The sequence below is a fragment of the Zosterops lateralis genome, assembly GCF_965231275.1.
Source record: "Zosterops lateralis genome assembly, chromosome: 5".
Taxonomy (NCBI): Eukaryota; Metazoa; Chordata; class Aves; order Passeriformes; family Zosteropidae; genus Zosterops; species Zosterops lateralis.
The window spans coordinates 68,207,200-68,495,557 of NC_139766.1; the positions used below are offsets into that span (position 1 = coordinate 68,207,200).

At 41.0% G+C, this 288,358-nt stretch overlaps 7 protein-coding genes and 1 long non-coding RNA gene across 17 annotated transcripts in view; 4 read left to right on the top strand and 4 right to left on the bottom strand.

Moving 5' to 3' along the window:
• Positions 1-3,764: 3,764 nt before the first annotated feature.
• Positions 3,765-41,255, bottom strand: LOC310909603. Of its 2 annotated transcripts, XR_014590115.1 has the most exons (6): positions 41,186-41,255; positions 37,525-37,658; positions 8,222-8,349; positions 5,993-7,730; positions 5,534-5,665; positions 3,765-4,875 (listed from the first exon to the last, which is right to left on the bottom strand). It is a non-coding gene; the product is annotated as an uncharacterized lncRNA (long non-coding RNA). The 2 variants fall into 2 exon arrangements; XR_014590116.1 differs by having other exon boundaries at positions 5,534-7,730.
• A 4,205-nt stretch (positions 41,256-45,460) lies between these two features.
• ADAD1 (adenosine deaminase domain containing 1) lies at positions 45,461-51,714 on the bottom strand. Its single transcript, XM_083862182.1, has 11 exons — positions 51,418-51,714; positions 50,458-50,616; positions 49,891-50,058; positions 49,298-49,360; positions 48,660-48,782; positions 48,423-48,546; positions 48,091-48,261; positions 47,090-47,316; positions 46,359-46,596; positions 45,833-45,965; positions 45,461-45,681 (listed from the first exon to the last, which is right to left on the bottom strand). The coding sequence occupies exons 1-11, from the start codon at positions 51,593-51,595 to the stop codon at positions 45,568-45,570; spliced, it is 1,698 nt and encodes a 565-aa protein (XP_083718308.1). The 5' UTR covers positions 51,596-51,714; the 3' UTR covers positions 45,461-45,567.
• Positions 51,715-52,491: 777 nt separating this feature from the next.
• On the bottom strand, positions 52,492-139,934 carry BLTP1 (bridge-like lipid transfer protein family member 1). 7 transcript variants are annotated; one of them, XM_083861051.1, is made up of 87 exons: positions 139,854-139,934; positions 132,125-132,254; positions 129,240-129,356; positions 127,783-127,861; positions 127,102-127,166; positions 123,769-123,955; positions 122,570-122,651; positions 121,701-121,894; positions 119,281-119,360; positions 118,699-118,849; positions 116,995-117,151; positions 116,149-116,227; positions 115,768-115,859; positions 114,783-114,900; positions 113,855-114,010; positions 113,342-113,439; positions 112,194-112,372; positions 111,925-112,031; positions 109,698-109,906; positions 107,098-107,325; positions 106,401-106,538; positions 105,949-106,125; positions 104,152-104,280; positions 103,858-103,977; positions 101,964-102,241; positions 101,597-101,847; positions 100,883-101,141; positions 99,655-100,498; positions 98,792-98,862; positions 98,146-98,319; positions 97,749-97,869; positions 96,799-96,945; positions 96,320-96,447; positions 96,013-96,215; positions 94,433-94,630; positions 93,824-94,035; positions 93,440-93,591; positions 92,417-92,567; positions 91,443-91,595; positions 89,962-90,202; positions 89,181-89,329; positions 88,530-88,749; positions 87,743-87,901; positions 86,583-86,758; positions 86,316-86,491; positions 84,992-85,698; positions 83,581-83,808; positions 83,117-83,210; positions 82,079-82,129; positions 79,259-79,465; positions 78,320-78,558; positions 77,455-77,699; positions 76,831-76,936; positions 74,736-74,833; positions 74,445-74,630; positions 73,584-73,752; positions 72,889-73,100; positions 72,067-72,265; positions 71,350-71,409; positions 70,266-70,492; positions 69,593-69,793; positions 69,260-69,390; positions 68,270-68,393; positions 67,987-68,096; positions 67,194-67,284; positions 66,587-66,649; positions 64,830-65,074; positions 64,024-64,239; positions 63,705-63,885; positions 62,745-62,841; positions 60,578-60,739; positions 60,335-60,474; positions 59,994-60,195; positions 59,616-59,819; positions 59,327-59,506; positions 58,786-58,923; positions 58,035-58,292; positions 57,491-57,641; positions 57,054-57,211; positions 56,740-56,932; positions 56,322-56,539; positions 55,912-56,163; positions 55,157-55,360; positions 54,724-54,918; positions 54,158-54,292; positions 53,542-53,707; positions 52,492-53,193 (listed from the first exon to the last, which is right to left on the bottom strand). In XM_083861051.1, the coding sequence occupies exons 2-87, from the start codon at positions 132,219-132,221 to the stop codon at positions 52,977-52,979; spliced, it is 15,162 nt and encodes a 5,053-aa protein (XP_083717177.1). In that variant the 5' UTR covers positions 132,222-132,254; positions 139,854-139,934; the 3' UTR covers positions 52,492-52,976. The 7 variants fall into 7 exon arrangements, with proteins under 7 accessions (XP_083717177.1, XP_083717176.1, XP_083717179.1 ...); XM_083861050.1 differs by having other exon boundaries at positions 58,035-58,295; XM_083861053.1 differs by lacking the exon at positions 69,593-69,793 and having other exon boundaries at positions 58,035-58,295.
• Positions 139,935-167,742: 27,808 nt separating this feature from the next.
• Positions 167,743-202,559, top strand: TRPC3 (transient receptor potential cation channel subfamily C member 3). The gene is made up of 12 exons (XM_083861680.1): positions 167,743-168,927; positions 177,246-178,017; positions 186,243-186,428; positions 191,414-191,578; positions 193,666-193,882; positions 194,946-195,179; positions 196,286-196,550; positions 197,059-197,254; positions 198,347-198,556; positions 199,069-199,152; positions 199,665-199,740; positions 201,999-202,559. Exons 1-12 carry the CDS (start codon positions 168,698-168,700, stop codon positions 202,139-202,141), a joined length of 2,778 nt encoding a protein of 925 aa, XP_083717806.1. The 5' UTR covers positions 167,743-168,697; the 3' UTR covers positions 202,142-202,559.
• Positions 202,560-203,010: 451 nt separating this feature from the next.
• On the top strand, positions 203,011-219,349 carry BBS7 (Bardet-Biedl syndrome 7). Of its 2 annotated transcripts, XM_083861290.1 has the most exons (19): positions 203,011-203,091; positions 203,247-203,312; positions 204,590-204,652; positions 205,500-205,675; positions 206,221-206,407; positions 207,099-207,171; positions 208,078-208,194; positions 209,010-209,140; positions 209,719-209,803; positions 211,222-211,324; positions 211,899-212,091; positions 213,057-213,131; positions 214,217-214,282; positions 215,165-215,304; positions 216,279-216,443; positions 216,537-216,646; positions 216,756-216,859; positions 218,272-218,395; positions 218,711-219,349. In XM_083861290.1, exons 1-19 carry the CDS (start codon positions 203,056-203,058, stop codon positions 218,842-218,844), a joined length of 2,148 nt encoding a protein of 715 aa, XP_083717416.1. In that variant the 5' UTR covers positions 203,011-203,055; the 3' UTR covers positions 218,845-219,349. The 2 variants fall into 2 exon arrangements, with proteins under 2 accessions (XP_083717416.1, XP_083717417.1); XM_083861291.1 differs by lacking the exons at positions 205,500-205,675; positions 206,221-206,407.
• A 939-nt stretch (positions 219,350-220,288) lies between these two features.
• CCNA2 (cyclin A2) lies at positions 220,289-227,652 on the top strand (the record flags this gene model as incomplete). The annotated part of the gene is given in 9 exon segments (XM_083862543.1): positions 220,289-220,438; positions 220,441-220,489; positions 220,492-220,767; positions 221,535-221,650; positions 221,986-222,209; positions 222,722-222,926; positions 223,703-223,816; positions 224,078-224,211; positions 224,618-227,652. Coding segments are annotated over 9 exon segments (1,320 nt in total). The 3' UTR covers positions 224,670-227,652.
• Positions 227,653-227,897: 245 nt separating this feature from the next.
• Positions 227,898-232,905, bottom strand: EXOSC9 (exosome component 9). The gene is made up of 12 exons (XM_083861681.1): positions 232,771-232,905; positions 232,511-232,605; positions 231,827-231,946; positions 231,642-231,744; positions 231,083-231,220; positions 230,740-230,822; positions 230,457-230,589; positions 229,901-229,989; positions 229,557-229,703; positions 229,063-229,253; positions 228,682-228,760; positions 227,898-228,149 (listed from the first exon to the last, which is right to left on the bottom strand). Exons 1-12 carry the CDS (start codon positions 232,834-232,836, stop codon positions 228,068-228,070), a joined length of 1,326 nt encoding a protein of 441 aa, XP_083717807.1. The 5' UTR covers positions 232,837-232,905; the 3' UTR covers positions 227,898-228,067.
• A 39,550-nt stretch (positions 232,906-272,455) lies between these two features.
• ANXA5 (annexin A5) overlaps positions 272,456-288,358 on the top strand; it is a 19,773-nt gene continuing 3,870 nt past the window's right edge. Inside the window, exons 1-10 of one of the 2 annotated variants that reach the window (XM_083862310.1) lie at positions 272,456-272,726; positions 272,834-272,876; positions 279,493-279,577; positions 280,624-280,718; positions 281,099-281,212; positions 283,406-283,496; positions 284,423-284,502; positions 284,922-284,978; positions 287,415-287,508; positions 287,882-287,977. In XM_083862310.1, coding sequence (XP_083718436.1) covers positions 272,467-272,726; positions 272,834-272,876; positions 279,493-279,577; positions 280,624-280,718; positions 281,099-281,212; positions 283,406-283,496; positions 284,423-284,502; positions 284,922-284,978; positions 287,415-287,508; positions 287,882-287,977 — 1,015 coding nt within the window. In that variant the 5' untranslated portion in view covers positions 272,456-272,466. The remainder of the gene's footprint in view (positions 272,727-272,833; positions 272,877-279,492; positions 279,578-280,623; positions 280,719-281,098; positions 281,213-283,405; positions 283,497-284,422; positions 284,503-284,921; positions 284,979-287,414; positions 287,509-287,881; positions 287,978-288,358) is intronic. The other variant, XM_083862311.1, reaches the window with a different exon arrangement.

A 288,358-nucleotide genomic window follows, 5' to 3' on the forward strand; every position in this document is an offset into this window, starting at 1 on the left:
TGGCAAGGAAGGACCATGCATGCATTTTGTAAAATCTTTTGTAAAAATGACTGCATGGGTTTTGAATTGAAAGCCCTCAAGGCAATTAATAATTTAGAAATAATAGACAATAGTTTAGAAATAATACAACAATTTGTCTTTTGAGTTACTTCCTATAGTATCCTCTTGATGAAATGAGGGCTGTACGCCTTCACAATTTTCCATTTAGACAGAATTCCACCAGTTTAATCAAAGTGAAACATTAGGTACTGTTATGGTCCTTATACCTTCAGATTTCCTTACTGATAACCCACATACTATCCGTTAACCCATTGCATCATTCACAAGAATAAACAACCTGGGCTCTGCATACAGGAAGCTGAACAAAAAGGAAATAGACAATATTAGTTGTCATGTACATATCTTCACCTCTGTAGAGATCAGAGTGACGTATTTTCACAGATCAAGGTGGTCCTTCAGATGTGCCTGCTAAGTTCCCTACGGATACAGAAAAGCATTTCCTATTTTTAAAGTTTGAGCCTTTTTCATTTAAACCACCATTACCTCGCTCCCACTAAAGGACTGAAGTGATGGTCCATAAGGGTAGCAAAAGTCAGATTTACTTCCCATTCACTGCTATCATCTTTACTGAAATATTAAGAGTTAGGTGCTTGTGTAATGCCAAAGATCAGCACCTCCCGTGTTCAAACATGGACACAATGGAAGGGGCAATGGACAATATACCCATTTACTTGGAGACAAAGATTACAAAATCCAGATTTTTTTACTTAATAAGGTAAGAAAGTCTTCCCTTCATTTCAGTAAATGAAGGTATTTAATACTCTGCTCTGCAGATGTGGAAGCTCTTCCAGAGTCTTGGCTTAGCTCCTCACTTCAGGCACAGAATCACATATCCCCCTCTTTCAAGGTATGTAGATAGGAGAAGGACTCAGTGAACTCCCAATGGAAGATGCAAGCAATTAGTCATGAGCAACAAATTAACAATGAGAAATTGTGGACTTTGTCCCTGCCTGAAAAGAATTAATGCGATTTAGTGTAACCAGAGGATCCATAATCAAGTCAGTTTTATCATTGTAGGTGTCCCAGTTCCAGCAAGGATGGAGTTCCCTTTTTTCACAGCAGTGCCACTGGGGCTGTTGTTTGGATTTGTGACTAAAATACACTTACAAACACACCAGTGCTTTGTCTCTGGCTGAACAATTCTTGCACAGCACTGAGGCTCTCTCCAGAAAGCAATTTGTTGCACTCTTCATTTTGGTCATAAGTATTAAAGACAAATTTTTCAGTCTCTCCAATAAACACTTAGTGGGTTTGAATCATGTTATTTGGTTCCTAAGGCATTTCAGGGGCTGCTTATGAAATGTGTCACTAATTTTTGCTGAAATTATTGCAACAAAATATTGTAACTGATAAGTTTGTTCTGAAATTCTTTTAAAGATTATCTTTCACTGAATCAATACAAGCAGAAGATTATTGCTTGGGGCATTTTGGTGGATGTAGGAGAATTCCTTGAAATGTAGTGGACAGCAGGCTAAATAGGGAGCCAGTGCAGCTCCTGGGAAGGTCAGGAAGAGAAGTGCTGTCCCTGGGGGTGTTTGTAGGCTGAGCACTGCTCCATTCCACATCCAGCCCCAGACCACGCTGGGCAGGACCTGCCTTTCCAAGGCCCTCTGTGTGCATGCACTTATTTGACCTCAAACCCATAGAAATCATTAACTTTTCTCCTGAGAAAGCACAAGAAGATCTCGCGTTCCCAAAAGTGAAGGTCCTCTGTGCAGCAGATATTTTTTCCTCTGCTTTCCATGCTGCCTTCAGGAAATAAGCACTGGTACTTTGAACACCTCCCCCTTTTCTGATAAAACAGTTTTCCTTAGCTCTAAGATACCTGTCACTCAGGATGCTAAATGGAAACATTGTCCTCTGCAAACAAACCCACAACAGAGAGACAATGAAATATTGTCTCTCCACAGCACCGGACAGGAGATATTTTTAAAAGCTGCTTCTGCATTGTTTTTTCACTATAGCTCTGGTGAAAGTCAGCAACATAGAGAGTAGAAGTGGCAAGAAAGTGAAGCAGCTGAACTCACAGGTGTAGGGAGTTTTCACCTTCTGTCTCTCACCAGAATATCTCTATTATTATTTGCTGGGGCTAAGTGTACTTAGAGCTGCTGACACTATTCACAAGTCCACTAGAGAGCAGCTATGCCTCACACTCAGCGAGGTTCTGCTTTAATTCATTTCTCTGACATTTATTGCACTTCACTCAAATGACTAATCAGCCCTGGAAAGCTTTCTCAGTACTAGACTGAGAGACAAATCAGATGCTCTGATTCATACATGGGTATTTGAATGCTCACCCCCTGCTCTGAGCTGCTCTTGTTTGTGCACTGTGTCATTCCTGAAGAAATCTTAGCTCACAGGAGAAGAAAAGTCAATGAACACCCTGGAGGTGGAAGTTCCTTTGAATCTCTTCAGTAAGGAACATACAGATTTCCTGGAAGAAGTCCAGGGCAAGAGGCAGCCAAAGGGACTGTCAATCCAGGCAATGGATAAAATAGGAACAGAAAAATAGCTAAGTAAGGCTCTTCTACCCCATTTTCACTAAGTGCAATAAAGTGCTGTGCAGGTCTAAAGACTAGTAAGACACAGCAGTCCCCAGCAACCCATATTAGGCCATTTTCCACTACCTTATGGAAGATTTTAAGTAACACTGAAGAATGATTTACACTAATGAGAAGATAATGTATTGTATAAAATACAGTTTTATACACAGAAGACAATTTAATGTACAAAATACTGGCTTCTCCTGACCATCCTCTCAGCCTTAATAAAAACATTAAAGTTTTCTTTCTTGAAACATCAAGGAACAGCATAAATAAAAAGATAGTTTGAATTCCACAAGTTTCACTACTTATCTTTTTGTCAGAGAAAAAGCAAACTACTACCTGTCCAAACTGGCAAATCCACATTCCCTAGCCTGGTAAGTTAATTAAATTGCCCTGGCCTTGTTAGAAGCAGACAAAAATTATTAAGGCAGAAGTTCTTTTACCCTTAATCTACATTATCCCTGCCCCTTATGAACTGCTTGCAAGATTTCTGGGTATTTCTACTTTGGCACACTGGCTTACCGACCTTCCTTTTTTATATCAGACCACTTCACCCTCTTGCATCAAGTAGGAAGGACAAGAACCAACTTCAGGCTTTTTATGCCAAAGGTCTGTTTTCACTTGTGTCCCTTTTCTTTGTCCTCCATTTTCTGGACTACTGGTTACTGACTGTATATAACCCTGGCACTGTTTGTCACTTGTGAAAAAACAAAAATTTTTCAGAGCATGTATACTGAATCATAAAGATCTAAGAAAGCACAGAGAATGACTGTAAATGTTAGACCGATCACCTAACAAGGGAAAGCATCTATTTTTTTTAATTTGACAGAAACCATATGAAGTGGCATAAAACACACTGCAAACTATTAAAAAAAAAAGTCTTCCTTTTCATTTCTTTCCTGCTTTGTAGAGCGTACAGCAATGCAAGATAAAAAAAAACCTCACTGCAGGTTAGATATTCTGCTTTAAACAATGAAGAAAGGTTTCTTTCCCAGCTTTTAAAACTATTTCAAATAAAACTTCATAATTAAATATAATTAATGGAAAATTGAAATGATATTTCAAAGTGCCAACACAGAACATTTTAATATTTCTAGTTATTTATTAGCTTTGACATAAATTGGCCAAACTTAATAAAATCAATCAGGATATGATGAACAGAGCTAAGAGGGAAAGTTTGCGCACTGAACTAGGTTTAGCAATAAAGGAGAAAACAACGCAGCTCAGACAATGAGTAAGGAGAGCTTCCATGGCACATGATTATATCAGAGGGTAGAAGTGTTTCATCTCTGCTCAATTTAAAGGCAATTTAAAGTGAACGGTGACATTTCTCTCAGTGTGGCCAAATCAGTCGTGGAGAGGGCAGTGGCCAGGAAAGGAGACAAGAAAAAATCTGCAGGGTCTGTTGCTTCTCTGCCATACTCTTCATTTTTCACGGCACCTTTGAAAACGATGCTCTTTAACCTTTCCCTGCAGATCTGCCACAAACAGTGTTTGAAAGCGCATCAGCCTCCTTTGATCTCCGGGTATTGTTTTGGAAATTATCTCTTTGTCTCCTTTTTCCTCAGGCCGTTTCTGAGATTCTCGTGAGTTTTCCTGTTCTCAGGTTCAACGTTTCCACTTCCCTTCACGTTTTTGCCCTTTGTGCAGCAGTATCAAGTGGAAGTATTTTGCAGCCTTTGGAGTGCCATCAGCATCTCTTCTGACTTTTCAGCTGTGCCCTCAACATAGGGGTTCAAGCCTGCAGAAGGCGAGATTTAAGAGATGCAGCTATCCTGGGAGGCCTTGACAGGGTTTTTCCATGGGTTGAATAACAAACTAGTTATGTAATCCTCATAATAAATCAGAAGAGGAAGATCCAGGAGTGGAAACTGAGGTATTTGGGAAGGAATGATGAATCCCATGATATTGCTTCTGGGTAAAATCTAGATGCTTCAAAAGAAAGCCAATCCAACTAACTAATCCAGATCTGCCTACCGGCAGATCTTGCAGTGATAATGGGAAAAATGTGATTTACAAAAGCTATCATTCTTCTGGGCTAGGATCTTCAGTGCCTCCTTGTTTGCCTTTTGGCTTCCCATGAGTTAGTTCAGAGAAACAGCACTGTCTTGCTCAAGGAATGGGTATCAACTGTAAAGTCTACAAGAAGCTCCTAAGTAACAGGCAAGAAAAATGTCCTTGTCCAGAAGAGTATTTTTAGAGACCACTTTTACTATTTTCTCGTATATTCATCTACAGATGCAATCACCGTATTTACTGTCTCAGGTTTCTGAAAAGAAAACACAAGCAGGACAAGACACCTTAATTTTCCAGTCAAAGGCACAATGTTAAAGTAACACTTTTTTTTTTTCCTTGAAAAGGAGTGACTCTCCTGAATGGACCAATGAGATAGTAACGAGGAATTAAAATCTATGGTCTTCTATTGATGGTTTGATCTGGAAATTACTGAAAATTATTAAGATGAATCTTGCAGTCGTCCCTCTGAAATAGCTAAGTGAGTGTTCACACTTTCAATCTTTATTCACACAGAAGTCTTTGACTAATGTTTTCAGACAGATTTTGGTACTCTCACAAACACACTGAGTAGTTCTTTACACACAAATAGTAATTGCATTTACATTTCAGCAAGAAACTGTGTTTTATTAACTTGAAAGTTGTTTTTCTTCTCATTTGTTTTCTATCCAGAGGTCTTTGCTCATTTTTAATTCATTCCCATAGGCTCACTTCGAGGGAATGGTATAGATGTTTCTGGGAATTTGTCTGGCAGAGGCATAACTGCTGTCGGTGAAAACTCAAAGTTTGGGCAGTCACTACAGTCACTGCTGCCCACAGTGAAGGGAGTAGGATTTGTCAATATTAGAGGTTCAAGTGCCCTGTATTGCTACAGCTCAGCTTTCTGGGGAGTTACAAGGATGGGAGGCACTCACCAGAGCACAAGGGAGGAGAGTGAGGGAAGGAATGAAGGCTCATACAGGTGGGTCTATGGCTCTCCTGGCTCCAGTTAAGTGATGATTCTGTGATCCTGAGGATCACGTCACTGAATGCAGCATGATACTCAACTACAGAAGGAAAAACACACAACTGATCAACTGTTCAATTATGTTTTGCTGTGATTGCTTCTGCTTCAGCTCCCTCTCTGTCCTACTTTTAGATTCTTTTGTCTTGGATTTTATAAATGTTATAATTTTATAAATTTTTGGACTACAAATACACCTTTTCAGACTACAAATACTGCTGGTTACCTCAAATGGTACTGGTACCATTTGTAGTATATAAATAGTTTATTCTAAATTATCTTACTTAGCTGTTTGGAGTTTTTAAAATCAAATTCTCAGGTGGAAGATTTTTATTTTATAATGTCTCTGTCATTTCCCACAGTTACTTACTCTATTTGTCTCCACACTTGAGAAAATGCTTTCCTCTCACATCTGGCTCTCCGTATTTAATTTAAAATTTCCTTCTTAGACCTTAATCATAACGAAGAATATCTCTACTTGTCTCACTTTTTGAGGTCAAAACATGCTCACAGTGCATCTTAAAACATTTCCATTACCGTTTCCACTGAATGCAAGGAAAATATGTTGACTTCATTAAAAAAAAAGAATACAATTGAACCAGAGATAATTTTCATAAATTAGATGTACAGATTTCACAGCTCAGAAACAAGGATGTCGAATGTGTCCAGCCTATACAGCCTCCTACACAGAAACCACAAGGTTTCAACGACAAGTCAGTGAAACCATAGCATTCAGCTTTTTATCCAAGACAAGTTCTACCCAAAGGGTGCTGCTGCCTTGGTGTGCTGACGGCTCATACAAGAGTTTTTCCAAGGTTCGCTTAAGGTGCTGACCTGTGAAGAGAAATGAAACTCATTATGCAAACAAACTGTGCTATTATAGCTTCTCAAAGCTGTATGTGTGTGCACATAACAGATAAATGTGCAGCCACAGGGCACACACATCCCTGCTGAAGATACGTCTACTTACAGATGGAGACAGAGACATCTGGAAGAAAAGGTCATAAAGAAAAACTGCTTTTACAGAGTTACTAGCTTATCTGTTAAGGATAGCACGAGCTAGTCACCTCAGCATTCTTCAACCACCTGTAAACAATTAAGCAGCAGATCTATTTATGAAGTGAAAAGTCATAACTAAGTGCATTTCATTACCAGAGCAATTAGCGTATGAGAAACAGATTAGTATTCCTATTTAAGAGAATTCTAGACTAGAATAGCTACTTCTGCATCAGGGCTTTTATTGATAAAACTGCCTGAAAAGTTAACAACAAATCCTGTCTGAACAATACTATCATACCTTCAAGAGTCTTAAATGTAGACAAGGGTGCAGAGTTAAGATTCACCTAAGCATCCTTCCATAAAATGATTCTGCCGGAATCATGAAATGCTGTCTGCACTGGTACCAAATCGCTGTTCCTGGAACGATGCTGCTGAGTGGGAGCCACTGGCCCCTCAGCCTCACATGCTAAGGAGGCACTTGTTGCACAGAAGATCACAGTTGTATTCATTAGTAAAACCAGCAGAAGGGGTGTTTTGGAGTTCTGGCAACTCGTTTCCATTTGCAAATTTGTCAGGTGTGCCAAGGAGAAAATGGGGTTGAGAGTGAAATGACTGCAATCAAAACAAAGCTGAACAAACAAACAAACTCTCAAGGCCTTTGCAAGAGGGATTTCACTGTAATGACCCAAGGCCCTGTAACAGAGGCTCCTCAGATTGTGCAAATTATGACACAGAGCAGTAGTGACTTGAAGTAGAAACTTCTTTAAATGGCTTTGCTGCTGAAGAAAGCACCTACATTCCTACACCCCGGGAACTGCAGAGGTGACTTCTGCCTCAGCCTTCCCTTCAGCTACGCAGTGTAACACTAAAACCTCTCCTCTGCTGCAGGAGCTGAAGTACAGCACATCTGGTGGCTGATCCAGGAGTCTGCAGCACACACAGTAGTGGTGCTCAGGGCAAGCTGAGAACTTGGTGTGCAAGCAAGGACTTGGAGCCACTCCAACGAGAGGCAGATTGCATCCTCCAGTGCAATGTCACACTCCTCCTCCGTCCTCACTACTTCTTGCTGTGCCAGAGGTGCCCCAGCACCGTGAGATGTGACACTGTCCCTGGGAAGACACAAAAGAAAGGGCAGGAGAACAACGTGACTGAGTCCATAGGATTTGGAATCAACACTATCATTAAAAATAATTCTATTAGAAACAGAAGTATAAACAGTGAACACATACACAGAAATGAAGGAGGCTACAATCTGTTTGTACAAAGTACAAAGTATTTTGGTAGTACCTGAAAACCAGAAAGCAGAACTAGTCAGAAATAACTGCTGTTCAGTCATCTGCTTCTACCAATAATAGCCATAATAAAAAGAAAAAAATTGCATTTTATGTTGAGGTTAACTTTATGTAGAAAGTATTAATATGGCCAAATCAGAGCAGATCTGCTGGAGGAGGGAAAAAGGGACACAGCCCCTCAGTGGCTGTGCCCTGTGTTTAGCCCTGTGTAAGAGAGGAACAACTGCACTGCTGTGGAGATCCCACACCAGCTCAGCAGCCTCACTAAACCCATGGAGTGACTTCCAAAAGAATCTGTAACATCATACCTTTAATTTTGCTATCAAAACTCAAACTGCAGTGTCATGCTGATCACCATGCAAGGCCTGTCAGGATATAGGGAGTCCCAGCTGCCAGTGGAAGAGTTACCTGTGCACCAGACACATCCATCTTGAACCTGTAATGGTTTGGAGGTTATTTGTTTTATGCTACTGATATTGCAACACAGAAGTGACTCTATTCTGACTTCTGTTCATTAACAACAGTAAATTAACAAAGAAAGCATTTTGCTTTGTGCCATTCTGCATCCTCCATTCACTGTCCAACACTTGCATGTATCTCTTCTGATATTTCTTCCTCAACATTTGGGATGAACATGACACACACTGTTGGGTTTCAGCACTAGCACATCCCTGCTTTTCACACTCTAGGCCTGTCTCTTAGTGGAGTCACTGGGAAATGCGTTGGGGATGTTGGAAAACAGACAACACTCCTGTGTGAAAGGCTGCACTCTGTGGGCCATCCTTCTCAAGGAGACCTGCAGACCTGCCATGCACCGAATCCCCGAGCAGCAGAAGTCCTGGCTGCCACACAGAGCAGGAGCAATGAATTGCCCCAATCTCTCCCCACTGGTGGCTTTCAGCTGAACAACTCCTTTCTGCCCACAATTTTTAAAGAGAACTGTGGTAGCCAAACATCCTGTCAGCTGCTGCCTTGTCTTCTGAACGTGGCTTGTCCTCTGGTAGTGGGGAAAGATTACGAGCACTACTGTAAAGAAGAATGAAGCTCTCTATGAAAGCTGAAACACAGCTCAGGCACAGCTCTAAGCTCTTAGAGGGATCAAACTGTTCAAGCCTTAGGCAGGAGTTTTTAGCTCAGATGCAAAAGGAACTGCATGATATGGCTGACTGCAGTGGCAGAAGATGCCACTCAGTCACCCAGTGAGGCTTCTTCCATCCTACATGCAGCGAAAGTTGTGACCCAGGGGGTGGGAGGCTGCTCCCAGCACTAAAGGAGACTTAAAAGGATGTGCCCACAAGAGGAGAGTTTTGAATATCTGGCTCTGTGCAGGGTGGGTCTAAGCTTGTCTCAGGCTCTTGGTGTTGACAGGATGTTTCCTTAGTACAGTTTGTCATTAGTAGTTGGTAGGGATACAAATACACCGAACTATGTGCCTATAAATCATTGCTGGCTTGATCTAGGAACAGGATGTGAAAGAAATTGGCTACAAGTTAGCCCTGAGGGAACATTATGGAGAATGTAAATGGTTTTATATTGTTGCCTGTTAATATTTTAGTGTTCATGTCTCCACATTCAGAGTTATATTTATTCTGATTTTTATGTCAAATACAAGTTAAGAATAGATTTTTTCCTAGGTTAGGTTTGCCCTTTACAAAACAAAGTTAAAAGACCGAAGAATTATACCAAAGCTTAAAACAGGAAAATAAGATTACAAGGGGGTAGAACTGACTTGCTAAGCTGTCAAAACTATTTTGAAGACCAGTTTCTCTAAATCTGTTTTACAGGAATTTTCTTCCTAGTCTCCCATTTTCCAGCATAGCTCTCATCTCTTGTCTCCTACAATCCCCCCTGCAAGTCACATACAGTACATACATGAAATGTCACAAACCTGTTATAAAAATTCTTTGAAAGCAGCCCTGTAAATTAGAGACTTTCTTGGCCGAGCCATAGCAATGACTAAGCCATGGGAAAAGCCTCCATTCAGGTCTCCTGTAAAGGAAAATGTGGGTGGGGGAACCGGGCTTTCGGGGTCGAAGTCATGCAGCTCTCGGGTGGCGCCGTGGCAAAGAGGAAAGAAGAGGGCTCGGCCCGGCGGGGTAGGGCCGGGAGGTTTCTCACATTTCCACTTTCCAGCCATCCCTGTGGGGCCAGGCCGGCGACAGTGTGAGAGAGAGGCTGTCATTATTTGACTCAGCATGTTCCTAAGCCACAAGAGAACAGTGACGTATATAAAAAAACTTGCTGCTCGCTCTTATCAGATAAGAGGGATATCAAGGAGTTTTCTCCACTGCCTAGGCAATAGAGGAAGCCCTTCTTTGTCCTTGCATTTCACTTTCTCTGTCAGCATGGCTTCCTTGATGCAGTTCTTGTGGCCTTACAGCCTCTAACACAAAACAGAAGACTATAGAGCAGCTTTAGAGACCTGATATGCAAACACAAGTTACCACACTGTTAGATGCCCATTGTTTAACTTCCCATTTACTCCACCAGCTTTAAAACTGATCTCAGATATAACTGGTTTCATTTGGAGTAGCTCAGACAGAGCCATCTCACCTCCCATGATTGTGGTGGAGATCTGTCTCTGCCCCTTCAAGCCCAGTGCTTCTGAAAACATATGAGGAGTTACCCTGTGCGTTAACTGAAGTTTTTAAATAGTTCTGAAGTTGTCTGGACCAGCAAAAGCCTTCAGTGATTTCTTTGCATGAAATGCTGCCAGCTACACATGATGTCACAGCTTAATAGAGTCCTGTCACACATCCAAGTGGAAAGTTCCCAACTACCTAGCAATCAAATAAAGATGTATCAATGACTGACAGTGCTACCACAACCACCTACTGTAGCTGGGCTCAAAGAAACTTCGCAAAAGAATCCACAATGGAAACACTGACAATAAGAAGTAAAAGCAAACATCATCACCAGCCTGTTTCTTTACTGTGAACACTTCCAATAGTAAATCAAAAAGTAGACTGAGGATAAATGTACGTTCAACCACATTACCAGTCAACAACCTACAGAAAAGTTATGGTAAAAAGGAGCAGAGCCAAGTCCCCTCTTTGTGTAAAGAATACCACTATTGGAAATAATCTCTCCATGCTCTCAGCAGCCCCAGGGAGGTGTTGGACAACAGATAAAAAAAGAATTTCGCAATGCTTCACAGGAATGGGAGAAAGGATAAAAAGTAGTATTGGTCACCATGTGGTTTCTCAAACCAAAGATGCTCCTTTAATGAACCCTAGCCATAAATTAACAGACATTTCAAATAAAACCTACTGAGATCCTCTGTACTTCAGTGCAGCTGTGCTGCTTATCTAAAATTATTTTAAAATGTGTCTGTAGGGGCGGGGGGAAATCATCACACTGCCTTTTCTTCAAGAAATCAAATTTCAGATTATGTGGTAGAAGAAAGTAATTTTTTTCTTACTTGTATCAGTTCTCATTTTTCCGAATTTCTGTTCTGTTGGGTGTTAGTAACTATCCCTTTCACCAGGAGAGGTTCTGTGTGTGCATGCATGAGACTGAGTGCAGTTATGTGTATTTACACATACACCTATAAAATTTATTCCTTTAGGCTATTCATTTTCTGAATGGGGAAAAATCACTTAAGCACATGAACAGCATAAGTAATCATTTGTACACAGAAAAAAAACATGCTCAAGTACATCAGATAGAGCTCTCACCAGCTTAAACATTCATTTTTAAATGAACAGTGAACAAGTGAGTCAGCCTGACAACTCAGATTCACTCACCAGGCAGATTTATACAGGTGCATTTTATACAATGCCAGCATATTATACAGGTTGCCAGACATCCAACTGCAGTCCAGACTCTGTGTAGATGTTGTAAAGCATCCCAAAGCCATCTGGAATCTTCAGATTTTCAGAGGAAAAGATTTATTTTGACAGACACATGACCATCTTTTTATTCATCACAAGTGAAGGTGCCCAAGTGACTTTAACTGCCCTCTACTAATTCCACATATAGGAACCCCTCAATGGTATTGATAGTAATTAAATAATGATAATACATAAAAGTAATTAAAGCAGTTTCCCCCCTCTTTGTAATGAAATATCAAGATCAGTGATTTTAAAATTAACTGATTCCTAGAGCCGGAAGTCCAGTAAGTCCCTAGTGTCTGCACAGACTTTTGTCTGGACTTCATACATTCTTCTGCATTTCCAAGGAAATTCTCAGCTGCTGAAGCACGTAACTGAATGTGTTTAGGTGCCACAAGCATTGGACCCCTGCCACAGGCAAGTGTCCCTTGGGCCTGACTCACCAAGATTTGGTCCCTACCCTTCCAGTACTGCTCCCCTCTTGGTAATGGGTGTGCTCCAGGGATTCATCTCTCCCAGGACAATCTATGTCCCTGCAACCTTCACTTCCAGTGGACATGTCCTCCACTTGTTAATATATCTGCTACTGGTTCCAACCAAATATAACACAAACTTCAGCTGGTTTAAATGCTAAGATGAGCTTTTACTCACAGCTCTGAGTCCAAGCTGAGAATGAAAAAGCCACAGTTATAGATGTCAGGAGGAAACAGCTAACAAACACTCCTTAAGCCATAAAGTAAATTTAAACTTTGAAAGAAGTCCTGTCATATTTCTCCAGAACAGTACAGAAGAGCTGCAGATATTCTGAAGAGATTTGCTGCTGGTGTGACACAGAAAAAAAAAATGCAGAATCTTTGTTTACCTAGGCCGGTGGTTTCTAAGTACCAACTTTTCAGTACGTTCATCTCTTGACTCAAAGTGAAAATGGGAATTCACCCTTTTCTCTTTTTTTCCTGCCCAATGTGCAGATGGGGCACATTTTCTTTCACTCCATCAATCCCGGCCCCCCCACGCACGAGCTGGCGTACATGCACCTAGCCAGTGGAAAAGAAAAAAGGGTTACTCATTAATCCATTCTACAAAGCTTTCCAAACTGAAATGGGTGGGTTCTCCATCTCCAGCAGGGAGCAATATATAGGTAGGTGCAGAGCTTACCTGAGCACAGCTCAAACTGGAGTGTTACATTTGAACAGCACAACTTTGCTCCTGGCACATTTTAAAATATTACTCATCAGGATGAAGAGGATGGTTATTTTCTGCATGTTTTTCTTCTGCTCCACTATGGTGCTGACTGCAGCTTCACCCAGAACAGTAAAATACAGACAGATTCACCAGAAAATTTTACAGTTAGAAACTATGGTGAAAGATAAGGTAAGTGATGGTATTTGTCATAATATTGAAATTACTTTCAAGCCTTATGTATTTCTTAGTACATATCTTGTGAAGGACACCACTTTCAAATGTTAAAACTTTTCTAACTTAGATTTATTTTATTTCAGGATGCTGAATTGCTGCACACACCAGAAAACCCTGTGGTGAGACTGCTTTAACATTTTTTTCATAATTATAGAATTTTGATTTTGTACTGGTTTATTCCACTGACAAGTGGAAGATGTCTTCTTCTTCTTCACAGCTCTGCCCTAGTACTCTTAATACAAGCTAGACTGAATAAGCAAATACTTTCTAAAAGTTCCTTTTTCTGAATATTTAATGGCAGAAGTGTTTATATTTTGGCATGTTTTGGTACTGTATGTGTATCATAATCCACCAATAGACCCAGAGTTGCACATAGTCAATTTAATTAAGAAATAGTGCTAGGAGTAAGGATTCATACAAGAGCCAGACAAGCAGCAGTGCTTTTGGGAATGCAGGTATTTGGCGTGGAAGTGCCTCCAGCTGCCATGAGCTCCAGCATGGCTGAGCTGCCCCTCTTGCCTCCCCCTGCAGCCAAATGGCAATAGTGGCACTGCAAGGCCACTGAGTGCCTCCTCTCATGTGCAATCACACTGCTCTGAGACTATTTGTGCAGGGGTTATGCAACCAACAGGAAGGCTAAACTGCACCTGCAAATATTCTCTTCAGTTTATAACTAGTTAAAAATACAAGAGCAGCTCCCTGTGAATCGCTTTGAAGTACAGATACTTATTTGTACATTATTTAGTGCTGGTATTTTGCATCTTCCAAAGTTAAGTTATTATATACAGTGAGTCACCAAGTCTGTGCACCCTCAAAAGTGGTAGGAGGCAGGACGTACTGTGAATTTAAATGCTAATCATTGTAAAACTATGTCTTGAAAACTTAGAGGGTAAATGCATTCTACTTTGACAATCCCTCAACATGCAACTGAGGTCTAGAGCATCCACTGGCTATTTAACATTATACTTGTGTTATCAGCTGTCTTAAATTTTTAAGCCCTATTTTGTAGCACAAGCAATTTTGATTGACATACATAAGCGATCACTGTGCATTACTATGCTGCAAAAGCTGCAGGCATTCTTAAAAATTTATCTACATAGATTCTAAACTCCCTTGCAAAGCAGCTACAAGAAGAAAAGAAAAAACTCACCTCATTTCACACAGGTTTTGGTTAGCCTCCTCCTAGGCTTTACAGCTGGGTACATGTTTAACTTGCCAAAAAATATACAGAAGCATGACCAAACCAGATACATTCCTTTGAATTGCTAGAAACAACTGCAGTGCACAAATTCATTGCTGGGCTTTTTTTCACCAAAACTCTTTCTAACTTGTGTTGTCAAAGTGAAAATGAGGAGATTATTAGCTGTCATTTTACTCCAGTGTTTGCTACTGCCTCTGAAACTAAGCAAATACAACTCGTGACTAATTGCTTAATGAGGTTGTTGGGGTTTTTTTTCTTAAAAAAAGTCATGCTCACCTCAGGAAGGAAAATGACAGTTCACTTGCAGCTTAGGGCTTTACTGTCTGATTCTGGGGGGTCCTAAGTGCCTCCTCTGAATACTAGAGAAGATAGAGAATTCACACAGTAAGAAGGTATTAAGTTGATATGGCTTTGGCTTCTAATGAGAAACATGTAAAAAACATTAGTGTGCTAATAGTAATTATCACCAGTAACCAAATCAACAAACTTTTCATCCTACAGAGTGACTAAAATATGTATCAGTGTGCCAAAGCAGTGCTCAGGGTGATTAGGTGCCATCACAGCCTAGTGAAACTCAATTTAATAAAAAGTCACATAACTGCATTTCAAATACCAAAATATTTCAATTTGTTTTTATTATAACTTGCTCATGCCAGATTTGCATTTGGTCTTGAATATTCAATGAAAAAAATCTATCTATTATAACATATAGAATTAGGTGGTTTATCCCTATCTGCTTTGGCTTCCTTGAGGTTCCTTTGTGTGGACTGTTAGCCCCAATTCACTCCCACACAATTTCCTTCTACCCTCAACAGTGAAGTATCGTTTCCTTTGAATAAAGAGAGGGTAGAGGACATCAATTCAAGGGAAAACGGGCTGAGGCTGAAAAAAGCAGAGTTAAGGCTGAGGTGATTCCAGCCTGGAGGGAAAATAAGCTCTCTCTTGCTGGTGAGTGGCACAGCAGCTGAACTGGCACGACGCTGATGGGCCCCGGATCTGTATCTCAGCCCGCTCATCACTAATTCCGGAAGCTCTATGGGCTCATCTGTAAAGCTAGTTTGAGTCAGATGCAGAGAACTGCTGCCAACTGCCTCTGAGACAAATATTTGACATGTTTCTAGCCCCCCTCAGACATTTCCAGTGGTCTGTGCTCCTTCATGGCTCATCCCCGAAGTGCTCAGCCCACGACAACACGCCTGGCCCCACAATCCTTGCGGTGCCCTGATCGCTGGTTGTCTCAGCTCTAAGTGACAGCTCAGCAAAACAGAAAAGGCAGCACAGATGAGAAATGCTGGTTACTCAGCTCAGCACAGATGAGACCAAAAATGTTTTCAGTTTCAGCTGGAAAACTGATCTCTTTAAAAGACGAGTAGTGTTTTTTTCCAGTAAGCAAGGCAGTTTTTACGGTAAGGATGCCTGAAACAAACACAAACATGTGCCTTCTAAGGAAACTAAAATGTTCTAACTGACCAACACAGAATGTTGCTAGTAAAATTTGCTATAAGCAACATCCATGAAGGCTGCCTTGTCTCTGCCCAAGGAGCAAACTGCAGTGACATCTCATAAGGCAGCAGTTGGTACACATAACAAGGATGATGGGTTTGGAGCCTTTCTAAGATGTGTGATCAGCAGATTCCTTCTTCAGGAAACAGAAAGCAACTTACTGGCTTCAGTAAACATTGCTTTTCTTTCTCTGTTTACTGTTAGGTTAGTTTTGGGGACAGTTTCTGTATCATTTCTGATGCTATCATATAAGAACATTTCAATTGTATTTGAAAACATGCAGTTCTATGTCAATTCTAATTATTAACTAGGCATTATTAGAAAGGGCACAAAAATGAAGAAGAAAAAAAGTATATTCCCACACGTGGCACTGAGAGATATTTGTAATATCTTAAAAATAAAATGCTTGTGCTTTAGTAGGTGAAAACCTACTACACATAACTGATATACTCTTCAGGACTGTTTTCTTTCAAATGCTGTCATGATTAATAGCCAAGTGGAATTCATTTCGTTAGGAAATACTTAAATAATTAAGCAAGAACAACCAAAGTAAAGCCTCAATATCACCTGCAAAACTAACTTAAGAAAATAAGGTACAGCTGAATATTCTCAGTTAATATCCTGGATACTTTCTTCTGCATATGGACCACAACCTAACTTGTGCAGGAAGAAGTGCTGCAACATTGGCTTTAAAAGAGTTCCTTCTTCTCCTGCCCTAGGAGAGATGTCTGTACACAGCTGTGACATGCTTCAAGAAGGGCATCCAGAAATTACAACCAGCGAGTAGCCAAGAAAGTTCTCAGTTCACCAAAGCCATTAGAATTGTGAACAAATTCACCTACAGAGACCCTGGAAAGGTAGGATTTCCTCACAGTGCCCATAATTGTGATCATTGCTCCTTATTTTCTGTAGCAGATGCCCCCCGCAATGATGGAATTGTAGAAAGCATATCTGTTAGAATTTGCCTTTCATCACTCTGGAAATTCAGATGTTCAATTTTTACACTTTTGGAGAAGCATTCCCTGTGACCCTAAAAAGGCACATACATGTACTTGGCCACCACACAATGTGCTGGCAGAAGGACATGGATCACTGCAAAAAATGTGAATGAAAGGTGTCATTGCTGAATTCCTTCCCTTTCAAAAGAGCTTGTGTCAAAGTTTTTCCATCTAGAAAAGGCATTGATCACAACCCCATTGATTTTTCAGTAAGAAAGCTTGATGTTTGATTTAGGATTGTGACATGCTGTTTAGGAGTGCCATGATTCTCTGTATCTTCCAGCAGTGTGAGTCTACATGCGATTCTTATGAGAAGAAAACCCCCAAAGAATTTTTGAAGAGCTTTGCAAATCTAATGCAAATGGTAAGCAGAGTTCATTCCTCCTGGGTGCTTTTTGACATTTCGCAAACCATTGCAGATATCCTTATTTTACATCCTTACTAACAATGTGTTGTTTTTACAGCTATTCAAGAACTAACCTAGGACACACCAGAGCTGAAGGCTACTGAAAATCTACTTTTTAAGCAGACACTATGTTATATTTAAGATGTGAAAAATGTAAATACTTTCCAGTGCTATTATTATGTGTTCTCTGTGTGTGGTAAGTGAAAGTTTCTCCCAAAATATTAAGAAGACTTATTTGGATGGGTATTTGTAAGATAAATGCCATTTTGCAAGTGATTCTAGCTCCACCTTACAGGGAAAATTAAATTCAAATATCACAAAAATAGGCACTTGTAAGGGACTTAACTGACCCCTTTCTGCTAAACTAGAAATACATGAGATGGTTACCTCTGTATTTTTGCTTTGATCTTAACTGAATCCCATGCAGAGATTTCTGCAACTTTTTACAGAAAAATTATCAGGGGCTTTGAAACCTCAAAGGAATCTGCTTGGACTGATCCTTATTTACAATACTATCACACATAGAGCTTTATTTATAAGTTCTTAGACTGCATCTTAGTTAACTATGGAAAAACATCCTGCATTTAACTGCCTTCTCAATACTGGAAAAACATTTACAAATCATACTGTATGGCTGTGGTGAACATCTTGAAGCTAAAGGCACATTTGCCATGGGATTCAGTAGGGAGGATTCTGGGGGAAATCCTGTTTTGGAAAATGGAATTTCATCTACGTTGCTCCAGCTTAACAAGACAGATACAGCAGAGGCATGAAAGGCTGGTATAACCAGCCACTGCAAAACATCCAATAAACACAGTAATTGATGATTAGTCAGAATGAAACAGCTCTAATGCATATTGCTTTTTCTCAGAGGTCAGCATTTACTCTCATAGTCATGTACCATTAACACTATTCATTCTGTCTCCTCCTGATTAATTTTAAGTTTTCTATTTGCTTTTTTTTTCTTTAAAAATCTGTCAAGCTTTTTGCTATGTGGAAACTTTCCTGTACAGCTGCTGAATCCTGAACATTTCTGTGGAACTATGGCCAGAGACACCACTGAAAATTTTCTAAATGAAAGTGAGTATCACAGCACTTAAAACTAGTTTTGGCAGCTTAATTATATACCATCATATTCTGTTTGCAAGGATTCTGAACCTCTGGGTTCTTCCATCTGAGCAGTAACTGCTAACCTACCCCAAATAGATATTAGCCCCACATGAGGAAACTGATCTTGCAAAAGAGCATAAAGCTTTCCAGTAAAAATTAACCTTTCATCTAATTTTCTCTCTACTTAGTAGAAATGTGGTAGAGAGAGGAAACTGGAAAACTGCATCTAGTGTTAAGATGGAAAATGACAAGCTTAGTTACCTCCAAAAATAATGAGGTAGTATTAAAAATATTTCCATTCCTAAAATGTCATCAGCCTAAAGGAAAACTAATACAAAAAACTTTGCTGCCTCCACATTTTCACTGTCCTGAAATGTGAACCTCCTCAAAAATGTACATCAGAAAGAGGAAGGAAGATCCTCAGGGCACAACAAACCAAGTGAACTCTCCTTGTTCCTGGTGATGGTCCTTTTGATTTAGAACGTCTTTTCCTTCTCCTTTTCTTTTTCTGTTTCAAAACCCGCTTTTCCTCTGTGAAATGTTCTATCTCACAGCTCAATGTTTCCACATTACTGGGTCAGAATTAACATTCTAAGAAAGAACTACCACTCATATATAAGTAATCAAAGTCCTGAGTTTAAATGATGTTCTTTCTGCACCTTCTATCCCCTCTTCTCTGACTCACCTACCCATGAAGTCCCTCCATCACCAATCGGTGAGCACTATGCAAAGCTGCCGCTGCAACTGCAACAGTTTTTAAAGCCCATAAAATTCCATTCCAGATTTGGATAAAAGCAACTGGGAAAACATTGAAGTATGTCCTGCAGTTGCAGCATACCTGCTGATGTTTCTACATTTGTGTTTTTATGGAGGGGTTTCAATTTAATGTCTTTATCATGAATTAACTAAGATTTTTCTGTGAGTCCCGGAAGGACAACCAATAAACCAGCACTTCTCATGCAGCTCCATGGAATATTTGCATGTGTAGGGTTTTGGAGCAAGAGCTTTATTTTTGTACAAAGAATACAGTATGTATTTCTTGATCTGTAAATGTATTTTCCAGTAACTTGCTAAGTGCATTGAAATCACTGTTCTAAAAGAGCCTGTTAAAACCTTTGTTGAAATGGGATTAGCATGTCCTGACAAACACAACATTGTGTATTACATATTTATTAGCAATCATTACAAAGCATTGAGAAGCAAGTCTTGTACCTGGGATGGACATTTTCCGAATGAAAATGCCCTACAGGAATGGCATAAGCTAACTAGGTACTCCTGCCTACACTGCAGCAATGCCTGGGTTTTGTCCAAGAGGCAGCATGTAATGTAATAAGTAATGCACCTATTTCTGTTTGGTGACTTGCTTCACTGTTTTTAACTATGGATTTTTTCATACCAAACATAGTGCTAAAGCTTATTTTTTTTCTCATTTTAATCACAATATACTTGTTTATTAATGGAGGTTATTTCTTGTACCTGCAGAAAAACTTAACTTAAAATGCTCACTTGTATATTCAAAAAACTACTGAGAAACTGCAACAAATGTAACTTTAGAGGGTTAATCACTCTGAGATCTTCCTGAAAACTGATATTATTGGACAAGCCAGTCCAGCTATGTGTGGAGAGTATTAATCACAAAATTAGCACAGCTGATTTTGGCCAAGACCACACCTCTGGGCAGTCTCAGCACAATCACTGTGGGAAACTCTTGCACTTCAAATATGCTTTGATTTACAAGATGTGTGGCCTTGTGTTCACTCTCTCATTTGTCAGAGTGATCAAAGACTGAGTGTATTATTCAGGGTGTGCTATTTGAAGAAAAGGATGAATGAAGAACAAGAAATCTGTGCAGGACAAACCAGTGTTTAAGTAGACATCACCTTGTTCTGCAACAGCATTGTCAGAAGGAAAAATGAAGATGCCCCAGGAGGAACTTGTGACCTTAGGAAGGACCAGATACCACAAATCTAAATGTGTACACACTCTTACTTCCTTTCATGAGATGAACTCTTTGTACTAAGTGCACTCTGCAGAAACAATGCGTGTTTCATTAACAGAGTACATCATGTAAGCCATAAAAGCTCAATACCTCCCAGGGAGGCTTTTAAATATATTTATGATTTTAATCATAAGTGCCCTTTGTAGGCACTTTGAGATGTGTTTTAGCATGGTATATACCATTTTGTATAGTATTTACTTTTCCTGAGAGGATTCTTTATTTTTGTACCAATTGATTAATTTAATTATTTATTGCATTTCTGTAAAGGGAATGTTTATACTAAGGACTATGTGGTCTGATTAATTTATATGCCTGTGATATTAAACAATTTTAGCTAATACCATTTTCTCTTGTTCTTTTCTTCAAAAAAATGTATTTTTGTAGTTATCTGTGTGAGAACTATTCCCTGTGGGTTTCCCACCCACGTGTATCAGAGACCCGGTTTGGAGTGGGGTAAATTGTTCCTGAGTATTTTTGCATCTCACCAAGTGAGAGGAGTCAGACTTGACTAACAGTTAATAATTGGATGAATCCCAGCGTATGTGATTCCTGCTGTTTTCTTGTGTGCAAAGACAGGAGGGATCCCTCCACCCAGTGGGAAAACCCACAGGGAACAGTTCTCGTTACAAATAGCTAACTACAAAACTTCCCTACAGTGTTCTCTGCTTTGCACTTATGCTGATGATCCATGTTATAACAAGAGCAAAGGTGAAAGAGAATGTCTCCCACTCAAACATCTTTGCCCAAGCTGCTGATCTCCGTTGCTGTGCTGCCACCTTTTGATGGCAGTTTGGAAATTCAGAGCAGTTCCAAACACAAAACAAGCAGGCTGAGTATCACTGTCATGACAGTGAGTTTTGGGATATACACAGACTATAACAACTAAGTTCTCCACTTCCCATTTAGCTTTCCCTTTTCCTCGTTACACGCAGCTGAAGGTTCAATTGTGTTGCCGTTGTAACATCATGAATACCGTGTTTAAAAACATCCCTTATCACACCAGTTAGGCTCTTCAGCAGCTCCTTTCCCTTTGCAAGAGGATGTACAAATGGATGCTGTGTCCACATGTCCCTTCATTAAGTGTCCAACAACCTATCAGTAGTTCTGCTCTTTTTAGACTCTTTGTAAACAATTCTCTTACTTTTAACTATTTCCATTTTTTTGATGATGACCTTATTATTAATTTTCTCTACTGTTTCCTGTCCTCTCTCCATGCCCACCCCTGGTTCTCCATCTTCCTCCCATTCTAATTCCCCACACTTGTTTTCCCATCTCCCAGTTCACTTTCTTCCTCCTGTTACACTTCCTCCAGCTTCCTTTCTGTTATCAGGGAACTTTCAGACACTCAGATGGTGCAAGATCATCACCTGCATGATTCCATTAAAATGGAAAAAGAGTTGAACATAATGCTAGTGGTCCATATAAAGTTTAGTTCCTTATGATCCACAGGAGAACATCCTGACAAAAAAGAAGTCAAATATTTTCACGTCTAAGCCAAAGAAGTGAGGGAAGCACTCAAAAACCAGCTGCAGCAAGAGATATCGTGGGTTTCATACCAAGGTTATCACAAAAGATCAGACAAACACTATGACAGAGCAGCTCTCTCCATCCTCCCTTAAACCCTTAAAAAATGTAGAGATAATGAGTGACAAAAGGGTCAAGGGCAGTGCCAGCTGATATGAGGACAGGATCTGCAGGGTGTGAAACACAGGAAAGTGATGGAGGTCGGCACCCCAAATTCAGGATTTCATCGAACCGAGAAGCAACTCTAAGTTTATCACTGCCCTTTATGAACGGCTGAGAAAAGCACCAGTGTAGAAAGCAGATCATTGCACAAGAGGGCAGCAGGCAGCTGAGAAAGGAAAGATCTTCACTCTCCTCCTCCTGACTCCGCCCAGCTCATAAATTTATCTACAAACCCTCTAATCTGGGGAAACACAGTTCAAAAAGGGGACTCAACTAAAAATGCTCCCATTTCTGTGTTCTCTTTTACAGGCACATTTCAAATGCCACCTACTTAATAATTTCTACTTCTTCCTATATTCTGTTCTTTCCCAAACAATTTACTCCTCATTCATTTTACTTCTCCCTTCTACCTTCCATCTCTCCTTTAGGGAAACCACTTTAGTTATGCCTGATATATGCAACTCTTGCATTAACACCAGACAGGACAAAGCACTGGCAAATCTTGCCACCTTATCTCAGAGGTGCCATTAGGAGAAGCATCACCTGAAAACAAAGAAAAAGAAAAAAAAAAAGAAAAAAAAAAAAGAAAAAAAAGAAAAAAAATTGGAACAGGATCTGTGCCATTCCTGGAAGATTTACACTTCCCTTCAGCATGGAGCACTTGGCCCATTTCTAAATTGCTAACCTAGTATCTGCATTCCTTATGGACTTACTGTCTTTCCCCTTAGGTGTCTCACATCCTGTAAGACAGCTGTGACACTCTACTGCCCCCCTATTTTACTTTCATGCATTCTTTCCATTTCCTGTTTTACACCCTGCAAAGAGCTGGACAAACACCAGGTAACATATGGAATGCAGCAGGTGCAGCTGGAGGTGGTGGGAAAGGTGTAGTACAAATTCCCAAACACCTGAGTTGGCATTGAGAATTTTTTTATGGCACTGAAGAACAAAATACTGGGAACCTATTGCCTAAAGCTCCTTTTCCATATGTTGCACTGGGCAGGGTTGGCTCAAACCATTCCCTCTTCTTCCCCCTACCAGTCCCCAACAGTCGCATTTTTTGGGGGGACGGGGTGAGGAGACAAATTATACTTGCTCTGGGTCAGTCCTCTGACCCAGACTCTCTGCCTTTTAGAACATGCCCTTGTGAAGGATAACTGTTCTGCATCAGAAGATTTCCCTTAAAAAGATGTTGTACCAGGCAAACTCAGAAGCAGAATGGGTTGGGAATTTTTCAGGGCAAGTTTTTCCACTGAAGGATAACAATTTGTTGAAACTGAAACTTTACAGCTTTCACTGCAACAGTCTGACAAGACTTTAAGCAAAAACCATTTCTCAGGTCCAGGATGGAATTTCTGTTAGAAACAAAAGCATGAAAACAAGAGTAGATCAGAGTGCAGATTTTTGGGATAGGAAGTTGCTGTAGTTGGGCTCCAAACCCTGCTCGGCTTGATTTGGCTTCTCTATTGGGACACGCTCCATCCACCAAGATGCCAGAGGTGTGTGCCCACTTCACAGGCTACTGATGGCTATGGATCAGTCTCACTCTCTCTTGAGTGATTTTTCATTAAAACAGCTGAAAGTTTTCAACATCATTTCAAAGTGAATAAAGAGGAATAAAGGTCATAATTGAAAAAGTGAACTTCTGTGAGACAGGGAAATATTTTCTAGCTAGTTCTATATGGGTCTCATATGATTTGTTTCAGTGTTTGAGACAAATTCTCCAGCAAATTTCCCAGTCTGACACATATACCTTTTTTAGGCTTTAAGAACAACTTAGTGGGCAGCAGAGCAATAAAGGTCAGATGCAGAACAGTAGAGGTACACAAATACAGTAAATCCCTCTGTGGAATAAAAGAAACCGTAGGTTGAAGAGTCACTGGGAGAACAAAGATGGATAGTAATCTCATTTAAAACTTCTCCCTCCGTGAAAGTTTCTGTATGAGTACTGATCCATCAATAACCCATTTCACAACCAAAAGCACTCAGGGTGCTTTCCCAGGCCCCACAGATCTCCTTATTTTCCATCAAGACAAAGCACCAACACCGTGAGTTCACTCCAGTGAAACTGCTCTGTACCAACAGTCAGATATCAGCAGTCACATGGCTTTGGATAATTCATGCTCAGTTTTTCAGCTAAAGAACAATGATTCATGTCTTAAAATATATAACAAACATATTTTAAACTCTCTAAGACAGATACATAGCCCCACACATTTGTAAAATACATGTATTTTCTAATTTGTCATCATAAATACGATTAAAATCCAGTCGTTGTTCTGTTTGAATGTTGCTTATATATAAAAAATATTCTGACTTTCTTTTTGCTTATATATAAAAAACTATTGACTGTATATTTTTATAGATATAAAAAATATTCTGACTTTTTTTTTGTTTATATATATAAAACTATTCTGACATTAACAGCTTTCAGCTGTTAATGGTGACCAACTAAAAACTGGCCACATTGATGGTTTCTAGCACATAACCTTAACAGGAGTCTGAGAGTGATTAGATCTCAGACTTTTGATACCCAAATTCATACCAGAAGTGCCCCACCTTTCTATTATTATTTACACAGATTTGATTTGGTTTTGCTGCTTTGCAACATAACAAACATGGAAACAGCTTCCCTGTTATTCTGTATTTCTCCCTTATTTTGCATTGCATGGGTTTCAACTCCTAGCTTATCCTGCAAGATTTAAATGGTGAGAGCAGGTCCTCTTGAGTGAAAGCAGAGGGATGTGAGCTCCAAGAAAACAGAGACCACACCCTGTACCTGACACCCGGCCTCGGGCAGCGGTCAGAGGAGGAGGCACCAGCAGATGGGGCCTCACAACAGCTCCTGTGTCACCTCCTGGGGTTTCCTGAGAACCACACACTGGCTCAGCCCCAGCAGAAACGGCTTCCTCTGCACAGCTCCCTGCACACTGCTCACAGCACTCAGTGTGTCCCTGAAAGCCAGCAGCAGATAATTTCAGTTTTCATCATTATCAATTTCCAAAGTACCAATTCACCTAATTTTAAAAATACTTTTATTAAAAAAACCCCAAAAAACAACAAAAAACACAAAAACAAACAAACAAACAAACCCACCAAAAAACCCCACACCAAAACAAAACGTTAATCACAGGGAAAGCTTACAAACAGCAAAGCTCTTTTACAAGAAATCCTTCAGAGAATATGACTAATGCACCTCTACTTTTTAAATACAATAAAACATTGAGTCAAGGCCAACTCATACTCTTACTCTGATTTGTTTCTTTTATTGTTTTGTCCTTACAACCTTTCAACTATGTTCTGTATGGAAAAAAAAATCAACTTAGTTTCTGAACACAAGTAAAAGTCCTTTCACTTCTACTTAGAATTCAGGATTCTCACAAGTGCTGCAGTGCAAGAGGCCCCACACAATCCTTTTATCTACAGTAGAAAAGGAAATGCTTTTCACTTTCAGGGCACTGCATAGTAGGTCTGGAGTTTTCCCAAATACAGTGATCTTGAACTTACTGTTTGTTGGTTAGGTTTGGTTTTTTCCCACCTCTGCTTCTACTGATTTGCAGAGAATGTCCAGGCACACAGAGATTTAAAATAAACACTTGCATCTTTGTGTGCAAATCCTACACATGGAAAACAGGAAAACTACTACTAATTGTCCAATTAACAAAGACATGCTGGAGTTGGGTATTATTACAGAACACCAAGAATAAGAAACTCTATATACAGCACAAACTTCAGATAATATTAGTATTGGAGTTCTCAAAGAGTAAACACAACTCCTTTTTTAACATTGGCTAAGCTACACTGGTTGATATTCCTCCTATCAGCTGTTTGGCAAACACACAAAAAATTACTATTATTTCTTTTCACCTATGTAATTTCCAGATTAAATATTAAATTAGGTGGCTCAAATAATTTTAAGTTTCCCATAAATAATAATCCTTATGGATAAAATGAGTGAGAAAATGAACATGTGTACATTTGTAGTTATTAATAATGCTTCTGCTAATATTTCTGCTAAATATTAGTGCTTCATGCTTTACATCAGAAATTTCTCTCCCACAGATCTTGGTTGCACTCTCTGTTTTTTCCTTGGGCATTTAAGTGGAACCTTTTGACATTTTTGTTTAGCCCCACATAGGTAAGGGTTCCAGAGGCAGTGATGATACTGCTGGATGGGACACATCAGAAAATACACAACGTGTCAGAAAATATCCCCAAGTTTTTCTGAATGTAGAATCTAAATGTATAGTTTTTCATAGATACTAGAGAAATAACCACTTGTAAAATTTTACATGGATATAGAAACCAGCATTAGGGAAAAATCATTTAGCCACATGGCAATGCAGGAGCTAATTGGAATAAAGAAAATTACTTTTGGAATGGAGAGATGCTCTGGAGATGAGTATGTTTTTTTTCAGAACTACATGTCATCCTTCCTACTATTATTAAGCCGAAGTGCATTATTTTATCACCAATTCCATTGGGGGGAAAAAAATGAGCCAAAATCAGGAGACAGATGTATAAGGTAAGTGTTCCAAAGCTGTACATCAAAATGAAGAAATTCATCAATGCAAATCAGTTCTTGGTTTCTGTGAGATCAGGACTGGCACCAGATTATTCAGAAGGAGGCACCAAGTTCTGCAAAATGCAGCAGTGAAATTTCACTCTCATTTACTCAGGAAGATTAAAGCAGAGTCAGCAACATGCCCAGGCACGGGGGAGGCAGTGTCATAGCCAGAATGACAACATGGGAGCCTCTGAACCACAGTCCTGCTGAAGGTCATCATTTTATGAGGTAATCCTACAAAAACCCATCAGGACTGGGCAGAAAGGAATAAATTAATGTACAGTCATCTAGGAGAACAAGAGAAATTAAGACTCTATAACCCAGCTAAAAAACCAAGAGAGGGAAAAACCTGAATTACCACAAGCATGGATTTACTACAGAGCACAGGGGGAACCCCTATGTTCTACCTATGAATCACATTCGTTAATAATGAAATTATAACCCAAACCACAAGAGGTATTCTGTATCCTAATTTTTTTGTTTGTTAAAAATATAGGCTACAGAATTGCTATTGTTTCTCATGGTATAAGAGAAATCTGTCTCAATCACAGAGGCTTTGCAATTAAAATCGTATTTGAAATTAAATTAAAACTGTAAGATACCAGGAGATCAGCGTTGGAAGATAAGATTTGCAATAATAAGTATTTGAAATTAAGGAAAATTTTAGATAGATGTTTAAGTCAAGGAACATAGAATCACAGAATGTTTTGGGTTGGAAGGCACCTTAAAGATCACCTAGTTTCAACCCCCTTGCCATAAGCAGAGACACCTTCCGCAACACCACGCTGCTCAAAGGATAATAGATGTGGAAAAAACCAAACAAAAATCCAAAATAACCTTCCCTTGTACTACAGCTACCTTCATTACACACCACCCATATGCATATTCACTTCCTTGAGAGTCTCCTGAAATGACAGCCATTGAATAGCGTGAGATAAACCATGGTCTCTTATTTCACAGACAAATGCACTCAATTTTAAGTGCTGAAAGATTCAAGCTGAGAAACTCCAGCTGAAATCTGATCCAAATTTCCACCATGTGCCATTTCTACATTTCCTCTACCCTGTGCTTTATCAACTAGGATTTCTCAACATAACTGGGTTCTTCCATGAATCTGGCAACACAGCCCAAGGTTAGGTTTGAAGAGGGGAAAGGCAGGGAACTCTTCTGAAATTTTTAAGCCTCAATCAGTGTTTTCTAAGGAGTGACATTTTTTTGTTTGGGAGTAAGCGCAAACAAGCAAACAATCTACCACAAACTTTTGTACTGATGCCACAACATGCCTCAGGAAAATCTGTACATCTCTTACTCCTCTGTTTTTCACAGCCAGTTGAGTCTTTATCCACATAAATCCAAATGACAATTGTTCCAACGTGACCTTTGATCACTTCCAGTCACTTCTGATGTTTTTGGCAGAGAGCACAGTAACAATTTTGCTATTACACCTCCAAAAACAGAAGAGAAGAGGTGTAGTAGGACTCAATAGAACCCAGTGGGCCCATTTTCATACCTCCTAAATAAACAGGATTTAAAGAGTCAGAGATTCCTCATCATGCTTAGACGTTGGCATCCTAAGAAGTGCTATCTTCCCAAAAACTCCTACCTTTTATCCATTAGATATTCTTCTTGCCTCTACTTCTTTGTTTTAGGAAACAGTTGGTCAGTTAATTCAGTGGTAAATGTTCTCATTTTTTAAAATTGTTACTATTGTTAAGAGATTTTAATGTCTAATATTATCAGTTGATACAATCTCCCCTTTACAAAGGGTATAATGACTTGCCTCTGCCATCAGGGGAAGTAATTTTAAGCCATAAAATGTTTTACCAACTAAAAATTAAAAAAAAAAATCTCACCAGAAAGAGAAAAAAGATCACCAAAACCACATATAATTCTATTAATAAAGTTTCAATTTTCACATACTTATGCTAACAATGGCTAATTCTTATATTCCATAATGAATTACTCCATTTTGACAGGATCACAAAGAATCATCAGCATTAAATCTCTTTAAAACAGCATGATTCAAAATCTGATGGAAACTTCATACCAAAATGCAAAAAAAAAAAAAGAAATAAAAATCATATTACATCAAAACAATCAGAAAATCCTTTGAATAGGAGATGTTTCACAGCAATAATGTTTCATTTCCTTCTGGAAATATTAAGAGCTTTGCCTGGGGCACTCAAAAGCTGATCAAAGCCTCATATTTTGCATGGAAAGTTAATTACCAGAAAAGGCTTCTGGAAAGCAGGGATTAGGAACCAGTGACAAACATCTGGTACTTTATTTCAATATCTGGCTCAAATCTTTACACCTCAACTTAGAAACAAATGGCTTGTGTCATATTGGTCATTAAAGGCTGAAAAAAGAAGAACGTTTTGCAATAACAAGTAATTATATAATTTTAGCATAAATATAAAAGCAGTTTCCTAGAATCAAAAGAATAACCAAATTGTATGTTCACTTGTCTTTTGGTAGCCTAAATCTGAAAAAAAATACACTGAAAAGTCCTTTTATCATTATTGTGATAATGCATAGTAACACTTCCATGTATTGAGCATCTAAAGGTGTAGGAAATCCTCTATGGAAAACCCTCAAATGTCCAAGACATTTATTTGCATTTGAGGAGACTGAGGGAACACCTCACTGGGGTCTTCAGCACCCTCACAAGGGACAGTGGAGGGGCAGGTGCTGACCCCATCACTCTCATGAGCAGGGACAGGACTCAAGGAAATGGCATGAAGTGAACCAGGGAGGTTTAGCTTGGATATCAGGAGTTTCTCCCCCAGAGGGTGGCTGGGCATTGGCACAGGCTCCCCAGGGAAGTGGTCACAGCACCAAGCCTCACAGAGCTCAAGAAGTGTTTGGACAACACTCTCAGGTACATGGCATGACTCTTGGGAATGCCCTGTGCAGGGCCAGGAGTTAGAATTGATCCTGATACATCCCTTGCAACTGACGATACTCCACGATTCTGTGATATTCATGTGACATTCACCTGCATCAGATTGAAATCCTTCACTTTTCCCTTGACCACAGGTGGAAGGCAGATTTATGTTATCTGTTTTCACATGGGTTTCTGTTGGTCCATCCCATTCTCTTCTCCTACCCTTGTCTCTCCCCTTCCAGAAAGCAACACCTTAGCATTTGGATGCAAATGGCCAGCAGCATAATTAGGTGTTTACAGCAGAATAAACCATCAGTTTCATACTTGGTTCCACAGTTGGTGTTGTCTGTAGTTAAAAAGGGAACTTCTCACCGATCACACATTTATTTGCTGGTCCCACTCTACCCCCTGGAAGTCATCCTCTCTCATGTGCTTTACTTCTGATATGCCAAATCCAAAAGCAGCTTTTCTTAAAAATCAAATAGGCACAAAGTGACACTTTCAGGGACTTCTTGGCTCCTGTTCACTGATATCAAACCCTTTATATCACCAAAAATTTTTAAATGGGATCTGCTAAGCGCGGGGGGACCAAATGCTTACTCTCTCATGCACTTCATTATGGAATATATGACTGAAGTTGCTGTGATGCTCTTGCCACCAACAAATCACTGTCAATCTTTCCTTCAGCGAGACATGGAAAATGAAAAGTACACTAATCTGAAGAATGGTGGGAAGACCAATACCCCAGCAAATTTCTCCATCGCTTTTGCTTCCACTGCCAAATTTGTCATGAACAAAGTCCAGAGATCAAGTGAGAACTCAGCACTAAAATTTCAACCTCGCTTTCCACAGTAGGTTCTACTGACCTTCATATCTGGCTATTGAAGCAGCAAATCACCCAACACACCTTGTAATTGTGTAATTTAAACTTGTACTCTGTGGTTTAATAGATTTCTTCTATTCTGTTAATACTGCAGAAACCAAGGAGGAGTAATAAACGCTAATCAGATCACTGTGGTCCCTTATGAAACCTCTAACTACATGATCCAAGTTTCTATTTCCTGCATTTTTTAATACTAGTGAGCTAAAGTAAATGGCAATAGATATGATGAGGTCACAGACCAAATGGTTTTATGGTATTTGGATACATTAGCCCACTTTTCTCAGAGTATATTCCATTACTTCAGAACAGCAAGTGTGAAAATCAGTCATATTCTTTCTGCTACTGTGCTGTTCAGTCTCGCCTTGCTGCAAACTGCCTCCAGAGCTGCAGAAAAGTAAAAGCATCTTTCCAAATTCCAAGAAACCTTGATGGGCAAGACTTCACATCTTAATCCTGCTGAACACAAGTCTTCTAGGAATTATTACTACCCATAATTGCTCAGTGGTGTGTTCAACATAATGTGACAGCAGCTTCTGTCCTTCTGTATATATATAGTGAACTGACAGGATTTCACTGGTCATGGCTGAGCATTATTATAATGTGACCAAAAATAACAGTGCATGCATTCACTTAGACAGGAAACATGTTCTAGGTATGAAGTATTTCACACCTCTTGCAATTTTGCCACCCAAGAAGTGTCCACTGGTTTGAAATTTAATACCCTGCCTCCTAACTGGCTGAGTACTGCAGAAACTTACCCTCCCCATTCCAACACAACCTTGGAAAAACTCGCTTCTACCAAGATCGATGGATTTTCCCAGAACCTTTCATGACACTCTTTAGGCACCAAAGGGAAGAACCACACCGCTGTGATGTCTGATTTCTCCACTGAGGCTGAGAGCTGGGTGGGAGCTGACACAGGTGCTACACCCCAATCGTCCAGATCAGAGGTGAGGTAGAACACCCATCTCCTCTGCAGCCCACACCAAGTGCATTTCCTTTCTGAGAAAACCAAGCTGCAGGGGGAGGGTGACGCACACACAGGGCTCGCTCGGCTACGGGGTCATGACGTGGCTGGGGCAGACATGCAGTGCCAGGGCCAAGCACTTTCTAAAATCACCACAGGATTTGAATTATGAAATATGCTCTTAACATGCTGCATAGATTTCATTATGTCTCACATGTATTACTGCGTGAGACCTTGGGCAGGGTAGAAATTTAGCTCTGATCCTTGTATTGATGTTCTTGTGCCAAACTGACTGAACGCAATTTTTCTATACGTGAAACACTCGTGTTGACTGGTTTGGAAGACTAGACTTTGAACTAGAGATACGGAACTGCTCTGCCTAATAGCAACAGATGTAAACTCCTTAAAACTGTCATTTTTAGTAGTAAACAAAGCATTACAGACACATAAGAAATTCAGCCTGTCTACTACAGCATTTGCACTAGGACCAAAGAGGACTCTCCTCCATTTATGTCAATAAAATTATTTTCAACATGACTAGAAGGGAAAGAACCAGGAACACTCCTTAGCTCTGAATCCCACTGACACAAAGTTTTCCTAGAAAAAGATATTTTTTTCTCCAGCTTTACGTTCAAATTCACATCATGCCAGGTCACTAGTACAGAAATTTGCCCTTGCAATCACTGATAAATTTGCATTTGTATTCATTATTTCCGTAGGGTATCCCTTAAAACTCTCACTAAAAAATAAAGCAAATAGCAATTTCTAATTGTTTGTGGTGAAGAAGGGGAAGGGGTGCAGTCTCCTCATTTCCAAAGAACAGCAGAGCTTCACAGGGCTCAAGCAAGGGCAACAAACACAATCAAATCTCTGTTGTTTTGTTCAGCAAACAAAAAAAGAGGCAATTCTTGTGGACAAAGTTCCATCTAATTTTGAGTGTCACAGCCCAGGTAAACAGGAAGACTCACTGCCCTCTTCCAGTACCAGGGCCAAAAGATAAAACCATCAAATAAACCCAGGATCAAAACATGCAGAGCCACAGTAGGCTGATGTGTGGAACCTGCCAAACATTTGTGCTGTGGGTCCTAAGAGTGGCTCAAGGAGGTACAGGAATATCACACTGGCCTTGGGCACCACAGTGGGAAAAACAAATCAGTGTGGGCAAGCCCCTGTTGTTCCCCAGTAAATTCCATACAACCAGCCTGAAGCAAGCAGGAAAAGTGAGCGAAGAGAAAATGGTGTCAAGGGAACTTTGAGAGAATGGGAACAAGGTCATGACAATGCCTGTGCAAAATTGGGAGCCAGCCAGCACTGAGGGGGTACCTCAACACCTTTAGTCCCTATCTAGTGACAAATCTAGGCCATCAGCTTAGCATCTGCACTATTACAGCTTTCAGCAAGGCAAGACATTTTTCTTTGTTTGTGGGCTGGTCACATCCTGTATGGTCATAACCTGACACTGGCCTTTTAACCCAGAAGGGCATTTTCAACTTGAAATTTATCATACATTTCTTAATTCCAGACTCTGAGAATAGTTTGGCAACAGCCTGGCTTGTCAGTGTATGCACCAGCCTCTTTTCCACTGCAAAACAATAATATTGAAAATCAGAAATGTTTTGCCTTTGGGTTTTCTCTTCACTTCTCATCCCAAAATGAAAACAAGCATTCTTCTAATTTGAGCTACCCAGAGTAATTGACAGACCTCAGTTTCCTTCCAGCCGTAACAAAGCACTTTTTCTTATTAAGTTGACCAGGATGCTCTGATTTGATTTCCTCTTTCCAGGACACCTCCATTTTGCTTTCCCTCAGAGATTTGTGCCTCATCAGCAGTGCATTTGTCTTGGTCTCTACAGTTCTGCAAATAAAGAGAAGTGTGAACCAAAACTAGCAGAGGTTAACACCCGTATTATTTTGTGGGTACACCAAGAACACTTTTAGCAGGTTTGGTGCATATTGTACTAAGAGGGAGCTGGTAACTAAAGTTTTGGCAACACCTCACTGTGGAGGCAGCCTTAAAGAATCCATCTGGATGTAAAAGGAAAACATGAGTAAACAGGACTAATCATCCTTGTAAATATATGCTGGACCTCCTGATGATAGACTATTCCTAGACAAAAAGAAGCCAACCAAGTTCACCCAGAAATCTTGCAACAATTAAACTACTTCCTCTGTAAAGTCAGCACACTAGCTTAACGTGCATTACACCCAGCCCTAATCCTCATCCTTTATTGATCAACCTTCCCAACTTTGCATTCAGCCATAACTCTCAGTAATGTAATTCATCTTCTCATTCAGATTGGCAATCACACCAAATTTAACCAGAAAACAAAAACACCGACTCCAAAGTTCATAACCTTTGTACAATTACTTCCTGAAAAGCAGACTATAGTGACAGGGAACACCAGGGCTCCCCATAACCTAACTAAATCCACACCTATTCAACAATTACAGACAAGATTTTTAAAAAGATGAAACTCGTGTGTCACACAGCTCCTAAGGACAGATAAAAGTTACTTTCCCCAAGGACAGGCTCATTTATAACCAGAACATTTTTTATTTTTAAAGTATTCCCTCTTAATGTTGGTCCTTTCAATGGAAGATTACATCAGACACTGGCTTTGTGAAGAGATTCCCAATTGTCAACTATTTCCAGGTCCATTTTAATCAAGCCTCCAAAACCAAAATCTTTCTTTAAAAAAATCCCCACTGACATTCTTGCAGGAAAAAATCACTCTAACAATTACTCACTTTGAGGTTGGGTTTTTTTGGCACTTGCTCCTGAAATGGGGTCACTGATCAGGGACAATATTCAACTAGTTTAAATCCATTATTAATTCCTACATTTAAATACTAATACATTAGGGAATCCACTGTGTTTATCTGGAAACTATTCTACTTGCAGCATCTATTAAAGAGATGAGAAAGACCAAGAAAAGACTGAAGAAGAAAAGTGGTAAATGTCTCCTGTTGATGACTTAAAATTAAATGAAAAACATCTATCACTTTATTCACTGTCACTTTATTAAAATCTTCAACATTTTTTCACGTCTCTCTACTGAGCAGAATAAGAATATTAAAGGTTTATTTTCTAGAGGTTATTTCTTAAAATGCTGAGATCAGCAAGCAGAAACCAACCTCTGTTCCCCCAAAGTCTCTGAAACACAGCTAGAAAGTGTAAATCAACAGACCATGACCAAAAATTGGTTATCACTTTCATTACACATATGAACTCTGCTTTGGTTCCTGTGACTCCACTGACACTAACCATGTACTGTAATAGGAGTCTGAAAAAAAAACCTTGCACATGAACTAAAGTACAAAGCAAGACATTCACTTCAGCTGAATACTACTTTGTTTTGGGGATGGAGACAGGAGGCAAACACCTTGATCAACAAGATGCCAAATGCTTCAATGAAACCACAACCTGTCCCCAAAATTCACAAGTCAGCAGGTTTGCAAGGACAGAAAACTAAAAAAGAAGAAACAAAACAAGGAAAGAAAGAAAGATGCAAGGTTTCAGATTAGAAAGACAAGTCTAAACTGAGAAGAGTCAGACCCTATGTAAAAAGTTTTCCAGACTTTGAAGTTGTACAGATTAGAGGTTTAGTCAGTGTATGTCATTTACTTTTAGTCACTTTCTAAAAGAGAAAACCAGCCTTTATTCTTTAAATTAGGCATAAGTACTACCAAATGTATAAACAATCCACTAAAACAATAATCTTCTCCCTTTCCAAATCCCTGACCCACAAACACCATTTCCCTTTAAAATATGTAGTTTAGTGCTAATTAATATTCCTTGAAATTTTAGGCAAGGCATTTAAAGTGTTTCTTAGAAGCTGTTTAGGCAGGGTGCATTTTCTTATATCACTGTTTTAGTGTAACAATATGAAATTTGGAGATAAAATGAGATATAAATCAACCAACCTTTCATAACAGCCCATTAAAACCAAATAAAAAAAAAACACCACATGACATGATCACTGGTACCTGGTCCCAACACTTTTTAAAGGCAGTATTTTTCCAGTTCTGCATTTGTAGCAACTACTTTATCCTCTGTGATTCCAGGGCCAATTCAAAAGAGCAACATCATTTCCTGTTAAAATGCAATCAACTCTGGCAAAGTGAAGCTGGGAGGATGAAATCAATGAATAAAACCCCCAAGTAATTCCTTGCCCAGTAATAAATACAAACACAGACTGAGCATGATAACTTAAATCTGACCAACACACCAAGTTGTGTGCTAACATTTACTGACGGTTTGCTGGTTCTCAGCTCATCAATACATTCCAAGCCATCTCTTCCCTCACCTGGCACATCCAATACAAATGGTCAAAACAAGATCTGTTGTTTTCTCCAGCTGGACCACAAATCCTGCAGCACAGTACTAAGCAGAAATGAATCACTCAAACTCCTGTGCACCATTTATTAAATGCTGCATATTAAGATTCTACTCTCCTGCCTGGTTGTGCAAGCCTCTTTGAAAAGAATGAAGAGCTAAAGAGCTGATTCCAGTTACATCTAGACTAAAACTAGAGTTACAGTTTTGTGCACGATTTTGTACAGACCTGGCTGAAAACTTGCTGAAAAGTTCCGACAGAATGCTCAGGCTTTTTTTCTAGGTTCTCCAAGACTTGAAAAAGAAAACAGTAGGAAGCTGCAGAAAAGTTGACAACCCAGTGCTCAGCAGCTCACCTCATTACAAAATGGTTACTATCAAGAAAAAATACAAGATACAAGTACAAGGTGCCAGAAAAAGTTTGAAACTGCACAAATATTACAGTATTGCAAGCTCCAATAGCTACCAGGACTCGTTTATGACCAGAGACACGAGATATTTGTACTTCTTTTAAAACCAGGAAATTAAGATGTTCTCTAGAGCTGGGATTGTACTGCTAATTAGCACTGAGTTAATGATTAAGGGACTGGCACACACTAATAAAAAGAATGATAGTAATGGCTGTGTTTAATCCAAGCCAAAGCATATTCTAACCAACTTCCAGCAGATCCATATCCCCTCTGATTGCAGGATCAGAACAGGTAACGTGGTTTTCCATAATGCAGTGGTGGGTGAAATAGTTACCCACCCAGTCCTGCACATCCTAAATGCTACAGAACTTCCAACAACAGCAGGGTGCAAACCAGAATTTATTCCACACAGCTTCAGCAGCTGAATTCACTGAGCAGAAGAACTGTGCTTCACACACTGTCAGAACTTGTTGGTTCTGTTGACATAGTATCAGAATGTTGGGCAGCAGGTATTTGGATCAGAACTACACTCAAAATGAAGGAAACCATGACTTTTAAACACTTCACATCCCAAAGCAGTCAGCCAACAGACACATGAAGCAGAAAAGAAAAACAATTTAGCAAAACTATCTATGCCAGAGTTCAATGTCAAATGACAGCCTACTGTCAACTTCAGTGCTCTGATACACACCACAAGATGCAGTGGGCTAGGTATCAGCAAAAAAATCTGTAAACATTTTACAGTGGTGCATTTTCATTCCAAGCAGCAGAAAAGTGAAAGTTGCACACAGTGAAAAAAGAGTAGCATTAAGATAAGGAGCAATAGAAGGAATAGTTTATCATCCCCAAACAAGGGATTCTGCTGGAATTTTTACATAAATGTTTCAAATGTGATGCTATAAAGACTGATCAAGGCACCTAAGCTTACAATGCCTTTGTGAAAGATGACAGGTAAAAAAAAACACCTTCAGACAGGAAGCCAACTTTCTTCCTGTTGTTTTATCAACAATTACTAAGATTAGAAGTCTTCTTTCTTCTTCACTAAAGTAATGATTAAATGACACACCTTTAGGACAACATTTTGTATGACAGGAGTATATTCTGTGACCTATTCTATGGGGGAGTAGGACAGCATAGGGAAAAAATGCTTCATGTAGGAAAGCACAAAGAGAAGCTGCCAGAATCAAATGCGAGCCCTTCTTACAAGTAGTGAATATAGGTAAAATCCCTCTTGATAAAAGTTCCAAAATGTCATCATGGGAAGAAAATCAAAAGTAATGATTCTTGCCAGACAGGTAAGAACATATGAAAAAATGTGTAATATAACTCTTCTTCGGGACGCCCCCATAATTTTCCCCCCCCCCAGAAAGGAGAGTATAAATACACTAAACAGCTTAATGACAACTTACCAGCTCTCACCATCCATCGCAACTCTAATACTGGCATCCAGAGAACACTGACATGATGTGCAAAGTCATCATCTTTGGCTCTATTGCAGCAGCAATTCTCCTGACTGCAGCTTATGGAGTACCTGTTGAGAAGACTAAAATAGAGGCACTTCTTAGAGCTTCACTTTCTGATTTAGACCTCCTGAAAGGCATTGACAATGTAAGTGGTGATTTTCTTCTATCTGAATATTCATTTGTATTTGGTTTTTTCTATGTAATTTTTTTAAATTAACTTTTCCCTATTCTTCTCTACAGAATTCCCTTGACTTTTACACACCGAATGACAAATGGGTGAGTCTGAATTCTTTGTTCAGTTTTAATTAAATTTAAGGAGTGCAATTTCTCTAAGAACCTTTTGCTTTTTATTACTTAAGCATTAAAAGGCTGACATGCAGTACTATCTCATTGCCTCTATGCAGTAACACAAAATTAATACTTTGTATTCTTGCTGCTTAAAACATGCTTGAATTCACAGGGAAAAAAGTGGTTCATGAACAATTTAAAGATGGTATAAGATTTGCAGGAGGCAATACTGTTAACTCTAACACAGGAACAATTTTAAGAATGAAAGAAAGAGTTAGAAACAGATGTTTGTAGAACATCCAGATTTAGAAACAGACTAAAGGAGTATTCACATGGAATCACCCACATTTTATCTCAACTGGAGGCAGAGCCAGTGGTTGGTTCTGATTAAGATGTAAGTTTTCTGTATTCCATCAATGATGAAACTCAGTTATGCTTTACTTAATTCTCTTCACGAATAAGACTTAACCAAGCCCTTCTGGATACATAAGATGTAAATCCTGTTGTATGGCATGAAGTTAATACCTGAGACTTATTCCCACAAGAATATCATCATTGTAGTCACCTCTCTCTGAAACACAAGCACATCAGCGTGCAGAGTGTTCCCAATACAGCTCTACTGCAGACAGGCTGCTGATTCGTACTACCTTTCATTCAGTATGCAAAGAGACCAATAAACAAGAGCGTGAATTATTTAGCACTGGAAGTAGTTAAAAGCTTTACACAAGTTATGTATTAGCTGCTTTGAACCTTTGCTAAGTTTCTAATTCAGAAGAATTCTCACCCAACAACACTTTTGTTTCAGTACAGATTTAAAGTCAGATTCTGCAACCACTTCCTTATCGGTGTCCCTTTTCTCATGTGCTGGCAGCATTAAGACCTGGCTATCTCAGAGCTCCAGGGCTTAAATGCAAATGTTTGGGGCTGATCAGTAACATATTGCCAGCGAGTACCTGAAATAGCTTGCAAAAGTGCTGCATAAAGTTATTTAGCCAGTTCAAAAGCCAGCTCTGATGCAGACATTAGATGGAGCAACCAAAGTCATCAACTGAAGATGTCCCTAGGAGAGGCCACCTGTTTGCTAACCCATGATTTTCAGATGTCAGCCAGGAGTAGGGCTCAGTTCAGGAATTAATATTGCAGCTTTGTATTCCCAAGAGATATTGCAACACTTCAAGTGTCTTGCCACTTTTCAAAAGCTACAGAATTAAGGCCACATATAACATCCTCAATACAAGTTTGAGGGCAACAAATGAATTGTAATGCACTGCAGAAAACATACAGCTCAGTTCCTGAGATGAGAGCAAAAACAGGGAACTGAGATTTTGAAAGCTAGAACAAGGAAAACAATTCACACATACAACAATTTTGCTGACTCTTCTAGGAGTGCAACCACACAACTCTAGCGTGCTTCCTGAAAGAACTGAAAGTCTTGGAACAAGATGTGGATGAGAAGGACAAGCAGCATGTTAAAAATATTATGAAGAATCTCGAGGATTTGCAGGTACTCAATCTTTTAAAAGTGCTACCAAAAAAAAAAAAAAAAAAAGGAAATAAAAAAGTGTTTCACCATCAGTGAAAAAACCATGCCAGAATCAGTGTGCTCGTGCATGAAGATCTGTGTTATCAACTCATGAAAATACAGGGGTTTGTACAAAAATATGCTAAGATTAACTATGTGAAAACATCTATTTGCATGGTTATCTAATACAGTAAAATAAATTTGAGCCCTACCGGTTATACAAGCCAACATTTAACAAAATATGGCATTTTCTTTACTGAATTATGCAAAGCATCTTATGCTGACAACAGCTTGCTTTTAGGAGCACAACAAATACTTAGACAGCAATGGCTTTGAAAACTGTGCTGTAAGTTTCCGACTGGAGGGCCCAGGGGTGAATGTAGTACACCCTGATAATACTCCTAAAATAAAATCCATGGCCTAGAGATCCTTGTAGCATTTTTAGGAGTGCCCTTCAGGCTACAAATAGTAAGGGTTGTTTTTTGTTAAAGGAAAATCTTTACAGAAGCTGATGTATCGTTGTTAAAACCAGCTACCAAGAAAGTTATCACCAATCAATAAAATTTTCTGTATTGCAGGACCCTGGTTTCTCAAATCCAACATGCAAGACGTGTGAAGTCAATGGGAAGAAAAAGTTTCCTGAATTTCACAAAGAAATGACTGGCTTCCTGCGATCTATGCTGAAACAAAATGTATAACCATTTTTATTTTTATTGCTAGATTATTTATTGAGGTATTTAATTCTGAATAACTTATATATTTTGCCATATTTTGGCATACTACTAGCTTGCTGTCCATTTTGGGACCACTGAATGTTCTTAATGTGGGTGGTCTGTTCTAAGATCACACTTCATCCTTTCAGTAAGCCCTAAGGGCTCAGTGTTCTTTTTAAAAGTCATTAATTGTTACTTTGTCAACAACCTGAGACACGTATTTATTGAAAAAGCTATGAAAAGTTACTTGATTATATTTAATAAATGTTCCAGACATATAAAAATCATGTCTAGAGTATTTTTTGTTATGATACTGTCCTTTTTATGGGTGACTATTTTCTTAAAAACACACAAAAAACCTCAACAAAGCATTCAGCAGCATGCAAGTGTGCAAGTACAAGACTCAAAGCAAGACACCCTGCAGATAACCTTTTTTTAAGCAATATAAAATGCCAGTTTATGCTGCCATACAGCACAAGCTAGAGTTCCAAATTGCTTCTCCTCAATGAAGAAACCTTTTTTTTCTGAGCTGTACTATTTAGCTGCACAAGCTTCCTGCAGGACACATTCTTCTCATTGGTGGTGTAAGCAAAATACGTAGTTCCCAAAATTCTTCAGAGATAGAGAAGCATTATGAAAACAGAAACACACCTGAAATAACAACCATGCAGGTAACTGGGGCCCCAGAACAACAAAACTGACGTGAAATTGAGGATTAATGTACAGATCCATGTGAAAACACTGCATTGTCAGAAATCTTTCTGTGGAACCTCAGAAATCTCCTTACTCCCTAGGCAGATGGACTCAGGTGACAAAAAAACAATGTAAGAGCATTTTTTTGCAGCACAAAAGCCCCAAGCCACTACTAACAAGGCAGACCGTAATTGATTAAAGTGAGCCTACTACAACAGCTACCAGCTATCGTTAAGACTTTGATGTGCTTTCCTGGTGGGTGTGGTATGGAGTACTTACACCTTACACTTAAAACCAGACTATTAATGGAAAACCCAGCAGTTTCCTTGCATGCTGCAGAGAGAAAATAAGCGTTAATGACAGCTTTCTGCCAGAACTAGAAAATACTCACAGTACTGCCGTCTCTCTACTCATCTTCTTTTCCACCGGTGAAGGAGTGCTCTGTCCCCACCCACCAGGACTCAGGAAAGTCAATACTGTCAGTTACCTCAGCCACAAACAGATAAGCTCCACCCTCTCTCCTCAAAGCAGATGACAGTAATAACAAAAAACACCTGAATACAGCAGGACACAGAAGATGAAAAAACAGGCAAGAAACTTCTGCATAAGAATTCCCTCTACCTTGTCAATCTTTGTAGAAAAATCCTTCTCTTTACGTAGATTCCTCCTTACTCCAAAAATTCTTAAATGCAGCCTGCAGAAAGAAACAGCATCGCACACAATACGTGGCTTTGTCAACAAACCTCTCCCAGTCTCAGCTCAGGCATTTGTCTGCAGTGCTGCCCCAGCTCTCAGCAACCAGAGAGAGGGTGAAGGAGCAGTTTTCATTAAACACAATTCTCTCAATAAATGAGGGTTCCTTCATTATTTCCTTAAGCACAAGAGTCTTCAACTTTGGCAGTTGCCTAAAACCTACCCTAGAGTCAGTCTGTGCAGCTGGACACCCCACATGGAACAACCAAGACATTTCCTAAGTCCCTAAACAGTAAGCATTAGGTTAGGCAGGAAGAGTCATATAGCTCAGAAAGCAGGAAAGGATGGTAGATACTCAGCCATGCAATCATTAGGAAAAGCAGCAGCTGGGGGTCACTAAAAATTTCACAGGCACGTGCAGTGTGAAATTATATACACTTTTTTAAACATTTGGTCTGCACAAACTGCTTTGGAATTGGGCTATTCTGAGACATGTGCAGGTTTATAGACAGGGGAAGAAGAAGTTTTGCCTGTCCTGGCTCTAGTTTTGGGGATCACCACATCATTTTCACACAGTAGCCATGATCTGCTGTGAATTTTCAAAACATGCCCAGATTGCCCTGCTCCCCATGTAGCACCTCCAGCAAGAAGGTCAAGACACTTTTTCAAGGAAATACTTGTATAAAGACTGCTGACACAAAGAGCTAGCTGAGGTGTGAGGAAACTGCCTGTGCTACTACACATGGTTATGTCTGTCAAATCTACACCTAATTATAGGTAGGCCCATATTCTTAAACAGCATCTGTAGGATCAACTTCTGTATTTGCCCAAGTTTTAAAAGATGTCTTTAAAGGATGTTGTTAGAAGTATCTGAAAATGCCTAACAAGGTGAACTTTACTAGACATACTTGACCCTGTAAGTTGTAAAAAAACCCAGAGAACCCCTTAAAATAGTTATAAAAACTGATTTCCTGAGCTGCCTTCTCCTGCTTGATTGCACAGTTCTAGTATCAAATTAAGATATATGACATGTATCAGGACATGCATTTGACATGACAGGGGTGTGTGCTTATGTGGCATGTGATATTTATGTGACATGCATCTGACATGTGGACACAGCCAAGTCTGAAACGTGGTGTGACATGCTACCATGCATGACAACATTAGACAGCGCATTAGTCCTGCAGAGGCAAAACCAGCTGTGGGATTGTTTTTGCCCCAAAACCCAGGGACATGGGGCAGGTAATCCAGAGAGATGGGGAAACACAATTTGTATTTGAATGGGATTTGATTTCTGGGTGAGAAAAGTCTGTAATGTTGAATTGTCTGATATTGTATGTATTGTGTGTATATCTAGGATGGACAGAACCCACAGTGATGGACTAAATGAACTCAACCCACACCTTGGAAGGAGAGCCACTGACTATGGAAATGAGGAGACCTGTGTTCATATGTAAGAGGGATGAATAATGTTCTGGTTCCAGCCAGGACAGGGTTTAGTTTCTGCAGTATCCAGGAGATACACACAGATATACACAGCCAAGACAGAGAGGTCATTCAAGATCACTTCACATCATTACCAGAGACGGAGGAATGGGATTCACTTCCATAGAGGAGTTCCTTCTGGTTCAGAAAATGGTGGGAGAGCTGTCCACGATTGTCTATTACAGGGGTTTTTTCCCCCCCACTGCTGTTTCCAGTAAATTGTTCTTATCCCAACTGCATGGCCTTTGACTCCAGTTCTCCTCTCCATCCCACTGCAGAAGGGAGGTGAAGCGAGAGACAGAGAAACAAAGAGAGCAGTGGTTTGGAGAGTCAGTGGGGGCATGGAATTTGGAAGTTCCTAAAGGTCACTGTGCGTCACTCCACCTGTGTGAGTCAGGCAGAGCTCCAGCAAAGTGGAAACAATACTCCCACACACCACCTCACATCCATGTGCACATCCACTCTTCCCCCTGGAGCTCAGTTCTTCTCAAGCAGGGAGGGGAGAGACTGAGCTCAGCCACAGGCTGCTGCTGCTCACATCCCTCTGTCTGTGTGCACAGACCTGTTGGGAATACAGCTTCAGCCTCAGCACTGGAACTGTAGCACTCTTGCCTCTCTCAAGCTTGTAGCATTCTACATTTTGGAATTACTGAAGTAGCCAAGGAAAAACCTGGAAGCAACATCTCTACGCTTCCATTTACTGGCTTAGTGCATGCTGCATATGCTGATACTTAATCCAAGAACAATCCAGATAAAAGAACTGGACCTACACTGGACTACATCAAGTTATTGCTCAAGGACACAGTGATCGTGTCCAGCCAAACACATCCTTTTCACTAACAAACCTCTCCCTTCCTAAGGCAGCACCTAAGTTCCATGGAAATTTCAGTTTGCTGTTCAATTAATAGTATGGCTGAAGCACACCAAAAAAGCTCAGTACTTGTACATATTTAAGGCTTTCTGGGTCACTACAGGAAACACCCTGGTGCCAGTATCTCAGCAGAAGACTAAGTCCACACAAAAAATAAACCAGAAGTGCATGGAATTCAAACCCACGTGTGGTATGCTATGTTTATGTCAGATTTGACACATAAATCACTTCCCAGCATCTGTATTGTACATATGCAGGTACAGCTAACGCATTGTCAAAGACATTTATTGAACTTTTAACACTCCTGCAAAAAGGAAACACTGTGCAGTGGCCATTCCCAAGCATCCTCAGGAAACATTACATAACAACGTTACAGAACTAGAACAGGTGCCACAATAAAACAAATACCACTGCACAACTCACCAAAGTTAAGGGACAATAATGGAAAACAAGGAAGCACATTAGCCAAGAAAAGGTCAAGGAGCAAGTAGTAACAAGTCAACAAGTTTCAACAACTCATAGATCAGTGCAAGGTCATCCTCACAGAAGACTCTACATATTAGCTGGAAGAACAGATTAAGGAAAAAAATACCAGGTGGAGGAGCTTCTTTGAGAATCCTCTAACACTAAGAAGGTGTTAGAAACATGACTACAGCACTGCCCTCCCTATTCCTGATGTATGAGAAGACTGTGTAACTCCCCACTCGTGCATGATTTACAGAAATTATGGAACATAATCCAAGTGTACTGTCTAGCTTGAACACACCACTGTTCACAACACCACACCAGCTCCAAATGTGGCACTTAACAAGACCCTCCCAATGCTACCATGTTCTTAACAGGATTTACAAGGAAGTAAATCCCCCTGTGACAAGCACCAGGTTACTGTGTGTGCAGACAATTTCACAAGGACTTGTCAGTGCAGTGATGAAATCATCTGAGTGTGCAAGAGCCCAACTCATCCATAAGCATTAACACTGATGGGGTTTGAGGCAAAACACAAAGGCTGAAAAAGCCCCATGTTTCTGGTGACTTCTCTACTACATTACATTATTTTCTTATTTAAAGCTATGACACCTGCATTATGCTTCAAACCCACCACCAGAACCAGTAATTGTCACAAAACAGTTGACTAACAGCTGGTCATTCCAGGTTTCACATTTGTAAATACAAAAATTACTTTTTAACTCTTCTAGTACAAACAACAAATTATAAGCCACTTGGCAAATTCACACTAAACAAAATTCAGGTTGCTAATTCCTTTTTTTCCCTGAAAGACTCTCACACTGATATGCTTTTTCTAAAAAAAAAAAAAAAAAAAAAATCCAGCTTTTTCTTTTTTTCTTTTTTAAAGTATTGAGGAAAAAGAACAAATCAATATACAGAAATCCTGAAACCATCAGGAAAAAAAACATGCTAACTCCATGGGGTGGAGATTTGTAGGAACAGCAGTGAGGGAGCTGAAATGAGGTGGGTATTGGGGTGGCCAGGCAGAACAGATTTACAAAGCTGTTGGATACTCCTACCTATGAGAAAACATTCATTTTGGGAAAAGAGACTGAACTGTTACAGTTGGTTTAGTAACTGCATTTAAACTGACAAGAAGCAGCTCTGGAACTGTTTTCTTCCTGTAACTACAAACTTAAAGTTGAACATTTTACTACTCAGAACTGTATTTACTGAAACAGATCATTCAAACTGACTTCACATTCAATCCACCTCCATCAATCACTGAACTGTTCAATATGTGGAGACTTCACAATCCACAACCCATAACCGTGTTGCTCCAAGTAGCTCTGCAGCAAGCTTTTGGCTTCTTGGTACAACTGAGATTTAACCTGTAAAAAAGAAAAAAAGTGGAAAAAAATCTCAAGAATTACGGTTACAGAGATCTCGAGAATTACGGTTACAGGTTGTGCTCTTTGCCACCAACATGTAATAAAAGCACAAACACTAAGAAATGATACTTCTCTCAAAGTGCCAGCTCACCTTTGCCTCATGGTATGTTGCAAACTGGAGCAGATCCCTCCGTCCTGCTTCCCTGGCGAGCATCCTGAAGCGGCTGAACATGGCAGCCTTGCACAGGCGGCTGGCCAGGCAGGTGCCGCTGCGGAACGGGGAGCTGTGGGGAAACAGGGATGGGACTCAGCAACAAACTCACCTCAGGGACACTGCCCTCATTGTTACAGGGGCTCTTCTTCCTCCCTCCTAACACTCTGTGAATGCCATCACGCTGGAATTCATCTCAATTAGAATCCATCTCAGTCAGAATCCTGGTTAATTTTACGCATGGTGAAAGTTAAAACATTTTCGCTGCTATTGGCAATGGATTACAGTTATCTCTGCTCAGAGAAGGGTTTTGTTTGGTATCTTGGTATCTGACAAGATCTCTAAGACTTCACCTAATCACAGGACGCTTTCAAGCTAACACAGGAGAGAACTTCTCTCACAGCTTAAAAACTCCAACAAACAGCACAAACCCATTATTTCCAACAAAATGAAGATAAATGCTGACCTTTCAGTGGTTTTCCCACTTAATCCATCCACAACCTCCAGGGATGCATCTGACAATGTCCAGTTCAAACTAAGCGACCACTGGTTCAAATCTGTTTGGATTGGCAGTGCAGCTTTCACCAAGTAAATATGAGATCTGTTGACCAGGTAAGGCACAGGAAGCTTTGAGGTAAGTTCATCATCAAGACGCTGCTTTATGGTTATATCCAGTCCTTTTGTATCCTTACAACTTCCACTTCCTAGTAAACAGGACATGATTAAGTCACATAAAAGTACATCAAATTAAAAAGTTTAAAATGCAAATATTTCTGCATTCTTAATCTATTACAGTAATTTTTTCCACATAAAATTCATGTTTGTAAAGATCAGTTCCAATATTCAATTCACAGAACAAAAACAACTTCCCAATTTCTTCTCCAGAGGTACCTTTACCTTCACCAGATGCTTTCTTTTCTTGAACCACTGTTTTTCACCAACTCTTTATGCTCCCTGCAGAAGACACTACTAAAACAGAACCTCAACCTTTCAGACTAGAAAACATGCTGAGAAGTTTGCCCACATCACATCCAACAGCATTTCTGATGGCCTACTAAATAAATACACTTCGGTCCACTGCATCTCAAGGGACAATTCTGTAATTCTTCAAAAGAATTTGTGGCTCAGTTCAGGCTTTAAAAAATGCAATCGAAATGGAATATGAACACATACACCTGGAATTTGCACTGAACATACCCACAAGAATGTTGCTGATGTACACGGGCTCAATGAAGTGGCTGAGCAAGGCTCCCTGCAGACCAACCACTTCCCACTTGGTCAGTTTGTCACCAGCTGACATGCTGCTCACTCTGACAGTCTTGGGGGGACAGCAAACAGCCAAGTAAATCCTGCCTTCTAGAGCAACATGCAGACTCAATTCTTCACTGGCTTCATAAGCAGATATGGACTGGGGACTGAGATGCCTGTGGCAGGACAAGAGAATGGATTTCAGTGAGGAAGCACTCTGATCAGAGATTACAGTAACTGGAATCTAATGTTGTTTCTCAGAAAAAAAAAATCAGTAGATCTAGGTCTTGTATTATCTTCAACGTATGTAATTCTAAGAAACACCAGACTGAGCTGCTCAAGTGCCTAGAATACTGAAATCAGTATTTAAACAGGAAAGAGCCACTCAATCTAATCTTAGCCACCAGCTGTGCCCACATTAAAAAGACCAGCTGCAAACAAGCTGTCACATTCTGTCTACTCACACTCCAACAGAAGCTACTTGTGAAAAAACAGCTGTAAGGTTCTTAAAATTGCCTTTAAAACTAACTCACACCACAATTCAAAATATTTAAATAAGGTACAACACATAAGGGAGACAAACCAATGGTTGCTCTGAAGCCAAACAGTTTCTCCCCTTAGTTACAAAGGGGAAAAGCAGAGCCTTTGTTTTAATTCAAGGCTTTTTGCACTCCAACGCTGTAGTGCATACAATGGCATTAAGTGATTTCATCTACTTGCTCAGTGGTAAAATTCATGATTTAATAGTATTTTAATAGTATCTTGGGAAGAGAGTGAACAGGTTATTATCTGTAATAAACAAAAGCTCATCCTATAACCTATGTAGAAGTTTCTTCTATCGTCATATTGAGCTGTATCTCACAGTTATCACTACTACTCGGTACATTAGTGTTCCCAAAACTAGACAGATTCACCTTCCACTATATCTTGGGAAATGCAACGGTACTTACACCTCTGATTTTATATGAGCAGTTCCTTTTGGAAGCTGGTTCATGTAGAGAGAGAAGGTTATATTTTGCTTTAAGGTAAGCACCTTCGAGCCTGGTGCTGTGCAAAATATGGATCTTTCCACCTTGGCTGGATTTTTGTTATAGAACAGCAAAAGATGCCTGTACAAATACCTAAAAGAACAACAAATTACGTTTTACGCAATACATAATCTAGATATAAGTTTTATGTTGCTATAGATTACTTATTTGTTTACATAACAAGTTACAGAAGTAAAAGTGAGACAAACTGGCTGCAAGGGAAGGATTTGCAGGATTTGCAGAGACACCCTCACCTGAGCAGGGAGCGCCTGGCAGTGACAATGGCATGGCTGTCGTGCAGGAGCCTCCCGCAGGACTCGTAGCGCCGGCTGTAGTTGCATTCTCCTGTCCCCAGAGCCACCACCTCGTGCTGCCCACCTAAAACCACAGATGGTGGCAGGTTCACCGGGCCTGGCTGCCCACCAAGCTCCTCAGTGCTCTGTGGCAACAGGTTTCTCCCGCCCCAAAACCCACAATCAAACCAGACTTGCCCTTTTCAATGATGAAGGCAGCCAGGGAACTGCCACAGCTCTGGTACTCGGGGTGTTGGGTGGTCAGGCGGTTAAACACTTCCTCAAGCGTCTGTGGAAGTTTTTGGTAGATATGTTCTCCTCCTAAATGGAACAATCCATCAAGATTGAAAATTTGCAGGTAGGGGGAAGGAAACAGACATGAGAAACTTGCCAAATTATAACCCTGAACACACGCTGTAAGCACAACTATTTTCAGGATTCTGAAGATCCTCAGGATTAAAAAAAAAAAGCTCAAAACCACCTAAACATCTGATGTTTTTATCATCCACTATAAAAACAACAGATATAAACCAAGTCTGATCACCTACTGCACATGAGCTCAAAGTAAGGACAGAGAATAAATACTGTTTCTATTTCTATCACCTGGACTGATGATAGAAATTTGAGTAATGTACTGAATTCAAGCCATTTTCTGAAATTGTGTCCTTTCGTAGGACCAACTTACTATTACCAGTTCTTATAGCTCTTAAATATGTTTAAAACAATAATAACAACACAGAAGTCACTAAATACATTAAAAGGTGAATTTTTTTAAAAAAATAAGCTATTTGCTGGGCAATTTGAATCAACAGAGGAAAAACAAGACTATTCCTTACCAGTCCTTGAAACACAAGCAGAATTTGCTAGAGGTCGGAGCTCAGCAGGAACACAGGGAAAATCTAAGAATTTAACAACATTATGAAGTGGGATGGACATTCCTAATTTCTAAACATGAATCTCACACTATTTCCCAGGAAATCAAACTTTATAATTCTCTATGAATTTTCTTTCCTGATTCTTAAGTCCTTGTAAGCTTAGAATGATTCAGACAGCAAAACTCAAATGGTAAAATATTATGGCAACTGAACTCTGTCGAGAGCAGCATCTCAGCGGGGAACCCTTTTAGGCACAAAAATTCAAACCCGCTTGAGGTGTACTTCATATTGCTGTACCTAGTGATTAACAAATCAAGTGCTACAGCAACAAATTAATTCCTTCAGCATTCCTGCCATCAGCTGATGCAACTCTTAATACACAAATGGCAGAAATAAAATCCAGTTTCAGAACCAAACTACAGACTTGTCCCAAGGATTCAAAAAACCTGACAGAGGCTGATACTGCAGCATTTAATAAACCCAAAGATACTTTGCACAGGACACTGCTAAGCCAAGCATTTCAAGTTCTAATCAGGTGTTGCTACAATATTTACCTGAATCTTCAAAAGACTTTGCCCCTGTGTTTTCCAAGTTAAGTAGCTCAGCCAGAGCCAGTTTAGCTGCATTTGATTTAGATTCCTTCTTGTTCTTTCCCAGCCCAGTCTTGTAGCAAACACCATTTATCACAGCACAAAAGGCAAAATAAGGCCTTATGACATCGCCTTTAGAGTAGAAGGAAAAAGCAGATGCAATCAGTGAAATTATTTTAAGGTGCTTCATCCATAGCTCTACACCCATATAATTCCTAAAACAAATACAAGGCAAAACCACAATTTTGGCATCGTCATCCCTCACTTCCCCAAAAATTTTGGTGGCTTTTGCTTTGTGCACTCTTTCACAAAGTTCTGGTAACAGCCATAATTAAACATAATTCACCTGATCTATTTCTGTAGCACTTCATCATGAGAAACAGCTGTGGAGGCAACACAAGAGCAGCCAAAACCCTACATATGTGGGGGTATCAACAGTAAAAAGGTTCAGCTGTATCAGCACCATCAAATCAACTCAGATAATCTCAAGCAGAAGCAAAAGCTACTTAATTTGGTAGCAGAAGTATTTACCTGCCACACTGGTTTCTTTCAATTCAAGCTGCAGATCGTGTATTCTGGCAAACATATGCAAGGCAGATACTGAGTTTATTACTCCCTTTTTGTATCTTTCAATCAAATCCAGATCTTTCTCTGAAGGAAGGGCTGAAAATGTGGTGGAAATGTCTGCTCCTTTAAAAAGAAATGGTCCTTAAACGAAATTATGGAGACAACTGAACACACTCTCTGAAAATCTGCTTACAATAAATGCTTTTCAGATGCTTCTTAAAAAAAAAATCCAAAATTTACTGTAGAGCATTACTACTTTATAGTGAACCCTGTATTAGCAACAACAGCAATTCCAAAACAGTGTGCACATCTCCTTTTAAAAGCATCAAAGCTTTTACTTGTGGTAAATCCAGTAATCTCTGAATATAGACAGGTATTAAAAAAAAATACAACATATATCCCCCCTCCCCTCTCTTGTAAATCAACAATCAAATCAAAGTGTGTTTTTCCCACACAAAGCTGTGCAGCAGTAGGACTTGCTGTTGTAAGTCACTATAGAAGTTTCAGCAAGCACTGGGTGGATAAAATCATCTTTATCAGTCTTAATAGCTGCATTTAGCTCGACTCAACTACTCAAAGTGACGCAATTCAGAACACATCCCAAGACATCTCAAACTGCAGTTAAAACCCTTTGCAATGTTATTTATGAAAATTCATGCAGCAGACATATTCTATATTTTGTCAAACTACAGAACTTTTAATGTTTAACTTTATAATTAGGTAATGCTGCAGATTACACAGGCCACCCTACAACAAATGGCTAACAAGCTTCCAGCACAAAAAGACTTTAGAGGAGGAGGGACAAGTTTAAGGAGATGCTAAAGAAGTCATGTAAGAAAATACAGCAAAGTCAGATAATAAAAAGCAAAAGTTACTTTCAACAGCATTAACAGCCAATCCCGGTGTATAAACTGCATACTATACCTGGATTTTCCATCACCCCTGGTACACTGCACCTCATAGAAGGTGAAGGATTCAGCTGTGCAGCCACAGGCTCGGAGAGACTCTTTGAAACCGGCTGTCTGAGAACCTCGGGGGGCAAAATCTTATCGGGTGCCCCATCGAAGGTGAGCATTGTTGCACCCTCAAAGCAGCTCGCCATTTCCGACCGACCTAAGTAAACTTAACGGTGACAAGTAGTAAAGACACCCTGCAAAAAAAAAACAAAACCCTGCAGTTCTCCTAGTCGAGCTATTTCACAGGAACACCAGACACCACTCGCCGGGGCCTGGGGCAGAGCCTAGCCGCGGTGTCCTGCTCTGCAGGGCGGCCACTTCTCCCTTTTGTTAAACCACCTTCCCTCGCGTGTAGCGCCGCTCTGCCCCTCAAAAGACACCCCAACTCTTAAGGGAGTGAGGCGAACTAAAGCAGCAAAGCTGATCCCTCTCAAGCTACCAGGCCGAGCTGGCTCTGGATTTGAAGGGCTCGGTACCTGCACCTGCTGCCCTCGTCCTGCCGTGGCGGGTTCCCCGGCACTCACACTCGGCGAGGAGGTGAAGCACGGCCGGGGCCACACGAGGGTGGAGGAGCCGGGGAGGTCCAGCCGCCTGACGGCCCCCGAGAGCCGAGCGGCCCCACAGCCCTTCCCGCCAAATCGTGAGGGGCGCGGCCGAGGCGCGAAGCCGCAGCTGCGGCGGAGGGCGGAGCTGAGGGGGAGCAGCTGGCGGAGTGATGCGGCCGCCCGGTTTTACCCCTGTGCTGCCGGCTCGGTTTTCAACAGCGCTTCAACAGGCACCTGCACGCCTTCTCGGCCCTCTGCTCGTCTTTCCCGGGCCGCTCCCACCGGGCAGAGGCGGCACTGGAGCCGTCACGGACCGGGAGCAGCCGCATTCCCCCTCCTTAGCCGGGGCGGCGCTTCCCGCCTGCTTCCCGAGCTCCCGGCCTCTGGCTTTACCTCGCTTAAATCACACTCAGCACAGTTACACTTAAAACACTCTTCTTCTTCTTGTTCCGCTTCCTTGATTAATACAAAAAAAAAGCTTCTGTACAGTAGTTAAATTTTATTACAAGTGTAATAAACTTCATGATTTTTAGCACTAAGGCAATCACAGTTTCATAAGTTTTATATATATATATATATATATAATTTACACCAGTCTACATTGACAAATCAATCACTGGTCACATCAACGAGGGGTTTTGTGTTATGGCAAGTAAAATTTTAAGAAAAATTCACAGTTACTCTGCAAGTATTGTAAAGATGCAGGATCATATTGCACATCATAGAATGGACGCTGAGGAGCAGATTTACAGTGTTCCAGCTATTCCTTCACAGAATATACATTGGTCATCATCATCATCATGCAATAACTTCAAATACAGAATGGTATCAAGTACCACAGTAAACAGTTACTCACAATGTAAGTTTTAAATAGAGTAGCAAAAAAGCTGTTAGGTTTCTCTTTAAACCATATTTAAGTTCTCAAAATATAATAAAACACTTTGATAAAATCAAATGGAGTTAGGGTTGTCACATTGTACTTTTAATATTCTTCTTTGTCTTTTCCTTTCTTTTCCTTTTCATCCTGTAGTGCAGTACCAAGTTTCTTTATAAGTACTGACAGAACTTTGTCCAAAGGATCCATGACACCACGCTGCAGCCACTTAGGGATAGTAGTCCTTGCATGGTGAAAGCCCAGCTTTTGGAGGATGTAGTCAACACCAACAGGATCAATTTTTCTTCCAGTCCAAGATATTAATCTAAAAAAGCAATGAACAGAAGACTCAGTCTCAAATATATCAACATAGCGAACAGGCATTTGTATATACAAAAAAATGCATTTCCCCCAGAGTTACTAGTGATCAACTTAAATCTAACAGGCATTGTTTCAAACCTGACTTAGATAAAACTCAAGATAATCAATGGAATATCCTCTCAAAGGAAGAGAATGTTTAAGGAGGAGGAAAACCTGACTGAAATTAATGAGCTCAAGTTCACTGTATTCCAAATTCAGCAGAGGCTCCAACAATGCCTTTAAATCTGCATAAATTCTAATCCAGAAGTTAATGCACAGCCAAAAAGAGACTGCAGCTAAAGGTGCTTCTTACCTGAGCGTGGGTTCCAAATGCCAAGTATTGCACATAAACTCCCTCCAGTCAACGGTAGTGTAGGTAATGCTCTCCTCTGCCTCTTTGTCAGTGGAGCTGTCCTCAAGGGCACCAACAGAGTTCTTCTGCCCTGGACGAGCAGCCAAAATGCGAGGAGGAAAAATTGCTGCAAAAGGGAGAGAGGAACAACACTGGTCAGTCACAAGCAGCTCACTTGGATTATTTTTGTACACAGTTTAAATAAAACAAAAGCACGAGTCTCAACAAGAAGAGAACTACCTCATGCTTCCAGAATTTCTGCAAAATACCATGTACTGCTTAAGAATGAACATGCCAAATTTGAATGCTGCAACTGAACATACTGAGGTAGAACAGTAAATCCTTCTGAAATCAGAAAAATGCATGTTTTGAAAAGACTCCATGGATGAAAGTATTGCAGTAACAATAATAAAGCTTTATGAAAGTTTTCATCTGCCTGTAGTGTCTTATGAAGAGGAAAGTTAAACACCAGGTGTCAAAATAGGAGCATGATTATGACTTAAGAGTATTTACTGTCAAATAATCTGACAACTGCAGATTGTCAAGATTGACAAGTGTTACTTCATGAACAACTCACCTTTTTCTTTTTCTTTTAGATAAGCAGACACCAAGTCATGCAGAAACATGATCAGTTCAGCATCCATAGTCACACAGATGTGGTCTGTAAATTCAGTTACTACACTGCATTCCACCTTTGGTTTAACATTTGTATCTACAGTCAAATAAAACTAGTATTAATACACCAGTACATACAGTAAATCCAGAAGTTCACAGAATCTGAATGCACATCATTTGAAAATAATATTTCTTTCACTGAATCAGCAACTCCTAAGAGGAAGGACCACAGTTAACATTTTAATAAATACAAGGAAACCAACCCTATGAAAACAGCCAATGTAGCTGAAATGTTCATATTAGTTTCTCTTAGCAAGTTTTTTTCTATAGTGACCAGTCTCTGCCCTAGATCTTCACACTCTCAAAATAATTCCCTCTACATTTGACTACAAAATGTTATCTTTTCTTGCAGATCTGCAGCAATTCTCATATTAAATCCTCTTATCAGCACACTACCGTTGCCTTCAACTCCTAATTTGCAAGAAATAGTTTTTGACCAAGAAAAACCAAATTATGTTTTTACTGTACCTTGTAATGAAGGCTCTTGGGGCTCTTGAACATGGATAGATTTAAAATCCAGCTGCATCCTTGGCAATGCAAAGATGGTTTCAGTTTCATGGTTGTAACTGGAGCCACCCCTGAAGCCACTTAACAAGCTTGAGCTTTTCACTGTTGTGCTGCTCTCTGGGTTGTTGGCATCAACATTCCGAAGCAGGTTCAGCTCTACAGGAACAATGGGAGATGTTAAATCATGACAAAAAGGCAAAAAATTTAAGAAGAGTCACTTGTAAAACTGCTGCTGTATGATTATTGAGAAGATTTTATCTTTTATTCTGCTTCCAAAAGCATGGCTAGAAAAGGTCAATCAAACCTGTTGTTTATACACTCGAGATTTAGCAGCTTTTCAACAGCTCCATCTGCAAGCAGATCAATCCCCAGACTGAATGAGCTTGACTCTAACCTTCATTCCTCGTGGCTGTCACATAATTGAACCACTCCTTCACACTGGCAACTCCGTGGGGGGGATTTTCGTGGCGGCGGCGCGTTATCTTTGTGATGGTGGCCATGGGGCTTTCCAGGGCCCCACAGGGCTTGGTGACCATGGTGTTGTGACCCAAATGAAAGTCCAGGGTTTGAACAATGTACGTGGAGTGTTCGCTGGTACCTGCAGTGAAGTTGTGGGCAACATGGGATGGGAGGGGAAAAAAGGAGTAAAAGCAGCTGAGTGAGGGTACTGTAATTTTTTTCTCATTCTCCTGCAAGTATTTAATATGAGTAATTAGTGTGCTAGTGGAATAAAACCTGGTATAAGACTTGAAAAAAACAGAGAAATTAAATCCTCAGTAGCTATAGACAATAAAACGTCACAATATTAAGGACAAATATAAGCAATAAGATCATCAAAATTCAGCTAAGAAAGGATGACACAAATACACACACACAAAATTAAAAAGCCAGGCAATCCACTTGATAGGCTCATTATCAGGGATATATCCAGTACATTTGAAAAATATACTTTGCAGTATTCCACAGATAAAGCAAACTGTGGTAAAAATGTGGAAGGAACAGATTATTTTTAGGTAAGTGGTATATTTTTGGGAAATATTCTTGATTCAGACAAAGAAAATATTTTTTTCTTCTTCTTCTTATGTAATAATACTTTATTAAAAACTCATTTAAAGAAATTTAGAGAAATGAGTAAACAGTTTAAATTACCATCTTCCAAAACTTTCTGGGCTTCTGTCCAAAATGCAATATTGGGTTCTTCCAGGTGAAATAAGGCCCATGATTTTGAGCGGAAATTAGGTCCATGAAAACAAGCCAGGGTCATATGGTTCCCATGCAGGCTCATGGATCCTCCAAACTGCATCCCATCCTCTGGCAGTGGCATCTGGAACAGGGAGATGTGGCACCCAGATACCACCTTCAGAACTCCTGGCCAGTGGCGGTGATGGGCTGCATCCAACACTGCAGAGCAAACACAAACAACAAATATTTATATTTTTGGTAAAACGTGGAATTATGAGTGATATTTTCTTATCTATTTCACTGACACTCTCTCTTAGGTAATTTTTGCAATTGCAACATCTTAATTGGGAATTATGTTCCTTTTTGGTAGTACTTACATTGCTCATGTGAGCTTCTCTCTAGGTTGTTTGCCACTGTCTTGGGAGGGAGATAAGGAACAGGCCCCCAGGTGGACAGAGCTCGCTTGCTTGTATCAAACTGCTGAGTGAAGAACTCCTGGAGTTTCATTCCTATTTTTATCAGGTCTGGCGTAGTTGACCTTGAAATCATCACTTGGAAGATATCCCATTTCAAGTCCCCATGGACAAATATCTCACTGGATATTAAAAATAGCAAGAAAATTAGCAGTTAATATATTTCCTACCGATAATTGTAAAAAACCCCACCAAAACCAAACAATTTTTGCATTCTAGCAGACACATTATGTGGTTAGCAGAAGACATTTGACATTATCAAACATCATACATTTTAAACACAGAGAATTATTATTATTATTATTATTATTATTATTATTACCTTTTATCAGTCATGCTCGAGTCCAGATTATTATACAGATTAATTTTCCATTCATCCTGCAGTTTCAGATCAGCATTACTGAAAATTCCCATTAGGATACTGGATCCCATATAGTCAACACGTGCTTCAGTAGAACCCATGGTAATTTCAATTTTATGATTGGGCTGTTGGTTTGGGTGTTCAGAAATGTGAGCTGAAATAGAACCAAAGCAATATAGAAATACAGAATTAAAGAGATGAAAATCAGTTTTTCCAGTGATATCACCTTTATTGACTGGAGCATACAGCTAACAGCAGGAGGCTTTCCAACTTACCCACCATCTCCAGGGTGTTAACATCTATGGTACCTCCAACAACTCCCCCTCTGGAGTCCAGCTGGGATCTTCCCAAGCCCACAGACATGCTGATTTCCCGATCTCTGCTACTTCCCACAGACAGACGGCCCTGACTTTTCAAACCACTGGTGGTCCACCTAGAACACAGGTGAAAATAGAAAACTTTTCAGGTTGCCAAAGGAGAAACTGACTATTATCGACTGGAAAGCAGTAAATAAGGTGGTTTAGGCATATGTGGCTTCAGGATTAAGCAACTACAGTATTCATTAGGAGATTCTCAGTTCAGAACTGAAAAGGGTAGGATTTAAAAGCTAAAAGGCAACAGACTGTTAACAGTGAGTGGAGAAAAAAAATTGGTTTTTTGCCCCCAAAACACTGCCTCTATTGAAACATGCTTGATGCTATTGTATACTTACGTAGTGTTGCCCATTACGTTGCTCATATTCATTTGAACATTTAATTGTTTTAGGTTCATAGCAAACACAACCAGTGTTTCCCAAGGAGTCCCTTGCTGGCTTCCAGCTTTATTTGATTTATTAAATGGAGTTGATGTTTTTGAGAGACTATCTAAACAGGAAAAAGAAAAAAAAAGTAGACAAAATTTTAAATTATTCCACATGCTAGAGAAAACTGGCAGAATATATCCATTTTGAATATTACAAAAGGACCGACAAGCACAATATTTATAAGGAGCACACAACCATGAGGTAAGTGAGAACTGGAGGATCTGCAATATGCATTGCTTCAGGTGTCACAGAAATTGACTCACACATAGGGGAATTTTATGGAAAATATGCTAACAGCTTTCATTCATCCATTTTAGGCATTTTTCCCTTCTCTAAGCCATTGACTCTCCAGTGCCGGGCACTGTGGAAAAAAATATTTTCAAAGCCGTAATGACATACTTCCTTCATACAACTGATGGAAATACTTAAAAAAAAAAAGTCATTATCTACTCACCTCTCTGAGGCACTGAGGAGTCAGACACGCTCCTGGATCTTGTGACAGCTGGAGACTTAAGGCTGTGAGATGCTGTCCCAGGTGACATACTGCTGCTGGCACTGTGCTCACTGAAAACATTGGGTGACTGTGCCATGTGAGTGAAGGAAGCAGACTGGCAGGGCTGCTCCCATGTCCTGCAGTATGCTTTCCTTGAGGATTCAGGAGAAAGGTGCTGGCTCATTCCTTCAATTGAATCTGGTGTGCCAGGGCCTGATGCTACTGGAGAAAAAGCAGCACAGGAAATACAGAAAAGCTATTTCATTTGTGTCTGACCATATCCTCACGTATACTAAGAAATATTGAGAGAGTATCCAAATGTATTTCATTTAACATAATTAAAAGTTTTCTACTGTTTTTGTTTATATATCAGAGAACTATAGAATGGTTTGGGAAGGGACCTTAAATATCATCTGGCTCCAACCCTCCCATGGGCAGGAGTGCCATTTGTTAGATTTGGCGCCTGATCAGGGCCCCATCCAACCTGGCCTTGAAATATGCTCTTTAAATTATTCAGTAATCTACATTAGCAATTTTTCACTTCTTCTGTCTAGGATTTCCTATCAAACATCTCTAAGTGACTGCATATGGAGTAAATCATAACACATATCTATTCAATGATATAATATCACTTGGGTAATAAATGCTTATAAAATTCCTACTGTAACCGTTTGCGTAACAAGTTTTTTTGTGATAAGCAGCAGTCTCCTACCTGGCAGATTTATTGTCTGATCACCCAGGAAAAGCCTTCTAGCAATGCTTCTCCTGTACCAAGCCCTGGGAAAGGCCAGGATCTCACTGAGGCGCCGCATGTCGTATTTGAAAGAAGCAGATCCTATGTCACATACAGCTGAAAAAGCACATGCACACAGTTGTAAATTCCCAGTAATAAACCAAGCCAAATTCTCTTTCACTTAGTGGTATTCTCTCTGCTGTCATGAAAAAACAGTTTTCCTGAGTTGTTGCCATTTCTCCAAGGCCAAACATTAGATACAAATGCACTTCATAGAGACATGATGGAACCCAAGAATACAGACTGAGTCCTGCTTATGTTGGATGGGCCTCAGACACCTCATGGGAGGATTTTAATGGCAGATCAATCACACCCATACTGCTGTTTGTCCAGTAAGTCAGGATCCCACGTGCAGAGCAGAAAATAAGTGCATAGATCTTAGCAAAAAAAAGCTGCCAAGAGTAACCAATGGAACAGCAGTTCTCTAATTAGCTGGGATTAAAATGAAAGAAGCATTTACCAGATATGTTGATCAATGTGGTGTCTATCTTGCTGGTAGCTTTGCTTGCAGACTGACTCTCAAAAAAGGAGGAGCCTCCTGAACGCCTGATCCGTGACAGGCTGACTTTCACAAACTCCAGGTTGATGCTCAAGGAGTCCTTACGGCCAGTGACCGAAGTTGGCTCCTCATCCACATTCCCTGGAAACAGGAAGGAAACATTTTCATCTTCTGTAATCCTTTACAAATCTGCAGCTCAGAAACCCAAGCCATGCTTGAATTATGTCCATAAAAGCAAGTTGTTCCGTACCCAAGGCTCCCGATCCAGGGGTTAGCACAGTAACAGCTGATTTTTGTTTTCCAGCTCCGTAGGGATGGAACACGTAGAGGGAGAAGTCGGACATGCAGGCAGTAAAGCTCAGGCCTGAAGAGCTGCTGCTAGAAGTTGTCAGATCTGACTGACTGCTGCTGTGCCTCGTCCTGCCCAAAGGGCTGCCGAGGCCAGGCGATGAACCTGGAGTCATTTTTTTGGGGCAAAAATCAGATTTTGAAAGCATTTTCAAACATGAAATAATACTTAATGTTAACAGCAGTATTAAACAGACCAAATGCACTTCAAAGTATGCCCTCTAGCAGCAATATAGCTTAAATATTCTGTGCATAGAATCAACACTCACACACATATTACCTGGTGCTCCAGATTTACTAGCTGAATTCTTTGAGCCACTCTGTGAAGTACTCCCACCAATGGACACACTTTCTGGTGGGTATGTTGTGCCTAAAGTTTCCAGTTCTCCTCGGTTGGAAGAGAAAACAAGATCCAGGGAAGGCAACTTCAGCATACATTCAACTCTGGACACTGGCAAGCAGCTGAACTTGATTTGAGAGGGCTGACAGGCAGAAAGAAAATAAAGCATTCAGAAGGGACACTTGAGTTTTTATTCTTTAAAAATCGAATTTAGAAGAATGGATTGTTTAAAAGAGTGACTAAAGCCAGTTACTTCCCTGAGTGTTGAATTAAAACCTCACCTGGACTCGTACATAAACTACCACGTCTACAGGGAAGGAGGAATATGCTGATGTTGAGGATGACACCAAGGATGTTGTGGACTCTTCTAAGGGATCTTGTATATCAAACTGTCCCATGTCTTCATCCTGGGAGCTAACAGCTTTTAACAAGTACAAGAACTCATTAGAAAGTGGAATTTGAAGGAAAAGCAGCTCAACACCAAAAAAAAGCAAAGAGTGCCAGAATACAACTATGCAACTGACCTGTGTAATTCCTTTCAATGGGTGTGATGGGAATGGTTTCAAGGGCTTTCTCCAGGAAGTCCAGGAGGCAGGGGCTGATCACCATCTCCTCTGGCAGTGACTGGAGCGCAACCCACGCGTAGAGTTTAGCAGTTTTCACTCCACCACTTCCTTTCCCTTTGGCTGCAACATTGAGAAGATTTGTTTGTCTAAGGTAATACCACTAAGCAGTAACTGATAAATATTAGAAGATACTTCATAACTTATCAAGCTGTGCCTACTAATTTTCTCTATCATCTGAAGAGATCTAGATCAAGTCTGCTAGAAGAAATTAAGTCATTAAGGTTTCACTTTGCAAAAATAACCATTAGTCTGTAAGGCTTAATTGTAGTAATTCCATTGCTCATGTTCTCGACCAAGCACTCTGTTGTCATTGTCAACACCTCACTTTTTAGAAGATAGCACTGAAAGCAAACACAGACAGTGTCCTCCAAATACCCAGTGCAAAGGAGCAGCAGTTGACTGGAAATGAAAGTGGTATTAGGAAAAATAAATGCACAAGTCTGGAAAGAATGTCAGTTTAAATAGAGAAAATATATAAAAAAATTAAAACTGCAAATGCCAAGTCTTACTATATTTATGCAAAGAATGACTCAAGATTCTAAACCATAATTTTTGAAAGCTTGGAACTAGCCAGAGTATAACTAATAAAAAGGTTAGTGTCTTGTAAACTTGTGGAAGAGGAATCTTGAATCCATGCTCATCAAAATATTAATATGCAGAGAAGATATTAGTACCAGCTCACTTACTGTCTCTATGCCATATAGCTATTAGAATGAATATACATCAATGGAGACATAGACTTAAAATTCTCCAAGAAAAATATAAAATTAACCACTAAAACAGAGATTAAAAATCCTTTCATTTAGTTTAAAAATAAAAAAAGCACTGACTTTTCATTTTGTGCAAATTATTCTGCTCCATGTCTCTGACTACATTGTCCTATCTTACTTTTACTGGAAACCAAAGACAATAAAACAAGTTGGTCTCCATTCCAGAGGAATGGTTTCCAGAGGAAAAGTGCTATTATAAATATAAAAAAGCAGTACGAACAACAATAAATGTGTTTCAAAACCATTCAGGACTAATAAATACTTATAGAAATATGATGCATAAAGAAATAAAGGAATTAGAAGCCAATCTCTAGTCTAGACAGACATGTTATCATACAAGTGCAATTTCCACACCAAATGCAGAGCTTACAGCCATTTAACCAGCAAGATTCAGTACCTGAACATGATGTGGTAAGAATTCAAAGGCAAAGATTAGAAGGAAGATAGAGAACAAAAGTGAAGTAGCACTTCTAAACCACTACACAACATCTGATCATCATAAAGAGGATGGGCACCTAAAGAAGTAAGAGCTAATGGTTCAACAGCATGGAGAATTGAGGAAGGTATCCCCATTTCACTGTTCTCTCCCAGCATCTCAGGTGATTTTATAAGGCAAAAACCACAAGCACAACTTCCAATTATTCCTTTTGCTTGGTGATCAAGTTCTGACAAAATTTCAGCTTTGTATTTAAAGCAATATTTAAACACCAAAGGAGAGAAGAGTGAATGTCTCAAAAATTTGAGATGCAATCTACATGCCTCTGGATCTGACATGAGATAACAACAGCCTCCTGCTTGAAAACAGAAACCACTGGAGACAAAACAAAGCTTGTATTAAAACTCATCTTACTTCAAATCGTGGCTATTTAAAGGCCTTCAATGGGTGAGATATTTACAGATATTTGCACTTCGCTTTCCAATATTCTTTTGTTAAATGGAAACTGGGAGAAGGCAGTGACAGTCCAACACTGGGATATGGTGACTATGACAAAAACATTACTGATACTGGTTTGGCAAACAATGTCTAAAAATGCAGCTTTATGAATTGCATTCTTGCTTCTGGGGTCAGGTTTCTGCAGCCAAAGTCAAGCCTGGATAAATGCAGTGCTCCAGGTAAGGCGCAGCCCAATCTAAAGGCATTAGATTACACCAAGGAAAAATATATCCATGAAAGGTTCAGAAAGTTTGTCTGTAAGTACCTGATGGGATGGGTGGGGGTTGGGGAGGAAGTAAGGTGTTAGTCTTGCTGTGGATAGTGCTAGAGAGAGGAGGAGATGTGGCAGTATCTTTCATACCATACAGCTTGGACTCTTTGGAAAGGGTGCGTGGCAAAGAGGATCCTCGAGAAGTGTTTGGTGATTCAGTCTTTAGCGTCTTGGAGTTGTAGTGCAACTGGAAAGCAAAGCAAGATCAAGTTACTTCACATGAAGAACTCAATTTCTGTACAGTCATTTGGTGTCACTCCCTCCAAAATTTATTTCTCCTCATTATTTACAGAAATATCATTGTAAGATACATTACATTCCAATTCACATCCTTTACACAAAAAGACCTGAAAAATTAGTACAAGAAAAAAAAAGAGAGAAATTAATAAAATATTTTTTAAAAATCAACAAAACACAGAGAAACGGGAAATTTATTATTTAGGAACACTGTCTAAACCTTATTTCTCTCTCTGTTACATCACATGCATCCTGTGCCACCTGTGCACACAGCCTCCTTTCTGTCTTAATGTGAACTGTTCAACTACTAAACACAGGCATAGAGAAACTGCCTAAAAAATCAAAGTAAGATATTCCAAGAGTTCACATCTCCTCTGTGTGCAGAGCAGACTATTACTGAAAACACAGAACATAACCAAAGTTGGAAAGAATGTTTAGTTATTTCTGAATTTGACTAAAAGCAGCAGGCAAGACCTGAGGTGTAACTGTTATGCCAGAAGACAGCCTGGAATACTGGACATGGATACACACTGAAAGTCTAGAAAAAGCCAAGCTGTATCAAGTGAGGAGCATTTGATTTATGGCATTGCCTCAATTGAATTGCATGAAGTTTTCCTTCAGCAGTGAGAAATTTTTCCCTGTTCTTACTCCATTAGGATTTCAAATCACAAAATACAAAGACATTTCTGCTGAGACCCTTTCATGCTAGGATACAGAAACAATGATTAAAAAACCAAGGGAAATGTATGGTTTGACTGTGTTGGAGAAAAAACATTGCCACTGCCTCCCTGCTGAATTATCCCTTTATTTTACCTTTACATCCACCCCAGGAATATAAAACACAGTTGTTTCCACATCACTGGATTTTGTCTGTAGAGATGATGGCACTTTCTTGCCAGCAAGTAAGTGAGTAGTAGATGCATAATTAGTTTGAAACTTCTTCTTTTTTGAAGGAGACTCTTGATCCAAACTCCTGGAACTCCGATCATAGCTCCTGAAATAAATATACTCATTAAAGTAATGTCCTGTGTCACACTGGGCCAGAACAATTGCAACTTCTGGTGCTGTTACTAAGCAGTGATAACTACTAAAAACGAAGTGCTGGCAACAAACTAATGCACACATTCCTTACCTTCGCAAACTGATGTCGTCGTGCTCTTGCTGGAGCATCGTGGGATGCAGCACACACTTCCCACAATCAATTTCAACCCTGATATCAAGCTCAAAGTCAATGTTTCTCTCTGTGGTGGTGCCAGTGACACTCCTGTTGGTGGGTGTCGTTGGCCAGCGCTCGGTGAACAGCTGGTGCACAGCAGCAAAGCCCGTGGCTTTCTTGCGAGAGGTGCTCCTGCACAGGCACAGGTGAGGGGCAGGTATCAGCAGGACATTTACCTCAGTAAGGGCTACAAGGCATTCCCAAACTATGTATAATCTTACAAAAACCTTTTTGGAAAAGGTCTTATCTGATAAGCAGCGATACAGTGACCTATCTTGTGTGAACACGTTACGTTTCTTAATACGGGGTAGTACAAAAACCTAAAGTTTTCTTAAATTCTCAACTGAAAAAGGAACAAAAATACATATACACAATAAATTTCATATTTTTAAGTATCTACATTATTATATCCAGTTTCTGGTAATCCAGTAACTACATCCTGTTCTGTGCCTCAAAAACCTCACTTTCCAAGTTCTTTTATTCTGTTCCAAGCCCTGAAATTTGCAACAGTTACCTCCTTTTCCAATCAGGATCCCTCCTCCCCACACAGTCACAACCTCACCTGCCTTCCACACACACACTTGAGTGTAATTCAGTACTTCATCAGGAACAGAATTTGCAGCTTTAAATTCAATACTGCAAGTTTGAGAATACTGAAAGCCCTGAAAGCATATTCAGGTGTCTTCTCAATTTCTGTGCCGTTCCTCAGGGCCGCTACTTACGGTGGTTTCCTGTAAAAGTACGTCCTTTCCCTTTCATGGTCATCCTCCTTGTCTGAGTCCTCGCTGCTGGAGGATAAGCTGTCATCCCGGCGTCCCTCTTCTGGCTGGAAGGGAATGCCGGGTGAGAAGACAACTGGAGTTTTGGGTGTACCAAATACCGAGCATGAGCCTTCACTAGCAGATGAGTAATGGGAGGGACCATCAATAGTTACGGACAAAAGGTCCATTTCTGTCTCCTCTGGAAACTGATTGTGAAAAGACAAAAAGATAGTAAATTTCCACCGATATGATTTCCACCGTGAATGCAGTAGGTAGATCTGGAAATAAAGAAGCAGGAGTGCTATGAGAAACTCTCACTTCTGAGTTCCTCATAACACAGAGACAGCAGGTAAAGGAATTGCAAGGGGGATTATGAAAAAGAAGGGAATGAAAGCTTGGTGCGAAGACCTTTGCCATTGCCTAGTGATTGAGCTCAGCCTGGTAGACAAAGACTCATCATGCTCCTACCAATTTAGACAAAGGAAACACTTGATTTAAATTTAAGAACTATTCTGAAAGAGAAGGACAGAAGGCAGCCCAAGTGCCCATGACTTGCAGGAAGCGTCAGTGAGGGCATGCAGGGCACTACACAGAATATACAGCATCCTCCCCCGGGCATCCTGGCCCAAGCACGGAACCAAATGTCCTAAAGGAGCCTCCTGCTTCTCACAGAAATCGTGCCATGAGCAATTGTCCCACATTACATTCTTAAAATGCCTGGGAAAAGCATCTACAAGTGTTAAACACCAGCACTTCCTATGCAGTGCCACTGCAGAGCTGCATGGTTGTTGTCCGCAAATTCAAATTAGAGCTCTGCTGAACAACTGGCATAATGTCAGGAAAATACATTTTTAAAAAAATATTCAACATTTGAGACCTCTAAGAGATTGACAGTATTTTGCCATGCCAACAAAACCTAAGCTAACTGGGTTTTTACATAACAACAACAATAGGTAGGGTAGCTTTTAAATGTGAACATATTTAAATGTGCAAAGCACACTCTCAGGTGTCATTTCCACCATTCTCTCAGAAATAGGAATTTATTTCCTGAGAGCATGAGGAGAGTTAGAAGGGAAAAAAGTACATTACCATCTCTTCAGTTTTTTTAGTTTTGCCTTTCCTGATTTGTTTTGAGTTTTGGGTTTGCTTGATTGAATTTTTTTTTTTTTTAAAGAAAAATACTCAACCATTTTCCCTAAACATGGTTTTGAAAGCAGTTAAAGAACTCCACTTGTTCTCAGGATATTGAGTTTTGGAACATTCCCTACTTGCTATTATGTGAAAGTGTTTTATTCCACATTAAATATAAGAATTTTAACAGAAATAAGACTGTGAGAAAATCTGGTAATTATTTTGTACCAGTGTTGATTGCCCTTACATTGGAACATAATGTAACAGGTGAAGGCACACACTAAATTCATCCTCTAAAGCACATTTCAAGACTAGACTTGGGTCACTTTACATCAGCCCTTCAGCAAAAAGCCAGTAATTCATTTTACAAGAAGTTTTATGTCTACATGAGGGTGTAGAAGCACTTTGATTTTTGTTCATCAACAAAAAATCACGTTCCTCTGCTTAGTTTATGTATTTAAATATTTTCAAGCTCAATATACATTCTGTTTAGCTGAGTGCAAAAGAGATGAAAAATTGAAAAGCAGCTCCCTATGAGATAAATTAGTTCTCTGGCAAAGAAAATATTTGTTTCTGCTCAGAAATACCTGAAAATACCCTTCCCCTGGACAGCTGGATTGTTGTGCAATCCCCAAAGCTGTTTGATTCAACTTAATAGAAATGAAAAAAATACAGAAATTAAAACAATTACAATAAACTTAACCATGCAAAATGAATATTTTAAAAATGAGAAAATATATTAAAACAAAACAAAACAAAACAACCCACAAGAAAACAACCTCAAATCAGTTCAACAATCCATTTCAAACACTGTGGATACACCTGCAGACCTACAGCAAACTAATACCCATTTCCAAAACTCCAAATATATTCAAAAACCAAGAAAACCTAGGTGATGTTTTGCACAACTCTCACAAAAATTCCAAGAAAATTACTACTGTGTGAGTCTAAAACACAGATCAAGCCATTTCAAAATATTTCTCTCTCCTGAGCCAATTAATTTCTGCACCAAGAAACCAAAATACACCTGTCTTCTAATGAAATAAGTCTGTCTACCAAGAACACATCTGTAATTTGAACCAAACACTAACAGGAGCAGACACAATTCAGGTTTGCCTGGGCATAATTATCTCATGAACTGATGACCAAATGGCACAGGAAATACACTTATATGTCATATAAAGTAATTCTTACAGAATCTTGTATGTTGAACGTTACTCTCGGCCCAGGGGATGCAGCATCCACACGGATATCTGGGAGGTCTTCGCTGTCTCCCAGTCGAGAGCTGCAAGCAAAACAAAACCAAAACAGCTGCTTGAGTTGTACTACAGGATCTTAGGGTCATGCAAACATTTAACTGCACAAATATAAGGTCAGACTTGATCATTTTTTTAGGAAAGAATATATAAAATCATAATTGAAGCACTTGGGTACATGAAAAGGAAGGAGGGGGAGAAGAAAAGAGAAGGAAGACGCACACGACTTGCCCAGTATTCTATCTCTGCTAATTTCTCTACGGAAGCTTTTCAATCCTGAGCCAACATGCAGAAATTACAGAAAAATAAGCTATTTGTAATCACCCACATGGGAAAATTATTCACAAACAAAAAAAGCATCTCCCTTTCTTCTTCACATTACAAGAGCCCTTTTAAAAGGCAGATGATTGTAAATCAGGTGTAGAAAACAATGTTATTACAACCACGCCATTTTTCCTTATATATATTTCTTCAGTATGTTTTGAAAGCAGGATTCTGTAGAAAACGCCACATTGCTGTAGAAGTGAAATCTTCTCAGAGGTTTCAGAAAATTTGAGAAAAAATGCTGTTTATAACACACCTGCCTTGCAAAATGACCTCCTCCTATCCAGTTCCCCCACAAACAGCTGCTGCTGCCTGTGCTAAAACGACTCTTTAGGCCAAAGTCCAACATTTCCCCTGTTCCCTGTGCTGTTGTGGCTACCACAAATCCCAAATTCCCAGAGGCTCACCTTGCTCTGTCCATTCTCTTCAGAGGTGGCCTCCCTGATGCCGAAATGCTCTTAGATCGGCTGTAGCTAGGTTTGTAGCTCAGACCCCACTTGTCTTTCAAGGAGGCAGCCTAAACAAGAAATAATAGTGAAATGCAACAACTGAGAACATAGAGGAAAAAAAACCCTGGCAAGCTAAATGTCACTGTACATGGGGAGTGCCAGCAAAGTAAAAAGGGTTTTTGGGACATTAAATGCTACAATATTTAATTGTATATTCTCAAAGCAGTTTAATCCTGCTCACCCTCATGCTGGATCTACGGAGCTTTTTGCGGACATCCCTGCGGATGTCATTCACAGCCACTGACTCCAGCTGCTGGTAGCGCTGAATTTCTTGGTTTATGGTCCCTTCACTTGCACCTAATTTCCTGGAGATAAAGCATGGTTGAGTTATCTTACAGATATTATTTCCACAGTTTCAAAAATCTGTGTTGTAAGAATGCTTTCCCTGGGAATTACCCCGTTTTTTCTTTTGGCCCAGTACTTATGAACAATGCCAAACATAGCTACAGAAGGATGAAAATAAACATTTAACCTAAAATCCTAATTTCAGATAAGATTTCCCTCTGGATGGTGACAGCAATTTCATTTTAAGTGCAAACAGTAAAACATGTATCCCTTTTCATTATTTAACACATAACTACCAACCTTCTGTATTCCCATCACAGATAGATCTATTTATAGTAAGTCTGTCTTGGGGAAAAGGGAGAAAAAAAGCCCAAGCAAGCTCAGCAAACCACGTTTGCAAACACTATTAATAAAATACAAACAAGGTCAGATGAAATTAGTGAAATTTGAAATTATTTTTTCTTAAGGATTTTCTCAAGTACAGTCTAAGAAAGTTTTCAAGTTTTATCTTGAAAACATCATGTACAAGATGCAACAAAATCAATTTAAATATTCTTCTCCTTCTTCTCCCTAAGCTTATTACAATTTCGAAGTAATATATTTTGTTCAAGTAACCAACATGATAATAAATCAAGATGGAACTATGATTTTGAATCAGTAAGAAAAGGATTATAGATCAGTCATTAAAATGCAGAGTCAGAAAAATACAGACTAATCTGACACTTACAGAACAACCAAAGATGTTTGAGAGAGTACTTGCATATGTAGCCTTTGCTTTTGGAATCCAAAGGGACAATCTTTTATTTTTAAATAAAGGCAACAATTTGCACTTAACCATAACAGTGCCACAAGATGTAGAATAAGAACATAACCAAACCCCACTTACTTTAAGTCATCAATGACTTTTGCTTGCTCATTGAGCTCTCTAATATCAACTAAACGCTTCATAAATTTCCTTCCTCGCTGTTCTCCAGTTTGGATACCGGGAGCTCCCTGCCGCCGGTGATCAACAACCTCCTGTTTAAAATAAACCTTTCATTAATGCTCTCAGCAAAAAACTGGTCCTCAGAACATTTTGAGTAACAGTGAATTTCACACCTTCAAATTTGGACTAGTGCATGCAAAAGAATCAATTCATGTGAACAGGCAGCTGATTGGATTTTTTTCCCAGTGATCCAAAGCCCATCATTCAGTTAGACACGCTGTAACTGCTACATACGTGTCCCCATGAGCAGGATCTGCCTGCTTTCATATGTGCTCTGCTAGGCTGGAGCAAATCCTGCTTCGCTGAGCCCAAAAGATATTCTACAGGAACAGAGTATCGGTGGGTTGGGGGGCTCAAACCCAGCAGGTGATTTACAATCCGCTGCCCAAATGTGAGCTTGCGTGCCTCTCCACCCAAGAAGCCTCCACCTGATTTCTGAACAACAAACAGGAGCATTAGTATGCTGTGATAATGTTTCCACTGTCAGCAGGCAAGAGACATTAAGGAACAGCTGTTAAAACGGTTTTGTAGAAAACTAAAAAGCAAGGTCAGCAGCATATTGAGTAGAAGCAGGTTTTTTTTAAAGTTTTTTCATGTTAGTAACTTACTCTCCTGTGAAGAAAACCTAGAGGAAAGCCACGGCCTTTACAGTTCAGGTACCTGAGGCTAGGTGCTGTGTCCCCTCCATGTTTTCAAATCCAGATCAATATTTCCACATAATACCAGCAGAGGTATGATCTGCAACTTGTTGCCTTTGAAATATGGAGTTAGAAAACACACACACAGACATTTCTGATTTGCAACAAGACTTGCGTGAGCAATGAAGACTCGCATGCTTGACTAAGACTTTCTATTTGACAGAAGACTTTTTCCAACTAGTAGCACTTATTCTGGTGAATTCACTTACTGCATGTATAGTGGGAGACATGGTGTCAACTTCATCCTCATCTGAAAGGTCAGCTATGTTCACAGAGTTGAGGTCAGCAATGTCATCAATATCTTCCTCTCCTGTCAATGTTGTGAGGGTGTTGCCCAAAGCATTCAGTCTTTTCCCAATGTTTGGATCCATGTGGACATCAATCCCACACATCTTCCACAACACATTCAGTGTCCAGGTTCCAGCACTACTACTTTCTATGTTTAAAAAACCCAATCAGTTTAAACAGTTTTTCCTCTTTTAAAAAATCCCCCATAGTGAATTACGTACTCATTAGTCAAGACAGTGTTTGTCAGGTACAAAGAACTGTCTTTCCTGCCCATTCTGCAAAAAACACATTCCACAACTGAAATGCTTGATGAAAATACTTCACAGTATTTCTTTAACAAGTGATATAACACAGGCAGACTTAATGAAAATACATTCCCCTCCAGAGCGAGCAAAGAGCATCTCAAGCTTCAGCTCATTCCAATGCAAGCAAGTACACCTTTCCAAAACAGAATTTCTAACAGCAAGCAACAGAAAATGTCTTTCTGCATGTACAAATGCTGACCTATTTATTCAAGTCTTGAACAATGATGCTGGAAGATGGTATATTACATGTGTTGTGCGCCCAGTGAATATCCTGTCTGCCCAGGATTTTTCTGAGTGCCACTTTCCAGCATCAAAATACAGACCTTGCTCTAAGCACGACTACACAAGATACTGGTTTTCTTCTAGATGGAAATATGACCAATACAGAGACTGACAGCTATTTCTGAATGTTCTGAATGTCCTGACTACTTAAGACTAGGCAGAGAGGGAATTTGGAAAAAGGAGAAGCCTTTTCTGAGAGAGGAGGGAGAGAGCGATGGCAGCTCAGGGTACAAACCCTCAGCACGAGGAAGATTTAACAACCCCTAGGACAGGAAGCAATGGGACAACATTACTGTTACAGCAACTATTGCTGACTCTTCTCCAACCAATTAAATTAAAACACAGTTAAAGGGCTTAAATTTCACATTTTATGAATGCTTTTTATGTAGGACTTGATTTATTGAAACAAGCACATTACCTGCTGCAGCTTGTCCTGTTGTCCTAGAACACACTTCATAGGTACCATCTGGCACAACACCTACATGAAGCATTCAAAGCAGATACACTGATTAAGCAGCCAGTAAAAGTTGCTTTAGACCAGCCTTTCCCAATCCCACACTCAGGCTCCTGCCTGCCATAATTAGAGAATAACAGGAGTTCTAGTTTTATTTCCTAATGAAGGACTTTGCTTATTTAGTAAAGTGAACCTACTTCCTAACATACAAAATTCTAAATACATATTGTGCATAAATATATATATGTATTGAATCAACTTAAAATTCCATAAAAACTTTTAAATTTTCCCCATCCTATATATAAATATTCTATGTTAGACTATTAAGACTTACTGAGATCTTATGAAATTATATAAAAGCAATATATCCAATTCTTCCAACGTCTCTCAGACAGAGCTTAAATTATTACAATGACCTATAAAGCAGCAAAGTTTATTAATAAAGGAAAACAACAACAAAGGAAAACAACAACAAAGGAATATAATCTTTTAGATCTGTATTATTTTGCTTTAAAAAGGCAGAAGTTTTTTTGTTTTGTTTTGTTTTGTTTTGTTTTTTTCTTTTTTTTCTTTTTTTTTTTTTTTTTTGGGAAAGCTCAGCTGTTCAAGTCAATGGAAAGGGCAGAAGTTGATTTATTTCTGAAATACTCTTGGGTCCAGTATGAAATCACTCCCACTTACATGCATTCATGACTAGATCTCCTCTTATTTCTGGTTTCCAGTCATCCCAACTTGTCTCAAAGCCATCAGCAAAGCGGATGCAGAAGTTTTTAAAATGACCTTTGCTAACTAAAGACTCTGAGGAGCAGGCAGTGATGAGTGTGCTTTCAATGGTCAAGACTAAAGCAGAGCCAGTGTCGAGATCTGCAGAGTGGTTAGACTGGAAAATAAAGTCACAGAGAGAATTTAGTTGTCAGTACAGTGTCACACTGATATTATACATTTACTAATGCCATTTATCTTTCCCTATTAGCGGATCCTCTGCTCATATCTCCTTGTATTTTTCCTTCTCCACAGAGGATTTCAAAAGCATCACCTCTGCCCATACAATGCCTTGCACTGCTGTTTCCTAAATGCAACACCTACATTATAAATTTATTAGGGCAGCAGGAGTCAAGCTCATCTGGAAAATAAACAAAAATCTATGTTTGATCAAGGACTATAATCCATTTGGCCCCATGATCACAGAACACCATCCCAGGACCAATTATTTTTCTCCAAGAAGATGACACATGACTTCATTGAACAATGAGGAAAAAGCAGCTTTCATTTTTATGTGATTTTTTTTTTTTGGTGTTTTATTTTGATGTGTACAATCTTAAGTGTACACATTGACTGATTAATTTCTAGCTCTGCATATGAACATCCATAATTATGTTTCCCTGTAAAAAAGCCCATACATTTTATAAAGCTAGACCTCTTCTGAAACATTTATCACCTGGTTCTTGTACCACACACAAATTGGTATTTTAACAGACTTCCAATAATTACACTTTTGCTTACCTGGGGTGTGTTTGTGATGGGCAGGCAAATTCCTAAGTCATTGACAGTCAGCTGAAGGAACAGGGTCCCAAAAGCCTGTGCAGAGGTTTGCTGGATTCCAGGCAGCATATCCACCACTTCTTTTGTGGCCATATGAATATCTTTATGTAAAGCCATTCTCTGTTCATTCCAATTGTCATACGCTGCCTTGTAGTTCAGCCAGAATAGCACAGCTTGATGAGGAAATCAAAAATACTTAATTAGAATCAACATGTTAAGAAAATCAATGCATGTTCACTAAATAATTTTCTTTTTCCTCCATTGCTTTAAGTCAGAGGATAATAATGGACACACACACATTCAGGGTGCAGTTTGTCCACCTTGTCCATGTTTCAATGGACAAGGTGGACAAACCTGATCATTTATCATCAGAGTTAATACATTAAAATAGAGCAAGTCCTGTTGTTTTCAGCTTTATTCATCTGTGAGGATTTTACAACACCAATCTCCTCCAAACCATCTGAAAACTAACCACCTCAACATGTGGAATTTCAATGTTTGATGACAGAATTATCAATCTGTTGCATGAAGATCTCCCAAATTTCTCTGCTACTTAACATGAAATATATTGGGTCTTCCATAAACAAGCCTTCTGAGAAAAAAAGTATCTCTTCCTCAGCATGAACACAGATTTCTAGGAATTGTCTCTATAATACCTCTGTCAAAGGCCACGGGCTGGGCAAAAACAATGGGTCTGTTCAGAGTAATAAGCACAGCTTCCCTGTCTGATGAGCCACTGATTTCTTCTCGGAGAGCATTCCTTAATCCAATTCTTGTCTTGAAATAGGCAACTTGATGGAAGTCTGAGCCAGCTTCTTCATAAACCTTAAAACGTTCCAAAAATGGGAAGAGTTCAGGGATGGGGAGCAAGAGGAAAAAAAAAAAAAACAAAACTACTGCATTTGACAAAATATAATATTAAAACAGCAAGTTGTGTCCTTTCCTCTTCTTCCCCTCTAGCTGAAGTCCCTTTGTGGATCTTCAATATTCTTGCATTAAGGTCTGATCACAGCATTACTGTATTTATTTATCATAAGTTGTTAACTAACATAGCTATTTATATATCCAGATCCACTCTTGTGGCAGTTGATTTACAGGTCCTAAGATTTCTATTTGTGTGTTTCAAGGCATCACAAAACACTTTCATATCCTAGAAGGAGTGATTCCAGGTAACAGCAGGTTTAAGAATGCAAGAGATACAACTGCCAAACCAAGACAGACAAACTAGGTCAAAATGCAGGTCTAGCAAAGTTTGGATCTCCTCTGATCTTATTCTTTCATTCAAATATTCTAAAAATTGTGTCAATGTCAACAAAAGTTTTGAGTTGGACTCAGCAGAAAGGCTATTACCCTTCTAAGGGGCTAAGAAGTTCCAAGATATTAATAATATGGGGAAAAAAAAAGCACCCCAAAACAAAAAAAAACCCCAGCACTGTACAACAACCTCTTGGCTTATTATGTCGGTTTTTAATCACACATTATTAAGAACATTACATGCAAAGATTTTGAGCACTAACCTGATGTTTAACAATCTGTCCCAGTGCCAGATTCAAATCCACCTGGCATTTCCCAAACAGTTTGAGGTAGCTGCTGCTTCCAGGCATTGCTTTGGTTTGCAGTCTGTTGGAGAGCTCAAGTTCTATCAACCCCGTCTCAAACCTCACTGCACGCATCGAGGGAGTTGTAGCTGTCACCTGAATTCCCTAATGGATAAGGAAGTTATAAAGTTATGAGCAGCTGGTTCAGAGACATGATGAGAAAGAAAAAAACAAAACCAAACCACCACTGTTTTGTCATCTTAAGATTACCTTGAACTGCAGGCTCAATGAGTAAAGAAGAATTTTTGGTTTATCTCCATCTGTTGTGCCATCATGTTCGTTCCAAAGAGGTATTGGCTGCTCCCCTCCTGCACACATTAAATATGCATGGTCAGTTTTACCAAAGAAAACATTTTAAAACCAGCACATATAAAAAGGTTTTATATGAATGACCATGAATTAAGCCTCATTTTAAACAGTGAGTAGTTGAAGGTTTATAAAAACAAATGCGTATTGAAGACATCGGTGCAGATTCATCTTCTGACATATAATTTATATCTCTCCACTAAAAATGAAGGAACAGAGGCATGTTCCTGCCTCCTGGGAAACTTTCCACAGGAAGTCTCACAGCCTGTAAGGAATGATACCTACTTTTCAAAAAAGGTGTTATTTGTCCCCTGCACCGATGTATCTCCTATTTATCTGACAATACAAGTTTAACACTTGACCAAATAATATGCAAATTCCATGAAATGAGGAATTGAAATCATATCAGGATTTTTCAATGAAAAGAGGAAAGAGTATTCTGCAATTATTTTATTTTTGGGTTTAATTCCTCATCCTGGCATATTTCATCCCAAGTTATGTATCCTTGAAGAAGTAATATGGCTTTAATTCTCCTTGAGATTTATCTACATCCCAACTTAGGAAGAGCTTGCTGCTGGAAAAGCAGCAATTAAATTCTGGGACAATTTAATTCTCTCCAAATATGCCAACTGATCTAATTACAGTTATTTGATAGTAAGGACAAGCAGTTAAATCATGGATTAAAAAAAATCCTAAACAACAATAAATTTTTATCACTCCATTTTATATCTGGATAATTTTCTTTTAACCAACACTGCCTTCAACTTCCAGATGCAATTATTATGGACTGCTCTATTCATTAAGTAGCTCTCAATCTGTGCAACTTCACCTTCAGTAATTGGTACTTACACAGTTTTTACATAAGGATAATATGCAAACAATATTTTAGTGCAACACAAACAGTAATTAGGAAAAACAGTACAGCACATCACACTAATTGGTATTTTCAAGCCATTAAAAAATTACTTTGCTCCAAGCCAGAGGGAACATGCCAATTTCTGCCCCCATTGTTCTGCACTGAGCACCCAGACCCATGGATTGCTGACCTGACCACATCCCTGCTGTATTACCCCAACATGGAAGGCAACATTCACATTTCAAAAACCATCAATAGAAATTTACAGCTTGGAAAAGCAGAGAACCAGCACTGGTAATAAATTCCTCACAGAAAAATGCAGGGGAGATTGAAATGCAGAGTCTAAGAAATGCTGTAAAAGCTAATACAGGTTTCCTGGTTCAGCACTGTATACTCCTCCACCAAAAAAAAAACAACAAAAAAAACAACCAAAAAACTAATAGAATAACGACAGCTGTCAGAAGATTTATTTATCTCCCTAAGCATTTTCTTACTACCCAATACAAATATATTTTGGCTGGAACAAATATCAGGGTATTTGTTAGCCTTCAGGGAATTTGGCATTTTCCATTTTCCCCACTGCATTTTCTAACTGGCTCAAAGGCACATTATGTGGACCTGCACCACTCTTTTATTGCATTTGTATATCTAAATATATACACACACACAGAGGGACATGAAAGGAGGTAGATGTACATACAGACACTCTTCACTTGGTTACCACTTTTTATTCTTTCTTTATTCATGATGTTTCCAGCTATTGATGAATCTTTCCACTAAAAATTAGCTGCATTTCTGTAACAGCCTTTTAGGATAACTCAAAAAATGTTCAGATCAAAGGAAGTGAATACAGAAAGTCAGCCAGCCGAGGTCACACCATGGAGAGACACAGAGGCTGATGTCTAGAATGCGAAACAATCCTGCTTCCCAATAAAAGTCCTGCTTATGATAGACCTAAAATAATTTCCAGAGCCTCTGTTGTTACTTCAAAGTCCAGTTCTGCTTCCTGCTGCTGCTTGTAGTGCTAGAGGTGAAATGAGGGTGTCTGTGAAATTAAAGAGCCAGTCCTGAGAGCTACATGATACTGCCATCAAACAAGGTCTGTGGATCTCACTTAAAGCAGCTTTTAAGTGTTCTGCTTACCTGAAACCTTCTGTATGACCTCATTTACTTCCTTCATGAACACTTTTTGCACAAACACTAAATGGTTTAAAAGGTCAGTCGTGAGATTATGTTCAAAGGAGCCAACCTGCAGAAGTAGAACATTTGAGAACAAATCTTAGTTTTAAAAATGGTGGATCTTTAGGTTTTTTCTTTTAGCTGCAAACATCAGAATTCTCAATTACAAACATGCCAAACTATTTTTTTGACTAAAGAATTAGTTAGTAGGAATGCCCTGCTTTTCCCCAGCAGGTAGGTTTCTTTTTAGCAGCATCACTTTTCTCTCTGGGAAAATTATGGAAATTGGCACACAAGTAAAGCTTGTGAATAGAACACTGTGTCGAGCAGAAAATTTTATATCACTAATTATGTAATGTCATTATTGCACTTGGAGCTGTCTAATCACAAAAAAACCCCAAAAAACCCCCAACAAAACCCCTCAGCTATAAAATCAGTCTTCCAGTTTTTCAGTATTTGGATTCAACCTGAGAGTTCTGGAGGAGGCAGATTGTTAAAAAAATACGAAGATGTACAGACAGAATTGTAACAGAAGGGAAATAAGTTCTCAAAGATGACTGCAAGACCTTCAAGACCTTCAAGACCTACCTCAGCCACACAGCGCAGGTAGTTCCCCTGCAGGTAGTAGCTTTGCTTGGCAGGGAGTTCATCGATGCTCCAGATCTGGTCAGAGTAAGTGTCGTGCTCTTCCATGACGTATTTCCCTGACATGGTGACAGGAGGCAGGTTGAGACTGGCCGAAGGAGGAATGGTTGACATGTCAGTGGCAGAAACTTTGGAAGTGAAGCGTAGTCTGTGGTTTGGAAGCTCAAAATTAAATCTGGTTTGGGCACCTGTAAGAGGAAGGCAGGAAAAAAAAAGGTATGAACTGGGAAAAGGATCTCTTATTTATCCTTAAATTTAAGAACAGTTTTTGAACAATAAAAGAAAAGTTGAAATGTTTAAAATGTTATTGAAGTTCACAGACCTAAAGAATTATAAATATCCACCCACATGATTCTGGGTTGCCTTAATTTCTAAAGAAAACAAAGACTCCACGGCAATAAAATTCAGAAGGGAGTCATACAAACCACCTCAAGTGTACTGAGGCCTTTCAAGACTATTCTCAAGGAGCATTACAAATTAAAATTTAATTAATCGAGGATCATAAACTGATTTTAACAGTCAGAGGAAAGCTTCCTGGGAGGATGCTATATATGAATGTATGCATGTCTTCATGTGCTCTTCCATTCTGCCTCTTTAAGAGAATTGTCTATAACAACCACAGTGTAACTTCTCTATATGGGCCCATCTGATTGAAGCCCATGTTAAAAAAAAAACAACAAAACAAACCTGATGGCAACAGATTCAAAACTTCAGCTATAACTCAACAGAAGAACTGAATGCTTTGGGATGCTTACAGGAAGGCCAAACTAAAAGCAGTGATGTTTTTAGAGTTCCAGAGAACTGTTACCTGTCATTCCATGACTCCTCATTCTTCCCATCTTGTATTCTGCCTTGAGGGAGGGCAGGAGTGCAGCTCCGATAGCAATCCCATCTATCATGGCACTGAACTTCAGCACGATGGGCTTCTTTTCCAAGCCTTCTGGCAGCTGTGGGAATTCATTTGTCTCAACAGGCGTTTGACTGATGCTCGTGGGAGTCTTCTCAGAGGGCAGAGGAGTCGCCATGTCTTCTTTGGCTGGCTGGGGCCTGTGGACCAAGACAAAGAGTGAGAAACCCATCCTGTTAATCCATCCGCCTGTCCCACTGCCCTGGGTTTTGTAACCGAAAAAAAAAAAAAGCTTTTTCTATTCCATCTGTTGAAACCCGACTGGGGAGGTGTTTTTTCTTTATCTGTTGTCACTCCAGGATGGAGGGGGTGACTGCCTTTCTGATAACAATCAGCTGTTAAAACCGGGAGGGGCACTGTTTCTTATCTCTGTTCACCCTCTCATTACCTCCATGGGGATATCTCCTGTTAATGGGCCATTGAAGCTCACCAGTAACATGACACACTACATTATCCCATTGTGAGATGCTCTACCCAGGGAGGAGGAACCAAACCATTTCCCCCTAGATAAAAAGGAGTCACCAGACATCCAGTGTTCCCACGGGACTCCTGAAGAAAGACCAGACTCATCTCTGGACCCTTTTCTCTACAGGACCATGTCTACTTCCAACAGGACATCTGCCACTCCAGGAGGGATTCCTTTTGGACTGTTTCCTAACAGGGTGTCAAGTTGTATTCTAACCCTATCAGCGGTCTTTTCTATTATCACCTTTATTTTATTTCACTTCTTTTTTTTCTTCCTATTAAATTGAATTTCCGACTTGGAGTCTCTCACTGGTTTTGCTTTCAAACCACAGATGCTGGAGGGGGCAGAACTCTGGTGGATTTGGGAGCACTCACGCGGTGGAGGGCTGCCGGATGAGGTCGGAGATCTGCTTGGAGAGCTGGTGGGAGCTACGCACCATCATGCTGTGCAGCGTGGCTGGGTGCTGCGGGATGTTGATGCTGATGGCCCCCACCTTCACCACAGCCGCGTTGTTGGTTTTCAGCCCCCTCTGGGCGCTGTACAGGGCCTGGGATTTGGCAATGCTGCACTTCACCACGGTTCTGATGGCAAAAGGGAACGGCAGTCATTTTGCATGCCCTTCCACTTGCAGGTGAAACTGGGTTTTTAAGTGTTAGCTGAATTCTGAAGTAATGTTGCTTGTTAACTACACCCACATTCCTTTTTCTTTCACTTAACACACAGATGCACTACATGCCACAAACAACTATGCTACACTTAAGGGAGCTACACATCATGCATGGCAAAAAATACCTGTTCAAAACTGCTATTCTTGCCTAAAGTGAGGTAATTTCAGTGCACACACATCAGGCTGCATAAGGACAAATTTGCACGCACAGAAACAAAAAAAGAGCCTTCCATTTCAACTCCTGTTCAGGAATAATCTTGAATCATCCGTTTGGTAAAAAGTCAAATGTGAGTTTTGCATCCAAATAGATCATTGGAGGAAATACTTAACAGTAAATACACAGCACATGATAGATGAATTTGTGAATTAATACTGATGCTTAATTCAAACATATTATTCCAATATACATAATCTAAACTTTATTTTCATGTTGAGGAGGATATGGTTCACAATGGTTACCCAAGATAAAAATGTAACTGCACTAAGCCGACAGTTTTTGATGTCATAACAGAACTTTGGCATGGGAGAATTCACTAAACCCCTTTTTAAAAATATATTGGAGTAACACATTAATGTTTCTATGGTCAATTCCTGGAGGGTTACCCAATGGAAGTATATTATGCAGCCAACACAGAATTACAGCCTCAAAGAGAAGGACATGTAGTTGTCAAGATGCAATACATCAGCTAAAATGGCTGAAAAACACACTATAAAATTGCAACATTTAATCCAATCCATTTCTCAAATACTATATTTCAAGGAGTATAGCTAAAACACTTTTTGTATCCTATTTAAATTGTTTATAGACAGTTTGGTCACAGTGAAAGATACAATAGTCTATGAACTCCACTCTCTAAGTAATGTTTCTTATTCTTAGGTTAAAATATCAGCAAGCCCCAAGCAACTCAGATGTGGAAATACAAAACAAAAAAACAACAACAACAAAAAAGACATCACCCTTCTGCTTATCATCAAGAAATACACAGCACTGTAAGGCAAGTACTGGCCTATCAACAGCAAATTAACTGAGTGAAGTTCAAGGAACATTCTCAGATTTTCACAGCTATGTAAGAGATGTAAGTGACCTAACGAAGTTCAGAATTAATATTTTAAGGCAGACTGTCAAGTAGAAATGATTTCAAAATATGTGATGAAGGAGGAAACAATTCACAACAATTTTCAGAAAAACATTACACAAATAAACATTGCTTAAGGCCAGAATCGTTTTCATCCACCTCTTTAAAAGAAAAACATAATTATTTCTCTTGATGTTTGCTCATTTCCTACTCTCTTCCTGCTACCATTCTGACTGAACTATTGCGAAGCCAATCAAGAACACATTTCCTTCCCCAACACAAAATTCTACTGGCATTCAAACCATTTTAAATATTTCCTTAATTAAAAATGTATTACACCAGTACAGCTGTTGCAGGAAAAACAAACCTCAGCAAAATTAACTCCACTTTTCTCCATATTTCACGCAAAAAATTAACTTTACCACTTGCCTACAAAAAATCTACTTCCATGACAGAATGAAACACGGAACAACTGTCAGGCTAGCCACTTATTATTAAAGATCTGTAGTTTGCTTACCTACAGTGATATGCCTGTAAAACATCTGGTTGTATCTCATTAAAATCATTCATCATTATTTAAGTTACATACCAGTAATGCTTCCAGAAAGAATTCTATATTCTCAGATCAATACCATAAATGATCACTCTCCAGACAGATTTGTGACAAAAAGTCTTTGCCCCACTATAGAACTGACTACAAAGCCAGTACTCAACAGACTTTTGGGAATGTTCTAGAAAGTGTTGGGGGGAAAAAATGTCAGCATGAGGCCCAAAACGCACAGGAACTACTGCACCGAGTCAGCTGAAAACTCGGGCAGCAGCAGATACCTGAGGAGTAAGTAAAGGGATCCCTCCCTTAATTCCAGTCACAAGGAATTTACTTTCTAAGCCAGAGGCTGCATCATGTTGATGACTCACCAGACCTGTCCTACACTGATTTATCCAATCCTTTTTAACCATTTATACTTTTGTTGACCACATCACATGGCAGTGAATTCAACAACTCAGTGATGCACTGGTTTAATGCTGCTACCAGAAAAGGAACACAAATCCCAATGTTTTCCCTACACCACTTGCAGTTTTACAGTCCATCACCTCTCCTTCCAGAGCTATAAGGACATTTTAAAGTTAACCCTGTATTACTACAACACTGAATAAACAGACACTGTGAGAGAGGAGACCTGCACCCATTCTAACCATTCTAACATTACAGTTGTGAGTGCAGTGCAATAGCAGCCCCTAAAACTATATTGCTAACATTGACAAGGTTTTTTTTAGGCAGATATTTAGCAGACTTCATTAAAAAAAGCTTATCTAGGTAATACCAGATGTTAAACCAAAACATATTCAAGCAACATCTGCCTCCACAATCACACACAGTAGGAATGCAGCCACTAGCTACACAACACAGAGTTAATTGCAAGACTATTAAACATAATAATATGACATACAGAAACTCTTGTTTGGCTGTGCTTGTAGGAGATGTAGGAAAATCCTCCAGTCTACAGATGAAGATTGAAGAGAAAGCAAGAAAAACAAAAACAAAGCAAATAAAGAATAAACAGTCATGCAAAATTAGTCAGTTAATTACTTGTAACCCACAATATGACATTTATTTTCAAAATTACCAAGTGGAAGGTTTTGAGTTTGCTTATGTTTGTTGTTTGCACTTGTTTTTAAGATTTATCATTATTTTCCCCCTTTCTTTCTGTACTCTATCTGTATGTAAAACAGACATGAAGTGCTTCAGCCACCTTCACAAACCCTTCATGACTGTCAGATTGGAACTTTTATTTAGCCCTCTGAAACAAACTTGTTGGAAGCAATTTAACTGAGGAAATTATAAAATTCTGTATGTTTTAAATTCTATGTAGCATCATCCAAACTACCCAGGAATTAAAAGGAGAGAGAAATTCAAGTGACATTGTTTAGCTCCTTTCTACACTAAGACCAGTCTACATACTGAGGGTTACCCAGCTAACACCCCAACTGTGTGAGGATGATCTGTGCTACAAAGAATTGTGGTTCAGCTCATTCTGCAACTCAAACAAAGAGATGCAGCTGGGAACAAATTAAAATAAAGCATGGCCTTTCAGAGTCTGTGAACCTGGCAGAAATAAAAAAGCCAGAATGATGTGGATGCTGAGCAAGTGATTAATGAGGTTCATGCACAAGAAGTGGTTCTCTTCCCCTCCCCTGCCAGGTTGTGTCAATTATATAAGGGCTGGAGAAGGGATATTAGAACAGTAAAAATAACATGAAAGAATGGAGAATAATGCATCATGAGAGTTGAAAAATATATCAATTAAAGAGACACTATAGCTCTTAAACAGGAGTAATTAGCATCAGTAGGTTAACTACTCTCTAAAAATCTCACATGGTTTGAACCTACAAGTTTCAAAAATCAATTAGAAGCATAAGAGAAAGAATACAACTCATACTGCTTCTATGAACTTGAACAATTTTAAATTGTGAGACTTCCTACTTACTGGATATTTGGGGTGATTCCCTCCAGCAGGACAATATTGACACCTCCTATGTGAGCAGTGGCACATGTCTCAGTCATCTTTTGGTGTAGCACGTCTTTAGGAAAAAAAAATATTCAACAGCATTTCAGTCAGTACAATACTTCAGGTATGCTTATTGCTTTTAAAAATATTGCAGCAGGAAAATAACTGAAAAATTACAGCTTTAGCAGTCACATTAAATGATGTCAACTATAAATCGTGATGAGAAGGAAGCTTTTGAAAATGAGTGTATTCTAAGAGAATTTCCTCCATGGCATTTTATGAAAATCTTGCATCCTTTTATAATCCTCCAGCATCCTAGCAATAGTTTTTTAAAAGAACTTGTTGAATATTATTATATTATCCACACACAGATTACACATGCACACGAACATGTAAAGCTGCCAGGGAATTTAATCGCAGAGAACACTTTTAGCTCATCTCACCTTTCATTTTCTCCTTCAGGGTGAAGCTGCCGTGGATTCTCTTCAGCTCAGACTCCATGGTGAGGCCTCCAATGTCAGCCTCCAGGTGGGTTCTGTTCACCATCCCTATCCCAAAGACGATGAGGGTGACATGCTGTGGCTCCGAGGTCACCAGGCTGCGCTTCCGCCCGTTGTCTTGCTCATTCTCAAACACCACCCTGCAGGCAGGCTCAGTGGGGCTTCGAACGCCTACAGAAACACCAGCAGCTATTTAAAGCTTTATTTGCAGTAAATCCCTGGCGTATCCCATTTATATTTGTACTTCAAACCAAGGGTCACATACTTTTCGTGTCAAGAAAATGCTTCAGGAAAATGATCTGTGCCTCGCTCTCTCCACCCCAATACCACTGGAACTGAACCAAATCCAAGACACAATGAAAACAAACCTGAGTGATGTGTTTTCACTATTTTTCATAGATATGCTCTTTATGTACCTTCTATAAATATTTGTAATGATCTGATTTTTTGTTATACCATAAAAATGCCCAGACCGTTTCCAACTGTCCCATGTATTTTTTGATCATCCCACAGGCAAAGGTTCTTGTAATTCTATTTTGGATGAGCATGTTTTCCTTTTCAACTCTCAGGAGGCTAAAAACAATATAAGAAAATTTACATTTTGTGCAGATACTGTAACTGTGGATATGATATTCTGGGCATGAAAGACTGGCATTTGTTTAACAAAAGCTCTAATTTGACACTTCCTTAGGTTTTATTCTTTACTTAAAAGAAATCCAAAGAAAGTATAGCTATAGAGCAACTACACCATCCCCTGCACGTTTACAACAACCTATCTTCAGCAACAAAAAGAACCAAAGTCAGCTCTCAGATTTACTCTGCTGTGCTGAAGTACATTGGAAATAGCAATAAGCACACCAGATCAAGATTTTAGGTGAAACTATGACCCTAAGACCTGTAATTTTTATGGGACTTCACCAAAATTGGTACTTCACCTTTCCTGCTCTCACAACAAGGTTCACAGATTTTTTTTTTTCCTGTCAGTCATTCTCAAGGCAGAAATTGTCTCCCTGTAAATAGCTTATGTAGATGCCAGCATATTTTCACAGAATGATAATAAACAGCATTTCCAGTACCCCCTTGAACACAAAACAGCACTTCAGGAGAACAAACTCAATACACACTAAGCAATTAGTGAGAAAAGTAAAGCTTTTCTTTTGTACATCACCTTGGTGAAGTAATTACAAGCTGCCCTCCATCGTCACCACTTGCCTCACTGATCCAAGTGAGATGTGGTGGGCAACTTGCAAAAACCATCACACAACCAAGCTTTAGAACGCCCCATTTAAACAAAAGCACTCACACTCAATTGGGTGTTCACTGGGAACTCAATTTGCGTTCAGGAACACTTTACCTGTCGGCCCAAAAGTTTCAGAAGACTTTTCCAAGATGCCAGTCGGATCAGAAATGAGTGAATAGAAGTTCAGTAGCTTATACATGTTTTGCCAGCACTCTGCAGAGGGCTCGCTCTGTTCCGACACGGTAATGGAGTCAGAGTCATCCATATGGATCGTCACGTGGTCAACCACATCCCTGGAGCCTTTCCGGGACACTTTGGAAGTCCTTCGCTCTGACCTCCCCAGGGAATTCTTGTTGCGAGATTCCTTCTTGTTGTTGTCGTTGTTCGCCCGCTTGTTCTTGGTGTTGTTCACCCTGGTGCCCCCGTTGAGGCTGCCCCGGGAGCTGCGGCTGAAATCTGAGGAGCGGAAGTCCCGGTGCTTGCGGGTTTTGAAGGTGGGCGTGGGGGAGGCCGAGCCGGCTGTGTACCTGCTCAGTTTGATGTCCGTCTGCGTGGCCTTGATGTCGTCGATCATGGTGCTGAACTGGTGGATGAGCCGCACCAGGGCCATGTCCACGTGCTGGCTGATGGACTGGCAGGAGATGGTGAAGTTGCAGTGGAAGGTGTTGTAATAGCGCTTGCTCAAGTCGTGGAAGGAAAGGGCGTTCGTGGAGTTGTGAGGGGTGCACATGGATTTCTCCATCACCACAGAACTAATGCTGAAAGTCTCTAACATCAAAGCTGGTTTGAATTCCAGAGGGGGAAGATTGACAGCTCCTTGCCTAAGGAAAGGAAATGTACAAGTTACCGCTGTGCTGCTTTTTATGAGAGTGATTCACATACATTTTTTACACAGCTTACATCTAATTTAGTGAACCCAGCCTTTTATTTCCCTTAGGATATCACCTTTTTACCACAGTCCTAAATATAATAAAACTAACTTTTACAGTTTCATACTGTGTGCTACTAACACAGAAATCATCTAGTTCTGTGAAACCCAGCTTGGCATGCAACCATTCCATTATATCCTAAAGCTTTGCCCAAAATTGGTCTGGGGGAAGATTCAGCATTTTCACAAAAAGCCACATCATTATTTACAGGATTCATTATTAAACACCATTTCAGAGCCACTCAAATCCCCCCCCACTATTATTTCTATCAGCTCTCCTCCTTCCCCAGTTTTCAATTTTCAAAAGCAGCTGAGATTCAAACCATTACGATTCCCAAACTATTCCATAGGAAGATTTAAAAAAAATTTACCAGGAAGACAAAGTGAAAGATTAGAAGAATAAAGGGCTGCTCCTTATCCTATGAAAGTGCTTTGGAAATCTGTCACCACATGAAAAGCCTAATTTCTGTTCTTTAGCCAATATATGTATTTTTAAATCTGTCATCATACCTTCGGGCTCGCTTGCTTTTCCTTTCTTTTGCTGTGTCTGAATCAACAATATCTGCTCTGAGGCAGTCCAGAGCTCCTGAGAAAGAGAGGTACTCTCCAAAGTACATCCTGTAGCACAGGGGCATTGCATCCTGCGACTGGATGCCTGTATAACTTAGCAGAGGTTTGAAAACAACCTGCAAAACAAAGCCCACTCGTTTAGTTATGAAGGCCTTGATTATTTAACACACTCTTGCTCATCATTTGATGATGTGCAACCCAAATTACCTGTGCATCTGCCAGCTGGACAGCAGGAAAGCCCTGGTTGCCCTCTTCTACTCCTGCAATGTCATCCTGGCTGGTGCTGTGCTGTGACTGGGTGCCATCCAGGGTGTTCTGGTCGCTGGACAGAACCGTGTTGAAGTCTGAAGCAGAGGGGATAGTAGGAAGATTGGGTGCCACACCTGGAAAATAAATACCCATGGAACACTAACACCACAGCAAATCTTACCACCACTGACTAGATTAATTCAGCAAGATTATTTATATAGATAAACAAGCCACAGTGAGGTCTGTAACCTCACAAAGGTAGCATTCAGGAAAAAAAAACAGCCTGATATTGCTGAACAGGTAGAGATTGTCCAATTCAAATTTGGAAAGAGTCCTTCTGCAGAGGAACACATTCCAGTTTACAATGGAGAAACAATAGCTCAGCACTATGTACAGCATGATGATATTTGTAGGATCAGACTATTGGTTCAATACTAAAACCCAACTAAAACAACTTCTTATTGCCTCAGATTAATATAGCACAGTTGAAGGAGTGTTAACAGAAAAAAGATTCAAGTATAGTGTTAGCGAAAAAGAAAATTAAGACACACATTGAAAAGTCTGAATGATGACAGGCCAACAAGAAAAATAAATGAGCTGCAATAAATTGTTACACATCTGGTTCTTTAATACACTTAAGACTTTCAAAAATATTTTCTTCATTCCCTTACACCAGTTATTACTCTCAAAACACATGTTTATGTTTAGTCAAGTTGAACTGAGAAAGAGCAAGGATTCCAATGCACAAATCACAAAATAAGCATATGTAAAATTAGATCAAAAGTAGCCAACAAAACCAAGGAACTCAGCAACAGAAGATGATTTTATAGCTTAACTTATGGCAGCTACACATGGTTTTGGTAGCTACACTGACAGTTCCAAACTTAACAAAAAGCTAAATTTTTGGAAGGCAGGATGAGGCAAAAGAAAACAACAGTTTTGCTTAAATCCCACCTTTTCATTTTCCAGGTTGCTAGGAAGTCCCACAAGTAATACTTTGAACCAATTAAGTTCTGTTGAACGGAAATCACTCCCTCAATTACTTCCAGTCAGAATGTGGCAAACACAGGCCCGGCCAACCCAGAACCACCTGGAACTCAGCTGCAAATTAGCAATACCTGTTGGAAGGCTGTTGTGCCCAGACTTGGTGGCTGGACTTTCCTGCATGACACTTCCCCTGTTGCCCACAGCATTGGACATCCAGTTATAGAAACTCACAGAGGAGGGCTCAGAGAGCAAAGGGTGCTCAGACAACATGTCTGTGGCCACAGTATTTCCTGTGCAGATAAAAGCAGAAATGTCAGCATTTCTTGCAGCCAAGTCAACAAAAATAAGGAACATGGCATGATTTCACTGACAACACCTATTTACTAGAAAAATAAGCCTAATTCTCAAGGTTTATTCCACTAAATTATGTGTCACAGCACTACAGGTGCTACCGCAGAAGTTAACATGGCACTAATGGATGTTGTGCTACACATGACTTTGCATTTGCTCATCTCTACCATTAATTAGAGGAAAGGAGTCATTAAGAAACCAAAATACCTTTTTTTCTGAACAATATTTCAGTCCCTGACAGCAAAGGAGAGAGGTTTAGAGAAAATACAGTATCGTATACAGTACGCAATTTACATATAAAGAAAAACTGATAACAGAAACTCTGAAAAATAATACAGAGCACAAACACTTCAGTGTTTCAAGCTTCTAAAATATTTGTTGAAAAGACCATTACTAAAAATCTGCAATTTATCATATGCAAACTAAGTTACTGAAATATTAGTTTCAGCCCTCTTATTGAGCTACTTACAAGGTCAAGAAAAAACAAACACAAAATGGTTATTTCCTTATTCATTCAAAAAGACTCGAAAATTATGCTACCTCACACCTGTTTATATAACATCATACCTGTTCTTGTTAAAGAGCTACTTTTAACTGCAGTTGAACTTCTTTGAGGAGTCCCTTCCAAAAGATTGTGCAGGCTAGGAAAACTCCCAGTGAGATAGCTGAGCAGACTTTCTTTCCTTGGACTTTCCCTGACTCCCATTCCGGAGCGGCCAATGTGCACTGGTGAATCCGTAGCTGTATCTCCACTGGTGTAACTCAAGGAATGATATGGATGGATGCCCTGTGAGCAGAAAACAAAGAAATGAATAAAGTACTGTGGAAAGTGCAAAAACAAAGCAACATTTGGTCTGAATATAAGGCTGGAATACAATAATTTTACTACAAGTTACTGGAGAGCTTTGCCACTCTTCAATTTTATATCATGATAGTTAAATCCTTGTTTCTGCTGCCATAAATAAAAGATCAGAGGCTATAAAGGTTAGGACACATCCTTAAATGATGCACATAAAGTTAACTGGCAAGAAAAACAACAGAGAACAGATGTAGAATATAGACCAACTGCTGGAGCAACCCTTTTGTCAGGTCAGGAGCAGACCTTCCATGTGCTACAGTTACTTTTTGCATGCATTTATTCATCTGCAGCTGCAGAACTGCTCCTGAACAGGCCAGCTACAACCCCATTTGCCCTGGTGCCCAGCCCTGTGCACTCACCTTTATTTTCAGCACGGAATCACTGTGAGTGTGAGTCTTGGACAACTTCCTCATGATCTCAGCACCAGTGACAGGCCCGGAGGAGGCACTGGCAGGGGGAGGGCGATTGGCTGTTCCTTCCAGGAGCATTGTGTGCTCACTCACAGTAGCTGCACCCAAGCAAACAGTTTTCCTCATTTAGATATATTTGGAGAACCAAGATTTGCTATAATCAGGCACATTTATCTACAAGCAGTCATGAACTTCCAAATTCTGACTGACACCTACACAGTGCTGTCTGATTTGTAGACAAGTATGAGCACCTCGGACAGGGGTCTGCTGGGTTTTGTTTAATAATTTAAGTATTTCTGCTTAATCAAAACTGATATGTGAGAGAAGGAGGCAAAAAACTTCCATTATACTGTATGATTACATAGAGGTTTCTCATACAAACATCTTTGGGTTTGCTCTCTTAAAGCTGCTAACTGCTGCCTGGCTTTCAATTGAAAGGTTGCAAATAATTAAGTTGGTTTCTTTTGTGCAGGAAAAAAACAAGACAAGAGATGTGAAGGAAGAGAGATCTCCTGTTTTGTTTTTCCCTGAACAAGCACTAATTATTGTAGTACTATAATTACCATTGTTAGCAGCAGCTTCAGAACAAAGGTGATGTAAAAAAAGAAGCTTGAAAATTCTAAAAAAGGAGACTATAATGTGTCAAGCGCTAGAACTAAAGAAGACACAAATGTCTGAGAGGAGCTGCTTGTCTCTAGGAATTTTTATGTAGATGATAGCATGAAAATACCTGCATCAAATTCAAACTCTGCTCCATCAGCACTGGTGTCACTCTGAAGGCCCCCTCCATTGTCCAGCCCAAGGCCATCCTCATGTTCGTGGCAGGCATTTGGCTGCAGTTTCATTGGCTGGGTTGGTCTGTGCAAGCTGACTCCTTTAAAGGCTGGGGTGACCACAATGAACTTCATCCACTGCCTTGCTAAGGCAACCAGACCTTTCTTTAAGGTCACTAAGGCAGGAAGGCCATCACTCTTTAAATAAAAAAATATTAAAAATTCATATCACAGCATTTTGAAGTTAACTGGAGAGGAGAAAAAAGTCAAAGCTCAATTAAATCTCTGTGCTTAAGAGGCTTATGACAAACATACTGGCAACATAATACATCAAGAAAGAAGCCAAGGAGCTGAGAGATAAAAATTACAGCTTCATTGAACACAGTAAATACATTTATCTACATGACCTGAGGATCTAGCCCAAGGGGTCAAAAATAAACAACAGGAAGCAGGTTTGCTCAATATGAAGCTAAAAGCACTTGAGTAATTATCAGGCTCTGAACTAGGGGCTAAGATTCATTGCAACTCTGTACAAACAGAACTGAAACTAAAAATATTGTTTTTTCCATTGTTCATAAGCAGTACTTCAGGAACATAAATTTGAGGCCAAATATAGAGATTTGTTTTGATTACATCACTGAATTGTCCTAAAGAAAACAAAAGCTTGGTATTTTGACCACAAATCAAACTGTGGTATTTGTGCCACAAGCTGTGCTATTGCTGATCACTGGCTCTCAGCTAAATATGCTGGAAACCAAAGTGTTTAAATCCGAGAGCTGTGGAATTGGATTATGAAAATGACACAAAATCAGGAATAAACACTCCTCCCTTATGCCTGATGTGTGTTCAAATAACTATTTCCCACAACAATCTAGACATTTACATTCTAAAGCCATCAAGAAAAGTATTCAATTCTTAAACCTAAAGTCTGTACAATCTCAGTTCCTTCCTCAAACTGTCTGCATTACCCCAGTGTTTCTAGAAGACATGAAAACTCATTCCAGGGAAAGAATTTGGAATAAACTAACAAGTTCATGCACTTGCCTCAATAATTGAGACTTATTCAATTTTAAAAGCACAAAAAATGTAACCTTATAAAAAGGTCATTTGAAATATGATAGAGGGGGAATGAAATCTGATTAAAAAAGCCATACACAGTTTTAAAGGCATTCCTTTTTGGTTTATGATCTCATGTATTTACTAATAAAATAGTTTGATAAACATTATGCATATATACAGGTCATAACAAAAAGAGCAGAATGTCAAAGAAAATGAAATGAGAGAAACATCTTCTTTTCACTTTAAAGATGCATATGAGTTTGGGTTATATTTTCTTGTTTGTTAACCTTCCTCAAACTGTTGCCAAGTTTAAGACATTAGAATTGGCATATTTGAAACTAAAGGACTGAGACATTTCCAGTTTTCCTGGGTAACTCACCATAGTGGCATCCTCAATTATGGAGTAATTCGCTTGATGAAGGTAATGGTGCAATATATTACACAGTAAACAAGAAGGATTTTCTTGCAAGAAACGAGCCACTTTGGTAAGCCTGTTGTACTTGCTTCTCAGAGGGAAGTGCACACTTTTATTCTAGATTTAAATAAAGACATTTTCAACATATGAACATACTTGTAAACAGCATCAATGACAACATTTCATCTCTGAGATAAACTTCTAACCCCATTTCGAACTTCTGCAACAAATATTTGCCTCATGGGTACCCATTTTATTTTAAATACTGCATGTGAAAAAAATCCAAAACATTCTGGATGCATATTTATTTATATGAAGTAATAAAAGAAAAGCCTGGATTCAAATTGCAGACCTTATAAAGTTACTTCTGCACTAGTAGACATTTGCAAAGACAGCTGCAATTTTCAAAGAAAGTTTATTCCTAGTTAAAGGCACTTTTTCTAATTTGGTTTAATGCTAGACAGAGGGTAGGAAGAAGAAACATGAAACGAGGGAGGAATAAGAGACTGCTGCAAAGGATAATTTTGAACAGAGCAGAAAACCAGCATCACACTTAGGTCATCCATCTCACTATGCAAGACAGGATCTCAGCATGGGTATCACATCAAAATCTTCCCACTAGATGGTGTCAATCAAACCCACAGCAAACAAAAATACTTCATAAAATACAGCAGACACTACTGTCATACTTCTTACTCTTATTTTACCTGGAGATGTACTCCTGTAAGAAGTGTGAGACTTCCTCACCTGTAACAGCTCTGAAATTCAAACTGTGTACAAAAAGCACAGCTTTTTGTGAACTCTGGTGACCAATTCCAAAGGCTCACAAGAGATGCTCTACGTTTGCCAGCAAAAACATCCAGAATTCCAAAAACTAAGTATTCCCTATCACACTGTCCTGTTCTGATATGTTCACTGATTTTATAAGGGTCATTTACCTCTAGAGCTTCTGTCATAATGCACCCCATAACAGCACAGATTCGCAGGGTTCCTTCTGTTTCCAGTTTATTTAACGATGACTTCACTTGATCAATGGGAACAAGCCAAGCACCAACTGCAGGTGTTGCAGTGCTCAGGAGGTTCAGCTGCCTGTGGAGACAAATAAAGAGAAAGGGGTGTTCACAAGCAGCAGCAGCAATCAGCAGGATTTTCTGATGCTGTTATGAATGACAGTCAAATATGTGGGACATTGATGCAAAGTAATAAACACAGATTTACTGCTCAGAAAACAAGAACTGGCAAAAAGTACCTGAGGCAATTTTTGTTTTACTCACTCACATACTCATGACTCTTCTCACTTTTGCTACTGCTATTCCTTCATTTTCCCATCAATATTCCCTACTGAAATCATACAGTTTGAAATTCTCATCACTGACTGAATCCCACATTAGGTGTTACATGTCACGAAGGACTTTTGCTAAAGAGCTGAGGCAAGAGTACCAGCAGAGTATTTTCTAACTTATGGCTCTATACTGACAGACTGAAATATTTAGCTTTTTCTACACACACAATGTGAAAAAACTATCTTAGAAAGACACATCTTGAACTTTACAGTACAATGGCAGTCCGATCATGGATGAAAGCAGGTTGAATACCAAAAGTACTGAGCTGTTCTCTTCACCTACTCAAAACAAACACCTTCCCCTGCCTTTCTCCCTTGTACATCTATGTCTCACCAGAAGTTGTTAATGAAGGCTCTTTGTTTCATTTGGGTTTTTTACTCTTCCTTTTTTCTTCTTTCAATCACATCTAACTAAGAATTTTCTAGCAACACTTCCATAGAAATTACAACAGTAAAAAACCCGAAGCAAGTCTTACTGTGATATATATAAACTCAAAATTGGTCATTTCCAAAGAAGCTTCAAAAATCATTGGAATTCCATTTAGAACCTACCAAATACAAAATGCAATTTAACAAAGCAGAACTGCCATTTTCTGTCTTATATCAGGTAAAATTATACCTTGAATATATATGTGCTGGGGAGCGCACATTGGTGGGAGCAGCAAAACTAAACCAAATTTCTTTGATTGTCAGCTTCATGCTGCAGGAGTCAGGGGGAGGAGGCATCAAGGGGATATCTTTTTTCAAATCATCAGATTCAACACCTTCATCCTTCAAAAACAAGAAATCATAAAGTTAGAAGGGAAATTGCCTTCCAAAATTATTACACGGAAAGGCATGAATATACTATACACAGTCATATTTTTTTCCCATAGGCATTTAAGCAAAGAAAAAAACTCATGCTGTCCACTCACCCTCCCAAAGGACCCTGCAGAAAGCTGGAAGTTTAGTGTCTAAGCAAACAGGATGAGTGACCAATCATTTCTACCCACTTTGAACATACCTGCTCATCTGAAACTGAATTTCCATTAATATCTGAAGAGGGACTTATTCTGTCACAAGGGAGATTATCTTCAGACACATCAGTGTTGTAGCCACTACCAGTGGGGGAATCTGAGGAGTTGTTTGATGCAAGCAATCCACCTCTCTCTGTGTCTCTTGATTTACCCATGACTCCAAATGTGTTATACAGCACTGCCCCAGACTGTCTTCCCCCTGTAAAAAATACCCAAACTCTAAAGGTTGGCAGCACATAAATAGCTGTGACTTGTGCCCCATAGAAAAGATCTGTACATAAGCAGAGAAATACATGGGATTTTGGTTAAACAAAATGCATTACCATTTTATTCAACAGCTTATCATTACAGTTCCAAGTTTCTGATGGTCTACCACATGTAGATGAAGACTACTCACATAAAGACTTTTATTAGTGGTACTTACAACTAAAAATGTCTTTATTGTATAACCTATGAAATTTATTTACCACAGACATCTACTATTCAGTATCACCTAGATTCAACAATTTCTAATCAAATAATTGCTAAGCCAGACAACAACAGAATTGTCAGTAATCTCATAAAACAAAATAACAGAAAGACTTTAAAAGCTTTACCTTTTATAGTTAAATTTTCAATTCCACACTCAAACATTATCCAACCCCACTTCTCTTGACTAGGACCAATTCGAGCTACATCTGGAACGGCTTGTTGGTCTGTTTCATCCACAAAAGTGAACTCATCCAACTCTTCCAAAGTAAAAAGAACTTTTGATTTCCCAAAAGGAATGGCTGTTATTGCACAAGTTCCAATATCTGTGAAAATAAACATATTTATTTATTTCTTCCAAAATGGAAAAAACTTTACATCTTCCAAAAGCTCTCTGAAGTTTAGAGTTTTTTGGGGGAGTTATCCTTTTAGTATTCCTTAAATGGGGGCAGGGGGGGAAGAGAAAGTTTAAACTTGAAGCACAAGCAGGAAAAAAGAAGCACAAAAAGAGGGAAAATAGCCTTGCTCCTGGTGCGTTAGTATGGGCAGGATAAGTTTTAAATTTGAAAAAGAAACAAGGACTGAGCAATATTTTAAATAACTTTATACCTAAATGTCAAATACCTCAAGAAAGGAACTACACTGAGTCACTTTATATTCCTTCTACTCTTTACTCTCTGCCACCAAATTGTAACTGCATCCACTTTTGAAGTAAACATGAAATGGTAAGATCTTTAGAAAGGTTCTTCTCAAACCTTTTAAACAGAAGATGATGACTTTTCTTGGTTAGAACTCCAAAACTGGAGCTCTTGAATGTCTGTAGCATACCTGACACAGGGCACTGCTGCTAAGATTCTACCCATAACTAAGGAAAAAGGGAGGCAACCATCTCAGTGTTCTCTGGTTTTGTTTTCCTTCAATTTAATTTGCTCACTCATCTTTGCACATCAGTGGGATTTTCTGTTGTTTATTTATTGTTTATTTTTAAATCATCCTGGCTATACGGAGTACTTCCTCATGTCTAGACTCCTGTTCCTTATGGAACAGAGCACAAAGTGGTACAGATTCCATCAACATTGAAGCAGTTCAACAAAAACTGCCTCTACTTTTGGTCATCTTTTCCTGGTTAGTTTTTCCAGGATCAGGAGTAATAGCAAATTTTAACTCATAGCTTCGTGAAGGCATTTCCTCAACACAAACAACAAGGAAGTCAATTGGGTAGAATTCATTTTCAGCTTTAGAGTCATTCTGGTTAAAAATCTACAGGCCTGTCATGCTGAAATTGCTGGTACAACAGGCACATTATTGAAAGTGTTAGAAAGTAGTAGGAAAGCAAATAAGGGTAATTCATTCCCTGCAAAAGGTGACAAAAAACAGTAGCTGAAAAGAAATCAGTTGGGAGGAAGGGAGCTCAGGCCTCAAATTTCAGCACTGCAGATCAATATTCACAGGGCAACACATCTGCCACACAAACTGCTTACAAGTTAGTCTTGACAGCTTTTAGTTTGCCTAAGTTTAAATCTAGCACTTAGTGGAGTAGTAATTCATCCCAAACTTCTTTTTCGAGTATCTGCAAAAGCTCTGGATGCAAGCAGCTTTTTATCCATGTTGATAAAAAAACCTACAACCAAACCACAAGATCAAGACCAACTGTAACTATTTGCTTCTTTTAAAACTGACATTTCCACACTTTAATATTGCTTAATACCTGTTGTATCAAGACCTCTAAGCTGTCCATGAACACGATGGATGTTCAACTTAGCAGCAATTTCTTTTCCTTTTTCTGCTCCAGAATTGGATCTCAGTGAGCCAGAAGACTGGGGCTGCATTTTGCTGGTTTGGATGTAATGATCAAATGTCACAGAATTCCTCCCAGTTTCTGCATTGTTGGAAGCCTCCTCAACTATACCCCTTTTCAATATCAGGGGGGAAAAAACAATTAGGCAAATATCAAGATAAACAAAACCAGTCAAATGAAACATGTCTGCAGTTTATGACAAATGTACTATTCTCACCTGTTCATACGAACTTGAGTGGCAATTCTATCAAAACACAAAGCTACTAAGGAAACGTGAGTCACAGTTTTGCTAGAAGAAACTCCTGGGGATTCATCCACAGATGCTTGTAGCAAACACAGGTTCACCTGCACATAAAATTCCATCAAAGAGTAAAGTCGTTTAGAAAAGCATGTTACATTATTCACTAGTTTCTGATACAACCTTGTCTTATCCTTCCAGTGGAAAAAAAAATAAAATCTAGAACATAATTTAAAAGCCAGTTACCCCTATGGTGGTTGATATTTAGCTACTGTATGTCTACAATCATAAAATAAAGCAGCTCCAAAATTCAAAACTTTAGTTCTCTAGCACAAATGTACATCTTCACTTCAGCTTTTGGGGAACAAACACAGATGCAAAATAAGGGTGATTTTGTGAGGCACTTTGCTACTGATAAGCTGAAAAAAAAAAAAAAGGAAAAAAAAAAAAGCTGTTACCTTTGGAACTGTGACATTGGCCTGAAGACCTTTTATAGTCACATTATCTTGCTTAAGTGAAAGATTGGTCTGTGCTTGTCCCTGGTTTGTTGTTCCTGTTGTGGTGGTGTCTATTTTTGTTCCCCTGATGTCTTGCTTTGAAGACAACTTGAAGAGGGGAGAAAAATAATTTATTAGCACAAAATCAAGAGTTGCTGAGCTCAGGAGTAACAGGATATTTTACTAGCATTGAAGCAGAAAGAGTCTGACTTTATTTTGGGCAATTTACCACGATTTCCAGAACAGGGGCTGCAGCACTCAGAGGTGCAGTAGGTCTAAAACCATAAGGGTGGCAGGGCCATTCTGCAGTAAGTTTACCAGACTTCAGCTGGAAGTTTGAATTCTACACATGTAAGTTATATAAAACAACTTATTATGAAGCAAATTATTAGTGGCCACTACACTGTGAAATCTAAGAAATCATAAAATATAAATGTGGATATTATCTTGGACAGAAAGAACACCTAATTCTGTAGAACTACTATACAATCCTTTGAAGTTAAATTAATTTTTTAAGGTCTCAGATGAACTGCAAAAAAACCCCACAGGCATTTTCACAGCTCTCTCCAACTACTATAAAATAATAAATAACATCTGACAGATGAATGTAATACTTAAGAATACCAGCTATAGTAATTTCAAAGAACAGAATGTGTGATTTGATCTCATGGAAATTACTCTAGACCATCCAAAACAGAAAAACTTCAATCCTGTAAAAGATTTGTGGACAGTGAATGACAATATGTAAGAGTTGATTATGCAAATGTATGTAAGTATGCATTCCAAATTAACACAGCTAAATGCTGTGTTAATATCTCAAAACACTAAATTCAGTTAAAGCATTTTCTATGTTGGATACAGAAAAGAGCATTCTCTCAAATCCATTTGGATTTCTCTTGTTCCTTCCTCACATTCTCTGAGAAGCTGGTCTTGCTGTTCTGCACAGCATCTCTCAGGACTTTGCAGTGCAGGTCATCCACGATTGCTGCTGGGTGCCGGGAGCTGGCACAGTGCACCATGGCCTCGATGTACCTGCAAGGGGAAAACAGCCACAAGAGACCACTGAAACTCTCAGTTTCACATGGCACACCATCAGCCACATGTAATCAACACTATAGAGTTAAAAAACAAGCACTGACAGACACAAAGGGCACTTCCCATTCTTTCAGCCACCTCATAGGAAATGCAGAATTTACATCTGCTGGGAACCAAGCTCTGCTGTTCCATCAGCCACATTATTCAATCGTTTTACCTGAACAGAACAGCTGTGATTTTAGACAGTTTTTAGTGCAATCAAAATAAAATTACCTATCCAGTGCCTCTGCTACAAGAGGAGTCAGAACTACATCTACAGTTCCTTTTACTTCCACGATTGCTGTTGTCCGTGTCTGGAAGACCGGGTGATCCAACGTCCACTCCTCTGTTATTGTTTCATCATCTGTATTCTCTGCAGACTTCTTATCCAAAGGAGTGTAAGGTGTGCTAAACAAGTCAAACACACACCAACGATCAGGCTTTGTAAACACAAATACAGAAGAATTCTGGTATCATTTTAATTCTTAATAAAATCCACATAATGGCAGGTTTCTTCTACTGTGTATCTTAGAAAGTATAAAAACACAATCCCAGGTAAGGCCCTCCATAGATTTGAGTTCAGCTTCTGGCAATGAAATGGACACTTGCCACTAGCACCTCCAAATTCATCTAAATGAAATCACCATTCGTAATCTTGAAAGTGTACAAGTGAAATAATTTAATGTTTGTACTTTCTGTTTGGCCAAATCCAAATATTTCATAATAGAATGATCTGTCCTGAAATAGATCTGGTACTGAAAACCACTGCTGTAAATCAAACTTTGAAAGGGCTAGCGGAAGCTAAAGTATTTCAGAAGGGTATCAGGAAAATCCTACTCTTGAAAAATAGGCTAATGATATCAGGTTGTGTTCAACTTACTTAGATGTTGATCCCGTAAGCTGCATGCCTCTGTCCAGTAATGAATTAGCTGTGAGACCCTGTTTAACAATCTAAGACAAAAATGCAAAGAAGTTTATTACATTCCTTCCATATATTATAGAAACCCCACCAGGGGATCTTTTAAAATTCCCCTTATAGCTGTTTTTCTTAAAAGAACCTTTAGAAGCAGATTCTCTAATACAGCATCTAGAAATTCCAAGGTTTGCTTTTCAAATTCCTTGAAAAATCAGATTACACTGCTTTTACATAAACACCGATTCATTGCTTTTAAAAAACCCCTTCAAATACTAATCTACATAAGGCTTGCGTCAACACAAACCTTTTCTGCAAAATGATAAATTCAGTTCCAGAGCTCAAATACCTGTTTTCTATCAAGTCGTTTCTATTATTGTTCATGTATTTCATTTCAGCTCCTTCCTTAAGGATGTATGTTCAGGTCACTTCAAAAAAATCATTTCCGAAGTCTGAGTTGCAATTTTATTTTGAAATAAAGCACTGAGAGCCTAAATTATACTTTATCAGTGTTAAATGTACTGCTATTGCAGTTCTGTATAATGTATTTTAAACAAAACTCACGTAAATGTCCTCCAGCTGCACATCATTCAACAGGCAGCATTTTTAAGTGCAACAACAGTAACTCAGAACACACGCCCACCAAATTCTAACTATCTTTTTTTGCCCATGACCTTTCAGCCACTCAGCCCCATGACCTGAAGTCAGAAATTCAAGGTATTCTTTAACTAAAAGCAAAGAAACTTCGAGTTTCTTTTAGCTTATTCACCCAACTAAGCCATTTTTATTTTGAACAGTTACTCCTTTCTCTACTGCTCCATCTTCCATACCTTAAAAGTTGGGACAGAGAGTTGCTCAAAAGATGAGGAACTTTCTTCACTCGTTGGCGTGTCAAGGTCTAAAGGGCGATGCAACGAGGACTTGGATGTTCTTTTGTTAGTTGGATGCTTTACCGACCAGTTGATCACCTGGAACTGTGTCAGGTAATTTTGGTAACATGCCATTACAGGCTGCTGGGAAGTGATTTGCTCACGTTCCACAGTCTTCTCAGAGTCCAGGACGTACATGTTGTCAACATGCTCATCATCTCCTCCCAGAGCTGAAACAAATGAAGCCTGGGAAGGATGAGTCTTAATTGGCAACGTTTTCATATCGTGACTGATTTCTCTATGGATTGTGCTTGTTAAGGGTCCTTCCACGCTGTGATAAATAGACCCCCTACTGTATTCAGTTTTCTGAGCTTGCTTTTTCCTCTTCTTCCTCCCTGGATAGGTTCCTGGACCTTCATCACTGCTTATTGGCTCAAACTCTTCCGCAGCCGAAAAATAAGCCTCGCTATCTGCCACGGACATACTGGAATCCATGGAACGGTACTGGTGGAATGAGTTGGAATCCGCCGACGGCGTGTAGGGGAAAGAGCCAAAGCTCCTCCTCTGCTTCGGGGAGTCCAGGACGTTCTCGTCGCTGCGGGACACGTCGCTGCTGAACTGCACCCCCACAGGGACGGGCTGCTTGTCCCCGTAGAAGGCGGCAGTCAGGCTCTTGGTGCTGCCCAGGCGCGTGGAGCACACAGACGCCTGTCTCTTCAGCGGGGAGCGCATGGGGGACTGGCCCACAGGCCTCTCCTGCACGCCGGGGGACGCGGGCCGGCCCTCGGCGCCATCCACAGCCACACTGGGGAGGGAAACAAACACTTCACTTGTTTTGTTACTAATGCTGCTCTTCCTATGCTGGCAAATGCATTAATGATTCTGTGACTGTCTGTTAGCATAGGCATTATTTTCATAATGCTGGTTACATACTCAACTCTGCCACTTGTCTATATATAGAGGATGTAAATCCAAACATTTAACAGCAAGTGCTGGTGTCTTTACATCCTGGATTTTCTACCTTGCTCAGGTAACCATCCCCTATATAGGGATCCAAATCATCATTCAAACTAGGAAACACATTTCAGGAGCACCATAAACACTCTAAAAATTGCTAAATCAAAAGTTTTCTTACACCTTAAAGCATTCAAGAGTTGAATTACATGCCTACCTGGACAAGAGTACTAACCTTCCATGAGCATCTTCCCTTTTTGCACTGGGCAGGAACTCCTTCTGTCCGAGGTGGTCCTCAGCAGTGGATGAGGGGCTGTCCTTCTCCCCTGCAAGCAAGGGCAGGGCAGCACTGGAGCTGCTTGTTTCCTCCGAGGAGGAGGAGGAGCTGTGGGAACGCAGTGGCACTTGGAGGCTCAGGTGTTGTGCTTTCCTTTCCATTTCTATCCCCACAGATCTGCAGTCCCAATCTTTTCTTTTGACAACATTCGCTTTACCTAGGACCAGGGAAAGGAAAGTAAAACTGAATAACTGATAACACAACTGCAGTGGACTCTTCCCTGCCTCCTGAAATAAAAATAATTATTAAATAAAAGCCTTAGTTTTGAAATACATGCACATACTAGCATGTTGCCCTGACAAAAATTAATAAAATCATGTCAGCAAAACATCAGATTGTCTCAGATGGCTGCTTTCTATATAAGTAGAACAAGTCAAAAATCTCCCTTTTACTCAGAAAGGAGGTGCATGTTAATAAAATATTATATATATAATATATAATAACCCAAATCCACCATATGAAAGCTCTGTCCGCTCTTAAAAGGGGTCGGACCACAAGAGCACAAGCAGTTGTACTTATTGAACAGATTCATAAACATTACAAACAGCAACATGTTAAGAAATTATACTTTTGGGCAAAATAGAGTAAAAATACAGTACAGTGCATTCTCACCATCTAAGATTTTAGGAATCTCCTTAGTAATTATCCATTCCCCTGGCTGCAGTAAAGACTGCCCATAAAACATATCAGATTCTGCACTGGTGCTTGAGAAAGCAGAGCTGCTTGAAGGTGTCAGTTCCTCAAGTTTGAAAAAATCCAGTCCCGTTAAGGTGCCACCGAAGAAGCGACAACCGCCAAGACAGCCACACTTGTTCTTGCTTCTCTTATTTCTCAAATTATCATCGGGCCACAAAAACCATAACCTACAAAAGGCAGAAGAGCAGTAAACAAACCAAAAGCATGACCATGCTGAAGCTCAGTGAAAGCAAGTATAACAAATATCCCTCTCAAATGCACCTCCCTCGACCACGTGGCTCACCTCTTGGTTCGGTTATCGTGCGTCTCCAAGAAATGCCTCTGCACCTCGTGTTTGGAGGGGTGATCTGCAGCTAAAGCAATGTCAGCAGTGATGAGGCCCAGGTTGACAGAGCCAGCTTCCAGCCAGTAGGCCCTCCTCAGTATTGGCTGGAGACCAGTCCTGCAGTTGTTCACTTGCTCGACGTATTGCCTGAGCTGCAGGTCCTGGATGGCAGCGCTGACGCCCTCCCCGACAGACTGGTTGTGGAGGTTGCAGTTTGCAATGCGTATGGCACCCATCTGGAAACAGGATTTAAACAGGAAAAATACTGACTATTTGTCAGTGAAACAAAGGAAGGGTGGCCTTAAACCAGTTAACACATCCCATACTACAGCCCAAAAATATCTCAGGAAAATTCTCTCTGGGGAAGCAGTTTTATTTGCAGGTCAGCACACACATTAAAGAAGGCAAGTTTAGAAATTAATCTCAGCTACTCTTTACATAACAACAAAAAAATATTTACTTAGAAGCCTCCTTTTGTCAACAGATGAAAACAACTGTCAATATATATTGTCATGAAACTTTTAAAAACTTAAATCATTAACTTCTTCACTGTCATCTAAAACTCAAAAATCTGAGACTTTCAAACTTGTTTAGTCTTCAAACTTCATCTAATCTCTAAGACATCAGACCAAGTTTCCTGCACAGCTTGAGTCTTCTCCAAAATGTCACCATGAAGCACCTGAAACTTCAGATGGAGCTTTCCAACTCTAAACCAAGAAAAGCTGAAAGATAACCCAGCCACGGAAGAGCTACCCACAGGGTTAATATTAAATTATTTTTTCTCATCTCTGTCACAGATTATAAAGATCCACTGGAAATCTTTTTTTTTTTTTTTTTTTTTTTTTTTTTAATTTGGATGAAACACATTCAGGATATAATTTCCTAGAGTGGTTCATGTTATTAAGCTGCCTTTGAAAATACTGCCATTCATATTTATGCCTGCAGACACTGTTAATATTTATGACAGAGCTTCTTAATATTGGATTCAAAAGAATTTGGAAGCTCAAACATATTTTTTTTACTGCCACAGGGCAGTAAGCCATTCAAATGATGAGATACCACGTCATTAAAAAAATGTTTAAAATAATTACCCGTGCCCTTTAGTTAGATTCTTGCTTGTCATGTGAAACTGTGCCCAAAACTTTTAATTTTAAGTCTACCCTTTAAAACTGCATTTATTAACTAACACCACAATTACTACTCAGTGATGTCAGAATGGCAGTTTTCTTCTCATCTGTTGTTACCAACTCAACTGTGTCTCAACTTATATTTTACTACACTGACTAAATTATTCCTTTTTTTCCTGTGCAGTAGGACAGTGGGAGAGAATATCAGCTCTTCTCTGCATAGCATTTTTGAACAGAGGATTCAGTCAGGCAGTGGCACAAACACCTCTCCCTTCTCTACCAAACATACATTTAAATTCACACAAGAGGATCATGAGTTAACCGGCACTGACTTGTACATGATCCATACCAATCATTTCCATTTGCTGAATTATTAATTCACAGCACAAGTTCTTATCAACTCTCAGGTACAAACACAGAGATTTATCTTGCCCAGGGTGCTCTAAATTATTTTACACCAACTCTGCAGCTTTCACTTTTATTCTGGGAGACATATACTCATCCTTACCATTTGCCAACATAATTAATGGAATTATTAAGTAGAAGCCAAATTGACCTACTCCTGGTCCTGTCCATGAAGACTTTTTATCACTTAAAAGTTTTAGAAATTCTGCTTAATCCATTGCATGCAAGCAAGCCATCAATTCAGGCAGATATTAGATCAAGAAATACAAACACCTGAATTGACAAAGAATTTAAATTGCTGTTAAGAGAAATATTTTTACCTTGATATTGGTGGCACAGCCATGTTCTACCACATACAGATCTGCTCCATCCATGGCTAAGCGTGTCATTGTGTACTTTAAGTCATCTGAAGTCGGGCATGGCCCAGGCACAGAGTTCATCTGAAGGAAAAGGGAAAAGAAAGAATAAAGGAAAAATAATATGCTAAGATCTATTAGGAGCTTAATTTGTGCCAATCCTTTTATTTATGTTCTGGTAACATTCAGGGTGGATTTCTGAAGTGTTCCAGAGAACCTGTGCATGTCCAGCAAGCAGCGGAGATGATGAAAAGGTACCTTTGGGTCACAAAAGCGGCGATCGATGCCGTGCTGGCACAGGACAATGGATTTGGGCCTCTCCAGCTCAAACTCCTGGCACACCACATGGAACACAAAGGTCTGCCCCCACTCCAGAAGACAGGCAAGCTGTAAGCAAACAACAGCACATTGTCCATCACCAGCCACACAAGATGGATTTGTGGTGTTCCATGGAGAATGGAGAACAACTGCAAGGGCTGGGATGTGAACAGGAGGCCTCGGCACATTCCCTTGGCTGCAGCACCTTCCTGCTACTCAAGGCTGATTTTTATTCTTGTGTGCACCACAACATGCAAGACTGTACTTTTTCATGGAAAAGCACAGTGACATTAAAAAAATTCCTAAACTATTTCTTAATAAAAGGCAGCAGTTTTTGCTCTCATAGTCAGCTGAGAACTTTATTGTAAAGACTGAGCTCCCCCAACCTTAAAGAATAGCTCAAGGTACTTCATTACTATTCATAATTTAAATATCAGATTTGCTTCTATAAAAGCAACAAACTTACATTTAGAAAGCACAGGAGGAAACTGGCTCAACAAAACACTGCTGATTCTTGCTAGACCTAGTAATTAGCCTGTTGTTGATTTAAATCTTTTATATAGTTATCCTGCTCATAAAGGAAATGATTCATGACTGTCTGTCTCTGCTATGAGAGGGAAATGGGTTTTCTTTGGTTTGCCAAAGGAAAGAGCACTTAAAATCAGCAGTAATTTGAACAGAATTAAATCTAGCTTTGACTGCCCTGCACAAAATCTCTCCTCCTTCTTTCAGTGCAGTCCCTTCACAAATTCTTGCAATACATCACACTATGGAAAGAAAAAAGCCAATGAACCTGGAACAGCTAATTCAAGTGCTGACAACTGAAAAAAAAAATCCTGTGTGACGCATACAATTGAGAATGGCTTTATAAGGGAAGAAAATCCTTCGGTTGCATTAAGCCTTAAGAAATGTTCTTTCACCTTAGAGTAATTCGAATCAGCTAAGTTTTATTTTGAACCACAGAGCAGTGGAGCAAATCCTACAGATCATCTAAATCAGTGGCAGCACTTTGGGAAGTACTACCACAAATATCTGTATATGCACAAAAAAAAAAAAAAAATCTATTCTTTAGATTTACTAAACTTGCTTGTGTGCCTTATTTTATTTGCTGCACAGGTCTCCCAATGAAATACGTGCTTCATCCTAGAAAATGCCAATTTTTAGAGGAACAAGAAGATGTAAAAGTGTCTTAAAGAATTAAAAATAATTAAAGCAAATACTAACTACTAAACAGAATATATGTACTTTTCTCGTGCCTCAAATACTCTGGCAAAGCAACCCTTCTCTAAAGGTCTGGCAGACCACAGCAGAAATAAATCAAAATTATCTGCCTGTTGTATACTTGGAACCAATCACCTAGGTAGAGAGACAAATGTAACATAAATGACAAAAATAAAAGGGGTTAGTGCTAAGACTAACCTAACAAAGTACAATACTGGAAAGCAAACTATGTTCCAGAGGGATCAAGGAGCAGAATTTATGCAATGAGCAGCTACTCCTGAGGCCTATCCTTACTACACTCCCACAAATCATCTCATTTGCCTCCTACTTTAAAACATGACTATGACAATGGCTCATTTGGCATCTCCTGTCCCTTTACAGAAATGATCAGATTTTAAAGCTATAAAGTAAAGATTACTTAAGGCACAGATCATGCGCTTTCCAGAAATCCACACCACACCAGCTTTAGAAGGAAGAAGAATCCTTCAGTACTTCAGATTGGTTTCTAGACAGTACCTGTGGTGCTGTCACTTTGGCTGTGAGGCTTCCAGCCTGCACATCTATCAGCCAGGCGTATTCCAAGGTGTCACTTCCCAGGGGCAGCCCTTCTGCAGAAAACATGGCGTGGGCACGGAGCTGCAGGCCCAACAGGCTGATGTGACCCTCCCGGAGCACCTCATCCACTGCAGGGCGCTGACAAGGACAAGGAGGAAGTGGGAGGCAATTCTTGGAAAAGATGCAACACTGGCCTAATTTAATCCTACTTATTTTACTGACAAAATGACCAAAAAAAAAAAAAAATCTGGACAAAAGTAAAGATTTTTACAACACATGCGTTGGATTTTTCTTATGATTCACAAGCCTTAATAAAACCTTCCCACAACAGGAAAATTCCTACCAAAAAAATAATTCAATTTTACAACCAACACAACTTCCACCATACAGCCACACAAACACTGACTGACTACCTGATAATTGTCATTCAGAAACAGATTCACTGGAGACAGTACAAGCTGAAGCATCGTTTCTCTAAATCCTTTCCTCATCTCAAAACACAGTCTCTCCAAGAAAGCTGTAGGGCACTCTGGGCCATCTGGACTGCAATGCTAAAATAAAAAATAAACACATCTGTTTCAGAACCTGAAAGTACATACATAACGTGGTTGAAACTTTACTATTAGTTGCAAACTTGTGAGCAGGAAGTATGCCGGTTTTCCTCTAAGTGGATACGCAAAAAGAAGACTGTGCAACTTCAAAAACCTTTTGACAACTGCATAAATGGCAATTCAAAAAGATTTGGGTGAACCCAACATAGGGGTTCTTTCAGAACTCAAAAGCACAGAGCAGAATGCACCATCATAACACTAATTTGCTAATAAGCAGTGAAATTGTAATGGTCAATCAAAAATATCACACAAGTCAGGTTGTGGGAATAACAAACACATTGAAAAATCATCCAGCTCTGCCTCCCAGGTAAGCAAAATAAATTCTGTCTCAAAGTTGTTTAGATACCTACAGTTTCAGCAGATAGTATCTACACATTTTGGTAAGCACCACAGCAACTGAATATTCCAGGCAGTTAAATGTGGATCTACATAATGAAACAACAACAACAATAACTAAAAATACATGAAGCAAATTCTTTTATGGTTATAAAGTACTTACCACTGGCAATCTCCCATGCACTTTGTACAAATTAACAAGCACAGTGATATCCCACGGACGTAAAGTAAGAGGGTGAACAGGCTTGACTGAAATTTCATTCTCTTTTTTGTCATTTTCCACTCCTACAGCTGTCCAGCCAGAGCTTGAGGATGTTGACAGGGACAAAACAGGGCTTGAAATAACCTCTTCAAAATCAGTGTACATGTCATCTTCCCCAAAATAATTTTCCTAGGAAAAAGAATTGTTATGAAAAAAAGAATTGTTATTGAAAAACGTGGAGGCAATGAACTGAAATACAAATCAAATCTTCTGGTTTTAATCCTCCCTAAAATAAGTGGTACGGCTATAACCTATAGCTGAAGGAACATAGATACCTTTATTTTATGAAAACTCGATAGCTTAAATGCGCAAACTTAGGCATTGTGTTTTGCAGGAAGTGAAGGCAGCTCAGTAATTCTCACTGTATTGGTACTTGAGACGCATGCAACACAAGTAACTGTTCTGAAATATTGTAACTGACACTTTAAAACAGATCTTGTGCTTTTAAAGGCACATAACAGAGTAAGAACTCAAAAATCCTACAGGAAGTCACCCTCATCCAACTTTCTGAACCTTTTTTTCAGCAAGCTTAAAAGTCTTACACATGCTTCTAAAATATGAAGTCATAAACATTTTTTGCTCGGGCCTAAAAGTCACCTCATGTCTAAGCAAATCCTCTTCAATTATCTAAGGCCAAAGTAACACTGCCAAATTCTACTGGGAAACAGAAAATCCATCAGGTTTCTGGCAATTTATTACATCTTCTCCCTTAAAAGAAAAGCTAAATTCTCAAGAAGAATTTTCTTCCAGGGATTTTTAATAAGGCAGACCCAGCAGAGGGTAGTAGGAGCTCCAGTAACTCACTCTTGACAACTCCTGCTGAGAATGCCAGGACCTTTAAATCATTCATTTCCAGACAGTAAACCCTTACCAGGGTGTGCTACACCAAAAAACTACCTCCCAAGATAAAAAGGGTTAACAGAGTTGCATGGACAATGTGTGTCCAGGGATCTCTACGCCATGTATTAAAAAAACAGCAATGAAAACAAACTGAAAACAACCACAAATCAGGAAAACAAACACAAAAAACCCTCCTAGAAATCTTTCAAGAGATAGTCCCAGCACAGCTGGACAGAAAGTTCTAATCAGAGTCACAAAAATGCTAAAAAGAGCAGTAAATGCACATTTTCATAAACAAACTATTAATCTAAAATCTCTCCTGAGAATTAGAATAGAAAAGCTAAATTTCATCTGAGAAATCTGCACCTAAAAATGAAATCATTATAGAATCAGGGATCTAATGTAGCACTGTTTGCATTTACCTCCAGAGACAAAAAGCACTGAAAAGGTGCTGCTTTGCTTGAAAAGCCAGAACTCCCTCATGAACTTATGGGCTTCAAAAAGACGGTTCAATCAACAATTCAAACATGTGTTCATTTGCTCTGTACCAGGAGAAATCAAGTCTTCAAGATGCAGTACTGGCCTAATTCTAATGCTATTTATTTTATTGACAACATGAAAAAATAATGAGCCCATTTGCAAGTCCTATGCTCTACAAAACAGTATTTTCTGCTATTCCTTGCTTACACGCTATACCTTATAGGAATTCATGAAAATGACTGTTTCAGTGAGTCCTGATATTGATCACATGTCTCAGAAAACTCCTCAACCTCTGCTCCAAAATGCCAGCCTCCAGAAGCATTACCTTAGTCTAGATCTGCACAGGTTGAAACAGATGTTCAGAGAAAAACAAGCAAACAGAAAACCCACCAAAGAAACCCCAAAACCACACACACGCACAAAAACACAAGCACAAATATCAACCAAAACCTAAGCACTTTGCTGCTCGTCAAACAGAACTCACACAACATTCAACTGCCTTGGCTTTTGTCACCACAAGGGAGGGTGAGTGAGATGTAAAGGGATTGAATACCCTAAAAAATCAGTCATGGAAGCAAAGAGCAAAAAAAACCCAAACACACATTCTAAAGCATAATAGATTAATGTCAAGAAAAAGATGCATAATCCTTCTCCAATATTTACTGAAGAAGCTTTTTAAATTAAGCTTGTTCTCATGTCCTTCCCCAGTCCCCATGATCTTAACTCCAGAAATGTCATGGAATCTAATTAAGAAAAACAACACACTGCAGAACTTAGAATGCACCAAAAGCATGGGTTCTGGTGTAACTTTGCATAAAAACTGGAGTTTAGGTAAGCCCTAGTCCCAATCATGGAATAGTTTTTATTTTACTAGTGGAAAACTGAAAGTAGTAGTTTACTGCATCTGTCCAGAACATGCAGTATTTCTTGAGGGAAAAATTATGCCGATATGGGTGTGTGTGTGTGTATATATGTAAGAAGTCTTCTCACAAGCCCGTGACAAAATTCATCCCAGCTACACCAGATCACCAAAGCCATTCTGAACTAGAACTAGTGCCTACCAAAAATTTTCATCCAAATTCACATTCTTCAGAATTCAAATTTCCCATTTCAAAACTAATTACTTCCCTTTCCTACAAGTGGCCACCCATACATTTTACAAACCGTGCCTCTCTGCCTACCTTTATGGAGAGAAAGGCTTTGAGCAAAGGTCCATACAGGGTTATCTGGGAATCTGGGGAGAGCTCCAGCTCCACGTGGAGCTTGTCTGGGGGCAGCTCCGAGGGGTCCAGGGGAAGGCGTGTGGAAGCTGTGGGAGATGAAATCACACTGTCCGTGGCTTTCTGCGACGGCCTCAGCACAGACAACATTGTTTCTTCCATTTCTGACACTTGGGAGCAAAGTAAGAGTAGAAAACACATTCTGATTACAACTTAGGCTGCTGTTGGACAAAGTTCAGCAAACAGGAACTTTTATTAAATATACAACTTTTGGCACCTAACTTGTATAACTACGTTAGCGTGTCCATGCTACAGAACTGGTTTTTCATCTCTAGTAACCATGGGAAGACAAGAAAATATTGAATATTTTAGTCAATGTTAATTATGCAAGAGAAAAATCAATCCTTCAAGTTCTTAAAAAAGAAGTATTCAGGGTATTTATCTTGCTTTTGAAGTTAAACAGAGACATGCTTTCATTCCAGGGGAGCAGATTTCCCACAACCACACAGCTACAGCAGGATAAACAAGAAAGAATAAACATGCAAAGCGCAAAGTTGTACTAGAAACCTATTCTGAACTCATAGCTCTGTAGGCCAAAATTTTGTCTCCAACAACTCAATTACTCTAGTCACAAAACAGTTTGGAAACTCAAATCTTATTTCATATCCCTTCTATTTAGTTGGAGTTAGGAACAAGAGAGCCCAAAAACTGTCTTTCTTAAGTGAGGAAAGCCAATGAGAATGTAGCGAGTAACTGGAAGTGTTTTGGGGATGTGAATTGATTTCTGAGGAGTAGAGAACTCTGTGGGAAAAACCATCAAAAACTGATGCTCCAGCTGGAGGTGCCAGTTTAGCAGGAAAAACTGGCACGTACAGAACTAGAGATGCCTGCAGCCAGAAACCTTTGAGGCTTGAACTCCCCATTATCATCTATGGTTCTTGCTCAGTGCTTGCACCATCTTATGAGTTATATATCAGCCAAATGCTGCAGTGAGACAACCACTTTTTAGGGAAACTACATCTTTTGTATTTCTCAGAGTTTTATGGACTGACTCAAAATAAAACACAGACGTTGCAGCAAATGGATTCCATCAGCACCACAGAGTAGGAGTGAGGTGGGCTGCAGAATTAATCACTGGAGGAAGCTGCAGGTAAATTACTTGTGTATGTACAAACTCGTGAATGCAGGTTTCAATTGCTAGGATTACGAGGAAGTGTTCTCAGAAAGTGAGGAATGCACATTCGACAGTCTCACAAGAGCACCTAATGAGCATCTGCAAAATCAATCTCACCTTTTCTGCTTCATCCTCCCAAATTAGAGCTCTTTTAGATGGGAATTGTTGGAACTCACACCCTAAAAATGCCATCCAGGTGCCTTCTAACACCTGCTGATTGTGGCCTTTCAAATTAGCCCTCATTATTCTTCTATCATCTCTCCTCCATCAGTTCTGCTTCTAGAATCTCAACCTGAAGGAGTTTTATGTAACCTCATAACTTCCTGCATACCTCCCTCTGCATTTAAATCAACTCACTTTGATCTCTGTGTTTATAACTTTTTTTTTGCAAGCATATACTTATAAGATATTTGTTTTCTAGAAATATTTAGACAGTTAAGTTAAAATAAATTCTTAGATATTAGAATTTGACTGACCAGTCCAACACTCATTTCTGATGGTTCACTTTAACAGTGAACAATGAAATCTCAGTTTGCTATCCATAAAAGGAAGACAATTTTATTACATCTCATATAAAATGTATTCAAACATTTAAACCATAAGATGAGATCACAACATCCAAAACAAAACAAACTTAGAAAAGCTAAGGAACATTATATGGCCAAAAATATTGTGCTTCCTATTTAATATACTGATGGTTATTATACCAAGTGATATTTTATCTTGTGCAACAACCCATTTAAGAAATCCACTTTGTTAAGGACAAGGAGAAGTCAACTGCAGACAGTATCCTCTTTTTTACAGAAGGAACTGGGACACATCCTGAAATGTAGCAGCATGGAATGTTGTCATGTTTTAAATCAATCCCAGTCCATTCTAATGATCAACACATTCCCTTGAGACATAAAACAGCAATTCAGTTCCATGTTCATCTCTGCAGATGGAAGCAGTGTAATCCAAATTCCCAGTAGCTTCCCAAATGAACCATGCTAACAAGAAGATAGTGACACTTACAGGATTGCTTTAACTGCTCATCTGCCTTCTGAGGATAAATTGGGTGCCAGGAGTAGTCAATTGTAAACACAACACTTGGGACCGTCCAGCATTCAACCCATCCAGCCCTTTCAAAAGGAAACAGCACCTTTTATTTCAAGCACAATACTTCCTTGAAACATCTTTAAAGCAACATCAAAGTTCATGAATCATAAACGAAATAAATAAATAAATAAGAGGAGTTAACAAAAAGATGTAAGTATATATCTAAATATCTCAGTAAAACTCACTCTTCTTGAGTAATGTTCCTCCATTTGGGCTTGCCTGTTTTCTGACCACTCTGACATTCCGCAGAAATACAAGACTCAGCATTTATTTTATTGGGCTGGCAATCTTTTACCAGCATAAAAAGGGAATATTTACTAGGATGGCAGTCGGGCAGATACAAATGAAGATCAACATCTTCTCCCTAAAAATCAAACATCAGCAACAGGAAATTTAATTTACATGTGCTTTATGCAGAATGCTCATGCTATTTTCATGTTGGTATATGCCACCATTTTCATTTTACAGGCAAAATGAGACAAAAAATCTGTTTCCCACCAAGTTTTAGTACAATCCCAAGAGCTCTACAGTTCTCAGTGCTTACAAGTCCAATAACTTGCAAAAACCAAAGCAATCTTTAAAACACTGGACAGCTTTTAGTGATCCCTGCTCTTCTGCTGTTCAAATGATACTGTTGAAATTAAATAACTAAACGAAGCTTACTCCACAACTCAACTAAATCACACTTTAAAAAAAAGAAACCTATAAAAGATTGATTTCTTTGCTATCAAATTATACCAAATTAGCAACATCACCATCAACTAGGTTTTTATTTTTAGCAGCAGTAGATAGCTTCTATTTTAAGGAAGATAAAAAGTACAGTAATTCAAAGAATTATCTGCATTTGTTAAAATACTTTGTGATCACTATTTATGCTACAGAATCTCTTAAAAATCTGGAAGATGACTTTCCAAAATGGTTTGGGGGTAGCCAGTACAGTATTTGATTTGATCTTTGAACATACATTAGAATTTCACTTTTCATAAATAAAGGGGAACAGAATTCCAAGTGATAAAACACATACACTCAATTAAAGTATATATAATAAATATACATACTAAATGTGTATCTATATATATGTGTGAAGCATATGCATATTTGTATTTTTCAGAAATATTTTAATGAATATGTGTATATATGAATAAAAACAGCCTATGATTAAATGCTTCACACAAGCAAATTGAAACCATTTACCTCTGTGTTACTTCAAGAAAAGCTCTATGAACTGGAAGGGAAAAAGACTATTTTTCATTCAGGAAAGAGTTAATTCAAAATTTCCTGATTCAAGAAGGTAAGGGAAGCTGTCTCACATTTACAAGACAAAAGATCTTACCCTTAAGGAGAATCTAGTATTGCATGTGGTTGGAACAAAGTCAGTGAAAGGCAGAGAAAAAACAATGTTCAGGGTTTCTCCACAGGCTGCTAGATAAACTGGGAGGGAAGAGGAAAAACAAACAAACAAATTTGTCAAAATTACTCCCTATTTTGTTCTTAGACAAAGTATCAAACATACAGGTAGAAATAATTAAAATATATTAAAGAACTCATGACACAAAATATTACCATTTAACTACACTGTGTACACAGTAATAAATTGCTGTAATCAATTACTGTGAAAGTATTTACTACCTGCAGCTTGTTATTTCTAGAAAGACACTGTACTTAGTACAAGGAAATTGCAGGCAAACAATAAAAATAACTCTAATATCTTGGTGCTTTTCTTTACCCACCAGGGTTTGGTTTATAATTCTAGTACTTTCTCTCTATATACATTTATATATACTGTATTTTGTTGATGATTTTTGTTGCGTATGCTACTTCTTCCAAATAAAAAAAATGATCTCACCATTCTCCTGTTGTTTGGTGGAACAGTCAATCCAGTTGTGTTGATTTGCTGCCCAGATCATTTCAAACTGATGGAACATGACTTTGAAGTTCCACATATACGGAACAAACGAAAAAATATCAGGCGCGTTGTCACTGGACCAGTCTTGGATCAAATCTAGACCCACACCAAGTAACAAAAGGTGAGTTAGCAGCTATCAGGAGAGTTATTCCTTAGGATTTTCATGTTGAAGAAGTTAATGTTTGCCCTGACCACAGCAGCAGGTTACACTGAGCACCGTGGCACTAACCAGACAATCGCTCTGGCCTCACTCAGGGGATAACTTTATTAGCATGGCACCATGCCTGCACTAATTAAACCTTCTTCCCAGCAGGGCTAATTAGCCCAGGCAGCGCTGCAGTGATGGGGCTGTATTCTTTCCATTTCTGCAGCTGGAGCTTCCAGCAACAGTTGGGTGATGCTGGACCACCTTGCATTGCCTTCTTCCTCACAGCCAGAATCCTGAGGAGCAAATTATTTTTCCTCATCATCTGTCAGCCATGGGGACACAGTCCAAAGCCCAAGTAGTTGAAAATGAGCCAAGCAAAGAGAGATATCAAGAGAAATCAGCATCATGGGTGACAAATATTAAGCAAATCAGTAGCTGCGATAAGAGTTCTAGTACGAAATAAATTTAGGATCACTTAACTGCAAATCAAGTTTATTTAGGGATTAGAAAATTAAATTCTTTGTATTTCTACTCAAATGTAAGAATATCATGTAGCTGGACATTCTATAGGCATCAGGAACTTTGTCCTCAGAAAAAAATTGTTGCCTTAAACACATGAAATCAGAGAATGTGACCTTGCACAATTCAGCAAAGTTCAAAAAGAAACCCCAAAGAAATAATATTTAATTTGACATGTAACTTATCTAGCAAAGAGGTTACCTGTAAAGAAGCTCTTCTGAGCAAAGATGAAATGATAGGTTGCTTTATAAACCTCCAGCTCGCACTGCCATGTCTGTGGCATGTTCCATATCCGGGGATAGCTGGCATTAATATGGAACTGCAGACAAGAAATTCAAGCATCAGGATTACCTGAAAAGATGACAATGCCCAACCCTGTCTCTCAGCAGTTTTCACATATGTACCCTGCTGAATAATTAAAACTGTTTTCCTGCTGGGATGAACAGAAGGTTCTTCCAGTTCCTTAATAATTTAATCTCTGTCTCTCCTTCTATATTAGAAGGTCAAGTGTTAGTGTACTCATTTATTTGGAAAGGTACACTAGGAGTTTCAGATACATCTGCTGCTGCAGATGTACAAAGCAATTCAAAAGCCAAGTTTTCATCAAAAGCATCATTGTTCACAACACACCAAAAGAAAATCCCCCAGAACAGAGTATTTTTCAACCACTGATATATTGCTTAAATTCAAACATTAAAAATTTCACTCAAATAAGATCATTTAAAAAACCAATAAGAAGGGTAATCTACACAATTATAATACTGCAGAATTGGAATATTAGGCAAACAAAAGAATAATGCAGTATTAAATCTGTCTCAAGTAGTTCATGCACACTTGAGTGCTCTTAAGTACTTGTGTACACACATCCTTTAGCAGAGCTAGTGAGTCGAACATTTTTTAAGGCAAAGCCTCTATGAACACGTGGCTACATAATAAATGAGGGCAACATTTGTAAATACATAATTTATACACCAAGTTAGTGCTTTCTAAGTCACTAAAGGTTACAGACATGCACAATTATGTTCGTGTATATATAAATTCCTTGTATGTTAAGGTCTTGCAAAACACATTAAAAAGGCATTTTCCTACATTAAGAAACTAAAAACTGCTCCACAGAAAAATAAATATGTTCTTTATTAAAAATCCTCTAGAGCCTGAAGCTTTGTGCTCATTAATGCACACTTACAGCCAGCATTTCTGCTTCCAGTAGGGTCCTGTACTGCATGCTGCTGGTGGCATCCACGTGGAGGAGCTGCCCTTTAATTGTAGGTGAATAGCCTGGCAAACAAAAGTTACCAAATGATCATTCAGACACAAGAATTACACTAATATTTAAACAATTTTTACCAGTGATTTCAGCAGTCCACTACCAAGAAGTATCCTGGTGGACATTTGCCTTAATACATTACAGTGAACTGTACAAGGAAGTATTTTTGTTCCTTTCTTTAGGAATATACCTCTCAAAATTACAAAGGAGAAACACTAAAAGACATTCACACACATGGGAACTAAGGTAACTGTTCAGGAAAAATAGCAAGGAAACAAATCAGTCTTAGCCTTAACTCACCATTTTCACCCACTGTCATGGGAATATTTATTTCCAAATAGGATCCTGCACCAACGTTTACATGTACAGCGTTCGTTTCCTGCATTGCAAGAAAGCAAAACAGTCCAAATGTGACTTCTAGGTTTATTTATGCCTCTGGCTGACATTACCCACACCTGGACTAAAGCACCTGATGATTAAAATCTTTCTTGCCTTCAGAAAAATCACTTATAAACTATCATTATGCATTGATACAAAATAACACCGTTTTTAGTCTTAGCAAATACTGACCTAAGTCCAGTTAGAGAAACAGCATAAAATACCCTTATCCAAGGCCTGGGAGGGCAGACTAATATACATTTCTAACACTACAATTCTAACCCTTTCAGTCCCCCCCAAAAGAACAAAACACGTGTACAATGAAGTGATGCTGTATCCCATTTAGAAGAGTAGCAACAAAGAGAAGAAAAATCCAAATTCCTACACATATAAGTTTTGTTCCCCTCAGTGTCATCTCTTCATTCAGTATCAGAAGAAATTGTTTTCTCATCATGGTGAGCTTCATCAGAATTTAAGATTGCACATGACATGCCCAGATCATGAAGCCCCAAGACTGTAGGAGCTGGCATGGCTTAAGATGTACCATTAAAGCTTAAAAGAAACTTAAAATAATGCCTCTCAGAATATATTTCCCTTTGAAAGGTTTGCTCACAATTATAAAAAACTAAGACAAAAATCACCCAGCTTTTAAAAACCCCCCATAGCTCTGTAATAAACACCTGAGACAAGTGAAACTGTCCACAACCAAAAAGCACAGTGCAACCACAGTGGATATAGTTAATTTCTTGATAAGGTTTCATTATTTACCCTGTTCTTGGTAAAAAGCAAATCAATGGTGGCATCTGCAATGATATTCATCCGCAGTTCAAAAGCAAGGATCTGTCTTGGTTTCCCAGGCTGAGCAATTTCTGAGACTTTCATAACTTGGTAGTCTGGTGGGAAGAAAAACTTCCACAAGCAATCCCTAGTGGAGAAGAAAAAGAAAAGAGAGCTGTTTTTTGTTCACATAAGAACAAAATATATGTGTATTTGTCTATCTACTTGGTTCACTTAACTATCTTTCTCTTAGCTGAGTCTTTAGACAACCAGTGGATGTGATAAGGAAGAATGCTGGTTGAAAATCTTCATGATGGGAGTCTTCCAACTCATTGGAATCTCCAGAAGTGTCCATGGCAAGAAGTTAGCTTTCAAACAAAAGCCATAAACCTTAATTCAGAAGGCAAACAAACCATGTTTTTTCTTCTTAACCTTGGTTTATAAAATCTGCTACAAAAGCATAGTAGGAAGTCATCTCTTTATTCTTCACTTAGTGCATAAATCAAGCCCAGAAATAAAGAAAATACAGAACTTTAGAACCTCAGAATGGAAACCACATTTCTACAGATTTATAGATGGATGTGCCATGGAATATGTGACAGGAAAGGCAGAGAGTGATGAGAGACAGACGGCAGAGCTTCCATGGGTCTCAGTTCAGAGTGGAATTCCTTCCTGCACCCAGCACCTGGCTGTTGTAGCAGCTTGAAAGTTTCCAAACTTCCATGATCTATCCACAGCAAGATGCAAAAGTGTTCCTGGTATGTATCTAGGAACTCTATGCGCACTGCACTAAACTGCTTTCTCCTGAGCCAGTTAAGATTATAAAAAGCATTCCATTACAGGGCAAGCTTTCTTTGGAGTATTAGAAGTATCATTAATGATTCACTGACCTCATATTTCTAGTAAAGAGTTCTAGGAAGCAACATTTTCTCTTAAATGCACTATCATATCTAACGACTACTCTTTGGGCTGCCATCCTCACACTCCTGAGAGACAGTAAATCGTAACAGTTCCACAGGAGAATTAGTGAAGGCCAAGTACCAGCCTGTAATTAATGGGGAAAAGAAGCAAAGCACTAATTATGTCACTTCTGCTTAAAAGTCCTTTACTCTCTAAACAACCCTATTGTCCTCACCAGAAACGCTCATGTGCAAAACATTCAGGGTCAAGTGAAGAACAATAGAACTCTAGCCTAATAGCTTGTATTAAAATAACTAGATAATATATACTTTGGAGATAATATCAAGCAGCTAATTATGCTAAGCAGGGATAAATTATTCCCCCCTCACTATTTTCATAGCCAGATTTCTGCTTCCCTAAAATTTCCTCATTGACATGCAATTTATTCCCATATTAGCTAACAGGAGTTTGATAAATCTAAAGATCACCAATTAACAAGTTAAACCTTTGGGTACGTGACACTTGATAAACAGTAAAACTACTTTGCTTACAAAAAGGGAACATAATCTATTAATTTAATAATGAGAATAATCCTAACTTTGGAAGGCCAACAAGATAAACACCAGTGAATTTACTAATCTTAAACCATTTTAAGCAGGATTCTTCTTTCAGACTCAGTCTACTCTCAAACACACAACTTAGAAACCTGAGCAATTACACAAAGCACACACAAACTTGAGAAAGTTTTTCAGTAATAGTGGATATTAATATAAAAGCTGTAAATCATGGTCATACCTCTGCCTATCAGCCCAAGGCCCATAGTTGAAGTCTGTCCCTTTTCCACACACAATGTCCAAACCCCAGCATGGTGGCAGGTCCTGTAATTTGCTGTCTTCATTGCTGGCTTCTCCATCATTACTTTCCTCTGTCTCCTCTGGTACAAGGCCTGTATTACATAAAATAATAAATACATTATTAAAGGAAGCTGCTTCAAATCAGCATGAGAAATGTTTGCTTAAGCACAAGACAAAATGTCCTGATGTCAATTTTATTTAAAAGCACTACAGTATGTAAATACCAAGACAATTCAATGCAGACTTCCAGTGGAAGGCCAAGAAATATGACCAAAAATGATCCAAAATTGCCACCTATTCTGCATCTGTACACACCACTACCAAATGTGTTGTCTTTGTTCAAGATTCAGGTAATACTTTGAGGGCAGTCAGAGCAAAAGCATATCTGTGATACTTCTATTGGCTCCAAAACATTGCATTAACTCTCTTAGCATAAAGATTTTTCTATGGTGCTACCATTTTTTTAAATGGTGCTATCATTTAAAAAAAGAAACTATCTATCTTTGTATTTAACAGACTGTACCTGGTTCATCCATATAGTAATAGATATCAACATCATTGGACTGCATTACAACAAAACCTTCACCCATCAGCCTTGGTGGTCTGCAAGGAAAGAGTGTAAAGATAAAGAGTAAAAATCCACAGATCTTGAGATAAAGACTGACCTTTATGAATTCCAGTAATTTTAAATGCAACATATTAAGGATTATGGGTTTGTGTAACGACTTGAGAAAAAACCCCAAACCCTTGATCCTAATCTTGCCATTATTATAACTATTACATTAAATAACTTAAAAGTTTAGTTAACTCAAGCATGAAGATACCAGGTTCTTTGCCACAAAGGTATTTCTTCAGATATTCTAAACCACAAGTAACTACTGAAGCTTTACTTTCAGTGTTTCTTTCAGTCAAGAGTCCCTTTCTCCTTGTCCTATATTGTTCTTTTACCTGCTAATTGTTTTCTTACTAAAATAGCCTTCTACACCAAAGGGACAAGACTCTCAGTAATTAGAACATTAGTTATTTTAAAACAGGAAAAAAAAGCTGTTCTGTCTCAATAAGACTTCCCTCAATATAAAAGGATCTACGTGATGAAACTAAGAGATGAAACACTTCTCCTAACACTATTACACTGGTATATTACAATCTCTTTCCCACATTAATTTACATATTAATAATTCTGGCTTTACTGCCAAAGACATTATTGCAGCTTCTCAGCCACCTCCATAAACTGTCATTTCTTGACCAAAAACAACAATTCCTATGACAGTTGAAGAGTGTGACCTGTTGGAGCACATTGCCCACTTTACCACAGCTCATTTTCAAAGGCAGGAAACCTTGGAAAACATGGAAGACAGCAGATGTAGATATCATGCACTGCCAGAAACTCTTCAAAAGCAACAGAGCAAGAATGTTGAAACTAAGTTTACTTTGAGAGTAGCGACAGCAGAGAAAGATCAAATACTTTAATACAAACTAGATAATGGTCATAAATTAAAATGAGATTATCATTACCATTTTCAAGTATTTCCTAATATCTATCCTGAACTACCACCTTGACTGAGCCTGCTGCCGCCAAACTTCTTCTGCTTTGACCTGCTTTTCCTAGCATCATTTTTTTTTTCTTTTCTTAAATTTCAGAGGACTCATTTGCAAAGAGTGATAGAAGCATCGAGATGGGTGTTTGTAATACAAAATGTCAGTTTTCAAGGTGAAATTTTGATGGTTGTATTGAATACTCACTGTTACAAATTTCATCAAGTCACTCGGCTGTTTTTTATATACTCACTACCTGCAGGAATTTCTGGAAGTTAAAACACCCAGCTCAAATTTTAAGCCAAAGCACTATAAGAGGGCAGGCTCTAAAGAGTCAAACATTCTCCATTTCCAGTGAATTGGGCAATTTTTTGAATTTACCCAGTAAATTAGAGCACATTTTGTGCACAGATGCCATCCTTCAGCCATCAGAAGCTACTGAGATGGTAAGAACATAAAAAGCAAATACTTAGAGGAAGCAGGAGGAAAAGCTAATAGATTGAGTATCTTAATCCTATTTTGTTTTAATCTTGTTTGCTTTCAATATTAGTTGCAGAAATTTCCTTTGTCGTCATGCTGGAAGAGTAAGACTCTGTACACAGCCACAGAATGTTCTGTGACAAACATAAAGGCATGTCACAAACAGCAGTGTTTGGCTGATGAAAAGCCAATTAAGGTACAGATGATGTACAGTTTATTTTATTGCTTCATGCAAGCACTACGGCTTGTGTTTGACTACCTTCAGTTTGTTCTAGCTGCCTAATTTCGCTTATGCAGAATACACAGAGGTGAAAGGATCAGCAATCTGTCTTCAAAAGATAACATGGTTTCCCCTCTACCAAGTCTGACACAGCTTTTGCCCAGTTTGGGGTATTTTTTAGTATTTCCTAAACCATGAATCAGCTTTACAGAAGTCAACACCTTAAACTTTGTGTTTCAGATAGAAATTTAGTGCTGGCAAACCCTGGGGACAGCTCTAGTACCTGAGAGAAGGAAAATAAACCTTGGACACGGGATGCCACATCCTTGGAAACATTCAAGGCCAGGCTGGATGGGGCTCAGAGCAATCTCATCTGGCTGAAGATGTCCCTGCTCATTGTAGAGGGGTTGAACTAAATGGCCTTCAAGAACCCTTTCCAACCCAGACATTTCTATTATTCTGTGCTTAATAATAGAGAACACACACACAAAAATGCAAACCTAGAATAACAGAGAAAACCAGTGTTTTTCTCCATAAATGAGATTTGTTCAAAGATCCAAAATTAAAAACCTTTAGAGTGGTAAAAATGGCAACAGTCTAAACACACTGAGTAAAATAAAGGTGTTGAAGCACAACAAACATTCTCTTCTTAGCATTCTTAAAATACATAATAAATTAATATGGATACAAAACCACCCCAAACTTACTCATCATTTTGAAGACCAACATATCTTGGACTTGGAACCAGCATGACTCTAACATTTTCCAGTTTTCCCTTCACGATGTGCATGAACTGATCAAGGTGGCTTGAAGGTGGTTTTGTGGTGTATGTCAAAAAAGCATCATCAAAGTTAACGCAAAGTGTTTGTGGCTGATAATGATTCCCAAATGCCAAGCGACCCTAAAATCAAAAAGCAAACCCAATAACTCATTGGTAATCACTGATCTCTTATATTTACATACCTATTTACACTGTTCTCTTGCATTTAAGTATTTATTTACCTACAAAAATGCAGCTGAACTAGCCATGTGCAAATAAAGAACGTGGACCAAAGTCCTAACCTGTGCATATCTAAAAATACCACCTTACATGTTAAATTCTCAATTTTTTCTTCCATTACCTCAATAACCGTTTTTCTTTTTTGCTGTTGATTATTTGGGTTTTCTGAGGGGTGGTGTGGTTTTGGGACATAACACCAACTTTTAAAGAAGGTGTCCAAATATCCATATTAAACCGTGCAGAGGGAAAAAAAAAAGGAAAACAACCCCAAACACCTGCCAAAAATGCAACACCATATTGTAGAACACCCACAATGTAATTGCTTAGTGATACTCTGGAAATCACTACTAAGTCTAAGGCAGGAGCATTTCCCAAAAGTTAGAACATAACTGTGTTTCCACCAGCACCAGAAGGATTTGTGACTGTGTCAGGAGAATGCTCATGGTGTAACTTTAACTTTTAAAGCATGAAGGCAAACAAAAGCTTTAAATAGAATGTGTAGGAAAAACGAATGGCAAATGTCATTTTTAAGCAAATACTGATAAATATTTTCCCCGTAAGGGTCTTTTCACTCACCGTGCTCACATTGACTTTAATGACTGGAATAAGTGATCTCCATGAAGAAGACGGGTCTTGAGATTCAGTTTTTACTTTAACACTAAATAAAAATTAAAAAAAAAAAAAATTTAAAAAAAAATTTAAAAAAAAGGGGGGGGAGGGTTATTATTTTGCCTTTTCTGCAGAAGAACCAACCAATTTTTTCTTCCAGAGGTCTTCAGGGCTCAGATCTTGGGGAACACTCCTTCCCAAGAGGGTTGCCCCCTGCAAAGGACCTGCCAGCAGACAACTTGCCAGGCTTCCCAAGCCTGGGAGAACAACAGGAAGCACATGGAGCTACACCTTGGTGCTGACACAGGTAGGAAACAAGCATGCCTTGTTTTACTCAGAGCAATAGTTAAATAAATCTTCCTCAGGGGATCTTGGCCTGCTCTAAATACTACTGATGAGGCATGGGATTTTTCATTTCCCAAGACACATCCTCCTCAAAGGCAGAAATCCTTGCTGTGCCTGTCAATAAAAACACAACGAGACTGGCTGGGAGGCAGAGCCCTTACTCAAACTCAGGACTGCCACAGCATCCTGCAGCTGCCCTCTCTGTAATTTAGTAACTGGCCAGCAGCAGTGGCAGGACTCAAGTCTCATTAGATATCCTCTGCTCCCAACAGTAAATCAGTCTGGTGTGGTCCTGCCCAAAGAGACGCTGATTATTTAACATCTGACTGCACTGCACATAAGCCATGTAAAACTCCTTACACTTCCACAACATGTTTTCTGGGATACCCCAAAAAGAGGAATCAACAGAAGACAGTTTGTGTAGCTGTATACAAGACCATACAGACCCTCACATTTTGCCTGTTCAAGGTCTTGAGCAGCTGTTACTTTACTGAGCAAAACCATTATTATTCTGCCAGCATAATCCTCATCAACACATGCTTTCTCTCCACACTGTATTTCAAATAGATTTTTCAGCCTGTCTCTGATCATTAAACAAGAGTGCTTGGTTTGTTTGGCTGTGTTTTTTAATTATCACTGGTAGGAAGTCTGAGGAAAGGGAAAAGATTCAGCCTGTCAGGCTTGTCAGTGCAATTTCTCTCAGCTGTGCTTCCCTCGTTTGGCGTTTGGCCTGCAGAGCATGTTAACAAAACATTCTCCAATTAGTTCAGCACTTTGCAGAACAAAGCATCGACAAAATAGCAAAATGAATAATTATTTACCTTTCAAGATTGGCGTGTGTTCTCTGCCTCCCATTCACTTGTGCTTTCTCATCATCTGTCTTTGCTGGAATTATTGTGGGATCCAAGCCAAACAGTTCCTGAAGTTGTCCATAAAGCTCAGAGCGGTTGTACACGTGAAATTCAAAGTCATTCACCATAATATACAGTCGAGTTTCTGCCTTTGGATCTAAGGAAAAGAGGTTCCAATTCTATTTCAACATTGCCTTGGAATATTTACAGTTTCTCAAATATGCACACTTTGCAAAACCAATCCACACAGTACTGAACAGCTGCTGAAGTAAATATTAAAAAGCTCTAAAAAACTCCATAAAATAATTACAGCATTCTAAGCAAATCAGTAAAACTTGATGAATAAGACAGCTGCATACAAAATATTAAATCTGAAAGGCATTTCACCCCTAGGTCACAGTCCAAAAAAAAAAAAAAAAAAAAAAAATCCAGACAGAAACTGCACAAAATGCTAAATGAAGATTTTCAGTCTCATGTATGAAAACAAACAAATATCCCCCTCAATACATAGAACAGAAGCCTCGGTGAAAATTTCTGCTTTTTAGCACAGGTATCATGGAGATCAATTGAATCTCAAAACCCAAATGGTTTTCTAGCCAAGCTCCCTGGTACACCATGCCTGAAGTGGGAAAAAGCGTTCTTTTATAGACAAACAGAAAACATTAATATGCAGAACTAACAGGATCATACTCATTTTTGCACAATCAGTCAACAGTCTCACAAATTTAAAATTTCAACTGATATCAGCTTGGTTCTCTTATCCTTAAAACCTATTTTAACATCTGCTGATCATATAGAGAGCTGATTGTGACATACTTTGACATACTTTTGCAGCAGAAAGTGTGACCTAATTATGCAGTTAATGTGAGGGAAAAGCTCGCACCACTTCCCCCTAATTACCCAGTTGAAAGAGTGCCCATTACACATTGACTCAAGAGATCTGAGCTGCTCTAAAAACCCCATCTGGTCTTTCTAAGTCAAACAGACTTCCGGCAGCTGAAGAATCAATGGTTATTACAACAGTCCCCAGTTTGTAACTCAGGGGGTACAAACTGAAGGAGCCTTTCCCAAAGGCACAAGAAATTAAAACTCAGAGCAGACATTTGTGGTCAGGGTCAAAAGAAGAAATGCAGATACTCAAGATCCAAGGTTTAGAGACATCTGCTTGATTAAATGCACCCAATTTGATAAAATACTCACCTGTTCCTCAAAATCACACATCTCTGCAACACTGTCCCAACAACAACCCACTCTTTTTCCCCAACATACCTTAAGTACCAGAAAGTTCCATATAATTATCAAAATACACACATATAGAAAGTAAGTTTCCAGAACATATTGACATCACAGTTTTCTTGAACAAGAGACAGAGAAAAGCTAATGAGCCAGCTTCAGTTCCTTCCTGTTTTCATAAAAGCACCATCAAATCCATTTGTTGCCAACCTTAACTTGCATCAGTAAGAGTCAGGCAAAGAATGACATGGAAAAAGACTGGGACACACAATTACTCACCCAGGAGACCTCAGTAGCATCCAGTACACAAATAAATGTAATTTTTCAATTCCTGGATGCAAGCATTATTAGACTTCATTTACTAAATGCAATAATATGGACCAATTCATTTCTTTAAAGGGGATTTAAAGAGACAAGTATCTCTTTTTCCTAACAACAAAAACAAGGTTTGACCTCTGCACATCAATTTGGTTGGCTAAAACACTTCTGGAAAAGAAAAAATAAAGGAACAAGAGACAAGCAAATCTGAATGTTATGATACTAAATGATTCAAAGAAGCATTTATGTAGGTTATGTACAAGTAACCACCAGATTGTTTCACAATGTAAAAACTGATAATGGGGCTGTGGCACCTAAGCCAGGTCATTGGGGTGTGCTCTATCCACAACATGATCCTCCAGCTTTAGTTCCCAAACCACTTCCCATTTCTCAAGCATATACAAAACCTCAAGCACAATTTAACACTTAAAGAGCATTTCAGTCATGTTACTTTGTTGTCAGACTTGGACACCTCTAACTTCTGTGGTTACTCAGTTTATTTGTCCAGTAATCACGTGGCCTTCAATGCCAGCAGAAAACCTTAAAGCCTTGCAGTGTTGCCAAGCAAAAATGCCACCACAGAGGAGAGGTATTAAATTAAAATAATTTTTTCATTCTCTGAGCCAGTAGAGAAATGTGTTTTAACTAGCAGATGAAGAAAATCCTATGAAAATCTGTTGGACAGTAACCTTTGGTTGGCAAAAATCTAATTAACTCCAAGACTAAGTTCCACTTTCTGAACTATTTTTTATGGTGTAAAGAATTTGAATTGTTCCCTACCACCTCACAGGGTGAGCAGTGCCTCAGTAAATAGAAATGAGCAGCTCTGCCAAACTGCTATCACTGCTCAGAGTGGTGTCTCCCATCCACCTTACTGATTTTGCATGCAGTACTGCTGCCACTGCTGAGTTGGTAATGACACAGCAACAGCTGCACGAGCTTGCTGACAAGTCTAAGAGGCTTCACACCAGCAGAAGCCACTCCTAAAGACAAGGACAGGAAAAAAAAAGCCCTCCAGAGTTCAATGACCCTCTCAATTAGTGTACTCAGCTGTAGACAGCTGACATTTCTGGACCTCCTTGAATGAGCAATGGAGCTGTGATGGCTCCAAAAGTCAAGAGAGGCAGGACTTGAGTCCCATTCAACAAGATTCTAATCCTATAAATTATTAAGTACATAGCCCTAGGCTACTCATGCTTTCTCACTGTGTTTTCTGCAGATACAATTCATCTCTTGCATCTGTGTTAATCACCCATCTTCAGCCAGAGATAAGGAAGAAAAATAAATGAATTTTTCACACTTCTCCACTTCTGTAACCACAGATGTCATCAAGGCACAAGCTTGTCAAATACTAAGAATATCCCTCATCGTAACACTAGCTAAAATACTGAAAGCACAACACTCACTGAAACTCAGAACCTTGTACCACTTGCTGAACATAAGACATCTCTATTCATCATAGTTATCAACTTCAATACAGAGACAATTATGCTTGGACTCCAGATAATGAAGGCTACTATTAAGATTAATGGTTTGTGTCAAGAAGAGTTCAAGTCCCCAATAATGAATCCTGTATTTATTTCTTCATTTCATTTGCTCTGCAACCAGTGAGAAAATCCATACCTCCTGAGGATCCAGAGTACTTCAGGTACGTATTAACAAAGCAATTGCATGCCTGTGATTGTGCAAAGGAAGTGTGTTTCTATAGGATACCTGTAAATTTAAATTTTGAAGCCTTTTCAGGAAACCTACCGTGCTGCTTCTGCTTGGGGTTGTACATTTTCCACCAGCGAAAAATGATAAATCCATCTTGAATTCTAGATCAAATAAATTGGAATAAAACAGAAGTTGAGGGAGTGATAAATCTAACATCCTACATGCAGTTTGTGTAGAAAACTGCAGCTGAGGCAGTGTACAAGCAACATGAAAGCACAAAGCACTACAGCACACGGTGTATTACACGATTCCTGCTTTAGCTGCAACTCATATAAAATCCCACACCCATTGCCTCCTCAAGGCTTTCCAAATCTGACAGCAAGAATCCAAACTACAAACTATTTGCTAGAGTGCAGTTCAGGAAACAAATTATTCTGAATCCCAGTAAATAAAGGCCAACTACTTGGCCAACACGAATCTTGCAGACTTAAGAGCAGGAGGATGAAGGAACATAAATGAAAAAACAGTTCTTCACACTGTTTATTTGGCAAATATTAAGGACAAGTACAATCTTATCCAGCACTCATTTCCAAATGATAAGGGTAAAGCAGCAAATGAGCTCACAAGTATGTTGGAGTGTTAAATACCAGGACCAAAAGGGACAGTCTAACACTTACAAATACACTGCTCATTTGGAAGACTGCATTTTGATTTGTGCTATTTAGACCTGTATTTAAAATACTTCTTTAGAAGGGGGACTCTCCTGGAAATCTGTACCTGATGGACATGTCCTCTGTGATGAAATAGATTTCACGCACCATGACTTTTCCAGACAGCACAGAGAACGAAAAAGAACCTAATTATTAAAAAAAAAAAAAAAAAGGCATTTATTAGCCTAAAGCTGTTGATTTTGTGAACAAAGAGAATACAGCATTAAATTATCTGAAATGAGTTAACTGGTAATCTTGAGTTTTCCCTCAGAAGGGAAGCCAAAGATTGAGAACACAGAAGACAAAGTACTCAACTAAGGGACGCTGGGTTAGGCACCACCCAACAATACAACCAAGCCCCTGAGACACATGAGTCACTCAGAAACACCCAGGTGCTTTGCAAAGCTCAAAAGAGTTAGAAAAGCTGTTTTGAACATTTAGAGTCTCAAGCCATTGTGTGCAAGACCATAATCAGAGAAATAAAGATTCCTGATGGATTGTTTTTAAAAATTTTAAATGGCTGTAAGGATTTTGGTCCAATTATTAGGACAAGTTATGTTTACAGCAAAAAGGATTAATACCCGTGAAAAGACCAGCAGGTAATGCAATAGCCTAGATTTTTCCTAAGGCTGTTCACCTCACTCACAGAAAGTTAAGTACATCATAATTTTTTTTTAAGAAATCAACATTGAACAACTGAAACCAAGCTGTAAATCATGGGATTTAATTAACATTATGTTCTACTTACTGATGAGATTTATAAAGAATACCACATATTTGGCCAGTCATATCAGCTGTCCTTTCTTAATGGCAGTTTCACAGAGAAATTTTAATAAAAACCTATAGATCAAGTGTAGCAGCCAGTAAATATTTAATTTATTTTGCTCTTCAAAAAAGCTGGATTTGAACGTGGTTTGGAATACAGTTCTTAGATTCTTGAGGCAATAAGCAAATAAATTGCAAGGGTGTCTCTGGCAGGCCAAGCATGAGTGGGATTTTTTAATTTTAAGTTTTCACTACACTTATGATGTATAGTTGCAGAAAAAGTCCAGAATTGAAGTCACTGCTATTCTGTGAAGCAGAGGAAGGCAGAGGAGCAAGTGAGAGAAAATTAAAAGTGTGATCAGTGAGGCTGTGGGCTACAGCTCTCTGTGACTCAGCATCAGATATTTTTGTAAGTGGGTGAGTGCCCAAGTGATTTGCACTGACCTGTTTTATTGAAAAAAGTTTAAAATATTTTAATAAAAAGTTAATGGATTTTGATGCAAAATGTTCTAGCCAGTATCAATCCTACATATCACAGCCCCAGTATGCATCAACCTGTGATTAGCTGTTCTGACAGCTTATTTAGAAAGCAAGGACAGTGCTGGAACAGGGACTCAAGGCTTGAGTCTGCTTTGAAACCACTAAATGTTTTCAAATCACTCTAACAAAGGAACACTGGGTTCACTTCAAATTTTTAGCAAACTGGGGTAGGTTAAAAAGCAGCAGACAAAGACTGGCATTACATTAATCATAACTTACCAATATGGATGTAGCCATGTTTATATAATCTGTTAAGAACCAACGTTAAAATGAGTCCAATGTTCCGGGAATTATAGTAAGTTAGGTAGATAATCCATCCACAGGACAATATTGTTGCTGTTGAAAGATTACAATGAATTAAAGCATTTTTTAAAGTACACTGACCCAGATAAAAACCTTACCTATTAGGACGAGGAGGCATAGCAGTGTTCTTCCTGCTTTCCAAAAAAATTGAAATTGACAGGACACTTAAATGGGTGTTTTCAGAGAGATGTTGTGAGAAGGGTGTGAAGAGATTGGGGAGAAAAGGAGGAAGTGGGAAGTCCAGAAAAATACAGATTCTTCACTGCTCTGCAGTTCCCCAATATAAAAAATGCCTGTCCTCCCAGAGGACCTGCAGAAGGCATCACATTATTTCATTACATCACCTACCATCTAAGAAGTTAGATTTTATAGATTGAATTGTAACATCCATTGTCCCACATGGACATTTATTTCAGGGATTGAAATAAATGAGGTTTAAAAAACCCCAACACCACGGAAGTCATGCTATATCCCTTCCCTACTCTTCTCCAAACTGTGAACTGTAACTTAAATTTCTGGTCCTTCATATATTATCACAGAAAACATTGTCATATATGAAAACATTTCCTATGATGTTGTATCCAGAGAGAAATGCACCAGCCCTTGGGTTAACAGAAATACCTCAACAGTTCAAGCATGGAATTTGATATGGAAAAAAGGAAATAGCAATCCAATGAGAACCATGCTTTTTTAAAAAAAAAAAATCAGGTCTGCTAATCCCCAATGTAATTTTTTACTTTAGTTGATTAAGAGCTAGTAACCTATTTCTAATTAAAAAGGTTTCTCTAAGCTTCCAGAAGGACAAACCAAAAAGGAATGGTACTGCCAAGGAATGGACTAGTTCTAATTCACCTTATTGATAATTACCATTCTGTTTCACCCAAAGCAGAGTAGGGAAAAAACCTGTACTTTGTAACAGAAGTTTTTCATTTATGCTAAAAATGGAAACATTTTATGGAAAATCTAAAATGCAGAAAGGCATAGGAGCAAGACACCTTCACTTTGAAGAGAGTTTGGATGATTAATTTTAAAAAAATTACAAAAAATTTACAAGACCAATCTGTTATTCCATTGTTCCTTTATTTTTTCCAGTGGGATACTCCACTGCTTCACAACAATACTTCGCTGAAAGAGAAGGTGAAAATGACTGCCATGACTTTTATTGTTTCCTTACTGGAAAATGGATCCAGTGTGAACAAAATTGAAGCAGCTCGAGCAATAAACTGCTTGACACATTAAACAAACTAAATCTGTGTGGTTGATCACACAGGAAAGAGCAGGGAGGGTGGAAGCTGGTTTCCTCCCAGGAAAGAAATTCAGGCTGGCATTGAGAGCAGGCAAACTCCAAGGACAGTGTTCACCTCCCCCACTTTCAGGTCAGCAAGCTCCTTACTGTTGCTCCTCTGTGGGGAGGGAGAAAGGTGGGATGACTCACACTCTGAGGGTACATAAAGCTCAACTCGAGGGTAAAGTTCAACTAGACACTGCTAGATGGCTGAGGTCAAGAAGGTGCCCTCTTAAGGTGAAAGATACTGAGAAAAACTGGGAAACCAGGACAGTTTCCAGTCCTGATCCACCGCCTCCAGCACTAGACTCACCTCTGCCACGAACTCTTGCCCTTTCCTTCACCAAATCCCATAAACTTCATTAATTTCTTTATTATATTCTTGATTTTTAAAGCCTCTTCACTGAAACCAAGCTTTGGAAATTTCCAAAGTTCTACTGCATGTGATTTTTAGAAATTATTCCAGCAGTGAGCAACAGCTCTTTGAGGAACATGTTCATTTCTGGAATTCATCACCTTTTACTGAGACCAGTAGTTAGCTATTTCAGCATTCAGGAGAGGAAATTACTGATATCTTTTTATGTTCCCTCATAACAGAATGCCATAGGTCAGCAGATAAAAGCAAAGGAAGAAAGGTTGGTTGAAACTAGGTGAGTTAATAAACATCACTCTAATGTGTTTCTATCCAAACCTCCTAACAGGAAGCAAGTCAAAGCTTTTGAAGACAAAATTTTCAGATCTATCGAAACCTTCAGATTCAAATTTGCATCTGTTTCACATTTTACCATGAGCTACTACCAGCGACTTCCCATTTTCTCATCTTGACTACACTGAGAACTCTCTATTGAGTACAAACTTCCCATTTCAACACATTAAAAACAAACAAATAACAAACATAAGCACCCTCAAATAATTCACCTATGTCCTTTCTATTCAATTTGGACGACTGAAAAATAATTCCAGTATGTCAATAGCCAACAGACTGCTTTAGCCTGTCAGAAGTGAAAGTGAAAAAATGAAGTTGTTTCTGTGCTGCCCCTCACTCCAAGTCCAAGAGTCAAGGCTGGAAAGCAGGCATTATCTACCTTTGGAAAAGCCTGAGTTCATTGTACATTTTCAGTATTCTTACATGGACCTGAGTACAACTTCAAATTTCTTTTGCTGTCCTTAATCCACTCGTTTATAGATTAAGAAAATAAAAACAGCTACACCAATATAAGCAATAGCACTCCTGCTATTACCAAAATAAAAAATACCTGAATCAGGCATGTTTGCAAATTCAGCTCATTACTGATTAAATGACAGCTTGGCTTAAAGGCTCATTGTGGCATACAATTTAGTCTGGAAGCTGTGTCATTAAACACAATAGTCCTTAGATCACTTTGCAAACTACACCAGATTAAATGGCAGGTAGGCACATATTGGCATAAGGAAGTAATTGCAGCTGACTGTCATGCTAATCCTTTGTTATGGTATCATAAAAGAAATTTAACCAAAACAGAAGAGTTAACCTTACCTACTAACAGCCAAACCACATTGGAGTCATGTTCTGTCAGGAAGTCTTCCAGCTGAGTGATACTTGGGACAAAACTATCATTTTTCCTTTGATCCATTGCTACACTGTTTTTGCACCAGCACCTATAGAACTGAAGGAAAAAGAAAACCATCTCAAAACCAAAATGAGTAACAAGACAGTACAGTTTGGAAAAAATGGACTATGTATCACCTTAAATCATCTCCAGCAGTCTTTTTCACATAAATACAAATGTACTTGTTTTATTCTCTCAATAACAACTTCAAGATTTCTCAGCTACCTCTTCCTTCTACTGCAGACCTCCAGAAACACTTCCCCTCATCTCTGCTGGGAACAGTTCCCAGGCACGAGACTGCCCCAAACAAACTACAGATCAACAAAATACCAAAATATGCTCTCCAAATTTAGTACCTTGAGTGCCCTGTACAGCATACAAAAGCAAATAAATGTCTAAAACTGTTGTGCCACGGCAGTCAGTCAAAAGGCAACTGAACATACAAGGAAAAATGAGGCTGTATCAAGCTTACTAACATGCAAAAATGTAACATGAGACAAAACTCCTGCCCTAGCAGAAGGAAAGGCCAAAGGAGACACTTCCAGGAGTTATGGAAAATTCCCAAAACCTCCTGATTCACTGTGTCCATTAATTCTGCTTAATGATGGATTTGCATCATTTTGTAAAAATTGACTACCTGGTTGACCTGTTGTAGAAACCAGAAAACCAGTCCTTTTGCTCTAATACACTTCTTCAAATCACCCGTAAATCACCTTGCAACTGGGTTATATTAATTAAATGTCATTAGCAGGGTGTTGCTCAACTCAGCACCATCTGTAATTACACAGCAGTATTTTTGTTGCATTGGTTTCATTTGAAGTCTTTTCCCTTGGACGTTATCTGTCAAATCTTACAAAAAAAAGAAGCAATAATTCTGCTTTTTTTTTTTTTTTTTTTTTCTAACACCTTCCAGCTCCTGGCAGCCTGTCTTCCTGACAGTATTCAGCCCTCAAAAAATATGAGTAGACCTTATTCCCCTTTGTTATGAAGTCTCTGCTGGTTTCTCAATCAAGGATTCTAGAACATAAAACTAATATTGATGAGTCCTTAGTTTTTCGGCAGCATAACAGCTTTGGAGTAGTCAGTATTTGCAAATGTTAGCAATAAATGTAGCAACTCATCTTTTTTTTTTTTTTTTTTTTTTTCCTTTAATACTCACACTACTCTCATTATTTTAACTGGAGGAAGTTGGAAAAAAACTGCCTTTAATGCACTTATTTCTCTTGTTGTACCCTCAACCAACAGCCTGTGTTTAGAACTATGATAGGAGCACAGTCTCAGGAATAAGTGCTAATATTTGTTCATTACCCCATCTGCAAGCAGGAGCAGAATGGGGAGGAAAGAACACGAAAGCAGCAAACAGCAAAAACAAAGAAAAAACAAAGAAACACAATGAACCAACACCAGTTTCCAGCAGGGATGATAAAAAAAGCTACCAACTTACTCCCCCTACAAGGGGGAGGGATAAAAGGAATAAACATCACGCATACACACAGACTAAGAAAAGAGCAGTTGTTTCAGAAGGGACTTTAAGAACAGCAAATTAAATCACATAATGGCACTGTGATTTGCTTTAAGACATCCACAGTACCTTAATAAAAAAGCCACATGTCAGTTTGTATGATGAAGCAGATGATGCCTCTGCAGGCAGCCTCCAGGAGCCTTTTAACCCCTGACTCACAGGGTAAAGAGAGAAAGGCAGACCAACACTTCCCCTTGTTCTCTCCCTTTTCACCAAGGGACAACAGGGTCACTCTTGTGACTACCACCACCACCACAGAAATGTTGTCAAGAGATGAGGACTGTCCATCCATTGTCTCAACCACCAATATTTATCTTGTCAAGGAAGCAAACCGTGGCTTTTTCCTAAGAAATTATCAGCCAAAATTACGCGATACTGAGCCATGATTAAAAATTATTAAATAGGACTGTGGCAAGACAACTTGGAGACTGAAAGTATTCAATCTTGATACTTAGCTGCTTAAATACAGTGCTCCTTTTTTTTTTTTTTTTTTTTTTTTTTTTTTTTTGTCATCACTATCTAGAACCATAAACTGGACATATTTTCAATTTTTTTCTGGGATACATTTGCTACCTGCATGCAAATGAATTCAGGAATCCCCCATCACTCATCATGTGTCAATTTAATATATTTGAGCTTCAAAGACGACCTCTAACACCCTGGCCCACTGACTTTTTTTCTTCCTCTTTTGTTAGGGTAGTCTTTGCCCTTGATCAAGTTCCTTGAGAGAGGATGATGGCAACAAAAGTGTAACCACCCCAAACCAGACAGCAGCAACACTTGCACTGGATGTGAGCCCTCAACACACTTCTCAGAGGAATCAGGTGCTTAATCCACTCAGATTAGGAATTACTGTAATACAAAGAAGATGGATGCAAGCAGAGACTTTAGGAGTACACGCTGCTCATAATGTCCTGCTTCATTTATAAGGCCCAGAGGATGAAGGGGCAGGATTTGAACCATCAGGTTTGCTAAGTGGACGAGCTGCAGTCCTTTCAGAGCAGATATTTGCTACTTTCAGTAACCAGCACTTCCTTCTGTCCACAGTCCTCCACCTTCCACCCCTCTACACTGTAAGCACTGGTTTAAATCCTGAACTTCACAGCCTTTCCTCTGGCATGGCCTGTGTACTATAACCACAGGTTTGGATCCTGCAGGCCTCTCACTGCTCACACTCTGCTACATTTATTCCTGTGTGCAAACTTAACTTTGCCATCAGAGCAAACTGCTGCACTCTCCAGGAACAGTGATCCATAGGCTGCTGAGCCTGGAATGTTCTTTCATTCTGCCCACTGTATTCTCTGAAGTCAACTCTGCAAGGAACTACTCTTCGAATGAAGAGACCCAAAGGTGTGAAATGGACTCTTGCCAAGCATGCAAATACACAAAAGAAAATGTAACAAAGAGGAACAGAAACCCAGAACTTCACATTTGTATCTCTGCATTTATTTATAAACTTTTCTCAAGGTCTCTGCTGTTCTGTGATGAAGAGCTCAGTCAGCATGCTGAAATATAGTCCAAAACCATGATAAGTGTTTGGATTAATTTGCCTTCCCCCTGCCTTATTTTTTAAACATATTTTTACTCTTCATTATGTCACTTGTGGCTCTCATTTACCACATACCACGTTAATAAATACAAAATGTATTAGCGTTCCCCTGGGAAGAAGACAGGAGAACATGAATGTTCTGTGGCACTGAGAGGACAGAACACTGATACTCATATTTTATCTTCACAGCAGTCCTTCAGGGCGTCGTGTAGTCATCTTTCTCCAAATGAGCACCTGAAGCAAGGAGAGATAAAGGCCAAATCCCTTATTTATGATGCCCAAACTGAAATACTAGGGGCCCATTTTTCAAGTTGTGCATGTTTGGAGCACTCAGCAGGCTCAAGGCAGACACTAGGCTGCCTTAAAGATATGAGGGTTCTTGACTTTACTGCCAAGTTGCACCACATGGTCAGCCAGGCTGTCCTAATAGCAAAAACACACACTTAACAGACTTTAAAAAGTGAATTTTAATTACTTGTGTCACACATAATCCATTCTTCACAGTACTATAAAGAAACAAGAGAAGTTATAATCCTAGGGGATGCACTTCATTTTCAGCCTGCTTCCACTGTTACAAACCCAATCCAATTTTCACCACAAATATTCCATCCCTAAAAAGCCAAACACCCAAAAGCAGCTTTCTCCCAATCTTTACAAACTCATTTCAATCACATTAGATAGGTAAACTTGTTTTAACCTCAGCCTGGCAAATTAACTCAACACTGAGAACAAACCTCTGCTTGAGCTGAGCCATTAAAAATTGACAGGAGGCATGCATATATGCAAGAGCAGAGAAATCAGAAACTCGGTGACCAGAGTGCAGCCACTTGGCAGGGACAGCTGCATCTACCTGTAAAAGGTCTGTTCTGCACCTACACGCTAGCACAAAGGCAACAAATGTTTTACTCGGTACCTGGGAGCATTAGGGTGATGTGGGTCTTGTGCTGGGCAAAGAAGAGGAGAAAGAAAATGAAATGTCTCTTTACCATATTCTTTGTAAAGCTGTTTTCCTGGTACGCCCTTGTAGGAACAGCTGAATAAAAGGGGTGTCCAAGGGTGGGGGAAAAACAGGCATTTCATTTGAGAAGAAATACTTTTATATGGTCATGAAGTAGGTAGGGAAATAATGGACACGGCCAATTCTCTTATTACTGCTGGAATTCACGAGGGGAATAAACCAGGAATTTAAATTTGCCACACATATCCCTCGGATCGTCACAGAAATCAAGGGCTTATTGAATACATGTTAATTGATGTTATTAGAGGTTAACTACCATTCCAAGGATACTCCCAACTTCTACAGCAATTATTAATCAGTGGAGTTACAATTACACCCAAAGTGTCACACTAATTGACATGAGGCAAATCCCCCTGGTCTCAATAAATGCATGTAGATAATATGTCTGGATGTCTCATCTCAAAAAAGAAGCCATACCTAAGGCAGTTTCCTAAAAAAAAAAAAAAAAAAAAAGGCATTTTTGCATTTGCATTGCATTCCATCACTGCCTTTCAAAGGGTCTCCAACACTTGTGCTACGAAATCAGAGGCTTAGATAAGTAAATGATATTATAAAGGAGGCCCACAAACGTAGACACAGTTCTCCTCTCAGGACATTCTCACACTGTCAGCACCCAGAGGCACATTAAACACATCTCACAAAACAAAAAGCTGCCAACCTTGGCGCCTGTCCCAAAACCCTCCAGCTAGGTCAAACACTTCAAACCCATCACAGCACAGCTTAGGAAACTCAGCTACTCTTCAGTCAACAAGCAAAGGAAAGAGGAAGGAAGAGAAGGAAGGTTGTTCTCAAAAAATAATAAAAAAAAAAAAATAAAAAAAAAATATAATAATAAAAAAAAAAAAAAAAGAAAAACCAAGGGAAGTGACAGCATCAGAGAGCAATTCTGCCACAAGACAAATCTCATCCCCTTCACACCTGGTACCCAATTAAAATTAGCAGCTCTGAGCCTTTTTTAAGAAAACAGCAAAGATTCAGGTCTATTTTCCTCCCTGTCTGCCACTGCTCGAAGTCCCACTAGCGGTAAACTGTAAACAAAATAAACTAGAGCTTTAATTATGCTAATGAAACCCTGCTACAGCCCCGAGCAGAAGCAGCTGCGCTGAAAGCAGAGCCCAGCAGAGCCATACCTGGTTGAGCCAGTGTGTGGACAGCCTTAGTCAAACAAAATTTGCACTAGTAGCTCAGCAAATAACAGGTCTGCTTCCAAATTAATTAAATCAGAATTAAAGCATACTCAAAGGAATGGTGAGATACAAGACAGAAATCATTCTCACAATAGCCTACCCAATGAGGTGGAGTTGCACATCCCTAGTGGTGTCTTTTATTTATCTATTTTTAATAGTATATGACACGAGTTTCCCTACAGAAGAGATCAAAGACAAACTCCTGCTATGGCAACCAGCACACAGCACTTCCACTGCTGGCCTAGGAATCCCTGATTGAATTGGGATGATTTTTCATTTAACTTTCAAAAAGTAAACATACACTGCTTAACCTTGTCTGCCAGACTTCTTCAGGGGAGCTGGTTCTTTTCCTACTTACATTGCCAGGCTTTAATGATGCAGAGAAAAAAAAGGACAAAACAGAAAAAAAAAAAATACAAACCCCAAACCCCACAAACAACAGAACTTAAAGCCTCACAATAGTAGAAATAAATAAGAATTTCCCTCATGCACACTCCTCAACTTAGAGAGAAAAATAAAAATGTTGCCTTTGCGGCGTTTGTTGTTGGTCTTAACAACAAGGCAATAACTTTTTTTCCCCTCCCCTTTTTTAATTTCAGTACAGCACCGCACCTTTGAAATACTTTATGAAACTAAGTCATCTGCTCCATACCTACAAATTTTTCCAGAAGTATACTTCCTTTAAATTTCTCCTCTGACACATGACCTAAATTTGGGGAAAGGGGAAGTCTTTGCCATAAATCAAACTAAGAGTCAGTCTTGTAGCTACATATACCATCATCTTTAAGGGAACTGCCTGTAGGTTTGTCTCAGCCTGAAGTCACCACAAAGATTCTGGTGCAGCAGCAAGTGCTGGAATAACTTATGTGAGGAGATAAGAAGTTTCCAGGAGAAGGCATTACACGTCACCGTAAACACAGGACAACTCTGGATGCTGCTAACCCAAAGCATCAACCTCTTGCCTATTTCACACGGGATAAAATGGTGCAAAAGTGCAACCACCAAACAGCAGCTGATGCACATTTCACATGCCAAAGTTCCCTAACAGCGTTCCCAAAAGGGTGAGTGACTTCAGCATGCCACACACAAGTGTAAGAGCTCTCCCTAAATGTGTCCATCCCTTCACACGATGAGCCCAGACAATCCACCACAAGCAAAACTTGCGCATGAACATTGTCAGAATGTGCAAATTCAGACCATGATCCTAAACAAACATCCCTGAACATCCATTCAGAGCCAACTGCCTAACTGGACGCTCAATACTGTTTTCATCAATGGCTGTTTGAATAACCCATTGACACACTTTTACAAACAAGAGGAATACTCCCTCCTCCACTCCAGTTTTTCTTCTCAGTTGCCAAAATTTCTGGCCCCATTGTTTAGCTGATCACTATACATCAAAAATAGGGGGGTGGGATGGAAAACTCCTGCACGGCAGCAGTAAAAAGAACAAGCCAGAAAAGCAGAATTACTGGATTATGTGACACAACAGAAGAACTCACACGGCAACAACTGTGGTATTTTCAATATTAAACCTGATAAAGCTAAACGTGGCAGCTTTATCTTTAAAATAAAGATAACTACACGTTGTAGCAAACTACCAGCTTGGGAAGTTTTCACAGAGTTGAGTGAAGGCTGATGTGGAGATGTGCCTCAGGACGGGAAACCAGCCCAAACAGAGACTGGGATATTTGCTGCATGGCCACCTTCAAAACACACCTCCACCCTAACAATGTTACATCACGTACTATATCTGTTATGTACATGTTATATTGGTACCTACACCGGGTTTTTTATTGGGAACGCGAAGTGCAAGCACGTTATCATAACATCATTAGAACTACAGCTTAAGACACAGCAAAAAGCAGGCGCAGGTCGCGTTAAATCACTGTGTGTTTGTGTTAAACACTCCCAGGACCGGAGGCACTGGCAGAGATCGCCTCTCACCGCCCAGGGACCAGCACAGGGAAACTTCCCTCGCAGGCCGAACACCCCCGGAGGCGCCCGAGCTCCCGCCCCCCGGCCTGGCATCCTTCCCGCACGGCGTTACCCCATTCCCAAGGGAAAACACCGAGCCCCCGACACCGGGGGGGCTTCTCCCGGCGCCCGGCCGGGATCACGGGAAGCGCGGCGGGACCGGCACCCGGCGATCAGCACACGGCGCTCCGGGGCGGAAGGACAGGCACCGGGCCCCCTCCCCGCCCCGGCCCGGCCGGGCCCGGCAGAGCCCCGCGCCGAACCGCGGCGCCTCCCGGCGCGGGGGCGGCTGCGTGCTCCCGGCAGGCCCAGGGCGAGCGGCGGGGCCGAGCCCTGCGCGCCGGGCCCATCCTGGCGGGAAGCGGAGCGCAGTCCGGTCCCGGCTCCCCTCGCACACACTTACGCCATCACCCTCCGCGGCTTTTCCCCCGCGGACCCGGAACCGGCGGCGGCGGCGGCCGGGGCCCTCCCGCACCTCACGGTGAAGGCGCGGCCCCGCCCACGGCGACGCCGCGGCCAACCGAGAGGCACCGCCGGCCCGCGCGGCCAATCGCGGGGCCGTCCACCCCCTCGGAGGGCGGGCCAGAGGCGCCGCTCCGCCAATGGCGAGGGGCGGCGCCTGCCCCGTGTGTGTCTGTCTGTGTCTGTGTCTGTGTCTGTGTCTGTGTATGTGTATGTGTATGTGTATGTGTCTGTGTATGTGTCTGTGTATGTGTCTGTGTATGTGTATGTGTATGTGTATGTGTGTGTGCGGAGAGCCGCGCCCGCCCCTCCCCGACTCGCGCAGGCGCGGGCACAACTGGAGCCGCCATATGTGCGCCCCGTGCAGCGCCGCGGGCGGGGCCGGGGCTGGGGCCGGTACCTGGCGGGGCCGGCGGGGACACGGCCCCGAAATTGGAGTCTCCCCAATGGATCCCGCCCCCGGCGCCGCTGGCTGGCCGTTAGGACCGGAGGAGGGGCGCTGCCCGCCCGCCCGCCGGCGCCTGGCGGAGCGAGCGAGGGAGCGCCTGCGCGCCCGCGGCACCTGCCGCCCGCCCTTGTCCTCGCAGCGCTTGACGGCGAGGCACCGGAGGGGTTTGTTGGCCGAGCCGGCCGGTAACGGGCTGTTTCTTTTCCAGCCCATTGTTTGTGCCTTCCCGAAAGCTGCCCCCCCCCGCCCCCCCCCCCCCCCGAAACCTGATAAAAAGTGAATTTTCGGGCATTTTTGAACACGTGCGGCCGTGACTAGACTGCCACGTGTAGCCAGATGTAACTGCACACATTTCTTTAGAACCGCCCAGGCATGATAAAACACATAGGTTTCTTTAAAATCACCGAGGCGTGCATCCTCCAGCCTTCAGTAGCACAGCAGAGGAAACCAAAACAGTGACTCTGTGTGTATACATGTGTCTTCTTCATCAGGTCCTTGCACACTGTCAACACTGGTGCTGAGCTCCACGTTCCCTCAATGCCCCCGAGGTTTCCAGAAGCTGCCCCATCTTTGGGCACCTCGATCAGAAGTCTTGGTACCTGCAAAATAAATCCTGTGGGTGAGAAACACAGATTCCCTAGCCATGGCGCTGCTCCCACTGGCCTGACAGCGAGACCTGTCTATGGGCTGTCCGGATTTGCTTGGGCCGAAGTGAAACTGAGCCCAGCTGAGCAGAGGGCTCGTGGCTCCTCTCTGTGAGCCACACGTTCCTGCCTCCTTGCCTCGTGTCTGCTCAAGCATTCCGCGTGGTTTTCCCTGCAGAGCCAACTTTCAGCTGGATCAGCAAACAGCGAGCTCAAGGGTATGGATGCCCCTGGGGGCCAGGCAAGAGCTCTTGACCTGGCACAGAAAGGCACTGGCAGGATTATCCCTTGAGCAGTGCCTCAAACCACAGGTGAACCCCAGCTGCCCCCAGCGCCCTGCTGGACAGAGCTGTGCTCAGAGCAGCTCCAGGCATCCTCCACCCAGCAGATGAGCCACCATCAAAGCCAGCCTTAACTAAGGAGGTTTATCCTCTCTGGTTTATATTACATTCCCATCATACTGAGCATAGTAAGAAAAATATTGCTTAAATATTCCTGGTTTTCATATTGAAGCCCCCCCTTCCACCTCCTTCCCCACTGTTGCTAGAGCTGTGCACTCCAGCATGCTTCCCTGACCTGCTGCGATGAAGGGATGGAGCCTTGGGAGGCTCTTCCAAATGTTTAATCCACATGGTGCCTGAAGGCTTTAATGAGGTCCACGCAGATAAGTCACATGAAGAAATTTTAACTCCAAGCTATCATTAGAACATGGGGAAGGTGAGCCTGTGCCTGCTGTAAGAAACCGAGGTGAAAGATTTAATGCTCATACAGCCCTGGCTGGAAAACTGAAATATGGAATTAACACGAGGAAAAATATTTACCCCTCTGTACCTTTGAACTTATTTGTTTTCTAAAGCGCACTGATATTTGCATTCTCTGTAAAAGAAATGTGCACTTCCTTCTCATAAAAATATTTTTGTGTTTGACTAGACTTATTTTTAAACTCTTATCAATACAGGGCAGAATACATCCCAGAACAACCAAAATAAGGCAAAGGGAGAAATTATTTTTATTCTTAGAGTAATACCACAGCTTTAAGTTACCAGGTTTGAAGTGGAAAAGCCAGGATAGCTGAAACTCTGGGTCTTATTCCAATTCCATTGGTGGGCAGAAAATGGAGAAGCTTTAAGTCTTCTTGTGCAACAGATAAAATCAAGCCCGTAAGGTATTCCACTCAATATTTTTAAGCCAAGGTCAGCTTAAGTCCAAAATGTTCATCTAAAAAATGAGCCCCTGAGAGTATTTTTAACACCCCTGCTGTTTAATAGCTTCACTTTGCCTTAGGACAAGCAGCACCACTGTAGTTTGCTATGTCTTTGTTCCTTTCTTTGTTAGTGCAGCAAGATTAAGAGCTATTTCCTAAACCGGTAACAAAGAGTAATTTTAGCAGTAAGTGCCAACAATTCATATATTTTTTAGATTAAATTTGTTCCGTTTTCAGATCCCTCTATTTTTACACCTGAGAATTTTTCAGCATCATTTTACTCAGTTCAAGGAAATTGGTTCTTCTTGTCTTGCACATGGACAATGCAGAGAGTCACTGCAGCCCAGCCTGGGGCCGTGGAAAATGGGTGCTAGGATTTTCTATTTTTAGGTGGGCTCTTGGTGTTTTGTGCAAGTTTCTGACCCCTGAGTGCAGCTCCCTGGAAGCAGGGGTGTTGCCTGGGTGTGACAGGGACTGGAGCTGGTGGCTGCTATAGGTTAGTGCTGACGTGAGCTTTGTGGATTCTCACAGCACCCCTGCCTGATTGCCTGCTGCTTTTTTGAAGATTGCATTTTTGGGATGTTTACCTCTGATGCTGATTTCCATCACCAGTTTCATTCCTTCCACTGCCTCCCATGACCTTTTGGGGGCGTGTATACAAATTAGCTCCTGATATTTTCCCCCTGCTTTCTTTTCATTCCCTCTCTTCTTAAAGGAGTTTTTCCTTAATTTTCTTTCCAATATAGACTGATGCCCAATCACTTTTCTCAGCCCTTCCTTCTGTATGCTGATTCCAGACAGTAAAATATATTTGCCATTTGGAATTTATCTGCAGAAATTACTTTTAAAAGGGTAAACTAATAATCAAAGCTTCAAGATAGCTTAGCCACACAAATCTAGAAGCTCATGTCATAAGAAAAATGAATTGATAATTATCTTTGTCTTCTGTAACCCAGTTGATGACTCAGATTTGAAGCACCAGGAAAGCCTCTCCTGACACATTGAGCCACTCCCGAGGCATTTTGAGATCAACAGATAAAATATAATGCACTGCAACATAATTCCATACCTTTAAAGCAGAGTAACAAAATGACTGTAATATCTAGATTCACGTCTTGCAGAGTGGGGCTAAATCAGGGGATTCTTCCACTCCTGTCTGCTCTGTAACATACCAGAGGCTCATTTCCTTTTTGGGGGAAAACTGGCAGCTTCTGATGGTGTTGTGTGTATGCACACAGCAGGAATGGCCCAGTCTTGAATGTTGTCTCTAGGGTGTAACTTTCAATCTTGCCCAAATTTTTCTCCTGGTCTAGAAAACAGAGACTATTTCATCCTTAATTCTTCCCAGCATATGATGTTGCATCTCTAGTTATCAGCATGGCAGCTGAAAAGAGATTTTATAAATGTTGTCTCATCATCTAACTTTCAAGATAAGGAAAATTACATCCTCTATGCTTTAACTTGTTTTACCTTGGGTGGCATTCCCATTTACCTCAGTATATTTCTTTTCATGCCTGAAATTCCAAGACTTTCTTCGTAAGCAAACAGGAGTAGTGGAGTAAAAGCACTGTCTTTAAATTATTTATGCCTCTTCTGCTTTGCAGTGGAAGATGCTCCTCTGAACATTGTTTTAAATGCTCCCAAGTCATTTAGCCCATTGCTCTAACTTTGGGTGATGCCATCCAAGGGCAAAGACAAGCCGATGTCGAGGCTGCCAGAATTTATTCAGACAGAACCAGAAGCTGCTGGGTACTTGGCACTGTTTAACAAAAGCAAAAACATGACTCTGAATATTCATAGTCTTTTCTGGGACTTAAACCATTTACCTTGATAGGGCAGCCCTGGCATTTTCCAGGGGAATGGAGCAGTCACTGCCCAACTGACACAAGACACTCACAGGTATGACCCCTCTAAAAATCCTGCAACAGCCCAGTCAGCAGAACCAGGTATTCACCATGCTGGAATCAGCTGGAAGCTGATTCACTGCCATCAGTTACTTGAGGAGACATTTAATCGGGAGGCTGTAAAGAGCTCTTCCATAACCTTATCAGATGGAAAAGCCCTTGTCAGGCAGGGAGCTCTCTAAGAATACCAGGGAATTGTTTTCCTGCTTTTTGGTATCAAAGGAGGCTGCAGAGTACAGACATGGGCATCTCACACCTTCGATGGACCAAGAGCAGCACGGTAATCAACTTGGAATTCTAAATATTTCCCTCTTGCTCCCAGCTCTGAGACAACAATTGCAAATAAATAGCAAAGAAAATAGCACATTAATACCACTCTCTGTGTTATGAAACTGAATTCTGCCTTCAGCCATGCTTTAGTGAGGGGTTTGAAGTTGCTGGAGCTGTGAGGATATCAATGGTTGATTTATGCTTCCTCTAAATAACATCAGTATTTACTATAAGAGTTCATTCTAGATTACATTAAAAACAAACACTGATCTCAGAGATAAAAAAATATAAATGTTCCTTATGCAAAATATTCACAATGCTGTGAAAACTCACTTCAACAAGCCAGAAGCTGCTGGGTCAAAACACCCACATCCTTTAACTTTAGGGCAAAATCTTAAATTCCTTGGTTCTTTTCATCTGAGGATAAAATCACAGACACTTATTTCAGACAACAAACAAATATTAATAATTTGTTTTAAGTACATAATTTGCCAGAGCTGGAAGTCGCTTGTTATCATTACAGAATTAATTTATTCCATACTTGGCTTTTGAGCACTCAGTGTCTTTTTAACTTCCGAAGCATATTTGTTCAAGGAGTTTCAGTGAACACTGCCTGTCTTTCAAAGAAGTTCCCCATTTCGTGGTGCACCCAAAAGGTTCCTTAACTGAGGAAATCATCCTTGGTCTATGAGTAATTTACTGGTGTCTGGATCTGTGCACCGAGATCTTATGTGAATATAAGAAAAATGTAGAAAGACCAAGGTATTCTTCATTCAATCCCTAAACAAAATGCAAAGGAAAATATAACTTACCTTACCTAAAGGTTATGCTGTCATATTACTGCAAACTAAGCAATATAATTTTCACTTTGATCAGCAATCAGAGTAGAATATGAGAATACTAACAAAACATGTTCATTTTTATTAGTTTCTTCAAATTATCACTTTCATAAACACTTTCCTTCTGGTGTAATTAAGGAGTGTGATTGTAAACCAACACGGATAATAAAATCTGCATTTTAGATACAAGTGTTGTTTAGCCAGATTCTCAGGATTGTTGTTGTACCTCTCATTCAGACCTATTGGACACAGATTAACCTGTGAGGAAACAGGCATCAAAACACACAAAAATTAACAGTGATTTCAGCGAGCCCAAGGTATATCTTGTAGAAACCAAAGACTTGCTAAAATTCATCCATTGAAACTGTTTTCAGATGACAGGCAAAAACAAGGGAACAGGCAGGGATTCCACAAGATCCCATTGCTGTACCTTGGCAATCCCTAAAACAAACTTGAGTGTCCTGGTGTTGCACCTGCACACGTTTTTTCACAAAATCCTTAATTTATTATTTTAAAATCCCACATTTCTACCCCACATCACTTGCTGGATGTGCACATGTGAAGCTTAATTGTGCTACTGCTTCCTTTTTTCAGTATGGGTTTTTTTGGTACTATAGACTAGAACTTCCCCACTCTTAAGAAAATGGTTGCTGTTGTGTTCTCCTACGATCTGTTCACTGAACCCACTAAAAACCTGTGCCTGGCTTCACGGCAGTATTTGGAAAGCCCCTAAAGATCCTTGACATGCCCCCAGCTCCCTGACATGGCTCCAGTGCCCTGCATGCACCACAGGTGACAGCAATATCCAGCACCATGGAGCTCTTTCTCCTCATCTTGTTTCTGGCCAGTTGCATTCTTGATTTATACTGGATTTTATTGTGTGTCTCCAGCCCTATAAATAGTTATCTGCAGGGTAACTAGAAGCAGCTGTGGCCATTCCTCCAGTGTTCATATCTGACATTTCACACGCTGCGTTTTATGCTGTTCTGCTGGTAATAAATGGCATCAGATGGTAGGTTAGCTTTAGACTTTAAAATTTCTCTTATTTTTAGTTATTCCGGCTCTCAAAAGAAGTGCATTATACCGAAACACACTATTATTAGACTTTTTGTGCTAGATGTATAGGCACATAGTGTAAGCCTTTTGTTTAGGCAATCTAAAACCCATTTTAAACATATAATGAGAAGTATTTACCAAGTAAAGTTTCTTTTTTAAACTGGAGACCCCATTCCTGGCACTACTAATTATCTGGAAGAATGAACTACCACACAGCAAGTGGGTGTTACACTCTGTTGCCAGAGAAAGAAGTGCAAGCACATTCTTTTTGGTGGTTCATTACTATTTTTAACTTTAATTTCCTTTGAATTATTTCCTTTCCTGGATTCATAAATCTGCAGTAGCCTGTTATATAAATCCCAGCTATCCCATGTTTACAAATAACTCTGGCTTATACTCCATGTTCTTTGCACTTTGGAAATTCCCACAGACTTGAAGTTTGGGTGTACAAAGACAGACACAGGGGTATCACCCCATGTTTAATACCAGCTCTATACAACAAGCCTTTTTTAATAGCCAATATCCACCTACATTTCTTTTAAACCTCCTCCAGTGTTTTTGTTGGAGAAGTTTTGTTGTTTTTTTTCACTTGGTGTCTCAATGACTGCTGTGTGGCAGGACCATACTGAGACCTTGTGGGAGTTTATTCATTTCATTACTTGCTCATTTTTTTGGTTTAGAAGTGAAAGGGATGGAGGAATCCAACAGTGAATTCTTCATGCACAAATATAACATGGATTTTAAGGGGTGATATAATTGTGCCACTGGGGGAATAATGATGCTTAAGTGCAGATTTTAGGAAAATGATTTAGCGGTGAAAGAAAAGATGTAAAGGTAATAATTGTGGCACAAAAACCAGACAAAAGGCTGGCAAAATTGTGCTTGTGGAGAGCCATTAAACACAGGGAACAGTGATGGTTTATTATTGTAAATTACTGTGTAATGCAACTTACCTGTGTTCAGTGCTTGAAATGCTTGTGCCCTAAGTGACCAAGGGCTTTGGAAGTTGCCTAGGAGATCCTCTGGCACATTATACACCTCGAATGTCATCTTTTCCCAATCTTTCGTGGATAGCTGCTTGGCAGGATTACTTTGAGGCCACAGAGGTGACCACACTCAACTAGAGCAGTGCCTGCTCCTGTGAGCGGGTAAAGTGACTTCTTTGCAGGTATGTTTCGGGTGTCCTGTGTTTTCCAGGGTAAATGGGAAAAACACAGCATTGACAAAGCTGTAAGGACAGTGTCTTAATTCACTGCGGATACCTCCACTTCCAAAGGCTACAGTGTCAAATTGCAAAGATCCTGCATCTTACCTTCCAGGCTCACACCACTTCAGCGTGAGCAAGGTGACTTTAAAACTGTCACTAAAATAACAAGCAGCAGTAGAAATAGAGGAGGAAAGGCTTCAAGACATAGTGCATCCAGAAAATGAATTAATGAGGTGTCAGCTGGCCCACGGGGAGCTCCCAAGCCCTCAGCTGGAAGAGTGGGACCATGCCAGGAGAGAGCAGAGCAGCACATGTGAGGTTTGCTCTTATTCTCAGTGAAATTCCTGGAAGTAATGACCATGACATCCACGGAGGCAGGGTGCATGCCATTAATATTCCCCAGAGAGCCAGAGGGAGCGTTGCTGACACTTTCAGAGTCTAATCACTGCAGAGCCCACTTGGGTACTGCACAAAGCAGTACAAATAAATATATTGTTATTGGTAATAAAATATGATGATGAAAACTGGTGGTAACACTTAGCATTGCTAATACACAGCTCACAGGCTTGGAGACATATGATTTTGGGGATTTTAACTAATAAATACTTCAGTAATTATATTTACAAGTAGTAAGTAACTTATAAACAAGAAGTTTATCACATTTGCATTCAGTAAACTAAGCAGCTTCCCTGATTATATTCTGACGATTCTGCCGTTTGCCACCCTGCAAGAGTGAGGTGGTTTTTGCCTTCAAATAAAGTCAGCTCTTCATTTTTTCCATCTTGTAGGCAGCTGGCAAATGACAGCTCAACATTTTCTGCTTGCACAGTGTGTCCTCTCCACCTACCTGAGCCATCCTTGAAAACAGCCAGCACTGGCAAGTGCCCTTGAACTATGGGTTGAAGTTACTGAAACTGTTGTTGAAAAGAGAACACTGGTCACCATTTCTGTGCTGCCTCGAAAGCTGTTATCTGAAATCCTGGATGCTTCCTATGGCAGTGGCCAGAATGGTGAGATAGGGAACCACTATCTTCTGGCAGAAGGAGCTGCACAGTTTCCCTTTCAGCCTGCAGTTATCTCACTTCCCTGGCTCAACACATGCACAGGAAAGGGTTTGTTGATAGACTTTGAAATGTGTTTATGGAGTTTGCACTTTTATTTTTATTCAATTTACATTTGTAAGAGGCAGGGAAGGAAACCAAAAATCAAACTTACTATGGAAAGTGTTTTCAGTATTAACTGTGCAACATAAGAAACTCTATGCCTACCAGATTTTACAAGTGAGACTTGAAAATCATCAGAAACAGAGATGCTGCTAAACTGACAGTATTCCTTTGACTTTGACCATATTAGTCATTGCTTTTGCAGACTTAGCAAAAAGGAAAACTGCTGGCTTTAGCACCAGCACTCCCACAAAAAAAGCAAGCCTGATCTCTTTTGGCTGAGTACAATATAGATGCCAGCTTAGTGTTTTAATCTGAGGACAAGCATCTTTGTCAGTCCAGAATCAGCTCTTCCTGGCAGGGAGCAGCCCTGGATCAAATGGCGTCCTGTAGATGTATTTCTCTTTGTCACTGTCACTGTCTCTTTATCACCACAGACACATCCTCTGAAAGCAAAGGGCCCAAGAGAGATGCAGCTGACTGCTGAGCAGGGAGCATCATTCAAACACCAAAATGGCTTTTGACCAGCCAAATTCCTGGAGCTGTTGCTTAATCAGTTCCTTTAATACTTTGTATTGATCACAGATCTAATCTGAAGCCCACTAAAACTAGTGAGGACAGGCTGTGTCACAGGGCTCTGACGATGATGGCAAAAGTGATGGATTTAGTGTAACTATCTGCAAACACAAAATCCTCCTGAATACTGAATAATTTTTTTACTATTTGCCTTCAATTTTCTAGATGTTTCCCTCTTTGACACTTGCTGCTGCATCTCCCACCTGCCCTTCCCCAGCTCCAGAGCCCGGGGTGTATCTTATGTAGAAGGATGGTGGTGGAGGTTGGTGCTGACAAATTGGAAAGAGGCAGGGAGAGCAGGGAGAAGGAGAAATTACACACCAGCAGAGCAGGGAGCTTCTGACAGAGTGAGTTGGCAGCTCCTGCTCCCCTCTCCAAGGTGGATACAAATGCAGAAGCAAGAGGAGAGTAGAGGAGGGTTATGATGAAGGCAGGGAGCTCAGAAAGGGCTTAGAAACTGTACCTGGACGCTTTCCAGCTGTGTTGTTGATCTGTCTTCTGAACAAACAACCCCAGACTGGGACCTTGACACGGCCTTTTGGTGGTATTAACAGTTTTTCAGCTCCCAGGACACACAGGCCTCAGTAGGGCTCTGACTGGGAGTTAGAGGTGATGCCTGCTCTGCCTAGCAGGGGCGTGTGCTGAAAACTTGCAGCTCTGATCTACCAGCTGAGAGTATCACCAGGAGTGCTGGGCTGAAAATACCCCAGTTGCCCTCCCAGACAGGCTGTGTCTGGTACACAACTGAGATGAGGTGTGAGCACACACAGCACAGCCCTTGATCTCATAGTTGAGACCTAATCACCTTGAGAAAATGAGCATCGAGCTTCTTTCCTACCTCCCCAGTCACCTCTGATGGTCGCCTCTGCCTCAGCCCAGCTCCAGCAACCACAAAGACGGAAAATCACTTTAAAACAGAGCTCTTGTGATTTACAGCAATAATGAGTTCTTTTTATGTTTCTGTCTGGAAAAGGTTCATTCTTTCATCCTGGAAAAGACAGTGAGATGAGAGTTTAAATTGAGCATGATCTTACTTTTAGTGAGGGAAGGGGATAATAAAAGCTGATAACAGCTGTAGGTAACAGCAGAATTCAGTATACTCAGAGGGGCTGCTGTTTGGCGTTAGGGGTTATGGTGGGTATTTGTTTGAGGGTGTGTACTCTGTTTACATTTTAGACTCAGGCAACGGAATCCACTCTAGTGTGTCCTGTTTTGTTTTTCTTGCCTGAACTGCAGTGCAGTGTATTTGAAATTCAAAAAGTGGAAACTCCAGCACGTACTTCAAAAGATTATCATGTATTGTTTTACATTCTGTGCTGGACCTACAAGAAAGTATCAGCAATTCTCTGAGCTGTGGGAGTCCTTCCTCAGCTTCCCTGGCCCAGCTCCAGCAACAAAGTGCCTAGTAGAACCTTCTGTTCAGCTAAGAACTTCCTAAAGTTCCTGATTGAACTTTATCCATGCCTTACTGTTAGCCAGGTCCTGTAAAAGACAAAGACATGCAGTATTGAATTAAACATGTTTCTTTTTCTTTTGCATGTGCAATGCTAAGGGACAATTGCTCAGGCAATTTCATTTACTGTTTCAGTAAGAGCTTTCATAATAAACTGGTGGACCTACATTGCCTCAAACATCAGCTTTATGCTTTTCAAGCTTTTAAGATACTGCTTCTGTAGAGCCTCTGGCTTTACTGAGACTGATAAGGAGCCTCTAAAGCAACTGGTATTGATTCCAGCCTGCCAAAGGTAGCACTGGCAGCAGCATTAGGTGTGCTTCAGATGATCTATGCAGAAAGTCTCTCCTATTTGTCAGCAGCAGCTGCTTGAGGGCAGTTCCGTCCCCACAGTTCAGCCAGGGAACAGATGACATGAGCTCTCCTCAGGCATTCCAGTGGTAAATCAGCCATGTTACTTCAGGAGCCACAGCAGCAGCACAGATGAGATGGGCTGACTTCTGCAGAGGTGTTGATGAGGAGCACTCCAGTGATCCATTCCCCCAGATGAACTGCAGGGGTGAGTTCTGGCACAGTAGTAACAAGCAGCTCTGTGTGTCTAAAGCTGCCACCACCTTCCCAGCAATGATTGTCAGCCTTAGTATAGGAAATGCTAAAATTCCTGTTGGGACTTAAACCCAGGTATCACCTTCTCAGGAGTACATGATGTCATCAAAGTGCACCAGAGCCTTTTCTACATGCATGTGCCTAATAGTGAGTCCTTTAAAGGGCAAAAGGGTTCTGCAAATTCACTGAGTAGTAGAGGACTCGTTGCCACTAGCATCACTGACAGGACTTACTTTAGACTCAGATGCAAAATCATAATTAAACTGAAGAACGACCCTGCAGTCCTCTGTGCATAACAGAACTGGCCCAAGTTCATTTTTAGCATAGTGACTGAAAACTTGTGATAAACTCCCAATATATTTGGCAGTATCAGTAAGTAAGCAGGTCTGCTGGCACTTTTGTGCTCCCAAAGCAGCCTGTGACCCTTAGATAGGACTATCTGTAAATGAGCTTTCCCACCACAGTACCTACACACCACACTCCAGGCTAGCAGAGTTGGCTTTCCCTTCCAGTTTCCCAGTTTGTAAATTCTTCTCACAGCTCCTGACTCTCACAGAATTGTACACACCACCAGGTAGTTTTTCTTCCACCTGTAGCTGTACTTTATCCTTCTAACCTGGTCTGACTGCATCTTGTAGGTTCTTCTTGTTCTCTTTGCAGCCTATGAAAGAGAAAAGCAAATGCAGAGTCCCTCATTCACTGTAGCCCAGAACTCCTGAATGTGCTTCTGAGTCTTTCATTAAACTGATCTGTTTGCAAGTTCAGGAGAAATAAAAGCTACGCTGACAAAAGAAGAAAAACAGGGCTTTTTCACCTTTTTAAACTTCTCATAATTACCAGTGTCAATCTATAATCAGAAAGAAGCAGGGCAAATTGTCTTTTGTTCTTATTGAACCACATACAAAGACTGAATTTTATTATGATACAAAAGGAAAGAATTTGTCATCATTAACTGTAATGTTTCCGGGAAGGAGGTTAGATAGGAGACTTAGCATCATTAAAGGTTTTTATCTAAAGATTTCCTGCCTCAAGTAATTGTTCTGAAGAAGTAAACACACAGAGAGATTATGTCATTAATTCTCTTTAATGAAGTTCTGTGGTAAGTGTTGGTTTGTAGGCTCATTTGAAGAGTTTCTGAAAAAATCTCTGGGGTTTTGTTTATTTACTTATTTTGCAGATGCTTTGCAAAACTGCAACTAAATAATACATTTTGTGTTCACTGTATTGCTACTAGCTTAGTTCTTTGAAATCAAAGGGGGTGGCTGGTTATGGGGGTCCTTTCCATAATTACTGGAGCCTCAGGAAACTAACATGGATACAGTAAATTTGGCTAAAAATATGATTTTTTAATTATCTTTTATAATATTAATTTCTAAACATAAGCCCTGGTCAGACTGCTGCACATATCTGAACAGTGCTATAATACTGTGCTGTTTATACAAAAGACCTGTGACACATCACCTTCAAAATACCTGTGAAGGATCAAACATTATCAGTATTCCATGTTTAATTATTCTGAACATTCCTCCTGTTCACTGGGCAGTTCCTAGCTTTGCAGTGTCTGCATTTCTTTTTCTGAGAGTTAATCCACATTGTACACATAACCCTGATTTGGGCAATTTATACTTTCTGGGTTCCCATTACTTGAAATTCTGAAGCAGATTAACAGTTCCTCAACATTTGAAATATGTATATTTTCAATTTTTATGGGAGACTACAAAGAAATCTTAGTAGGTACTCTTCCTATCAGCAAATCTGCAGCACTTTTAACTTTCTCATTTTATCTGCTAGTACAACATTCTAGTTTTAAAAGCAACTTCAAAGAATTTTCCCAGAGAGATTTCTACTCAGGTCCCTCAGTAAGATATTTCTGTGAGGGAATCTCATGAGAACTTGCCTGTTCTTGCATGGCAGGCATGATCTATTAAAAATTAATTTAAATAATTTTCCAAAATGGAGCTGCATTCTAGCAGCAGTTGGTGGTGTAAGTAATACTCCATTGTGTCACCAATGAACTGCCTGATTATACAAATCATTTTTCCTTTAGTGTAGGACCTGACCCTCTAACAAAGTTTTGATTCTTCTTAATTTGTGGGGCAGCATAAAGCTTGTCTTTACTGAATTCATTATGATACTTCTCCCCTGTAACTCTTTTGGAAGCATGAAAAGTGAGGGGAAATAATCTGCCATTTGCTTTCTCATTTCTCTTCAGTGGAATTGCTGGTAGGAAATCTGTAATGCCAGTGATTTTTCAAGTGCTCCCATCTTTTTCAAGATTTCCATGGAACATGGGGGTTTTTTCCCATCACAAACATATGCAGAAAACTGGGTAAAATCTGGTGAAGGAAATAAAATTGTGATGAAAAGAATTCCATCACTTTGGAAAATACCTGTTTGCCAGATTCACATGAAAATAACACCTTTTCTAAACATGATGACAAATCCCAAAGAATGCATTCTCATTCCATACACCAGAGTAAAGAATATTATTTCCCCCCCAAACTCACACCTGCCTTAAGGGAATGAATAAAAACAAAGAATTGTTTTATTAACACCTTCTGCTCCCACGTACCTCTGCAGGACCTGCACCATTAGTAGGGACATCATGGAAGAGGCTTGAGTGAAGGAAGTCAGAGGAACTGACTGCCTGACTTTGAGCTACATTATTCCTCCCTTACAGAGGCTCTAAGACTCTCTGCTCCAATTTCAATTTTCCAATTTTCCTGCTTCTTTGTTCCCAAAGGCACATTAAAGAAGAGGAAGCATTTGTTCTGCATCTGTTTCTTTTTGAATAATGAACGATCATTTCTGTTATCTGATTAGAGCTTGCTACATTCCAAATTAATTAAAAATTAAAGAAAAAAAAAAGGAGGAAAATAATTATTTTAGCATTCTACAGTGTTGAATACCTTGGACAACACAGCTGCTTGGGTGTGTGATTTGGGACTACCACTCTTGGCTCTTGCTGCTGTGGGCATGTGAAGGATGCCTCAGCCATGGTGGTTTTGAGTAAGCAAATTCTCAGGATAAAGCCTGAGAATTTTTATCCTCCTCAGGATGGAGTTCAGGCAGTTTTTTTGGGAATCTGAGCCAAGGTACTGCAGGTCCCAGTTCTCTGAGGTAAGGCTCCTTTGGAACAGTACAATATGCTCTTTGAGGTGTTTTGTTAATAGCATCTAAGCACACAGGTAGGACGTAGCTCTCCTCCCACAAAGCAAAATTACAAGAATAATTAATAAAAGGTCTCCAATTCAGGGGATTATTCTGCCTGTGACTTAAGCCTGAAGATGATCATTATCACCAGCCAGCAAAGGGTCTACAAATAACCCACGGAGCTGAGTTTAAAGCATTAGTTTAGCCTCTCAGGGGGAATTCAGAGCATTGTCTAAGTGTGGTTTGAGGCAAATATTATCGTAAAGCAACTTATTGTTTTACTTCACAGCAGCAAGGAAATCAGCATTTCTTATTATTAGGACAACTGACATTATTCCAGCCCATCACCAAGACTTGTGGCAGAACAGGGAGAAAGAATAAGGCAAAGCTGCAATTCCCCAGCCAGCACCTTTTCTCAGAGAAGGGGAGGAGGAGAAGATACCCTAATTCTGAAAATGCTGGCTGATGGTTGTGGAAATAGGCCCAGTCCACCCCTTCATGGGCAGGTAAGAGCAGGAGCAGCAGGCAGGCTCCTCTTCCACACCAAGTTCTGCAGAAATGCTGTTTTCTCATAAAAATTTCTTTCAGGTGTCTCTATAAAGGCTATGCACACATTCTGTCTCCCTCACCCTTTGCATCTCCCTCAGCTGGCTGGGCAGGAGATGAGGGCTTGAAGGCTTTATCAGATGGTGAAGTTATCCTGTTAATTTAGTTTGTACATTCAACTCCATGCCTGGTGATGTGGTCCTGGCTTTAGTGCAAAAATGTTGCACGCCTGCCAGTGAAAACAGGCAGTATTTTTCTTGCTAAAACAGTGATATTACCTCCAGAAATGTTGATAAATCCATATACAAAAGCAAAGCAGTCCAATACCATGCTGCTAGAACTATTATCCCTTAAAAATAATGCTTGTGTAGGCTAGATCTTCTATTTTTATCACTTCAACATTATTCACTTATTATTAATGGCTACAAAAACTGTTTTATTATTCTTAAGAACATGTACAACTGCTCTGTTTTATCTGTCTAAAGATACTGAAGCAGCCTGATATTTCCCTTACTTATGAGTTGCAGCCAAGGGGTAACTGAGGAGAAAAAAAGGAGTCTTATAAATGGATATCCCATCTCTAGAAGTGTGTTGAGGCCAGGTTGGACAGGGCTTGGAGCAACCTGGTCTAGTGGAAGCTGTTCTTGCCCATGGCAGGGGGTTGGAATGAGGTAATTTTGAGGTCCCTTCCAAACCAAACTATCCCACGATTCTCTGCAAAATTCCTTTTTTTTACATGTCAAAGCCACTCTACCTGGAAAATAGAAATATAAATAGTCCATCCAGTGTGAAAATGATTCTTTATATACCAGCCTATGGAAACAAGTGAATAAAGCACTCCCAGTGTGAGGTCCTTGTAGGGGAATTGTCCTTGAAGGCTATGATTTCAAAATATTGCAGTATTAAGGTGCCATGGCTGCACTCAGAATAGGTCAAATTAGGTTAAAATGGTTTCAGTCAAAAACTCCATTTTTGATCTACAAATTGCATAATGAAATTAAAAATTAAAATAATAAGGGGAAGAGTAGGGAGATAAGTTTAGCAAGAGCCAACCATTGTCAGGGCCCTGAGTGCACCAAGACAACAAATTACAGAGTCCTCATTTTGTAAATTAAATCTACTTTTTCATGGCAAGAGAAAAATAATTAAAAAACAAAACAAAACAAAACAAAACAAAACAACTTTTAAACTAGATTTTAGCAATAAGGAGATAATTTCTAGAACTTGTGGAATCTGCATTCTGGGCATGCCTAAGAACAGGCTATACAAATATCTGTGTGAGTTACTACACTTGATCCCAGAGAACAGAATTTATGGCTGGGATTATACATGGTCCTACATATCTGTGGTTTCACAGACCTCTATTGTAGCAAAGCAGATTTTCATTTAAATGTGGTATTCCCTAATCAACCTCTGCCATATTATATTATTACCTTAAGGGTTTTGTAGGTAAGAAAGTTTGATGCAGAATTTATAAGTTGTTCTATGCACTAGTAATGGATGTATATAAACACACATTTTCCACAACTGAGTAAGAAACTCTCATCACATTTGGCCAGCCTGTTGGCCTTGCTGTCTCAAAAGGCAGGAGAGGAAATGCACTTAAAAAGCAGCCAGACTAAGTGGAGTGACCTGTACATAATCAGTATTTCATAATCTGAAAGACCAGTTGTATTTACTGTTACTGCAATCACAACACAAAAATGTATTCCCAGAAGCATTCTCTGGAATAGAGCACAGTGACTGCTAATACATCAGCAAGATGGCCAATCCAAATTCAGAGCCAAGAGGCTGGGCAATGTCCCAAATATATTTGCCTGAGCTGTGACTTGGTGAATGAGAAGTGAACATTTTGGGTGCTTGAGAACAGCTCTTGCACAGAATGTTTTATTTGTCTTATTCCCAGCCTGGCCTGATTTTAGATGTATGTCAAAGTCCTTTTTTAACCCTGAAAGTTAATGAAAGTTATCTAATTTCTCATGCACAGATAAAGAGGTATGCATCTTTTATATCAGCTACTATTTTTTGCTTTTTGCCAATGCTTTACTTAAAAGCTCATAAAACTAATGGGTTTGTTCTAATAAAAAGGAAAGCCCTTGAGATCTCATATTCCCTGGCTGCACAGAGCTGAACAGATGATGGCAAGCTTCTCATAAATCCCTTCAAGCTGAAATATGTAGTAAAACTTAGGTTTTACTGTGTTTTGGAGGCCAGAAGGCATTTCCAGGCATCTGCAGCATCAAGGGTCATACCTGTTTACCTCCATGCTCCAAAAAGACATGTTCAGAAATCAGCAGGAATCATCAACCCTGGAAATGTGAGAAGAAACCTCTTCATGTAACTGTCTTGGCTTATTGCCCACTATGTTCTTTGCTACCTCCACTTTCAGGGTTCTCAGAGATGACTTCAGTTTGTGCCCAAGCTGTCATCAGTGTGAAAAACTACTACCTGGCTCATCATTTTCCATCTCTCACAAAATCCAGCCTGTCCTCTGACAGGGAAGTTGTTATTTGTGACAGCTTGTGCCTTTTCGGTGTCTCCTCAGGCTGCTGTAAAAGGAAGAAATTATCATCATCTCTTTACAGCTGCCAGCTATGACTGCTTTTGAAAGCACTTTCAAACCTTTTCTAAGGTGCAGGCAGATCATCTGGCCCTAAGCCTGTTTTGAACTTAACAATTTGAGTAGTGGCTCACCATAGCAATTATTTATGTTCTTTAAACTCTTTGAAAAAAAAAAAAAAAATCAAGCACTCTGTAAGCATTAAACATCTGTTCATATGGCAACACGAGGGTTCCCAGGCGAGTGCTTGCACAAGTCTGAAAGGTCTGAAATGAAAACACTTTTAAGAAGCACGAAATTCAGGTGTACTCAGGTCTCCTTACTGCACTTTGCCCACTTGTCATGTTCATATCACTCTGACAAGTGAAGATCCCTGGATGAGTTGGGATTACCAGGAAGGAGGAAGCTGAACACTGCAAACTTTGACTGGAAATCCAAGGTGGCTTTTGTACTTGGGACCCTTTCACCTTCTCCCTGTGTTTTCCCTGCCTCCTTCCCCAGGGAAATGTCCAAGTCTGACAGGAATCAGAAGAAATCTTGCAGCAACCTTTTTGGCATTTAAAGCCCCACTTCCAGCAGTGGATTCTGGTAAAGCTGTTGTCTCGAAGTTCTTACCATGCCTCTAATGTGCCTGACATAATACAGTAAAATTCAAGATAAAGCTGGTAAAGCAATCTCTTTCTGACCATAATGTACCACCTGATCTCAGGGACCAAATGTAGGTGGCTAAACTGGAAAGCCAGTTAGATTCCCTTGTTACATTCCCTAATGCAGGCATTTAGAGTGACTCTTTGGAAGAGCTGCTGCTTTTCTCCACTAATACATAAGGGAGGTAGGAAGGCTCTTAATTCGTTACTTAATTTCAGAGTTATACAGTGTGATAGTCTTCTCTGCTCCTGCTATGGCTCACTGCAGGATGTCCACCTGAGCTCTGAGGCAATTTAATAATTATGATGTGAATTGGAGGGAGATGGATTTTAAAGGCTCTTTGCCTTTAATACTGCAATAGTTTTCTAGTTTGAAAAAATGACATGCACAAATCCACTGCGTTGCTGCATGTTAGTCCCTAGAAAACAACAACAGTGGTGTATTTACTTGGACAAAGATGAATGGTTCTAGGGTGGCTTTCTAACAAAGGACAAGACAGAAGCAGGTAAAACACCTAATTACTTTCAAGACAAGTCCCTTTGGATTTCAGGAGAGCGCTGTGTAGCACTAATGGGCAGCCAGGCACCAGATGCCCTGCCTTTTTCTAAGGGTGTGGACCTGCCACAAAGAGGACAGAGTGGAAGATGATGTCATTCTAAGATACTTACCCATTCCAGCTCTGCCTTTGCCTGTAAAATGGTTTAAATGTTTTTGTTGTTTGTTTGTTGGTGTTTTTTTTTTAATTTCTTAATTCTGGCTTAATTCTGATAAGAGATTTTATGGCTGTGGGCTAGGTAGGTTTGTTGCATTACAGTGGCTGAGAGGTTGTAAAGACAGCCATCACTGAATTGTATCTCTGGTTTCCCAAGACTATTCCCTTCATTTTACCTAGAAGTACTTCTGTCACAAGCCCACCACGCTTCTCAGCCACACAAATTTTAACACTTTACATGATTATAATACAGTAATATAATTAATAATATTAAATCATGTGTTTCACAAATAAATCTGTAAATCAGAGGGATGCACCAATAAAATCAAGCTACATAAAATTAATGAGTTTTGACAGAAATCATGCAGCTTGTAATTTTTTTTAAATATACAGAAGGCTCAAAAGAATATATACATTTACTTTAATCCCAAATTGGTGTCTGGAACAATGCCCTCTGACAGTCAGTTTTAATAGAAACATAGGAGCTGCCATGCTCCATTAAACCCATGATCCATTAAGTCCAATATTGTCCCCTCTGCTTGGCAAATGCAAGATGCTTCAAAGGAAGGCAAATTGTCCATCATCCACTTGGCCAACTTTTCAATTTGAATAGTCCATTGTGCAAAAGCCACTCCATCCTTCATGTCAAGTCCTTGTCCCATGTGGTTGCAAATGTTAAAGTAATCAAATGGCATGAATGACCCAATGTACTGGTTTAATATTTTAATAACATTTAAGGCTGTGTTTATGCTCTGGTTGGGCCTGTTTCTCTTGAACTGTCGATTGTTTTTGTGCACAATGCTGCTCACATTCATTCTCATTACCTCTCTCATTTCTATTTCGATTCAGCAGTTGAATAAATCAATAGAATTCACAAATCTGCACAATTCTGCGCCAGCATACAAACAGGATGCACTGATCAGAGCCTTGCAGGAGGGCTCCACTGAATTTCCTTCATTTGATTCATATTCTGTTGCTGCTGAACTGGGTCCAGATGCCTCAGTAAGAACTACTGGTAATTATTGCTGCATTGTGTGGGGATTGCAGCAGAGGGAAAAGAGGAAAGATGGGCAAAGTAAAGGAATATAAGCAGGGAACTTGCATGGGGACAAGCAAGCTTTATGTGCCCCTTGGAACACAAAATTTCCTGCTTAGTTTTCTTCATAGGATGTACAGTCAAGTTTAACATCTCAGTATGTGACAGGGATCTTTCAGCTCCTGCAAGTCAATGGCATCCTTGTGCCTTGTCTCTGGATTTTATTTGTGGTTTCCACAAAACTGGATGCTAATTATTTAATTGGCTCAGCATATCTAATCTAATAGGGCTGCAGGGAGACACTGCTGAGGACAGTGTCTAGCAGTCCTTTCAGGATCTAATGAGCTGTGTTAATTGTGGGAATGTCACAGACAGAAAAGAGCAAAAATGCACTCATGCTTCCTCCCCTCTCAATATCTACCTCCTTTCTGTGGTGATGTCAACTCTGAAGATGGCTGAAAAAAGCTCTTGCCTCCTCCTCAAAATATTTCAATAATTTTCTACTTATCTCACTGGTTTGGGGACAAGTCAGTGTTTCATTCTTGGCCTTTTTTAGAACTTTGCTTATGTTCACAATAATTTTCACACTCTCCTTTTTGTAATGCAAATGTTAGAAAAGTGTGAGGCTCTTGAAGATTTCTTTTTTAAATCTAATACTGCAGGTTAGGGGTTTTTTTTGTTGATGTTGATTACATGTGTAAAAGGGATTTTACTAATTTGAGAACCCAATTTTGGCCACAATGCAAATTCTTAAAATGCTTCTGTATGTCTTTCAACATACTGGTTTTACACACAGAATATATACTTAATCTATATTTACTCATCTGATTTTAACAAGCCCTTGAATAACCTTTGGATCTCTTCAAATGAATTCTATGCCTACATCAAAATCCACAATGTGCAGACACCCAGTTTTCCAAAATCTCTGACCTGCCTGGCACATATTTCTGTCAACAGCTGTTCCATCTGATAAGGAAACCGTTTGTATCACTTTTCCCTTCTGGACTAATTTTGATGCTTAGGATTTCAATCTTTCAGGGCTTACTCTACCTCTGATTATTTAGATGAGTTTCCTTTGAGCTCTCTATTGGTAAGAAATATCTGTTAGCTGAACCTGGAAGGTGAGGGGGTGGGATTCCTAGATAAAGCCCTCATTGTTGCACACAGTTTCCACACAGCAGCTCTGGTAATGTAATGAAAAATACTGAGGGACATAGAAATACCTCTATTATGGGTATATAAATGCTTTCTGCATGAAAGACACTTCCTTGTGTCTGTCTGTCATGTTATCACAAAATACCTCACCTTCTACTGAAGCTCTTCTGCTGAATAAGCACCTCAGGTCTCATCGTCTGAGTTTTAATGGGAGCTGCAGTTGCAGTTTACTGCTAAAAACCAGGACATGGATGTTTTAAAAATTAATGCAACATGTGAGGGTCTCTTGAGTTTCACCTTTTCTCCTTAATTTGTCTGAGGTATCAGCCCAGGTGGACTTGGCTCTGCTCTGAAAACCCTGGGAAAATTTCTCCCAGCTTTTCGTGGGTTATGGTTTCTACTGAAAGCCAAATATGAATCTCAAACTTCACTGAAAGTGATTGCAATGAGATTGATGAAATCGATCTGAACTCACAAAAAAAGAAAAAAAAAAAGGACAAGATCCTTAAAGGTTTTTTTAATTTCTTTATTTTGGAAAGTGAAGTGGGAAATGTGATGTCCATATCTCTGTGTCAGCACCTGGTCACACGTGCTGGGGGTACCAAAGGGACCAGTGAATGGAGTGCTGAGGTTCTTTTTCCTTATTTTTACTTCTACAAACCTCTTCCTTCCCATAACACATATTAATTCAATGTGACATTACCTGTTATTGACAACAGAAGAGTTATTCTAATTTTCACAGCAAAAGATTTTGTATCTTCAATATATTCTAAATTGTCTGCAGGGAATAATTTATAATAATGTCATATCTCCCTTTTTCCGCACTTTCTCATCTTCTCTGTCAGTTGCTTCCAACATTGTTACCACCAAGTGTAACAGGAGTAGTCTTTTTCCAAATATCCTGTTTGCTTGGGGTTTTCCTCTTTTTGTAATTGAGCACCTCTCTGTTGCTAGAAATATTGGCATTTCCTCACTCCTTTTTATGAAAAGTGGCTTTTCTTACATACAAGGCAGGAAAACCGTGACAAAAGTAAATAATAGGATTTTTGTTTAAATTTCATAACACAGAATATGGGATCCCCAGCCTTACAGAACCTGAACTTACCATGAATTAAACATGTTCTATGCCATGGAAAAGCAGGGTGTTGGCACCTGTGGCTGCTTTAATCAGGCTTCAGGCTTCACCATGCCTCTGATATCAATTCTGATTAATTCCTAATGAATGTCTCTGCATCTTAGCTCAGAGGTGAGATGTGGCCTCTTTATAAAAAGTTTATTACAGGAGGCTTAAGACTTACACACCAGTTGCCAATATCATCTCGTGCTCCCCTGGGAATGATGATACTCAGAGTGGTCAGCCCTTCACTCAGCACTGAACAGCATTTCAAGGGTAGGAAGTATTTGGTAGAGCTGAAACATGATTTTTGCTGTACCAGATAATGAGGGGTTTTTTTTCCTCTTGGCCCTAAATGACTCTGGAGCTGCACAGGAGGATGTGTTCCCACTCACAGCACAGCTTCAGTGGTTAGCAGGATCTTCCTTTGATCTCTTTCTCCTTGTAGCTGTCCATCCCTCTGATGCAGGATGGAAAGAAGGGGTTTGGGATGACCCCCTGAGTTGCAGTCACTCAAACAGAGAGCACCCCTGGTGGAGTGTTATCACCTATCCCAGAGCAGAGTGTGGAAGGAGAGATTACATTTTTAATGCCACTGTGCACTGTGGTATTTACTCCTCTCCCAACCAGAGTTTAATGCTCTGAGCTATGGCAAGTAGTTCGGACCAGATGGTATTTATCCAATGATGAGATTTAAGGAAAGTAGGCTCTGAACTATGACAGAATCAGGCAATCTTTCAGTCAAAAGTGCCAGACACCCTGGATGAGGGAGCTTAGAATGGTGCAAGCCTGGATGAAGGATTTTTTCCTCCTCAGGGAGCCACGCTTGTCACTCAGATTTGTCTTTCATACCAGTGAGTTCTTGCTAAAAGTTCTTTCTGCTAAGGAATCACAAGTAAGAATGTGTCTACAGATTAAAATATATCACAGCACCAAACAACATGGAAAAAGCCACTTGTATCTGGGTTTAAAAATCACTGTGAACTGTTTTAATTCACCACTGGACCTTTTGGCCTCTTGCTATTATTTTTATTATGTCTTGCTTCTCCTGTTCTGATCCCCATAGTGACTCAAATCCCCCAATTAGAGAAAGATCAAACTGTGTCCAAAAATACTCAGAATTAATTACTTGCGCAGGATGGAAATAATTGATAACTTGCTAAAAGCTACTCTGCACTCCACACATCCATTGCAACCCTTACCCTCATTAGTTGAAACACTGGAAATATCCATGCAATAACTCTTGCTATCAACCAGCAAGGGGACGGGAGGGCACATTACACTTACCCACCCATATTTAAATCCCTGTCAAAAAAGAAAAATGATCTGTTAAAGATGTTGGCTTGTGACAATAAATTTACTTATCACATGGTTCCCAGCACTCAGCTGTAGGCTGAAGTTCATGTTTATATTTTCAAGGAGTATTGGCTGACACAGGGACAGGAAAACCCATCTCAGGAAAAAAATCCAGCCTTTCTATATAAATGATAAGCAAATCTTAGGAAAGTAAGCTTTATAGAGGTTATAAGCTACATACAGTCTCCTAGGGCAATGCAGAGATAAGGGAATGGATTCTGCAGTCCCTTTCCAAGTGGCATTTTTGCTAACTTATAATTTCTACTAGTAGGCCTGAAAAGAGAGGAATGAAACTTAATTGGCACAGGCTCAGGAGCCTGGGGATTTGTTCAAAAGTGGATTGGATTTGTCTAAAGACATACCTGGCTTGCCTTGGGAAAAAAGGAACAGGTACAAATATGTAAATGTACATATAGTTGCCACTTAATGCCAAAAAAAAAAGGAAGAGAATTTGTCCATTTTCTCTTTGAAAATGTAGCCAGTGTCTATCTAATGGTACCACTGGTACTTCAGTAGCCTCCTATTATTATAAAGTAGACCACATAATACCACTGCAATGCACAGCTGTGAGGGCCTGGTTTGCAGTAGGTGATTTGACAGCATTTTATACCCACTCACTTCATATGGGCCTGAATGGCTGCACAGGGTGCCTGAAATTACAGGCTCGAGTCTCAGGAATGTGACTTTTCATCTCATGTAAAAAGCCTCAAACCATAATATTAGTTCTGAGGTTGAGATCTGCTTACAGATCAGTGACATCACATTGCTCCTTCTTTTTCCTTCATGCTGATTTAACCTGTTTAGACTTTCATAGAAGTCCTTGATGTAGGAGCTAAATGTCCTTGAAAACATTGGGCTCTTGGCAAGTAGGCAAATTCCCAGTATGAGGCAAAGAAGGCCAATTTTGCTTTCATTACACTGTTGCTATTCCCACCAACTTCCCAATTTTTGTAGAAGTAGTACACACACATTAGAGAAGGGTTCAATGTACTGCACGACCTGGATTCTATTTCTAGCATTACCATGAGTGTCTTTTTGCTTCTCTTCTTCACCCATCACTTCAAGCAAATAAAAACCAGTTTTGTCTCTTGAGGGAAGGCACTCTTCCTTTATTTATTTATTTATTTATTTTTAAATAAAGCAGGAAAATAATAATTTGGAATCAAACCTACAAAGTTGTTCCACAAGGGAAATTGTTACTAGAAGTTTCTTGCATGTTGCTGGTTCTTGGTTTCAACAAGGAGGTCTTAGTGTCTACAACACAATTTTCAACAAACAGGTTAGATTTATTTTCAAATTAACAGTGTTAATGTATCTGTCAGAGAAGTTCTGGTGAGGGGTAACCCCAGGGCATAATTCTCAAAATGATCTTTTCCCCCACTGCTTTTCCCAATCTTACTCATTTAGGTGCTTCATACACCTGCAAGGTCTTATTGCTCTGGTAGTTTAGTCTAAGAAGCTAAATATGTTTCCTGATATTTTGTTATAATAAATGCTAGCTGTGCAATCTGTTTTCACATTTCAGATTGTCATTCACTCGGCTTAAAGAAGCTGAAAAAGAGAAAGAGAGAAAAAAAAAGGGAAAGAGAAATAGAGAACCATGTTTCTGGCAATATTTCAAGGAAATGTATTGCTGTGGGTTCTTAGGAGACACTTTGTTTCACTTTAAAAAAGCTATGTCTCCATCATTCCCTTCCAGCTGAAGAACACTGCCATGGGAAAACGTTGAAATGTGAATTGTATATATCTCATAATTTTGAGGAGGACACCAAAATTCTGTCAGAGAGTAACTGATCCATATAAACAAAGCCCTGTCCCACTCCAGTTCCACCCTGTCTGGATCAAGTCAGTCTGGCAAAAACAATGAGGGACTGTATTTTGACTGCAATTTCAAATCAGACATGAAATAGTTACAGCATTAAATCCATGCTCTAAAAGAAAATGATGAATAATCTAGCACCTTTACAAATAAAATACCAGACCTGTTATATTTCCCTGTTAGCTGTAACTCTTGGGGGCTTTTCTGCTCCTGCTCTGTCCTCAGGGTAGTGTTGCTTTCATTATTTCACTCCTGTCTAAGCAACTTCCAGGAAGCATTTTTCTAGATTAGAATGACATCACTTCCAAACCCTGCAAATTCAAGTCAGCATTCACAAAATATACTGGATTGGCAGCCTTTGACTGTATAGTCTTTACCCAGCTGAATCTAGAGCCAGCACGAGCTTGCCTGCCTTGATCTGCTTGGTATTTCAAATTTATTCATATTTTCTCCCTCACTTTTTTCAACTTGGCTATGTTGACATCTATTTGATACTGTGATAACATGAAATATTTTTTAAAATAAGTATTTAGAACACTGGCATTAATGAAATTATAAATGTTTTCAAAAACATGAGCCATGAACAGAAATCAGTTTTCTGGGACATTTAGCCCTGACCAGGATTTTGTAGGTACAATTTCAGCACTTTTAGATTTCTCACTTATTCTGCTGTTTCAAAAGTGCAGGTTTATGCATTTTATTTGTCTGAATCTGGCACTTCAGAGCCTCAACCACACCACCAAGGCACAACAATGATTATGAAATTCTTACTGTAAGGTAAGGCAGTGATGGCTGAAGTTTAATCATATGAGGATTTTCACATCCCTTTTCCAATGGTAGCAGCCTGACACTCCAAACTGTGGTAAATTTTCTATAAACCATTTAACTGTGACCAAGATAATTACCCTACACATTCCAGTTAAAAATATGCATTATTTCTAATCCTATAACCATACAAAGTACATCTGAGATTTGCAATGGATTCTTATTTTTGCTATGGTGGCTGGTTTTAGGTTGGATCTCATGGAAAGAAACAAAAAGGAATACTACATTTAACCTAAACACATATTAGGAACCATGTATTTCAGCTTGGGCTCTGTAACAGTATGGGGAGAAAGAAAAAAGGATTTGGTAAATTATTTGTACTTCAGTACTAAGATTACTTGGGGAGTTATCACCTTACCCCTCAAAATGGAAAGATGTGTCATGAAGGCTTCTGCAAGCATGAATTCCAAGTCATCCTTCCAAGGATGAATTCCAAGGTATTGTCAGTCATCTGGATAACAAAATAGTGGACATGGCCTTTCAGTATAGGAAGAGCAAACCAATCTCTACCTACACAATACTCAAATTATAGGAAAACACAGCATACAGAACACAATTCAAATTAGTGATGGGAGGTGCGATGGAGAAAGACTTCCTTAAAACTAAGAACTAATATTAAAACAATTTTCTACCCCAAACAAACCTTGATATGTGAAAGTCTTGCTCTGAGTATGCATTTGTGAGGCAAGAGCATTTCTCATTGACTTTCAGCTGCACTCTTACGTTTTGTTCTCAAGGGAAATACTCAAGGCAATTGAAAGTCCATTCTTGTAGCCCCCTCTAATAACAGAGGACTTTTTTTTAATAAAAGGAACACAATATTCTGAGTCGAAGGACCCCTCCAAGAATACAAGGCTTGATGCAGACAGATTGTGCTCTAAAATGTATAACACTGATACAGATGACTAATTAGGTTAGACACCTAGACTGCCTTAAATTAATAACCACAAGCACCTCAGTTACAGTAGCTACACAATATATTAGTTTCTTGGAGAGCAAAATTTGCTCTATTGTGCAACATAATGCAGCTGAAGCTCAAAGGGCTTTTGCATGTGATAAAAGACATGAAAAAACCACTTCCCTAAATAGTTCAAGATGCAAATTAATTAAACTGACAAAAACAAAGCCCAATTCTTCCTTCAAAGCTGCAACTGAGTAAATTATCTCTGTGAAACCCTTGGTTGGCTTTTCCTGTGCTTCACGAGGACAAAGTTTGTGCACAGGGAAAACAAAAAAAGGCAAAACCAGGGATGGCACTTAACACAGTGTGAACTAATAAGTGTTTTTACACTAAACCTACTTGATGATGCTCAGAAATGAGAATTTCATCTTAGTGGCGATACGTGGATTGAAAGTCCACTTTCTCTGAAGCAGTTGGAAAGCTTACGTAAATTTCAATTTCAGCAGCACCTGAATGGAGATTTGGAATGCCGCTTCAAGTAAATTTATACCAGAGTTTTAGAGGGGTTGCCCTCCTGCCACAAAATAATTTTCCCTGGGAAATAACGCACCAAAAACAAACAAACAAACAAACAAAAAAAACCCACCAAAAAACAACTCACGATAATGGAGGAGGTGATACATCTGCGTACGGCAGGGATTTTTTAACTGGGGTCTATAGAGCATAATTAGTTCTGATTACATGCCACGGGCGTCTCAGCATCCTCCCACTGTTTTTCAGCCTGGCACCACACGGAACTGAAGTAGCAAAGCCTCAGGCAGAGACATCTGGAACACTTCGGGAAACCCTCGGCTCGCTCGGTAAGTCAGTCAAAAGCGCCTCTTTTTTTTTTTTTTTTTTTTTTTTTTTTTTTTTTTTTTTTTAACCTGAAAATTTCAACCTCAACTATTTCCAGCGTGGGGCTGGGTATTTCTCTAAGCACCTGTCGAGCTCTGTGTTGGTTTGTCGGCTGCTTTCTGGGCCGTTTTGGCGAGGATTCCCTTGCTGCTGGCAGACCCCAGCCTCACGCTGTTACCGCGGCCAAGGAACCCGGGCTCCCGTCAGGACTCGGCTTTGAGGACTTCCCTCGCTCCCGGCTCGGCGGGCGGCTGAGGGACATTTGTAGCTGAGGGACAACGTAGGGACATTTTCCCCCTCAGGCCCCCGCCTCTCCCGGGCCGTGCGGGGCGGGGGTGGGACGGGAGCGTCCCCTCCTCTCTGTGGCCCCGCTGCCTCCGTGACGATGCCGTCCTAGCGAGGGATAATGACAGGCGGAGGAGGAGGAGGAGGAGAAGGAGGAGGGCAGAGCCGCCGCCGGCAGCCCTGTCTCTTGCTGGCCTCTCCTCGGCACTTCCCGGCTCCCGCTGCCGGGCTGCGCATCGCCCCGCCTTCCCGCGGTTTTGTGGTGAGGGGGTTTGTCCTCTCCAGGTGTTCTGTCCCCCCCGCCGGGAAGGGCTCGTGTCTCCCTTCTCCTCCTCCTGCCTCCTTCCCGGCTGTATACGCTGCCGGGAACGGGAGTGGGAGCAGCCGCCGCCTGAGGGGACCCCGACCATGTCGAGCAAGAGCAGGAAGAGCAAGGAGCAGGGGAGAGTGACCTTCCCCCCGCAGCAGCAGCAGGAGGAGGAGGAGGAGGGGGCAGAGGAAGAGGAGCAGCAGCGCCGGCGCCGCGGCTGGAGAGGCGTCAATGGGGGGCTGGAGCCCCCTCCGCCGCAGCCGCGAGCCGTCAAAACCCTCCGGGAGCCCTACGGGTACTACCCGCCCCCACCTTTGGCCAGCACCATGTAAGTGGGGCCCGGGCCGGGGAGGGGGATGTTCGGTGGGGGCCGCCCGGCAACTTCCCCGGAGCGGGGATGCGGCTCCTGGCGAGTTTTGGGCCGGTCCCGGCCGCCCCTCGGCCCCGCGGCTTCGCTGCTCCGGCGGGGACAGGTGTGAGAAGGTTCCATCCCTTCCTTTCCCTCTCGCTCCCCCTGTTTTTTTTTTTTTTTTTGTTTTTTTTTTTTTTTTTTTTTTCCTGCTGGGTGCAAGCGTAGCTGCCGAGAAATTGCCCAATTATTGGCTCCACTGAGATATAGGGAACTCATTCCTAATGCGTCCGCTTTATCCTTATCTGTTGTTTTGTTTTGTTTTGTTTTAAATCTGTGCTGAAATAAAAGCAAATTCCGCACAGAAATCTAGGACACCTGTGCAGAAAAGGCTTAGTTTCTGGAGATGCACCTTATCGTGTTTGGATGTGCCCTTCCGAAATTTACCGTTTATTTTCAAAGGTGCAATCACAAGCATCTCTCTGTCTAGATATAAAGAGATGCTGCCCGTGCAACTAGGCAAGATAAATGCATTCAATTTCACTAGCAGGGATGTTAACTTTCTTTTCCCTGACTTGCAAACTGTAGGTTGTCTGTGAATTATTTGCTAATTTTTATAACAGGCTGCAGTTTGGATAGACTTAACCTCAGAGGGTTCCTTGACTATTTTATATTTTCGGGAGGACATTTAGTTCTTAATTAAATATTTCAATTACCAGATAGCAAACACTGAGTTTTAAGATAAGATATTCAGCACTTGTAGAAGCCTTAACTAAAATCACCCCAGAGACAACTGTAAAATACAGAAATAATTAGGGTAGTGCTTAGAATGGGATAACCACAAATAAAAGTGGTGTTTACCGTGCCTGTGCAGAAATTCCTCACAAATACCCTGTGCCCAGCAATTTGCACTTGGCATGAATTGGCCTTTCACATGTCTTCAGCTGTCAGAAAGTTAGTTGTGCTTGAGTTACTTGTCTAGACTCCCATGCAGATGATGGAATGGGAGAGGAAATAGCACTGGGAAAGGCAACATAGTCATTCATCTTCTTTTTTGGAGGTGCCTGTCTTTATCTGCCATAAAGAGACTCGGACACGTTATTTTTAGATGGTTGAAGCTGGTTCAGATGAATTGTAAGCTATGAATCCTCAACTTCTGGGTCCCAAGTGTCCTTCTAGAAAGGCTGATATATTCCTGTGTTTAAGAAATGGGTACTACACCACGGAGGGATCAACCTGGAGTTCAGTTTACACAGCTATAGGTGTTTGAGCCTGGAGTGAGCTCTGTCGCATGGAATTGCTCCCTGCTAGATAATTCTTGATATCCTGGGAATCTATGAGCCCAAGGGACTGACATGGATTAATGCAGTAGGAGTGTATTGAACTGCTGGGGCACAGAGGCAAAAGACACACAACTATTTTTTCCCCTGTTAAGTGCCTGTGGTCATCCTTGGCATAGCAGTGGGATTTTTCTCCTGGAGTAACACTCTGTGCTAATGCCTAAAATCACTGTGCATGTTAATGAGATAAAGATGAGCATCAGCTTGCTCCTGATGTGCTTGGATTGATGCATGTCAGGCTTTAGCAGGCACAGGGTGAGAATCCTTGGCTGTGAGGATTTGTAGGCTAAATATTCAGCACAAGGTGTAAGGGGAAAGAGGCAGGAGGACGTGAAGTAGTTTGCTCAGGAAGGCAGACCTCGTTGGGTTTTGAAATCTCTGAAAGCAGTAGCCTGTGCAAGGTGCCTGTCAGTGTACAGCTGGCTCCCTCCTGTGCCAAATATTGCTGGGGTAAAAAAAAAAGTAATTAACCTTGGATTCCCACTAAGATTGCAGGCTGGATGTAATACTTGTTTCACAGAGTACTATATGCCCCAGTGGGAAAAAGATGGTCAAAACCTGTAAATTAAATGTAGTAGGCATTAGATACATGACTTCTTGAGTCTTTCTGAAAATCACAGCATAGTTTCCTTGCTGGAAAGACAGAACACAAAGAAAAAACTAAGTTTCAAAGGAGCTTTAAAACTCTTTGTTGGTAACAGCCCTGTTAACTTGGTTCTTTCGTGGTGAGATATTTGCCTTGTTCTGTGTGTGCATGGATGCCCTCCTGCCATCAATATTTAGACCTTTTTTTCCCCCCAGGAATTCAGATGGTTGGTATTTTCCTTTGATGAGTTAGTGGAGGGTAATGGTCAGAAAATGCTCTGCATAGTTTTATGAGGCAGGAGTTTGTTCCATCCCCTAAGTGCATGTACACCTCCTCCTGATATCTCGCTGTAATTTTTTTCCCATTTTTTTGGACTAAATCTTTCCAGCATGGAGCCAGAACTTCTGTGAGATGACATGAGGGCATTTTGGATGATGGATTATGTCGTTTCAGACCAGTGGGAGAGTATAGACCTCAGTCTGATCTTGCAGCTGGCCTGATTTATGTTCTGCTGTTCAGCTGAATTAGCCTCCCTCTTCTGGAAAGCCCAGGCAGTAGCTCCACAGAAGGGAAAAGGAAGCTCTCATTTAATGCAATTAGGATTTGGTGCAGGGACTCCCAAATTTTTTTGGAACAGGAGCCAACATGCATGAAGGAGACACTAGTTTTAGTGGTGAAGAAACAAATTTACCAGTGGCCCGCTCTGACACATGGCTGTAGCAGAGCTTGGAGAGATGGGAAAGCCTTTCCTTTTGGAGAGGCAGTGAGGATGAAGGATTGCCCTTCTGGCACTGCCTGTGGCCCTGCTCAGAGCCAGGAGCCACTTCCCCACATGGAAGAGCTGGTTTATTCTGTGACAGTAACAAATGAAACACTTGAGATCGCTTAGTTAGAGAGATTTCAGGAGTCATTAGCTACAACGCTGCTCTTATATATGTGCATATCTGAAGACTTTTGTAAGGCAATTACCAGTCTTTAATTTTAAAACTGGGACCTCAGAGGTGACATTTGGCAGGACAAGAGGCACAATCTGCATCTCCTGCTCAGCTGACTCCAGTGTTGTTGCTTTTAAACACTGTTGGCATTATGTAGTTATCAGATCTCCTATCACTGGGCTGCCTTTCCTTTTCAGGGCTAGAACGGAAGCAGGATCACTAATGTGCTGTAGTTTAGCAGGGGGGTAAACTGCTTGTAAATTGTTGATGCCATCTTTTATTGCATGTGATAGTTCAGGGAGAGTAACAGCCTCTCCTCCAGCACAAATTGCTCTACGGATCTGGGAAGGCCTAGGATGAAATCTCTGTTTCTCCTGCTACTCTCCTTTCCTTTAAAATTGCTTATGCAATGTTAAAAAGTAGACAGAAACAAGACTGTAAATCTTTTGGATTGCTGTAGATAATGAGCAGGATAAGGAAAAAGGAAGTTTCAGGTCAGCTCTTCATCCCACATTTCTTTTCTGCTGCAGTTCTGGATTGAACATGAAATGGGATAGGTGGAGTAACAGACTAGAAATCTGTAATTGAAACAGCCCATGGTAGAAGCAGAGGGATTGTTGTGCTTTTTCCAGCCCTTTATAGTTGTTGTGCTTGCTCAAATATCTTGCCTTGTACATTCCTTGTAGGAATGACTCTGGCTAGGCAAGAATATGATGCAGTGTAAGGCCATAGTAAATGTGATGTGTGCAGAAAACAGGAGACAAGTGGGCATTGATTGTTCAGTGGAAATTTTTTTTAAATAATTTTTTATTTCCTATGTGAAGGTCATACATTTAAAATGAAAATATTTGAGGCAGGCATAAGCTTGTTATAATGTAGGATTAGTTTTTCTGTCTTATTTACCAGGTCTGTGATGAACTAATTAATTGTTGAGGGTGCACATAGCATGGCTCTATCTGACAGCTTGTGGTACTTATCGTTAGGTAAAGGTCTTGAAAGGTGGAAGTTCTGCTGCAAAGCAGAGCTGATGAATGAGTGATTCTGAAGGTTGGTGTACAGTTCCTGGAGTTCTTCCTTCCTTCCTGTGAAGATTTTCAGTTCCTCAAAACAGCTGCTTAACTGCTGCAGGCTCAAGGTCAAGTGAAATGTGTCCAGATGTGGTGGGGCAGGTGTGCTTCACCTAACATGACTAATCTCCAATTCATCCCTCTTTATCTCTACTGACTAATTAATACAGAATAACTGGACTCTTTTTTTTTTTTTTTTTTTTTTTTTTTTTTTGCCATGCATTCTACAGATATTTTTGTATTTATGTGTGTGTGTTCTTTCAACTATTTGGAACAATTGGGAAGAGGAGCATCATGATTCCCATCTCTCCTTCCCTCTTTTTTGACTATAGATTGTCAGCACCTTGCAGTGACAAGGCTGAGTATCTGAACTTTAAAGGCTTTGGAAATAGAACACAAGTAATTAAAGCACACTTAGTTCTATTTTAATCATATTTGAAAGCCAGACCAATGATGGTGAGAGATGCAACTTGAGATTTTGCTGGTTTGATTATTTCAGATGGCAAATAATACATATAAAATATGCTGGAAATGGTTAAACACTTAAAACTAGAATTCTAACTATTTTATTCATACTTTGGTATAGCTAAAAATATTAGATGTAAGAAAAGGAAAGCAGAAAATGGAATAGGAAACCTGGTACCCAATTGTTGCATGCATTACCCTGACCAGAGCCATGCCAGCTTCTTTGAAAATGCTGAGGGAAAAGTGGAAGAAAAGAGGGGAGAAGTGTGGGTGAACACAACAGCCTCATGGCCCTGTGGTCCTGCACAAGACTTTTTGCTTTTCATTTTTGGGGGGACGTCTTGACAATATTTTAGTCATTAAAATACCAAGCATCGTGAACCTTTATTTTGAGAAGGTATTGCAGTCACTTCAGATACATCATTTCTGTCACAAAGTTCACAGTTAAGGATATCATCTTTATTAGGAAGCCACTCTTGAAAGGACACTTTTGAAAGGGTATGTGTTTCTCTGCAGAAGTCAGATGAATCACCTCAGTGATCACTCAGATAGTGGGGTTTGAGAGGAAGGTAGATGAAATGGAAATAAATGTCATCTTTCAAAAATGTGCTGAGAAATTATATAGAATATATAAGGACAAATGTATTGTGTATTTCATAAAAGATAAATGAGATTCGAAGTGGCAGTTTAGAGTCTTCTTAAAGCAAGAAGTCAGCATGAGTCAATTTGTTTTGTCTGTGTTACATTTTTAATAGCTGTAATTTTTTTCTTCATAATGTTACAGTAAACACTACATTTCTGCACCTGTGTGATTTTGGACGTGCAGAAAGAGTGGAAGTGTAACAGCATAAAAGACAACAAGATCTTGTTTAAAAAGAAACAATGGGAAGCAGTGTATCTGGTTTTACTTCTGAGTTTGTTGTGGAATAAGATAGCAGAGCACTGTGACAGTTCACAATGGGCACTCTGGGCTCAAGTCTTTCTTTCTGAGTACTCCTAAATGGGAAATATGCCTGAGGTTTAAGACATTAAAACAATTCTATGTTCAACAGAGTTACAAACCCTCTCTGTTATGCAGCTTTTTAAATAGATTTAAAGAAAGTGGTACAGAAATGAAAAAAAAAATTTTAAAAATAAAGAATGGATCGTGTAATGTTTGCCAGAGCAATTTTGCCACATCTTTCAAAAAGTAAACAATAAGTTAGCATTGCTGATACTGCAGTACCACTCAGGCTGTTTCAGGTAGTCCAGAAATGCCAGCCACAGATAAAAAGGTAAAAAGATCAAATGCTTCACCCCAGGAGAGACCTGCCCTCGCCAATGAGTTTAACAGTCTCTTTGCTTGATGTGCGGCTGAGCTGCCCATTTGTGCTCACTGAAATAAGTGTTCAGGGCTTGTAGCTGTGATAAAGTGATTTAAGATTTTACATTTAGATGTAGATAGCTGGAAGGGCAGGCCTATCCTTGCAGCCTGAATGGAATTAGCTATGCCCAGTGAGAACTCCCAGGGCCTGCAGTGCCACATCCAGCAATGGCAGCAGGCACGTTTTGTGCAGTCTCAACAGAGAAAAGCTTTTGTCTTTGGAAGATCACACTCACAATAAACAGCCCCCACCAGCACTTAGGAGGCTGTTTCTCTGGCTGTGGATTTGAACCTGCATCAATTTGGATGTTTACCTTTCAAAGCTTCCCATGCAGGTGCTACTGTGTCCATTTTAATGCAGAGTCCCTGGGTGCCCAAAGGTGCCTGTGGCATTTTTCCCTTGGTTCTGCCCTTTTTGCAGACTGACAGGGTTTGCTTAAAGAGGGCTGTTTAATATTTTGGGTTGCCCTTGGCATTCATTGCATGGACTCACATCTCTTCTAATGCACTGAGGGTAGAAGGATTAATTTCCTTTTCAGTTTTTCTGTCTGGCCTTTTACTCCTGTGTCTGAGTTTTTCAGCAAAGTGAAAAAAATTAAGTTTCACAATGCTCCTGTAAAATAGGAGCCAACTGTTCTTTTTCTAAAGGTGAGGAACAGAGGGACATAGGACCTAAAAAACAAATCTGGAACTTAAAAGATTTCTTTATCTCCATGTAGAGTGTGTATATATAGATATATATATATAGTGTGTTATATGTATTCAAAGCACACCCTCCATGAAGTCATACTGTTTATCAGCAGCACTTGGTGTCTCCATGCCCATCAAATCATCTCAAGTGATCTCTATTCCTCGAGCTACTGGATTAACTGATACCAGCTGGAATTGCCTTCCTCACTGTTGAGCTGGACTAGAAAAGGCAGGGGAGATTGCTGACTGGTTTCATGCTTATGTGCAGATGGTGGTGAAGGAAGGTTAGGGTATCCTGAGTATATTTTCAGGCCTTTGGCCTCTCCTCTGCAGGCACAAAGGCTTCTGTTCTTCCCCCAGCTTTACTCTGATCCCATTCCTTCTGTTGTTTCAGACAGTTGTCTCCTGCTGCCATTTTCTCCAGCTAGGCAGTGTTTGCTCCTCAACCTCTCATCCTAGGTCCCTTTTCTTTGCAATTTCCATCCAGTTTCACTGTTCTGCACCTCGCCAACCCCTCTCTTGTTCCAATCTGCCTGTTCTCTCAGCCAGTACCTTCATTGGTTCATAATTCCAGTTTCTGTGTTTGCCAAATTAGCTTGCTCACCCATTCTTTTCACCTGTTACCCTTCTCTTTCCTCCCTCTTTCTTCTTCTGCAACTGGTTTCTGTGGAGAGTTCATGGATTCCCCTGGTTCACATTTTCCTTTAAAACATCTTAGTTTCCTACACCCAGATTTCCTCTTTCTAGTGCAGCAGTTGTCCCAGTTTTCATTCATTAACTCTTTGACTTTCCCATTTTTTTTTATTATGGTACAAGAATGCATACACAGACTCTCTCAGCTCCTAAAATGGGTGATGTAGATACAGGCCCAACACAATCCCCACAGCATTGGAGGAGTCCCCTGGAGTAAGAGCTGATCTCAGTCTGTACTGGGTGACTCCTGGTGTCTGGAACCTGGGAGCAGTTTAGTTTGCAGAAATCTGCTGAATATGTATGGACTATTGTTTTCCAAAAATTCATAATTTGACCAAAGTGAGTAGGAGCTTCCCCGTTTAATGTTCCTAGTAGTGACATGCAAAGCCGTGATCAGGCTTCATCATGTGCTGCTTGGCAAGACATCCTGAAGAAAATGTGTTTTCAGCTCACTTTTATGTGATCTACTGTTGCTATAGGACACGAAATGAATGACATGCACACAGTCAGGTCGTCAGGGCAAAAAGAGGGAAGTTTATTTTCCTTCCTTGATTTATAGAGATTTTGGACAATGACCATGGATTGGAGGATGAAGTTGACACCTCTCCAACCACACTGGTCAAACCAGAAGTCCATCAATTGTCCCTCCTCAAGACAGGAATGATAAACAAGAAGAACAGTTTACCATAAAATCACTTTATTTACATTAAAATCTGTGAGAAACTCCACTACAAATATGCAAACATCAGAAGGCTGAAAGAGATCAGGGCAACAATCTACAACATGGTAAGCATTAAGTGTTGCCCTACTTATACCATCAGCTTGAATGCCTGTGATGGATAATATTAATTACTACCGAAAGCAGTATAGTAGATGTGTTTTCATTTCATATGTGTGGTGAGTGAGCTGGTAAGTGAGCTCCTCTGAAGAGGAGCGATGTCTTAAAAGAAATGAAAAATGTTACTAAATCTTGACCATGCTAAGAGAACAGCAGTGGCCTGAGGCATTGAGCCTGTGAGTACCTTTGGATTGCAGACAAGCAAGAACGATCCCAGTCCAGGATACTGCTTGTCAATAAACGGGCGAAGGACGAGGGACAAAGTTACAAATTACCACCACAGTGAAAATTTATTACCTTTTTCCTCATTTTCCCCTTAGGTACATGGAAGAGAGCCCATCCCTAAGGCGTATGACCGTGATGAGGGAGAAGGGAAGGCGACAGGCCATCAGGGGCCCGGCCTTCATGTTCAACAACAGGGGCACGAGCCTGACGGCCGAGGAGGAGCGATTCCTGGACGCCGCTGAGTACGGGAACATCCCTGTGGTGCGCAAAATGCTGGAGGAGTCCAAGACGCTGAACGTCAACTGCGTTGACTACATGGGCCAGAACGCCCTGCAGCTTGCAGTGGGGAACGAACATTTGGAAGTGACGGAACTTCTGTTGAAAAAAGAGAACTTGGCACGGATTGGAGATGCCCTGCTGCTCGCAATCAGCAAGGGTTACATTAGGATAGTGGAAGCAATTTTGAATCATCCTGGGTTTTCGGTAAACAAGCGACTGACTCTGAGCCCTTGCGAGCAGGAGCTCCAGGATGATGATTTTTATTCCTATGACGAAGACGGTACCCGCTTTTCTCCAGACATCACTCCCATCATTTTAGCTGCCCACTGCCAAAAATACGAAGTCGTGCACATGCTGTTGATGAAAGGAGCGAGGATAGAAAGGCCTCACGATTATTTCTGCAAATGTAATGACTGTACAGAGAAGCAAAAACACGATTCTTTCAGTCACTCTAGGTCAAGAATAAATGCGTATAAAGGACTGGCCAGTCCGGCTTATCTGTCCCTCTCCAGTGAAGATCCAGTGCTCACTGCTCTAGAACTCAGCAATGAACTTGCCAAGTTGGCCAACATTGAAAAAGAATTCAAGGTAATGGTGTTTTTGTGTTTCTCTGTCTTTGTTATTGTTTTAAAATTGCTGCTACTTCATGTTGTCCTTAGATGCTAAAATGATTCCCTGTGCTTTTACTTTTTGAATTACAAACACTGTCATCTTGTCTCTTTTATTCTCGATACATAAGGCTTTAAAAAGAATTTTTAATTAAATGAAATTGCTTTTGCACCTGCTGTGTTTGAAGAAAATTGGTAAAATTGGAAACTGGAAAAAGTGAGCGTTCTGATAACCTTGCAGCAGATGGAAAACAATTCTGATTGCTGCAGAACACAAGGATTGTTCCTAGTTACAAATGCTGAGTAATATGAGCGCAGAAAGCAGAAACATTTTGCTTTTCTCGAGGGTACTGCAGCACTGACCTTATTCTGTCTTAATTTGTGCTGATTTTGGCTGATGTCTCCAAATGGTTAAGAATACCCAAAGTGGATTTTTTTGGATGCACCTTTTAGGAATATCCCGTGTTCAAAACCAGCTGGTAGAATGCTTACAGGCGTTTGTCCTCTTACCTGGTTTTCAGCTGTATCTGGTTTTGTATGTCAGTGCCCTGACTCCTTTATATATTTCAGCTTCTCCCTCAGACAATTAATGGCCTAGTCAACTGTTGCCCAGTGCTTTTTTTTTAGTGATTTTTCAGTTCAGTTGGATACCTGGAAAAGGACCATAACAGCCACCTTTCCTCATGTCCCCCGTTCTTCCCCTGCAGCCAAACCCCACAAAAAAAATCAAACCCCAGTAGACTGCTTGTAATGAGAAGAGCTTGGCTTGGGGAATGACAGATTGCTCTTAGGGAGTAAAGATATTCACACCATTGCCTCTGGATGTAACAGCAAATTTACTGGGGTTCTGCAAGGCCAGTGTTGGGTACCACTTGCTAATTTAATATCTTCAAAAATGATCTGAGAGAGACAAAAGATGCATTAACCTCTTCAAACAGCACCAAGCACTGCTTACCCTGTGGAGTACTCAGTGGAATATACAAACAACCTGGAGAAAGACAGGCAGAAATTAATAAAGTGAAATTTAACAGGGGAGGAAGAAAACTCCTGAGAAAGAATAGGCCCATATTCAGCTGAGTGAGTTAAAATGGAATTTAAAAATAAATTTTCAGTGGTGAGAAGGATCAATGTATTATAACACACACTGATGAAGTGTAAAATTCATCTTAAACCCTTCCTCCCCTTTCTTTGCTGAAGGAACTCACTTATGCCATGCTGTGCATTGTGTAACCTGGCAAATTCGTTGAAAACTTCCTCAATGTATTTATTCGGGGAAAAATGTCAGATTTTTCTTTTTCCTCAGATGAAAAGGTACCCTGCCACCAAAAGCTAAATTAGGGCAAGCTGCACTGTGTTTTTGTTAGGCAAGGATGTAGATGATTAGAACTGCATGGAAAAATTACAGTGGAGATAGAAATTCATGGGAGACTCCCATCTCACAGGTAATAATACCAGGCATACAAATTTCATTAGTAAAAGAAAAAGTAGATTGAAATTTTGGGAGAGAAAAGGTGAAGTTTTTTGATTAAGCTTCTCATTTCAAACCAGAACTTAAAAAAAAATATTTCAATTTTTTGGGATATTTTGGGATGCCTAAAAACCCCAAGAAATTCACGTTTTCACAGATTTCAGTATTTTTGGATAGCACTTACATGGCTACTAACCTTGCCAGGTGTATCAGATGATTCAGTCTTGGCACCTTCAGTAAAAATTGTTCCTGACTTCTTGCTGGCATGGAAATTCCAGCTTCTCATCAACGTCAAAACGTTCCAGTGAAATAATGACTCTCCCCATTGATATCATATCTCCTTTTTTTCCCTTCTGTTTCTAGCAAGCCTGATAGGAGAGCTGAGTGTTTTCTTGGAGTCTCTCCCACCTGTGACTGCCTTTTCAGTGCTTTCTTCCCTATAGATGTGTCATCTGAATGTGTTTGGGTGATAACTTGTGTGCTTTGTCACATCCCAGGGGAGAAGGCTTCTAATCCAGCATTTGCATTCCTGCAGACTTCTGCTGCACTCTCCTCTAGGATCCTCACTGGACTATTTCACTCAAATTCAATCTGTATCACAGCACTGAGCAGAATTGTTTCAGGGTGGAGAAAAATGGATGAAATAATTCATGTCTCTCACAACAAAAAAAATGGACAAATGTGTTTAAATCATGATTTATTCTCAGTATCTATGGAATATTAAGGCCCACAATGTTTCCTGTGCATGCTCCACTTCCAGGATGCAGAGCACGCCTACAGGAAATACTGTTCTGGGTGGTTTTCCCACAGAGAAAGAGCTTAAGTTGAACCTGTTCAAAAACACCTGAGGGGCAAGTTTCCTGGTAAATGCTTGTTAAATTGAACCTAACACCCATTGCATATGCAAAGTCCAGTCTGTCTCTCTTGCTTACCATTTACACTAAGATATCGTTATGCACAAACCAGGGTTGGCACAAGTGAATTAGAAATGTGGGAAGGTGATTCAGGCCATTGATTCATGACAGTTCCTCAAGAAAACCTGATTAATTACACTGATTTTTAGGGTTTTGTTTTATTTTCCTTTTAGAGGTAAGGAGAAAGGATTCAAAGAAACCACAGAGCCCTGATTTTTCTTGGAAGATGCAAGACACATAGTCAAAAAAAAAAAAAAAAGTACTGGAAATTAATAAAAATAGATGAGGAAACTGGACCCCTAAAGACTATTTCATTCTACTCCTTTCATCTCCAAGCTTCCTTACTTCCATTTGTGAAAGCCTTGTTTCAACCTGCGGTTTGTCATTTTGCTCTTCTTCATCTATTATATTTATTTCTTCTTGACACTTTTACTCCTTTTTGATCTTTGCATCCACTTGTCTTCTTCCCATGTATTCTTCTATTCAATTCTCTCATGGCTAGGGCAGGGAATGCAGTATTTCTCTGACTTCACTTGGTACTCTCTCCTAATTTCAGGGATTGCCTGCAGGATTTCAGATGACATCAGGAAATTTCAGTTTGATTTCAGTCAAGAATGCTACCAAATCGTAAAAACTGGGACTGTATCTTGTCTTAATGCAATAAGTAAGACAATTTCTAGTATTTTAATTGTTCAACAAAACGGGGGAGATGTTGGGAAAGACCGGACAGGAAGGACTTATAAATATGATTGCATGATAAAAAATACTGCAGATACAAAACCTGTAAGTGAAATAGAAATGGAAGCCAGTTTTGAGATGTAAGCCTGGCAGGCAGGAAGACGGTGATTAAGCTCACAAAAGGACAAGAATGTTGCCTTTCCACCTTGGCAAAAGACATCCAGGAACAAATGCATAAGAAAGAAGTCTGTAGAGAGTAAAATGACATAGTAATGCAGTCGTTCTTATAGGCTGCATGCAAAGTTTGTAGGTTTTGTATCTCATGATGGTTGGTCAATGTGAATTAGAATATTCAACAGAGAAAAGGATATATTGTATTGTCACAAGAGGATCGCTCTCTTGTCTTGTCCTCTCTTGCCCTCTTCTCCTCTCTCTTGTCCTCTTGTCTTGTCCACTCTTGTCCCCTCTTCCCCGCTCTTGCCTTGTCCTCTCCTCCCCGCTCTTGTCCATTCATCTCCTCTCCTCTCTCTCACCTCGCTTACTCCTGTTTTCTCCCCACGTTTTTCCCCTGCTCCTGCCCCGTTTTTACCCCTTAGCTCTCTTCTATCTCTCTCTTCCCCATTCTCTCTTTAGGGCTTTGCTCCAGTCCAGGCTGGTGGCTGGAAGCAGGCCCTCTTTACCCACGACCCTTGTAATAATAAAGCCACGTGTTTCTAGAGCATCTCAGGTGTGCAGAGTTCCTTGTCCCTGCCATCCACGGAGAAAAATCCCTACAACTATGGGCACTGCGGCTTGGCTAAAGGTTTGGGTTACTAAAGTTAATTGATATTCACACTCCTCCCTGAGGATTTTAAGGCTGTTACTCCCCAGGGAAGCGAGGAATTCTGGCAGTCGGAACTTTCCTTTGGAGTCACCAGAGGAAAAGAGAGGACAAGGTGGCTAAAACGCCCCATGGTTATCTCTTTATATCAGCTTTCAACTAAATACTGTCCTGTGTAAGCAAGCTCAATTCTCCCAGCTGAAATTGCTCTGGCAAGGATCAAAAAGGTCGTAGTCCTGCTTTCTATAGGATAAATCCCTGTTCCCAGTTTTGCTAAAAGCTCCCACTGAACCAACGGAAGATGTGGACGTGCATCTAAAAGCAGGATCTGTCAGTGTTCCAAGTAAATTTACATAGTGTTATCTCAGCTGAACTAACAAAGAGTGTTCAAGCTTGATCTAGGTTTAGGCCCAGCTTTTGAAAGGACAGGGCCCAGATCCATAACCATTAGTGCAATTATGTGCTTGATTTGCATATACAGTTACATATGCAAACTCACCATGTATAGGTGGTTTCAAAGCGGCCGTTCACCAGATAATAACATAAATTTATGTTATTCAATATGACGACTATGAATTAGTTGTGCAGTACTTGTGAAGTTTGGTGCTTGCAGGAATGTGGCTCCTGTAGCAGAACACAGATCCCTACTGTGTTTGACTGCATGTGATTGCTCAGTATAGATTTGTGTGAAATCAGCTGAAGGTTTTCTGTGTGTGCACCTCGTTCTTTGCACACAGACTGACGTGTTCTTCCTCAAGGCTCCAGATGAATTCACAGGGAAGTGCTTGATGTTATGAGTGAGAACAGAACACACAAATTTGGGCAGGCTGAGATCCAGCTTTTGATGTGTGTCAGAGTCCTCTGAAACTGTTTGTGAGAAGCAGCTTTGCAATTCCAGTCATCATCGGTTGTCCCATATGTGCTGGAGTCAGCTGTGGAACCTGGGGAATGCAGGGTGTAGGCTGATATTTTTTGATGTTACAAAAATGTTTGGGCAACTGTTAGTGTTGATTTGGTGGTTTCCTTTGTATGTTCTCAGGAGGGAGCAGAGGTGATTTGGATGACTAGGACCATAGATGAAAATTTCTGATATCCACACAACACCCTAGAGGTAGAAGGTTGTTTGAGAATCAGGCACTGTTTGTTTAATTCTGTAAAGCAATCAGATAGACTGGGATAAATTTGATTTGCTAATACTTAGGTAAATAAAGACCTGGTGAAGGAAATCTGACAAGTTTTCCTGCTGTAAGATTCAGAGTGGGATATTAAGAATGCACATACTGGTTTTCAGTTCTCATGACAGCATTTGTGAGTAATGTAGGTTGTATTTAATCCTTAAATTTGACAGAATAAAACCTCATCCATTATACTGTTAATCTTATCTGGCAATAAGCATAATTTGTATAAGCAAGTGGTGTATTTACCAATAAAGAAATATGTCATTCATGTTTCTACTGTTATTCTACTGCTATTAGAAGAAATCTGGGTAACTCTTGTGACAGGCAAACATGCAAAGTGTGGAAATAACTCTTGTTATTTCCTAACTATTAGAAATCCACTATTTCTTCTTCTATTTCTTCACAATTAGCAAAAGAATGAGAAAACACTTTGTAACTGAAGCCTCTCCCTGCAACTGGACAGCCCATGTTCATTCATTCAAGGACAAAATTTGGTTTGTGTTATGTCATAAAGCACTTGAATAGTACAAAACCATCTAAACTAAAATTCATTAAATCTTAATAAAATACCACTTTAGACTGTAGGTTAGATACAAATACAAATAATAGTAAAACAAGTACTCCTTTTTTTCCTTGGGAAAGTTAAAAGTGCCTGCAAATTCAGGTGAAAAAGAATGTATTTTCTCTTTTAGTTATGTTGTATTATTACTGAAGTCACTGCATGAAGAGTATCCTCCCATGCACTTTGAATAGCAGATTTACAGCTACTTTAAAGTATTAGAGAAAAGTTGATTATCAGTCTTATTCTTGTTGAAATAATGTTAAGCTCTGTGTGATGATTTTCATGGGTTTTGTTCAGCCATTTCCTTTAGTAAATACTTCCTTTAGCTGTAGTGAAATTTGAAAGCAACTCCTGCTTTAAATTAAATGCTTAAGGAAGAGTGTTCGAGTTCTCACCAATATTTAGGAATTCTTTTGTGGATACGATATAAACAACATAGGACTTGAATAAACTGAAGGCATGGTATTGTTTTTAGCTTTATTAGATTTTCTTCAGTCACTCCTTTTTCTTCAGTGAAAAAAATGCCCATCTTCTTTTTACATTGTGTCACCTCCTGGTGCTTTGCTTAATATTCTCCAGAACCTGAATTCTATAAATTTATACTTGGAGTTTTGGCTGCTGTGATGAAGCTCTTTTTTTGCCTAGGCTGTCATGAAAGACTGTTCTTCTATTTTTATTTTTTTTTTTCTTTGACTGCTGCTATTTTCTAGCCACCATCCTGGAGTTTTCTTTTGCAAGGTTTTTATCTTTGTAATGTCTGAGATCTCATCACATTTCACTGCCTTGATTAACTTTTTTATGAGACTTTGCCTTTTTCAAAGTCCTAAATCTTGGTCATGCATAAGCTTCCTTATCCCTTCACTGAATTTAATCACACATTCCAGCATTATTTTTATAATTAGCTCTTCTATCCTGTTCTCCCTGTTAGCAAAAACAAATCTAAAATAGCCTTATATCCTGTTGTTTCACTGACAACTGAATTAATTTGTCCTCTATGACCAAAGGGAATTAACAGGATCCTGTTTAAGGTCTATGATTAGGACTGGTTGTTTCCAAGTCTGTATCAGGGATGTTAGTCTTGTGTAATAACACAGTTTCTCTAGAAGTATTTATTTGTCTCCAGTAATGTTTCATTTTGATTCATATCTGAATCTGACCTATGGGATTGATGGCTGATCCTTGCACTTACCCAGTGCAGCCTCTTTCCCCATCAGTTCCTAAAATAATTTGAAACTACTGAGAGCACATTACTTTCTCTGTCCCAATTATATAGATGCTAAGTTGGAAATTTAACATAACTACCAGTGCAAGGAGGTAAAATTACTTAGGAAAGGAGGAAAAAGTGAGGGTTTCAGCAAAAATAAAAGAGATTAAGTGAGAAAATTACGAGGGCAGAAGCAGTAAGGAAACATTTTTGAGAAGATGGGCACCTCTAAGGGAGAATCTGCACCTTCAAGAAGTGATTTTGAAAAGGCAGGGTCTGGAAATGAACAGTAAAAACACAAAAAATGTGGAGGGCTCAAATTAGTATTTTGGTGGCCTGATGGAGGAAAAAAAAAAAAACTCTGAAGAAAATCTATGGAGTAATTGAAAAAGGTGGTTGTGCTATTACTAGTTGGGCACTGAAGGTAAAATTGGCAGATCCAGTCAAGTTTCCTCCTCCAGCTGTAGCCTCACGTGAGGAAATCAGGGGCCACATCTCAGATATGGACATGGACACAAAAATGAAGACCAAGGCTTCTTCTGAAGCAGAGATCAAGATAAGAGTTTGTAGGTAATGTCACAGAGGTGGTAGGAGACATTTACAAGTATAAACAAAAGTACAGTCAGAATATCAGATGTGTATCCTTTACCAAGTTAGCTAAAAAATCTGAAATGCAGCCACAAATGTTTTGTCAGAGGAGGAAGGAGATTAGAGAGAGGCAAATGTTTGAAGTTGACTTATAATATAGTCCTTGGAAACACTGAACAGGTGTGTAAGATGAATTCTCCTGTTCTTTCCAGAGCACTCTTACAGGAAATTTGGAGTATTTTGCTTGCAAGGTTGGTGTCCAATCTGTCATGTTATTTTATGCAGTTACTTTGTAACTCACTGTACCAATTGTTGGGTGTGAGACATTCCAAGGAAGGTGGGAAGCAGAGAGTAGAAAAGAAAAAAGGGGGAAATGTACCTGGTGTACATCAGAGTAATGAGCACTCAGCCACTTTAGCAGTGTAGAAAGAGCTAAAAGATATTTGTAGCCTCAGAGGCAATTATTTCATTAGTTGTCAGCAAAGTTTTTGTGAGAGTGAGGTTACTTTTCTGATAGTCCTGGCCTTGCTTTGTCTGTGAAATTCTTAAATTTTCAGCTGCCTCTTTTTGCCCATAGAGGTTATTTTCATTATGTCATGTTCTCATGCTGTATTAAAGAGATGCTGTCATGATTCTGCTGCACAAAAATCCTGTAACATCTGATACACTCCAGACTTGACACAGCAAAAATCAAACACTTCATTCTTAGCAACTTTTGCAGGTCCTTTTTTCCTCACCGTTGGCTCTTCAGAGTGTTTGTCACGGGCCGTTTTCTGTCCCCTTCCTGTTCCAGAATGACTACCGCAAGCTGTCCATGCAGTGCAAGGACTTCGTGGTTGGTGTCCTGGATCTGTGCCGGGACTCGGAGGAGGTGGAGGCCATCCTGAACGGGGACCTGAACGCGGAGCCGCTGGAAGCGCAGAGGCACCGGGCGTCCCTAAGCCGCGTCAAGCTGGCCATTAAGTACGAGGTCAAAAAGGTAACTCAACTCACCCCTCACAGCTCTCAGACACCATGGCAGGAGGGCAGTGCCGCCTCCTCCTCCTTCTGCAGGTGTTGTGAAGCCATGGGCAGATGCACCACTGAGATGTGGTGTGAGTAATCAAGGCTCTCAGAAGGCAGGAAGGGCCTGTAGTGAAGGGTTTCAATCTACTTGCCACCGCTGAGAAGTGGCAGGACACTGTGGTGACATCAATGAGATGTGTTAGCAAGGCTTTGCACAGTTGGTCAGATCCTTCTCCTCATTAACCCAAAGGATATCTCAGTAGAGCCAGAATTTCACTCAGTGACACTCAGGCTGTGTCTTCCCATCAGTCAATGTCATAATACCTAATCCAAAGAGAAGGTGAAAATGTTGGTTTCAACCCATAAATAGCTCACCTGCAACTCTGTGTCATAGTGAGAAGTTCCACATGATTTACTGTGTTTGTTCCTTGAAAAAATATTTTAAAACTCAGCCCTGGAAATGCATGGAATATGTCTGTGGCTGCTTGATCAATTCATTTTAGTTCTTCACCTTTGCACCTATGTCTATGGGTGTTTTGGCAAGTGTTTTCAGTAGGTGCCTCTCTCAAAGTAGTTTGCATTTTGTGAATGAATGTTGTGTGTTAAAAATGAAGCTGTGCATTGCATATTTGACATAAATACATATCATTTTATTGTAGTTTTTATTGTTCTGCTACGTTGTTCTCCTCAAGATCCCACATTAGGCTAGCACAGAAAATGGTTAATACTGTGTCCTGTTGTGAGAGGAGCCAGGAAATACAGCAGTACCTGTGCATTATTTACAGCTACCTATTTACGTGATTAGCATCACTTTCATTCCTCACAGCCATTATAGTTTCATCATCTCCACAAGAAGCCTTGTGTCTCTCAGAATAAATAACCCTGTGCTCTGTGGCCACCTCTTGAGCCTATCTGCCATATAAAACGAATTGTTTCTGGCAGGACCCCTCCAGAGCAACTGGGGATTGCTGGTGTTTATGACAGCTCCAAAAGATTGAGAACAAAAATTGTAAACAGAGATCCCAGGCAGCAAATCATCATTTGTATAGAATTGGTCTACAGCAGATAAATCCATATTAATTGTCAAAAATCAAGGTAAATATATACAAGCGTTAAATTAATTTAAAAGACTGGAACAGGGAAAAAAAGAATCAAAGTGCATAAGCATGCTGTAATGTCTAAATATATACATTCTTTAAGCTGTTGCAGTTTAATGTGTACAAAAACTTTGTTGAGGCTTGTGTCTCAGCTTCCACGCTGAAGGCTGTGGTTTTCTTTTATGAGTTTGTTGTCACTGATGAAATTCACTGCTGAGCAAAGGGCCACACAGATCTGTTAAGAATAACAGAAATCTAAATAGTGACAAAAAAAAAATTCCTCATAGCAAACTCGTTCCCTTCTCTTGCAAGAGAGAAACTCAGAGTGCTGGCTGCAGTTCACAACAAATACAGTTCAGAAGCTACAAGAGGAATGATCCTGGTAGGAGGAAATAGATGGTGCAGAGTTGTTACCATATTCATACATGTGCAGTTCCCTGGAAGTGGCCATTACACAGGGCATGGCAAGGATGGCAGTGTCTCTGCTGTCGTGGTTCTTTGATGCTGGGATTTGCGACATCAGAGCTGTGACATCAGATTCTAGTGATATGCTGACTGGAACAGGTTCAGATGTGGAAACTCCACATGGGATTATTTCAACCTTCTCACCATAGGAAGCAGACAAGGAGGTGGCTGATTTTCCTTAGCTTTCCATATTTCTAGCTTCCAGGTCAGTTCCCTGTTGGTAGTATTGCAGCGAAACAGAGCAGCAGGTCCATGAAATAGTTAATAAGCCTATGCCCTCTTCAGAGGGAGGAGAGGCAGGAAAAAACATATATATGACAAGTAGCCAATGTGGTCAGAGCTTCACTGCTAGGGAAAGGGAGTTTTTAATTCTATTAGTAATGAAACTCTTGCACTTAATGCCCAAGGTACTGCACTGAAGTGGAGCCCATCTTTTAAATGTGATGCGATTTTGAAGCTAAGGTTCAGACTGAAACTGCAGCTCCAAAAGAGAAGGACTAAGGGAATTAAGGGAGAAAAAAAACTCCAAAAAAACCAAACAAAAAAAGAAAACAAATGAGTCTTGCTCTTTATGCTGAATTACTGCTGTATGAGTGCTTTTAGTTTTGTGTCTCAACTCTGTTTTTAGATTGCAAACAAAATTCCAGAGAAGAGCTGACACTGGCCCAACTAATCTACAGTTCTTGCCAAGACAAAAATCAGGATGGAATTTCCAAATGAAATCAATAAGACCTGGAATAAAACCATAGGAGTTAATTTTCAAACCCAGAAGTGTTCAATTGGTAGATAAGAAAGAAGATGCAAAATTTTCTTTGTATTTTGAGTGTTAGTGTATCAGAGTGTGCCAGGATTTGTTCTTGCTCCATCTAAACCCAGCCATTATGATGGTAGAAATAAATAACATAATCACTCTGAGTCATACAGTAAAATATTTACATACTGATGACTTGGTTCACAGTCATGAAACTGAAAGCATCAGAAGTGTTACTGTCAATTATGCTTGGAAAAGCAGCTACATTAAATTTTTTATTTATTGACCAGATACTGTTCCTCATGCATCAGTTTTGTTCACTGGGGTTCTGCTTGGAGCTGAAGGTATTAGATACATGTGATAATAAGTTCAGCATATGTAATGAAAATTGAGAAACTGCATGGAAAAGAGAATGAGAGGAGAAATGCAGGAAGAACAAAGTTGTAGGATGATGTGAGCAGTAGTAAAATGTGATGTGAACCTACTGTCCTTAGAGGAGATGAAGCTGTAGGCAAATACAGGTAATATAGACACGCATGCAATAGGGGTGGGCATGGTTTAAAGTTGCTGAAAATAAAACCAACATAATCATCAGTTGAAGTATTTCTGTACAGACTGAGAGAGGAGGGATGAATTTCAGAGCTTTTATGGATGAGAAGTGACACAAGTCGCTCGGAGGGCTTGGAAGTGGTGCACATTGTGCAGTTGCCAGCAGTTGAATAAGTTGCTGAGATCCTCTCAAGAGCCTTTAGACTCACTGCCAGAGAAGAACTTGCCCATAACCCTTGGCGTCTTATTCACTAAATCTTTCCTTTTTTCTTTTCTTTTTCTTTTTTTTTTCTTTTTTTTTTTTTTAATTATAGCAGCTATCCTCTTAGTTCCAGATCAAAAAGTTGATAGATCAGGAGAATAAACCAGCACAGAGCTCTGGATGAGGTACCACAGGGCCCATGGGCTGATTCCCAGCCCTGGATAAACTTCCTTAAAGCTCCTTTACTGTTTCTTCCCATTCCCTGTGGTAACAGAAGGAATGATGTGGGTGTTTCTTCCCTCTTCTTCCCTACAGTTTTAAGCCTGATTTTAAAAATGTCTTTGTAATTTGAAATAATTATTTACTTTCCTGCCTTTGTCCACAGTTAATCTGCTGTGAGATTTGTCCCTTTGATGTCCTGAGTTAACAATGAAATTTATCTTAGCAAAAGAAGAGGCTGGGGGCATATGTCAAAATCCACAAACACAAAAACCCAATCTCCTCTCCTGAAATGGGCCAGGCTGGCAGTTTTTATGGTGCATAAGCTTCAAAGGTGACAGCCTAATTAAAAAAAAAAAAGTTGTTTGAATCGACATTAATTTCTTAAAGGACTTTTTTACAATCTCTTTATTTATTTCTCTTGGCCACTCCACTTTATGTACAAACTGCATTAATATGTGAAGTAACTGATTAATGCATCACACACCAAAATGCTTAGGGACTTGATTTTATAGCAAAGTAGATAAAAGTATGAAGATCGCCTCCCTTTTTAAAGGGAGCAGTTTTCAGATTGCTCTTCTTGAGAGGTTTCAGGTTCCCTGTTTTCATTGCCAGTGATTTAATTTGATTTTCTTTAAAAACTCTGTCCTGTTGTACTCCTCTATGCACTTTTTAATGAGATTTGGAATATTGATAGAGTTTTGCAAGCAAGACCTGGCAAACAACAGTGTATGTAGTACATAATGATCTCGGCAGAGTACAAGGGATAATAAAATGGCTATCCAAGGTTTACAGTATTTTAATTCTTTTTTTCCGGAGTATAACCAACTGATATCAAATATCACTCTTAACCCAACACAAATTCTCAGTTACTGGATTTACTTTCAAAGCCTTTTTTGTGAAACACTAGCCTTCTTTATCCTGATTTACTAGTTATTGATATGTATATCACCAGATTTCTTCAAACTGCTGTGAAAACCAGGCTGCTCACCCTTGTGCTTAACTTTTGTCCCACATGCTCTTGTGATGTGGTGATGCCTTGGGAAGGCTAACCTGGAGGAGAGACTAGACAGAGCCAAAAGAATAAAGTAGGTATTTATTAAAAGGCCTTTAGGGTACACCTTGGGCAGGACAAGAGCCTGGCCAGGGCTACACCAAAGGTGGACCCAAAATAGTCACAAAATGGATGACCAGTCACGAGGTTTCACTCTTTTGTAAGTTTTGGTGCTTTTGCACGTTTGAGTTGGTTAATTCTCCAGTTACAGCTTCAGATTAGGAAGTCCCATCCTTCTTGTTTTCCCTCTTCAGTCCACTGTTGTTTGTGCTTTTGGGCCTGAAAACTTGTAACCCTTGTCCTTAGTCTGCATGTGGAAAAGGATTTATTTTGTCTACCTACTCTGTAAAGAGAGCTGACTAACACTTAATATCAAGCTCCGAACTACACACCTAGGCAGTACAGAATCTGAAAAACATGCAAGCTAAAACTTCAGGCAGCAGTGGCAATTTGTTCTTATCTATTAATGTTTGCTTTAAAGGAAATGAGAAAAAAGCCATGGTTCTTAAATATCTGGTGTTAATTTAGACCTGAAGGTGATCGCAATTGTGCATGTAGCAGTTACATAAACTCTTCTTATTAATGACAGCATGTCTTAGTTTTTCTTTCTTTTTCTTTGCAGTTTGTGGCCCATCCAAACTGTCAGCAACAGCTACTGACAATCTGGTATGAAAATCTCTCAGGATTACGGGAGCAGACCATAGCTATCAAGTGTCTGGTGGTGCTGGTTGTGGCATTGGGCCTTCCCTTTCTAGCCATTGGTTATTGGATTGCACCTTGTAGCAGGGTACTGAATTTTATAAATTATGTGTCTTGTGCTGTTCTCAGAGCTGCTTTTCCTTTTCTGGCAGTCGATGTGCAATTTCTGCTGCTTCCAAATTTTAACTAATTAATGATATTTTTAGCCATCTCTAACCTTGAGCCAAAAGATGCTAAGGGGTTTCTCGTTATTTTCACTGTAAAGAGGGGACCACAACGATGAAGTATGAATATAAATTAGCATTAAGCCGAAGGAAAGAAAAATAAGGAACTCTCTTCTCTGAGAGCTCCTTTTCTTTTTTAATTTTCCCTAGGTTGTGCTCACCTCACAGTCTCTGCTGTGTAATTTATTTGTATTAATAACATGGATTTTTTGAAAGTCACCACTCAGATTCTTTATTAAGTCTCCTCTGGTGGCATCCTGAGGTCTCATGCTGTTCCCATATAAACCATTAGCAGAACATCTGTTGACTTTACTGATGCAGAACTTAATCTTAAGTAAAATATTTGTTATCCCAGCCCTAGGAGGTCTGTTTGCCAACTGAACCATAGAGCAGAAATTAAATTAAATGCATCATTCTGACTATGTAGTGGAGTATATTTGTAAAAGAGCATAGCTGTAAACTCTGACCTTTTAAAAATATGTTAAACTTTAAGTGTGCTCCCACCTTTCCTGCTGATCTCACAAGGAAAGAAACAGCAGTTTCTTTGAAATCCTGATGGTCTGTAGCACATGAATTGTTTGCAAATCAGGTGTGTTGATAGATCTTTGGTAAATCAGATGAAAGATTTCTCTGTTGCATTAACATTTTAAAAAATTCTAAGTACATTTACTCCTGTGCTGAATGTGGTCTTTCAATTTTATTTCCTTAGCAAGTGTAAAGCAAAGAAATGTGAGTTTCTTTTATATTTCATTCTTTTAGTTCATTTCAAAGAGGATAAGGTTTTTCTCATCTACATATTTGAAGAGAACCTGATCATTTCTCTGGGTTAAATATTTATTTACTTTAACGATAAACCGTTATGAAAATTGCGTAATTGTTACTCCCATTATCCTCTGAAATGTCACTTTCCATTAATATCTTTAGTAAACATATTCCTCACAGCTCCATAGAATAGGAACATATTAATACATTTTTAGCTGCTGTCTAATATGGAAAAGTGACATTTGTCCTTGAGCTCTAATTCCCAGTAGCAGAAACATCTGATGTTTTTTGTTGGTACTCGTGTCAAATAAAAGCGCTATACATTCCGGTCGGTTGTTGGATCTTGCAATTACAAAATGCTTTCTAAAGGTCAGGAGCAGGAAGGGAAGCTGAAATTGTTTGCCCAGGTAGTAAATGTAGTTTAATGTGTGCTGGTTTGCTTAGTTCACAGTAACTGACCCAAATTTCAAGGAAAACAATTCCTTGAAATAAGAAAGCTCATGTGGTCTTCTGGAATAAGCTGTTCCCCTCTTCTGCTGCAGACAGGCTGCCCCTATTGCTGCTTTTTGTTCTTTTACCAGGCCCAGATGTGAATTAAACCTGCTGAATTTATTTTAAAAATCACTAATATTTTTGATCTTATTTTTCTTAGTCCGTTCTGTGGAACAGTTGTGAGTTTTAATAGACACAGGTACTTACTTGGCACTTAGAGCTCTGAACATGTGTTCTTTGGCTTGCAATACAGTAACCAGAGATATGAAAACAACTAATTTTCCCTAGAGCTGTAGTTATAGAAAAGTTAATAGAACACTCTTGTTGTTAGGGAAAATGTTTTGCTGGAGTTGGTAATTTTAATAATTTATCTTTCCTCGGGCTTGCTTTACAAACTCTTCCTGGTCACTGCCATTGTACATTTGCAATTCCTTGGAGTGTTTCCCCTCAAACATTGCCATCTAGAGTTTATGGAACTACATGAGCACTCACTAGCAAGACAACACACTCTGTGCTGCTCCCTGTGGGACCCTTTTGTCTGCAATGGCAAAGCATCACAGTTGAGTGCTCCTGGAAGAATACCCTTTAAGAATGAGGTTTCTGGCTCTCCTGAGCTCTGAGTGCCCGTTTATGCTTCTGGAATGCCTGAAGTTTCTTTGAGAAAAACTGAGTGACTGCTTTCATTCTGCCTTTGCAGCTTGGAAGAATTCTTCGAAGCCCATTTATGAAATTTGTGGCACATGCAGCCTCCTTCATTATTTTCCTAGGCCTGCTGGTGTTCAATGCCTCAGACAGATTTGAGGGCATAACGACGCTGCCGAATGTCACTGTTACTGATTACCCCAAGCAGATCTTTAGGGTGAAGACCACCCAGTTCACCTGGACAGAGATGCTGATCATGGTGTGGGTTCTCGGTAGGTACATTGCCCCTTCATCTTCCTGTTCTCCTACAAATAGAAATTCTGAAAGGGAGGAGACAAGCCAAACTTTTGATCCAGCTGCTGTGTGCAACAACTAATAAATCCTTAGGGAAGGTAACAGGGCATCAGGACAGATTTTGGATCATTTGTATCTCATGGTTTAAGCACTGCTTTATCCTAAACTGTGTCAGGGTTGGGAGATGAATGTCAGTTGCATGCTGGGAGTTCCAGTTTATGCCCTTTATAAAAGGCAAGGATTGGGATTTTTCCAATCCAGTGTGTGGCTGCTCTGAGTGTGGTTGGGATGGCAGCAGCAGCCCCTTTAAATTACACGGCCAGGGAAACAAGAAAATGTTTGTGGGGTCGAGATTTTATTATTTGTTGGGTTTTTATTTTCCCTAAGAAGCATCTTTGAATCAAGCAAAAAGTCTTGATTCACAGCAACTGCATCTCATGGTTATGATGAGGCTCTGATCAGGATTAAATCCACATAAATTAATTTCTGAGAAGTTTAAGTAAGAAAACTGAATTACGCCTAGCCATATTCCACTTTGTATGCTGAAAAGCATCTTAATTCTGTAAAGTGGAAAAAATGTAACATAATTGCATCCTTTATATTTGATCATCTGGGTTGTTGGGTAGTTGTGTTCTTGTGGAAAAATTAAACTCTCTGATTCAGAAATGGCTTAGGAATGTAAATGGTAAGAAAGTAAGAGGACATTTTTTCCCCACAGTTTATTTTTCCTCCTTTGAAATTACAGAGATTTTGTTGTTAGGCCACAATACTTTCACTGCAAAATCAAGGCTCTACTCTACCCTCTGTGGGGTGATGTGTTAACTATATTTCCATTAATTAATCTCAATAAATACCTTGCTATTTGATCAACCCTGTTGAAATGAAGAGAGAATAACCTTAATGAAGGGGATGATGATGCTGTGATACTGCAAATAAGTGAATCTCAGCTCCACTATTACCCACTTCCAAGAAATGGGAGAATAGAGGAACTTAAATAACAGTTTGGCAAACATTGTTGTGCTTTTTCATTTCTTGTTGCAGGTATGATGTGGTCAGAATGCAAAGAGCTGTGGCTGGAAGGACCCAGGGAATACATCTTGCAACTATGGAATGTTCTGGATTTCGGGATGCTGTCCATTTTCATTGCTGCTTTCACAGCCAGGCTCCTGGCATTCCTTCAGGCCACAAAAGCACAACAGTATGTGGATAACTACATTGAGGAGAATGACCTCTCTGATGTCACGCTTCCTCCAGAAATTGAATATTTTACTTATGGTGAGCTTAGTTCTTCTGCCAAACAGATCTGAACACAGGGAAGCTTGAAGGATACATTTAGAAGCCTCTCTTTATCCTAGAGCTAAATTTGACCCCCTTGATTTTAAACATTTGGAAGTTATATTTTATTCTTGGCTAATTGCACAACAGATAAAATGTTGATGTGGTTCCTTTCTCGTTTTCTTGGTTTAGTTGTTTGATAGTTATTCATGTTCATAAACATCTATCAGCATTTCCTCCTGAAGGAAGGATGCTGGCCCTGTGAAGGTCTGCTTAAGTAGAATAAAATTACTAAATACTTATTGCAGTGCAGAAATTGTCAAGAAAGGAGTGATTAATCTGTATTTGCAACACAAGAGAATGCTGCTGAGAGTGTATTTTAGGATGGGCTTCAATATATTGTAACAGCATACTTGGTTTTGTTACTTATCTTAATTGCAGTATAACCAATCTGAACTTGTGTATATGTAAATACACATTTAGAAACACAGGGTATTTTGATATGAAATGCATTTTAATTCAGCGTTTTTCTTCCTCAGATGGTGCATGAATTCACATAGTAATTTATGAATTTCTGTATAACTCAATTGTTTCTGTGCACATTCTACGTGAAACCCACAATCCTATTTCTTTTGAGGTAATTGACAAAAATCTTTATGGTCACTATGGGAACTAGGTTATATCCTGCAAAAAGCAAAAGCTTGGTGTGACTAATAAATGAAATTGTTCATCAGGAAACACTTAACTTCCCATCAATAAAACACCAAATAGGAATAAATTTCCTAGCTGTAGTGTAGTGCTTGTTAAGATAGCTAATACAGACATACTAAAAATGCAGTAAGGAATTAGGTATTGTCTAGTTCAGGTTAAAAAGCAAACTGCCAAAGAAAATGTCATGTTTCCTCAAGTCACTTTTCTTCTAACAGAAGGTAATGTAACTCATTCATAATTTCTAATTTAAATGAAATAGGAATAGAGCAGCAACTATTAGACTCTTCAAATATTTGTCTCAACTAAATTCAGACATGTTAATGGAAAAATCCTGTCAAGGTTTATTCCTCAAGATTGTGATGAATGAGTAAGCCCCTGTATTTTGTATCTTCCAGCTAGAGATAAATGGCTCCCATCTGATCCCCAGATAATATCTGAAGGCCTTTATGCAATTGCTGTTGTTCTCAGCTTTTCTCGGATTGCATATATCCTGCCTGCAAATGAGAGTTTTGGGCCCTTGCAGATCTCACTTGGAAGGACTGTTAAGGACATCTTCAAGTTTATGGTCCTTTTTATTATGGTATTTCTTGCATTTATGATTGGAATGTTCATACTGTACTCCTACTACCTTGGAGCTAAACTAAACCCGGCCTTTACAACGTAAGTATGAGGTTTCATTGCAAGCAAAAAGCCAGTCAAAACTTTCAGGTTTTTCACTTAAGATTAAAAAGTCCGTGAGATAATGTGTGCTCTCTCTTAGCATTAAAATAAAACTGAAGACCTCAGGAAGCAGAACACAAAAGACCAATTGTTCCCTGTTTGTGTAATGGAAGTTTTCATTTCAGCCTGAAAAAAATTTCACCTGTATATATTTCAATCACACAGACTTGTGGGCAACCAATTGGAAGAAAATATTACTTGATATAAAATTCCTTTCTAGTTCCTGTTGTTCTGCATGCATTGTTACAGATCTATTAGATGTGATGGATAGGTGGAGCACAGAGAAGAAAGGGAGAGTGATGTGAAAAATGCTTCCTTGCATGTTTGTTGTTTTGATCAGTGCTCTGATTCACAGACAAATTAATTGAGGTTGTTTATCACTGTATACACAACTTACATATTTCTTTGTGTAGTTACTAATAACACCTTCCTCTCTTTTCCCCTGCAGAGTGGAAGAAAGCTTCAAGACCTTATTTTGGTCGATATTTGGCTTGTCTGAAGTAACCTCTGTTGTCCTCAAATACGACCACAAGTTCATTGAGAACATTGGTTATGTTCTTTATGGCATCTACAACGTCACAATGGTGGTGGTTCTGCTCAACATGCTGATTGCTATGATCAACAGTTCATATCAAGAAATTGAGGTGGGCTCTGTTCTCAAGCTCTTCTTTTCTGTTATGCTGAAAAAAGGGCAGAGTTAATAGGAAGTATTTCAGTGACATGCAAAAAGTACTAAGAAGAGATTACCACAGGAAAGGGTATCACAGAATGTATAAAATAAGGCTGACTTTATCTAGCAACTCTGCCAAGCTGCAGAACCTCACGGGATGTAAACAAGTTTATCTCGTGCCATGGACACATTATATTTGGCACTCATCCAACTCCAATTAAAAAACAAATCAGAAAATGTAGAGTATTGAAGATGCTTGGGTTTCAAAAATAAATCTCAGGTTGCTGAAAGTAGAAGTATGTTTATAGTGCCAGCTTTCCAGACCATGAGTTCAAAGAGTACTACATTCACACAGATGCAGGCACACACCCACACAAACAGGAAGAAGGATTGTCTAAGACATAGTGTACAAATGGATATGTCATTCTCAGTCTTTTCAATGAGTTCTGGGAAATATTAGGGAATTCAGCAGGAGAAAACTAGTTATAATCCAACCTTGGAGTACTTCAGTAAGAATGCATTAGGACAAAATAAGTTTGTCAGTATTTAACATGATTTCTTCAGAACCACAAAGTTTGTGTTTTCTATACTCCATTATAAATCAGAGTTGCTTGTCCTGGTTATGTAAAAAGCTGTGAGCACTACCATTTTAAGCCATTTTTTGCCTTGAGTCTAATACTTCAACACTTGTGCAAGTACCAAACTCGGGACCGCTTCAATAAGAAAAACAAGACTTGAAAAAAAAAACAAACCTGAAAGCTCCACTTTAAATAGCAGGGAGTTTATATGTTGGCTTTCACTTGATGCAAAAATTATGCTTGTTTAAATGCTTCATGTGCTTGGACTAAGCCTTCTCAATGAAATATTGCCATAAAGAGACAACTGAAATTTAGTTAAAATAGACTAAGTAAAGTGGTTTCATTTTTGCAGAACTGATAGAAGTCTTACTAGCAAGAAAATAGTATTTTATCTAAAACCAGAAATATGTTACAAAGCTGTTTCATTGCAAAGAAGCTTTGCATTTCATAAAAACCAAGAGCGTAATTTGTTTTATTTCGTAACACAGGATGACAGCGATGTAGAGTGGAAGTTTGCTCGTTCTAAACTTTGGCTGTCATATTTTGATGATGGAAAAACATTACCTCCACCCTTCAGTCTTGTACCAAGCCCCAAATCATTTTTCTATTTCATCATGAGGATCATTAAGTTTTCTAAGTGCAGGAGGAGACGGCTGCAGAAGGACATTGAAATGGGAATGGGCAACTCCAAATCAAGGGTAGGTACTGAGATCTTTCCATTGCAGTGAAGAGCTGTGTGTCCTTTCCAGCAGTCTTCTTTTCTTTTTAGTTTTAGCCTATAATCCACACTTCTGATGATAGTAATTAATCACTTATATCAATAAATCTCAATTTCAAACTGCCTAAACATACTGCATGAAACAAGAAATAAATATTGTTAGAACAATCAAATCTGGGGAAACACAATTAAAACAAAAATTGATGAGTGTTCAAAGATGCAAATAATTCCCACAAGGAGTTACTTGAATATTGATTAAAGATACTTTAAGTCTATGTCCTCAGAACAGGATGGCTGAAATTATCAGCATTTAAAAAAAACCCCCAAGAAATCAACATATAATTAAAGACAATTTCGGGTTTTTTAAAAATAAAACTCTAATATAGTAAAAGATGGAAAGATCCTCAACATGTCTAAAGAAAAAGAATAATGGAGCTGAATCCTAACCGTGAATTCCATAGTTTATTTTAATTTTGTCTTACTTCTTCCTAGTTAAACCTTTTCACTCAGTCAAACTCCAGAGTTTTTGAATCCCACAGTTTTAACAGCATTCTCAATCAGCCAACACGCTATCAGGTGAGTACATCAGTGACCACTGTCCTGGGTAATAAAACTGTGAGAAGGTTCTAGCAGAATTTTGTGTTTCAAGTACATTTTGCCTTCACCAGATAAAGAAAACCTCCTGTAGAAATCCTAGAAATTCTGTAGAACCTCCTAGAAAGTCTAGGATGCTCCTTGAAAAGACAGTTATTGTCCAAGCCTGTTATTTGAAGCATTTCAAAACTAGCTCATGCAGTACTTAAAATTGGTCTCTGATGTCCCAGTTGGGAAAGTGGGAGGAGCAAACATCTAGAACTGGGGAAGGAATATCTGAAATGAGTTTTCTGGGTAAGGGATGTGAAAGCTGACTAGGTTGGCTGTTCCCTTCCTTTCTCAGTATGCTCCCAGAAAAGCCTGTTTGAAGCAAGTGCTTCATCTAGGGCTGTTCATTCTTTCTTAGGAAGATGTGACAGAGAGAGCTAAGAAAGAAAAACGAACAATGTTTAATTATATAATTTCACCTGATTACATAACTTTTAATCTGGCAGCAAATAATGAAGAGACTGATAAAACGTTATGTTCTGAAAGCACAAGTGGACAAAGAAAATGACGAAGTCAATGAAGGTAAGAAAGAGACTGCAATATTCAGAGGCAATTTTCATGTTGTATTAGGAACCAGTATTACAGTGATGCATGGGGGTTTTGAGTGAAAAGAGGGATTATTTCTATTTCACATGCACTGAGGCTCTGATAGTAATGGAAGTATGCCCATGTCATCAAAAAAAAAAAAGAAAAAAGAAAAGAAAAGTAGGACTAAAGAAGTAAAACTGAGAAATATTACAGGGCCCATTTTACAGATAGAAAATGAGAACACAGACATAATGCACAGAGGAGATCTGTGAAGGAACCACTAACTGTATTCATACTTACAGAGTCCTAATCAAAGCTGCAGGATCTTCCTCTCTGTTTCACTCAACTGAACACACAGTTACACACAGTTTACCATTTTACACCATGAACTATTTGTCCTGTCTTTCTTCATAAAGCTGTGAGGAATAATCACCTGTAAAGCTGCCCATCATTAAACAAATCTGCACAGTCAGCTGCACGGTGATAAAAAATGACAAATGTGAGCTCTGTTTTAATAGGAGACCTTTTGGGAAACAGTGAATCTGAGCTCTCTGGCAGATGTGAGAGATGCTTGCTCCAGGTGCACACCCTAACTCACCACTGACTGGGATGAGATTATGCCAAAGGTTGTCCTCCTTCCTCCCACCTTCCAGGGATGAAACACAGGCCTGCAGTCCAACAAAGAAACTCCTGAGCTCTGGGCAGATTCCCCAAACACAAACTCTAGCTAAAATGCCCAGGATGGCCAGCCTGGGCTCAGAAGATATATTACTGGCATGGCAGCATCAGGCAGCTGCGTGCACATGTGATGTGAGGGGCCTGAAAGCGCTGCTCAGCACTCAGCTAAAGCAGCAAAGCCTCTGTTTTGCTCCTTAGTTGCCCTCTGCTTACCTGTAACTCTCTGCAGTGAGAAGCAAGGAGAAAAAAAGATTAAATCTCCCTCAGTGCCTTCAAAAGGCAGCATTGTGCACTGACTGTTATCCTGACGCTTCCCCATCCTGTGTGTCTGTACAGAGCTGTGATTGTCAGTGACAAAAGCAGAAAGGCTTCTAAAAGTGAATCCTCTCAGTGTGCTGTTCTCCTGAATTCCCACTGCTTTCCTCCTATTCCTGCTCTGTGATGTAGGAAATCATCTACCTAGTGACTGATGAAAAGACTGTTCTGTCACCAGCAGTGCCAGCCCTTTCCAGCTCCCTGATGCCACTTTGGTGTTGGCAGAGATGTGTTTAAATTAGGAAGAACAGTGCAGAAGAATCGGGGTTTACTGACATCATGGTTCTGGCTTTGGCACCAGGTTTTGTAGAGGAAAGTCCAGTTTGAGCAGGGCAAGTAACCCTTGAGTTTCATTCTTCAGCTGCACAGCCAAGTGCTCTGTGTGTCCTGAGCATCTCATTGGTAGTCAAATTAGAGACCCAGCCTCTGAAGACACAATTCTTCAAGTCTGCTATATCCTAAACAGAACACGTTAGCATTTCCGTGTACTACAACTACTTTAACAAAAGCCTAGAGATTTCCCCTGTTCTGCATCACTAGAGAATTTAGGTGTCTCTTCATACTCTTTTATTTTATACATGACAAATCATTTCCAGAGGAAATGTAAGAATTCACATCCCTCACACTTGCTGGAAGAACAGTATTTGAACATTTTAAAAAGCTTTTGCTCTTGAACTGAATATGCTACAAGGGAAAACATGCTGCTGCTTATTACGAGCCTGGCCTTGACAGCTGTCTTTGTTTAAATGTTTTTTTTTTATATTTGTCAAATTATAATGTCATGTTAAATTGGTTGACTTTTTCTAATTCCAAGGATGTTGGTAAGGAAGAGGAGAGAGACTCAGAAGCTGTGAGTTTTACTGCCAACTCTGCCACACTTTTCCTTTGTGATTTTGGCACATCCCTTCAGAAAGAAACCTCTTTTCCTTTTCTCTCTAAAAAGAGGATACTAATATTTACCTGCTGTTCAGCAATGTTGGTGTGATTGATTCATTAACCTTTGGGTACAGCCCTTTGAGAATCTTTGGTGTTCTGTATACACCCTAGTGGACTGTCAAAATTCCTTCAGTACTGTTTAGGGGTGGAGACACATCTCACTGAGAATGAAGAAGAGGTAAATCCTCCTGACCCATCCTGTATCTGCTCTCATGAACATTTTGGGATAATAATCTGAAACAGGCACTGATGTGACTTAACAGAAAAGTACTGACTGAATGTTAAACTTTGCTAATGAGGGTTTCTTTCCATTACTACTGCAGGTGAATTAAAGGAAATCAAACAGGACATCTCCAGTCTTCGCTATGAACTGTTGGAGGATAAGTCCCAAGCAACAGAAGAGTTGGCAATTTTAATACATAAACTCAGTGAGAAACTAAGTCCTAATATGCTGAGATGTGAATGATTCAACAGAGGAACCATGGCTTCGACTACAGCACAACTACTTATTGGCAATAATATTTCAGTATCTTATACTTGAAAAAAAAATGTATTGTAGATTTTTAGCACTAAATAACTTTATGTACAGCTTCTCTGGAATTTAGTCTTAGGAACTTTTATTAACTCACCACAAAAAGATCGCTCTCTTCATTTTAATTGTCTAAAAGCAAGAACTATCATAATTTCTTTTTTTTTTTTTTTTGCATTTATGCATTAAAAAGGTATAATGGTATCGACTGCTGATGTTTTAACTGAGGTTTATGATTACATATGGAGAATTCTTTGCACTAAATTTGCAGGACAAAAAAAAATAACAGATACAGCGTAATACTCTGTTCCTCGCAGTGTCCAGGTACAAAATAGGGTTTTTCATACTACAATAAACTAACTAGAGACCAGTGGAGGATTACTTGAAATCTCTGTTCTTTATTAGCGGTGCTAATAACGCGTGGTTATGAGTTCTGACCACAAGGAGCTGCTGAGAACCAGGTAAGGGGGAATGTAATGGCGGCAGCGCCGTTTGGCATGCTCTGTGCAGCCGTGCCCGCACCGACCCTTTCTTATTTCAGCGTGTTCACTCAGGGAAGAGTAAGGATTTCTTTTGTAAACTCAAACTCCGGGCAGGGCTGGTATTTTTGGCTCCGTTGTTAAATAAACCATCCCTCGCGTGCACCTCGACGCCGGGCCCCGGGATCTCTCCTCAGGGCTAGAACCGCCCCGGGGCGTTCCTGGCTCTGCCCGCCCCGAGCCCCGCCCCCGGGGCGCTGCCAGCCAATCGCAGCGCCCGTCTGGCCGAGGCCCCGCCCCCGGCTGGAGGGCGGGCTCCTGGCCGAGGTTGCCGCGGTGACGGGCGGCGGGCGCGCCGTACCCGCGGCAGCGATGGAGCCGAGCCTGGCACGCGTGGATTACCTGAAGGTGGGCCCGGCAGTGCCGCCAGCTCCCCCGGCACTGCGGTGAGGCGGCACGGCCAGCCTGGGGCCGAGGGGCGGCCGTGCGGCGGGGCCTGCGAGCGGCCCGAGGCGCGTCCCGGCGGTCCGGGCCCCGCTGAGGGGAGTCTGTTCCATCCGCAGGTGGGAGTCACGGCCCAGAAGACGATGAGGCTGCTGCCCGCCTCCGGGAAGAAGGCCACGCAGAAGGTACCGACCGCCTGCTGCTTCGCTGCCTCTCCTGTCCTGTGCCTCATCCTGTCATCTCCGGAGTTTCATTAGATATAGGACGTCACAGGGAAAGACGGTGCAACCCCAAGGTTGGGGGGTTGGAAAACCTTTTTTTTTTTTTTTTTTAAATCTGAGATTGTGAATGGAAAACTTCAGAACCGGGAAGGAGGGAATTTTTGTAGTTTACGGCATTGCTGAAGCCATAAGGGAGTTCTTCCATGTTTTTCTCTATTTTGGTTTTACTAACACTTAAGACTAGAGGAAGTGGCCTGAAACTGAGATAAGGGAGATTCAGATTAAATATTAAAATAAAGTATTTTACTCTTAGGATGGTCAAGCATTGGAATAGGCTGCCCAGGGAGTTGGTGGAGTCACCATTCCTGGAGGTATTTAAAAGGTGTCTGGATCTGGCACTGGGTGCCGTGGTTTAGGGGTTACAATAATAATGACAACTTGATGGTTGGACTTGATGATCTTAAAGGTCTTTTCCAACCTTGGTGATTCTATGAAATCGTTCTTTTTAAGTTTTTTAAAGTTTTTCATAATATGAATCCAAATTAGGGAAACCTTGCTAGGGAAATGCAATAAAAATAACTGCTTTTTTTTTTTTTTTTTTTTTTTTTTTTTTTTTTTTTTCCTTTACTATTAAAGTCTTAGTGTGAAAACACAACTCCTCCCAAATATATCTTTACCTCATGGTTGCCAGCGAGTGCAAGTAGAAGCAGGAAAAGGATTGTAAATGCCACTGCTTGAACTGCTGTTCAGTGTCCTATCTGTAGCATTTTACATGGATCTTTAAAGTATACTCCCATGTGTAATTAAGTTCTCTAGAATTTTGAGTCCTTACATTTATGAAAATATCATTAATTTTATAATGGAGGGGCTATTGACAATATCATGTAGTGACAGGACAAGGGGGAATGGCTTGAAACTGACAAGAGGGTAGGTTCAGATTAAATATTGGGAAAAGGTTCTTTGCTGTGAGTGTGGTGAGGCACTGGCACAGGTTACCCAGAGGAGCTGCAGCCGCTTCATCCCTGGATGAGCTCAAGGTCAGGTTGGTTGGAACTTGAGCCACCTGGGATAGTGGAAGGTGTCTCTGCCCATGGCAAGTGGTTGGAGCTAAGTGATCTTTAAGGTCCCTTCCAAGCCAAACCATTCTGTGATTCTGTGAATACAGAAAGTGGATTATGTAAAAACACAGTTGTGTTTAATAAAGTTGTAATAAAAAATAACAGTGTGTTGTACCTTTGAAGGTGGTCGTCGGCGATCAGGATGGGGTCGTTACCTGTTTTGGCATTAAAAAAGGGGAAGCTGTGGTAAGTGGAGTTGTTCCATTTAAAAAATTAATTTTTGAAAGGTTCTTCCCAGTGAACTTTGAAAGTCCATTTCTTATTGACAAAATAGGATGCCTGTGGAAGGTGTCTGGGTAGAGCTGTGGGCTGATGCCTGACTGTGGTGAGGGCTTGCTGATCTCATGCCTGGTAAAGCACAGATTCCTCCACAGTTACAGAGTCAAAAACTAATGTGGGTCATCACCAACAAAAGTGATTTCCACACACTTTGCACTTCAGTTAAATTGGGCTTAAGCCTGGGCACATGTACTGTTATTGTAACGAAACAAAATCCTGCAGAGATTCATTAAATCACCTTAGATTAAATCACCTTTTAGATTTGGACAAACTGATTGCTTTTTATGCCCAGCTCAATGAAAAATTATTTTCTTTCTTGGGTTTTCTTCTCCAGGAAGTTCATTATTAGCTCATAAGTATTCTATAGCAATACAAATAAATCAAAGTAGATTTCTGGAATAAGAATGTAACATGAAAGGGAGGGAGTGTATGTGTGTGTTGTTCTTTAAAATGAAAAACAAACCACAAAAAAACCAGCTGACAGCAGTGCTGAATTTCTCCATGGATTAATAAATAACATTGAAGTAATGAAGTCTTAATTTATTATGTTTAAAAACTTTTTTGTATTTATTTACTGATAACATGCTTGGTTGCTCTGTGATCCTGAAGATAAATATAGAGATTATTTTTGTCTGTGTACAACCCATTGCATCTTAGTTTTGACAGAAATTGTAAAGCAATTTCTTATCCTTTAGGTTAGAAGATTACCATAAATATGATATTGTGATGATGAAAATTGCTTTCCTGTTGATAGCCAGTGTTCAGGACACTGCCAGGACGAAAGATCTCCAGACTGGAGCTGGGAGGAGCTCTTAATACACCACAGGAGAAAATTTTTGTGGCTATAGGATCCGAAGTCAGAGGTTTCACAAAAAGAGGGAAGCAGTTTCTTTCCTTTGAAACTAACCTTACTGAAAGCATCAAAGCCATGTATGTATGATACTTTGCATTCTTTTTTGAGAGCTGTAGCAGATTGTTAGTTTATGATTTTATGCAATAATTTTGAGCATATTGTGAGGTGACACTAAATGCCAGTCCAGCCTCAGCTTATGTAGCAGGAATTTGGAATATCGTGGAGAAGTCTTGGAAGTGTAGGGGGAATTGGGAGTGGTTTGGAGGCACTCAGAGCAGTGCAAAATCTATATGAGCAGAGCAGGGATTATTGCCACAGTGTGTCCTATCCACATAGCTCCTGGAACAAAAATCTGGTTTGGATTGTGTTGTAAGATGCCACAGACAAATCAGCATAACAAATATAGTAATGAAATCTCTGTAAAGATATTCTTGGGGATTTACCTGAAGACAGAGTAGAAATGTGAGAGCTATAGCAACCACGTGGTTTTAATATTCATAAGGAACTCTAAAAGCTGGAACAGCTTGCAGGGCCCCTTAATACCTCAGAGCTGCAAGCACAGTAAGGCATAAAAGGCTCTTGCTGCAGCAAGATGCTACAGAAAGTGTTTTCATTTCCTCAGGTACATTTCAGGAGCAGATCTCTTCCTCTGTGCAAGCTACATCTATAACCATTACTGTGACTGCAAGGACCAGCACTACTTCCTATCAGTAGATAAAATCAACGATATTCTCTGCCTTCCTGTAGACAAAGTGAAGTGTATCACACCGGTGCTTGCATGTCAGGACAGAGTCCTCAGGGTGTTACAGGTCAAAATGCTTCCTTCTTTATGTTTTCTGTATTGATGCTGTAGAATTGGGCTAATTATTCAGGGAATATTTATCAGCATGGCTTAAACATCATAAGGATCAGTGAATTGTGCCTTACTTGGCAGTGTTGCTGCTGGTGCATTCCCTTCCTGTTGTTTTTTTTAAAGGAAAATCATTATTGTAAACTTGCAAAAAAATGAGGATGAATAAAACCACTGTAAAGAGGCTTTGGGATCCAGAGGTGGAAGTCGATGACAGATTGGTCCCTTCTAACTGAAAGTGCTCATGTAGACGTTTAATTTCCTGAAGTCTTTATCACTTGGGGAATTCTTGCTCTCATAAATTACTGTTGTGACAAGTCTTAAGTGATACTAAGGCATTTAACATATTAAATTGCCAGATGAGTTCCTGGATCCTTTTTAATGATAGCAACATGTTTCAAGAGTCCTGTGTTTTATTTCTACAGGCTTCACTCTGGTTTTGGCTTAGAAATGGTTCTGCTATAGGAGCTTGAATAAGTAAATCTTAGTATAAGTAAATCTTTTAGTATGATCCATAGTAATTTTGTCACTGTGAGGCTTTGGTTTGGGATGTGGCTGGTGTTTTGTTCTTTTTTTGTTGTTGTTGTTTTGGTTGTGGGTTTTTAGGGTTTTTTAACAAATTCATTTAAGATTGTCCTCTTTGTCTTCAGGGTTCTGATTTGCTGTATGAAGTAGAACTTCCTGGGCCACCTACTGTTCTTGCTCTGAGCAATGGAAATGGGGGTAACAAGATACACATAATTAATAATACTATTTTACTATATTTTTAAGATTTTGTAGCTTGCCTTTGTTAATTATTTTGTCTTGACTTTTAAGTTGATGTTAAAAATGCAGCAGAAAAGTGACTGTGAGATTTTTTTTTTATATATAAATAGAGATATGACTGTTTTAGACGGTTCCAAATTATATTCACATTTAATTAAAGGGCTCTTACAACACTAGTGAGATCTGAGGGATCTCATTGTGTAAAAACAAATTGGACTTTTGGGAGCCATGTCCAGGTTTTGGGTTTGTGTTTCTCTTACACATGGATTTCCATAACTGGAATACATGGATGGATGAGAATATTGAGTAGAGCTAACAGAAACTAAGACTGGAAGGTTCAAACTTAAAATAGTTTGATCATCCTTCTTGCTAATCTGCTCTAACCTCATAGAAATCGCTTTAGGGTGTTAATCTGGCACTTAATTTAGTTTCAGTTAGATTGTGTGACAAACATCCAGAACTGGTTTGGGAAAGTAGTTCTTAATTGCTGAAATTTTGGCACAACATTCACTGCTGGGTGTGTGCTCTGAAAGGATTGCTCTGTTTTTCTTCTGTGAAGTCCATTGAATAGCATTTTTACTTCAGCTTAACTCTACTGAAATACAGAGTAATAGATTCTGACTGGTTCTTAGGCAGAACTCCAGTGCAGGGGTGCAGCCAAACACAGAATAGTGGTAGCCACAAAGAAATGATAGGATGGGTGCAGTTTTCATGGATTTCTTTTCAGGTTTGAAACTTGACAGTTCTATTGCATGTCACTAATCCAGTGTTTTCTTTTTCCATGGGCTGCAGAGTGTAGTTACACAACCTTTTGAAGTTGGTGTGCTTGATTTTATCAGTTCTAAATTCAGTTTCTGTGTTTAGGGGATTCTGGGGAAGAAATTGTGTATGGGACTTCTGATGGGAAATTGGGTCTCACCCAGATTACTGGTACCAAGGCAATACCAAGGTGGGAAATTGGAAATGAAAAGAAGAGAGGAGGTATGTGTCTCAATTTCTCACTCTTTAGCTTTCCAGCATTCCAGGTAATCAGAAAATCTTATTCATAGATAACTTTGGAGGCATGTTGTGGTTATGTCAGTATGTGATATTAATATGACTAAGGTCTCTTTTATTCTTCTGATTTTCTGACAAATAATTTTTATCAGTTTGTCTTGCTTTGGATTTTGTGTTCGTATTAATTCCAGTATTTTAGCAAGCTTTTGTTTTAACACTATTTTTAATGTGGGGTTTGTAAAACAGCGTTGATTCAAGTATGATTGATTGAAATGTTTATCATCTTTCTGTTTCTAAGTGTGTATATATTTGGCAAATATACCTGCCAAATTTACCAGATGTTCAGTGGTTTTAAGGTCTCTGAAGAGTCATAATAAAGGGTTTTGTCTGAAGATGGAATATGTCTCCACAATAACTGGTCAAAACTTTCCCAGTTTTAGCCTTGGTGTGCTGCTTCTAGACCATCTACTAGCCCATACTGCTTTTCAAAGGAGAAGATCAAGGAATGGAATGTTTAAATACATTTTTATTTAACTATGAGAGTTATCAGCACATTCTTTTCTTAAAACGCTTCCTGGTATGTCCTTAGTCTTTCTATGAAATATGGAGCCATAAAAGTTAATCTTGAACCTGAAGCACAGGGGAGAGACTTCAGCCTCAAGGACTCATACAGGAATCTTGTTATTAACACCTAAAAGCTGACCAGGAGTCTGTTTCTGTGTAACTGAGTGTGGCCTGTGTATGATTGCATCATAAACTAATAAAGATGAAGCAAATAGCTTTGTTTTCTTCCTCATTAGGTATTCTGTGTATTGATAGTTTTGACATTCTGGGAGATGGAGTTAAGGAATTACTTGTTGGACGAGATGATGGAATGATAGAGATTTATAACTTTGAGAGTGCTGATGATCCTGTCCTTCGACATGATTATGTAAGTCCTCATTCTTCATACCCTGCTGGGAAAAAAAAACAATTAAAAATAAAAATCTGTATTTCAAAACTTACATGATCATTGCTGCTAAAACATGTGACTTGTTTTTAATTTAAGAAGTTTGTAATGTTGACAATGTGAATTTGAAATCAGTATGGTAGCATGTAAGAACCAGAAAGTGAAGTAGTCATGATTTTAGCAAAAATCAAAACAATGTAGAAGAGTGTATGTTAAAATTTCAGCTTAGTTGACTGCTGGGCGAAACCTAATACAGGGTGGCTCTCTGAGTGAAAAAACAGAGTGTTGTGTGTAGTCTTTGATTTACAGATTAATTAATGGAAGTTCCCAGGGCTTCACTGAGCATAATTACCTTGGTTATCAATTGTTTAAAATAGTAATTGGATCCAGAGGGATCATTTTACTTCAGTCAGATTGCTAATTTCTGCTGGAACAACACTGTCTATCCAGTGTTTTGTTTTCCGTTTTGTAATCTGTTTGCTATGTGTAGTAGGATCTTCTAAAAACTTCTGAAATGAGTGCAGTGATATTTCCCTCCCCTTGAATGTGTTTATTTGAAGGCTTTATCAGAGAGCATTGCATCAATCCAGGGTGGCTGTGTGGGAAAAGATGGCTATGATGAGATTTTAGCAGCAACATACTCAGGTAAGCTTCCTGTCATTGACACAATAAATGCCATGTGTGGTGAGATGATAAAATGAAGCAAGTTATGTTGTTAGAGCAACTCACATCTCTTAAAGTTTTGTGTTGGAAAGATTTCTTCTGATGTAATATTTACACTTTAAATAAAAGATTCCTACTCTTAAACTGTGGGGATTTTATATTTTAATATATTCATCATGTATAACACAGTGGCTGGCTATATTTTGGTGTAAACTGCTGCCTTATTGTGATGAATTAATGAGCATGTCTGAAGGAATTCAGTTACTTTTTAAAATAAATATGAAAAATGTTGATATACAAGCATTTTTTTTCTATTTTTCTGTCTTTAACAGAATTGTAATTTCATTCCTTTTCAGCTTCACAATGCTTTAAATGGGGTTGATTTTGATTTTAGTGGGAAATAAAGCTCCCCCATGTGAGGCATCTCAGCACTTTCTCTGTAAGCCTTGAGCTATGGGCCTGTCTGTGGCAGAGGCCATGATAAACATGCTGCATATATCAGCTGCTGGGAGCTAAAAGATTGCTATTTCTCTCTCTTTAGCTTCTTCAGTGCTAAAATTTAGCCTAGTGAAAGTTCTTGTAATTAAAATCATGTCATTTGGCAAGATACAGTCCTCAGTCAGTTCCTGAGAAAGAATGGTGTTCCAGGGACCTCTTTGAGACCTTTTTGAGAGATCAAAAGACCCTTACACCTGACCTCATATGAATTGTTTTGGTATGACTGCCACAGTAATGATGCAGCCTGAGTCCTTTGTGGCTTCTTTTAGTGGGAATGTTATAAAGATCCATGGATCATAGAAGAAAGGGGAAAAGTGAAAGCCTGTGTTCTCCTGTTGGCTTTCAGTGGGGAATTCTGGTAGGATGTGGTGATTTTGGCAGGGAACCAGCGCTGTAAACACCCATTCATGTCTGCATATCATGCCTGAAGTATCAGAATATAATCAATTAGTATTTGCTTTTACAAATAAATGCAATTTAGTAAGCAAAAAGTATAACTTCTTTCAAGCAGCAGCATCCAACTTCTAAGCCCACTGAGCAGCATCCAGCTTGCTATAAGCACATTACACAGCTTTTGTTGTGTTTTCAGTTCTGCCAGTAATTCAAGGTTTTGTCAGAAAAAGAGAGGCAAGAAAAGATCCAGCTTCTCAGTTAAAAACACTTAAAGGGGAGTTTATTGCTCAAAGTACTTAATGAAAAAAAAGGTAATGTTTTCCAGTTTAAGAATGAAACCCATAAAAATGATGTTCAGTGTCTAGGATTAATCCTACAAAAAAGGATTAAATTTGGCTCAGTTCTCTCTACCCAGTGTGTGGAACAAACATCACTCCACACATGCAGTAGCTGAGTGTAGAATTTTCTTTTTAGCTGATAAGGAATATAAACTTCATTTATTGGTTTAGGCTGGCTGACAGGACTGACTACAGAACCTGTCCATAGAGAAGGTGGATCAGGTGAAGAACTAAAATTAAGTCAAGAAATGCAGAGCAAGATTTCATCCTTAAGGTAATTGTGCTAGAAAGAAATTTAAATGGAAGAATGGAAATGTTAAAAGCTGAAATATCACCTCTCCTTCCTATCTCACTGGATTTTCTGTATCATTAATATATCTGGAAGTAGAGTCAAACCTTTTCAAAGTAGAAATAAATAGCAGCCTCATTTCACGGTTTTTCTCTATCTTGCCTTCACATTATGATGTCTTAATGCCTTCTGCCTCAGTATCAGCAAGATAAGATTCCTTTCTTCCTTGCTGCTCTATAGCTTCTAAATGATGGCAGGAAAGAAGTCACTACTATATTATTCAAAATGCATTGTACCCTTGAAGGAAAAAGATTGTCCTTCCTGTGTCTCAGAAACCTCTTTTGGCAAGGAACATGTACAATCCATGTGTCCATGTGATAGAGTTTATGTTTTATCTTTGCTAAGTACGTTGAAGGGGAGTCACCATTCACTTCTGGCTGGAAAATTGAGGACAGGAGAGAAACATGACTGCCTTGCAAGTTTAAACTACTTAATTTCTAGGGTAGCTCTGTAGTTGCCTTTTTAAAAGACATTTAAAGAAAACGGTTCATTTTTCTAGGAATGAATTGGAACAACTGCAGATAAAAGTACTTCAGGAACAGGACAAATACCAGCAGTCCTCTCAGTCCAGCACGGCTCTTTCCTCAGTGCCTGCCTTCAGTGTGAATGACAAGTTCACTCTGAACAAGGATGATGCCAGCTACAGCCTCATCTTGGAGGTGCAGACAGCCATAGATAATGTTCTAGTGCAGGTCAGTGGGGCTTTGTTCTTGTTGGCTTTCTTGATGCATATATAAAACAATCAGAGACTGTCTAGTTCAAAAAGCCAAGTTACAGCATCTTAAGGACGTGCCTGTTAGGGAACAAATACAACAAATTTGTGTTGAGCAGAGCAACCTTACCTTACCAAAACAGACCAAAGTGCCTGCTGTAGCAGAAGATTTCTTTGTAGCTTTGTGTTTTCTTTTGGGTGTCCTTATTTAAACACCAATTAAATGAGGTGCATATCCTCACTTGCCACTTTAGTGCCCTCTGTAGTGGAAAATTAATTTCAGAATGTTGTTCACTTTCACTCTCAGTGTGGAACAGCATCTGATTTGTGTGCAGTTGGGGAGAAATACTCCTGCCCATCACAGCGACCTTAATTAATTATTGCTCCTACTGTATCAGCTGAAATTAATGCTATCTTTGGTAGTCAGGAACAGTAGCAGTGCTGAATTACCTTCTTTTGGGAAATGCATGAGAAAAATGTGACAAGGAGGAATTTATGAGTCGAGTTTTCTATAACAAATGGGAAAGAAGGATTTCATTTTTCACTTCTTAATAAAAATCCCGTTTTTATTAGTGATGTTACAGAGCAATGCTAAGCTACAGCTAATTTGCCACCATACAATATCAGATGTTTCCATAGCTAAATGAGAAATAAGGAAATTGTTTAATCTACCTTTCATGTCTGAAAGACAGTTACAGATTTTACACTGAGGTTGTGGTAAGGCAACCCCACCAGCAATTCAGGACTCTGTGAGGGAATAAGAGAACATCATGTTACTCCAGGATTAGGTAGTAAGCTGCATGTCTGTTAGGCTTTTGCCTCTGAGATGAAGCAATCTCCTTGCCTCTCCCTTATTACAAAGACTGATGACAGTTAAAGGATAAATGGACTTGGAGCTACTCAGGAACATAAGCTCTTTATTTCTCTTCCTCCTATGTTCTGCAGAGTGATGTCCCATTAGACTTGCTGGATGTGGATAAAAATTCTGCCGTTGTTAGTTTTAGCAGCTGTGATTCTAAGGTGAGTGAAACAGAGGAGGTGATGTCTGTAGAGATGTTAGCATGATGGAAACTCTTACTGTTGTGTAGTAAAAGTAGAACTTGGATTTATAGATCTCTGATTTAAAATAAATTTCAGCTAAATTACTCATCTGGCAATTGTGGAGAGCACAGCTTAATTAGAGATACTGCAGAATTAGGAGTTAAAGGCATAAGGCAAACCTAAATACGTGAAAAAATATCTTCTGTCTTCCTTTTTTTTCATTCATGAGGATTGTGAGAGACAGATTCAGTATTGCTCTTTTCTCTGGATTTCATAGACTCATGTACATTTACTTCCAAGTAATTTAAGTGAAGAGTGTTACATTTCATACTTTGTTAGTGTCTAAAATACATCTTTAGAATGTGACAATTCTGCTGTGTGGGGAGTGAAATGTTTGCTTGCCTTTTTTTTATATATAATAGCTACAGAGTTAAATAGTTACAGAAATACTATTGAAACCGAGGGCCAGGGAGAAAATCCAGAAGCTACCTTAGGATTTATGAAAATCTTCTGTAAAATCTTTCCCCTTCTAACAGTCCTTTATTTTAGTTTTAAGAACTGAATTTGCACATCACTGTTCTGCCCTGGAGCTCCCAGAAATCAGCTCTTTATTTTAGGTTTTATGCCATTTATGATGATTAACTTAATGCTTTTTGGGGTGCATTTTCTTACTGATCCTGCTTTAGTTTTTGAATGCTGAACTAATTTTCCAGATGAGTGGGGCAGGCTGACATGCATTTTTCAGATGAAAAGGACGTATCTATATAATCTTTGTAGAAATATTAAAGAGTGTTAAAGAACTTTGGTTGTATTCTTCTTATAGAGAGATTTTATCTTTTTTTTAACTCTATCATAATTAAAACTAATTGGAACATTCAGGAGAACCAATGATTGCTTTTTTGTATTTAACTCTTGTAAATAGTTGTAGATGCATAGCAAAAACTTCACAGTAGAAGTGAATATCTACAGTTAAAACAGACCAATATAAATTTTCTGAATCCACAGGCCTATTTTGTATTATCTTCCTGTTTAGTTGGGTTTTTTTTTTTTTTCCTTTTTTTCAGCCAAATAGCAACTTTCTTCTTGCAACTTACAGATGCCAAGCAAATACTACAAGACTTGAACTTAAGGTAAAATGCTCAAAAATATGTTCCATAAAATTAATGGTTAGTCCTGCTTTGGAATTGAGAATTCTCTACATGGATCAGTCCAGTTTCTACTGCTGTTTTTTTCCTAAGACCTTCTAAGCTGGGGGTTGTGTTCCTTTTTATTTGTCTTTAGGATTTCTAAGGGCTTCTAAAAATATGTCAGAGGAGAGCCTTAGGGTCTTTTTGAGTGTCCCTAAGATGAAAGCAATGCGTACACCACAGATTGGGAATGTACAGGATTCTGAAGGCAGTGTGTGAAGCTTAAAGCTGAGGGAGGTGTGGGAAAGCAAGCTCTGGCACTGTTTATCCTCTGAAGTGTTTGAAGGAAGTTAAATTGGGAACTAACAAGGGAATATAGACTCAATTTGTATTTTGGCGAGGAAGCAAATCCAGTCATCCCATGCTTATTATACTTAAAGGCACGTGGATGTTTTGGAGTTTATCTTTAAGGATCCACCAAATTCACACATTTTATGGCAACCACCACAGGAAATAATGAAGGAAATCCTGATTAGGAAAATGCTCAGCATGCACACAGGCAGGAGGTTTTCTCCTTTTTTTACTGCAGCCTCTGAATCTGATACATGTTTACGTAAAACTCTCAATTATGAGGCTTTTTATTTTAACTGATCAGAAAATGAGCTAGAGGGTGTTATTTAATTAATATTTTATTCATCTAATGCAGCAGCACTTCACTGGACTGTGTTCCATTTAATTTTAAGACTCATCTGCTTTATTTATGGTGGCACTATCAAGTAAATATAGTACTCTAAATATTCTTGAAATGCTAGAGGTTTTCTTTAACATACTTTTAATATTCTCTAAATTTTTTCTTTTCTGTGGGTCCTTCTTTCCTCTCTGCAGGTTCGCTCAATCGAAGGACAGTACGGGACACTTCAGGCGTATGTGACTCCCAGAATTCAACCCAAAACCTGCCAAGTTCATCAATATCAAATTAAGCCACTTTCACTTCACCAGAGAACTCATTCTATTGACCAGGACAGGTATGTGCAATGAAAAAATCAGTGCCTTTTTTCACTTTGAGAAAGTGACACAAGCCAGCTGAAACATTTGCTCTGGAAACTTAAGTATAGAATTTCTAACCCCTAAACCTACACTTTTGAGCCTAGTAGTTCCATTTCATGGATTTCTTAATAGAAATTGTGGATTAAATGGGTTCCTTGCCATTCTTGTTTTGGGGGCTATGTTTCATTTTACTGCCCTGGGTTTTAGTTCAGCCCCCACGTGTTAGTGGAGCTGAGGGTGTGGTAGAAAGGAAACTTTTCCTCTGTAGGTAACTGTTTTGTTTCAGTTTCAGTCTCATTCTCTGGTCCACCCTTTTCCTCTAATTTTTTTCTCACAGCTAACTTGGCCCCAAAACTGAACCAAGACTTTTTTTTACCTTTATCTCTCTGCTATAAGAGTTTAGTATTTTACACAATTTCTGATGGATTTTTGCCCACCTTCAGCTAACATCTCGTATTGCCTCCAGGGATCTGCTTATTCAAACCAACACTGAAAGACTGAAGGGAGGATACCAAAGGCTTCAGTATTCAAATGAGCTGCACTATGCCTTGTTCTTGATAAAAATGCAACATCTGGGGTTTACAGCACAGGAGGCTCTTAAGGCTCTGTCTTACTCATACTTGCTCTTGTCAGTTATTTACCTTTGTCCTAAATTTCAGGTTTAGCAACTTGTAATGGGACATCAGGGACTTCCAACTTGTTGGTTTTTTGTTTTTTTTCTTTCTAGAAACATGCCTAGTGGGAGGTAAGACTTGAATGTGCATATAGCTTTGCATTTTGAAGTACAGAAAAGCAGCTGTAATCTGCAATATCTGTACTTATGGAGAGAGCTGATTTTTTACAAGGTGCTGATTCAAAGGAAACCACCACATAGAAATAAACTTCTTTTACAGTGTCCCTCCTTCTTAACTATTAACTTTCCTTTTTCTCTTTTGATTTCACAATGTCACAGGCCCATGAATACACTAATGCTCAAAGGCCAGTTCAGTTTTGCTGAAATTCACTCCTGGATTGTGTTTTGCTTGCCTGAGGTGCCTGAAAAGACTCCTGCTGGAGAGTGCATCACCTTTTATTTTCAGAACACTTTCCTGGGAACACAGCTTGAAAGTACCTACAGGTAAAATACAATTACTAAACCTAATGTTACTAAACCTAACGTTATGCTTGTGTGTTCTAGTTTGTTTATTTTAAATTTTTCTTCTTTTTATAGAAAAGGTGAGGGATATTTTAAATCTGACAACATCTCTACAATATCCATCCTCAAAGATGTGCTTTCCAAAGAGGCTACTAAAAGGAAGATTAATCTCAACATATCATATGGTAAAAATCCTTCTCTATTTTGTTGTCCTTCGTTCATTTGTTATTCTCATAAATGCAATATATATAGTACTCATTTGCTTGTTGGGGTTCTTTTTTTACTCTCTGCTAGATGTAAATGAAGAATCTGTGAGGCACACATTACAGCTTATCCACCCTAAATTAGAGTATCAGCAGCTGCTGGCCAAGAAGGTTCACTTAATAGATGCTTTGAGAGTAAGTATCTGAACTCTTGGGGTTTGATTTTTATGGAGGGGGGTTATGCTGTCAGATACCAACCATGGCTCAGGTCAGGTGTGTGTCATGTGGGGATCTGTTCCCTTTCTGTTCCTTAAAGTTAAATTAAAGCATGTATTTTAAGTTTCTAGGAGACAAATTTCTTCAAGGAAAATTCTCTTTTTTGCTATATAGTGAATAACATGTAGGATTACTGAAGATGCTTAGAGGGTAGAAGGGCAGCCAGCTTTATCATCCACTGTTCTCTCCTAGCCTGCTGTTATTTTCCAGCTCCTTCCTGTCCCTCTTTCCACTAACATTTGTAGTTTTTTAGATCATCCAGGCCAGATGCAACTTCTTTGCTTTGGAACTTCATCCCAGTGTCTCATAATTTCTGAATCATCTGCTTTTGAATCTTTTTGTTAATACCCTCCTCAATAGCCTTTGGGAGGTACCAGTCAGGCAGCTTGTCTCAGTTCTTGGACTTTTTTTCCAACAACCAGGATTTTGCTGTCAAAAGCTCACCATCATTGAGTTGGTATTTTTTTATTTAATGGGAGGTGAAAATGTTCAACCAGTTCTCTCTTGTCCTTTTGGGGGAATCAAATATTTGAGAGCTCTTTAGATAGTAGAAAAGCTGGCTACCAATGAGAACAGTGTGAAATCTTTATTATCATTAAAAGGGTTTTACTTGGGCTTGGTTTGGCAAACCAGGCATGAAACAGTAATAGCGAATTTATTCTTAATGCCTGTTGTGTTTGTGCAATAATAATGGTGTTGTACATCTTGCTTGTTTTAGACAGTAAATCTTTGACAAATTTTTGGGTCACTCATTTTTTGGATGATAACTTACTGACAGGCAGTGAAATAATCTAATGATTGATGAAAGCTGTTATCCAAGCAGACTGCACAACATAATTACCTCTTGTCTAGAACAGAAGTGCCTTTCTCTGGAGGATAAAAAGATCTATACTATCAGCCATCTCAAACTGGTCTGCTGATAGACTGAAGCTTTTTAGAAGAGGCCTTCAAAACTTTTTGCTGTCACAAATTGAGTGATACTTTCAGAGTTTACTTTTACCTTCAGACTTCAGTGTGTGCTACACTTTTTTAGGAATTCTTATTCTAAAAATGAAGGTATGGTCAAGGCTTGAGTCTGTAGGTTGTGATCCTGTTCTGGCTCAGCGCTGGAAGCTGTAATACACAGGATTTCGAGAATCCAGTCTATGAAGTGATATGGCATTTCATTAGAAGGCTAGAAAATGAGGGACTCTGAAAATAACACTTGCTAGTTTAAGAGGGGATTGTCTTCCCTTTGAAGTACTTCCATATCGAAGCTTAATTTCTTCTTACCTGCTCTTATGACACTTATCTGCTGTTAGCTCTTATTACCATTTTTTACTGTCTTTGAGGAATTACAAGTTCATGAAGGCAGCGTGGACTTCCTGCTCCCAAAATACCGCAGCATTTTGGAAGAGGCAGATCAGCTGCTCGAGGAATACAAGAGACAACCTGCACATCTTGAGAGACTTTATGGTTGGTGGACAATTCAGCTTTACTTAAATGGGGCCTAATGTCCAGAGACATGGCTATAATAGACAGCTGCTTATGTTTAGATGATTCTTGTCTTTATGGACATGTTTATTAAAGATGGTGTTCAAATTCAGAATGGCATTTAAGAATGTTAAGAAAAGTTAAGTGGCTTGGATTCGTTTACAAGTAAACCATTGTTTAAAATGTGAAGTTTTTAGTCTTCTGACAACTGGAATACTTGGTACATAATCATGAGTTAGAAGTAGAGATACCACCTACTGAAAATAAATGGTAATCCCTGGAATTTTACCTTTACAGGTATGATCACAGATCTCTTCATAGATAAATTTAAATTTAAAGGTACCAATGTGAAAACCAAAGTTCCTCTCCTTCTGGAAATTCTGGATAGCTGTGATCAAGATGGACTGATTGCTTTTTTTGATGCTGCCTGACAAGGAAAAAGCAGAGTAATTTTTCTGGTCTTTACCAAGGCATTTCAGTATCAAGTGAAAAACACTTTTAGTCTTTTGTTGTACTCTCAGCTCTTGGGTTTTATTCATATTTATTATCATATTGGATACAGTAGTAAACTTCATATAAATTGTTGTGTATGTTAACTGTGTGCAGAGGTTTTATGTACAGTGTTAATAGCTCAAGAAAGATCAGATGTAAATACCAAATATCCTTTTGGCAAAGATGTTTTCACTCCTGTTCAAGATGGCATGGAGTAGCCTGTCCCCAGCTGCAAGAATGGATGAAGAAACTGGTTTCCAGAGACTTGGATAGATTTGGAAGAAATCTGTGTGTTTAAGCTGTACCTAGCTTAGTTTTTCCTTTTGTGTTGAGAATGTGGTGTGAGAATCTCACCAGACTTGATGTGGCTGGTGTGTGCAGAGCGGGGAGGACTCTGAATTTCAGACTGGTGACAGCTCCATTTAAGTGACATTTGTTTAGGAATGGATGGCATTAAACTTCTCCAGTGCTTCTCCAGCCTCCCTGTGCTTCATTTCAAAACTCCACCTACTTTCTCACTTGCTTTTATCTAAAATTAGAAGAGATGAAGCTGGCAGTGGAGACAGAGATCTGTTTGCAGGTAAAAAAGATCAACTCCATTGAAGTGGTACAGAATCATCGAGGGAAGAGACCTTTGAGATAATGAAGTCCAACCATCACCTTGTCATCAATGTAACCCCTAAACTCCAGCACCATATCGAGACACCTCTTAAACACCTCCAGGAATGGTCACTCACCCTAACAGTGTTAATTTTTTTCCTAATAGTCTCATCTGAGGGTGGTGAGGCCCTGGCACAGGTTCCCTGGATAAGCTGTGGATGATGTCCCATCCCTGGCAGTGTCCAAGGCCAGCTCGGATGGGGGTCTAGTGAAAGGTGTCCCGTGGCAGGATGGCTGGAACAAGATTACGTTCGTGATCTGCGATTCTCTGATAATCGAAATCCCCCCTGTCTCATCCTGAGGCCATTTCCTCTCGTTCCCTCGCTACCCTCTCCTTCCACAGAGCTGTAGAGCGATGAGATCTCCCCGCCCGAGTCTCCTTTTCTTCCCGACTAAACCCCTCTCTCCGCCTCTGCCGGGACACATTCACGAGCTTGGCTCGGCAAAGCCACCGTTTCCCACGCACGTTTTCCCGGCGGGAACGCCCGAGACCCTCCCTCTCCCTCGGGCGGGGCTGCCCGCCCTCCCCGTTCGTCTGTCCGTCCGTCCGTCCCTGTGTCCGCCCCATCCGGCGCGGCCGTGACGCGGCGCGCGCCCATTGGGCGGTTCAAGAGTCGCGGGCTCCTTGAACGGCGCGGGCGGCTCCAGGCGCGCCCGTCCCCTCCCCGGCCCCGCCGCTCCGGCCCCGCCGCCGCCGTGCCCCCGCTCCCGCTCGCACGGGCCATGCTGACGGAGCAGGAGAACCAGGAGAACGTGCCCCCCCCGCCGGCGGCCGGCAAAGCCGCGGCGGCGGCGTTGGGAGGCACCCGCGTGGCGCTGGGGCTGCTGCGGGGAGCGCAGCAACGCGCCGGGATCCCGCCGCAGGTGAGCGGCGAGCGGCGGGGGAAAGGGGGCACGGGGAAGGGGCAGCGCCGGCCTGGCGAGGCAGGAGCTGTCAGGGCTGACCGCCGCTCTCCCCACACAGGCGGCGCGGGGCGGCTGCGAGGGCCATGGAGCGGCGGCAGGGCTGCAGCAGCATCAACATCAGCCCTTCTCCATCCACCTGGACGAGCCCGATGGGGAGCGGGAGCCGCGGCGGCAGCGGGGCGTCCCGGCGGGGCAGAAGGAGGAGGAGGCGGCGCTGGGGCTGCGGGCAGCCGTGTGCGCCCTGGGGGAGCGGCGGCCCCTGGCCCCCCTGGGCAACGCCATGGAGCTGAGCTTCGGTAGGTGACACACACCCGGCCCTGCCGCTCCCCCTCGGCGCCCTGGCCCGGGAGCCCGGGGAGATCACCCACAGAGCCATTCCCAGAGCCGGCCTGCGGTTCGGGACATGGGCTGGTTCCGTTCCTTTGAGCCTGCCACCGCCAGCATGCAGCCGCTGTTCAGTGCAGCTGAGAGTCTGTGTCCTTGTGGCCTGCTGCTTTAGGCCGGTTTATGCTTTATCACTTTAACTATCAGTACCTCATGAGAGAGGCCAGGTTACAGAGAAGATCAACCCGTGAAACCTCACCCTGTGCTACCGTTACAGAGTTTACCCAGCCAGATCCCAAGATGTAAAAAGTTTTTCTCCCAGGTAGTGGTGCAAGTGTTTTGATCTCTTTCCAGCATGTGAGAAATGCCAGATCCTTCTTCTGTAGCACGTCTGAATATCTGAGGGCTGATTTTCCTGTGATCCCCTTCTGCGGGCTACAAAAAGCTCTGGCATCCCTGCCCTGTTTTAAACCACAATCTGAGCCTACAGGGTCTGCATCTATGTAACAATGTAACACAGCATGCCCTGAGCACTACATAATTGCAAGAGTGTTTTCCAGCTCTTTATTCTAGGCGGGAAGATGAGAAAGGGGAAAGGGAGACTTCCCTGCCGCCCTGACATTTGACTTCTGTAGAGCCTCCTCGACTCCCAGTCCAGCTGAGTGAGCCTGCACAAGGTTCCCTGGCTGTGAGGGACGTGATGATGCTCATTTTAACGTGGCTGTTATCCTCTGCTTAGATTCTCCAAGTATTATGGACATTTCAATAACCTCAGAAACAGAAGAGAAAGCACCAAATGTTAATAACGTGCCAGACTATATCAACGAAATCCATACGTACCTGAGGGAAATGGAGGTGAGCTGCTGTCCCTTTTCTTATTTGCATACAGCCCATGGAGGAAGGGTTTGGGATGGAGGAATGTATCTGAACTCGAGTTTCCAAGGCAGTGACTAAATTAGAGCTTGCTAGAAAGGGAGTAGTAAGAGCACGGGACTGGTTTATTGTTTGTGATAAAGTTGATTGTGCCATGCACAAGCTGGAAAGCAAGATTACAGAAATAGAACTTGCTGATCCTAAACTCACCAGTGTTTATTTCTGATTTGTTAAACTGTGATAAACAGAGTTTAAACAGTTGCTTCCCTACCAGCACGTGGTCCAACCTCAACTTTATTTGTCATCTAAACCTACAGGTGAAATGCAAGCCCAAAATAGGTTACATGAAGAAGCAACCTGATATCACAAACAACATGCGGGCTATTCTTGTGGACTGGCTGGTGGAAGTTGGAGAAGAATACAAATTACAGAACGAAACCCTGCACTTAGCTGTAAATTACATTGATAGGTTTCTTTCTTCCATGTCTGTTTTGAGAGGAAAACTTCAGCTTGTGGGTACTGCAGCTATGCTGCTGGCGTCGTAAGTGAAATTGCTTCATTTCAAGTTCCACCTGCTGGTTTCATGCAGATGAAAATCTTGTGGCTGTTCTGTTGCCTAGAGCAGGACTGACTTGGGAGGGCTTCACACTAGGATAAGAATCAGGAGTTACCCACCTAAAAGCTTGGCACTTGTCTTTGAGGTTTGACCCTAAAGTGAGGATCTGTTATTTCCAGCTGCAGCAGCCGGTATCTAAACAGTGTTTGAGGGAATATGCATAAGGCACGTGAAAAGCAGGTTGGGCTTGCCCCAATTACTAATTTAATGGATTATTCTGGAGTTTCAGTGACTCCCAAGTTCCAAATTCCTTAGTCCTGAATTATCATGCTGTTGTAGCTCCCTAATTTTAAATCCTGCTGATTCAAGAGCTACTGAACCAATTGCAGCAAACTCGTTTTATGCCAGTGCTCATCTCCTTCCCAAGTCAGAATTTAAATTAATCGTTGTGGTTTTCTAGTACTCCATTATTAACTCATGAATGTTTCTCCTGGCAGAAAGTTTGAAGAGATCTACCCCCCTGAAGTAGCCGAGTTTGTCTACATCACAGATGACACCTACACCAAGAAGCAGGTCCTAAGGATGGAGCACTTAATTCTGAAGGTTTTGTCGTTTGACTTGGCAGCTCCAACAATCAACCAGTTCCTCACCCAGTACTTCCTACACCAGCAGACAGATGCTAAAGTGGAGAGCCTGTCAATGGTGAGTAAGAACTACTAGCCCAGCCCATGTAATTAGAGAGTTTTATTGCAGATATTTATTGCACATACATATATATATATATATATATATACGTATGAATGTATAATATATAAACACCTTATGAATTGTGCTTCTCCAGGAGTAGTGCCTCACTGCAGGAAACTAACACTCCTATTGCCACTTTCAGTTTAGGATACTCCATGCTTATCACAGGCTGGCACTTGGCCTGGCTCAAGCATACACCCTTACTCAGAGCAAGCAGAGATTAATGAACTTTAAATTGGGGGTTGTTGCACTGCTAGACAGATGTTTCCCTCTCTCTTATCACCAGCTGCCACACCTACCCCCACACACACTTTGGCAAAAAAATGGACTTTTGGTATGGATTTTCCCTCAACTAGCAGCAAGCTCTAAATCCAGAGGCTAAAGCACAACACAGATAACATTTCACCTGAAGTTACAGTAAATCCTAGCTGTGTAGTACGCACCAGAGTTCCTAAACACAATCCTTTTGTCTCACTGTGCAAAGGCCAGACCTGACTACATGCTTCCCTCTAGTTCTCATATATCTCTAAATATAAAATGTGCTGGGAAAGCACGTGTTGGGGAATGCTGTTTGATAGTAGCTAGCAGGTGATGCTTAAAGAGAAAGTAAGTGGAAACTAATGAAAGGTGTCCTTACAACTCACGGCAGGATTGGAAGCTCCAAGTTAGGGTTATAAAGCAACTGTTAACTTTTGGAAGCAGATGATTTCCTCTTTTTGTTTCCCTTGCAGTACCTGGGAGAGCTGAGTCTAATTGATGCTGATCCTTACCTGAAATACTTGCCATCAGTTATTGCTGCTGCAGCGTTTCATCTGGCAGACTACACACTCACTGGACAAACCTGGGTATGTAGCAGTCCAACGTGAGCCTCCACAGGCCTCTGTCTGTGTTCAGTCTATTTGTACACAGTTCTGAGTGCTGGGCCTGGGCTGCAAGGATTGCAGCCTTTCTGTGTTCCTAGGCGGTTAATTAGGGATTGCTCCCTGTGGCATTTGAGAAATGGGATTGCAGGGGTCAATATGGCTCAACAGGAAGCTAAAAACTCCACCAGTGATCAACATTAGTGAATAGTAACATCCAAATGTCCCTTTCTTTTTTCCCCTCAGCCTGAATCCCTGTGCAAAGCAACTGGCTACACCCTTGAAGACATCAAGCCTTGCCTCATAGACCTACACAACACCTACCTCAGAGCAGCCCAGCACACACAACAGTCCATAAGGGAAAAGTACAAGAGTACCAAGTGAGTATCTGTGGAGGTGTTAAGGTCTGAGTTGCCCAAACATGTAACTGGCTGGAAGAGTGTGGGATGTATCTTTTGAGTCTTCAGGCAGACTCAGCTAACCAAATTCATCTCCTCAGTGAGATGGTGACAAGACTCCCTGGGGTTTTTGCATGGTGGTTTGTCAAGCAATACTTGGTGTTATGTTGCTGCCTGAACTGTCATGTAGAAACTGGAGGAATTTTCTTGACATTCCTACAGTTGGTGATACCTAATGCTCCTAAAAGTCTGTGTGGGGCATGGCAGCCAACAAGCCCCAGAACGTTTCCTGCCTGGTGGGAAATGTGCTTTGCTGCAGTTATGCTGCTCTTTGTGGCAAAGAGCACTTGAGCAAGATGACATCCTGCCTCTTTTGTTCCCTCTCTAGGTACCATGGAGTATCGCTCATTGACCCACCAGACACACTAAACTTATTGTAGTAATCAAGAGACTGATCTTTTAAAGATATGTATATTACCAGGAGATGGATGTACAGTTTTAAATGTGGTTCAGGATTCTAGATGTGATCACTCAGAATATGAATACAGGCTTTGATGACTTCGATTATGAAGTTTAGTTTCATGTGGTTTTAATGTAAATCTTTTGTACATGCAATCTCGTTGGGAGTTTTAGCTGTGTTTTTATCAAAATGTTCTCCTCAGGCACAGAACTAACCATGCTGGCCACGTGAAGTCTGAGACTGCTTATCTAATTATAGACTAAATGTTAATACTAGCAACACATTATTTTAGTTGGGCTTTTTCTCCTTCTGGATAAGAGACTTGGTCACCACAGAGTATCAGTAGCATTTTTATCCTTTCTAGTTTAAACTGAGACTCAGCATGGATCCAAAACGTGCCTTAATGGCTACAAAACTGGAAGAAACTATAGCCACGAGGAGAACTCCTTGCTGGAACCGACTCATGAGGCTCTTTAGGACGTGCCCCTGTTGCTGCATTACGTAGTGCCAGATCTTCATTGGGGGAAAGGCTGAATGCTCTGCTGCAGGGTCTGCACATTTAAAAACCCTGCACCAGTTCACACCTCGCGCTTCCGCTACGCAGAAAATGGTCTTGCTGTCAGTGTTTTCTAGTCCAAGTGTAAAACTGGTACTAATCTAAATCCATGGATTTCCCATTAATTAATTAATGGCTGTCCCAAAATCTCAATGATGCCTACTGAGAAAATTAGCCCTCAGTCTGCTTCCCTTGTACCTCTGTAGGGGTGGTGGAGGAATTAAACTGCAGTGGGTGAACTGCTGTTCTGGGCCCTCAAGGGCAGGGAATGTCTTCTGGCATGGATGGGGCAGTGCAGTGCAGCATGAATTCTGTACACCCCTCACACTTGGGAGGAGCTCCTCTGTGGCTCACAGCAAAAATGTGCCGTGTTTTATTTAGTTCTGGAACTGTTACATGAGCAAACTGGCATTCAATCAGCATTAGATCAAGTGGATGTTTACCTTCAGCCTGTGTAAATGGGGTGATGCTGCCCTGTACCCACTGTTGTTTGCATGTAAAGCAGTGAGTGTGTGGGAGTGGGCTGAATTGAGCCATTTCCAGGTTGGCTAATAAACAGCTTTTTGTATCTGATGTTAGTGGTCTTGCCAATAGCTTAAAATCACTGAGGGGTAGAGTACTGTCTTCTTAAACTGGCATTCATTTCTAAAGCCTTTTGGCAAGGGCTGCCCTGTGAAACCTGTGCCTCTTTGACTTGAAGTTGAGTCAGCGCTGTCCCTCTGGTTATCTGGGCACCCAGAGGACAAACTCCTCCTCACAGATGTCCAACAGCTCTTAGGGTGTGGGCTTTTTGAAATAATTTTTTTTAATTCATCATCTCTCTGTCAGGCTGAGCAGCAGGTGTTAATGGGAAAGAACTCTGTTGCACCTCAACAATTACAAAGTTACTGCTCTGCCCCCACCCTTGTGCTCCTGCCAGAGCCTTCCCTGAACCACCCAATTACAAAATCAACTGAGTCTGAGCGGCGGTCAAAAATCTGGTTGAAATATGCAACAGGAGTAGCCTTTTTGGCTAATCTGAGCTTCTTAGGATGCACTTGGACCTTTATGCATCTTCTAATGGTTGATGAAGAACCACATTACATTGGCCAAAAGCCTTTGTTCAGATTAATTTCAGTGGGCTTGCTACTGAAATGCTGAGACAGATTGGGGACAGTCTGTGCAGTGTATCATGTCTGGTGCTTGGGGCTGGAAACACTTTAACCTTGCAGGAGAGGGAGTTTATACAGGGAGGAATGTGTTTTCCACTATTTGTGACCTTGGAAGGGTTAACTGGCAAAGCTGACTGGCAGCAATTACTTGAAGATATCAGACCACAGTGCTCTTCCTGGGAAACTGAGTTCTGCCTTCCTCTTCCTTTCAGTGGTGTATTCCAAGACCTCTGAGAAATATGAACATTGGGGTAATTTAAAGGAAGCTTATGAATTACTTTCTCCAGAAAAAGAGCAAGTAGCAGTACTTAGGTGAAAAGATTTCAGTGGGTAATTTAGTGCTTAATCAAAGAGCTGTGCTTGAGTTTCAATGGAACTTGTTCCCTTACTGTTCCCATAGCACAGAGAAAAATATTCTTTCAAGCTCCCTGGGCTTTATCTTCACCATTATCAACAAGTCTTCCTCTGCAGCCTAACAAAAAATCTCCAATCAAGGGCTGGCATCTCTGCCCAGCATGACAATTCCTCCTTCCTCAGGGCAGCTCCTGCTTCTGCTATCAAGTGCTATCTTTTTCCACTGTCTCATTTTCTGAAGTTAATATGGGACAATTCCAGCTTTTGCTTCTAAGCTTTGAACAAAACATCCCAGGTTATACTGTACTACTGTTAAGCCTATCCAGGTTAACTTCTAATCCTTTCCAACTAAAGGCTCTAAGGAATACAGGGATGTTATGTGTGAAGAAGAGAGAAAGAGCAGTGCAAAAAATACTTTTTCTTCTGAAGAAGTTTACAGTCTTGTGGTACTACAGAACTAAGAAGGAAATGCATCTTCACCCATTTTTGTACTCAGGACAGTGACTTTGGGTTGGAAGAATTGACACTGCACTGGTTTAGCTCCTGGAGAAAAGAGGTTTTGTGTGTTGGTCCCTTCCTGAAAGAGCACAACTTGATTCAAGCTTTGCCTGGCTGGGAGCAATTTTATATATATATATATATGGTTTTGGGTTTTTTACATGAAGTTCTTGAACTCATTTGGGGACAGTAAAATCTGCAACATTAACTCCTCTCCTGTTCACAGTTCATGTAACACTGAGGTCACCTGTAAAATAGCCCTGCTTCACTGTAAATATGTGTGTGTTTCCAGTGTCACTTGTTTGCAAACAAAGCGCCCGGATCCGGTATTTTGGAATCTTGTCTCTTTGTTTTGCCTGATGCTAAATTCAGAACGTAACTCTTTGCCTATATTTCAAGGAGCATTGCTGTCTGTTGCATGTAATATTTAATTAAACTTTTTAAGAAACACCACTGCTGAAGTTCTGTGCTGGTTCGTTAAGTCCATGCATTCCTCATGATTTTCATACAAAGCTATTTCAGTACACAGTAAGGTGTGGAGAAACAGGGGCAAGAAGGTTTTAATCACACACAGCACGTTGATTTTCCCCTGTGAAGAAAGTCATTAAACTAGGTGAGCTTTTGCTGGATGCCAAATATAGGATTTCAGTTACAGGCACCATTTTTTAATTTAAATCTGTGTACAACCATTTTAACATATATGCAAAAGCAGAACCAGATATTGTGAGGGGAGGAAATAAATTTATCTACAAAAATAAGCTCAGTAATAATACACCAAAATCCATATTATACAGCATTCCTGCAGGAGGGATGACAGCTTTAACGAGACGTTCTCTTCTTTCTTCTCCTTTTGTTAAATGCTTTCTTACTTGGATTTTCTTGTTTGGAGCTGGTCTGTGTTCTGTCAGCAAACAACAGTTGTATCAGAGAAACATACTGAGTAGTTTTCCAAAATAACAGAGGCTGATTATCCATAACTTGGCAACTACCCACCACACCTGGGGCCAAGGTGTAATCTTTTGTAAGTGCACTAACAAGGGTTTCCATGGATACAGCAGCATATCTCACTTCTTGGAGGTAAAACTCAACATCAGCTCTAGTGCAGCACATAGAATCTCTGCAGCACTTCTAAGGTGCCACTGACTGACATTCACTTTTATGCTCTCACTCCTTCTGGAAGGACTAAAATGAGTCAAATAGCCAAAACCATCTCAGACAGCTGCAGGCCAGCCAGGCTCTGGCCTCCCAGGACAGAAAGCCAGAGATTTAGCCTAGATTTAAACTTCCCTGCTCTCAGCTATATCTGTATATAAGCTTCCTTGCTCTCAGCTATATCTATTCCCTTTGATCAACTGAAACTTTTCCTGGCCTTGCCAAAATCCTGTCCTTCCTGGAGATATTCCTTTCCCCTCCTAATTCCATTTGCTGGTCACCTTGTTTTCCTTGGTAGTTCCTGTGGTTCCAGAATGACAACATCTTCCTCCTCACTGTCAGACAGTACAATGGGTTCACCTAAAAAACACACAAACCCCACCAACCCCAAAATGCTGATCAGTTTTGTACAAACAACCCCTGTAAGGAATAACCACAGCATTTTTAAAGGAACATTCAAGAGGGGCTACTGATTCATTTGGAGCCCTCCCTATACTGCAGAAATCAAGTTTTAAAAAGAACTGACCAGGACAAGTGGAATTAGCAAATATGTAAAGTGGCTACAATGGTTCTTTCTTCCTAAGGACCTTTCACATTTTAATTCTCAACTGTTGATGAAGTGATAATAATAAGATCTGATATTAAGAAAAACAAATACTTACCAGTTTTAGTTTCCTCCAGTGTACTTGTATCCTCAGTTTCCACTTTCCCACATTCAAAAGCAGCTGCCTCACTTTCACCTTCCTCTTCCGCTGCTTCTTCCTTCTCAGATTCTTCAAGGTCTCCCCAGGAGCTCTCTACTCCTTCCCCAATTTGGGCTGTCCCAGGAGTGTGCAATACTGGAGTGGCAAAACTGCAGGAGGAGTTAAGAAAAACCTTGGTGTTGTCTGGTGAAATTCCTTGTATTCTGAAAGCAAACCAGGTGGTTTATAAGCTGGAGAAAACAGCTCTGAAGGGGAGTTCAGAGTGTCACTTTAACAATCACATTTCTGACCTCAGCTTTGCACTTCAGGCAAGGAATTAAAAGCAGACTGAACCAAAACCAGGATGATGACAATGTTTCCTCCCAAGATTATCTGGCTACTACCTAAGCTATGATGCACCTCAGATGTGTGTTTAGCCTGATTTCCCTTGAGTAACACCCTGGAAAAGATACACTTCTGACGGAGGGTCAGCTTTAGCAATGATTTCTCCAGCCTCTTCTTCCACGTCGTTGGTGTCCACAGCAGCACTCTCCATTTTGGAGGCAGTGATCCTTTGGTTGGAGATGGATTCAGCAAAGCCAAACTTCCTGCCTTCTTTCCTGGTCATTCAGGGACAGACATTATTTCAGGCTAACTCCAAAAATTGTTTTTTTCTTCAAGTTCAAACATACAAATGCTTGCTATTTAAAACAAGTACAAGTGAAGACAATTTGCTGCTGAAACCACAAGCTAACATTAGTTTTCACTACATTTCTTTAAAAAAAAAACATTTCCATCCCCTTCCTGTAATGCTCACCTGGCTTTTTGGTCGTTTTCCAAGGCTTTATGAATCAGCTCTGTTATTTCTGCGACCTTGACAGCTGTTATTTTAGTGCACCTCAGGATCTGTTTGTTACAGGTACAAAAAAAATCAGCTTACAACCAGGAAAGCTGGATGTTTTTAATTGAAACTGCAGAGCATGGTAAGAAATCATCAACATTTAAATCACAGGAATTACAAGCACTTAAAATACGGTACCTTAGAATGAGAGATTGGATTCACTGAGACTTATGCAAAAAAGTCAACAGCCTCCAGAGTGCAACTGGAAATAATTTGCAGGCTTTTTCAGCCAAATCACAGGGAAAATAAAAAGATGCATATCTGACCAAAAACTATGCTTTTTCCTACATCCCTTCTGCAGCACAGGACACCAGCACTATGCTCTTCCACTAAGATAAAAAAGGCACAATCTTTTCCAATAAAATCAGACAGTTAATTGATTTCTCAGCTTGCAAACATCACGGACATTTACACATCAAGGCTGCAGCACAGTTTATACAGTGCAGAAGGACTGCTCAAGGCAAAGGTTTACCTGCTCCTGCAGCAGCATGACCACTCCACTGGACTGGATGGTGCAAATTTCATGGTGTTTGTTCATGGCAATCACAAGGAGCCCGTCCATCACCCGCTCCTCACGCTCAGTTGGATCCACCAATAAATAGGTCCTGAAATCAAAGTTTGAAATACGAGGCAACAGTTGAAATTCAAGGCATTTTACTACCCTTAAACACAACTAAACAAAGGAGTTGGTTTGCATATTAAAAACTATGGGTACACAAAATTTATATCCCTATACAGAGACGTCAAAATCTTACCCTTGATGGAAGAAGGCAAAACTGACAGAAATGGGCATGTGATGGATGCTCAGGGGGACAGGATCACGTTCCTCAGGAGTGTACTTTGAAAGGAATTGAGCCCAGAACACAGTTATTTATGAAACTCATTTGATTTTAGAATTACAAAGACATTTAAGGAAATTTTTAAAAAACCCCAAACAACAAAGAAAATACACACACCAAAAAAAAAAAAAAATCCCCCCCAAACCCAAAAAAACTCCACAAAAAACTCACCAAAAAACAAACAAACAAACAAAACCCAAAAAAACCCCCAACGAAACAAAAAAACCCCAAAAATATTAAAGAACCAACCCAAACTTACCACAGTGACCTCCTCTCCTTGCACAGACACATCTGGCCTGTGAAAATGACACAGGGCCACAATCCCTGCTATGCTGGCAGCATCAGTGATGTTGCCATCATGGTTTAACAGGTGCATGTCCAGCCGAATTTGCCAAACCTGAGAAAAATACAAAAAAAACCCAAACTGTTTGATTCTACAGAAGTTAGGGTTTTGTTTTTTCCAAACTAGTTCATGTTTTTGAACCAGAAAAAGAACCAGCATATATGCCTTAGGTCTTTGATTAAGAAGATGAGAGATCTTGGAATATTTCAAGATACCCACTGTGCCAGATTTAATTATGATAAAATATGTAGCACTTCAGCACAATTTAAACATCATTTTGTAGGGTCCCAGCTACTTCAGAAAGCCTATCCAGACACACAAGTTAAAAACACCTCTCAAATCAGATGAGTGGATCTTTACATTATCTACAATCAGTAGATACTTCTACTATCCAATGCAAGACAGAGACCAACTTAAAACTGGACTACGTGTAACTCTGAGTTTAAACCCACCAGAAATTAAGCAGTTTTCCTACCTTTTCCCCAGCAACAACGCAGAGAGACTCGGTGTCAATGCATTTGGAATCCCTGAAGCATCTCTCCAGCAGCCTGTTCAGTGACACCAGCAACTCGGACTGCCTGTTGGAACAAATTTAACCTAAATATGATTAGAGTGGGTTTTATTGCCATCCTTGTTCAGTCCTTTTAAGGCATTCACTACCTGCCAGGCTCCAGCCCAGGTGCAGCCATGGGTGAGAGCTCCAGGTTAAAGAAGAGAACTCCTTCTGTGGGCCGATTGGGCTTGGGGGGAACGAGCTCACACGAGACCTGTGCAAGAACCCTGCCAAGGCAAATGAAGCACCAGGTCACAGAATGTCCCAGGGAACATCTAGAAACAATCTTTTTTTTTGGGAAAAAAAAAAGCATGTGGTCAGGGTTTTCGTTTGTAGTTCTCACTCCTGACAGCTTCCTATTCAACACCTGTCCTATACATTCAAACTCTGGTCAACAACTGAAAGAACCAAATGTAGGAACTAGATCACGTTCCTTTTGAGATTAAAAAAATGACTCAAACGCATGAGGAACTCTAATGAAATATGTTTGTAAGCGCATGTATTTTACTTTTATACAGGCAAAAAAAGGGTTTTTTGGCTTGGGCAAGCCCGCAAAATGGGAGATCAGTGAACAAAGGGATAAAAACTTGGGAACAATTTTGCCTTTTATAAATTACTTGTAACTACAATCACCACGGAAACCCCCATACCTTTCCCACTACCTTTCTTTTCCTCTTTGCTCCTACTCTTGAAATACCACGACCTTAAGGCCATGAAAGGCTAAACGCTGTTTGCAGAGATCTCTGCGGGAGGCTCGGGAACCTGAGGCTCCATCCGGCCCCGGGGCCCACCTGGTCCTGCCCAGCTCCACCATGCAGCAGCCGCGGTCGGCGCCGAAGGAGACGCGGATATTCCGGTAGTCGTAGCATTGCCTCCCGTCCAGGCGCTGCGGGAATACGCGGACACGGACACGGACACACATATGGAGAGGGTTAGTGCGCCATGCCCGGCATGCGATGGGACCGCGGGGGCGGGACGGATCCCGGGAACATCCCGCGGAGAAAGGGATGGGAAAAGGTTTGGGGAAAGGGGCAGGGAAAGGGGGATGCACCTTCTTCTCCTGTATGGCTCGCAGGAGGAAGCGCCGCTCGCAGTTGGAGAGCGGCGTCGCCTTCATGGCCGGGCCGGGCCGGGAGCGGGCTCCGCGCGCGCGGGTGATGATGAGGGGGGAGCACGCGCGTCATCACCGCGCGCCGCGCGTGCCCGCCCCTCGGGCGCGTCTCCTCAGGGAGGGAGAGCGCGCCCGCCAGAGAATCCTGTGCCGGCGCTGCCCCAACCCGCTCCGTTCCTCTTTGCTTTTCCCGCTAACCGAGCTAAACCTGCGCCGACTCGGCTTCGCGCTGTTTCCTCCAGTCCTGTCCCTGCCCACCAGAGCGTAGAGATCGGCACCTGCCCCTCCTCTCCCCGCTCCCCGACCGTGCTGAGGTCTCCCCTCAGTCTCCTCCTGCTGGGCAGACCGAGTGTCCTCAGCCGCTCCTCACCCGGCTTCCCCTCCTGTTGGAGTCCAGAGCATCCCTCTGGGCGCCCTGGGAAGTCACAGACCTCGGTAGAGAGGCCTGGGACCCGAGAAAGAGAGTCTGGGGTTTGTGCAGGGGGGTTTGCCTGGAACAGAGCCTAGAAAGACACAATCTTTGATTTTGATCCATGTTAAAAACATCCAATAGAGAGAAGAATTGCAAGTCACAAATGTGTAACAGAGAGTAGTGTAGTTTATCAATGTGTGGAAGATTTTGTAGTTTTGGGTTTTTAGAATGTAGATACAAAGGGACAAGATGGAGATTTTAGGGTGGTGCCCTGGTTCTTCTTCTCCCTTGGCATCCATCTTCTGCAATGATGTGGGCACAAAGTAGTTTCAGTGGATTGGATCAAAGTAGAAATGACCCTGTTAGTATAGGTGATAGACATTGGCACAGAACTGTAAATAATGGTGTGATAAATCTGGTATAAAAATTTGTAAATAAAATAATAATCAAATGTATAATATAATGGTGTTAATAAACTGTAAAAACCTAGCAGGTAGAAATCTGTACCTAGCCAAGTCTCCGCGGCTCCAGTTGTGAAACAAAAAGCAGGACAAGGACCATCAGACCAAACAAAGACGCTAGCCAGCCCCGATAAGAATCACATCCCGTCCAATGCAAGGAGAATTCCTTCTTGAACGGTGAAGCAGAATTCCCCGACGCTCCGGCACGATATGCATACCAGAATCAACATAAGACTGGCTGGCTCAATTCGCATAAGAAAAAGACCTTCCCGGAACGGATCCACGGATCCACGGGACTCAGCAAATCCGGGAAGACCATCTAGAAGAAATTTGGACTATTTGGTCCATCCTGGACACCTGTACTGCCTCAGGGCGAAAAAACCCTATAAAACAGCGAACTGAGAATCGTTCGGGGTGGATTTGGGTGACCTGTACCTTGGTGTGCAGACCCCTCATCCACCCGGCGCGGCACTGCAAATATCCTATTTTGTGGTTTTCTCTTTTTATTGGTGATTGGGATAGTTTTATTAATAAATTGTTTCTTTGTTAATCCGATTTTTGCGGTTGCATTTATAACAATGGGTACGTAGTTATCTGTATAAGAGGTAGCGACCTCCCATCACGAAGGGAGTCATCTCATGTCCGAGCTGCTGTGAACATCTTGGCCGGACATAGGGGAGTCACCTCGTGTCCGAGCTGCTGTGAACATCTTGGCCGGACACAGGAGGAATCACATGGTGTCTGAGCTGCTGTGAACATCTTGGCCGATCACAAAGAATTGTAAGATAAGAACTAATAAAAACGCGAGAAACCAAGAAAACCAAGACCTTGAGACTCCTCATCCTTCTCGCGCCGACCACAGGACATAGAGACACAGACAGCAGACCCTAAATCCTTCAGAGTTCAGGAGGGAAGACCACTCCCTCAAGCCCACACAAACCACCAGCCTTTGAAATCTCGGGTGAGAAAGAACCAAATAAACCCGATACTCTCCGGACCCTTCAGCATCTTCTCCCACAGCTTAATATCTTTTCCATATTGCGGTGCCCAAAACTGCACACAGTGCCCGAGGAGAAGCCGCAGCAGAGCAGAGTGTGCAGAGGTGGCACATAAAGGGGCAGAGGCGGTGTGAGCTGATGCCAGGGTGCCGGGCATCGGGAAAGCCAGCTGGAATTAAAAATAAAAATAATAAAAAGACCCCAAACAAACCCACAAAACATGCATGCTAGCCCAGCTGGTATGAGGAACACGGTGCATGCAAAAATAATGCAGCCAAAACATCCAGTCCGCCACAAGAACAGCCCTCCCTGCTGAAAATGTTGCCCATAAGTAAAAAGGACTTTACAAGTGTCTTTTATGTCTAGTTTGAGCTAAAACAAGAAAATAGATTATCTTCCCACCCACATTAAGCCCCATTAAACACTGGCATTTTCCACAAAAGTGTTGAAGTAGCTCAGTTACACTGTCTTTTCAAACCTTGTTAACACACACTACCATTCTAATACAAACGTCGTGTTTCTGAATCTCATGAGTTTGTGCTAGTGAGGACAAGTGCTGCCTGAGTTTCTCGTGATGGCTTTATATTTTCAGTTTAGGATAAATTAATATTGTCACAAATATTCGGTGTAAGATAATGTTGATGAGATTATACTCCTTCTCCAAGGATAAAAATAAGCAAATAGCCCTTAGAGTTTTCTACTGGTAATCTTTACTTGGAAATTATGTCTGATTTTACTTTTTTTGTTGTGTGAATTTGGTGACAACATTCATTAGTGAAGGCTTGGGGTTCAATTCTCTAACTCTACAGTTTACTAACAGCAAATTTGGAAGGGTTTTTATTGTTTGTGGGAGTCATCCCAGCTCTGTTTCTCTTCATCAGTTACAAAGAAAATGTTAATTCCAGCACATTTTGCAATTTCTGCTTGGGGTGGAGTGGGAAAAATTCCTGTTCCTGCTCTCTCAGTGAACTGTTAGGTGCCTCCATCCATCAGGCTGGTGGAAAAGCACCCTTTTCAAAGTAGAGAAGGTGGTGGTGAACTTCAGGGAGAGCTGGATTTAATTCCAGGGGAAATAAGGCATGTGTTGGGACTGGAAATCAGCTGTGTCCCCTTTGATCCATGCCATCTTCGTCACACAAAGGCTACTTTGCAGCTTTTGTGCTTGCTAGGAAGGGTAAAGAATTTCATGGACAAATTAAGGAGGCATAAAACCACAGCACTGGAAATCTGTAGGAGGAAGGTACATAGAAAATCAGGTCGGTAAAAATGGTTAATGAACTAGGAGCTGAGTAATTTCCGTGTTTCTGAGCAGTGAAGGGCAGGGCTACAGTGGTAATGAAATAATGGAAATACTCTGCGTGTTCAGGAGTGAGTGTCGCACCCTGCAAAGTGAATAAATGAGCAGGGACTTTTAGAAAAGCAGGAATTTTCAGAAAGAAGATCCTGATGATCTGCTGAGCCCAACATGGAAGGTTTCTTCATTTGAGCTGAATGCTCTGTGGGCTGAAATGCTAAAATTGGATTATCTTACTGAATCCAGCCTGAAGGGAAAAATCACATTTGAGGAAAGGAGTTGCCTGGTATATATGCTCAAATATATTATTTTTTTTAAAACAAAAAGGGACCCAGAACTTAGAACTTCCAGAAAATCATCCAAACACCAGCTTAAGGCAAGTTGGTAATAACATCTTCATCTACTTGCTGGATGCTTGCTTGATCACCTTCCATAGGCTAGATTTCAGAGTAAACCCCAAAATATCCTTGCTGTTTCCACCGGTACTTAACCTTCACATCATCTCTTGGGGTTTACTGTTCTCAGGAAAGAAGTTTTTTGCTTCAAAGGGTCCTGCCAGAAATTCTGATCCTGTAGAGAGCTGAACATTGAACACTTCCCAGCTCAGCAATCCCTTTGGGAAAGTGGGAAGTGTTTCCAAGGCTGGATGTCGGGCAAGTAACAAAGTGAGAGGAAAAGAAGTTACACTCCTTTTTTTTTTTTTTTTTTCTCCATACCCGGAGATTTCCCTGTCTCCAGGCAAACTGTTCCCATGATTTCTATGGATTCAAGTGAAGCCAGTTGCTGAGTTAAGTGTTATGCTAAGCCAGAATTGTTACAGCTTGAGTTGAAGGCTTTGGACATACAAAACCAATGTCTGAGTTCAGATTTTAGTGTGGTTTAAGATTTTCAAACCTTTTAGAAGCATCTTCAAATTCACTTAAGAAGCAACAAATGTCCATGTTAAAGTAGAAACTGTAATTTCGTTTCATGGGGAAAAGGCAAAAATAAACCAAAATTGTTGCCAGAAAAACACTTTCTTATATTCTAATCTTAAATATTACTTGACAGATACATATTGGCTTGAGGCAGGAACTCAGGAGTGTGAAAATGAAGTGAATATCTATTTGGAAGCTGCGGGTTTTTTTCTATTGGAAAATTTCTATTTGTCAGAAAACATTTGCTGATACCACATATTGATAGTCCTGCAATACAGAGGAAACCCAGAGTACTGACAAGTTTATGAGTCACATCTGATCCCTGAGAGATGACAGGACATTTAATAAAATTGGGGGATAATCAGAAAATCAAGTTAAACCATTAAATCAAAATGACTTTTTCCCCAATTATTTCTCCTGCTTGTCCAGCTGTTGCAGAGCAGAAATTAATCTTGACTGCCTTAAAATGCTGAAAGTCATGATCTTTCCCAATCAAGTATTTTTGTTGTTCTGCATGGACAACCTCTCTTAAAATCTTGATACTAAAGTGCTCCTTTTAATACAGGGAATGCACCTTTTTGTCGATTCAGCTGATTTTAAATGAAATTTCACCTTTACAGTTGCATCTCAGGATGCAGGTATTGTTAAAAGATGGAAGTATGGTTGAGAAGTTATTGTGTCAGGAACCACAGAGCCAGGATGAGCACTGGAGAATGATGGATGCTGGCCTTGCCTTTTTCCACCAAGAAATGTTTCCTACAGTATGGATGAAGTTGTCTGAAAGATGTTTCAAGAAAAGGTAAATTTATCGTATTTCCCAGATTGCTCCAAATTGTTATATTGAGCTTTATTGTGAAATATTATTCAGAGGTCCAACAAGGATGCAAGATTTGGTGTAAAATCATAACTCAATACGTATTTGTTTCCTAAGCTCACACTTGGGGTGATGCTGTACTTACGTTAAGGATTTGGGAGGCTTGATGAAGTAGAATTTTGAAGTAGAATTTATACATTTTCTCTGGGCCTCCCAAACAAAATTTGCAGTATATGCAGCCATGCTAATGTTCCCTCTGCAAATTTTCACTTCCCTGGCTTATAAATTCATGGAAGCTTTGGGAATATGACTTGAGTCAAGACAAACAAGTGGTACCATGAAAAGCAGAACTCATGGCGGTGGCTCCATCACAATTGTATCGTTCATCAAAATGTGAGTCCAGCAGCCAAAACTCGGAATAACTTTCCTACTGCCACGGCAATACCTGACGGGCGTTTGTGCTTCGGGCCAAGGGAAGGGTTGTCAAATGTCTCCAAGGAGAAAATAATTTTCTGGTACCGCTGGGGCTGGGAGCTGTTCGGCCTGTGGTGGGGCACGGCGGCGCGGGCTGGGGAGGATGGGTGCACATGCGGGCATTTCCCTCTGGATGGGAAGCTCCGACTCCAAGTGAGTCACCCCAGGAGCTTCTCCTGCGGTGACAGGGGATCTCGGAGGGGATCTCTGTTTCTGTGACCGGGGAGCAGGTACGACACACGCCGGCAGCTCGGAGCCACGGCGCGGTGCGGCCCCGGTGCCCCCTGCACCCACCGCGCCCGTCCCGGTGCCCTCCCGCCGCCGGGGCTGCCCCGGCCGGAGGTGCCGCAGAGGCGGGGGGTGAAGGCAGGCCGGGCTCCGCCGCGGCCCCTCCGCCCGGTGCTCCTCTCCTGCGGCAGGGGAGGAGGAGGCTCGGCCGCCGCCGGCACGGGCTTGGAACGGTCCGCGGGGAGCCGCAGCCGCGCCGCGGGCGGCATGGAGTGGGAGCTCAACCTGCTCCTCTACCTGGCGCTGTTCCTGCTGCTGCTGCTGCTGCTGCTGCTCCTGCTGTGCCTGCTCCTCCGGCAGCTGCGGGGCTCGGCGGGAGCAGCCCCGCGCCGCCTCCCGCCACCCCGGCAGCCCTGGGCTGACCACCGGGAGCCGGGAGCTGGGAGCCGCCCGCCGCCGCCGCCGCCGCCTCGGGCCGCCCCCAGGTGAGTCCGCGACACGCCGGGGGCCGCCCCCGGGGCCGCCTCCGCCTCTCCGCGTTCCCCGGGAAGGCACGGGCCGGGTGCTGCTCCGCCAGCATCCCCTGTCCCCGGTTCCCCGCTGCCTCTACGTTTGCCATGTAAAATTCGGGGGAAATTTGAAGGTGCGCTCGCCCAGCATCTCTCACTCTGTAAGAAAGTATTATAAAACTCCCCTCAGGCTCTCTTTGTGGAGGAGGTTATGTAGGCTTTCCTTTGGCATATAGAAATCCGAGTTTGACCCGATTAGAGAATTTTTAAAGGTAGCGTTTTCCAGTGCAGAAGACACTCACCTTTTAAAAGAACTTTTTTTTTTTTTTTTTTTTTTTTTTTTTCCCCCACCCCTAACTTCAACCACCTCTAACTCAGTTTTCCTCCTTTTACTCCACAGGAGCTAAAATCATCTCCATCATATAGCTAAAATGCCGAGTAAGCTTCACTCCCTGTAGGGGGGGAACAGACAACAACCATGGCTGGCCCTGCCCCATCTCTGATGTCCCCCAGGGACCACTTTGGCCCCAGCACAGCAGCTGCTGCTCCCCAGGTAATGCCTGGAGCTGCTGTCGATGTGGTGTGGCTGAGCAGCCACCTCCTGCTGACTGCCCCCATCCTGTGCAGGGCATCAGGGGTGGCACAGACAAAGCAACTCAGATGCTGGAAATTCGTGCTTGAAGCCTTTAGGAAATTCCTGCAGGCCTTTGGCTGCAGACCTTTCACAGCCTGGTTTTGTTTGTTTTTTTTGTTTTGTTTTGTTTTTGTTGGTTTTTTTTTTTTTTTTTTTTTTTTGATAGCTCTCTGGAACCAGGGTGTCTTTCAGAGAGTGAGCTTAAGCAAACATGAGTTCTGACCTGTGCTCACTCTGGTGAGTTTCTGCACCGCGGCAAAAGATGGACGGACACGGGTTTGTCTCCCTGTGGAGAAGCTAAGAACAGGTGCTAACAGCTATGCAGTGAGTGCGGCAAAAAGAAATTATTTTAGTGCTGTAGAGTTGGTGTTCTTGTTTAAAAGTGTGGGGTTTAGGGGCTCTTCTTTAGGTCACATTTAGATGGCAGCTGTTGGGGTGGTGTGGCTGCAGGCAGCCAGGTCTCCAGCGTTGCTGTGGAGAGTGTATTTTTACAGACTGCTGCTAATTCAACAAGTGCCTCTCAGTTACATGATCAGCCTTCTTCACTCCTGCTGTGCATTGCTCTGTTACAGGGCAGTGTGCTGTGAGCATGAGGAGTCTGTTAGAAGGAACATAGGATATTCCAGCTCTCCAGGCTGCAGTGATCTAAGCTCTCTTCTCCTGCCTGCTGCTGGGTAGCTTGGCATGGGGGAGGAATCTGCTAATGGTGCAGAGGTAGTTAAAATCAAGTAGGAGAGGCCCTCCTCCAGAAGGGGCTGGCATTGCTCTGGCCCTTCTTCCAGCTGGCTCACTGTGGCTTTTTATTCCAAGCTTTTGAAATTGTTGCACACTCTCTGACTTAGGCCAGGTCTTTTATTTGCATCGTTACAGATCCCACATCTCTTACACAGACTGTCCCAACAGCAGCCCCGCTTGGCGGGGCTTTGCAAGACACAGAACATTCTATTTGGGATACTAGTCCTGGAATACTAGTCCTGGAGCTGATGCTGTGCTGCCACACACACCTCGGGTCATGAGGATTTGCTCTCTGTAGCCCCAGAAGCTGCTCTTCTCCACTCTTGGCTGGCTTTTTCAGTCATGGGAAACAATGAGAGAAGAATCCAGTGTAGGTTTCCCTGCCAGTGACCCATCAGCCTCTTATCTCTATGTTTTTTTCCCGTTTTTCCCCTGTGAAAATGGTGGGAATGATTTTGGCCTCACATCAATGATTAGAAAGAAGGTGACTAATGGTTTTGCTCAATTAATATGAGTAAAACTGTGACACATATTCTGCATGAGCACCAAGAGATTACTTTCAGAAGGTGAGTTCACAGATAAATAGTCCTGAAGTGTTTATAATATTGGGAATGATTGGGGCACTTCTAATAACTTGTGTTGCAGAAGCCCTTCATACTTACTATATTGTGTGGAGCAAAGAGAATCACATTTTTGTAATGACTTTTTACAAGCATGACTGACAGGGCACAGTTGCCTTTCTCTGGAAAATGTAAACTAGTACACGGTTTTTCTCTGACATATAAGCATTTCACACCAACAGTGCAGGAGAAAAGTTTGTGGGGGCTACTCAGTGAAACATCTGCAGGTCAGAGGATTATAATCTCTTTGCTTTGTCTTATTTTGGTACTAGTACTGCATCTCAAAGGTTGTCGTTTCACAAATACCTGCAGTGTAGGAATAAATACCTCAAATTCACAAGACAAATGCTCTTTTAAGTAAGCTCCATGTTCCAGTGCTGTCATCTCCAGTGTAATTTGGAAGGACAACCAGGGGAGTTGTTTGGCATCACACACTCAAGAGGCATCAACCATTTGCTCCGTTCAAACAACTTTCCATTTCTTGATGTGTGTTTTAGGGCACAGCTGTGGAGGCAGCACTTTCCCCTCTGCTGGTGTGGTCACAGGGCAGGAAGGTGGGTGGATATTCAGCTCTGCTGTGCTGGTGTTATAAGTACTTTGTTTTGGACACCTCATCACTGGGCCATTGCTGCAACACCACAGGGAACTCAGATAAGAGCCATGAAAAAGCCTTTGGGAAGTCAAGAAAGAAAGAACAAAACAGTTAAATATGTATGCTTTTGTTAGCTGGCAGCTACAGGGTAATAAAATCATCTGCAAATATTTGAAAGATACAAATTCTGAGGAAGAAGATTATTTATTTAGCGTGATCTGTAACTGGGCATAAGAGAGTATAGATAGGGACTAGTAAAACTAAAAGCAGGATAAAGTACTTGACTTGTACTCAAGAATGATCTCCCAGGGAAGACACACAAGGCTCCATGTTTGCCCGTTGGAAATCAGACTGTCACTAGACAGAATAATGCTGTGCTCTCATGAAGAGGCACTAACCAGGTTGTCATCTCTTTTCCCATCTGTAGATTAAAAGACACAAAGGCTCATTAGACCAGAACAGTTCCCAGCAAGGCCTGAAGAATTATGCCAGAAATGTCCTAATTTGGGTATTTACAAGTGCTCTAAGCCAAGCACAGCAATGTTTCTTTTTTCTGATGATTAATCTGGTGTATTTTCACAGTGACCGGTAGTGGCACAGCTCCACTCACAGCCACAGCTGTGCAAGGCCTGCTCAGTACCTTTAATTTTTTGGCATTCCTGAGAAACTCTCCGTTAAAAATGGGTGGAGATAATATTTTTCTCCTTAAAATGCCTTTATTAATGAACTCTTACAAGGGTGGCTCAAAGGACAGGCAGCCCTTCTCGGTTCACCCTTGAGGAGGTGGGTCTTGGTCAGCTTTGCAGTCTGAAGTTCCTGCAAAGCTGGGAACTCTCTCCTTGCCAGGGGTGTAAGGAGTTCTTGTTTTTGTCAGGTTGGCTTGGGGTCCTGCCTTTTCTTGGGTACTTTTAGGTTATAGCGAGTTACAAAAAATTGTTCATTAATACTTTAGGGTATACACGGTTTAGTACTGTCTTTTGTGGGTTTAAATTTTACATTGATTTGCTTTTATAGGGGTTTTTTGGTTTTAAAAAGAGTCCCGGTGTACACCGGGGTTCTTAATTTGCATGTTGATAGCACGGGGTCGCCCCGGGGGGGGTTATTTTGCAATCGGCGCTGCAGCTCATGGCGGGAGTCAGGCTGGGGTCCAACAGGACGGCCGCGTGGCGGCGGCGGGCACTTTCGCTTTCAGTTTTACTCTGGCGGGAGCGGCGCGGGTCGGCTGGCTTGGCAGCCCAGGGGTTTCGCGGCGGGAGAGCTGGGATGGGACGTCTCGGCTGCACCGCAGCACGGGAGTGGGCTGGGATCTTGGGGGGGGAGGGGGCGGCAGCACTGGAGCCACGCGGGCTCTCTGCGCGGGTCCAGCAGCAGCGGGTGCGCGGGGGTGGGATGTTCCGGCCGTGCCGCAGCGCGGGTGCAGGCTTTGGGAGCGTGCCGGGAAGCCTGGGGCAGACCCCCCACCAGCAGCCATTCTGCGGTGGGCTCAGGCCGGCTTTGCAGCCCGGGGGTTTCGCAGTTCCGATGGTGTGTGTGTGGGGGGGCCGTGCTGGGAGTCGGGGCAGCCACATGCGCGGTGGGGGCAGAGACAGCCGTGTGGGCTCTGGGAGCAGCGGTGGGCCGCCCTGTCGGCCGTGCCACGCCGGAGCAGTGGCAGCGGTGGGCGCGGGCACCCACTTTTGTTTTCGGTTTTTCTAGCGGCTGGGGTTCTGGTGGCGGGAGCTGGGAGCCGCGGTGCCGCCAGCTGTTCCGCGGCGGGGGGGGGGGTTGGGCCAGCAGTGGTGCCCCGGCGGCAATTCGCGGGCTCTGGGAGCCAGGCCGCGCCGGCCCGAGGTGAACGGACCGCTCAGGGTGGGGCAGCACGCTGGCAGCTTTTGTTTTTGGTTTCTTCAGCGGCTCGGGGGGGGGCACTCTGGCAAGTGCAGGGGCTTTTCTCTCCTCTGGCTGCTTGGGGGGTGCGGTTTTCAAAGAGCCCCCCCCCCCTTTTTGCCTACCAAGGTGGCTTCTCATTGTTACATTACAATTTAAAATTATAAACATTTAAAATATTAATACACTTATTATACAATAACCAAGGGTTTTAACACTTTAAATTCAACATATATGTACTTAGGAGCCTCCTAATTTTCATTTTTTTTCACTCTCTGCTGGGTTGCTTCCCTTCAAACGTTGTTACATCTCTCAACTTCCACTTTGAAAATCCACCTCTTTGAATTGCTGTCAAAATTCTGACAGTCATTTGAGATCTGTTTTGAGGTGCCTTGGGGGGACTTCAGCCAAAACAGGTTTTCTGTTCAGGTGTATGGGCACATCTGAGCTGACAGAGCTTTCAATACAGAATATGATGGTCCATCTTATTTGGACTTACAGAATAAATTTATTATTACTACTATTACTACTGCTACTTTGATATTTTACCACATGGTAATGACTGCAGGTATTAGAGAATGGGGAGCATATTGCTTCATGTAGTAAGAAAAATTGAAGTATTAATCAGTTCTGCAAGAAATCTATATAATTATTGGAGGAAATGTATGGAAAGTATCACAAATCTGAATGTTATGGGTTTTCAGTGTGACTTCCAGTGAAATTCAGCAGCATGTGCTTCAGGTGATTTCTCTCTGAAATGCATATCCTATTTCTGATTTCAGAAAAACTAACATCTTCAGAACAGATCTTGTCAGTAACAATGGTTAAAAATAAAATGGTATTTTGCATTTCCTGGATCATTTTTTAATAATCAGGGATAAAATGTACACCCTCAGTCTGCTTAATTTATTATTGCTGTCTTTATGGGTGAGGTTTTTAGAATTTAATTTTGTACTTTTTTTCTGGATCTGTGATGACAGAAATGGCACTCTGCAAAAATATTTAAAAGACAAGTCCCTGCTTGCTGAAGAAAGCAGTTGATAGAGAAAGACAATTTTCTTTCCAGCTCTTGTACACAAGACTTTACTTAATCTCTGGGTTAGCAAATGGTCCTTCTGCTTTTTCAGTAAGACTTAATATCTTTAAAAGCTGAGTTCACTTGGAGTCTGCTTCGATCACCAGGGCATATTGACACCTATTTAACACCTGGGAAATGGTGTTTACTGTCTTATTAAAATTTAAGGAGCCCGTCAAGAGGCAACTCTGTGTCTTCAGGCATGGTAATGAAGTTTTCAGAGGAATGTGTTCTTTCGCAAAAGATCACTTGTTTTTGGTAGAACAGGTTTTGCTGGAGCCTTGACTGATTGCTGCAGACAAGTTTAACTGCTCTGCTTGGAGAAAGGATCACCGGTGTACACATTCCCTCCCTTGATTTTTCTTTCTTTGGAATGATTTATGGATTCAAACCAGTCCTTTCTATGCGACAATGGGAATGCACTTGATATTCCTGTCCTGAAAATGAGAACAGCCTCCCAAAATCTCTCAGATCTTCACATTTTGACAACGTTGCTGGCTCTTTGAGATAGCCAAGGGCTGCGTCTGTGAGTCCTGGGGGACTCTGATGGCCATGGGGGAGCCCTGGGGGAAGCGAGGATTGGCAGGAGGTGGAGGAGGAGAAGAACAAAATAGAGGTGTGACCAACAGAGAGGGGATCGGGCTCATTTACTTGCAGGTGAATGTGGAAACAGAGGTTAAAAGCACTGGGACAGGTCCCTGGGGGTTTTCTGGAGAGAGGGGAGGGCTGGGAAGGATGTCCCAGATCTTGGCTGCTGGCTTGGGCAGTAGTGGTGCCCTCTGGAGCAGCTTGGTGGGTGTTTGTCAAGAGAAGCAGGTGAGGATGGAGGGGCCCAGGGCAGAGGAGCTCCAGGAACAGCAGGTGACACGTTTATGTATGTCGCTGTACTGGGGTTATTGTGTAGGAAAGAGCAGAGTATGGCCCTCCTTAGAGGGTGAAGGGAAATGTGCATGTGGGGCTTTGTTTGCCTTCTTCAGCCAAACAGTTCCCAGGAAAACAGGGAGGTCTTACAAAGCGGGACATGATGAGGCCTCTCCTGCTTTGTCAAATCTCTCCAGCAGTTCCATAGGGGTTCTGGTGTCTGCATAGAGGATTTTCTGTCTGTCCTGTGCATACATCATAGCACCCTTTTCCTAGATAGAGGGATACCATGTCTTGGGTTGATGTGCCCTCCTTACTTAAAAATTGTGGAAATTAGACAGTATATCTTCATGGTCTTTTCATAAACCCCAATGAAATAATTTTGTTAAGAGTGCCAATAGTTGAAGTGATGTAAAACCACTTCTTTGTTAAAATGCACAGTTTGTTTAAAGTAGAAGTCTATAAATTTTATAGCACTGCTTTAGTGAAGTCCACTTTAATGGACTTGTCTATGGCCGTTGCCCCGATTCACATATGAACCCCTGGAGATTTGTCAGCTGTCAGAAAATTATGGCTGTTTAGCAGAAGAATTACAGGTCTGCAATGTGTTATTGTGCGAAGATTAGGAAAGGATGATTCATTGCTGCTCTACTCCAGCCCTGTATTCACATACCTCATTCAAACCTGACTGAATTCAATCACCTTATCCACGGCTCAAAAAAACTGTGAGGGAAACGTGCTGCACCTGGCCCATGTGTACACGGCTCATCCTCTCCTGGCTGCTGGTTTTTGGCAAAGCCCTGTTACCCTAATTCCTCAGGCAGGGAGAGCAGAGGCATAAAGTGGTTCTGAGCAGGGATACAATGCAAGCCTCTGGTGGAGATCACCTGTGGGGAGTTTGTGTGCCTCTCAAAACCTGAGCCCCTGGTGGCTGAAGCCAAAATTTTGGGTTGCTGGAGCTAGATACAAATGGACTCAGAGCTACTCCTGCGTGCACTGTTACCTGCCACTTTAATGCAGGTCAGAAACCCAAAAGACTGCTAGGAAGTGTGTTATGATGCCAGCTAATAAAGCTTGCAACTTGGCCTTCAGTCCAGGGAAAAGAGTATTTTCCCCCTTGTCCTGTTGTAGTGTGGAAGGCAGGTGAACCTGCTCATGGAATAAGAGCTTGTTTTGCCCTGTGGGTGGCTGGTTACCGGGAGTGCAGTGAGGAAACTTTTTTAATGAACCCACAAAGGTCCCCTCCACCCTGTGATAGTGGCTTGGTGGCCTTTACTTGTGGCCCTAAGCCCTCAAAACAAATTTCCTTTTCAACCTCCTGTTTCTGCATCCAGTTCTGTAAGTAACAGCAGGCTCTATGGAAAACACAAAGGCTGACAACATTTTAGGATTAAAGAACTCAAGCATCAGCAAATGCTTGTCAAAAAGCAGAACTAGTGATGTGAGATGTGTAACAAACTCATCTGTTTGCATGTCTCAGCCTGCAGTGCTGAGAAACCAAATATCACCTGGGAGGTTCTGTAGAAATAATTTAACTTTTAAAGGAAATGCACAGTCGTGGAATTGTGCACATTAATTTAAACAGAAATTAAATTTAAAAGGTTTTTTTTTTTAAATTTGGTTTGGATTTTTTTTAATCTAGTACTTCCACTTGAGTCTAGTCCTTTGAGCATAGTCAAGACGTGGCTGGGTTTCTCATTCATCATCTGAAAGCTATTTGCTTGATATCATTTGTGAATATCAATTTTTAAAATAACACTTTGCTTGACCAAAATTGGCCTTGTCTGCAGAGACACTGTTGTAAAATCCTTCCCATTTCAGGTTTCCTTTGAGAGGAATTATTTGAACACTAGAAAGCACTGCAATGCTATTCAGTGCTCATTCAGAGGAAGGCAGGAAATGCATTTATGAGTTGTGATGGTTTTGATTGCAGTCTCCACGGAAGTAACCTGACTAATCAACAGGCTTTACTGTTTTCTCCTTATTTGTTCATCACAACTGTAGGATTAGTATGCAGCTTTTTTTTTGGCATGAACTATTTCCTCAATGTGTAACACATACCCAAAATTAAATACAAAGTCTTAATAAAGATTGATGAAAAAAAATTTTTAAAAGCCCAAATCAGGACCTTCTATTTTTTTCCCTTTATTGATCCTACTGCATCTGTACTGGATTCATTTTTCCAGCTCACAACTGAGCTTTCTTCCTGTGTTAAAGACAAACTCTTGACATGAGATTTTCTGTTCCTGTGGAAAATTTGCCTTACAGAAACCTGCTCACAGTTTGATACTGCAGAAAGCAGAGCTGGTGGGGGACCTGCTTAGAGCTGCCGGGAATGCTTAGTAGGCAAAAATATTCTGGGATCAAACACTGGGATTATAAATAAACAAAACCTTTCTCTTTTTCCCAAGCAGTGCCACAAGATGGTGTTCTTTCTGTAAGGTTCATCCTGCTTTCAAAATCCCTGGGACTATTGGCAATGCAGGATGGGATCTCAGCAAGTCAGCGTTTACATTATTCATCTTTTCACTTCCCCTTGGACTATTACCACACTACTATTTTTTTAAAAAAAATCGCTACTAGGCGTGGTTTGAAGTGGTTTAACTGAAGTTCCTACAAGTGACTGAGACCCTGACAAAAAGCAGGTATCCACCCTTCTCTGCCACTGTGTTCTGCAGAATAACTTGGGGTCAGTTGGTATTAAACTGCTGTACAGCACTTGTATGTAACCCTGGTATACTGGTATATAGATCTGGGGTGCAGATGGAGGCTGGGGTTGCTGTGAAGTTGATGTTTCCTGGTTTCTCCCTCTGATTAGAGGCACAGCAGCTGCTCCCTGTTCCTAGGACCTATGGCATTGCAGATGAACACTCCCCACCCTGAGAGGAGAGTCCTAATCAGCCATAAATATTTCTTTATGTTGGCTGAAGGACAATATTTAATTACCTTACCATAGTAAGGTAATTTATGTCCACAGTTCTATTAAGCAAATAATAGAACACCAGGAAGAAAATAGGCTAGCCATTAAAAGAATAAAACACATCTGCTCCTACTTGGTAATTTGGATGCAAAGTTTAAACACGCTGATTTGCCAGGTGCTGTGGTGCTTCAAGTCCTGTCGCTGTAGTGCCTAAGGGCTTTAAAGTGTTGGAGGGATGAGGGCAGGAATTTCTCCCCTTTTCCTCCCTCTTACTGGTCTAGAGCTAGGAATTGTGCAGTCAGAGAGGAGCAAGATTTTCCCTGTTTGGAAAAGTTGTGTGACAAAACTTTAATGTTGTCTAACCTCAGTTCCACCCATTCCAGGGGATAGTGAGATCTGGATTTTTCTCTTTTCTCCTTCTGGGAAGATGATTTGACTGGCTCAGTTGTGACATCTCATTCCTTCTGAACTCCACTCTTGGATCTGGGCATTGGCTTTTTTGAGCAACAGCTGCCAGACCTGGAATGGAATAGCAATTTTGTTTTTAGGATTTTGATTACCTGGGGCATGGTCAGGCAGGTGGTGTTGCAGACTGAGAAGTCAGTCAAACCACTGACTGGAAATAGATACAACAAAATGAGGAGTTCAGGGCATAGGAGGAGGCAGGAAATGACATTTAACATCAGGCAGTCTGTGGTTCCCCTTTCAAATGGGATTATCCTGTAGCATCTGAATGCCAAAAAAACACTCTGGTTTTTCATGGGGGATCAGGATGCATAGCAGGTGTTACATGAACACAGCATAACCAATTCTAACCTACAGTTAGGAGGTTGTTAGTGCTTGTTATTAGTTCTTGGGTAGGGATTTGCATCATAGCACTTTTATGAAGAATAAATATTGTTTTAACCATATCACTCCTGGGAAAAGAAGCTTGAGGTTTCATAGGAACCTAACAATGGATCTTGAAAAGACCCCTGACTTTTGAATTCATTTTCTAATCTGAAACACTTAATATTAAATATAACTATAAATAAAATTAAAATGCTATCAATTGAATCAAGAAAACCAGGTTTTCCTTTATGAATATCAGAATAATAACTACATATAAATTATTGCTGGGGATGGGAGGGGGAAGACCTTTCAGTAAACAGAACTGCAGTTTGCATCAGGATGTCACTTGTTCCTGTGTTCCTGGACCTTAGTCTGGCTCTGGTTCACTTACAGCTCTGCTGTCATTAACACTAATGGAAGTTGTTGGTGTGCTATATTAATTGATTTGAGCTTGAAAATGTGAATTAAAGTCACAAAAACTCCACCAAAAGAGATGTTGAGGCACTGAGGTTTTTTTAGAGGAACAATACCATGGGCATTTCTTCTGAACTTACAGTTTATTCCCAGGCAAACAGGTAGTTTAGGAAGAATAAAAGTATTCTGTCATACAGCCAACTCTTCAAAGTGGTGGTAAGAAATTTTAACTACCAGCAGTGTCTGATTTTTTAATGGTAGGGCCAGTAATCCATGGAGAGAAAACCCCCTGATGCCTTGCAATGATCCGGATGGGAATAGTAGAATGCTAAGAAATGCTATTTTAAGATGTCTTTGAATATTTTCTTGAGGTGAAGGCTGGGTTTTAGACAGTGGCAGGCCTTTCAGCCTTGATCTTTGTGGCTCCCTTCCAGCTCGGAATATTGTGTTTTTGTTTATGACAGTGAGCATGTTGTGGTTTGAAAGCAAAACGAATGAGAAGCTCCAAGTCAGAGATATAATTTAATAAGAAGAAAGGTAAAAAGGTAAAAATAAAATAATGCAATAACACAAAGGATCACTGACAGAGTCAGAATACAACCTGAGCAGGATGGTGGAAGCAGTCCAGGTGAAGTGCTCTTCCTGAAGCAGTGATCCTGTAGAAAAGTCTGGGAGCTCTGGTCCTCTGGGAATCCAGTGGGTAAGTGCCACTTGCACTGTCCTACATACCAGCTTATATCCAGGTGAGAATGATTGGCTCCTCCCCCTGGGCAGAGCATCTCACAATAGCATGAGGAGTGTGAAATGGGTCCTTGATGGCCCATTAACAGAGATAACCCCTGGAGGGAGTTACCTGTGACTCATGGGCCAGGCGTTAATGGGCCATTAGCAGAAGACACCCCAAAGGTCATTAGCAGAAGACACCCCAAAGGCCATTAGCAGAAGAGGCAGGGGGCTTGGGAAAAACATTAGCCCACCTGGTTTCAACAGTTCATGAAGATGGTGATAGAATAAATACTTTGTGTACATCCTACACTGCAACCCAGGACAGAGCAGAAGAAGGTTTATGGAATATTTTCCTATCCACAGTTATGCCCAAAGCCTCATTTTTGCATGGCTTTGTTCATGCATAAACCTTTGAGTGACCTGCTCACCTTTTAAAGTTTAAAAATTAAGAAATGGAGGATTTTACTCTAGAGCATCTGAGTGTGTGTTGGCAATGAGCAATTAAAAACACACTTTACTTATGTGCTGGCAGTTTAGGTAGGTTTGTCTTAGTTCAGCTATCAAAAAGTATTGTAGAAACCAGGAAAGTGGCCATAGAGGTCTTGAGCTAAGTGCTAAAAATATTTCTTGTGTTTTAGAGTATTAAACATCCAGTGTTGATGATTATATGTGTTATAAATGCAACGGCAAAAATCGGATTAACGAAGAAACAATTTATTAATAAAACGATCCCAATCACCAATAAAAAGAGAAAACCACAAAATAGGATATTTGCAGCGCCGCGCCGGGTGGATGAGGGGTCTGCACACCAAGGTACAGGTCACCCAAATCCACCCTGAACGATTCTCAGTTCGCTGTTTTATAGGGTTTTTTCGCCCTGAGGCAGTACAGGTGTCCAGGATGGACCAAATAGTCCAAATTTCTTCTAGATGGTCTTCCCGGATTTGCTGAGTCCCGTGGATCCGTGGATCCGTTCCGGGAAGGTCTTTTTCTTATGCGAACTGAGCCAGCCAGTCTTATGTTGATTCTGGTATGCATATCGTGCCGGAGCGTCGGGGAATTCTGCTTCACCGTTCAAGAAGGAATTCTCCTTGCATTGGATGGGATGTGATTCTTATCGGGGCTGGCTAGTGTCTTTGTTTGGTCTGACGGTCCTTGTCCTGCTTTTTGTTTCACAACTGGAGCCGCGGAGACTTGGCTAGGTACAGATTTCTACCTGCTAGGTTTTTACAGTTTATTAACACCATTATATTTGTCCTGGGTTGACAGTGCTCTCTATCCCATAATCCCATATCGTGGACTCCCTTGTTATGTCTAAGAAGGTGTTCCGTCCCCTTTAGGGGGGGCGGGCACTGGCCTGCGGGCTGGCTCCGCTGCTGCTTTGGCTTTGGCTTTGGCTTTGGCTTTTCTGCTTCTAGGCGCTTGCTGTCTCGCAATTTTCCTGCTAGTTTCTTGCCCTTTCGTTCTTTTGTTTTTTTTTTTTTCCTTCCTTTCTTTCTGCCGCCTCTGTGCTCTGTTTGTTTTTTTTTTTTCCCTTTTCCTCTTCTCCCTTTCCCCCCCACCCCCCTTTTAAGATTTAGGACCGGCACCCGGAGCTGATCTGGCTGGAGGAGTCCGTAGAGGATCGCCGGGGCTTGTAAAGGAAGCTGCGCGCCCTCCCCCTCACAGTAACCTGAGCTTTTTCTGTTCTTTTTTTTTTCCCTTGTGTCGGGGGGTGTTTATTCATTTGTTAATAAACCGGTTTTTTCCACTTTGTGTTCAAGAGATTCCTTCCCAAACCCAGGGTTGGGGGGAGGGGTGGTAGAGGTTTTGTTATTAGGGGATTCCCTGAAGGTTTTCCCCTAATTCAACCCAAACCAGAACATATTTTGGTGCGTTGGCCCGGGAACCCGAGTCAAAGAAAGTGGAAAAAACCTTAATAATAATACTGGTGATTCTAATTGTTTGGTGGGTGTATCAGGATGCTTTTTTCTGGACTCGTAATGGCAGTCGGGGTGAAAGCCTGTCAATATTTCTGGTCCCTAGGGTTTTTTGAGGTTTTATTACCTCTGTGGTGTCTAGGGTTATTTCCTTACCCGGAGATAGCTTTAGCATTTCTTCTTATACGTAACTTATGTTGCCGTGGGGCACTAACCAGAATATTGACCGGGCTCGGACTGTTTGTGATTGTTTACAAGAAGGTTGTAAATATGTTTGATGATTCGTTGTTATGGTTGGGCACTCAGTTTGTTAGGGGAGAAGCAGGGGAAGAGGTTTTTCAGCCTCTGTTTTCCCTCTTCTCCTTTGAATTGTTTATATCTTTATTAGGAAATGTTCAGTTTCCCCTGAGTGTCAAAGAGACCATCTTTCTGACATTTAATTTAATAAGCATTCTCTATATTGTCTGCAGTTTATATAAATTGAAAGCTGAGATTTCCAAAGGGGCTAATGAGACTTCTGAGTTACCAGCAAACCCAAGTAGGAGAAATCTTGAGTGGAGTGGGAAATGGGAAGATATGGGCCAAATTTTAAAGGAATTTTCCGACCCTATAGCCTGGGACTTTCCATCCGAACAAATTCAGAACCCAGCCGAGGTGGCTAAGTATTTGAAAGAGAGGTGCCAGGGTAATACCAAGGAGAAAAGGATTATTACAGTGAGCTGGGCCCTGGCATATGTTTATCGCACTCTCTTAGATACTGAAGGGCAGCAGACAGAAAACAGGGAACAGGGAGATAAGCTAGTTACTATCCCAATTACTCAGGCTGCAGCTAGTATCCCAGGCTCCAGGCCAGTAGTCGAATCAGACAGCAGGGCTCAACCGAGGGCTGTTGCTGCTAATAGAAGAGGCGGAAAGTGTACAACTAAGACAGATCGCAAGGTGGAGGATGATGATGATAATCCAGGAGAAGGACCTTCACCAAAATCAGAAACTACATCGAGGGGTGTAGATTCTGGAGCCAATATTGATTCATTTTCCCTAAAGGACCTTCGAGGCCTGAGAAAAGATTACAGACGACAACCTGATGAATCTATAATAAGTTGGTTAGTCCGCCTTTGGGATGCTGCAGGGGAGGCTACAGTTCTGGATGGCACTGAAGCGAGGCATTTGGGATCTCTGTCGCTAGACCCTGTTATTGATCAGGGCATGATGAGGGAGGCTAGCCCTCACAGCCTCTGGGAACGGATTCTGGACGGTGTAGCACAAAGATACCTGTGTGCAGATGACCTTTATTTGCAGCAGACACAGTGGAGGACCATAGAACAGGGGATCCAATGTCTGAGAGAGATGGCAGTAGCAGAGCTTATTTTTTCAGATGACGTAACAACTAGGAATCCAGACCTGGTAGCATGTACCCCTGTAATGTGGAGGAAACTTGTGCGACTTGGGCCATCTGAATACGCCTCTGCCCTAGCAATAATGAAGCGAGAGGAGACAGATGAGACTGTGCTCGATATGGCGAAAAAGCTTCGAGCATATGCTGATGCTGTACATGGCCCAACTCATGCCAGAATTGCAGCTGTGGAAACACGACTGCAGAAATTAGAGGACAAAATAGAGGAGAATCATAGGAAACTCAGGGAAGAGATTAAGGAGGACTTCCTCCAAATCTCGGCTGTGCAAATTAGAGGCCCTGGTATCCAACGCAGGCGCTCCTTTGATGGGGAGAGAAGGTACACCCCACGAGCTGAGTTGTGGTTCTTCTTGCGTGAATCTGGAGAGAACATGAGGAGATGGGATGGAAAGCCCACTGCTGCTCTGGCACAACGGGTACGTAATTTGAAGGAAGGTAGGATTCAAAGAGGAAGTCTCAATAAACAGAGAGCAGCTCCAGTTATTCGCAGCCAGGATGTTAAGTATGATGTCGATGATGACATGTCCGATCCCCTTGAAGGAACCTCTAAGACATATACCCCAGGGAAGAAGGATAACCATGCTTAGAGGGGCCCTGCCTCTAGCCAGGTAGAGGTTAGGGAAAATCGTGTGTTTTGGACTGTGTGGGTTCGTTGGCCTGGCACATTGAAGCCACAAGACTATAAGGCTTTGGTTGACACTGGCTCGCAGTGTACCTTGATCCCCTCAAGATGTGTAGGGGCAGAATCGATTTCTATTGCTGGTGTGACTGGGGGATCACAGGACTATACATTGGTGGAGGCAGATGTGAGCCTGACTAAGAATGAGTGGAAGAAACACCCTATTGCGACCGGCCCAGAGGCCCCATGCATCTTGGGCATAGATTACCTCCGGAGTGGGTATTTTAAAGACCCGAAAGGGTTCAGGTGGGCCTTTGGAGTAGCGACTGTGATGGCAGAAAGTATTCGACAGTTGAACACCTTGCCTGGACTGTCCGAGAACCCGATCACCGTAGGACTTATGAAGGGAGAAGAACAAGTAGTACCAATTGCCACTTCAATAGTGCATCGGCGGCAATATAGAACCACTCGAGATGCTGTGATCCCCATCCATAAGATGATTCGAGAGCTGGAAAGCCAAGGGGTGGTCAGCAAAACCCACTCACCCTTTAATAGCCCCATCTGGCCGGTGCGGAAATCTGATGGAGAATGGAGATTGACTGTGGATTATCGTGCCTTGAATGAAGTGACCCCACCTCTGAGTGCAGCCGTACCAGACATGCTGGAACTGCAGTACGAGCTGGAGTCCAAGGCAGCGAAGTGGTACGCCACTATCGATATTGCAAACGCATTCTTCTCTATTCCTCTGGCAGCCGAATGCCGGCCTCAGTTCGCCTTCACATGGAGGGGAGTGCAGTACACCTGGAACAGACTGCCCCAGGGGTGGAAACACAGCCCCACCATCTGCCATGGGCTGATCCAGGCCACACTAGAAAAGGATAAGGCCCCAGAACATCTACAATATATTGATGATATCATTGTGTGGGGAGACACAGCAACAGAGGTGTTCGAAAAGGGAGAGAAAATCATCCAAATTCTCCTGGAAGCCGGCTTTGCTGTTAAGAAAAGTAAAGTTAAGGGACCTGCTCGAGAGATCCAGTTCCTAGGAGTGAAGTGGCAAGATGGACGGCGTCAGATTCCTACGGATGTTATTAACAAAATTACAGCTATGTCCCCTCCAACGGATAAGAAGGAAACACAAGCTTTCTTAGGTGCTATAGGTTTCTGGAGGATGCACATTCCGGAATACAGTCAGATTGTGAGGCCCCTTCATCTGGTTACCCGCAAGAAGAACGATTTCTATTGGGGTCCTGAGCAGCAGCAAGCTTTCACCCAGATCAAGCAGGAGATTGCTCATGCTGTAGCCCTCGGCCCAGTCAGAACGGGACCAGATGTGAAGAATGTGCTCTACTCTGCAGCTGGGAGTCATGGTCTGTCCTGGAGCCTTTGGCAAAAGGTACCTGGTGAGACGCGAGGCCGACCACTGGGATTTTGGAGTCGGAGCTACAGGGGGTCTGAAGATAACTACACCCCAACGGAAAAGGAAATCTTGGCCGCCTATGAGGGAATCCAAGCTGCTTCAGAGGTGATCGGTACGGAAGCACCACTGCTCCTGGCACCCCGACTACCAGTGCTAGGGTGGATGTTTAGAGGAAAGGTTCCCTCCACCCACCATGCCACCAGTGCTACCTGGAGCAAGTGGATTGCCCTCATTACACAACGCGCCCGAGTTGGGAAACTGAATCGCCCTGGAATTTTGGAAGTAATCACGAACTGGCCCGAAGGTGAAAGTTTCAGCGTCGCAGATGAAGAACAAGAACCAGTGACTCGGGTTGAGGAAGCTCCGCCATACAACCAGCTGCCGGCAGAGGAAGCATGTTATGCTTTATTCACCGATGGTTCCTGCCGCGTCATAGGGATGAGTCGGAGGTGGAAAGCAGCTGTCTGGAGCCCCACATGACTGGTCGCAGAGGCCACTGAAGGAGAGGGTGGATCCAGTCAATTTGCTGAACTCAAAGCCATTCAACTGGCCCTAGATATTGCAGAAAGAGAGAAATGGCCAAGGCTCTATCTGTATACTGATTCTTGGATGGTAGCCAACGCTCTGTGGGGATGGCTGAAGAAATGGAAAGAGGCCAACTGGCAGCGTAGAGGAAAACCCATTTGGGCTGCTGAAGAGTGGAAAGATATTGCTGCCCGGTTAGAGAAACTACCGGTGAAGATTCGCCATGTAGATGCCCATGTCCCCAGAAGTAAAGCTAATGAGGAGCAGCAAAACAATCAGCGGGTAGATCAAGCTGCAAAAATAGGAGAGTTGAAGATAGACCTAGACTGGGAGCACAAGGGAGAGTTGTTCCTAGCACGATGGGCCCATGATGCCTCAGGTCACCAAGGTAGGGATGCCACCTATAAGTGGGCACGAGACCGAGGGGTGGATCTAACCATGGACAGCATTTCTCAGGTTATCCATGACTGTGAGACGTGCGCTGCCATTAAACAAGCCAAGCGGATGAAGCCCCTCTGGTATGGAGGGCGGTGGTCTAAGTACAAGTATGGGGAGGCCTGGCAGATTGATTATATCACACTGCCTCAAACCCGCCAAGGCAAGCGCCATGTGCTAACCATGGTAGAAGCCACCACGGGATGGTTGGAAACCTACCCTGTGTCTCATGCTACAGCCCGCAATACTATTCTGGGCCTTGAAAAGCAGGTCCTTTGGAGGCACGGTACTCCCGAGAGAATTGAGTCAGACAACGGGACTCATTTTAAAAATAATCTTATTAAAACCTGGGCGAGGGAACATGGCATTGAATGGGTGTACCATATCCCCTACCATGCACCAGCTGCAGGTAAAGTGGAAAGGTACAATGGGTTGTTAAAAACCACCCTGAAAGCATTGGATGGGGGGTCCTTAAAAAACTGGGAACAGCATTTAGCGAAGGCCACCTGGCTAGTTAACACCCGAGGTTCTACCAACCGAGCGGGTCCTGCTCAGTCCCAGCTCCTTGATATAGTAGATGGAGACAAAGCTCCAGTGGCCCATGTTAGAGGTTTGTTGGGAAAGACAGTATGGATCAACCCTGCCTCGAGTACAGACAAACCCATCCGTGGAATTGTCTCTGCTCAAGGACCAGGTTATACGTGGTGGATAATGCAGAAAGATGGAACAACACGATGTGTACCTCAGGGAGATCTGAATGTGGGGTGAAACAGAAGGAAACGTGTAAGTGTCAAAGGTTTGAGCAAGTAAGATGAATGGAAATGTGTAAGTGTCAAGGGTCTGAGTAAGTGAGATGGAAGTTTTTTATTGTGTGTCCACGATATGGGATAAGGGGTGGAATGTCCTGGGTTGACAGTGCTCTCTATCCCATAATCCCATATCGTGGACTCCCTTGTTATGTCTAAGAAGGTGTTCCGTCCCCTTTAGGGGGGGCGGGCACTGGCCTGCGGGCTGGCTCCGCTGCTGCTTTGGCTTTGGCTTTGGCTTTGGCTTTTCTGCTTCTAGGCGCTTGCTGTCTCGCAGTTTTCCTGCTAGTTTCTTGCCCTTTCGTTCTTTTGTTTTCTTTTTTTTCCTTCCTTTCTTTCTGCCGCCTCTGTGCTCTGTTTGTTTTTTTTTTTTCCCTTTTCCTCTTCTCCCTTTCCCCCCCACCCCCCTTTTAAGATTTAGGACCGGCACCCAGAGCTGATCTGGCTGGAGGAGTCCGTAGAGGATCGCCGGGGCTTGTAAAGGAAGCTGCGCGCCCTCCCCCTCACAGTAACCTGAGCTTTTTCTGTTCTTTTTTTTTTCCCTTGTGTCGGGGGGTGTTTATTCATTTGTTAATAAACCGGTTTTTTCCACTTTGTGTTCAAGAGATTCCTTCCCGAACCCAGGGTTGGGGGGAGGGGTGGTAGAGGTTTTGTTATTAGGGGATTCCCTGAAGGTTTTCCCCTAATTCAACCCAAACCAGAACATATTATACATTTGAATATTATTTTATTTACGAATTTTTATACCAGATTTATCACAGTCCCCCACCTAATAATTCATCAGATTAAAAATTCGTATCTTTTTGTTTATCTTGACCTTAACTCCAATTAAGGTCACAGTCTTCCCAGTCTTCCTGTGAGGATTCATCACTTTTTTGGAGTATCTGTCTTCAAACCTTCTCAGAGCTGCCGCAGCTCTCCCATTCCCTTCACCCTCCTCTAGCTTCATTAGCTTGGAAATTGAGGAGAGAGTGGTTGCTTTTCCTTGTGCGGCTTCTGGATCTAGGGGAAGGGAGGCTATCTGCATCCCTTGGACGACTGAATGAATTAGTCGGATGAAACAGGGGATCAAACATGGGAGGAAAATAATGCCTGCAATAGAACAGCTTATGAAGAACACTAATTTCTTCCACCACTCTCCTTGCCCAAAGAGCTGATCCCACCATGAGGTCTGAAGAATTGAATTCCACTTTTGGACTGGTACATGGGCCACCTTCTTAATTTCTGCGGCTAATCCTTTAATTGTTTCCCCGTAATCGTCAATCTTGATGCAGCACTCTGACTCATTGAATCTGCCGCATACTTCTCTTTCCTCAGCCAGTAGGTAATCGAGGGCAAGCCGATTTTGATATACAAAAGCCCTCATTTGTGAATGTTGCTTGGCCAGAAGTTCTAAGGCATCCAAGGTGTGGTTTGAAACCACCTCTACTACCGCCTGCAGCCGTATCAGCCTATTGAGGAGGTAAATGGGCGTTCGATATCCCCAACTGCCATCGTTTGCCCAGGTAGCCGGCCCATAATACTTAATGATTCTTTTTGCGGGCCACTCCTCCTCCCCCCACTTTTGGTTGCCTTCGTCTACAGGTAGTTCTCGCCTTATTTCCCTTCTCTTTCGACTCAATGTTTCAAAGAGAGGGGCCCCTAGCAAATTACTTTTGGATCGGGGTAAGGTACAGAAAAAGGGTTTAATCATACCTAGGGTGCAGGACCCCTTCCATTTTCTGGGAAGTTCACTGTACACCTTTTTCCCACATATCCAATATATTCCATCAGGCGCTTTCCAGCCAGCATTTGTTCCAGCTGGTTCATCCCAGTATTCTTTCAGACCCATTAAGGCTTGGAAAGGATTAGCCCTAGGATTCTTGTGCCAACATAGTTCCATTGCCTCGAACCACTCACAATTCTTTTCTCGGATTTTGCTCCAGTAGCCGGAGGGTGGTTCAGGTTGCCAGATTCTAGATTTATCATTGGAATTTATCGTTAGTGTGTTTATACATGGTATATAACCTACTAAGTCGGTAAACTCCTTCCCTTCCCTGCTGATACATATAGTGCCAATTATTTTTTTTTTTAGAATCCATCTTTCTGGTCTTTTTATGGTTTTGGATATTTTTGAACCCTCCCATTTTAGGAGTTGTTCTGGGGCTAGTCCTTCTCCTTTCCAGGGCCACCTTTCAGCTGACTTCAATCCCCCACAGATCCAATAATTTGATAGTTCTAATTCAGTGGCTATTTCTTGCATCAATTCTATAAAGAGATTTTGGTTAGGAGCTGGAAATCCCCCATCACCATATTGTTTTTCTAGTTGTTCATATTGTTCGCTGAGCGTTTTCAATCTCTCCTGTTCAATCCTCCTCTTTCTGGCTTCAGCTTTCTGTCTTCTGAATTCTAAAGTTACCTGTTTCATTTTACTTTCAGGGTCCATCCCCTCCTCGTTTCCCGAGAAACAAAAGGTTTGGTCAAACTGTAATCATACACGATTATCACCTCTTTGTAATAGGTCAAAAACGATGGGTTCGTTGTTAAAGGAACCTTCTTCCTCATGCTTGAGATTCCTTCCCTCCCAATACAACTTCCCACCCATGGTGCATATTTTTAATTTTGACTTATCATAGCACAGAGGATTTACTTTGAAATAGGCGAGGAAAGTAGATTGCCTTTTTCCTCCTACCCAAACAGTTTTATTACATTGACCACACATTTGAACCGGGGGCGGAATCTCGAGTTCACGCTTTCGTCTGACACGTGTGTTTGTTTCAGCAGGGACTCTCAACTGTCCGTCCTTAAAACTTGCCTTTGAGTGTTGGCACCGGACCCTCCCTTCCAATTCGCAGAGATAAAATCGAGTGCCATTGGCCCAACAATTACCTAGTTGTTTTCCCGGAGGGCAGTCCTTTATCGGTCCGCTTTTGGGGGCTGTTAAGCACCACTCACACTTCACGGGGGGATTCTCCCCTAGAGGTGCCTCTGGAAGGGCCCCCTTGGTCCAGCACACGGCTAGACTCAGGACAATCAGGATTCTTCACCGATATACCCCTCTGCCTTGCCCTTCGCCCGTATGTAGACATACGGCGGGGTAAACCATCTTCTCGGCAGCAAGGGTATGCTTCAGGGGCACGTGTGGTCTTTATAATAAACCTTCTTTTATAGGTTGCCCACCTTGATAACTTAATTGTGTCACCTCTGCACGGTACCTTGATGGTCCTCCGGCACTCAATCGCCAAGATCTCTGCTTTGGCGTCCAATTTTCCTCTTATCCCCTTTTTGTAAATTTGATACCACTCAGGAGAATCTAACTCCAAAAGTCCAGCTCGAGTAGCAAGTATTAAGAGACGGCTAGTGTTCTCCTGCTCTTCAGTCAGTTAGTACAAAGACCCCTTGGTCGATTCCCTCCCCAACAATGGGTGACCCAAGCTTGTTTACAATACACACATTCAAAATGGATAAAAGGGAAACATTCACAGTCTGGGGTGATACAACTTATCTGACTTGTCATTTAGGATGACGCTGAAGCTTGATTTTTAGTTCTCCTGGAGGGGTGGTGACCTTCCAATCCGAGGTTCTCGAGTCCTCGATCTTTTTCACCCTTGACGAGTGAGTCCAGCCTTTTTCTGCAGTTCGGACTGCGGTGTCAGTGGTGAGCAGTACTAGGAATGGTCCTTCCCAATGCGGGGCGAGAGGAAGTTCCTTTCAAGTCCTGATCAATACTTTGTCTCCTGGCTGAATCTGGTGAATTGGAAATCCAAGAGGGGCACTTTGGGGAATAAGTCCACGCCTTCGGAGCTCCTGTAAATTTTTGTTTATAGTAATAAGATAAGGTTGTAATTGCACATCCTTGACTTGGGGATGTCCCACCGGCATTCCGTGCTTGTTTGGCATCCCATACAACATTTCAAAGGGGGACAGCCCTATCTCGGAGTGTGGCATGGTTCTCACATTAAGCAGAGCAAGGGGGAGGCATTTCACCCAACACATTTTCGTCTCGACCATGAGCTTTGCCAGTTGAGAATTCAAGGTTTGATTCATTCTCTCCACCTGTCCCGAACTTTGAGGATGCCAGGGAGTGTGATATTGCCATCTGATTCCCAAAGCCTCTGATAATTGTTTTATGACCTTTGACGTAAAATGTGTCCCTTGGTCCGAATCAATCCAATCAACAATTCCATATCTAGGGACTATTTCCTCTAATAATACTTTGGAAACTCTTTGGGCCGTAGCCTTTGCCCTTGGATATGCTTCCACCCAATGTGTTAATTTATGCCCTATTACCAATAGGTATTTGTACCTCCCAACCTTTGGTAGGTCGGTGAAATCAACTTGAATCCTTTCAAACGGTCTATATGAAAGGGGATGACCTCCCCAGGCCATTTGTCTGGATCTCGATCGATTCACCTTCTGGCAGATCACACACCCCTGCACCTCTTGCTTTGCTAATTCAAAAATGCCCTTGCATCCGAAAAACCTCAGGAACTGATCTGCCAACGCCCGTGTTCCCCAGTGAGTCTGCTCATGCAGTCGTCTCAGGATTCCTCTAGCTGCGTTCTTTGGAACCAATTCCCTCCCATCGGGTAATTTCCATTTTCCCATCTCTAAGGTCCCTCCCATCTTTTTGAATCCTTCAATGTCCTTCTCGGAGGGGCATATTTGGATTTTGGGGTTCTCTTCCCCGGTCACCTCAGGGACGCTCACTGTGAGCAATGCTGCCCTCTTTGCCTCCTGATCAGCTAGGTTATTACCGCGGGTTTGGAATTGTAGTCCTGCCTGGTGTCTTTTTACATGGACTACTGCGATTTCTTTAGGTTTCCTAATTGCTTTTAAGATTTGCCTAATTATTTCCTCGTGGATCAGACTCTTTCCCTTTGTGTTTATCAATTCTTTCTCTTCCCATATTTTTCCAAACGTGTGAACCACCCTAAAAGCGTAACGGGAATCTGTGAACATGGTCTCCCTTTTCCCTTTCAACCTTCTGAGAGCCCTTAGGAGAGCATAAAGCTCGCAAGCTTGAGCCGACCATTCGGGTTTCAGGGGGCCCGATTCCACCACCTTTCCCGTTCCACCATCCACCACTGCATAACCCGACTTTCTCTTCCCTTTGCAGACCCATCCACAAACCATTTTTCTCCCCCCTCCAATTCTTGATCCTCCAAATCTGGCCTTACTTTGGTCTGAAGTTCCACGATCTCAGCACAATCATGCAACAATTTCTCGGAGGTGTCTCCAAACATAAATTGAGCAGGGTTCTGTGCAGAGGTGGTTTTCAACTCAAGACTGGGGGAGCTAATTAGAATGGCCTCATATTTCAGAAGCCGAGAGTCAGTCAGCCACTTCTCTGCCTTTTGTTGTAGGATACTTCTCACATTATGAGGAGTGTAAACCACCAAAGAGGCCCCGAAGGTAACTTTCCTTGCCTCCTCTACCAGAAGCACTACTGCTACTATTGCCTGTAAGCATGTAGGCCATCCCCAGCTCAAAGGGTCCAGGATTTTTGATAGGAAACCTATGCCTTTTCTTTTTCTTGCCCATTCCTGGGTCAGGACTCCTTGTGCTGTTTGCTCACTAACGTCTACAAACAACTGTAATTCTTTATTTACGTCCGGGAGGGTCAGTACTGGAGCAGTCATGAGAACGTCTTTTAATTTCTGAAAGTCTGATTCATCCTGATCAGTCCACTTCACTCTATCAGTGTTCAACCTTTCATAGAGAAATTTTACCTTCTCACTGAAGCCTTCAATCCATTGCCTACAATATCCCAGGAGCCCCAAGATTTGACGTATTTGTCTTTTAGTTTTCGGGGCGGGTAATGCTATAATTCCCGCCACCCTCTCAGGGTCCAATTTCTTTTTCCCTTGTGTCAGCCAATGCCCCAAATACTTTACCTCGGGCTCCGTGAACTGCAGCTTGGATTTAGAATCTTTCAAACCCTTATTTCCAATGAAATTCAGCAAAGCCACAGTACATTCCCTCACGCTTTCCTCAGTGGGTCCAGCTATTAACAGGTCATCCATGTACTGCAGAAGTTTTGTCCCTTCCCTCGGGGTGAATTGAGTTAATAGTTGTTCTAAAGCCTGTCCAAACAAATTAGGGGATTCCACAAATCCTTGGGGAAGCACTGTCCATCTTAACTGTTGCTTCCTGTTGGTATCGGGGTCCTCCCACTGAAAGGCAAAGTAATCTCTACTTTTCTCATCCAAGGGGCAAGTCCAAAAAGCATCCTTCAAGTCAATCACACTATACCATACGTCTTCGGGCGTGAGTCGATTCAGTAAAGTATACGGATTGGCAACCACCGGAAATCTAGTCCTGGTTCGAGCATTCACTGCCCTTAAGTCCTGAACTAGTCTGTAACTTCCATCTGCCTTTCTCACAGCCAGTATGGGAGTATTATGGGGGGACATACATGATTCTAGGGTTCCTCCCTTCAAGAGGTCATCGATTACCTGTTTCAGCCCCTTTCTCCCTTCCAGGGGGATGGGATACTGTTTGACCCATATAGGGTCCTCGGGGTTCTCAATTGCGATGTGAATGGGGTCAATTTCTAGTCTCCCCACCTCTCCTTTAGAGTGCCATACTTCCGGATTAATGTCTGCTTCATCTTTTTCGGTGAGCTTAAACATTTTTACCACCAGATTGGAACTTTTTACAATGATGCTAATTCCTAGTGCAATGATCATGTCTCTCCCTAGCAAATTGTAATCAGCTTCTTCTACTAACAACAAGTTTCCCAAACAGATTTTGTTTTCTGACTCAATTTCCACATTCTCTATCACCGGCACTCTAAAAGGCACTCCCCTTTTGCATCAATCATCTCATCTTTCATTCTTTTCCTGCAATCCTTCCGAATGTGTCCCACCTTCTTACAGTAGTATCATTTTGGCTGTTCCTTCTTTGTGACTGGGGCCGTCCTATGGGGGCCTTGGGGCTTTTGGGGTAAGGTTTTATACTTACCCGATGCCTGCTCCTGTCTCTGGACCTCTTTTACAGCTGCTACCAGAACCTTAGCCTGCACTTTTTGCTTTTCATCCTCCCTTCTCATGTATACCTTTTGTGCTTCTCTTAACAATTCTTGCAAACTCTTGTCTTGCCAACCATCTATCTTTTCCAATTTTCTCCGGATATCCTCCCAAGATTTGGCAACAAATTGTGTCTTGAGCAATACCTCCCCTACAGGGGAGCTGGGGTCAGTCCCAGAGTATATCTGTAGACTTCGCCTTAATCGCTCAATCCATTCGATGGAGGATTCCTCTTTCCCTTGACATTCACCAAAGACCTTACTGATATTCTGGTCCCTTGGGACGGCTTCCCTTATACCTTGGATTATGATATTTCTCAGGTCTATCATGCTCCTTCTCCCGTCCTCTGTCTGTGCACTCCAATTTGGGCTAGTGCTGGGCCATTTTTGATCACTGGGTGACCCCTGTGGATTGCGCCGGTCCCAGTTTCTAATACCCGCCTGCTTTATCATTTCTCTCTCCTCGTTGTTAAACAAAGACCTTAGGATTGCCATAAGATCTTCATAGGTATAGATACTACTTCCTAAGAACTCATCCAACCTCTCTGCCACACCAAAAGGATCATCCAACAACCGTCCCATCTCCTTTTTAAAGGCTCTCACATCTCCTGTATTGAGAGGAACATTCACAAACCCGATAACCCCGGGGGCCGTCGGAACTTCCCTTAACGGAAGTAAACTGTGTCCCTCATTTTCACTCTCTCTCCATTCATCACCCATCAGCCTTGCTTTCAAACGTGTTCTGCTAGCAGGAGGGGAACTGATGGCTGTGGGTTGTCTCCCTTTTGTGGGCTGCAGGGGTGGAACCGCCGTCTGTGCGGCAGAGGGGATTCTCTCCTCCGCTCAGGCGGACCCTGGTTGCGGTGGCAGTACCGGCAAGGGTGAGTGAGGCTGTTCCCGTTTTTGCGCGGACGGGATCTTGGAGGGGATTCCAGTGGTCATGACGTCCACCGGCGGGGGCACTGCCGACGGACCCAGACTGGACAGAAGGGGAAGGAGAGGGGGTGGCAGCAGGGAAACTTCCAGTGGGGACAAGGGACGGGAAGCCTGTGTCGTTACGGACATAGGGCTTCCCACTTGGGATACTTGTGCCCTCATAAGTTGGTTTTGGGGGTCCAAGGGAGCCGTAGGCATCACTTGATCCAGAGAGGGCCGTGAGTCCGGCCCATTATAAGGGGGTAGGAGATGGTCTAGAGGGTCCCAGGGCTCGGTCCCAGTTCTGGGCTGCCCTTTCTGTTTTATCGGGAACAATCCTGCTCGGGTATTCAGCCGAGCTAAGCATATTCCTTCTCCTCAGGGTCTGAGGGGCTCTTGTTTTCTACATAGCGATTTAATTCATTACACGTCCATTTTTCAAATGTTCCTAACACCGGCCACGTAAGGTGGTTCCTCAGCTCTTTACCACCCCACACATCCATGCAATAATAAACCATCCTTTCTTTGGATTTCCCTTTTCTCTGGGGGCAATCTCCCCAATGTTCTAACATCCAACACAGGGGACTATTTCGGAGGATATTCATAGTTCCCTTTCCCTTATTGGAAGGGAGTTTTTCTGCTGTCTTTTTCTGGGGTTTGCTCTTTCTCTGTCTCATGTTTTTACGAGTTTTTTTCTTACCAAATCTCCAAATTCTCTCCAAGTCGGCTTTCTGCCTTTGCGTTGTGTCTCTGGTTTTTCTTAGGGGACTGGGGCCTTTCCGATTACTCACCCCTTCAGCGAGCTGTGCCGAGGGGTCTCTGATCGGTGCTCAATCTCTTTCTGGATTCTATCTGGACCCTTACCTTGGTCCACTGGCAAAAAGGGCTTACCAATTCCCGAGCTCGACAGGACGTATCCTTCCCCTTTTTGCCCACCCTGTGATTGGTCCCTGTGACTCTTCCTAGTCCCAGGTCTTACGAGTGATATGAGAGAACTTTCACACAAAATCGCTTCCTTCGTGGTCGGGAAGACGGAAATGCGACCTTGAAGTCCACACTCGCTTCGTGATCAGATCACGTCTCACACACTCGCCCGATCACCCTGCTCAACACACACAGTACTTACAGCTCTCTTCCTGCATGGATGTCTTCGTGCACTTAGACGTTTTACAAGCAATTAAGCCGCGGCTTGAAGGCCTTCTGCCTTCCCGAGCTCTCTTCGCCCCTGGATCCGTCTTTTCCCCTGTCCTTTTTGTGGTTTTCTCGCTCCTAAATTTGGTTCGGGTGTTCGGGTGGAGCTGCGGGGTCTCCCCACTCACCAGGCCGCTGAAATCAGCGAGAGTACCCCCCTGGATCGCAGGTGCCTGCAGCTTCCTCCGAATCCGAGTCACGGCACCAAGTCTGTTATAAATGCAACCGCAAAAATCGGATTAACGAAGAAACAATTTATTAATAAAATGATCCAAATCACCAATAAAAAGAGAAAACCACAAAATAGGATATTTGCAACGCCGCACTGGGTGGATGAGGGGTCCGCACACCAAGGTACAGGTCACCCAAATCCACCCCGAACGATTCTCAGTTCGCTGTTTTATAGGGTTTTTTCGCCCTGAGGCAGTACAGGTGTCCAGGATGGACCAAATAGTCCAAATTTCTTCTAGATGGTCTTCCCGGATTTGCCGAGTCCTGTGGATCCGTTCCGGGAAGGTCTTTTTCTTATGCGAATTGAGCCAGCCAGTCTTATGTTGATTCAGGTATGCATATCGTGCCGGAGCGTCGGGGAATTCTGCTTCACCGTTCAAGAAGGAATTCTCCTTGCATTGGACGGGATGTGATTCTTATCGGGGCTGGCTAGCATCTTTGTTTGGTCTGATGGTCCTTGTCCTGCTTTTTGTTTCACAACTGGAGCCGCGGAGACTTGGCTAGGTACAGATTTCTACCTGCTAGGTTTTTACAGTTTATTAACACCATTATATTATACATTTGATTATTATTTTATTTATGAATTTTTATACCAGATTTATCAAATATAGAAAGTTACAGACAGAAAGAATGGAATTAAGTTCCAAACAAATTGTTACAGCTCTGTAGGACACAAGTGCCTCCTGATAAAACTGTTGGGTTATCTGGGTTTGATGTGGGCTCCATGCAGTTAGAAATCAAATCAGACTGTTAGTCAGGGTTTTGGTGAATAGTCACTTGGAAGGCTGAGATCAGCATGTTTTAGAAACTTCATGGAAGGCTGATGAGAAAAGAAGTTGATATAAGCTTTGATTTTGTCTCCAGGCTTACTTCCTCATAATCAAAGCAGAATTTTGTGGGCCTGGTTCTGCTCTTCCTTATGGGAGCCAAGGCTTGTGCTGTGTCAGGTGAGAACAGCCACCAGGAGGTGGGAGGCTGCTTCTTATCCTGGCACCTTCAGAATAATTTATGGATTCTTTTCTTCTTCATGAGTCAATAGGTAAACCAAGGAGGCAGCTCTCAGTGACGCTGAGGGCCTTTGGCAAAGTAGAAAGAACAAAGCAGTGCAAAGTCAGTAGCTTGTGACTTGAAACCTGGGCTCAGTTATCAGTCCCCAGCAGTGACCTTGGGGACACCACTGAGCCTCAGCTTGCCTTTATTCTCCATTTGGAAATGAAGACAATGCTGTTCCTGTATCCCAGGACTCTTGCGTGGCTTCTAATGGGAGGTCCCTTGGTGAGAAAGAGGTCTTGTTACAGGACCTCACTTAGAAGTGTTTTAGGGAACAGTAAATGCAAAGCCCACACTTGTTTAGTGACCTTATGTGAGTTCATTCAGCTAAACTTATTTCTTTTCTCCACAGAGAGGGAAACAACCACTCATGGGTGATTTTTATTTCTGTGCCTCAGACTTTTTGAATTTCCATTAAGCTAACAGAACTCAATTTTCTCTCTGCTCCTCTCCCCTAAGTACACCTGATGGCCTTAATGGTTAAGGGCAATACCTTTCTGAGCTTGGTTGCTCAGGGTGGTTATTTAGTGCTTTGCCAAAGGTTTGAAATGGCTTTTAAGTTCTTCACACAGTCCTTCAGGTTCCTGGATGGGGGACCAGACAAGTGTTTGCTATTATAGATGAGTTGTGCCCTCAGACACCATCTCGGTGTGGAAGTGCAGAGCACAAAGCCCAGGTGATCTGCTCAGGATAAGCTGGAGTGCAGAACAGCTGGAAATGCAGGAATATAGCCTGAGCTCCTATCAAAAGTCCATATCAGTAGTAATTAGGGATATAAACTGTGTTCCTTGGGAAGAATTAGCCTGGAAATCAAGCCCTGCCTTAGTATAATGCTGCAGAGCTGTCCTAGTAATCAAGAGCAGCATCAGGGGCCTGAGACAAGGACTAGAATCTGGCTCAAGTGATTTGTCTTTGCTTGAATTAAGACTACTTGCATTGATGGCATCCCTGTGATGTGTCCTACTCTAAAGACAATTTCAAAGAAACCTGCACATCCTCTGAGTAAATGAAAATAACATTGTTTTCCAGTAAGAGGAAATCAGCTGCCTGCTGCTGTAATTGGTATGAATGCCTGTACCTCCCATTAACCTCTTCACATTGTACTGGTGTCCCCAGAGAAATCAAGAATCTGACAGAGTGCTGCTCTATAATGGGTTGTGGATTAGAAGTAATGAATCACTTTGCAGGAAGTTGTCTTTGCTGAAATATAAGACAACATTTAGTCTCCAAAGCAACTCTCAAAGTGCTTCAAGAAACAACAAAAATCTTCTTCTTTGTACTCTTACCCTGCCCTTCAGCAGCCTCCTGATGCCAGCACTTGCAGCAGGGAAAGAATTTTATAAACTTTCTGTCAGTGTTAAACTCTAAAGTGTTTTCCCCTGCCTGTAGACCAGTAAAACTCTCTTTATCTTATCCCTTATTTTAATGGTGCTACTGCTTAGTGTTTGCCTCACACCTTCCACCCACAAGGTGCTGGGAACAGTGATACTGGAGTGCAGCACAAAATTCTCTCAATTTGTGCTGAGCTGTCCTTGAGTAGGAGCTCAGGGAAAAGAGGCACTGAGAAATTTCTATCCTCTGGCACCAAGTCTGGAGCAAAGCAGATTCTTCTCTGTCAGTGTTCATCAAACCATGAACTTGAAACTGCTCTGGTTTTCCCACCCTCACCTTTGCTTCTGACTGTGGTTCATCAAGGACTTTGGACTGTTTCAGTTCCAAAAAGACATTAAAGTGTGGAAAACCATTAAGGGGTTGATCTTCGGTTATAATTCCATAAGGAAATGGTCTGCTCCATGAAATTTCCCAAGCCTGAAAATCTCCCTTGGTAAGCCCATTGCCCTTCAGTGCCTCTACAATAGGCTTTTAAAATATTTTGCAATGGGATTTTATTTTTAGGAGGAAATATTTTAACTAGGACAATAACAGGCCTTGGCCTTTCTCTCTTGTGTGAGAAGTGCTTTAACGTGATTCCTGTGCCCCAAGTCAGTTTGATAAATTAAAAGACCTTTCAGCAGCTTCTGGATACATGGAGCAAACTCAGCTTTTATTCTCTTCTGTGATGCATTTAAAGGTGGTTTTGTAGGGAAATAGCACTGGTAGCAAAATTAGGCATGATACTTTTGGGCAGGAGGTGAGGACCTGCTGGGAGACTGCCTTAATACAGCATACCATCCATCTTCCTATTTTTTTTTTTTTTTTTTTTTTTTTTTAACAAACTCCTCAAAGCAACTGCAAGGGGCTGTGCTTCTGAGATGAACTGCTTTTTTGCCAACTTTTCATCCCCCTAGACTTTTCCATTGTTTCCAGAAAAACACACAGATGTGTTTTAGTGCTGCAACCAGACTCGGAAAACATTTTCAAGCCCATTATTAAAAACCCCATATCAAGGTAATTATTTCACATATCTGATGATTCCTGCATGCACTCTTTGCCTTCCTGTGCAGCTACAACCCCAGGATTTCACTCTGGATGGACAAGTTTTGTGCCTTGAAGTGGATTGGGAACTGACAGGGCCCTGCTTGCAAAGCCTCAATGTGCACCAGAGCTAAATACACTATTAAGGCAATGCCACTCTTTTTCTGATATTTTACTGCTGTTTTTCATTCCAGGTGTTTGCAGCTCTGTGTTAAGGAAGAGTTGGAAGTGCACTGTGCCAGCAGCAGCCCTGGGAAGCAGACTGTTACATCCTGGTATGATTTTAGTAGTGGTTGAAGAACAGGGAGGGGTTTGGAAGGTGAAAAGACTGCTATGACCTCATGTGGTCTCTTTACTTGTGTGAAAATTTGCCTTCACTTTTAAAAAATTATAAAAATAATTATACTAAATCTAGAAGGCTTATTTGTGACTTGTGGGTGGGCACTATTGACTGTTAGAGCTGCTGTCAGGTGAAATACCTGCCCATGGTGACCAGGAAGGTCCTCCAGCTGGTGCTTGAGTCACTATCTCCAACTGTTTTAGCCTAACTTGAATTGTTTCTGCTGAAGACAATCAGTGCAAAATGCATTTCTCTCCAGGTGCATGTTCATGTCTTCAGGTTCATCCTGGATTTGCTCATGGAGCTACTCCTGCCTTTTCCTTTTACGTTCAAATTGATGTAAACGCTGAAATTCTGTGATAATCAGATTTATTTTCAAACATCTGCATCTTGACAAATGGCCTGGCAAGTCTTCCCCGTGGTTTTACTCCAACATTTTCCCCCTGCTCCCCCAGGCCTCTTTGCTTTATAAAGTTATGTAAATATTCCCTTGCTTAAACACACATTGATAACATTTTAGCTTGGGTTCCAAGTGGGTTCCACTCCCAACAACATCTGTTGGCAAGAAGATCCTTCTGTTCTCTGTTTATCCTTTTCCTACCATTGCAATTCATCTTGGATCATGCATTTCAATCCCTTCTAGAGCAGGAAAATATTCTGTGTTCTTACTGCCAAGTGATGATGATTGCAGATTTATTATTTCCTGGAGTCTCATTAATTGTTCACATGATACTGATACAGCTTTTTTAAAATTTCCACCTCACCCAATATTTTTTTATTTATCACACATCTGATTCATTTATGAGGTTTGACTTCCATGTGGCACTTGAGGAGCCTTTCCTGCAGTGTTCGTGTGCCTCATTCTGATTGACAGGATTTCGCAGTGGATTTAGCTCCCACTGCCTTTCCTTATGTCTGCACTCTCTAGATGTTACAGCTTCAAACATGATCCAGTGTGGTCTGTGTCCTGTCTGGGTATGATGTGCAAGGAGAAAAAGACTTAATTTTGCAGAAAGGGGTGGATGTCTAAGCAAGGTTAAGTTAAAAGTAACCAATTTCAATATCAACTGCTCTTCTTAAAACTATAATCTATAATGTTTTCTTTAATATTGTGATTCTACATCTAATCCACATGTGCATTTCCACATGCTATGAGCAGCTCTCTATTCCCTTCATGCATCTTTGGGCATGTGTGGAATACCACTTCAGTGGTTGGAATCAAATCAGAGTTTAACAAGTAAATCAGGACATTTTAGCAAACAGTTTGTTCCTCAGTCCTCCAGAGAAAGCCAGATGGGTGGATCCCATGTTTTTGCTGAACTGTATGTTCACTTCTGGGACAACAAGAAATGCTGGACAAAATATTTAAATTTACATCATGATCTATGTTTCTCTTGCTGTTTGTGAGGTAAATGCAACTTACTTTCAGACAGAAGTGACTGTTTATGTTAAAATGCTCACACAGCAGGACTTACATTCATGTTTTATTTTGGTGGAGACAGTGAATTCCATTGGCATTGCAGTCACTTTTCCTCCTTTCATCTGACTCAGGGCTGCGTGGCCAAGGGAGTGAGTCTGTCTGCAGCTTAGATGGAGCAGCTCCATGAGTAGCCATGCAGACTGCACCCTCCTTGCTCTCCCAAACGGGGTATATCTTCCTGGGGCAGGGCAATGGTCTTGCTGGAAGACATGAAGTGACAAGTGTCATTGCCTGAAATACTTGCAATTTCTGATAATCGAGAGCTAGAGCCCTGACATTCCATTCAACACTTCTTGTTGTGCTAACCTGGCCTCCTTGGAAGCCAAGCTAGGTCAGCTAATTAAATGTCTGCTTTTTGACGAATTCAGTTCAGACTTGCCCTTTAGTGCTGGCACAGGATCCCCTTCAGAACCATGGGAACAGACTTTATACAGACTTCTTTATACAGCTTGAGCACCTGCTGGAGGCCGTCTGTTGGCAAATGTAATGTCTCTTTTAAAAGGTTCACGGCACACTAATAAACAAAGCACTAATGCCGGCCTTGCAGGGCATCCCAGGGATGGAGGGGAAAGCCGGGACGCGGCCGGCGGTGCCCGGCCCTGCAGGCGGCCCCGGGAGGCGGCCGAGGCTCTCTGCCCGACCGGGGTGGGGCTGGCCCGGCCCCCGGGTGAGGCAAGAGTGGCGGGACCTCCCTCCTCCTTCTGCGCTCGGTGTCTCTCTCGGTGTGTCCCCGTGCCTCTCGCTCGGTGCGTGTCCGGGTGCCTCGCTGTGAGGGCACGGGCAGCCGAGGCGGGCGGGCGGGCGGGCGGGCGCTGTCCCTTCATGTCTCTCACTGTCACATCTCTCATTGCAGACTCGACCTCGGCCTCACCCGGAGGATCCCAGAGATGGCGAAGGTGAGGAAGGCGGCGGCTCCGGGAGGGCACGGGCCGTGCTCGGTCGCTCCTGGGGACATTCTCGTATTATCCCTCTCCTTACTTGCCCTCCTCACCGATTTCTTTTCGGGCTGTGTTAAACCAGCCCATCCCCAAGCCTGGGCGGACGCGGACGGGAGGGGGACGGGGATCATGTGAGAGACACAACTCTTTTCCCCTCTCCTCTCTCCTCTCTCCTTTCCCCTTTCCTCCAGTTTCCACTAATTTGGCCAAGTTTTCGGTACCCTGTGTTTATATTGCGTATGGGTGGAGGCTCCGTCCACTGAAAGGAAGTAGAAAAAAAAAAAAAAAAAAACCACCGTCGTGGCAGGATCTAGCGGAGGCTCGGGGCTCGGTATTTCCATTCCCAGTTTCCTGTAGCTAACGTGAATTTTTCTGGGAGCCTTGGAGCTGTCGTGCAGTTCTTCGTTTGGGGATTTTTTTCCTTTGCAGCCCTTTGGTTGCTGTGGTTTGAGCCTGGCTGAAGGCGTGGAAAATGCCGCGGGCTCCAGCATTTGTTTCTACAGTTGCATCAAATGCATATGCTCTGAAAAGTAAAAGAGGAGTTTAATGGCTTTGTTGTAGGGATTGTAATGGTTTTATGGGGTTTGTAGTGCTGTAGGAAGTGAAAGCAATCAGGATCTATTAGGGCTTTCACAAGGGTCAGAGTAATTGCACTTAATGAGTGGAATGATTAGTAGTGTTTTAATACCCTAATGAATATTTACTCATATTACGTCTGGATTTAGTTTTAAAAGGAAGAAAGGAAACTTGTTTTAAAGAAAGAAAGTTCCTTATAGTATTTTTCTAAGTTCTTGAAGTTGTGTTTTGTTTTGAGGTTTTCTTTTGAGTGACAAAAAAGGGGTTTTTCTTTCTCTAAATATCAGGCCTGGATTGTAGGATGCATGTTAGGGGAACAGGAGCCCTTACCCATGCCAATGCAGGGCACCTGGCCAGAGTGATACACTTGGACAATAAGACTTTTATTACAGTATATGTAGCATTGATTATAGGCTCAAGGCTAACTTCATTTTACTAAAACACGGAGATTTACAATATTCTTGTCTGTCCCACAGAGACAAACTTGAATTCATCTTCTAAACAGGAATATTTCATTCTTTGCTAGTGCAAACCAGTTACTCTTGGCTTCAGGCAGTAAATTTTCTACTGCCCAAGGTGACACTTGGGGATTTTTTTTTTCTTTGTGGTGGGTGGTGGTAGATTGAAGTCATTGGAACAAAGAGGGTTTTTATTAGGGGGACCTTGTTCTCCAATTTCCACATTCAGAAGACTGCTTTCCAGTAAGTAGTAGTATTCTTTGCCTGTGCAGTTAGGCAGCCACAAAAGACTGGGAGTGTTAAAGCATTGTGGCCCGTAGCTCATTTTATGAAAACAGAAGAAGTAAAGTTGAAGAAGAAACTCTACTTCTTATGACAGCTGTGTGTTCTGTGTGCTGCATTATGAAATAGAGGTAAGAGAGAAAATGCCCACAACATGTTGACTGTCAATTAACAGAAACTCCTTGTGTACAACTAAAGCTTCAGAGTTCACAAATGCTGCACAGCACAGTGTACTGGAGTTCAATTTAGCCTAGGTACATCACCGAAGAATAAAACCCTTGAAGAAGGCAAGTTATATTTGGTGTCTTGGTCACTGAAAATACCCATCCTTGCCCAGTTCTGTGAAGCCTTTTTTTTTTTTGCTCAAAGGCCTGAGGAATTTTGTGTGTTCACTGTCCAGAACAGAAAGGTTCATTCATTTTGTAGGAAAATTACAGCATGCTGTGATGTGCTGCACAGGCCTGTGTTTATCTGCTTGCTTTGAGGGAGCACTGCTGCCCTGACAAGCTGCTCTTTCTCTCCCAGCTGTGTGTGCAGTGGTCTTTGTTACTGCAGCAATGCACAGGGCACCATCTCCTCCTGCTCTGTGAACAGGCTTGGAACTGCTGCCCTGTGCTTGCTGGCTCAGAAAATTGGAAGCAGAGCAGCAAGTGCTGTAGACTGATCTGTTCTGGTCTGCTACTCCCAGTTTTTTTTCCTGACTAAAACTTTGGGAGTATTTAGTGTGCCCGTTTGTAAACTGCCGGGAAAGGATCACTTGCTGTTGGTGAAGGTGTGGCTGCTCTGCACTATATCTGGAGTTCCTGTTCTGCCAATGTGCACGTGTGACTGGGAGCACAGGGATAGTATTGCCAGCTCCATGGTGCTCCAGAGGATTGTCTCACCTTCCAAAGTACAAACATTTCTTCAGAACTGGGCTCTGAGTAGCCCCCTCTGGCTCTGTCCAGGTTACTTGTGAGGATGGGATTCTGAAATACCTCTATGTTGGTTCCTATGTGGCTGCTGCTTGCTCTTCTCCTTCTCTCCCACCCCCTCTCTTCCTTTTTTTTTTTTTTTCCATCCCTCCTCCCTTGTATTTGATATCTCCATAGTGTACTGACTCAGAGTTCACCACAGATGTTGTGTAATTGCTTTTTCTTAAGAGTTTAAATTTAGTGGGGCAGATGTGAGTATAGTCTGCTGACTTGAGCTTACTCCTCCTGTGCAAGCAGGGGGTCTGAAGCAGTGTTAAACTTGAAGAGGTGTTTTAAACACGTCTTTATAGTTTTCCATAGGTTTTTTTTTTTTTTTTTTTTTTTTTTTTTTTTTATATTTGCATCAGTTCTGTGCCTGTATCCATCCATTTACAATGTCATTTGCACTGTACTGCACATTAAATGTCAGGAAGTGTGTTGGTTTTAGAGCACAGTTTTGAACTGGCATCTCTGTGTGGGCTTCAATGACTGTGAAGGCTTTCAGGTCAGCAGTGAACACTGTGTTGTGTTTATCTGCTAGATGGTTCTTCTGTAAGACACCTTACAGCAGTCTATCATTTATTCTAGCACATGACCTTCTGGGCTCTCCTCTGTCTGCTGGAAATAGCATACCTTCTTTCTTTGCTGGTAAATATTCTCCATTTCCAATCTTTCCACTCCACAGTTTTCCTCTGCTGTCTTGTAAACAAATGGCTGCTTAAAAAAAAAACCCTAAAAAAGGTCTCACAGCACCTTCTCTGCACTAAATACTAGGTTTTCCAGCAGCAATTTTTGAGACACTGCTTCTGTTGCTGCAGAGAAAGGGAGTGGCTCTTCATCTGTGGAACTCTGAGAAGAAGTTGCTGTAGGTGGTACAGAGCCATGGTAGTGGGGAAGGAGTCTCAATCAGTTCAAGTACAGTCTGTTGTTTGCTGATATCAATGCTCTGCATTTAACAGTGGCTAAACTCGGCCTTGTGAACGGGAAATATTTTGTGACTTGGTGAGGAAAATGAAAAGGAACCTTGTTAAGTGGCTATTTAAGTGGCTATTGTTACTGTTGCCAGGATATGTATTAATTTGTGGTGCTGAATTGTCTCTTGGGAGACATTCACTTTGGGGTGCTGGTTATAAACATTTCACCTGGTGAGGTTTTATCTTCTCCTTCTGGAAACCTTTGCTAGCATAGAATTCGACAGAAATACCAAAGAATGTGAATTTCCTCATTTGGAGGGGCACAAATTTTAAAGCAATTATTACCTCTTGCTTTGTAGTATTTTTAATTTTTTTCCTTTTTTTTTTTTTTTTTTTTTTTTTTTTTTTTTTTTTTTCTGCCTTTTCATACTAATTTTGTGTTTCTAGGAACTTCACTGGTCTCATAGGAAAGTGTCTGGAGAAAATGAAAGCTGCTGTTTATTTCAAGTGTGTAATCACAAATTTCACTTGCACTACACAATGAATCCTTAAACAACAATCACTGTATTGGGAAACGTAGACAGAAAAGAATGTGTGTAGGTTTGGAGATTTACAATCCTTTGATACACTTTGTGTTGAGGTTTTTTTGTGTTGTGCTTCTCTTTATATTTTTTACTGCCTGATGTAAGGTGTGGGGAATAAGTAAAGAATAACTCCAGATTACAAAAGGATTTATATGGAACACTATTTGTCTTTTTCATTGATGTCCTTTGGCTGCTACTGGGTGGGGAGCTTACTATCCAAAGAAAAAAGTACCTATGAGGCTGTAGTGTTATTGTGTATCTGCTTACTTAAACAGCAAGGAATGTTTCTGGTGATACTAAAGATAAGATATCTTTTCATGGAGGCAAATAAATAATGAAGTTTCTCTGATTCACAGCTCCTGTTTCAGATTTGCTGCGACAGCAAGTTTGGGTCAGGCTGTAATGGTGGCTCAGAAGAGGTGCTGCCCCCTCTTTATGTGGCCAAAATATGTCATGTCTGGGAAGGAGACAACTCTTCCCTCCATGGACTGAGTATCTTACTGCTGCAGAGCCTTCTGCTCTTGTCCGTGTATTTCACAAATGAGGAATCTGAACTGGAATAACTAAAAGGGCACTTGTGAATAGTGGAGTGTTTTAGATGGATTTCTGGTTGTGGAACACGGTGTGCCTGAGTGTTCCCTGCCTGTAACCCGATTGTCAGGCCACACTGCAGTGCTCTAAAAAGCACTTGGGTTGGATTGAGTAGGGTTCTGATGTGGAAGTTAGGGATGGCTTCACCCTTTCCCCAGTATGGGGCCAGACTGGGAGTGTCACACCTGCCCACATGTGGCTCCCAAAGGCAGGTGCTCAAGTTCTGACAGAGGGTGGTTGTGGCAGGTGGGGAGCCAAAATCCACTGGGTGCTGCTGCCACAAGGGAATGCCTGGAATGCAAACGGTGCTCAGACATCAAGGAAAGTCTTTTAGGCTTCAGCTGCACCAGATTTTCAGGAGCTGTTCATCAGGTTTAGTGCATGTTCAGGCTTTCTATGCAGTGCTTTGGAAAAGAGGGTTTTGAAGGATACCTGTCACTTAAAAAGAATGAGAAGGGATGCAGAGAGAGATTTCATCTGGCATTTAGTGTTCACACATAATTTGTCTAAAAGAGCCACACAGGAATGCTGTCACAAGACTTATGAATTGTGAAGGGGAATTCCACTTGTTTATAACATGATAAGCAAAAGAAAGCAAAAAGATGAATATCTGCTTCCTCTGAGATTTGTTGACATTGGTCATTTCCAAAGGAGAATTGTAGTACTTCTGTAATATTATTTATGTTAAGCTGATATGGAACAAAAATAAAATAAATAATCCCACTCTGGCTGGAGTGGTTGTAAGAGAGGAGGAGGGAAAGGCTTTTCAGTCTTTATCTGTTTTACCAGATTAAATTCAGTTCATAAAAGTGAGTCCCAAATACTTGATATTTTTTCATGGTAGCCTTTGGAATTAGGTAGGAAGATGATAATAAATACATTCAAAGTACTACCTAAAAAATTGCTTATAATGGGACAAGCAGAGTGTTCCAGTGGTATTGTTACACCTGAGTTATTCTGGCTGTTGGAAACCATCTCCTAAAAAGAAATTTGTTGTTGCCATTAAACACCATGAAGCTTTTTTTCTGATCTGTCAGAAAATGAGAGAAATGAGCCTGACTCCTGGCTGCTGCTGCAGGGGGAGCCTTGGGGAATCTCTGCTGGCAGGAGCACACGGGAGCCCTGAGGCAGTTTCTGGTTAGTGCTCTTTTCTCCCTGTCCTTCTGGCTGACCTGTCTCTGATGACAGCATTGACTGGAGTGGAGTGAAGTATGGAGTGGCTGAAATTCCTGACTCCAGGGAAGGCCAGATGGCTGTGCTGCCTCTGGAGTAATCTGGTGCCAGGGTCAGTAGGTGTCTTGGCACTTGCTATTGTGTGCTTTCTTGAGAGTGGAAAAATGCCCTGCCTGTACTGATTGCTGCATTCTTATGGCAGTGCTTACAGGAAATTTTCCCTCTTCAGCTGTTGGAACACCTTCCTATTCCCCAAACCCAGCTGTTTCCCCTTTTGGCCACTTCCATAGTTAATAAATTAACTACTGTGCTAAATACATATAGGTTCTTGAACTATCCTGTTTAAATAAAAGGCAAAACTTTTCCATAAGGGTCATGAATGTCCTTTTGTGTTTAATCCAAAGAGAAATTCCCTCAAGAGCCATGTTCCGTGGAAACCAAGTGGAATTATTTTTATGTTTGGACAAGCTGATCTCTTATCCTTATGTTTGAACTGTTATTTTTTTAGCTGTATGCTAATGTAGCTGAATCACTTTTTAAGAAGTTGCTCATGTCAAAAGCACTGTGATGAAAAATTGAAGGCCATTGTACACTTCAGTGGGTCTCATTTACAGGTGATGGAAAAAATCAGTGTGATACTACTTGAGAGTTCCAGTAGGGTTTTCTTGAGGAGAAGTTCTTATTTCCAGATGTGTCTTTATGCCATTTGCCTAGCATTACATGATTTGTGCAATTAATTTTTCAAATTACTTTAGCAAATGATAAATTCTTAGTCATTTCCCTGCATTCAGGTTCCAGCAGTTTGCAGAACTGATACGTAAATATACCCAAATTTAGCTGGTGCACTGCTAAGGAAAACTGTAGTAGTCGTTCTGAAGTGAGCTGTGTTTAAACACCCACAGACTGCTCTTTAGCCAGATAATTGCAGGAAAAATATAGTCAGCTTTTAGATCATGAATTCAAATTTAGCCTGAGCTATGTATGAACTGAAAGATGCAATACTCTATTTCATGGCTTTTTCCCTCTCCCCTTTTCCCCCCCAGTACACGAGAGGCACCGTGACAGCCTTCACTCCTTTTGATGCCAGAGCTGATGCAGAAGCCCTTCGTAAGGCCATGAAGGGAATGGGTAAGGATAATTTTTTTTTTACAAGAAAGAAAAGGCTCTTCCTCCTTTGCGAACATCCTTTGTGATCTACTTTTTTGTCTCAGTAGATGAGTGTAGGGCGTGTGTGTACAAGCCATGGAACGACAGCCCCAGGACTGCACTGGTCTGGGCGTGTCCTGGTTGTGACTGCACAGATCTCAAGGGTATTTATTGTTGGATTAGCATGAGGAAGAAAAGGAGTTCACACATTCCCCATTAAGAAATGGATGCTCCATATGCTGTTCTGGGCACACAAAAGTTTTACAGCGCAGTAGCCCTGGATTTACAGGGACAGCTGTGGAGAAGTACAGCAGCATGGTAGGAAATCTGCACGGAAAATCCACAGCAGCTTCCTCAGGCTGGAAGTGTGTGAGCACAGTGCACTTACTGGGACAAGGAATGTGAGCACACAGTGTGAATGCAGACTAAGAAGTGGTCTGTAAACCCACACTGTAGCTTCCTGCCTCAAAACTTCCCTAGGAGACCAAACTCCCATTTGCTGGTTTCTCTGAAGCCACCTATGGAAGGAAGCAGAAAGAAGGGAAGGAGTGACCTATGATACACCTCAGCCTACAGGCAAACTCAGTAGGGCTGGGAAGATGCTGTGCTGGGAGGACCTACCCTACAAGCTTTGTCTATAAAGTGGATAATAGCTCCATTCTGCTGTCCTCTTGGGTGTTTGGGATTGCTGGACTGAGTTTTGCTCGGAGTTGGCAGTTTGTTGGTGAGCCCAAAGGGAAGGCCTTTCTGTGGAATGCAGACTGTGACTAAATGTTACAGCTAGTGCTTGGAGCAGAGTCTGGATCAGAGCACTGATGGAGAACAAACAAAATATTAAGTCCTCCAGTCATGTTTTTGCACCAAACTTGGTGGCTCAGCTTGTGGCACGGTGACATTTATTGTTTTAAATGCTTCTGCTGTTTGCCAGCAGGCTGTTGTCAAAGTGTCTTTCACTGCCTTTTGAGTCTGTGCCACTGCAGTTTGTTTTTCAGAGTGTGTTTGTAACTCCTTGTTCTTTCTAAATTCAGGGACTGATGAAGAAACCGTGCTGACGGTCCTCACCACCAGAAACAATGCTCAGCGTCAAGAAATAGCTTCTGCCTTTAAAACCTTATTTGGCAGGGTAAGAGCAAATAGAAATACTTCTGGAAATGAGCTGGTTCTGGCTTACAATGATTACTTTAAAATACAAGGCACATTCACCATATTCCCTGTAAAACGTTCCTTGCAAGAAAACCTAGTTTTGCTTTTGTCTCCTCCTGTCCTCCACCCTGCCTTATTCTAAAAAAAAAATAAAAAAATCACAGTGTGTTTCAGGTTTTCCAAATGCCTGTTTATCCTTTTCTCCTGTCTTATTTGTTTCAGCTGAGGTACCAATGAAAACAAAAAGAGGTGTCCCTTATGTTTTTTGCTGTTTCTCCAGTCTTTCAGCTTGCAGATCATGTGCATCCCTTTTAAAATGCTTAATCCTTGTTCATCACAGCCCTGTCTGTTCTGCACTAGGATCTCGTGGATGACCTGAAATCAGAACTTACTGGCAAGTTTGAAACCTTGATGGTGTCTCTGATGAGACCAGCATATATTTTTGATGCTCATGCACTGAAGCATGCCATCAAGGTAAGAGGAGTTAATGTGTTACATGAAATGATTGGTACTTTTGGTTAATATTAAAAAAAAATTAGCAAAGTTGTGTTAACACCTGCCAAAGTCATGGTTTTGCCTTGTTTTTTTCATCCTAATAACTCAGAGGCAGTTTAGAAATCTACACAGCATAAGAATTGTTCCTGCTGGTTTAAATACCACAAGTAGATGTGCATGTTGCTTTCACATTCTTTTTGCTGTTCAAGTGTAGTGCTGAGGAACAGTGGGCTCTGAATTTTTCTGCTGTGAGCAGACAAGGTTTTATAGCTATACAGCTGTATGAAAATTAGTTCAGAGCATTTAAAGGAAGTGTGGAGCTCTTTGTAGCTTAAATAACAGTCAAGAAGAAACAGAGTATTTTGCCCTAATGGACTGCAATGCAAGTCCAAAATTGATGAGCTTGTGTAAACTGGTGTCCCCCAAAATTATGAGCAGGTATTGTCTGTAGTTTTGAATGTGCTCTAAAAATTGCCTCAAGTAACACAGAAGGAATAACTGTTGGTGTTACCCTTCTATATTTTCTCTTTAGTGAATGCATTTAGTGCCTTTCTGGGCAGACCAGGTGAACAAACAGTTTACCATGTGGATGTGTAGGAATTTCAGGGTCTCTTCCATGTGCTCTTTTTTTCTGCCTCTGTCACACCTGTGGAATTTCAGGAATTTGACATCCCTGGACTATTTACAGTATTGATCGAAAGAGACGACACTGAACTTGACTCTAGTGTGAGGTAGTGCTTTGTGGAATGACACTTCATGTAAACTCCCAAGATCCTGGATGAGCAGCTAGTTAATATATGGGCTTTAGTCAACTGTGCAAGCATGTGCTCATTCACCTGTGACCCAGCAAATAGTCCCTCAGACAGAAACTTTGTTCCTGGAGGTTTTCTGTAATGCCTTTATGTGCACTGGGGGAAGGGAAGATGGTATCTGACAGAGAAACTGATAAAGGCCTTGTTGATTAATTAAAAAAAAATAAATTGTATTCCCAAGCTCCTCTTACTGATTTAGGAGTCAAAGGTTGACAGGGAAATGACAGGACATGAGTGTAGGAGGTAAAGTAGAGATAGTGAAACAAGAGTGGTTTTGTGCTTGTCACTTACAAAGAAAAAAAGGTATTACACCTTTAGAGAGAGACTGTAGAATTTCAGAGAATGTTTCTGCACAGGAAAAGATGTCAGTCCTGGCTGCAGTTCAGCCAAGGAGGGGGTAACAATAAAGCAGATGTGATGGCAGGGACTTGAGTGCAAGATAACTCAGCCCAGAGCACTAACTCTGTGCTGAAGGTTGTCCCATCAATTTTCACTGCTGCTGTTTGGATTACAGTGAGTTTAACTGTGCTTGCCTCCCTTGTTGAGTAGGCACATTCGTGAAACAATCTCCATTTTGGAAATGATTGCCTGTAACCTGGCAGGCTTGTATTCTGGAGAGTGCAGTTGCATATCTTTGTCTGTGTTTAGTATTCAGTGTTTTCCTTACAGGAAAGCTTGTAAATAAGGATGCTGAAGAAAAAAATACTCAGTATTGCATTTCAGTGTTGCTTTTGTGAAATGACTCCTTTGTATGTGTGAAGAGCAGTGGATTATTCTTGCAAACAAAGTAGGCTTAGACTAGTGGAAACAAGATATTGCCTGGCTTTTGTAAGTTTTATCCTTGTAAAAGTGAGAGTGGCTGTTGTTTCTGCTGTCGTTAAGAACTGCAGAACTGCTGGAACTATCTGGGTTAGCAATTGTGTTGAAAAGTGTGTTTGCAGTGGCAGAAGGAGTTTGTTTAACAGCACAATCCACAGCAAGGTGCAGGTCTGTGCTGGGTGGCTCTGTGTCCTGGCTGGTGACAGATACTGTATGATTTAGAGCTAAGATGCAAACTTACTCCATTCACTTCTCTTGGTGTTCTTGATTGTAATAGCAAAGAGCTGAGGCACCCCTGGCTGTGCTTGGGCATGGAAGGGCTCATCTGTATCCTACAGCACTGGGCTTTTATAAATTGTTGGGTTGGTTTTGAAAACAGTCAAGGCAGAACTGGGAGAAATTATCTTCAAAACCCTCACAGTAAACCAGATTTTTTTTTTATTTGATCCAAATGTATGGATTAATGCTTGGTTTTGATTGTCAAAGGGAATTGTTTTCCATTTGTTATTCCATCAACTGATTGATACTTGTACCCCTGCAGGGAGCAGGAACCAATGAGAAGGTGTTGACTGAAATTCTTGCCTCCAGAACATCTGCAGAAGTGCAGAATATTAAACAGGTTTATCAGCAAGGTAATTTTCTGTATAAAATAAGAATCTCTGTTCAATTCCTTTAATTTGATTTTTGATCATCTTTCAGATAGGGCTTATCTCTGAACTGATGACTGTGTGCAATAAGAGGGAAGGAATTCTTTCTGCTGTGTTTCAAGACTTTGTGTTGAAAGGAACTAGATTTTGAATTGTAAATAGTTTTTTATTTCAGGGTTATGACTTGGTTGTGGTGCTTTCTGCTTTATAGTTAGAATTCTTTCAAAAGGATTTCTTTTCTCCACCTGTTATTTTCATCCCTTGGACTGAAAGGTAATTTTCAGTAATTCGAAATAAGAAAACTGATACCACATAAAAAAACAGAAGCAATTTTTTTTTCTTTTTTCTTTTTGTTGTTTTTAAGTACACTTATGCTGAAGCATGTGCAGCTTTTGGCTGTCCACAGGAGTAGATGTTTTTACCCTGTGATTGTGGGGTTATTTTTCAGGGGAATATTTAATTCAACAGATTTCTTTTAGCTCTATGCAGATTCCTGCTGCACAAGAAGTTCTCACATTTTAACAAATTTTGAGCCCAAACACAGAGTCTCCAGGGGCAAAATTTATTAGTAGCAGACTTTTCTGGGCTCACAGTTTTTGTACAGTGAGCCTGCCATATTTTAGCATGACTTCATGTCTGTATCCTCTTTAGTTCCTTAAGGAGCTGAACCCATGCATGTCACCTGTGTATCAAAATACAGTAATCTGTTCCTGACACGAGGTGTGAGGTGCTGTGTTTTCCTGTTAGTGTTGTGTTATAAGTGAAAGCAGAATATGTCCTGACTGTTAAAGATGTTTCTGATAAAAGATTCTACAAATTATGAGTCAAATGAACTTTTTACCTTTCCTTGCTTTCCCTCCAAAATAGCGAGGGAGCCTGTAGGGTGATGAGTGTATGTTGCTCTTTTGCAGAGTATGAAGCTGACCTGGAGGATAAGATCACAGGAGAAACATCAGGCCATTTCCAGAGGCTGCTGGTGGTGCTGCTGCAGGTCAGTGTCCTGTTGAGTGATGACTTTTGCTTCCAGGTGCACTTAACACTTTCTGCTTACTAAGCTGGGTTCTGGATGGGCCCAGTGCCAGGCAGGATTGGCTCTGGAGCTGCGTCACTTCCTCTGAAGGAAGGTTCAGCCTTGGCCTCTCTTCTGAGTCATTTCCATATCACTGAAGCAAAAACCTTGTGTGGTGCCCGTGGTTGCAGATGCTACTACGTGGGGTTTTGAGGGCAAAATGGGAAGAGGACACTTATTTCATAGATACATGCAAGGAAAAAGGAAAAACAAGGTGGTTTTGCAGAAGATGCATTAGGGAGTGACTTCTCACAGTAACTTACAGTCTCAATATAACAGATAAATGCTTTTTGACTTACTTTCTAGTTCTTCAGTTTAACAACTTCTGAATTTCTGTTTAGGCAAACAGAGATCCTGATGTTGGAGTTGATGAGGCTCTTGTTGAGCAGGATGCTCAGGTTGGTGACTGACTTAGGGTTTGGGGTATTTCTACAAGTTATCTCACAGTTTGTACACAGCTAGAATTCAAATGTGAAAGAGTGATAGTTAAGGTTCTATGTGGCTTTTTAATATTTCTCTGTGCTTTTGTATGTCCTGGACAAAAGAAGTGTCAAAACCTGAAATACTGGGATCAAAATTTTTGGCACTTCCACATTTCAGTTTTGCTTGTTACTTGATGAAGGGCGTGAATGAACCAGTTGAGTAGACCATTGGAAGAGAGGCTGACACTTGGTGATGCTGAGGGGCCCACTGCTGGAAAACTAAAGAAGTTAACCATCCATTTCTTAGTACCTGACTTGAACTTCTCTCTGAATTAAATCCCTTGTCCATGACTGCTCCCTAACCCTGTGCTCTGGATGGAAAGGAATGCCAGCAGTTAAGTGGTGTCCTTGTCAGTCTCTTCATGGGTGCCATTTGCTTTGTTGGAGTGACAGTCAATATTTCAGCAATTTGATTACAACTCACTTAATACAGGTTTCTTCCCAGTTATTTCAGACAACTCTGCATGAGACAGTTTTCCCTCGTAAATTGTCTGTTGAGATGAAAGAGATACAGGGATTGCTCAAGGTGACATGGAGTAAACACAGAATATCACATCAATATAACATTCTCCTCATAGCACAGCAAGATGGAGAGACAGACTGGCAAAATGTATTTTACTGTCACAGGCCGATCCTTTGTCACTTAAATTGAGAAAGCATTATTGTTCTGCTGTTAATTTCCTGTGACTATTAGAGCTGGAGAATTAGAGGGGCAAACGTTTGAATTGTGAGCTAGACTGTTCCATGAAATTTTCAGTCTCACCTTTGGCTGGGCCTGTGTAATTGAGGAAACCCAGGAAGCATCAGCCCTGGTAGGTAGATAGGTTCCTTTTGGCCTCCTTAACTGGGTTTAAATGTGCAGCTAAATTTAGGAGGCACCAAGCCCAGCTGTTGGAAAGGTCCTGGTTTTCCAAACAGTCTCTGTGGTTTGCTGCATACATTTAGTTTGGGCTGGGACCTTGAGTCAATGGACTTTCCATTCACCACTCACCACAGCTGAAACAGATTCAGTCATTTTCTAATTGCTATTTCCAGCTACAGAACTGAGGTACATGACTGTGCAAATGTAGGAGCATTTTCAGGTTCCCAATGTTTTTCTCAAGCCATATATTCTGGAAAGGACTTGATATGTTAGAAGGCAAACTTTTTGCTCAGTGGTGATTTTTAAATTTTTTTGTGTCTACAATTACTAAATATTAATTCAAAGCAGTTTTGAGACTTTTCTGAGAATGGCTGAAGGAGAAAGTCTGACTTTTTGGAAAAGATTTTGTGAATATCACTTCTTTAAAGTTACATACTTGAGGTACATCTTGTGTATTGCCAAGTGGCAAGGCAGGTAAAAACTGAAAACTGACATAAAGTTCTATTTACAGCTTCTAGTTATAAATCAATCTTCTGCTGGTATTTCTAAATGCTGTACTGGGACTTCTCATTTGCTCCTGGATGGAGAGTGCTGGTATTCATTTGGAGGGCTTAGCATATGTTATTTGTAATAAATATTCTTGCAGTGATTGCCTTGAGACCTTTTTCCTCTCCATCTTTTTTTATTCTCTACCAATAATATTTAAAAGAGTATATATGTACTACAACCTTAGTAGCACATGTACAGCCTTTCTCCGTAGAATGTCACACAATTGGGAAAACAGCAAAGTTTTCCAGCTGTCAGGAAAAAAAAAATTGTTTCGTTTTCCAAATTTCTTTTTCTTTCTCATTTTCTCCTGGCACTTGCTCATTCCAACTTTTTGAAGTGCTTTACTTTCCTAATGCTGAAAATGCACCCAGATCTTTGTCTGCATCAAAGACAGACTAGCCTGAAAAGCCATGAAATGTGCTAAAACTATGATTAAAATCTGATTTCAAACAACTAAGAATTTATCAGCCCACAAATCCTGTTTCTGAGAGCTAGATCCACCTTTCCCTCCTTCTTGGACAACTTCCTCCTGAGCCAAGTTGGCAGGGTTCTGCTTCTAAAGAACCATCATACACCAAAATTTTGCTGCTCTGTTTGAAAAAGGAAAGGAGAAAAAAGGGCAGAAAAGGCAGTACTGTGAATAGATTTCATCTTCTGTATTATCACAGTTTCAGGAAACTTCAGGCTTATGAAGAGGACTATGCAGTTTCAGGGCCTGAAGCTGCATTGCTCATGGAAATGCCTTCACAGTCCATTTCAGATTTTTTCATTTATTTCTGAGATGAGTTCAGTACTTGGAAGTTTAGCTCATTTTTTTTCCCCTGCAGCTATAGCTAGTGAGTAAATGTAATGCTCCTTAGAGTGAGACAAATAGAGCTTTTCAACAGGATGCATGGACACAAAACAAATGCTGATGTTTTGATCTCTTGAATTCATAACAGGTTTTGTTCAGAGCTGGGGAGCTGAAATGGGGAACGGATGAAGAAAAGTTCATCACTATCTTGGGAACCCGCAGCGTTTCCCACTTGAGGAGGGGTAGGTAGTGTGAGAGCCTGAAAACTTCTGCCTGAAATCCAGCCTAGAAAAGCTCAGCCCACATCGAGGTGCCTGTTTTATGAGTGATAATTGAGGCACAATACCTTTTCCCCCCTGCTCCTTGCCCATCCATAGGTCTGTATTACTGATCTGTTTAGGCCATTGGGAATATTGCATGGGGCTGTCCCTTCCAGGTGCAGGGAGGGGTTGGTTGTATAGGGGCATCTGAGGGGAAATCCGTGCTCAGAACAGGACAGGGAGTAGTAGTAACCCTGAAACAATGGATAATGACACACAGGTGGCATTGCCCTGAACCGAGGGGCACTGGCAGGAATGTTGGCTGTTCACTGACTGAGCACCCTTTGTTTTGCAGTGTTTGACAAGTACATGACCATTTCTGGCTTCCAGATCGAAGAGACCATTGACCGGGAGACCTCTGGTGATTTGGAGAAGCTGCTTCTGGCAGTGGGTAATTGAGTCATAACATGTTTAGCACTAGGCTGCCTTTGCTTACTCCCAGGCCTCCTAAAATTGCAGTTGTCACAGGGATTGGCATGAAAACAGGGTTCCTTTAGGAAGGTAATTAATCACCTGGGATCTACTTCTATATCTAAAGAAGAGGTGGTTAACTGCATTCTGTTTGGTAATGTGCACCTCTGCCAGAGGTGAGACACAACTCTGCCTTCACTTCTATTCCTGGCAGCTTATCTAGGACAGTGTTATAGAGTTTGACTAGTAAAGTCTCTCTGCTATCAGAAATATATGTTTGTTCCAAATCCCAGAACCCAAAGAGTTGTAATAGAGGAACAGACCAAGTGACACCATGGGAGAGAATAACCCAGTACGACAC

Coding starts and splice junctions, on each gene's coding strand:
- TRPC3 (XM_083861680.1), top strand. CDS start 168,698: ATGTCGAGCAAGAGCAGGAAGAGCAAGGAGCAGGGGAGAGTGACCTTC. Junction 195,180..196,285: donor AATTGAATATTTTACTTATG/GTGAGCTTAGTT, acceptor TGTATCTTCCAG/CTAGAGATAAATGGCTCCCA. Junction 199,741..201,998: donor AAATGACGAAGTCAATGAAG/GTAAGAAAGAGA, acceptor TTACTACTGCAG/GTGAATTAAAGGAAATCAAA.
- BBS7 (XM_083861290.1), top strand. CDS start 203,056: ATGGAGCCGAGCCTGGCACGCGTGGATTACCTGAAG. Junction 204,653..205,499: donor TTAAAAAAGGGGAAGCTGTG/GTAAGTGGAGTT, acceptor TCCTGTTGATAG/CCAGTGTTCAGGACACTGCC. Junction 213,132..214,216: donor TTAGCAGCTGTGATTCTAAG/GTGAGTGAAACA, acceptor CCTTTTTTTCAG/CCAAATAGCAACTTTCTTCT.
- ADAD1 (XM_083862182.1), bottom strand. CDS start 51,595: ATGGCGAGCTGCTTTGAGGGTGCAACAATGCTCACCTTCGATGGGGCA. Junction 48,547..48,659: donor TGCCTTCATCATTGAAAAGG/GCAAGTCTGGTT, acceptor CTGTGGTTTTAG/GTGGGCAGCACGAGGTGGTG. Junction 47,317..48,090: donor GCTCATATAAAATCAGAGGT/GTAAGTACCGTT, acceptor GTCCTGCCACAG/GCATCTCAGTCCCCAGTCCA.
- BLTP1 (XM_083861050.1), bottom strand. CDS start 132,221: ATGGATCAAAGGAAAAATGATAGTTTTGTCCCAAGTATCACTCAGCTG. Junction 103,978..104,151: donor GCCGCTTTTGTGACCCAAAG/GTACCTTTTCAT, acceptor CTTTTCCTTCAG/ATGAACTCTGTGCCTGGGCC. Junction 101,142..101,596: donor GATTCCTAAAATCTTAGATG/GTGAGAATGCAC, acceptor CCCTGGTCCTAG/GTAAAGCGAATGTTGTCAAA.
- EXOSC9 (XM_083861681.1), bottom strand. CDS start 232,836: ATGAAGGCGACGCCGCTCTCCAACTGCGAGCGGCGCTTCCTCCTGCGA. Junction 229,254..229,556: donor GCTGACCCTCCGTCAGAAGT/GTATCTTTTCCA, acceptor CTCCTCCTGCAG/TTTTGCCACTCCAGTATTGC. Junction 228,761..229,062: donor ACTGGAGGAAACTAAAACTG/GTAAGTATTTGT, acceptor TGTGTTTTTTAG/GTGAACCCATTGTACTGTCT.